At 43.9% G+C, this 221,851-nt stretch overlaps 6 protein-coding genes across 13 annotated transcripts; 4 read left to right on the top strand and 2 right to left on the bottom strand.

Moving 5' to 3' along the window:
- Positions 1–6,156: 6,156 nt before the first annotated feature.
- LOC137325342 (putative nuclease HARBI1) lies at positions 6,157–79,333 on the bottom strand. Its single transcript, XM_067990322.1, has 3 exons — positions 79,170–79,333; positions 69,729–69,821; positions 6,157–7,460 (listed from the first exon to the last, which is right to left on the bottom strand). The coding sequence occupies exons 1-3, from the start codon at positions 79,186–79,188 to the stop codon at positions 7,246–7,248; spliced, it is 327 nt and encodes a 108-aa protein (XP_067846423.1). The 5' UTR covers positions 79,189–79,333; the 3' UTR covers positions 6,157–7,245.
- On the top strand, positions 20,254–62,644 carry LOC137325339 (cytochrome P450 4B1-like). Its single transcript, XM_067990320.1, has 12 exons — positions 20,254–20,510; positions 22,494–22,638; positions 24,815–24,859; positions 26,434–26,561; positions 31,692–31,816; positions 34,282–34,433; positions 39,790–39,896; positions 40,928–41,118; positions 43,865–43,998; positions 46,298–46,362; positions 48,027–48,109; positions 59,866–62,644. Exons 1-12 carry the CDS (start codon positions 20,337–20,339, stop codon positions 60,032–60,034), a joined length of 1,518 nt encoding a protein of 505 aa, XP_067846421.1. The 5' UTR covers positions 20,254–20,336; the 3' UTR covers positions 60,035–62,644.
- An 84-nt stretch (positions 79,334–79,417) lies between the features above and the next one.
- On the top strand, positions 79,418–88,041 carry magoh (mago homolog, exon junction complex subunit). The gene is made up of 5 exons (XM_067990321.1): positions 79,418–79,573; positions 82,757–82,815; positions 83,017–83,127; positions 87,052–87,134; positions 87,714–88,041. The coding sequence occupies exons 1-5, from the start codon at positions 79,456–79,458 to the stop codon at positions 87,811–87,813; spliced, it is 471 nt and encodes a 156-aa protein (XP_067846422.1). The 5' UTR covers positions 79,418–79,455; the 3' UTR covers positions 87,814–88,041.
- Positions 88,042–91,559: 3,518 nt separating this feature from the next.
- On the top strand, positions 91,560–107,990 carry czib (CXXC motif containing zinc binding protein). 3 transcript variants are annotated; one of them, XM_067990317.1, is made up of 8 exons: positions 91,560–91,610; positions 91,704–91,787; positions 98,620–98,676; positions 100,794–100,875; positions 103,575–103,606; positions 103,811–103,888; positions 106,753–106,818; positions 107,510–107,990. In XM_067990317.1, exons 1-8 carry the CDS (start codon positions 91,608–91,610, stop codon positions 107,585–107,587), a joined length of 480 nt encoding a protein of 159 aa, XP_067846418.1. In that variant the 5' UTR covers positions 91,560–91,607; the 3' UTR covers positions 107,588–107,990. The 3 variants fall into 3 exon arrangements, with proteins under 3 accessions (XP_067846418.1, XP_067846420.1, XP_067846419.1); XM_067990318.1 differs by having other exon boundaries at positions 91,593–91,610; positions 91,704–91,748; XM_067990319.1 differs by lacking the exon at positions 91,704–91,787 and having other exon boundaries at positions 91,579–91,610.
- A 546-nt stretch (positions 107,991–108,536) lies between these two features.
- On the bottom strand, positions 108,537–126,730 carry cpt2 (carnitine palmitoyltransferase 2). Of its 6 annotated transcripts, none has more exons than XM_067990310.1 (5): positions 126,415–126,730; positions 121,618–121,698; positions 115,749–115,855; positions 113,304–114,608; positions 108,537–110,594 (listed from the first exon to the last, which is right to left on the bottom strand). In XM_067990310.1, exons 1-5 carry the CDS (start codon positions 126,603–126,605, stop codon positions 110,263–110,265), a joined length of 2,016 nt encoding a protein of 671 aa, XP_067846411.1. In that variant the 5' UTR covers positions 126,606–126,730; the 3' UTR covers positions 108,537–110,262. The 6 variants fall into 6 exon arrangements, with proteins under 6 accessions (XP_067846411.1, XP_067846412.1, XP_067846415.1 ...); XM_067990311.1 differs by having other exon boundaries at positions 125,791–126,508; XM_067990314.1 differs by having other exon boundaries at positions 113,304–114,504; positions 126,415–126,492.
- Positions 126,731–129,291: 2,561 nt separating this feature from the next.
- Positions 129,292–207,037, top strand: slc1a7a (solute carrier family 1 member 7a). The gene is made up of 11 exons (XM_067989709.1): positions 129,292–129,432; positions 129,944–130,023; positions 161,846–162,061; positions 173,455–173,497; positions 174,659–174,884; positions 178,566–178,665; positions 179,977–180,210; positions 184,041–184,235; positions 186,789–186,923; positions 187,063–187,162; positions 206,831–207,037. Exons 1-11 carry the CDS (start codon positions 129,292–129,294, stop codon positions 207,035–207,037), a joined length of 1,677 nt encoding a protein of 558 aa, XP_067845810.1.
- Positions 207,038–221,851: the final 14,814 nt, after the last annotated feature.

Genomic DNA, 221,851 nt, shown 5'->3' with positions numbered 1-221,851 from the left:
ACCTTTCCGGAAAGGCTGAACAGGCTGGGGCTCTTTTCTCTCGTAAAGAGAAGGCTGAGGGGAGACTTGATAGAGGTTGTTAGGATTATGAAGGGGTTTGATAGGGTGGACATAGAGCAGATGTTTCTACTTGTGGGAAGTCCAAAACTAAGGGTCATAAATATAAGATAGGGGTTAAAGGACATAGAATAGTGGTTAAAGGTAGTTAGTTACTCAGACTGGCAAAAGATGGGAAGTGGTGTTCCAAGAGGATTGGTACTGTTGTTCACCATTTATATAAATGATTTGGACTCCGGAATCGGAAGTACAATTTTAAAATTTGCGGATGACACCAAATTGGGGGGTATAGTTAATACTGAGGAGGACTGCGACAAAATACAGGAAAAGATTAATAAACTTGCAGAATGGGCATGTAATTGGCAAATTAATTTAAATATAGACAAGTATGAGGTATTATATTTTGGTAGGAAGAATAAGGAGGCCACATACTGCTTGGATAATAAGAGTCTAAATGGGGTAGAGTGAGAATCCCTACGTGGTCAGTTTTCAGTAAAATATTAAAATGCCTACGTGGCAAAGAAGCAGAATGCAAAATGGTTAGAAAGGGTTAATTAGTTAGTAACTGAGATTGGTACAGGTGGCCTGGCCTCCTGCTGGGCCATATGTTTGTGTAGTCAGCAGGTTTGCATGGTCTTAGCAATGTAGAGTCTTTGATGTGATTCAAGGACTGGTCTGAATGTCTCCATGTTTATGGCAGATCAATATAGGTAACGAGCTTAGCCAAAGTTGAAAGACATTCCAGGTTGGGAGATAAGGAACAGAAGGGACAGGGAAGAACATTCCAAGTTGGAAGGTGAGGAAGTATACCCTTTGATGTCTAACAGCAACATGGTCAGCACATGGACGATCTATGATTGGCCGGAAATAATGTAACCTCGCATGGCAACCTATGCCCGGCTTATGATTGGTGTTGACCCTCGTTAAGTATGTTCCAACCCTATTGATTTGTATAAAAACGTGTGGATTTCTGTATGTTTTTGTTCTTGCTCTGCCAGCATAGAGGGACTCTATCAGGAGTCCAAATCAATGCTGCAGACTAAGAACCCTGCTATTAAAGTTGTGTTGAACTTTAAAATGTATTCGACTTCAGTTTTTACTGAACCAGACTGAGGGGAAAGAATCCGGATCGTCAAGAGGAGCAGAGAGATCTGGGGGTAGAGATATACAAATCACTAAAAGTAGCAACGCAGGTTAATAAGGCCATAAAAAAAGCAAACCAAGCACAAGGGTTCATTTCTAGAGGGATAGAACTGAAAAGCAGAGAAGTTATATTAAACTAGGTTATCCCTTGGTTAGGCCACACTTGGAGTACTGTGAACAGTTCTGGTCTCCATTATAAAAAGGATATAGAGGCACTGGAGAAGGTACAAAAAAGATTTACTGGGATGATACCAGAACTGAGAGGTTATACCTATCAGGAAAGATTGAACAGGTTGGGGCTCTTTTCTCTAGAAAAGAGAAGACTGACGGGTGACCTGATAGAGGTCTTTAAGATTATGAAAGGGTTTGCTAGGGTAGACGTTGGGGGGAGAGCTGAACTGGGAGCCATAAATATAAGGTAGTCACTAATAAATCCAATAGGGAATTCAGGAGAAACTCTCAGAGAGTGGTTAGAATGTGGAACTCACTACCACAAGGAATAGTTAGGTGACTAGCATAGATGCATTAAAGGGGAAGCTAGATAAAGATACGAGAGAGAAAGGAATAGAAGGATATGCTGATATGGTGAGATGAAGTAGGGAAGGAGGAGGATCGTGTGGAGCATAAACACCAGCATGGACCTGTTGGCCCAAATGTCCTCTTTCTGTGCTGTAAGTTCTATGTAATTCTATGTAAGTTTTTTTTCCAATCTATTACTTTGGTCTTCATAAGAATATGATTTGAAACACGCATAGACAAGAATACCGGCTAGCATAGCACCAATCATCTTAGCAAGTGCGGATGTTAATGGGGGGAAGGGGCGAAGTTCAGTATCTCTGTGAGAAAGATAACTTACAGAAATCCAGGAGATCATTGAAAGAATGCTGAGGCATTAGAATGATGAAAAAGAAGTAAAAGTCAAGAGACAGTTCGTACCAAATAGTATAAACATACTAAGACCTGATGACGGTGAAAGATTACGTAAACAAGAGACATTGCAGGTGTCAAGCAAGGCCAAGGTGGATCAAACTGTTTGTGCTGGATAAGGAATAAGGTAGCCACACAAACATAGTATGGCCATCCTAGGTTGTTTTGACAGAGTCAGCACAGTGAGATGGTTTACAATCAGGAGATAAGAACAGAGATGTTTACGTGTAGAACAATGCAGCCAAATAGTATAAAGATAAGGCATGCTCCGTCCCAAAAGTTACAGCTCTCGAGGGGACGTTCGGAAGTCCATTGCCATGGGCAGTCCACAGAGGTCAGGTCTGATCATCCTGAATTCACGGGAAACATGGTTGTATTGATTACTTGTCATTTAATGTAATCTGAAGACAGTTGTATTATAATTATAACACTGTTGTGAGTCAATCTATTAAAGCTTGCTATTTTATAACCACTTGGGCTTGCATCATGCGGCAGTTAATGTTGAAGGATTAACAACACTGTTGTAGCGGCAATAACAGGAAATCTGCTAAAATATTGGCACCCCTGGGTGGGCCTGAGTTTTAAAGGTTTGAGGTAGCTAGTGTTAAGAGATTGACTGTGTAATTCTGACGAGATGACAAGGAGGATTAAGTGGTTTTGACCGAGTGAGCTAAAGGTAGCCACCCCTCAAGCGAGTGAAAGAAGACGGGGAGGAGGAATAAGTAGTTGTAAGTAACCAACGCCTCAAGCCCGTGAGAGAATAAACCATGGCAAGTGAACCGGATAGTTTATGTTCGACAATCCACACATATGTGGAAAAGTCATTAGGGTCATGAATATCCTTGAGGGAGGAAGAAAGAAATTGTGCGGGAGGACAAGGAGTTAAAATAGAAACTTATACAGTATTAGTTAAAATCTGTCAGACTTTGTGTGAGGCGGAGACTAAAATGTAGAAACTGATAAAGGAGAAACAAATTAAGAGGAGGATTGGAAAGCGGGAATCTTGTTGTTTCAACCACATAAGTTAGGGAGGTTGAGAGAGGAAGTTGAAATTCGGAAGGGTAGGTTGAAAGATGAGGAAGAAAGAAGAACAAAAAGAAAGATGGAGGGACCTTCACCACACCAGGCTTGGGTGAGGACACAGACTGTGAGCTTGAGACTTTGAGTCCATATAGAATGGGGTTAAGTCATAAACATCAGAAATTGGAACTTGGTTTAAGTAAAAAAAAAGGGTAGTCTATGATGCAATGAAGAAGGAGAAAGGAAGAGTATCACAAGCTACCAAATGTGTTCTTTTGTTTTCAGTGTACTGTCTCTTTAAAAAACCTGTCCTCATTGTAAGTGCTTTCTTTTCACTGTTGCGAGCTATGGCCCCTTTTTAATGCTTGTGATGTGTTTTCCTCTTTTCTGTAATGTTACAAAGATCTTGTTTAGCTGTGAAAGCAGTTATTTCCAGTATTTTTACAGTTTTTAGAAAGGCGCGCCTGAAGAACAAATGAAATGAAATGGTTTATGTTTAATTTTGATTTTGCTGAATTAAAATTGGAACTATTGAGGTTGACTAACCTCTCAAATTTTGGAAACCAGACTTTTATTGTGACCACAGTGAAATTCTGGTTCTTATAAATTTAAATACGAGAGTCTCAAATTTTGGACATGAGATTATCACATATGACAATTAATCTGATTGGAGTTGTATTGAATATTGGTGAGTGTGAATTGATGTGTTTGGATTTGCGTTGCGTATTGGTGGGTGTGAATTGATGTGTTTGGAGTTGCGGTGAGTATTGGTAGGTGTGAATTTATGTGTTTGGAGTTAATGTGTGTAACTGAAATCGAAGATCTATATCTTGTTATCTCAAACAGGGCATCAATTTTGAAAATTTTGAGATAATCATCTTGGTTATACTGAAATGTGATATCTGTTAGCAAACTGACAGCACCCCTTTTATATTGGCTGTGGTCAGGTAAAAGTGACCGTAAAAAAAGAAAAGATTAAATAATGGATATCTCATATCTCTATGACAAGAAGTGGAAAATGTTGTGTTGTTGGACTATCTAAAAGTTAATAAATCTCCTTGATAGAAAAAATAGAAAACCGAGAACAGCTAGGAGAGTTGGTTAAGACACCAAATAAAGAAAAGCACGTGAGAAAGGAAAATTGAAAAGCTATAGTTGTGTTATGGCAAAGACAGCAATTAATAAAACTTAAGAAACAATTAGAAATAGAGGCTGACCTCAACAAAAAGTTAATGGAACAAACATTAGAGGGGGATCATACCCAATTCGCTCATACAACCACTTACAACGTGACTTTGGCTGCGTCAGTAGATTACCTTCAAACCGAAGGTGCAAATAGAGCCAGAAAATTAGTAGCATGTAATGCCAAACTACAACAACAGGAAGGTCAGGATAAAATGTGATAAAAGAAGATAGATGAGTTAAGTAGTGCCCTATGAGGAGTCCTAAGTCAAAAATAGGACGACCAGTATAATGTAACAAGAGTGTGAGATCATACCCACTATCAAAAGAAAATACAGAAGCTGGAATAAAAATTAAAATCTTAGATAGACACTCTGAGAAAGGAGATAGAATTCTTAAAGGAGCATTTAGATCACTCCGCTCTTACCCTTCCCCAGCATTCCCAACCCGCCCCCTCCGCCCCCAGGTGTGGAAGCATAAACAGCTCAGCGCCACCCCGTGCAAGTCAGGGACAGATGAAATGATGGTATGAGGCTTTTCCAGTCAAGGGAGCCTTGTGTGTATTGTACCAGAATCCTTACTGAAGACCCCATACCAAAGCACGGGTTGGAGGCCACCCAAAAATATTGCTATTAGATATTGGGGCATCACATACCATGGTATGGGGCGCACTTGGCCAACAATTTGAACTTCAAGACACAATATAGCAAGGGGGCTTTGGAGGAGGAGGAGATACGGGAAAGATGGTAGAGATGGAAGTCGCATTAGGGGATGTAAACACTCGCCACACAGTAGTGTGGACTCAAAAATGACAAAAGACGGAGGATGGTCCATTGCCACAGGCAGTCCGTGGAGATCAGGTCTGATCATCCTGACCCGGGAAACCAGGTTGTATTGATTGCTTGTCATTTAATGTACTCTGAAGACAGTTGTATTATAACTGTAATACTGTTGTGAGTCAATTTTTTAAAGCTTGCTATTTTATAACCATTTGGGCTTGTATCAAGGAGCAGCTTTTGCTGAAGGATTAACAACCCTTTTGTAGCAACAGTAATAGGAAAATCTGCTAATAGTCTTGCAGTCTTTGTCTTACTTATGTCCTTCTCAATCATTATTTGAAACCTTATTATGTTATGATTTTTTTTATTCGTTCATGGGATGTGGGCGTCGCTGACAAGGCCAGCATTTATTGCCCATCCCTAATTGCCACAAATAGTGGTCCTCACAGAGGCGGAGGAGGAAGCCTTAGAACTTAGCCGGATGGTGGAGTGCCTCGCCATCACAGATGCCGAGACTGGCACTCCGCAAACGTCTGGTGACGCAACTTTAACATTCACCACCCACAACTTGAATTGATGTTAGACATGTTGTACACCTCAGTATGCTCTTCGCAACATTACATCTGTGATGATTCTTAATATTGCTTATGTTCTCTTCAAGACCCTTCAAGGACTGAAGTTGTGGAAGAGGGCGATTCCTCAGAGGAGCTCCCTGCCTCTGAGGGCGCACCGTCACATCTTAGTGAGCCATCCACCAGTGCAGATACTCACACCTCAGTGGGTCCTATTAGAGAGGTAGTTGGGTTGTCACCTCGTGAGTCACCACACACAAGTGAGCACGAGCAGACACTGGTGGCAGGGGCAGGGTGGAGAGTTGGAGGGCACACTCCTCTCTAGGTTCTGCACAGCTGGACCCAGATGCTGAATCCCAGGGGCCATCCTTGAAAAGGAGAATGATCGAGGAACAGCAGCACCTTTGCCACCTCCAGCATTAGTGGAATTGGGACACAGGTAAGTGCGGAAATGTCTGCAATGGAAAGAATGGCAGCCTCCATTGAGCTTCAGGCATGGCTCACAAATGAGTCTATTCAGGCAGTGCGGACTCTGGATGCCAACATATCTGCCACCTTAAACAGGCAGACAGATAGTTTAGCCATGGCCTTAGAACGCATCACAAATCTGCTCCAAACTGTTATCCAGCAGAGTGGTAGGAGTGATGTGGCGTAGCCCTGGAGAGGGATGATGGCGAAAGGGGACATGGAAGTGGGGACGCCACTCAAAGTGCTCCCACATCACAATCATTGCTCCTCTCTCAACCAGTACCCACAATGCTGCTTCCTCTCCAGGTGGCCGAGTCTGCCCCTGCATAGGCGCAGGTGGAGCAGTCTTTGGCGGGGCCCTTATGGGCTCCAAAACCCAGAGGGTGTAGGCCCAAAGCATCTAATCGGTCAGGGCATGAACCTGAGTAACCTGCCACTACCTCTGCTGCAGCCATAGGGGATGCACCATGTAGAAGTAGTAGGAAGAGAAAGTCCTAATACGTTGTGTAATCACAAAGGGTAAGCACAAGGGTGTCTGACAGGATGCCATGTTTTTCATTTATATTTGGTTTTTGTAAAATCCACAATAAATGATATAATTCTCACCACCACTGCCACGTCTTGCCCATTCCTGAGTCCCTTTGGTGAAAGTGCCATTCTATGTGCTTCACCATGAATGGCAAGCTTTGATGCCACCCATTGGGCGCATTTACAGTGGGTGTATGTGTGGTTGTCGGAATGTTTTGTCCGGGGCGGGGGGGTGACACTGGTGTTGGTGGTGCTCGTTCCAGGTCGTCTGAGAACTTGACTATCTTCACTTTGCACATCTCTTTATGAGAATCCATCAAATATGAGTGACTCCCTAGCATCACGAGCAGCCAGGTGAGTCGCTGCTCTGCCGAGGGGTTGCCCATCTTGTCGTTGTCGTCATCGGCGTCCTCCTCCTCTTCAGTGTTGATGGTAGATGCGGATGCTTCATGAGCGCATGGGAGCTCCTCCACCTGTAACCCTCTCTGTTGAGCAATGTTGTGCAGGACGCAACAGATAACTATTATTCTACACGCCCTCTCTGGTGCGTACTGAAGGGCTCCCCCACATCAATCCGGGTACTGGAAGCGCATCTTCAGCAGTCCAATGGCTTGCTCTATGACAGACCTGGTGGTGGTGTGACTGTCACTGTACTGCTGCTGTGCCTCGTTGATGGGGTTTCTCAGAGGTGTCATGAGCCAAGTCTGCAGGGGAAATCTCTTGTCTCCAAGGAGCCAGCCCTTAAGTCTGTTTTGTGTGTGGAAGAGGGCTGGGATGTTGGATTCTGGAAGAATGAAAGAAAAAGAACATAAGAAATAGGAGCAGAAGTAGGCTATATGGCCCCCCAAGCCTGCTCCGCCATTCAATATGATCCACTTTCCCTATATCCCTTGATTCCCCTAGAGTCCAAAAATCTATCGATCTCAGCCTTGAATATATTCAATGACTCAGCATCCACAGCCCTCTGGGGTACAGAATCATGGCAGGGAATTTAGCACACACCTGCAGAAACCTCTTCCGGTGGTCGCAAACCAGCTGCACATTGATGGAGTGATATCCCTACGGTTGATGTACAGTCCTGACTCATGTGGAGGTGCTCGGATTGCTACGTATGTGCAATCACTTGTGCCCTGTACCCGTGGGAAGCCAGCCAGACAGTGGAAACCCACTGCCCTCTGATGTCATCGCAGGGGGAGTTGACATAGTGGGATGCCTTGCAAAACAACCCACTTATGTGCTTATGACTGAGAGAGCCCGGCGATGTCACCAGTGGTACCCTGGAAGGATCCGGTGACGAAGAAATTGAGGGCAATGGTGACTTTAACTGCCACAGGCAATGCGTTGCCACCAGGCTCAGCCGGGAGCAGCTCTGCATGAAGGAGCGTGCAGATGTCTGCGATGACCTGTCAACTCACTCTGAGCCTTCGTAGGCACTGCTCCTCAGAGAGGTCCAGTTGGCTCAGTCTCTATTTGTAGACCCTCTCACGCGGGTAGTGCCTCCTGCGATGTCAGGCCCTCTGTTGTTCCCCTCTTTGCTCTTCTGCAGGTCCTTGTGGCACACCTCTGTCTTGTGGAGCTGCAACTCCCAGAACTGCAAGCCGTACCTCCGTGGATGGTGATGTGCCTCCTCCTCAGATAAGAACATAAGAAATAGGAGCAGGAGTAGGCCAATCGGTCCTTCGAGCCTGCTCCGCCATTTAATAAGATCATGGCTGATCTGATCCTAATCTCAAATCTAAATTCATGTCCAATTTCCTGCCCGCTCCCTTTACTTCTAGGAAACTGTCTATTTCTGTTTTAAATTTATTCAATGATGTAGCTTCCACAGTTTCCTGGGGCAGCAAATTCCACAGACCTACCACCCTCTGAGTGAAGAAGTTTCCCCTCATCTCAGTTTTGAAAGAGCAGTCCCTTATTCTAAGATTATGCCCCCTAGTTCTAGTTTCACCCATCCTTGGGAACATCCTCACTGCATCCACCCGATCAAGCCCCTTCACAATCTTATATGTTTCAATAAGATCGCCTCTCATTCTTCTGAACTCCAATGAGTAGAGTCCCAATCTACTCAACCTCTCCTCATATGTCCGCCCCCTCATCCCCGGGATTAACCGAGTGAACCTTCTTTGTACTGCCTCGAGAGCAAGTATGTCTTTTCTTAAGTATGGACACCAAAACTGTATGCAGTATTCCAGGTGCAGTCTCACCAATACCTTATATAACTGCAGCAATACCTCCCTGTTTTTATATTCTATCCCCCTAGCAGTAAACGCCAACATTCCGTTGGCCTTCTTGATCACCTGCTGCACCTGCATACTAACTTTTTGATTTTCTTTCACTAGGACCCCCAGATCCCTTTGTACTGCAGTACTTTCCAGTCTCTTGCCATTAAGATAATAACTTGCTCTCTGATTTTTCCTGCCAAAGTGCATAACCTCACATTTTCCAATATTATATTGCATCTGCCAAATCTCCGCCCACTCACCCAGCCTGTCTATATCCCCTTGTAGGTTTTTTATGTCCTCCTCACTCTCTACTTTCCCTCCCATCTTTGTATCATCTGCAAACTTTTATATGTTACACTCGGTCCCCTCCTCCAAATCGTTAATATAGATTGTAAAGAGTTAGGGACCCAGCACCGACCCCTGCGGAACACCACTGGCTACTGGTTGCCAATCCGAGAATGAACCATTTATCCCAACTCTCTGCTTCCTGTTAGATAACCAATCCTCCACCCATGCCAGAATATTACCCCCAATCCAGTGATTCTTTATCTTGAGCAATAATCTTTTATGTGGCACCTTGTCGAGTGCCTTTTGGAAGTCTAAATACACTACGTCCACTGGTTCCCCTTTATCCACCATGTACGTTATGTCCTCAAAGAACTCAAGCAAATTTGTCAGACATGACTTCCCCTTCGTAAAGCCATGCTGACTTTGTCCTATTAAATTATGTTTATCCAAATGTTCCGCTACTGTCTCCTTGATAATAGACTCCAAAATTTTACCCACCACAGATGTTAGGCTAACTGGTCTATAATTTCCAGCCTTCTGCCTACTACCCTTTTTAAATAAGGGTGTTACATTAGCAGTTTTCCAATCTGCCGGGACCTTTGCCGAGTCCAGAGAATTTTGGAAAATTATTACCAAAGCATCCACAATCCCTACTGGCACTTCCCTCAAGACCCTAGTATGTAAGCCATCAGGTCCAGGGGATTTATCCGCCTTGAGTCCCATTAATTTACTGAGTACCAATTCCTTAGTGATTTTAATCGTATTTAGCTCCTCCTCCCCCAGAGCCCCCTGTTTGTCCAGTGTTGGGATATTCTTAGTGCCCTCTACCGTAAAGACTGAAACAAAATATTTGTTCAGCATTTTTGCCATCTCCATGTTTCCCACCATTAATTTCCTGGTCTCATCCTCTAAGGGACCTACGTTTGCCTTAGCCACCCTTTTTCTTTTTATATAACTATAGGATCTCTTGCTATCTGTTTTTATATTTTTTGCTAATTTATTTTCATAATCTATCTTCCCTTTCTTAATCAATCCTTTAGTTACTTTTTGCTGTCTTTTGAAGACTTCCCAATCTTCTATCCTCCCACTAAGTTTGGCTACCATATATGTCCTTGTTTTTAGTCGGATACTATCCTTAATTTCTTTACTTAGCCACGGATGGCTGTCATTTCTTTTACATCCTTTTTTCCTCAGTGGAATATTTTTTTTTTGAAAGTTGTGCTGCTGAATACAATCATTGTGTTCCCCCCCCACCCCCATCCTGATGGTGTCAGTTTGAGGGGGTCCAAAATGTAGGTAAATATGTGTGAACACAAGAATTCTGAGTATGAACAAAGAAATCTGAGTCTGAACACCAAGAACTCCCAGCCAAAGGTTTGTCTGAGAGAACTGAGTGCCCTGCTGCAGTAACTCACATTTTATCCCCATTTGTCAAACAAATATTCAAATGACTGCCGGCTGCAACCCGACAAGTTTCCCATGGCGTGTTTCAGAGGCCATGGGAAACACGTTGAGGCAGAGTTAAAATCCTTTCTCTGCCTCAATACACAAAAAATTAACCAGTTCAACAAGTTTAACTATCTTCATCACTGGTTTGAATATCAACCCGCCGGCTTTAATTGCTGGCGGGACTTCCGGCTTTCTGAAGCACGCACCCAGATGCGTCAGGGTTGAACACAGAAGTCAGCGGGTTGGAGCCAGGAGTCGTTCCCTCTCCGGAATTCTCCGATTTTGATTGCCCCCACAGTCCCCGACCCACCTGATCTTGGGGGCTAAAGTTCTGCCCATTTTATTTTTACCATATCCCTTCCCCCATCTTACTAGTTTAAAGTCCTATCGACAGCCCTCTTTATCCTTTCCACTAGGACACTGGTCCCATTCTGGTTCAGGTGGAGTCCATCCTAACGGTTCAGCTCTTTCCTGTCCTAGTACTGGTGCCAGTGTCCCATGAAATGAAACCCCTCCTTCCCACACCAGTCTTTCAGTCACACATTCACCTTCCTAATCTGTCTATCCCTATGCCAATTAGCACCTGGCTCGAGTAGTAATCCCAAAATTAACACCGTGAGGTCTTGTTTATTAATTTAGTTTGCTAACTTCTGATACTCTCTTAGCAGGATCTCTTTCCTTTTCATCCCTATGTCATTAGTCCCAACATGGACCACAACAACAGGATCTTCCCCCCCCTCCTTTCCAAGTTCCTCTCCAGTTGCTCCAAGATATCCTTTACTCTTGCATCAGTTAGGCAACGTAATCTTTAGTATTCTCGGTCACCACTGTAGAGGACGCCTTCTATCCCCCTAATTATCGAATCCCCTATGACTAGGAACATAGGAACAGGAGTAGGCCATTCAGCCCCTCGTGCCTGCTCCGCCATTTGATAAGATCATGGCTGATCTGTGATCTAACTCCATATACCTGCCTTTGGCCATATCCCTTCATACCTTTGGTTGCCAAAAAGCTATCTATCTCAGATTTAAATTTAGCAATTGAGCTAGTATCAATTGCCGTTTGCGGAAGAGAGTTCCAAACTTCTACCACCCTTTGTGTGTAGAAATGTTTTCTAATCTCGCTCCTGAAAAGTCTGGCTCTAATTTTTAGACTGTGCCCCCTACTCCTAGAATCCCCAACCAGCGGAAATAGTTTCTCTCTATCCACCCTATCTGTTCCCCTTAATATCTTATAAACTTCGATCAGATCATCCCTTAACATTCGAAACTCTAGAGAATACAAACCCAATTTGTGTAATCTCTCCTTGTAACTACAACCTTTCTATTCTGCTCCTCCCCACCTCAGACTACCTCCTGCTTGGTGGTGCCACGATTAGCATTCTGGCTGTTCATCCTGCAGCCTGCATTCTTATCCTCACAGATAGAAAGTACATTGTACCTGTTGGATAGGACCATTGTCTGCGGGACCTCCTTCTCTACCTTCCCTTGGTTCCCCCTAGCCTGCTGACTAACAGTCACACTCTCCCCTTCCTGTACCTGTGCTTTCCTCTGAGGTGTGACTGTACGCTGGAGAAAACTACCCAAAAATTCCTCCCCCTCCCTTATGTGTCAGAGTGTCTCTAACTCGCACTCCAGCTCATTGGGCACTAAATTGGGCCATGTAGCGCCCGTTATTTCGGCAATACGAGGCCTCCTGAAGTGCCAAGATGGTGTCTTGCCTGTGCACGCACGTTTCCAGCATGATGTGCGCTGGACACCATTTTGGTATAGGAGTTAGCGCAGACGCAGTTAACGAATGTTAGAAGCATGAAAAGTAGGTAGAAAATGGATACAATCAGTCTGCAAAGCTGATTTAAAGTGATAGACACCATTTTGGGACTTAACGCTCAATTCAATGGACAGTCTTAACCCCGACCATCTGAACATGTCTTAGAGTGCCCGGAGGACCCCCACCAACACTATTTAAAGGGACCATGCAGGATTTACAGGTTAGTGGCTGGATTATTGCTTCTGGCTGCCAAGACATTTGTAATTGTTTTTGGAGGTCTCCTATACTTAAATACTAGGACTAGAGGACACAGCCTAAAGTTTAGAGCCAGGAAGTTCAGGAGTGAAGTTAGGAAACGCTTCTACACGCAAAGGGTAGAAGTTTGGAATGCTGTTCTGCAAACGGCAGTTGATGCCAGCTCAATTGTGAATTCTAAATCTGAGATTGATAGATTTCTGTGAACCAAGGGTATTAAGGGATATGGAGCTGAGGCGGGTATATGGAGTGAGGTCACAGGTCCACCGTGATCTCATTGAATGGTGGAACAGGCTCAAGGGGCTAAATGCCACTGCCACTTGCTGCCTCCTGATATGCACCACCTTCTCCTGCAAGAAAGCGGGACGTATGTCTGGGTGATGTGCCTGTCATGGTTGAATAGCTGCCAGTGTGCGTGGCCTGTGAGTTGTGGGTGTGCGGCTTGCAACAATGGTAATGTATAAGGATGAGAGGAAGCATCTGATTGGCAGAGTTGAGTACTGATGGAAAGAGTTTGTTGGTATGCGGGTGATGGAGGGTGTAATGCATGGTGCAGTGGATGCGGCTAGTGGTGCAGTTGGTAGGAGATGCGACTTGACAGTTGACCTCGCTCACCTTGACCATCCATTCATGTCAAAGCATTGAACTTCTTCCTGCATTCCATCCATGTTCATGATGCTGTGCGCCTGGCATTGACTTTGTCCCCCGCTGCCTCCCACTGCCTTTTGGATGTATGTCTGGAGGGCCTCTTGCTCCCCGTTCCCCCCCCCCCGTGGATATTGGATGTCCCTCCTTCTGTCCACCTCTTGCACCAAGGCCTCTGGTGCACCAGCAGAGAACCTTGGTGCACGCACTCTCGCAGGCCTGGTACCAACTCAGATTGGCACATTGTTGAGGTCTGGCTTGCAGATTGGAGGATGTAGGATTTAGTAGTGCGCAACCTTTATTCAATGTTTTAACATAACGCATCAGTTTGTAAACATAGGGACAGGAGCTGCATCTGTGTTTTGCATGTGCGATATCTGATCTCCATTCAGACTCTGTGCAAACAGCAGACTGTTAACAGGTCCCAGCTACCTTTAAGAGATTTTTAAGAGACAGCCTGCCTTTAAGAGATTGGGGCTACCCTGCTGGTGGAAAGTGCGCATTGCATGGAATCCTCATTCAATGATGATTTCCAACATGGATTGCAGGTAAGTCCTCAGGCCTGATGAAAGTCTCGTCCTGCCTGCGCAGAGGCCATTGGGCGCGGGATAATAGCGGACAGGCCCGATCCAATTTTTCCCCTAATGACTCTGAGCCAGAGTGACTCAAGGCAGAGACATTTCCTGCAGATGTGGCAATCGGGGACAGTCTCACTGTCCACAAACTCCCACATATCAAAATCCCGACACACAGCCTGCACGACCATTTCTAGTTTTATTTCATTTCCATTTATTTTTTTGTCAGTAGTAGTTGAATTCTAGAACTAATGCAAACACTTAAGGTGTAGATTATATTTATAGATGGATTTTGGCTTGATTTTAAATTAATTAGTAATTAATTATTCTGAATATTTATTTGACTATTTATTTATAACTTATAGTTAAAAATAGAATGTGTAAAATAAATTAAACACTTAGCTTAATTTCCTCGGGTTCTGCCGCTCCTCCCTCCGCACTGACTTTTTAACTGCTAGGCTGGGCTGCCGCGGGGCTCCTTTTAAACTGCTCTCGTTTCCTGCTGTTTTTAACTGCTGGGCTGGGCAGATAGGCTCAAGTCTGTGCCCTTTGAACTTGAGAGTGCAAAGATAGCAGGCCATATTTGGGGATCTCCAGGATGAGAGAGAGCAGGCCAACTCCTAGTCAAATGGTCCTGACTTTAACCTCCCCGCCACCCCCCTCCCTCCCCCCACCAGCCGCTGGGGCGAGCAAGGGGTTAAAATCTGCCGAGTGTGCTTAATGGCCCCAAGGCGGTCTGTTCCCATCTGGTGGCATTTTAATGGCCGCGAGTTTCTTCAGGGACACGGCTTCCGGGTGCTGCGATGCAATTAGGGCCTCGATGTAATTTTAACATGCACAATATGGAATTCCCACTCATCGGCAATCTCGCCTGGGGAACCCTGGCAGGATTGGCCTTCACTCAACTGGCTGCCTGATATAAAGGGGCCACAAGTTGCACCAACTCAGATTAGTTGCAGGTGCAGTAACTGGTCATTTTGGGCTGTGAGCTTGTTGTTATTGTGTATTTTGTTGGATTTATGCACTTTTTCCTGCATTCTTATCCAACTGCAGCCAGAAAAACCATGCGCGGGTGCAGCGCTGCACTGTACTGGATGGAGGAGGGTGAGGAAGAGAAAGAAGAGCAGCAGCAGCAGAGGATTCAACAAGAAGCAAGAGCAGCGGGAGTGCCTCAGAGAAGGCAGCAGGTGATGGGCTCTGCTCGTAAAAGACCTTTTTTGTGGGACCCAACAACATCCCGGCTGTAGTGCTGAAGACTTGTGCTCCAGAACTAGCTGCGCCTCTAGCCAAACTGTTCCAGTACAGCTACAACACTGGCATCTACCCGACAATGTGGAAAATTGCCTAGGTACGTCCTGTCCACAAAAAGCAGGACAAATCCTATCTGGCCAATTACCGCCCCATCAGTCTACTCTCAATTATCAGCAAAGTGATGGAAGGTGTCATCGACAGTGCTATCAAGCGGCACATACTCACCAATAACCTGCTCACCTGGCGTTCCGCCAGGACCTCTCGGTTCCAGACCTCATTACAGTCTTGGTCCAAACATGGACAAAAGAACAGAATTCCAGAGGTGAGGTGAGAATGACTGCCCTTGACATCAAGGCAGCATTTGACTGAGTGTGACATCAAGGAGCCCTGGTAAAATTGAAGTCAATGGGAATCAGGGGGAAAACTCTCCAGTGGCTGGAGTCATACCTAGCACAAAAGATGGTAGTGCTTGTTGGAGGCCAATCACATCAGCCCCAGGACATTGCTGCAGGAGTTTCTCAGGGCAGTGTCGTAGGCCCAACCATCTTCAGCTGCTTCATCAATGACCTTCCCTCCATCATAAGGTCAGAAGCGGGGATGTTCGCTGATTATTGCACAGTGTTCAGTTCCATTCTCAACCCCTCAGATAATGAAGCAGTCCGTGTCTGCATGCAGCAAGGCCTGGACAACATCCAGGCTTGGGCTGATAAGTGGCAAGTAACATTTGCGCCAGGCAAGTGCCAGGCAATGACCATCTCCAACAAGAGAGAGTCTAACCACCTCCCCTTGACATTCAACAGCATTTACATCGCCGAATCCCCTACCATCAACATCCTGGAAGTCACCATTGACCAGAAGTTTAACTGGACCAGCCACACAAATACTGTGACTACAAGAGCAGGTCAGAGGATGGGTATTCTGCGACGAGTGACTCACCTCCTGACTCCCCAAAGCCTTTCCACCATCTACAAGGCACAAGTCAGGAGTGTGATGGAATACGCCCCACTTGCCTGGATGAGTGCAGCTCCAACAACACTCAAGAAGCTCAACACCATCCAGAACAAAGCAGCCCACTTGACTGGCGCCCCATCCACCACCTTAAATATTCACTTCCTCCACCACCGCGCACCGTGGCTGCAGTGTGTACCATCCACAGGATGCACTGCAGCAACTCACCAAGGCTTCTTCGACAATGCCTCCCAAACCCGCGACCTCTACCACCTAGAAGGACAAGGGCAGCAGGCGCATGGGAACACCACCACCTGCACGTTCCCCTCCAAGTGACACACCATCCTGACTAGGAAATATATTACTGTTCCTTCATCGTCGCTGGGTCAAAATACCGAAACTCCCTACCTAACAGCACTGTGGGAATACCTTCACCACACGGACTGCAGCGGTTCAAGAAGGAGGTTAACCACCACCAAGGGCAATTAGGATGGGCAATATATGCTGGCCTTGCCAGCTATGCCCACATCCCATGAATGAATTAAAAAAAATCCTCCCCTTCTTTGAGCCAGGTCTCTGTTGCTATTTTGTCCTGCCACCCTCAGCTACTAATTCCTTAATCCTGCATTATGTAACCTTAAAATCACTCAGACAACTTTCACATCATGGACATACTAACAAGGCTGACTAATAAGCTGTTCTGCAAACACTGTGCAGGCCAAAGTGCCAAAAGTAAAGGTTTTAACGTGTATACCAAAACAAACTTTACCATCAATGACCAAAGTGTCAACTCACAATGCTCTTTTTAACAAAAGGTCTGATGACTCAACTACTTTTACAAAATGCAATCCCAGTGAATTGAGCAGAGCTGGTCGTGGGCTGCTGTGGATTCAGCTGGGACTCTTGAGATGCGCGTGGCCGCCGACCTCTTAAGTGTTCAGTCTCTTGAGGTCTTGGCTACAGACTGCAATCCTCAGCTTCTGCCAGGGCAGTCTGGCCCAGGCGGCTTTTAGGCACCACGTTGGGTGTTGGTTGAGAGGTAATGAGGTGTCTTCTCTGCAAGAGAAAGCGGTTGTTCATGGTGATGAGAAGGGCCTAGAGGGAAGAAGAAAGGGAGAAGTTAGGGTGGCAATGAAAAGCTGGATAGGAGCACGTGAAAGTCTTTACCATACTGGTTTAGGCTTCGAAGGGGCAGTTGCTTGTGGTAGATGAAGGGGTACAAGTAAGAAACAGTCACACACTCAACGGAGCTGCTAACCTTGCCATCTCCAATGCTGGCAGTGTGCAGGCCCCACTAACCTCCAGTCCTTTTTTCTCTGTCAGGGTAAGGATCTCAAACTGGCTCCACTGCTCCTGTCACTCTCATATTATTGTGCGCTCTTTTCTCCTGCAAAAGGGGGAAGGAGAGTTATGAGTGGCTAGTGAAGATGTGTGGTGCTTTTGGATGTAGTGCATAAGGTGAGAGGGGAGAAAAGGAAGATGGTATGAGAGTGGGGACGTCATAGTGTGCAGTAAGTTGCTTGAGTGTGAATTGTGAAGGAGTGATGAGAGGAGGTACAAGTTGAACAATTGAGAGCAGATGAGATGGGGACGGCATGAGTGGCAGCAATGAAGGGAGGAAGCAGGAGATGAAAGTGTTAGGACTGAGGTTGAGAGGTGGTACAGTGTGCCCTTGTGATTGGGGTGAGGTAAGGGTGGTGATTGATACGAATGGTGGAGGAGGGAGGAGAGGGACTGTATCAGGTGCACGGCAAGAGATGAGTAAAGGAGGAGCTGTACTCACCTTTCCTGATCTAGGGAGGTCATTGAATTTTTTCTGTTACTGGATCCAGGTCCTCTGGGTGATGCTCCTACTGTTCACTTCTTGCATCACCTCTAGCCATGTTTTCTTGGTGAGATTGTTGGGTTTCTTCTTCTCACTTCTGGGGAATAGGACATCCCAAATGACCTTCACGGCTGACAACAGCATCTCTAGGGAGGCATCAGACAACCTGGGGACCTCCTTCCTCTCTTGCCAGCTGAAACTTTTGCAGCTTCTCTGTTGCAACTTATACTGGTGTTTCATTTCAGTGAATGTAACCTCCCTTTATGAGGTACATTCAAGCTTTAAACTCAATGTCAGTCTCGCTTCTGGGTGCCCACTTTGGGGTTTGCATGCACCATTCCCGCCCTCCTGTTAAAATTGAGACCAATGTATTTAACCTGTGCTTTACCTGTCTTGTTTCTAAATATGTCCCACTACTGGTCAACTGTTTAATCTTTCATTTTTTCCAACCAATTAATTTGGGCCTTTCATTCCACTGAAATGAATTAATTTCTAGTCTGACACTTTTATCTTTGACTGCTGTTTTTCTTTATATATTTGCAATGCCACCTTAAATAGCTTATGTTCACTATATTCCAACTGCATCCCAACTTCAGGTCACTTAATTATCCTGTTTCATTATCCAGAACCAGATCTAGCACTGCACCTCACCTTGTTAGTTTTGCAACATACTGATTAAGGAAATAATTCTAGATACATCCTAGAAACTCCTCCATTGCTGTCCTTGGCACTTTCTCAAATTCTTGCATATATTTTTGTGCTCTGGTGATTAACACTGAACACAGTATTTGAAGTGTGGTCTGACCAGTGCTTTGTAAAGCCCCAGCATAATATCCGGAGATTTGTACTCTACTGTTCTCACTATTTATCCCACCGCTTTAATGTTTTTTTTTTGCATTGCTCTACTATGTTGACCAGACATTAAAAGTAGAGAGTATACTGTCATTCCAGGATCCCCTTCTAAGTCTTTTACTCAAATTAATCTAATTTATTGTATAGTTAAATGCACAATTTTTGACCAATGTGCAATATTTTGCATTAACCAGTGTTCAATTCCATTTTCCATTTGTCTGCCCAATTTTATAGCTTTTCTGTAAATCTTTTGTGACATCCTCTGTCGGTACATTGAAATCAATGCAACAAAAAGTGGGCGGCTTCTACAAGGGATGATCCGCATCACCAGGTCACCGTCCAGGTGGCAAAGGTAAAAATGATCCCCATGGTCACGTGGCTGAGGTACAGGAAGCCTGCCCTTTACCCCAGCAACTTCAGGGGAGAAAAAGGGGGGACTGCAAACTAACCTAAAGCTGACATTCTTCAATTTACATGAGGACCTCTCTGGAACTGATTTGATGTTGACTGCAAGATGTATTGATTATTCTTTACAGTTACACACTTGTTAAAGGAATCTTTCATGGATGACTTTGTCAAAAGTTTCATGAAAATCTAACACTATCTCATGAAGAGTTACAGTATGTAGTTTGTCTGTAACATTCTCAAAAAAGTCAAGCTTAGAAGAAATTCAAAAAAATAAAATTTAGCTAAGAGTGAATAAAATCAATAGCATCTATAACCAGACTTTGCTCCTGAGCATCACATCTAAGGTTAACTTGTAAATTTTAACTGAATCAGTTTAACAGTTACTTTGTCTAATGTCATGTCATAGTGAAGTTGCAGTTTTTTCGAAAGCTTGGGGAACAGAAAAAAAAAAAATCACATAGTAGACGTGCCCTTCTGAATTTAAGATTAAAGTAAATTGTTAAGTCTGACAAAGGGAGCTCTACTCTGCATGCAGCCTGCCCTGTGCCTGACCTGGGAGTGCCAGGAGTAATAGCATTTATATCTATTTTTCTTTTAATGTAATCAGGGCAACTCCTTTAGATTATATTCTGAACAATATTCAATAAACAAAGTCATGGTGCAGCCTCCTTTTTACACATTTGGATAGTTTGTGTAAATTTGCTATGGAAAATTGCAGTGAGATATTGCAAAGTTTCTGTGGAAGGCTTCATTGTCTTTTACAATTGATTTCCCCTCGATCATAAGTTGGTACTACTGCAGGATAACCATTTATTGCCACAGTGATGTATGGGAGGGCATCTGTGCTCCACAACAGTAATCGCCACTAGCTGTTGCAGATTTCACAATATTTACACAATAATTACACAATACTTGCAATTATAATGTAAAACCAATGACAAAATGATATCTAGATTACAACTAAAACACTGATTTGCGAAACCACCAGGTTTAAGAATTGGAGCATGTGCAGTGGGTTGGTTATCAGATTTTGTTTTATGTTCGAGGCATAGCTATTAAAAGGCAGATTCCGTGTGAATTCTCCTCAGTTGGGACTCCAGACCTGCAAGTGTTTTGACATCTCTTCCTGGCATACTGTTATTACAAAGATAGTATTCACGCAATTGCGGAAAATGTTCTCGTATACTGTAGATCTAAATCAGCTGATTTATTTAATAGCTGCTATTTGTTTAGCATCCATTCTGATCAAATTATTGAAACTTTTTCGCAAGAGATGGATGTTGATAGAGGCGATGAAACCTTTCCCCGGACCCCCAGCACACTGGCTATATGGGCATGCACTTGAGGTATGTATGAAATTCATCAAAAAATCAAATGATGTTGCTTGTTCTTTGAGTACTCTCTTTCTCAGCATAGCCAGCACTCTCAGCATAGCCAGCACTCTCAGCATAGCCAGCACATGCGATTTTGTTAATTTATTGATTTTTACTATTGCTTCAAAACATACAATTTAAGCATACATAACAGAAAAAGAGAGATAATTTTTCTCTCTGTTCTATCATCACGTGTTGCTGTGGCAACTCAGTTCAGTTAGTAGCACTCTCACCCTTAGTTAATAAGATTTTGAGTTTCAGCCCTATAACAGTGTTTGAGGTTGCAATTTAGGTTGGTGCTTCGGTGCAGTACTGAACGAGCACTGTATTGTCAGAAGTGTCATCCTTGAGATGAATCATTTGACTCAATTTTGTGAAATCTCACACCCAATGGAGACCCTCGATCGCTGGGAACGCATATTTGGAAATTTTGGAGAGACCCCCTGCACATTTTCTGTTCAGGTCTTTGAGGATAAAGATCCATGGCACTATTTGAAGAAAAGCATTGAGTTCTCCTGCTGTTGGCCATTATTCTCTCCTCAACCAATGCCACCAAAAAAAAGTAGATCAGCCGGTCATTCATCTCGTAGCTGTTTACCAGAGATTGCTGTTGCAGAATAGCTACTGGGTTGGCCTGTATAACAGTCATTTCAATAATAGTTAATTGTGTGGAGCAGTTTGTGAAGTTTCAATGTGAGAAAGTGTTATGGAAGTGCATTTCCAATTTATCATATTACATAATTTGCTTTCTTTCTGTTGTACTTTGTTCTATGAACTCAGGCTTGTTTGTTCTCTGTGCTCCCTCTCTCTCCTTTGAACTCTCTCTCCTTGTTCCTTGAGAGTTTGTTCCCCTCTCCCTGAGATTTCTGCCTCTCTTGCACACCTTACTCTCTATGTACTCTCTTTCATATGTCATGTTCTCTCAATGCTCTCTCTCACCTTCTCCCCTGAGCGGTCCTTGAATATTTTTATGCCCTCATTTTATTTTTTCCTACACTGCCTCTGTCTACCCGTCCAAACTTGCAAACTGTTAATGCTGGATTGTGATGCCAGCACTCGAGAGAAGTCTTGACTCACACTGACCTTTAATTAGCTAGTGAAATTATGTGCAGACTTTGCTAAGCATAAAAAAACTCTAAAGGTGTGCCTGGGTGTGCATTAAATTTGATCTTTGATAATGGCTCTTGTTACGTTCAACCGCTTAACAGTTTTTTTTATTAAAGATTCAATTAGTTCAAGGATGTTAGATTTTGCTCATTCAGCATATTGATCAGAATAAGTCCAATCAAATATTATTATTGTTAATAATAATGAAAAGATTACAGCAACTTCCTGACGCTTCTGTTGGTAAACACACTGACAGCTGTAGAACCAAGATATACAGACAAGGAAAATCCCAGGATCAATCCCAGTCTGTCCTAAAATAGCTAATCACAGCCACGACATTAGTATGGGCGCTACTTTGGCCTCACTGCCCCTGGGCTAGGGAGGAATAAATTATCCAGGATTCTTACTCTTTATCTAGTGACCCCTGCTGGAAAGTGTTTGAACTTCAAGTGAAAAAAGGATCATGCTCGAATGTAATGCCTACCATGCTTGAATAGCCTGTTAACACTTCTATAGTCTAGGGTTACTTGTGATGAATGGCCATTTTGGTAAAAGACTGGAGAACTGCCGGAATTGATAAAGTTAACCCCCAGTGTGAATCAATACCTTCAGGAGAGGAGGAGAGAAAACTGGCAAAATAAATCCCCATCCCACCCTTTGTATGATTTAAGGCAGCAGCTTCTGTTCACTTTCAGTGGTTAAGAGAGTATTCTTGAGCTCTGCTTTGAGCCTTTTGTTTCTTACTTGGTGATTACTTATCTTGAATATGTCAAGGTTGGCATGGGTTCCATGGGTAAATTCTTTCAAGTTTGTCAATGTTTTATTTCATCTTGTTGACTTCCATTACAGTTTTCTCAAGATGGGACAGATTTAGACAAGGCTGTGTTATGGGCAAAGAAATATCCATATGGTCACCAAGTGTGGTTCGGTCCATTTACAGCATTCTTAGGTGTATATCACCCTGACTATGCTAAGGCTATACTTGCAATATCAGGTAAGAAATTCAGACTTTTCTCGGAATATAATTGGCAATCATGACTTCAGCTGCAGATCTTAATCTGAATTGTTGAAGGAGATTGTCACCTTCTCCAGCAGGAAATGTATCCACAATAGTTATGTGTCATTTTTTGCAAGAGAAGCAATTGGTGGTTCAATAATGTTTTATCCACATGAAATAAAATTGCCGAACAATATCTTAATGGCAACATTGCTCCTTTAACATGTGAGATTTTTAAACTTCTTACTCCATGGAAGCTTTAAGGAAATTTCTTATATCTGTAGTAACATTGTAAAGTCATTTTTTGGCACTATGATTTTATTAATATATAATAGGGAAACAGGATATACTGATTCATCCCATGATCATACATACATACATACATACATATACACACACAGCCAATGTAAAATTCAGGGGAACAATGACTATAATAGTATTGATAGACATAACAAGGCTTGCAATGGAAAGAGAAAGGATGCAGGCTAGGAGTGAGAGAAGGATTACCAATCAGACAGTAAGCTTTTTCTTGTGTCCTGCTCAAAAGAGCAAGAATTGTTGGAAGAGCCTCCCAGACGGAAGTCTATTCATGTCTTGAACAGTTGAAGGGGAAAGATACGGTTAGCAAAAGAAAAGAAAACTGAGTTTCCTGGGGCAGTTTAACAATGAAGTAATAGCTTTGGCTTAAGTTTTAGTGATTGTACCACCCAAGGACAGCCTCTAATTGCTGTCTGCCACTCTTCAATTATGTTGTAGCCTCCAAGTTTATTTTCACTCCCTTCTATCATTTCCAAACCTTCAAAGTGTATCCAAGCTCCTCTCCACTTGATAGTTATCTATTTATCTAGCTGCACATCTTTCAATATTCCTCTCGCTATATATGTGTGTGTGTATATATATATAGATAGATAGATAGATAGATAGAATCATACAGCACAGAAGGAGGCCATTTCGTGCACCGTGCCTGTGCCAGCTCTTTGAAGGATATATTCCTCTTACTTGACAACTCCCTATCCTTTTCCTGCCAAGTATTAACTACCTGTTCCATTCCTTTGAACCATCCTTTCCTTTCTCATTTCCTACCCAGTCTTATCTTTCTACTCAATCTACTCCTCTATCTGTATCACTCTTGTGCCTGACTTTTGTTGCCTGGTTCTGTCCCCCTAATCTACCTTCACTTAAAGACAAAATACGGCAAATCACTCATTCCAAGTAAAATCCTGTTGCCTCCAGGGAAAGAAGGATTAGATAGCTGGGGTTGTTCATCTTCAAGGGATCAGATACCTTAACAGTTTCCCATTATTCACAAAAGATACCGGTAGCATATTTCTTGTAATATTAAAAAAATTGCTGATGTCACTTACCAAGTGTTGAGCAAAAGATAGACTAATAAAATTCAAAAGGATCCTTAAGTGGATAAGTTAGTGGATGGTAAATGGATTTCACTGTGGAGAAATATAAGGTTATACGCTTTGAAACAGGATACATGAAACCTGTACGGGATGATGAGATGCCCACTAGCAAACATGGTAAATAATTTTGGGCGATCATTGGCCATTCAGTGAAAATATCTGATCAATGTGAAGCAGGTATCAACAAGGCTAATCAAGTACTGGGACATTTCTTAAGACTATTTGATTGTAAATCAAATCAGATGATTTTTACTTTTGTTTAGATGATTGTTGAAACTATAGGCTGATTCCCCAATCAGATGCTCCCAGCTCGGTGCGGTTCTTACAGGGAATGCTGATCAGGAAATTGTGGGCCCACAACCGTTGATTTTCCATCTGTTCAGTTAATTGGATGAAAAATCAGGATCTGCAAGTCTGCAATTTCACGATCAGCACACCCTGCAATTCAGCTCCACAATAAGAGTTCCCCATTGGGGGATTAGCCCTCAAATATGCGTAGTTTTGAGCATCCTACCGTCAACGTGACATTAATGCATTGGAAAGAGCTTAGAGAAGAGCAATAAGGATTATTCCCAGACTCTGAGTTCTCATTTATGAAGAAACACATATAACTGAAATTGTTTTCATTAGAGAAAAGACAGAGGCAAATGATCCAGCTTTTTAAAATGCAGAGAAGAATGAATAATGCAGATATGAGCAAGTTATTTAACTTGGACTGTGATTGCAGTACTTTTTCTGAGTTGTGTTTGTATATATTACAGAACCAAAAGATGATGTGGCCTACCGGTTTATGCTTCCTTGGATCGGTATGTATTGTGAGCCCTATTCATAGCACCATTACAGTATGTGGAGTATTGGGTTAACATGAATTTGCACTTTTAGTAGTGGTGATAGTAGCAGTGTTCAGCGCTTTTCTGAATAGATAACATAGCTCGTATATTTTGAAATTATTTCTCTTCCTTTCCATATTTTTGTAGTTTTGATCTGTTTCAGCACCAATTGCACTGTATTATTTAATTGGTTTTGTATACTACAGCCCCAATTTATACCTTGAGTGGGAATCAGGCGGGTGGGGTCCGAGGCGAGAACCAAACACCCTTGACCTCAGCAACGTGAGGCCCGGGAGATTTTAATACTTAGGCCTCATCCGCACGTCCCGGTCAGTTGTCCACCCAAAACCAGCGGGAAGCAGCTGCTGGTCAAAGGGTGGAAGCAGAATGTCATTTGGCATGAAGCCGCTGGCTGGAACCGAAGGAACGGTCCCCAGCGCTCAGGTAAGTCATGGGAAGTGGGTTTCAGGCGGGTCTTACGATCAGGAAGGTGGGGAGTCCGAAGCAGAAGTTGCCTAAACTTTCCTTGTGGGGCCTGGAGGAGCACTTCTGCTGCTCCCGACCCGACAAGGAAAGTAAAAATTTTTTTTTAAAAAACCATATCTCATTGGGCCTCTTCCGCCCCGGCCCCTCTTCCCATCAGCTTCACCTGACGGAAAAGCCACAACCACTTCTCCTTTTAAGCCAGAAGTTAAACTAGCAGTCAAGCCCCTATCTGCATATTTAAAGAAGGACCCTGCTGGTTTCAGGTGGGTCTCATTGCTGCCTGTTCAGAAGAACAGGTTAAAATAGAAGATACCAGTTTCTGCTGGGCGGGCAGGGTTAAACTCGTCCCTTATGTAACACTGTATATCGTTTATTTGAGACAGCACTGAAGTGAAGCTGTAACTAATATGTAATTTTTCAATTGCTAGATATTGAAACATCTGCCTTCACAATCCCTTTCACATGCATGCAGGCAAGCACAGAGACACACAATTTCAACATTTAGAACTGATTTACCTTTATGTTTCTTTTCCATTTCTCACTTCCTTCCGTGAAGGAGCTAATTCATGCTGGAGTATTGTTCCATGAGTGCCAGCCACTCTCCACCACTCCTCCATAAATAGCCATTCTTCATGTATGAGCCAAAACAGTGAATGTTTGACTAAGGCGCCGTCACAGCCAAGCATGATGCTGTACTCACCAGACACCCACACAGGTGCACTTTCCAGAAAGAGTCTCTGGATAGCAATCAGGAGCGGAAATCCTGATTGATTTCTACCCTTCCCACCCCAAGAACTCCGAGACCCATTGAATAATCCTACTGTCACCCTGGCTAAGATCAACTAAATTAGGAAATCAAACCTGGGATCTTCCTGATCTCTATGGCTTAGTTCCACATTGTGCAATACATTTACCAACTAAATCATTAGGAGGGCTCCATTTTTGCTTTTTAAAAAAATGAACCATCCAACTATTTACAAGATAAGAGCCAGAGGCTAATGATTTCACTGGCAATATAGGACACACAACCCCTGTGTTCAGAAATGATCCTCTATGAATTGCAGGTGATGGTTTACTAATAAGCAGTGGACAGAAGTGGTATCGTCATCGCCGACTCTTGACACCTGGATTCCACTATGATGTATTGAAGTCATACGTGCAGCTGATTGCAGAGTGCACCAAAATCATGCTGGTATGTTTTTATGAGGCTTCTGATGATAATGCTTAAATCACAAGGTGTTTGATCTGTGATTTTCTGACAAGGATGTTCTGGAGGCTTATTGCAGTGAGTAAGCACGTCAACTTTTCACTCCTGGGGAATGCATTTGAAACCAGCCCAGACTGATGGGATGAACATCTCCTCTTTTTATTTGATTGTAAAATCCTTGCGTGAGATGAGTTTAGGCCATTTTCTTGATAGCCTAGGTTCTCAGCACAGAAATGCTCATGAGGTGAATTTCCTTGTGGATTCTCCACTGTCTCTTATTTTGTCACACTGCTTGTGCGAGTACTGGATGAGCAAAAATTTCCTCCAACTAAATACTGGGAAGACTGAAGCCGTTGTCTTTGGTCCCCACTGCAAACCCTGTTCCCTAGCCACCGACTCCATCCCTCTCCCTGGCCACTGTATGAGGCTGAACCAGACCGTGCGCAACCTTAGCATCCTATTTGACCCTGAGATGAGCTTCCGACCACATATCCACTCCATCACCAAGACTGCCTACTTCCACCTCCGTAACATCACCTGTCTCTGCCCCTGCCTCAGCTCATCTGCTGAAACCCTCATCCATTCCTTTGTTACCTTCAGACTGGACTACTCCAATGCTCTTCTGGCTGGCCTCCCATCTTCCACCTTCCATAAACTTAAGCTCATCCAAAACTCTGCTGCCCGTATCTTAACTTGCACCAAGTCCCGTTCTCCATCACCCCTGTGCTCGCTGACCTACATTGGCTCCCAGTCTGGGAACGCCTCGATTTTAAAATCCTCATCGTTGTTTACAAATCCCTCCATGGCCTCGCCCCTCCCTATCTCTGTAACCTCCTCCAGGCCTACAACCCTCCAAGATCTCTGCGCTCCTCCCATTCTTGCCTCTTGCGCATCCCCGATTTTAACTGCTCCACTTATGGCAGCCATGCCTTCAGCTTCCTAGGCCCTAAGCTCTGGAATTCTCTCCCTAAACCTCTCTGCCTCTCTACCTCTCTCTCCTCCTTTAAAACGCTCCTTAAAACCTACCTCTTTGACCAAGCTTTTGGTCATCTGTCCGAATACCTCCTTATGTGGCTCGGTGTCAAATTTTGTTTGATAACACTCCTGTGAAGCACCTTGGGACGTTTTACTACGTTAAAGATGCTATATAAATGCAAGTTGTTATTGTTTTTGTTGTTCAATTTCAGTGGCCAAGTTTCTCCTGCCACAAGATTGAGTGAATTAGTCTAAGGCAAGCAATTGAGGGCTTTCTCTCAGGTGGCATTGGGAAACTGATGTCAAAGTTCTGGTAGTACCACCTTCTTAAAATGGAGGAAGGATTTTTAAGGTTCTGCATGCAAACAATTGCTGTTGGGGAGATAGTGACACATGCTGTGAGATCCCAGACTTAATGGGCCCGATGTTACCAGGGCTGCGGGTTCTCGGCGGGGGGGGCTATCGGGCACGTGGGTAACGCGCCCGGTGAAATTAGTCAGCTTCCCGCGCGATCGTAGCAGACAATCCACTAATTGGATCCACTTACCTGGTCTTCCGGGTTCCCCACTGCTGATCTGCGTGTCAGGCGGGCTGCGCATGCGCAGTAAGATCTGTCAGCTGGAGGAGCTCTATTTAAAGGGGCAGTCCTCCACTGACAGATGCTGCAACAAATAGCAAAAATTACAGCATGGAGCAGCCCATGGGGAAGGCTGCTCCCAGTTTAATGATGCCTCACTCCAGGTATCATTAGATGGGGTGAGGAGGAGGGGGAGGACAGAGATCTTCCCCCCAGCGGGCAGGAGGAAGCGGCCTGCCTCTGCCACCAGGAAGGCCTGGCTCGAGGTGGCGGAGGAGGTCACCAGCGCAACCAACATATCGCCCACCTGCATACAGTGCAGGAGGCGCTCTAATGACCTCAGTAGGTCAGCCAAAGTGAGTACACGTAGTCTTTCCCCTACATTCCGTCTGCCACAGCACTGCCCCCACCCCACATCTCCTTCAGCACTGCCAACACTACTCTGTCACAGCACCCCTCATACCCACTCAAACCTCATCCTCATCTTACCTGCACTTACTCACCTCGCCAGTACTCATCCCGCCACTACCACTCAACCCAATCCTCATACAATCTCATGGCTCTATCTCATACTCACCCTCTCGTGCATCTCTTTCACGGCCAGCCTCACTCAACCTGCCACTACCTGTGCTGCAGCCACAGGGCATGCATCACATATGTGCAATAGGCAGCGTAAGGCAAACGTGTCGTGAGCATGAAGAGGATGCACAAGGGTTTTTGAGGGTTTGTCATAGGTGTTACTTATATTGAATTTCTGAACAACTCACATTACATATTATATTGGCACCACTACTGCCATGTCTTCACGAATCCTGTCTGGTTTGTGCAATAATGCCCGCTCCTGAGGATCACTATGAGGACCCACAACTGATGCCACCCATTGTGTCACTGCAGAGTGGATGTAGGTGTATTTGCAGGGCTCTTCTGCACAGACGACAGAGACATCGGCGATGTCCCCGGTTGCACCCTGGAAGGATGCGGAGGAGAAGTTGTTGAGGGCAGTGGTGACTTTGACAGCGACAGGTAAGAAGATGGTGCTCGGGCCAGCCAGGAGCAGCTCGACATGAAAGAGGCTGCAGATGTCCACGGCTATATGTCGAGTGACTCTGAGCCTCCGTGTGCACTGCTGCTCAGAGAGGTCCAGGAGGCTGAGCCTCGGTCTGTGGAACCTGTGGCGAGGGTAGTGCCCTCTGCGACGCATCTCCCTCTGCGGTAGCCCTCTCTCCTGCTGTACAGGTGGATGTGTCACAGCACTCTGTTGTGGAGCTCCATGTGTCAGAGGTGGACGGCGTGGATGGCGAGGCTGGTGATGCTGTTCGCCCTCCGAGGAGGTCATGACTGCAGCTACGGCGGCCCCCATCCGGAAGATGTACATCTGAGGGGGTCCGCAAGGTAGGTACATGTCTCCGGACCCCGGGGTAAGTGTGCAGGTTGGTGACTTTGACTGTCAGGAGGAGGGTGGTGGAGGCCAAACTTTGTCCCAAGTGACAGAGTGGCCTCCTGTAATGGGTGAGGGTCTCCCCCCACCCCAACCCTGTCAAATGGACCTTTGCAGCTGCCACAGGCTGACAGCTGCAACATGTCCATTTGACCTGGGAGTGTTTCCCCCAGTGTGGGAAACAGTCCTAGTTTGTTCTAAAATCCCACCCCTCCTCACATAATCCCTTAATCAGGTCAGTTAATGACCTGAAATACCTAAATAAATACCTTCAAGTGGAACCTCGCTGGCTTGAATTGCCTGCGGGATTCCCACCAGCGGGGGCTGCGCGCGCACGTCGGCACGTCAGCGGGGAACCCGGAAGTGCGCGGGTTCGGGGCGGGCTCCGGTCCAGCTCCGGGATTCTCCAATTTTCGGAGCCCCCCCGCCAGGAACGCACCCGATAGCGGGTGCTAAAATGACGCCCAATGACTCCCCTGAGAAGAGTACAGTGTGAAGGATTAGTTGTGCAGTTCTTAATTTTAGAGGGTGGAGGGTGTGCTCGTATTTATGGCACTCAAGAAAAAAAAGGGAGAGTAGTCAGTTTATTACCTTGCCTGCCCTGGTCAGATTATTGAAATTCTTGCAGCACTGCTCTGAATTTCTATGGATAGAGAGATGAAATTTAGTGCCAGTGCCACATAGCAAGTGATGCTTTTTTTTGCAACTTCCTCCCATGGAGACCTAACTGTCTCTCTCTGCTTTGCTGAATCTCTTCAGGGAGGGTTTGGAAATTGGACTCACTAAAATTGCCCGCTCTTATTTTGTTCTATTTTGCAATGTCCTTCTCCCTTCTTTGGCTGTTTGTGCCAAATCTCCAATGAAAAGTGGGACAAAATCACACATGAGCCATCCAGTGCAGCTACCTTACTGTGACCTTAATGATCCAAACACTTTCCTACTTACTTATTACTCTCCCAGCCATCTACTGCATTCTTCAGTCTGACTTGGTGTTTAAAGGCTGCACTCCTAATTTCCAAGCACCCAGCACAAAACCTTCGTTTTACATGGGGTTTGTGCTAGAGAACCACCATTAGATGTTTAAATAAGCTGACCCTGCAAATTACGATCAATCCAGCGATGCAGAGCATAAGTAGGTGAGTCTCCTGATTCATTGGCGCAAATCCGCAGAAAAATGCAACGTGATACATTTCAGTAGGAAGAACGAGGAGAGGCAATATAAACTAGAGGGCACAATTCTAAAAGGGATACAGGAACAGAGAGATCTGGGGGGTATATGTGCACAAATCGTTGAAGGTGGTAGGGGAGGTTGAGAAAGCGGTTAAAAAAGCATACGGGATCAAGGCATAGAGTACAAAAGTATGGAAGTCATGATGAACCTTTATAAAACACTAGTTCGGCCACAACTGGAGTATTGTGTCCAGTTCTGGGCATCGCACTTTAGGAAAGATGTGAAGGCCTTAGAGAGGGTGCAGAAAAGATTATAAGATTTACTAAAATGATTCCAGGGATGAGGGACTTTAGTTACATGGATAGACTGGAGAAGCTGGGGTTGTTCTCCTTGGAACAGAGAAGGTTGCGAGGAGATTTGATAGAGGTATTCAAAATCATGAAGGGTCTCGACAGAGTAGATAGAGAGAAACTGTTCCCATTGGTGGAAGAGTCAAGAACCAGAGGGCATAGAGTTAAGGTGATTGGCAAAATAACCAAAGGTGACATGAGGAAAAACTTTTTTACACAACGAGTGGTTAGGATCTGGAATGCGCTGCCTGAGGGGGTGGTGGAGGCAAATTCAATCATGGCCTTCAAAAGGGAACTGGGTAAGTACTTGAAAGTAAATAATTTTCCGGGCTATGGGGATAGAGCGGGGGAGTGGGACTAGCTGGATTGCTCTTACATAGAGCCGGCGCGGACTCGATGGGTTGAATGGCCTCCTTCCGTGCTGTAAACTTTCTATGATTCTATTAGTCTCACTCCGATTGGTTCCAGTGTCAAGCGAGCCCTGACTCCAGATTTATATTATGACTAAAGCAGTGTGAAGTGAAACCATTCTGCACTGGCACTACAGTTATGGTGTTATTGCAGCCCTAGATGAGCTGTAAATGAATTATATCTATTTCCACAGGACAAACTGGAGCTGATCAGCACAAAAGAACAGACTGTGGAGCTCTACCATCATCTCAGCCTTATGACGTTGGATAGTATTCTGAAGTGTGCCTTCAGTTATCACAGCAACTGTCAGATTGAAAGGTTAGGAATTGAAAGTGTTAGAAAGTAACTTTTTATGCATTCTTTTTATTATTAATAGTTGCTCACAGATAAAAATAAAAATAAAATTTGAGTCTCTCTCTTCCTGTAGCTGTCTCTATGTTAATCTTCCACTGTCAAATTATTTGTCTTCGTTGCTCTAGTCTAGAAATTAGTGTGAGCAATGTTGTTTGAACACTCAACGTGCTCATATATGATTTGTCTCCACTTTTTTAACAAGGACATTAAGCTGTTTATTTTAATACCTTTGTTAAAACAGCAAAAAGATAATTTGATAGTGATGTATTACTCCTTCATATGATAACTTCACTCATAGTCATTAGACTATTTGCTTTCCACTTTCTCACCCTCTCTCTCTCTCTCTGTATGACTCTCACATATTTTTGTACAGTGTAGGTGGGAATGGATGTCAATGAAAGAAAGAAACAGCTGGCAGTAAAAGAGGGGAAATAGATGATAGTGAAAGGATGAAATGGATGGCAGCAAAAGGGAGAAATAGATAGTAATGAAACAGAGAGGGAAAGTGGAAATGAAGGGGAGAGAGAAGGTAGAAATGGTCAATTCGGTAGGTGGAGGTCTTGACCACCTCACTTATGGCAGCGTGTCGCGGGACTTGAAATTTTGGGACCATCGTATATACCTGCAGGTTAAGTTTCAAAGTCTGTGTAGCTACTTGTTTTCACATGCTAGGGACGTTCTTGTCTTGTCAGCTTTTGGGGCCTGTGTCAGCTTTTTTTAATCAGTTAATCAGCTTGTACAAGTTTTCTAGTTGGCATTAATGCACTTGAGTGGACCTGGAACCTGACATTAGCAAACAGGAAACTGGACTTTAGATAACTCAGGCGGGAAGCATCAAAACCCAGGGCCTAGAGCTGAGAGGTCCTTACAGTGAGTAAGGCTGCAGTTGAGAACAGCAACTCAAGGATAGGTCCCTGGTAATTATGTGACAGTAGTACATTAATGTGGTTATGATGAATCAATGAGATTGAAATAGGCATACAGCGCGGACAACTCAATTTTTTATATATACACAAACAGCAGAGACTCAGGAGCGAGCAAGAGGGCAGTTTTGAAGTGAGGCAGTGAGAAAGAAGCAAACAAAGGTCAAGGTCTATCTGCACTGGGGAAAGGAATGTGGTGCTTGTGAGTAGAGGCTAGCTGGGGAGTGAACAGAGCAGGTGGTTGAAGGAGGCATGAGATAAAGAAACCTCTTCATGGGTAAAAGAAGATATATCTAAAGTGGAGCCCTGCTACTCTTCCATTGGTAACCTTGATTTTAATTAGATTTTAACCTAGAACTCAGTGAATCTCTCTGGGGTTGATTTTAACCCAGAGTGGGTTTCAGGCAGGCGGGGGTGCGGGACAATTGCAAAACGTAGTCGCTAGATTAAGTTTCAGACGCGTGGTATTTTAACCCCGGCCTTCATTTAAATGCTGTCGGTCCACTTCCTATCCAGAAAAGGCATGAAGCGAGCACAGAACGACTGCCAGCAGGGGAAGATTGGGCAGTCACTCCTGCTCCTCCTGGCCCCACAAAGGGAAATTTTACACTTACCTGAAGCGCCTCTTCTGTTTGCAGACCAATGGCAGACCTGCCTTTGCCTAGCGGGAAAGCCACCGCAGCTTCCCTGCTCAGGCCCCAGTTGAAATTCCACCACAAGACCCTGATTAGCATCTACGCATGAGACTCCTGAGTCCAGCCTTAACTGCCACCAAAACCAGTGACATTAAAATTGGAAATTGCTGGGAATGGAGTGGGAAATGAAGCCACTCCATTTTAACTGCTCACCCACTCCTTTTCTGCACAGTGGGGAAAGTTAAAATTTCCCTTTCTGTCTCTGGCTGGCTCGGTCTTATGGTGGCAAACTTATAACATTAACCATTCTGCCTCCAAGAAAGAAAGAACTAACATCTTTATAAGGGGTAATTCTGTGATCAGCGGGGAGTGCAGGTCAGCCTGTGATTTTCCATCCATTGGATTTCCCAACCTGAGCGCCCTGCAAGTGCTACTCCTTATTGGGCATTGTCTAATTGAAGAATCACCTCTACAGCACTTTACCACATCCTCAGGGATGTCCCAAAGTGCTTCACATCCAATGAATTACATTTGAAATGTGCTCACTGTTGTTGTATAAGCAAAGATAGTAACCAATTTACACGCAGCAAAATCCCAAGAGCAGTAATGAGATGAATGACCAGTTAAGAAAGAAAGACTAACGCTTTTCACGACCTCAGGATGTCCCAAATATAAGAGTGCTACCAATTGTGCCACAGCGCACACTTAGTGAATTTCAACTCTATCTTTATGACAGCAAGTGAATGGAAACGGTTCCAAATATGATACATTAATGTAAATGCCAGTAATTCAACATCATGATGTCATAATAACTATTAACCAAATGGAAATTCAAGGATTCTTTTATCTGAATTCTGTTTCCATTTTCCAGTAATAACTCCTACATCCAGGCCGTTTATGAACTCGGATACCTTGCTACTCACCGATTTAGAACCTTCCAGTATCATTATGACCTCATCTATTACTTCAGCTCTCATGGATACCGATTCCGGAAAGCCTGTGACCTAGCACACCAGCACACAGGTAAGGAGGAGTTACCAGCATGCCTGGGTAGGCCCAGGCCCAGCCATGCCACTGAGCTATATTATTCAAGAAGATCAACATGCAAATCATTTTCCTAGCTTGCCATTGAAATATACATTCTGAATATTGGCCTAAAAATTGCACCAAAATGTGTAGGTCCGAGGCACACCCGGTATTGGGTCTTGGGCCTCATTTACATGAGACCAGCAAGCTGCAGACACCTGCTGGGCATTCCCAGCAGCTCGCCAGTTCAGGGTATTTCAATTTTGGACCGCTGCATCACTGGCAGCGGTTGTCAGGTAGGTCCTGGGTGGGAGGGGAGGGGGGAGTGATTGACAAAGAGTGGGGCAATTAAAGGAGGGGAGGATTGGGTACTTAATATTCCTGGATACGAGGTAATCAGGAAAGATAGGGAAGGAAAGAAAAGATGGGAAGTGGCTGTATTGATCAAAGAAACTATTAAAGCACTGGAAAGGGATGATGTAGTTGAGGGGTCAAAGACAGAATCTATTTGGTTAGAATTAAGGAACAATAGAGGAGCTATTATGCTACTGGGTGTATATTATAGGCCATTAAATAGTGGGAAGGAGATGGAGGAGAACATTTGCAGGCAAATTACAGAAAGATGCAAGAACTATAGAGTAATAATAATAGGGGACTTCAATTATCCCAATAAGGACTGGGACAAAGAGCAAAGGGGGGAGGAATTCCTGAAATTATTTCAAGAGAACTTTCTGGAGCAGTGTGCTTCCATCCCAACCAGGGAGGAAACAATGCTGGATCTAGTTCTAGGGAATGAAGTGGGGCAGGTGGACTATGTTTCAGTGGGGGAGCATTTGGGGAACAGTGATCATAATATCATTAGGTTAGAATAGTTATGGAAAAGAACAAGGAACAATCAAATGTGAAAATGCTTAACTGGAGGAGGGCAAATTTCAGTGAGTTAAAAAGGGATCTTGCCCAGGTGGATTGGAATCAAAAATTGGAAGGCAAAACAGAAATTGAACAATGGGAGGCCTTCAAGGAGGAGTTGGTTCGGGTACAAAGTAGATACATCCCTACAGGGGTGGGGATCCAAAGCTAGAGCTCCCTGGATGACTAAAGATATAGAGATTAAAATGAAACAGAGAAAGGAGGCTTATGACAAATGTAAGGTTCATAACACAGTAGAGAACCAGGCTGAATACAGAAAGTACAGAGGAGGTCTAAAAAAGCGAATAAGATGGGCAAAGAGAGAGTACGAGAATAGATTAGCGGATAACATAAAAGGGAATCCAAAAGTCTCTTATAAACATATAAATAGTAACAGGGTAGTCAAAGGAAGGATGGGACCAATTAGGAACCAAAAAAAGAAAGATTCTTGTGGAGGCAGAGGGTATGGCTGAGGTACTAAATGATTATTTCGCATCCAACATCACTAGCAAAGAGGATGATGCCATTGTAGCAGTAATGGAGGAGATAGTAGTGATATTGGATAGGATAAAAATAGATAAAGTGGAGGTACGTAAAAGATTGGCAGTACTCAAAGTAGAAAAGTCACCTGGTCCAGATGGGATGCATCCGAGGTTACTGAGGGAAGGAAGGGTGGAAATTGCAGAGACTCTGGCCACGATCTTCCAATCCTCCTTTGATATGGGGATGATGCCGGAGGACTGGAGGATTGCAAATGCTACACCCCTGTTCAAAAAAAGGGAGACGGATAAACCCGGCAATTACAGGCCTGTCAACCTAACGTCAGTGGTGGGAAAACTTTTAGAGACAATAATCCTGGACAAAATAAATTCACACTTGGAAAAGTATTGGCTAATAAATGAAAGTCAGCATGGATTTGTTAAAGGAAAATCGTGTTTGACTAACTTGATTAAGTTCTTTGATGAAGTATCAGAGGCAGTTGATGAGGGTAGTGCAGTTGATGTTGTGTATATGGACTTTCAAAAGGCTTTTGATAAAGTACCACATAATCAACTTGTTAGCAAAATTAAAGCACATGGGATCAAAGGGGCAGAGGCAGCATGGATACTAAATTGGCTGAGGGACAGAAAGCAGAGAATAGTGATGAACGGTTCTTTTTCTGACTGGAGGGATGTATACAGTGGTATTCCCCAGGGGTCAGCATTAGGACCACTGTTCTTTTTGATTATATATTAATGACCTGGACTTGGGTATAGAGGGTATAATTTCAAAAATTGCAGATGACACGTAACTCAGAAATGTAGTAAATAATGTGGAGGATAGTAACAGACTTCGGAAGGACATAGACAGACTGGTGAAATGGGCAGACGCATGGCAGATGAAATTTAATGCAGAGAAGTGTGAAGTGATGCATTTTGGTAGGAAGAATGAGGAGAGGCAATATAAACTAAATAGTACAATTTTAAAAGGGATGCAGGAACAGAGAGACCTGGGGGTGCACATACACAAATCTTTGAAGGTGGCAGGACAAGTTGAGAAGGCTGTTAAAAAGCATATGGGATCCTGGGCTTTATTAATAGAGGCTTTGAGTACTAAAGCAAGGAAGTTATGCTAAACTTTTATAAAACACTGGTTAGGCCTGAGCTGGAATATTGTGTTCAGTTCTGGGCACCACACTTTAAGAATGGCAAGGTCTTAGAGAGAGTGCAGAAGAGATTTTGTAGAATGGTGCCAGGGGTGAGGGACTTCAGTTACACGGAGAGATTGGAGAAGCAGGGATTGTTCTCCTTAGAACAGAGAAGCTTAAGTTTATGACCTGAACCTGGAAATACAGATATTTTGGGTACCTTCCACCTTGGGGGGGAGGGGGGGGGAGGGAGGTGGGCAACAGGGAGGATAATCAACCCTTGTGTGTAAGGAATCCTCATGTCAACGCAATGAGAATGAAGTAAGAGTTTATGAAGCAGTGCTCCTGAATGAAGACAAGCCATCAACAGATAGAGTCTGCTCTGCCATTTGATAAGATCATAGCTGATCTGATTGTGAGCTCAACCCTACTTTCCCATCTATCTACCATAACCTTTGACTCCGTTGTTAATCAGGAATCTATCTAACTCAGCCTTAAAAATATTCATGACCCTGCCTCCACCGCTCTCTGGCGAAGGGAGTTCCACAGACTCACAACCCTCTGAGAGAAAACATTTCTCCTCATCTCTGTCTTAAATGGGAGACCCCTTATTTTTAAACTGTGACCCCTAGTTCTAGTCTCACCCACAAGGGGAAACATCCTCTCAGCATCTACCCCTTCAAGTCCCCTCAGGATCTAATATGTTTCAATAAGATCACCTCTCATTCTTCTAAACTCCAATGTATACAGGCCCAACTTGTCCAACCTTTCTTCATAAGATAACCCCCTCATCCCAGGAATCAGTCGAATAAACCTTCTCTGAACCACCTGTAAAACAATTATGTCCTTTCTTAAATAAGGAGACCAAAACTGCACACAGTATTCCAGATGTGGTCTCACCAATGCCCTGTACAACTGTAGCAAAACATCTCTACTTTTATATTCCATTGCAATAAATGACAACAATCCATTTGTCTTCCTAATCACATGCTGTACCTGCATACTAACTTTTTGTGATTCATATACGAGGACACCCAGATCCCTCTGTACCTCTGCAATCTCTCTCCATTTAAATAATATACCACTTTTCTATTCCTCCTGCCAAAGTGGACAAGTTCACATTTTCCCACATTATACTCCATCTGCCAAATTTTTGCCCACTCACTTAACCTACCTATATCCCTTTTCAGACTCCTTATATCCTCTTCACAACTTACTTTCCTATCTGCCTTTGTGTCATCAGCAAATTTAGCAACCATACATTCGGTCCCTTCATCCAAGTCATTGATATAGATTGTAAATAGTTGAGGCCCGAGCTCTGATCCCCGTGGCATTCCACTCGTTACATCTTGCCAACCTAAAAATGACCCATTTATGCCTAGTCTCTGTTTCCTGTGATCTAACCAATCCTTTATCCATGCTAATATGTTACCCCCTACACCATGAGCTCTTATTTTGTGCAGTAGCCTTTGATGTGGCATCTTGTCAAAAGCCTTCTGGAAATCCAAGTACACAACATCTACAGGATCCCTTTTATCCATGTGCTTGTTACTTCCTCAAAGAACTCTAATAAATTAGTCAAACACGATTTCCCTTTCACAAAGCCGTGTTGACTCTGCCTGATTGCATTGAGATTTTCTAAGTGCTCTTCTATAACCTCCTTAATAATAGATTCTATCATTTTCCCTATGATAGATGTTAAGCTAACTGGCCTGTAGTTTCCTGCTTTCTGTCTTCCTCCTTTCTTGAATAGAGGAGTTACATTCACTATTTTCCAATCTGATAGGACCCTTTCACAATCTAGGGAATTTTGGAAAATTAATACCAATGCATCTACTATCTCTGCAGCCACTTCTTTTAAGACCCTAGGATGAAGTCTGTCAGGACCTGGGGACTTGTCAGCTTTTACTTCTAATAATTTTTTCAGAAACATTTTTTCAGATCGTTTATATCCGATCCTTTGTGACTGTATGATCCCTCCTCGTCCTCCACAACCTATCTGCGGCATTCAACAGACAACCGTGCCTCTCCTCTGTTCTCCAACTCCATGAAACTGCCCTCACATATAGATCTACTTCGACCTATCTGAATGTAGCACAAGCACCTACTGCAAAGGGCTTCTCTTCCCAACACACCACGATCACCTCCAGAGTCCCCCGAGGATCTTTCCTTAGCCCTAGCTCTCCCTCATCTACATGCTGCCCCTTGATAACATCATCTAGGTCAACTTCTACAAGTACACTGATGACACCTAGCTCTTAGGTGGGGGTCAACGGATTTCGAGCCACGTTATTTATTCTTTAGAATTGGATAAATACTTGAAGGGAAAAAATTTGTAGGGTTACGAGGAAAGAGCAGGGGAATGGGACTAACTGGATTGCTCTTACAAAGAGCCGGCATGGGCTCGATGGACCGAATGGCATCCTGCTGTGCTGTAACCATGCTATGATTCTATGATAATGTCACATTGGAGGACCTTCGAAGATTTGAAAAAATGGGCTTTTTTGTTAGAACAACGCAGATTATGGGGCGATGTGAAAGGTAATCAAAATTATGAAAGGATGGCACAGGGTAGATAGGAGCAGACTGTTTCCATTAGGACTGGTAGGTGTTACACTGGTCAAGCTTGTTATCAGTCCAAATCATATTGCCTAGAGTGACAGGACATGATTTTGGACCAATGATTCCTCATACTGGTTTCCCTTTATGTTGCCATTAGGAAGGTATAATCTAGTATGGGCTGTTCTATGGAGCCTTCTACTGGGACACAGTCCATGATATTGTACATTTATCTAAATTAAACTATTCTTTTGCTAGACAAAGTGATACGTCAGAGGAAGGAGGCACTGAAAGATGAGAAGGAACTGGAAAGAATCAAAGAAAAAAAACATTGTGACTTCCTGGATATTCTTCTGTGTTCAAGGGTTGGTACCTATAAGTAGTCATGGTTATGAAGATTGGCTTTTTCCCACTCAGCATTGTACCAAAATGATCATCATGTCAATCTCTAAAATATCTGTGATGCAGTTCGATGGATTAGTTGTGCAGCTCTCCATTTTAGAGAATGAGCAGTGTGTTAGTGCCCATGATGCCCAAGGAAGAAAAGGGAGAGTGGCTGGTGTGTTACTTTGCCGGCCCTGGTCAGATCATTGAACTTTTTCTAGTACTGGTCTGCGGTCCTAGGGGATGAGTGCTACCTCCTTCCACATAGCATCCGAGATATCTTTGAGTTATTTTTCTACTTAGCTGTATTTCATCCAGGAGTGTCTGAAGGTTGGTCTCATTGACTTTATATGTTCTTCTTTTCTGCCTCTTTCCAATGCCCTATTCCCTTCTTTGGGTGCCTCTGTCAGGTCTTCCACTTGAAGATATACTTTAAAAATACTACAAATAACATATTTGTCATCCAGTTCAGCCACCTGACATTCTGCTCACCGAGCCAAACACTTTCCTACTTACCTGCTGCTTCCCCAGCCTGCTGCTGCAATCTTCAGCAATTATTGGCTTTTTAAAGCCTAAATTCCTAATTTCCAAACACCCCTCCCCCCAGCACAATTCTCCCGTATTAAGGAGTTATACTATTGAACTACAAATGGATAATTAAGTGAGCTGACCCCTGCAGTATACTGTAGGGTTAGCGCTGGAGAGAATTGACGAGTGGAAGTCCTGCCTCCAGGGAGCAGCACTGCATAAATGTCCCTGTGGATTTTCAAGGCCGTTAAGTGCAAGCATTATAATGAGGCTCATTCTTGCAGGCGTGTTTTGACTTAACAGTTAGCTGTAACATACCTGAGCGTGAATTAGAAAGGGCGGAAAAAATTAACTCCCATTTAATTTTCTAATGGATTCTCTGTGGACTAAGAATAATTTGTCTCCTCTCCATCTTTTTTCCAATGAAAATAAGTCTGTGGCTGACATTAGGTTCTGACTCAGTGTAACAGTCACTTTGCTTTAGGATGAAAATGGAATTGGATTATCGGATGAAGACCTTCGAGCAGAGGTGGACACGTTCATGTATGAAGGCCATGAAACTATAGCGAGTGGGCTCTCCTGGTTCTTGTATTGTCTGGCCCAACACCCAGAACACCAGCAAAAGTGTAGAGACGAGGTCCAGGAACTTCTGCAGGGGCACAATAAATTTGAATGGTGAGTTTTGGGATAAATCTCACTTTTACCTGTTGCTATATGATGTAAAACCAGATATCCCTGAACAGGAAAAATGTTTGAGATCATTGTGTTTTACATAAATTAGCATGCAGAATTGCTCAGACCATGTACAGAGTTCAGTACTGTGGTTAATTCCGGCCGGCACAACATGGGAAAAACATATTCAGACAACGAGGAGGAAACAGAGAAGAGCAGAGAAATGATTCTCAAAGATCGAAGCTCCACCGTCTAGAAAGGTGGTTAAGGTGTATATAAAATATTAAGCCTAGAATATTACTTTAAAATGAGCCAGGCAAGTAGAATCAGAGAACAGAAACCTCAATTTTACGAGACTCTTCTGGCCGATCAAAGCCTCACCAAGAACAACTGGGTCAGGAAATCAGGCTGCAGATTCATGGCATGCCACATTTTGCGGTGAAAAGAATGCTAGTTTTGTGAAGATTGCGCTGTTGACCATTGCAAGCCTCAATATTATTTAAATGAGTCCCACGCTGTATTTAACAGTTTTTTCATTGTCTCCTCACCAATAATGCTGTTTCCCCATATGAAACAGGTGTGGATTCTGATCTCTCAAAGTAGGCTTATTGTCACTAGGTAACAATAAAAATAGGTTTTTATTGTTGGTTCCAAATTTAGAATTGCTTTTGCTTATTATTGGTGCATTTATTGCAGTTTAGGTCTGATTTTTTTTGCATTGCAAAACTTTTACCTCCCTTACAATTGTCTTGCTTCCAGCTGCTATTTCACTTGCAAATGGTGGGAAAGTGGAGTTGAGGTCGAAGATCAGACATGATCTGATTGAATGGCGGAGCAGGCTCGAGGGGGCCATATGGCCTACTCCTGCTCCTATTTCTTATGTTCTTATGACCAAAGTGGGCATGATGGGGTTCCAATGGTGCATCTAGATTTGGAGGAGGAAGAGCAGTTCTTGAGCAGACAAGAAAGGAATGTGCAACTATACCCCACACATTATATACTCACACACCCTTCCCTCAGAACCCATAATTATTGGCTCAACAGTCCCTCTTGGGTATGATGTGGAGATGCCGGTGATGGACTGGGGTTGACAATTGTAAACAATTTTACAACACCAAGTTATAGTCCAGCAATTTTATTTTAAATTCACAAGCTTTCGGAGGCTACCTCCTTCCTCAGGTGAACGATGTGTCACTCCACATCGTTCACCTGAGGAAGGAGGTAGCCTCCGAAACCTCTTGGGTATGACAGAGGAGACCTGTCTTTGGCATTTCTGAATCACAGAAGAAGCTGCCATACATAGTTATGCCATCTCCTGGGGGCTGACATACAGAAAACTTGTACCACAGGATTAATTCTTCACATTTGTGTTAGCAAATCTTTTTAAGGCACCACCAAAGACATTTGCCAAATCAGTCAGTCAGCTGCGCTCTGCTGGATCAAACAAGTGACAGAGGCATTGTTTGCAAGTGGCAACACACTCATCACCTTCCCTGTGGAAAGGAGGCATCCTGGATGGCAGGGTTCCCAAGAATGCATTTTCAGCAACCACGTGCCCTATGCAGCCAGAAATTCCGGTACTCACCCACCCGCCATGGGGGTGGTCGCCCAGCTCCCCCCCCACCCCCCAACCCTGACCATGTTCCCCTCCACCCACTGTGTAAGGTGGCCAATCAGTCAATAATATTTTTCCAAAAAAATTACTTTTCTTTGAGGTCCAGACTGCTTCCCTGACCTGGACATTACCTGCGGCCCACATTTACCTATCTGGAGGCTAGTATACCTCAAATCACTTGGCAAATCAGCCTCCAAAGATATGCCAGGTCCAAACTCAGCCACTGGATTGAGAACTCCTGGTGTAGGGAGTCAATGAAGTCAATGGAAAAGAAGGTCAGGCGAGGTATAAAACATGCTGTCACTTTGTTACCACCCATTTTTCGCCTGGCGATAAAAGTTAAAATGACCCCAATATTGTGTTTTGGTGCTGGAGTTGAAAACATAACCTTATTTCAAATCCAGGTTCTTTCTTTGTCCTGTTAAGGGGGTCAGAATTAATTTAAAATTATGCTTATGGCACTTTTACAGTACAAATAAAACCATATATTTGGATTGAATTTGATACAACTACATTGCACTTGTTTGGAAGGGAACAAAGCTGCTGAAGAAGAATAAAAATCTGCTTAAATTAGTCAAAACCTGAAAATGGAGGCAACAGAACTACTCTACAGCAGGGCCAGTGCTAAGGTGTCATTAAAACTCATCAAAAAGTCATCAGAATGATAGGAAACAGCATTTTATGTGCTGTATTTTGTTTTAAAAAGGATTAACACAATGTATGCTGGCAACAATTCATAAGCAACATGTAGATGAAGATTAGAATGCGACCAAGTGTGTTCTGTAAGCACGGTCTAGTAAGTATGTGATAGAAGCATGATGCAGTGGCCGTAATTTTAACTTTGCGCGAGAATGTAAAACGGACGATAGCGAATCGGCAGCCCATTTTACATCACTCCTAATTTTTATTTCCATTGACTTCAATTGGGAGAGATGTAAAACTGCCCATTCACTATTGCCCATTTTATACTATCGCACAAAGTCAAAATTATTCCCACTGAGTTTGTACTTATCTATAAGATCAGTCACACAGCCTTAGGGGTCTCTGTCAGTGAAAATAAACTAATTCAAATGAAATGTCAATTAATTTTGTTTAACTCCTGTTAAGAATTCTGTTTTTATTTTATTTTTGCAGGGAATTCCTGAGTAAGATACCTTACACCACAATGTGTCTAAAGGAGACTCTGCGGCTTTATCCCTCTTTACCAGTAGTGGCCAGGAAACTGACCAAGCCACTCATATTCCCCGATGGGAAGCAAGTACCTAAAGGTTTCATATATAATTTTATGATATGAACAAATTCTTACCAAGCCCTGAGTTACTATTGGTGTATCAATTCCTATTATATACAATCTATTCATAAACAACAGTCTTTCTGGTCGGAGGTAATATGAGTGCTATATTTGGTGCATGGTGATATCATGCACTCTGGTGAGGCATTGATGTTTTCTGGCACTATTATAGCCATTGTATCATTTGTTTACTTAATGAAAATCAAGTGAAGGAAGTCAATGATCCCTTTCGAAACACAAAGTGAAATTTAAATTCATAATGCGCAGATAGATCGTATAACAGTGATTTATTTTCCATTTATAGCATATTATTAAGTAAAAAGATTTGGGTCCGATAGTTGACCAAATGTTAACTATTACTGTGTGCCTCTGTTGCAACTGCCCTGAAAACATTGCACACTTCTCCAACTTGGTCTTTGTGCATTAAATTTCAGCTGCTGACTGGCTGAATTTCACTCCCATTCTGTCTCTTGGCTTTCCCTCCTTTTTTTGTTTTAGGAATGAGTCTAGCTTTCTATTCTCCCTCTTCATGTTTGCTTCCTCTACACAGTTTAGCCCTCTCCTCCTATCTTTCTTTCTAACTATTTCCTCACCCCTGACTAATATTCATATAACCCTCCCATTCTCTTGTGGCTTGATTCTAGTTTATTTGAGTTTCTCTTACTCTTGTTATGCCCTCACTCTCTCTCTCAGTTGTTCCTGTGTCACACTATCTTTCCTTGCTACACAGCTCTCTAATGTAGACTGCAAGCCACAGGAAAACACAAATAACACAGAGCTGCAGTGAACCAGATAACAACATATATTAAGCCACAAACCATTTGAAATTCATGGAAAAATAACCTAATTGGTTTAATTATTATTAAAAAGCACAGCTAATAACAGAGAATATAAGTGTACAAGAATGTAGGAACAGGATGAATTGGGCATAGTCTCATTTCAACTGTAAGACCTGGACTTGCCTCTATACTAAGCTTTAGGAGTGTTTCTGACAGCTTTAGCGATGCTGTATGAAATGAGTTTTCGCAGTATCAATGTAGTTCCCAACATTTGCAAATTTACAGCGCAAAATTACCAAGGATCCTGCTCTAAATGGCATTTGGCTTGCAATCTCACAGAGAGGTTCGAAGGATGGCTGGTGTGAGAATTGCAAATGACACACTCGTGCAGTAGGGGGTTGCTTTTTAGAGAAAGTGCTTTCCCACCTCACAAGCACTTTGTTGAGTAACCTCATCACTTTCCATGGATTGGTTTATATCCTCAATATTCCATTTGCCCTACAACATGCTGTCATACCCAAATCTTTTTGCTTCCCCTTGGTGACACTATTTATTAGCATATCTATTCACTCCTAATCTTGTGCTGTGTCTAAGTGCTGCCTGGATGAGCAGAGCAAGTGTGGTGGCAGGAAATTGTATGGGGACTTAATGGAGGTGGCTTTGTACCTCTTGGTACTGGGTGATAGGATGGCCCTACAACAGCTGGTTCAAAGTTTGTGAACATAGTGACTTCCTGCATCTACCTGCTACTTGGCACTTCTTCAGTATTTTCATTGGGTCGGCTGGGTTTGAATGAATGTATCATCACCCTGAGAAGAAGCTGCTTTATCTGTCCTTCGTCCTGCCATTCTCCAGTTGCTGAGCACTCCTGCAGGATAACGAGTGATCTGCTTATTAGAGTCGTGAAGTGTGGGAGAAGTGGTGAAAGGTCTATTAAAGCAAACCACATCATCAGTGTTGCGAGGTTAGAATTTGTTCATCAATTCTAATAAGAGGCTTGATGGGCTCCAAGAGCAACAGAAAACAGAAGAGAGAAAGTGCAAAAATACATACTTTTTGAATTCTAGAGGTACAGATGATAGGAATGAATCATGACCATTGATCCTAACTCTAGGGATCATATTTGTAAGAAGCTGTTTGATGAAATTAAAGTAAAGTGTGTGTCAATGCATTCCAAACTTTTCCATAGAACCTCACGATTTACTGAGTCAAATGCTGACTTGGCATAAGCACAGTACAATGTCTGAGAGACATTGGGAAAGCATCAAATAGAAATCAGGTGCTTTTCCATAAAGGTAGAATATCAGAAGGCTTTTGCACAGCTTCCAGGTGTCACCTCATAGGTATCATTGACAGGAACTTGTGGGCAGACTACCTGGCTGCCCTCTGGTCAGGGAAATAGGGCTCAGTGCAAGAAGACTTGAAAACAGAAGGAATCAGTTGACATGCATGTACTTGTGAAGTTGCTGCTGAAGTTGTTCAATTATATTTTGACAGATTGTCTGGTTGCATTAAGCCTCTACTGCCTCCACAGGAATCCTCTGTTCTGGGATAATCCCGAGGTAATTTCCTCTTCCATTACTGAGCTATGAAGTGACAAAATCATTAAATTAAAGCAAACCCATTGTGCCACTGACTCCATAAACAAATCCCTAAATGCTTTCTCCACTATTTCCATTAATTTGACTTGCATCATATTCAGCTGCTATAAAGTGCTGATAATGTAATTTAACACTTCAGTAAAGATGTAATTTTTAAAATATTCATTCGTTTGTGTTTGTATCTTTTTATAATATTATTTGAGCATCTCATTTATAGCTTAGATGTATGACAAAAAATACAATACTTGAGAATGTAATTTACTTTATAATCATTTTAATATCCAGCACTATGGCTGAATGGAAATATCTGTACAAGAGAGGAAGTAAAGGATTGCATGTTAAAGTGGATGTGTGGTAGATTTGCTGAGTCATCTCTTACCACCAGCACGTATCGGAAAATCAGTAGCAACCCACCTGTGATTTTCCGATCGACGCCAGTGGCGGGCAAGGACTCATAGAATCTACCCTGTGGTTTCTACCCGATGTGCTTCCAAGAGCCTTTTGCAATTCTGTAGAATGTTGGATGCTCTTGCCTGGAATCTCTAGCAGTGGGGGGGGGGGGCGGACTGGAGGTCTCCGGCAGGAGATCAGTGGAACGCCCAGAGAAATGGCGGAAGCAGCTAAAAATTATGGTGGAAGAATGGGAGAATCCCATAGAAATTCAGGCTCTCTTTATACATTTCCAATGAGGCATTGAAGCATTCCTATTGGAAATGTTTTTGCTGTCTGTAAAATGTGGTGCTCCTCATTGCTACTAATAAGACAGTGAGCACAGCCTTCAACAACCAAGATGTCACTAGTTGGAATATGAAATAGGGATGAAAGTAAATCTACCATGGGAGGGAGTTTCTGTGAGACCTTAGAATTGCTGAGACCAAAATAAAACATGTATAGGATAACATACAATCAGCAAAAGCAAGTTTCAAGGCAGAAATACATCAATGGATAACATAATCCAACAGGAGCAAAGCTTGAGTAGTTTATCAATGTCATCTCAATCTCTAAGCATGTTGCTGCCTTGGAGCATATCTAAAGTCTAATTATTATTTATAATATAAAGTTATAACCACTTATTATTGTTTATAGTTACTCTTTAATAACAGATGGGCCAGTGTGATGGTGATAGACAAATGTCTCCCACTGTTGAATCACATGATTTGAACAAGAATGCTATTGTACTATGTGATTTTAACAGGAGTGATATTGAGATGTATTTCACTGTGTTACAGAGGAATTTAATAGTTTGAATCTATTATTGAAATAAAAACATTAATATAGTTATATCCCACATGTGATATAAACAAAATCATGTAAAATTTACCTCACTTGTGAATGAGACATACACATCTGATGTTTGTGTTGTGCATCAACTATTTGGGTTGCTTCATTTGCAGGAAAGTTCCCGTTGAGTATCCTTTTGAATTCTGTATATTGTGGGTTTTTAAGTGGCAATGTAAAAATGTAATGCTGGTTTTGTAACAGTATAGGCAAAGTGAACTCTTTGTGGAGCAGGTTTACTGTAACCCAGCAATGGATGGTGTTTGCATGAATTTGTGATCCTATCTAAACAACATATTTCTGACTAATCCAGCTTGGTAATGTATACTGTTGCCTTTTCATATCAGGTATTTAACCCTTTGAGGTTTACCCCAGAAAATACAGAAAAAAGACACCATCATGCCTTCTTACCTTTCTCTGCTGGACCAAGGTAGGTAAACAGAGCAGTTGATTATTAATTTGATGTTGTTCTTGAAGCTAATTATTTTTATATGAACCTAGTTTACAGCAGGTGCACTAAATGGGTGCACTCCAATTCACTAGAGCAGTTTTAATATCCTTATGTTGATGTTAAATAACATAGGATATTGGGATCTACAGCACTAAGATCAGCAACTTATATTTCTATGGGGGTGGGGGGCGCTTCTCATGTAAATGAATGTCTCAGTGTACTTTGGGATGAAGAAGAAATTTCAACCGGAGAATTGGATTTTTCAGAGGTTATGAAAGCAAGATTAAAGGGAACAAGATGGAGAAACTTAGGAAGAGAGTTCCAGAGGGCAGGGCCATAATGGCTGAAAGATCAACTTCTGATGGTGGTAAAGATGTAGAACAAGTAATATAGAGTCAGAGGAACAGACGGCTGGTTAGAGAAGCTCCATAAATTGAGATTGGTGATGCCATGGAGAGTTTTGGAAACAATCCACAGCCCTTCTGGCACAATCCCACTGTATCTCCAGTCGGACCAAAAGGTCAGGACCCGGATTAGGTCAGGACCCGGATACGCCATAGGAGTTTCTATTTCTCTGGCCTGGCTGATACCAGAAAGCCAGTAGGGCAAATGAGACCAAGTGCCAAATGACAGAACTTGGGCCCACCTGGTGATCCAGGCTTGGATTGTGGCCTGAGCCACTGATGATGGCAGATAATTTGTTTAAAGCTTTTGGCCCCCTTACAAAGGGAGCTAACAAGACACTTCTGACATCTTTCTGTGAAAGCCCTGGCACCAACACCTGGTACACTCCACTGCATTTTGTTGCCTCCAGAGGCAGGCAGGAGCCTAGGATATGCCCCTAGTGGTGCAGACATTTGCCCAAGATATTTAAATTGGATGATTTCCCCGAACCCACAAACTTTGGCAGGGTTAACACCAGAGGTCACGATTAGGCACATTCCAACACTTATGCTGGAATGGTGAGGCCACAGATTTTCTGCCCCAAAGACTAAGATCTTGAAATTCATTTGGGACTCAAGAAGCCAATAGAACTTGGTAAAACAAAAGGAAGTGATGGAAATGTGCAGTTTAGTACAGGAGAAGACATGGTGGAGAGTTCTGGATTAGCTGAAGCTTGTGTAGGGCGGAAGTGGTGAAGCCAACAAGGACATCATTAGGGAAATTGATTCTTTGTGATGAAGGCATGGATGGAGGTGAGGTAGGGGTGTCGGTAAGCAATGTTCTGAAGGTCCCAGTAAAGAACTTGATCCAGTTTGGGGTCAAAATGAATGCTGATGTTATACACTATTGTATTCTGCCGGAGTGGGCAGCCAGGAAGGTTGATAAAGTTGGAGCCTGAGGCACAAAGGTGCTGATGAGAGCTGAACAAGATGGCAATACTGAGCTGAAAGAAAACAGACAGCCAGATGGTATAGCAACAGCCCTGGAATTAATAGTGGTGGCACAAAGCTAAAGATGGATGTCGTCAGCATTCATGTGGAAGTCGATTCCATACTTGAGATTGATGTCATTGATGGGTCGCATGTAGATGCTGAATAGAAAGGGATTGAGCATGAAGCCCTTTGGCACACCATTTGACTGGCTATCTGCCACCATGCAGGCATGGAAGAAGAAATCAATTGAGATCTAGTGAATCTAGGTTGAAGTAGAACCACAAGAGAGTAGTACCATGGAGGAGAAGTAGTAAAGGGCAACGGATTGGTCAACAGTATCAAATTCAGCAGAGAAATCAAGGAAGAACAGAGAGCCATGATTGCAGTCAACACCGTAAGTAATTGGTGACTTCGATCAGGACAGTCTCAGTGCTGTGGCCTGGTCAGAAACCAGATTAGATGGATTCAGATAGAGAGTGCTGAGAGACGTGAATGCAGAAATGATTGATAACAACCTGTCCAAGGAACTTGGAGAGAAAGAGTAAGTTACAGATAAGATGGTGTTTGCGAAGGCTTGAGGTTGATTTTTTTTTTAAGCAAGCGGGTGATGACAGTGGCTTGAAAGGTGTGGGAACAATGTCTGATAATAGGGATAGTATGGGTCCAAAAGTGGGAAGTTGGATTACTAGGAACTGGATTGAAAGCTAATTGAGGGATATGATGGGCTTCATGGATGAAATGAGTCTCAAGCGGCTGATGGAGAGAAGTAGCAGAGTATAGGGGAAGAGGACTGGATGGAAATTAGGAGGAGTGACGGGGCTGTGGAAGAGAATAGAAGGCAGTGAGAATAGCCTCAATTTTGGAAGTGTAGAAGTCCCTGACCTCTTTACATCCATTATCAGAGGGACGTTGGACCAGATTGTGGTGGAAAAGAAAAGTTGGGGTTTAGCCTTTCCCTCCAGGATGACCTGGATTTAGCTGCAAAGTTGGAGAGGCAGTTTGCGTGAAGTGGTATGTTGGATCTGGTGCCAGATAGCCAGTCAAATGCCAGGTGTATTCTAACCTGCACCCCACAGACTTAAATTCATGGAGGTTGCTGTTATACTGGCGGGGGTGGTCAAAAATGTTGTTGAACAGGTAGGCAGAGACACCAATCTCAGTGTGGGTGGCAGGCTGGAGATGAGGGAGTCCCTATCTCCAGCCCTGTCCCCTCTGATGCAGGAGATCATGTTTGAGATGGGCAGAGATTCCACTCCAGACAAAGCTCTCCAGAAACTCCTTTCACAGTCAAAAGACTGAGAGGGGTCAAGGACAGAATCTATTTGGTTAGAGTTAAGAAACAATAGAGGTGCCATTACACTACTGGGTGTATTCTAGAGGCCAAATTTTGCAGGGAAATTACAGAGAGGTACAAGAACTATAGAGTAGTGATAATAGGGGACTTCAACTATCCTAATATAGACTGGGATAGTAGTAATGTAAAGGGAAAAGAGGGGGAGGAAATTCTGAAGTATTTTCAGGAGAATTTGCTTGATCAGTATGTTTCCGGCCCAACAAGGAAGGAGGCATTGCTGAATCTAGTTCTGGGGAATGAAGTGGGTCAAGTTGAGCAAATGTCAGTGGGGGAACATTTAGGGAACAGTGATCTTAATATCGTAATGTTTAGATTAGTTATGGAAAAGGACAAGGAACAATCTAGAGTAGAAATACTTAATTAGGTCTACAGGGGAGACAGGGAAAATGGAAGAGGGAGAGGAGTAGCCTTAATGATTAGAGATGAAATCACTTCAATGATAAAGGAGGATATAACGAGAGGTAAGCAGTCAACAGAGACCTTATGGGTTGAACTGAGAAATAGGAAAGGATCCAAGGCGATAGTGGGAATTGTGTCCCTGGCAGCAGCTCTGAAGTGCTAGATTGTATAAATGCAGAGATTAGACAAGCATGTGAGAAAGGCATAGTGGTCTTAATGGGGGACTTTAACCTTCACATAGATTGGGAAAAGCAGACTAGCAACTGTCAGAAAGGTAGTGAATTTCTTGAGTGTGTCCGGGATAGTTTTCTACAGCAGTATGTCCTTGAGGCAAAAAGGGGGCAAGCCATATTAGGTTTAGTAATGAGTAATGAACCAGATTTAGTTAACGGCTTAAATGTACACGAACATCTATCCAATAGCGATCATAACATGATCGAGTTCAATGCAGTGTTTGAAAGGGAAAAAAGTGAGTCAGCTGCTAAGATTCTAGACTTGGGCAAGGCCGACTTCAATGGGATGAGACAGAGTCTGTCCACAGTAAACTGGGCAAATCTGTTAATGGGTAAAACAACTGAGGATCAGTGGGAAATGTTCAAAGAAACATTTAACGTGACACAGAATCGGTTTATACCCCTGAGGGGCAAGAACTCTACTTGCCAAAAAAAACAGCCTTGGACAACTAAAGAGGTAAGGGACAGTATAAGACATAAGGAAAGGGCATACAAAAAGGCAAAAAATGGCACAGATCCTGGCAAATGGGAAAGATACAAAGAGCAACAAAGGGTCACAAAACAGATAGTAAGAGCTACAAAAAGAGAGTATGAAAAGAAACTTGCAAGGGATATCAAAACCAATACGAAGAACTATTATAGCTACATTAGGAAAAAGAGGGTGGTCGGGAGCAGTGTTGGCCCCTTAAAAACTGAAAGTGGCGATATCGTCATTGACAATGGGGAAATGGTGGACATGTTGAACGATTACTTTGCGTCAGTATTTAAAGTAGAAAAAGAGGATAGCACGCCGGAAATCCCAAGAAAACTAATACTGGATCGGGGACAGGGACTCAATAAAATTAATATAAGTAAAGCAACAGTAATAAAGAAAATAATAGCACTAAAGAGTGACAAATCCCCAGGACCAGATGGTTTCCACCTCAGGGATTTAAAGGAAGTAGGTGAGCACATTGCAGATGCCCTAACTATAATCTTTCGAAGTTCTCTAGATTCACGAACTGTCCCTCTAGATTGGAAAATTGCACATGTCACTCCACTTTTTAAGAAAGGAGAGAGAGGGAAACCAGGGTATTATAGACCAGTTAGCCCAACATCTGTTGTGGGGAAAATGCTGGATTCTATATAAGGATAGGGTGACTGAACACCTCGAGAATTTTCAGTTGATCAGAGAGCCAGCATGGATTTGTGAAAGGTAGGTCGTGCCTGACAAACCTGGTTGAATTTTTTGAAGAGGTGACTGAAGTAGTGGACAGGGGAATGTCAATGAATGTTATTTATATGGACTTCCAGAAAGCATTTGATAAGGTCCCACATAAGAGACTGTTAGCTAAGATAGAAGCCCATGGAATCGAGGGTAAAGTATGGACTTGGTTAGGAAGTTGGCTCAGCGAAAGGCGACAGAGAGTAGGGATAATGGGTAAGTACTCACATTGGCAGGGTGCGACTAGTGGAGTCCCGCAGGGATCTGTCTTGGGGCCTCAATTATTCACAGTATTAATTAACGACTTAGATGAAGGCATAGAAAGTCTCATATCTAAGTTTGCCGATGACACAAAGATTGGTGGCATTGTAAGCAGTGTAGATGAAAACATAAAATTACAAAGCGATATTGATAGATTAGGTGAATGGGCAAAACTGTGGCAAATGGAATTCAATGTAGACAATTGTGAGGTCATCCACTTTGGATCAAAAAAGGATAGAACAGGGTACTTTCTAAATGGTAAAAAATTAAAAACAGTGGATGTCCAAAGGGACTTAGGGGTTCAGGTACATGGATCATTGAAGTGTCATGAACAGGTGCAGAAAATAATCAATAAGGCTAATGGAATGCTGGCCTTTATATCTAGAGGACTAGAGTACAAGGGGGCAGAAGTTATGCTGCAGCTATACAAAACCCTGGTTAGACCGCACCTGAAGTACTGTGAGCAGTCCTGGGCACCGCACCTTCGGAAGGACATATTGGCCTTGGAGGGAGTGCAGCGTATGATACCCGGACTTCAAGGGTTAAGTTACGAGGAGAGATTACACAAATTGGGGTTGTATTCTCTGGAGTTTCGAAGGTTAAGGGGTGATCTGATCGAAGTTTATAAGATATTAAGGGGAACAGATAGGGTGGATAGAGAGAAACTATTTCCGCTGGTTCGGGATTCTAGGAGTAGGGGGCACAGTCTAAAAATTAGAGCCAGACCTTTCAGGTGCGAGACTAGAAAACATTTCTGCACACAAAGGGTGGTAGAAGTTTGGAACTCACTTCAGCAAAGGGCAATTGATACCAGCTCAATTGCTAAATTTAAATCTGAGATGGATAGCTTTTTGGCAATCAAAGGTATTAAGGGATATGGGCCAAAGGCGGGTATATGGAGTTAGATCACAGATCAGCCATGATCTTATCAAATGGTGGAGCAGGTACGAGGGGCTGAATGGCCTACTCCTGTTCCTGTGTTCCTATGTTAAGTGGAGGAGTGCCAATTTCAGTGGGTTGAGAACAGAGCTGGCCTGAGTAAATTGGAATCAAAGATCAGCAGGCAAAACTGTAATCGAACAATGGGCGGCCTTTAAAGAGCAGATGGTTCGGGTACAGTCTAGGTACATTCCCACGAGGGGGAAAGGTAGGGCAACCAAAGGCAGAGCTCTCTGGATGATGAAAGAGATAGAGAGTAAGATAAAGCAGAAAAAGGGGGCGTATGACAGATGTCAGGTTGACAATACAAGTGAGAACCAGACTGAATATAGAAAGTACAGAAGTAAAGTGAAAAAGGAAATAAGAGTGGAAAAGAGAGAGTATGAGAATAGACTGGGGGCTAACATAAAAGGGAATCCAAAAGTCTTCTATAGGCATATAAATAGTAAATGGGTAGTAAGAGGAGGAGTCGGGCCGATTAGGGACCAAAAAGATCTACAAATGGAGGCAGAGGGCATGGCTGAGGTACTAAATGAGTACTTTGCATCTGTCTTTACCAAGGAAGAAGATGCTGCCAAAGTTACCATAAAAGAGAAGGTAGTTGAGAAACTGGACGGGCTAAAAATTGATAAAGACGAGGTACTAGAAAGGCTGGCTTTACTTAAAGTAAATAAGTCACCCGGTCCAGATGGGATGCATCCTAGGTTGCTGAGGGAAGTAAGGGTGGAAATTGCAGAGGTATTTTTTTTATTTGTTCATGGGATGTGGGTATCACTGGCAAGGCCAGCATTTATTACCCATCCCTAATTGCCATTGAGAAGGTGGTGGTGAGCCACCTTCTTGAACCGCTGCAGTCCGTGTGGTGAAGGTTCTCCCACAGTGCTGTTAGATAGGGAGTTCCAGGATTTTGACCCAGCGACGATGAAGGAACGGTGATATATTTCCAAGTCGGGATGGTGTGTGACTTGGAGGGGAATGTGAAGGTGGTGTTGTTCCCATGTGCCTGCTGCCCTTGTCCTTCTAGATGGTAGAGGTCGCGAGTTTGGGAGGTGCTGTCAAAGAAGCCTTGGTGAGTTGCTGCAGTGCATCCTGTGGATGGTATACACTGTAGCCACGGTGCACCAGTGGTGAAGGGAGTGAATATTTAAGGTGGTGGATAGGGTGCCAATCGAGCGGGCTGCTTTGTCCTGGATGGTGTCGAGCTTCTTGAGTGTTGATGGAGCTGCACTCATCCAGGCAAGTGGAGAATATTCCATCACACTCCTGACTTGTGCCTTGTAGATGGTGGAAAGGTTTTGGGGAGTGAGGAGGTGAGTCACTCGCCACAGAATACCCAGCCTCTGACCTGCTCTTGTAACCACAGTATTTATGTGGCTGGTCCAGTTAAGCTTCTGGTCAGTGGTGACGCCCAGGATGTTGATGGTGGGGGATTGGCCGATGGTAATGCCACTGAATGTCAAGGGGAGATAGTTAGACTCTCTCTTGTTGGAGATGGTCATTGCCTGGCACTTGTCTGGCGCGAATGTTACTGGCCGTAATCTTCCAATCCTCCTTAGACATGGAGGTGGCGTCAGAGGACTGGAGAATTGCAAATGTTACACCCTTGTTCAAAAAACGGTGCAAGGATAAACTCGGCAACTACAGACCAGTCAGTTTAATTTTGGTGGTGGGGAAGCTTTTAGAAACGAAAATCCGGGACAAAATTAATAGTCACTTGGACAAGTGTGGATTAATAAAGGAAAGCCAGCAGTTGAGTTGTGTACATGGACTTCAAAAAGCGTTTGATAAAGTGCCACATAATAGGTTTGTCAGCAAAATTGAAGCCCATGGAATAAAAGGGGCAGTGTCAACATGGAAACAAAATTGGCTAAGTGACATGAATCAGAGAGTAGTGGTGAAGTGTTGTTTTCGGACTGGAGGAAGTTATACAGTGGTGTTCCCTAGGGGTCGGTTCTCGGACCACTGCTTTTTTTGATATATATTAATGACTTGGACTTGGGTGTACAGGGCACAGTTTCAAAATCTGCATATGAAACAAAGTTTGGAAGTGTAGTAAACAGTGAGGAGGATAGTACTAGACTTCAAGAGGATATAGACAGGCTGGTGGAATGGGTGGACACATCGCAGATGAAATTTAACGCAGAGAACTTCTCAGGATAAGGGATTGGCGATTTACGACTGAGATAAGGAGGAATTTCTTCACTCAGAGTGCGGTGAATCTTTGGAATTCTCTACCCCGGGGTCTTTGGATGCTCAATCGTTGAGTATATTCAAGACTGAGATCGATAAAGAGAATCAGCTGCTAAGAAAAGTGAATCAGCTGCTAAGATTCTAGACTTGGGAAAGGCCAACTTCAATGGGATGAGACAGAGACTGTTCACAGTAAACTGGGCAAATCTGTTAATGGGTAAAACGACTGATGGTCAGTGGGAAATGTTTAAAGAAACATTTAACGTGATACAGAATCGGTTGATACCCGAGGGACTCTACTTGCCAAAAAAAACAGCCATGGACAACTAAAGAGGTAAGGGACAGTATAAGACATAAGGAAAGGGCATACAAAAAGGCAAAATATGGCACAGATCCTGGTGAATGGGAAAGATACAAAAATCAACAAAGGGTCACAAAACAGATAGTAAGAGCTAAAAAAAGAGAGTATGAAAAGAAACTTGCAAGGGATATCAAAACCAATACGAAGAACTTTTACAGTTATATTAGGAAAAAGAGGGTGGTCAGGAGCAGTGTTGGCCCCTTAAAAACTAAAAGTGGGGATATTATCATAGACAATGGGGAAATGGCGGTCATGTTGAATAATTACTTTGTGTCAGTATTTACAGTAGAAAAAGAGGATAGCATGCCGGAAATCCCAAGAAAACTAATATTGAATCGGGGACAGGGACTCGATAAAATTAACATAAGTAAAACAACAGTAATAAAGAAAATAATAGCACTAAAGAATGACAAATCCCCAGGACCAGATGGTTTCCATCCCAGGGTTTTAAAGGAAGTAGGTGAGCACATTGCGGATGCCCTAACTATAATCTTTCAAAGTTCTCTAGATTCATGAACTGTCCCTCCAGATTGGAAAATTGCGCACGTCACTCCGCTTTTTAAGAAAGGAGAGAGAGGGAAACCAGGGAATTATAGACCAGTTACCTGAACATCTGTTGTGGGGAAAATGCTGGAGTCTATAATTAAAGATAGGGTGACTGAACACCTTGAAAATTTGAGTTAGTCAGAGAGAGCCAGCATGGATTTGTGAAAGGTAGGTTGTGCCTGACAAACCTGATTGAATTTTTTGAAGAGGTGACTAAAGTAGTGGACAGGGGAATGTCAATGAATGTTATTTATATGGACTTCCAGAAGGCATTTGATAAGGTCCCACATAAGAGACTGTTAGCTAAGATAGAAGCCCATGGAATCGAAGGAAAAGTACGGACTTGGTTAGTAAGTTGGCTCAGCGAAAGGCGACAGAGAGTAGGGATAATGGGTAAGTACTCACATTGGCAGGGTGTGACTAGTGGAGTCCCGCAGGGATCTGTCTTGGGGCCTCAATTATTCACAGTATTAATTAACGACTTAGATGAAGGCATAGAAAGTCTCATATCTAAGTTTGCCGATGACACAAAGATTGGTCATGATGTGGAGATGCCGGTGATGGACTGGGGTTGACAATTGTAAACAATTTTACAACACCAAGTTATAGTCCAGCAATTTTATTTTAAATTCACAAGCTTTCGGAGGCTACCTCCTTCCTGGACTATAACTTGGTGTTGTAAAATTGTTTACAAAGATTGGTGGCATTGTAAGCAGTGTAGATGAAAACATAAAATTACAAAGCGATATTGATAGATTAGGTGAATGGGCAAAACTGTGGCAAATGGAATTCAATGTAGGTAAATGTGAGGTCATCCACTTTGGGTCAAGAAAGGATAGAACAGGGTACTTTCTAAATGGTAAAAAGTTAAAAACAGTGGATGTCCAAAGGGACTTGGGGGTTCAGGTACATCGAACATTGAAGTGTCATGAACAGGTGCAGAAAATAATCAATAAGGCTAGTAGAATGCTGGCCTTTATGTCTAGAGGACTAGAGCACAAGGGGGCAGAGGTTATGCTGCAGCTATACAAAACCCTGGTTAGACCGCACCTGAAGTACTGTGAGCAGTCCTGGGCACCGCACCTTCGGAAGGACATATTGGCCTTGGAGGGAGTGCAGCGTAGGTTTACTAGAATGATACCCAGACTTCAAGGGTTAAGTTACGAGGAGAGATTACACAAATTGGGGTTGTATTCTTTAGAGTTTAGAAGATTAAGGGGTGATCTGATCGAAGTTTAAAAGATATTAAGGGGAACAGGTAGGGTGGATAGAGAGGAACTATTTCCGCTGGTTGGGGATTTTAGGAGTAGGGGGCACAGTCTAAAAATTAGAGCCAGACCTTTCAGGAGTGAGATTAGAAAACATTTCTACACACAAAGGGTGGTAGAAGTTTGGAACTCTCTTCCGCAAACTGCAATTGATGCTAGCTCAATTGCTAAATTTAAATCTGAGATAGATAGCTTTTTGGCAACCAAAGGTATGAAGGGATCTGGGCCAAAGGCAGGTATGTGGAGTTAGATCACAGATCAGCCATGATCTTATCAAATGGCGGAGCAGGCTCGAGGTGCTGAATGGCCTTCTCCTGTTCCTATATTCCTATGTTCCTATGATAAATTTTTGGACTCTAAGAGAATCAAGGGATATGGGGATCGGGCAGGAAAGTGGAGTTGAGGTCGAAGATCGGCCATGATCTTATTGAATGGTAGAGCAGGCTCGTAGTGCCTTATGGCCTACTCCTGCTCCTATTTCTTGTATTCTTGGAAGTGCAAAGTAATACATTTTAACAAGATGAGGAGAGGCAATATAAACTAAATGCTGCAATTCTAAAGGGGGTGCAGGAAGAGAGAGACCTGGGAATATTTGCGCACAAATCTTTGAAGGTGGCAGGACAGGTTGAGAAAGCGGTTAAAAAAGCATATGGGATCCTGGGCTTTATAAATAGAGGCATTGAGTACAAAAGCAAGGAAATTATGTTGAACCTTTATAAAACACTGGTTCGGCCACAACTAGAGTATTGTGTCCAATTCTGGGCACCGCACTTTAGGAAGGATATGAAGGCTTTGGAGAGGGTGCAGAAAAGATTTACTGGAATGATTCCAGCGATGAGAGACTTCAGTCACGTGGATAGAATGAAGAAGCTGGGGTTGTTCTCCTTAGAGCAGAGAAGGTTAAGAGGAGATTTGATAGAAGTGTTCAAAATCATGAAGGGTTCGATAAAGTAAATAAAGAGAAACTGTTCCCATTGGCAGAAGTGTCGAGAACCAGAAGACACAGATTTAAGGTGATTGGCAAAAGAACCAAAGGTGACATGAGGAAAAACACTTTACGCAGCGAGTAGTTATGATCTGGAATGCGCTGTGTAAAAGAATGGTGGAAGCAGATTCAATTGTGGCTTTCAAAAAGGAATTGGATCAATACTTGAAGGGAAAAAATTTGCAGGCCTACGGGAAAAGAGCAGGGTAATGGGACTAACTAGATTGCTCTTACAAAGAGCTGGCATAAGCTCAATGGGCTGAATGGCCTCCTTCTGTGCTGTAACCATTCTATGATTCTAAGACAAGCCTTCATTCACAACATAGATAGAGGAACTAGATAGCCATAAACGTAGTTTTGCTGGGAGATCATATGATGGTACATTGTTTAGAAGTGCGTAGTAGCAGGCCCTGTTAAAAACTTTTGAGATGTCTGAGACAATGGTAAATGAATCATCAAAGTGATCAAGAGCAGAATTCCATTGTATCAATTCAGTAGAATACATTTCCCCTTTAATGATTAAATTATTTGAACTGGTAACTTGCTGATTGCATTGATTTCCAAAGAAGTATTTAAAACCTCCCACTTGTAAATCCAATGTATTTCACTTCTTTTGCAGGAACTGCATTGGTCAGCACTTTGCCATGAATGAAATGAAGGTGGCTGTCGCACTGATTCTTAATCGATTTGAACTGGAAGTTGATGAAACAAAACTACCAATTAAAATACCCCAGTTAGTCCTCAGATCCAAAAATGGAATGCACCTAAAGATTAAAAAACTGAATTAACATCAGCTGGAGGGAGAAGTAAAGTAAATCAGGAAAAATTAACACAACCCTCCAGTAGTTTCCTTCTGCCAGTCGACAAAGATAATAATTCATTTGAAAGTTGCACCCTCAAGGCCAGACAAATCAATCTGGAAGTGGGTAATAATTGAACTGTAAAACACTGTGGGGTAGATTTTGACTTTGTGGGATAGTGTAAAACGGGTAATAGCGAATGGGCTGCCGATTCGCTATCTCCCATTTTACACTATCTCGCAAAGTCAAAATCTAGCCCTGTGACTTTAAGGAGTATTAAAATACTGTGGTATGCATGTGTTGACTGTGTTTTTCACCGGTGCTGTGGTGTCACTTCATGTATTATTGCAAATAGAAAATATTGGATATCTGGCAAGGAATCTCATCAAGGAGTTTAGATGATGTCATAAATCATTACAACAAAGCTTGGGTAGTTTATAATAGTTATCTGAAACTTGATATTAAAGTCATTTCCATTATGTTTTTTTAATATATACCGTGGAATTGGAGGGAGTAATTTATTTCTATTTTACTTCCATTTTTCTTTTACTGACTGGCAGATTCAAACACATTGACAAATCTATGCAATGTATGCAAATACACATCTTTGATAATAGACAACCTGTTCCCCCCCTCACCTGTGATCTTCATTACTTGGCAAACCCACTGCTCATTGCCCTTTGTTCCTGGTCTGCCTGACTGTTGGATGTTGCCAGTGCTGAGATTTTCCTTTTTCCCAACTTTGAGAAAATGAGAGATTGCTTTTTTGAGGCAACACTGTATCAGTATTCATAACACCAGTAAAAAAGCTGTATTAAAATTAGTTCCTTAATGATAAACTACTTCACCAACAGCCCCATGCTGGTACTAAATCTTCAACTGGAGCTATCAACTGTAATCCTATTTCTCTGCCCCTTTAATTGGCATCTGCATTTAGGGATTTCTGATTATGACCTAACTAATGCAAATTGATAGTGATAATCAACTGTTTATTACAAGGAAATAACAGTCAGCATCTGTTATAAAGTGATAATTAACACATTTACTAATAGTCTTATAGATAACATGCACATCCTGCGACACACTCCCTGCAAAACCTATCTATCACTCTTTTCAGTCACTTAATCATAGTCAAATGTACTATAATTATCCTCAAATGTGTTTTAACATAAGCAAGTGGTTGCTCTTTACCTCTGTTTGGCTAATTCTAACACATGACCTTGATCCTCCCAACTCCTGACCTTGATCCTCCCAACTCCATCTTCCAAGCCTGCTCCTGGCCACCCTTGCTCCCCACATTGGGCCTGTTGTTCACAGGACCCCAATCCTGCCCTCCCACCGCCAACATCTTAATATCTTCTGTTATCATTTTCCTGCCGCTGCACCTGTGTCATCCCCAAAATCATTGCACCCAGCCTACCAATCAGCCCCCTGCCTTCTGCCCCAACCTCAGCTCATCCAATCATAAACTCCTTAAGGGCTTCGTGTCCAATGCAATATCAGGCCTTGTGCACCTCTCACGATTTTCCTTTCCATTGAAGTCAATGGAAAGAAAAAGTGGGAGCGGTTTATAACTGTCAGCCAATCCGATATCACCCGTTTTGCACTGTCACCAAAAGTTGAAATTACCTCCAAAGAATTCATACAAAAAATAGCTTTAAATGCCACATGATGATGTATTATCCAACTTACTGTGAGCAATGAGGAACAAGAAGATTTAATAAAGAAGAGAAGAAAGGAACACCAGAGAACAAATCTGTCTTGGGCGGAACAGGGTGCAAAACAGGCGATCGCAAATCGGCAGCCCATTTTACACTCGGCTCGATTTTCCTTTACATTGATGCCTCAGTGAATCGTGTGGTGAGGTACTGAGCTGAGTTTGCTGATCTCAGCAGTGAGGGGACAGGAACATTATAATTGACCTCACCCCCCCACCCCAGGCAAGCAAGAGGAGTTTGCTACAGTTCCCTTTCCTGTTAGCTACCCAGCAACCTCATCTACAAGTACGTCATTATGGATGCTGCATGAGGACAGGGTCAGCTCAATGCTGATGGCTCCTTGGTTGAATAGTTCACCAACCCTCACTGTTCAAACTTGTAAATGAAGAAAAGTAATTGAGGAAAGTTTACCAAGTGTTTGTTAATCTACACTCCATTACAAGTCAACACCTTCAAGATTGGAGGGGTAAGGGAAGAAAATGACAGCAAAAGTTGAAGGAGAAAATAAATTAGTTCTATTGAGTCTAATTGTTTTTCAATAAATATGTTCTAAATGAGTTAATTATTAATTAAATTAATCATTCTGATAATTTGAAATGGTGCGCTATTAAGTTAAATCTGACAAAGCTTGTGAATGCATAGTAGGTTTCTCTCTTGATCTTGTTGATACTCCTACCTGGTGACAGGAAAATCCTGGATAAAGATTTGTAAAGAAATGTACTTTTCTCAAATCAACATTGCAAAGGGACAGAGTTTTTACTGAAATGAGTATATCGAATGGATTTGGAAAGTTGCTCTTTGTATTTTGTTTGAAAATTATTCTTGAAATTTAACAGTAGAATTTTATTGGTAATAAACAAATAAATGGTGAATAAGGAAAGCATTTAGTCTCTGTATTCACCGGGGGAAGAGTTAATGCCAGTACAAAGAGTTCCACGATGTGATGATACTGCCAATGCTCTGAATTCTCCGTGGTCATGATGTGGGGTAGATTAAGACCACAAGTGGCAATGACTTTGCAAACACAAGATTGTAGATGTGCAGTTGTACAGAAGTTGAGTTTGTGATTGTAAATTTCTAACCATGGACTTTCCCTAATGCCAAGGAAAGGTCTGCAGGCCAGCAAAATAAAAATTGTGCAGCTTAGCTTACCCATAGCTAAAAGAAAAAATGCAACCTGCACCATGCACTGCAAGAGACATCTACCGGTAGTGGTGCATTCAGAGGCCCCTAGGAAATCCATCTTTCTCAGAGACAACATTGTAATACAAGTGCCACATAACCAGTTCTATTAGTTTTATGGCACTTACTTTTCTGCTCACTGTCATTATAAACATGGAACATGTGCTCCTCTCATCACTCAAACTGCACCTACCATACATGCCAGCCTAAAGAAACTAGCTAAAGCTGACCAACAGCTTAACAAGAGCAGATACAGTCCCAAAAAGTTGACAACTCTAGAACAGTCCTGACATGTGAAAACAAGTAGTTGTACAGACTTTGTAACTTAAGTTATAGGTATACACAACATTCTTTTACTTGTGTTGGAGGGAAAAAATAAATACATGAAAGCCAGAAGGGAAATACAAATGTTGACGGCACATATTGGTGGCGTTTCTAGGGAAAGAGGCCCAAGGGCATCTTTTTTTGGTGAATTTTGAACTTTTACATGAGAAATTATTCATTTAAGCACTTTTATACTTAAGAACTAACATATTTAATTGTAAAAAAAGAAAAACAATTTGATATTTAGATTTTCAACAGACCAACCATACCATCACTTGCCTAAAAGTTACCTCCCACATCCAACCACTCATTGCCCCAGGCCAACTGTACCCTATCCGGCTCCCCACCCTTTCACTGAGACACTCTCCTCTGCAATGCTCCAAGTTCACACTGGCAATCCTCTTCCTCAAACCTAGTAAAGCTGGTACTTTTCCTCTACTTCTTCTGAGTTCAAGTTGGCACTCTTCCCCACCCTGCACTTCCTCTCCGCAGTTCAAGCTGACACTTTCCCTTCCCAATCCTTTTTAGCTAATGTCTGCACTTTTCTTCCTCCCCATCCAATGCGTCGATACCAGTTTCTCCCTCTTCCCGCAAAGCATCCAGTTCCTGTTGTCTTCCCTCTCCCCTTCATTATCATCCATTTCCACTATTGCCATCCATTTCCACTATTGCCATCCATTTCCCTCTCCTTCAATGCCATCCATTCCCATTTTACTGCCATCCATTCCCCTTACACTGCCATCCATTTCCACTTCTTTCATTAACATCCATTTCCCCCTCCACTTTCACTGCCCACTCCTACCAGCGCTGAGAGGAGAGAGGGTCCTGTTCCAGTGCATTAGTTACCAGATTTGGGAGGAATGGGATTGAGAGGAGAGGGGCCTGGTTGGCACTGATTTTTGTAAGTAAATGCTGACATGTTGGAGCCCCAAAACACTAACTATCAGTGTGAAATGCTGACCATGTATGAGCTCATGGTGTGGTACTGAATCATATAGATCAGCAAGGTTGCAACTTCCTTCCCCACCATGGGCTGAGTTATCTGATCTAAGCCAGAGCAAGGGTGCAAGTGCTACAAATGGCCACGGCATTTCTGAGCTGGGAAGTGGGGAGAAATCACTTAGGTTTTATTTGCTGTCCAGTGACCTGTGCAGGAAACTGTGCACGTGCAGTCGTCAGATGAGGACAGCAACGGGCAAGTCAGGAATGGACTCAGCTGAGATGTTCTGTATGGGTGAATAACCACCTGACACTCACTGTCTGAACGGATAAACAATGGCCATTCGAGTGGAGTATCGTGGGACTATCAATTATCATGAAACCGTATCTCAGTATGAGTCACCACTTTCAAGAAAAAAAGGAGAGCAAATTGGGGAGAAAAAGCAAAATAAATGGCTTGAGAGGTATGTTTTTTTATTTATAGATATGCATATGGCATTAAGTATATCAACTGTAAATAGTTATGCAGCATCAAACATAAAGGTACAAACAAATGAAAAATCACTGACTATCAAATAGCCTCTGTGTTGTTTTAATTAAGAAAATCAAGAAAGTAAATCAACTTCCTATATTTAGGCAGATCAAACTTAAATCACTTCTGAAATTCCAGATATTCACTTCTTAAAATTTGAGATGGTAGCTAAGTTTTTTTTTGAGTGCAGTTTACAATAGAATGACAATAATTCTGATAAGCCTTTGAAAAGGCTTAAGGGACATCTCAACCCATTAGCAGCCTTTACTACGGCTGAACGGGAGTGGGGGGAGGACCAAGAAATGACACACAGATGTGAAACGAAGGGAAATCGAGATCTAAAGTGTAGGCATGAGTCTGCAGGCAAGTAGTGGAGCAGCCCAGAACCCAATCTCACCTTGGGCAGCATTTTAGCACCCGTTATCGGGTGCGTTCCTGGCGGGGGGGCCCCGAAAATCGGGAAATCCCGGAGCGGGACCGGAGCCCGCCTCGAACCCTCACACTTCCGGGTTCCCCGCTGACGCACCAGCGTGCGCGCGCATCCCCCGCTGGTGGGAATCCCGCAGGCAATTAAAGCCAGCGGGATGCCACTTCAAGCTATTTATTTGGCTTGTTCAGGTCATTAACTGACCTGATTAAGGGATTATGTGAGGAGGGGTGGGATTTTAGAGCAAACTGGGACTGTTTCCCACACTGGGGGAAACACTCCCAGTTCAAATGGACCTGTTGCAGCTGTCAGCCTGTGGCAGCTGCAAAGGTCCATTTGACAGGTGGGCGTGGGAGACCCTCACTCATTGCAGGAGGCCACTCTGTCACTTGGGACAAAGTTTGGCCTCCACCACCCTCCTCCTGACAATCAAAGTCACCAACTTGCACACTTACCCCGGGGTCCAGAGACCCCCTCAGATGTACATCTTCCGGATGGGGGCCGCTGTAGCTGCAGTCATGACCTCCTCAGAGGGCGAACAACATCACCAGCCTCACCATCCACGTCGTCCACCTCTGACACGTGGAGCTCCACAACAGAGTGCTATGACACATCCACCTGTACAGCAGGAGGGAAGGCTACCGCAGAGAGATGCGTCGCAGAGGGCACTACCCTCGCCACAGGATCCACAGACCGAGGCTCAGCTTCCTGGACCTCTCTGAGCAGCAGTGCACACGGAGGCTCAAAGTCACTCGAAATGTAGTCGTGGACATCTGCAGCCTCCTTCATGCAAAGCTGCTCCTGGCTGGCCCGAGCACCATCTTCTTACCTGTTGCTGTCAAAGTCACCACTGCCCTCAACAACTTCTCCTCCGCATCCTTCCAGGGTGCAACCGGGGACATCACCGACGTCTCTCAGCCATCTGCACAAAAGAGCCCTGCAAATACACCTACACCCACTCTGCAGTGACACAATGGGTGGCATCAGTTGTGGGTCTTCATAGTGATCCTCAGGAAAGGGCATTATTGCACAGACCAGACAAGATTCGCGAAGACATGGCAGTAGTAGTGCCAATATAATATGTAATGTGAGTTGGTCAGAAATTCAATGTAAGTAACAACCATGACAAACCCTCAAACACACTAGTGCATCCCCTTCATGCTCACGACACCTTTGCCTTACGCTGCCTACTGCACAAATGTGATGCATGCCCTGTGGCTGCAGCACAAGTAGTGGCAGGTTGAGTGAGGCTGGCTGTGAAAGAGATGCACGAGAGGGTGAGTATGAGATAGAGCCATGAGATTGTATGAGGATTGGGTTGAGTGGTAGTGGCGGGATGAGTACTGGCGAGGTGAGTAGGTGCAGGTACGATGAGGATGAGGTTTGAGTGGGTATGAGGGGTGATGTGACAGAGTAGTGTTGGCAGTGCAGAAGGAGATGTGGGGTGGGGGCGGTGATGTGGCAGACGGAGTGTAGGGGAAAGAGTAAGTGTAACTTACTTTGGCTGACCTACTGAGGTCATTGGAGCGACTCCTGCACTGTATGCAGGTGGGCGATATGTTGGTGGTGCAGGTGACCTCCTCTGCCACCTCAAGCCAGGCCTTCCTGGTGGCAGAGGCAGGCCGCTTCCTCCGGCCCGCCGGGGGGGAAGATCTCTGTCCTCCCCCTCCTCCTCACCCCATGTATTGATACCTGGAGTGAGGTATCATTAAACTGGGAGCAGCCTTCCCCCTGGGCTGCTCCATGCTGTGATTTTTTCTGTTTGTTGCAGCATCTGTCAGTGGAGGACTGCCCGTTTAAATAGAGCTCCTCCAGCCGACAGATCTCACTGCGCATGCACAGCCGGCCCGACGCGCAGATCAGCAGTGGGGAACCCGGAGGAGCAGGTAAGTGGATCCAATTATGCTACGATCGCGTGGGTGGCTGACTCATTTCACCGGGCGCGATAGCCCGCCCGCCGAAAACCCGCAGCCCTGGTAACATCGGGCCCCATATGATGGTTGAAGTGAAGGTGGCACTGCATCAGGTAGCAGCGAGGAGAGTTGCCCTCTCAGGCACTCCAAGGCACCAGCCCCATAGGTCAGCATTGCAGCATGCCTACAAGGGGGTGGAGCCAAGTTTCTGGCTGCAGCCGACCATTATTCTCAGTGGATTTGCTGGATCTATGCTGCAATGTAATTCCAGGTGTCCTTGCAACAGGTGGTACAGCTCTGTATCTGGCCCTCTGATTTTTTATTTATTTATTCGTTCATGGGATGTGGGCGTCGCTGGCGAGGCCAGCATTTATTGCCCATCCCTAATTGCCCTTGAGAAGGTGGCGGTGAGCCGCTTTCTTGAACTGCTGCAGTCCGTGTGGTGAAGGTTCTCCCTCAGTGCTGTTAGGTAGGGAGTTCCAGGATTTTGACCCAGCGACAATGAAGGAACGGCGATATATTTCCAAGTCGGGATAGTGTGTGACTTGGAGGGGAACGTGCAGGTGGTGTTGTTCCCATGTGCCTGCTGTTCTTGTCCTTCTAGGTGGTAGAGGTCGCGGGTTTGGGAGGTGCTGTCGAAGAAGCCTTGGTGAGTTGCTGCAGTGCATCCTGTGGATGGTACACACTGCAGCCACTGTGCGCCGGTGGTGAAGGGAGTGAATGTTTAGGGTGGTGGATGGGGTGCCAATCAAGCGGGCTGCTTTATCTTGGATGGTGTCGAGCTTCCTGAGTGTTGATGGAGCTGCAATCATCCAAGCAAGTGGAGAGTATTCCATCACACTCCTGACTTGTGCCTCGTAGATGGTGGAAAGGCTTTGGGGAGTCAGGAGGTGAGTCACTCGCCGCAGAATACCCAGCCTCTGACCTGCTCTCGTAGCCACAGTATTTATGTGGCTGGTCCAGTTAAGTTTCTGGTCAATGGTGACCCCCAGGATGTTGATGGTGGGGGATTCGGCGATGGAAATGCCGTTGAATGTCAAGGGGAGGTGGTTAGACTCTCTCTTGTTGGAGATGGTCATTGCCTGGCACTTATCTGGCGCGAATGTTACTTGCCACTTATGAGCCCAAGCCTGGATGTTGTCCAGGTCTTGCTGCATGCAGGCTCGGACTGCTTCATTATTTGAGGGGTTGCGAATGGAACTGAATACTGTGCAATCATCAGCGAACAACCCCATTTCTGACCTTATGATGGAGGGAAGGTCATTGATGAAGCAGCTGAAGATGGTTGGGCCTAGGACACTGCCCTGAGGAACTCCTGCAGCAATGTCCTGGGGCTGAGATGATTGGCTTCCACCAACCACTACCATCTTCTTTTGTGCTAGGTATGACTCCAGCCACTGGAGAGTTTTCCCCCTGATTCCCATTGACTTCAATTTTACTAGGGCTCCTTGGTGCCACACTCGGTCAAATGCTGCCTTGATGTCAAGGGCAGTCACTCTCACCTCACCTCTGGAATTCAGCTCTTTTGTCCATATTTGGACCAAGGCTGTAATGAGGTCTGGAGCTAAGTGGTCCTGGCGGAACCCAAACTGAGCATCGGTGAGCAGGTTATTGGTGAGTAAGTGCCGCTTGATAGCACTGTCGACGACACCGTCCATCACTTTGCTGATGATTGAGTAGACTGATGGGGCGATAATTGGCCGGATTGGATTTGTCCTGCTTTTTGTGGACAGGACATACCTGGGCAATTTTCCACATTGTCGGGTAGATGCCAGTGTTGTAGTTGTACTGGAATAGCTTGGCTAGAGGCGCAGCTAGTTCTGGAGCACAAGTCTTCAGCACTACAGCTGGGATGTTGTCGGGGCCCATGGCCTTTGCTGTATCCAGTGCACTCAGCCGTTTCTTGATATCACGTGGAGTGAATCGAATTGGCTGAAGACTGGCTTCTGTGATGGTGGGGATATCGGGAGGAGGCGGAGATGGATCATCCACTCGGCACTTCTGTCTGAAGATGGTTGCAAACGCTTCAGCCTTGTCTTTTGCACTCACGTGCTGGACTCCGCCATCATTGAGGATGGGGATGTTTGCAGAGCCTCCTCCTCCCATTAGTTGTTTAATTGTCCACCACCATTCATGTCGTAAAATTCCAGATTTTTATTTAATTAATTGAATTTTAATTAATTGAATTTAAATTCGCCAGCTGCCGTGGCAGGATTTGAACTCATGACTCCAGATTTTAGTCTCGGCCTCTGGATTATTAGTCCAATAACCTAACCACTATGCTACCGTACCCGGGGTGATAACCCTATGCAGACAGTTCTCTGTGGTCATTGTAGGTAAGTGTGCCAGGACCTGTAGGTATTGATGGCGGATGCAGCCAATCAAAAAATACTGGTTGCTGATCACTCTGGAATGCCTTCTTTTGTGCAGTGCCACTGAAAGTATGAAATAATGTGATTGGTGTGCTTGTGAGATTAGTCATGCATTTACATATGTTAAGTGCCAGTGGGTCTGCTGAACCAACAAATCCTTTGAGAATTGGAACCTTTGCAATAAATAATCATTCACTAAAATGAGGTCTGTTTACCTCTGTGTGCAGATGTGGGTACCAACACTTGGACACAGAGCACTTCAGTTGCAGACTGACCTGTGTAGGATCTCCTTTGTTGCTCCTCCTCTTCTTCCAAACTTCTCAGATGGGGGATTCCCATTAGGAAACCCATTGATGCCAATAATGATGCTGGGGGCAAACAAAAAAGGAAAAAGGCTCATGAGAATTGAGGCCCCGATATTAACGGGAAGGTGGGGAGGGAGCGGGGGTGGCCGGGAAACCTGGAAATACCGGGAAGGCAGAGGCCCTTCCGAATTTAACAGCAGAACTCCATTAGAATTTTTTTTGCACAGTTTCCCAACCGGCAGCCGTCCAGATTGAGAAGCTGTCTTCTGCCGGGCGGGAAAACCTGCTGTAGAAGGCAGCAGTCAGGGACCGTAGAGGAGGGAGGGAGGGAGAGATCATGGGCGGGGAGGGGGAAAAGATCGTGGGGAGGAGAGATCAGATCGAGGAGGGGTGGTCGTGGGGGAAGAGATCGTGGCAGGTTTGCTTGGAGGGCCGGGTAAGCACTCCTGCTCCTAGCAGTCCACAGGCAGTGCTTGAAAAGCACTTACCTGTTGGAGTGTCCTAATTGTCAGCAGATAAAAAAACAAAAAATGTATTTTTAAGAAGTGAACAAAGGGCTGAAACACACTTACCTAAACATAGTGTTCCTACCATTAGCTTCCATATACTTACCCACTCTTAGCTGTTCTAGATGACCACCTCCCTTGGACATGATCATAAATGGATATCTGAACATCAAGAAATCTACGGTCCCAAATTAATGTATAAATGAGCTTCCACCTGTTCCAGGCATAACAGATCTAAGCATGCTTTTCCTGTCAGGATTTGTGAATGAAAATTGTCTAACCCTATTTAGAAAATACGTCTGGTATGTTGCACTTTATGGACTTAAGTTACATTTGTTTTTGACAGATTCGTAACACTTCTAAAAGGGAGAGAGATATTTAGGAGATATCACATAAATATTAGAGAAAGATCAAGACGGTAAAGTGATCTGCCCTATTTGACTCATGAAGAATTATAATCACTTATGTGTCCTTAAAATGTAATATATTTTGAAATAAAAGCAGAAGATGCTGGAAATACACAGCAGGCCGATCAGCAGCTATAAAGAGAAAAGAGAAGTTATGTCATTTTGGGTGTGTACCTATAAATAAATGAATGAATGAAGCTTCAGTTCTGATGAAGGGTACATACCCAAAAGGTCATAAGTTGCCTTTATTTGTTTTCATTTCAGATTTCCAGCATTTGCGTTTTTTCCTTTTTATCTTGATATATGTAATAAATAAATACATTTTTAGAAAGCTAAACATGGCCGTGCAGGCTATGTGTCGGGACTGTGGTATATGGGAGTTTGTGGACAGCGAGACTGTCCCGATTGCCATATCTGCAGTAAATGTCCCTGGCTTGAGACACTCCAGCTCAGAGTCTTTGAGCTGGAGTGCGAGTTAGAGACTCTCCGACACATAAGTCAGCAGGGTAAGGAGGACCAAGGGGAGGTCGAGAAGGAGGTCCCGCAGACACTGGTCCTGTCCAACAGGTACAATTTGCTTTCTACCTGTGAGGATAAGGATGTAGTCTGCGGGGTGGACAGCCAGAATGCTAATCATGGCATCGTGGAACAGGAGGCAGTCCAAGGGGGGTGACGATGAGCAGAATAGAAAAGTTGTAGTTGTAGAGGATTCAATAATTAGGGAAATAGATAGCATCCTCTGTAGTCGCAACTGAGAGGCCAGGAGGGTGCATTGCCTACCTGGCGCAAGGGTAAAGGATATCTCGGAGCAACTGAAGAGGAACTTGGGAAGGCAGGGGAAGATCCAGTTGTCATGTTCCATGTTGAGACCAATGACATAGGGAAGAAAAGGGAGGAGGTCCTACTAAGAGAATATCAGAAGTTAGGAACTAAATTAAAAAACAGGACCTCATGGCTGGTAATCTTGGGATTACTACCCGAGCCACATGTTAATTGGCATAGGGATAGACAGATCAGGAAGGTGAATGTGTGGCTGAAAGAAATGGAGGGGTTCCATTTCATGGGACACTGGCACCAGTACTGGGACAGGAAGGAGCTGTACCGATGGGACGGTCTTCACCTCAACCGGAATGGGCCCAGTATCCTAGTGAAAGAATAAATGGGGCCGTGGATAGGACTTTAAAATAGTAAGACGGGGTATGGAGGGGTTATCTGGTGAAGATAACATAAGTCTAAAGAAAAAGAAATAGGAGATGAGAATGAAGGTCAGACCAAGGTAAAGAATAAGGGTAATATAAATGGTTAGGGAACAAATACAGTTATAAAACATAAGTACAAAATGACTATTAAAAATAAAGTGAGGGGAACAATTACTAAAAACAAATTAAATTGCCTGTACAGCAATGTGCACAACATTTGAAACAAAATGGAGGAACTGGAGGTAAAAATTCATAGCGAGGAGCCAGATGTGGTAGGGATAACTGAAACATGGCTATATAAAGAACAGGACTGGCAGTTAAATATTGCAGGATATAACATATTTAGAAAGAATAGGGAAGGAATAACGGGGTGGAGGTGTGGGGGTGGTAGCTGTACTAATGAGAGACAACATAATGCCATATAGAAACATTAAGATAGAAACAAAATCCTAATGGGATTGAGACAAAGGATAAGAAGGGATCGATCATGTTAATAAGTATTATTAGCTATTACGTTACGTCACGTTACAGACAACCTGGTTTCAACAGAGTCTATAATTGGGAATTTGGTGAGTGAGGGGATTTTTAAGGGTTGATCGTTATCTAAAATTTGACTAAGTTTGGCATCAAGCATTTAACTTAAATTTAATCTTAACTTGCAGTTTTCAGTTAGTGGTAAACAAGCAGCCTAAAGTGGCAGCTGGTCACCTAGTTAATTAGGTGACTGGTTAGAACTGGTAATCTACTGTCAGCTGGGGCTGACTCAGGTGATTGGCATTCTAGCTAGCATAAATTCAGAAGGGTTTTACTAATGTATGGAGTAGTAGCTATTAACAGAGTCTATAATTGGGAATTTGGTGAGTGAGGTGCATTTGTTTAGACAGTGGAGAGGAATGTACAGAGAGTGGGTCACAGCAACAACAGTGTGATGTCACAGGTTGGTGGTGAGTCTCTCTTCTATTTTCTTCTTTCTTAGGACTGTGGGCTAAGTAACTTATAGCATAAAACTAACTTTTTAAAAAAAACTGAACTTAATCTTATAAATTAAACAAGGCCAGTACTTGGTTCAACCTAAAAATAATTTGATTGGCATTGTAGTAATCAATTAAATAAAATAGTTATGACAGGGCAGGCAATGTGTTGCAGCTGTAATATGTGGGAGCTACTGGACTGTTTTGTCCAGGGCTACTACATCTGCGGTAAGTGTCTGCAGCTCGAGGAACTTCAGCTCTGAGTTGAAGAGCTGGAGTCTGAGCTGCAGACATTGCGAGGCATCAGGAAGGGAGAAAGTTACCTAGACACTTTGATCCAGGAGGCAGTCACACACCTTAGACTAAATACTGTAGAATTGGCACATGGTTAGGGACAGGAGGATGTGACTGCAAGTGAGGCAGGTATGGGGATCCAGGAGGTAGCATTGCCGGAGCCTCAGCCTCTGCACTTGTCCAATAGATACGAGATTCTTGCAGCCTTCGTGGATGAGTGCAGGGAGGATGAGCAAACTAGCCACGGCACCGTAGTTCAGGGGGCCATTCAAGTGGGGGGAGTAAAAAGGAATGTGGTTGTAGTAGGCGACAGTATAGTTAGAGGGATAGACACTGTTCTCTGCAGCCAAGAGTGAGAGGCCTACCTGGTGCCAGGGTTAAGGACATCTCCTCAGGGCTGGAGACAGACTTGGAGTGGGAGGGGGAGGATCCAGTTGTTGTGGTCCATGTAGGTACCAGTGACATTGGTAGGACTAAGATAGAGGTTCTGCTGAGGGAGTTTGAGCAGCTAGGGACTAAATTAAAAAGCAGAACCACAAAGGTGATAATCTCCAGATTATTACCTGAGCCATGAGCAAATTGGCACAAGGTAAATCAGATCAGAGAGATGAATGCATGACTCAGATTGGTGTGGGAGAAGTGGGTTTTGATTCATGGGGCACTGGCACAGTACTGGGGCAAGAAGGAGCTGTTCCGTTGGAATGGGCTTCACCTGAACCATGCTGGGACCAGTGTTCTGGCAAACCGAATAACTAGGGTGGTAGAGAAGGCTTTAAACTAAATAGAGGGGGGGAGGGCTCAGGTGGGGCGAAGTTTAGACTGGTAAAGAGAAAAGACAAGGAAGTAGTACAGGAAAGTGATGGGGGTAATGATAAACAGAGTGCGTCAGGAAGGGACGGAGTGTACAAACATAAAAGTGCACTAGCAAATGGGGCTAGGGTAGGAAAGAATGGTAAAAAGACAAAATTAAAGGTTCTTTATCTGAATGCGCGCAGCATTCGTAGTAAGACAGATGAATTGACGGCACAAATAGAAACAAATGGGTGTGATCTAGTGGCCATTACAGAGATGTGGTTGCAAGGTGACTAAGATTGGGAGCTAAATATTCAGGGTTATATAACATTTTGGAAGGATAGGAAAAAAGGTAAAGGTGGTGGGGTAGCTCTGTTAATAAAGGATGAAATTGGTATAATAGTGAGAAATGATCTTGGCTCAGAAGCTCAAGATGTCAATTCAATTTGGGTGGAGGTAAGAAATAGCAAGGGAGAGAAATCACTGGTGGGAGTAGTATATAGGCCCCCTAACAGTAGCTACACTGTAGGGCAAAATATTAATCAGGAAATAAGGAGGGCTTGTAAAAAAAAAGGTAATACAACAATCATGGGTGATTTTAACTAGATTGGACAAATCAAATTGGCAATAATAGCCCTGAGGAGAAGTTCATAGAGTGTATTAGGGACTGTTTCTTAGACCAGTATGTCAGGGAACCAACCAGGGAACAGGCCATTTTGGATCTGGTAATGGGTAATGAAACAGGATTAATTAATGATCTCCAAGTAAAGGATCCCTTGGGAAGCAGTGATCATAACATGATAGAATTTCACATCCAGTTTGAGAGCGAGGATCTTGGGTCTGAAACCACTGTATTAAATAAGGGCAATTATAAAGGAATGAGGGTGGAATTAGCTAAAGTGGACTGGGTAAACAGATTAGATGGTATGATGGTGGATAAGCAGTGGCAAACATTTAAAAAGATATATTTTTGTTGTGAGACATAATATCCCTGTGAGGAGGAAAGACTCCACAACAAGGGTAAACCAACCATGGCTAACTAAGGAAGTCAAGGATGGTATCAGGTTAAAAGAAAAAGCATATAACGTGGCAAAGATTACTGGTAAGCCTGAAGATAGGGAAAACTTTAAAAACCAGCAAAAGATGACAAAGAATAATAAAGAGGGAGAAAATAAATTGAGAGTAAACTAGCAAGAAATATAAAAACTGACAGTGAAAGCTTCTACAAGTACATAAAAAGGAAGAGGGTAGCTAAAGTAAATATTCATCCCTTAGAGGATGAGACTGGGGAAATAATAATGGAAAACAAGGAAATGAACAGATATTTTGTATCTGGCTTCACAGTAGAAGACACTAATAATATACCAATAATAGTAGAAAATCAAGGGGCAAAGGGGAGGGAGGAACTAAAAACTATCACTGGAGAAAAAGTACTAGGTAAACTAATGGGTCTAAAGGCTGACCAGTTCCTGGACCTGATGGCTTGCATCAGAGGGTCTTAAAGGAAATGGCTACAGAGATAGTGGATGCATTGGTTGTAATCTTCCAGAATTCAATAGATTCTGGAAAGGTCCCAGCGGATTGGAAAACCGCAAACGTAACACCCCTATTCAAGAAGGGAGTGAGACAGAAAGCAGATAACTATAGACCAGTTAGCCTAACATCTGTCATTGGGAAAATGCTAGAATCCATTATTAAGGAAGTAGTAGCAGGATATTTGGAGACTCCATACAATCGAGGAGAGTCAACATGGTTTTATGAAGGGGAAATCATGTCTGACAAATTTACTAGACTTCTTTGAGGAAGTAACGGGCAGGGTGGATAAAGGGGAACCAATAGATGCAGTATATTTGGATTTCCAAAAGGCATTCGATAAGGTGCCACATAAAAGATTACTGCACAAGATAAGAGCTCATGGTGTTGGGGGTAATATACCGGCATGGATAGAGGATTGGCTAACTAACAGAAAACAAAGAGTTGGGATAAAAGGGTCATTTTCAAAATGGCAATCTGTAACTTGTGGGATGCCACAGGGATCAGTGCTGGGGCCTCAACTATTTACAATATATATCAATGACTTGGATGAAGGAACAGAGTGTCTTGTTACCAAATTTGCTGCTGATACAAAGATAGGTGAAAAAGCAAGTTGCAATGAGGACACAGTGTCTGCAAAGGGATAGTGACAGGTTAAGCGAATGGGCAAAAATTTGGCAGATGGAATATAATGTGGGAAAATGTGAAGTCATCCACTTTGGGAGGGAAAAATAAAAAAGCAAAATATTATTTGAATGGAGAAATACTACAAAACACTGCAGTACAGTGCAATCTGGGTGTCCTCGTACACTAAACACAAAAAAAGTCAACATACAGGTGCAGCAGGTAATCCAGAAGGCAAATGGAATATTGGCCTTTATTTCTAGGGGGATGGAATATAAAAGCAGGGACATCATGCTACAACTGTACAGGGTGCTAGTGAGACCACACCTGGAGTACTGCATACAGTTCTGGCGCCCTTATTTAAGGAAGGACATACTTGAATTGGAGGCAGTTCAGAGAAGGCTCACTAGGTTGATTCCGGGTATGGAAGGGTTGTCTTATGAGAAAAGGTTGGGTCTATACTCATCGGAGTTTAGAAGAATGAGAAGAGATCTTACTGAAACATACAAGATTCTGAGGGGACTCGATAGGGTAGATGCTGAGAGGCTGTTCCCCCTCATGGCGGGGGGGGGGGGGGGGGAATCTAAAACTAGGTGGCATAGTCTCAGAATAAGGGGTCGCCCATTTAAGACAGAAATGAGGAGGAATTTCTTCTCCCAGAGGGTCGTGAATAGTTGGAATTTTTTACCCAAAAAGCTGTGGCAGCTGCGTATTGAATACATTCAAGGCTGAGTTAGACAAACTTTTGATCAGCAAGGGAGTCAAAGGGCGGGAGAGTGAAGTTGAGGTAAAAATCAGATCAGCCATGATCTCATTAAATGGCAGAGCAGGCTCGAGGGACTGAATGGCCTGCTCTTATGGAAGGGAATGGAGGATGAAATATGCAGAAAAATCTATGCAATGAGTTTATATATTAAAAAAAAAACTGAATCATAATCATGAGACTTCAACTATCCCCAAATAAACTGGCAAGAGGAGGTTGGGAAATGGGAATGGAGTTTTTAGTGTGTACAGGAATTCTTTCTTACCCAGAAGCTCAACAGGAGAGAAATCACTGCTGGATCTAGTAATGGGAAATGAACCAGAGTAGATAAGAGAAGTAAGTGTAGTGGAACATCTAGGCAATAGTGATCATAACATCATAAGGTTTAAAATAATGATTGAGTCAGACAAAGACCAAAGTAATAGATTGGGGGAAAAAAGCTAATTTTGAGGGGATGCAAATGGAAGGTGAACTGGGGAAAAAAATTGACAGAGAGAGCAGCAGTGGGAAATGTTTAAAACAGTGATCAATAGTCCAGGAGCAATATATCCCACAAAAAAGCAACAACAAACTAGCCAGTAATGAAAGACCATGGATGAATAAAGAGATAAGGGTAAAACTGACACTTAAGAAAAAAAACATACTCTAAGAACGTAGACAATAAAGGAAAGGATGACAAAAGGGAATACAAAGAGGTTAGGAAAGAAGTTTTTAAAAAGAAACAATTAGGAAAGCACAGAGGAACTATGAAATTAAATTATCAAGAAATAGTAAAGTATTCTACAAACATATGCATCCACAAAGAAGTTAGGGAGGAGGTAGCAGAGGCACTTTTTTTTAATTTATCTATCTATAGAAAAGGGAATAGTGCCAGAGGATTGACAGATAGCTAATGTTGTTCCTACATTTAAAAAGGGAGATGCAACTATAGACCAGATAGCTTCACATCGGTGGTGGGAAAGATGATTGAATCTTTACTCAGATGTAATAGAAAAACATGTAGAAAATAAAAATATAATAAAGAATAATCAGCCAGATTTCAGAAGGGAAAGTCATGCTTCGCCAACCTTATTGAATTCTTTGAAGAAGTAACAGAGTAGGCAAGGGCAATGTAGTAGATGTAATATATTTGGATTTTCAAAAGGCCTTCGATAAGATACCACATTGTAGACTCGTGACTGGAGTCAGGGGACAGGTAGCAGAATGGATAGCAAGTTGGCTAAAAAACAGAAGACAGAGAGTAAAGGTTAAGAGTAGCTACTCAGACTGGCAAAAAGTGGGAAGTGGTGTTCCACAGGGATCGGTGCTGGGACCACTGTCGTTCACAATTTACATAAACAATTTGGATTTGGGAATTGGAAGTACAATTTCCAAAATTTGCAGATGACATCAAATTGGGGGGTGCAGTTAATACAAAGGAAGAATACATCAAAATGCAAGAGGATGTTAATAAACTTGCAGAATGTGCATGCAATTGGCAAATGAACTTCAATTAAATGTGAGGTGGTGCATATTTGTAGGAAGCATAAAAGGTCCATGCACTGCTTGAGTAATGTCTAAATGGGGTAGAAGAGCCAAGGGATCTAGGGGTACTGATATACAAATCATTAAAAGTAGTGACACAGGTTAATGCGGCCATAAAAAAGGCAAATCAAGCACTGGGGTTCATTTCTAGAAGCACAGAATTGAAAAGCTAAGAAGTTATGCTAAACCTGTGTAGAACCTTGGTTGCTGTGAACAGTTCTGGTCTCCATATTATAAAGGATATACAGCCATTGGAGAAGGTGCATTAAAGATTCACAAGGATAGTACCAGAACTGTGAGGATATACTTATCAGGAATGGCTGAATAGGCTGGGACTCTTCTCTTTTCTAGAGGGGAAAAAAAAGACTGAGAAGTGACCTGTTAAAGGCCTTTTAAGATAATGATAGGGTAGAAGTACAGAAAATGTTTCCACTTGTGGGGGAGTCCAAAACTAGAAGTCATCAATATAAGATAGTCACTAATAAATCCAATGGGGAATTCAGGAGAAACTTCTTTATCCAAAGAGTGGTAAGAATGTGAAACTCGCTACCACAAGGAGCAGTTGAGGCAAATAGTGTTGATGCATTTAAAGGGAAGCTAAATAAGCACATGAGGGAGAAAGGAGTAGAGGGGTCTCCTGATTAGTGTTAGATGAAGTAGGAAGGGATGGGGCTTATGTGGAGATACGGGCACAGACCAGGTGGGTCGAATGCCCTGTTCCTGTGCTGCAGTTTCGATGTAAACTCTTGAACAAGTTCCTGGGGGTGGTGGTGGTGGTCAGCAGATTTTAACACTCACCGCGGGGCGGGACGGCCATCCGTTACAGGTTTTCCTTTCCATTGACTTCAATGGAATGTATCTCCATAATTGTTTGAGTAGGTTTGCAATCTGTATCATTGCTGCTGATTTTAATGCTCGCTGCCTAACTTGCCCAATACTGACGTCCACTTGCTTCCAAGACCAGCACTGACCCGCCTACTCTGGGGAACGACTAGAACAATCTTTCCAAACCACGCAGTGCGTGACGTGAGACGCAGTTGCGCGAGGTGTGACGCAGCGTGCGTCTGACGTCGAGGAGTGGCAGATGCGGCGAAGCGGGCTGAGCGGTGGGACCATGTCGAGTGATTTTTATCTCCGCTACTATGTGGGTCACAAGGGCAAGTTTGGCCACGAGTTCCTGGAGTTTGAGTTCAGGCCGGACGGTAAGAAATAACTCGAATGTCCGGAGCTCGGGGTGTCAGTGAGCCCCCCCTGAGCATGGCGGGTTACTGGGCCCTGAATGAGGGACAGGCCCCGGCTTGAACCTCCCCCCGAGGCCGCACGAGGCTTTTAAATCGGTGGCGGCGCCTGAATCTGAGCAATCGGCAGCTGGAGCCCTCCTGTACAGGGCTGCGAATAATAACCTGCCTGCAAAGGGCGGGCCTTACAACTCCGTGTTACTCCTGCACACCGCCGCCTTATCAATATGCATCACTTTCATTACTCAGTTTACCGGTCTATTCAGTATCAGGAAGTTTGTGAAACTCAAGATTCCCGGGATCTAAAGCAGCATCTAAATCTCCCAACACCCTGCTGCGTTTGCCTACTAAACACAACATTAATTCATTGGTTGTAATGTCCTGAGGATGTGAAACATGGTACAGTGGTTTTTCTCCTGCTGGTAGTTTTAAATAGAATTGCATCGAGTCTGCAGCACAGAAACAGGCCATTCAGCCCAACTAGTATATGTTGGTGTTTATCCTCCACACGAGCCCCGTCCTTTCCTAATTCATCTCACCATAAATGCATCTATGCTAGTCGCCTCGACGACTACTTGTGGTAGTGAGTGCCTCATTCTATCCATTCTGGGTAAAGAAGTATCTCCTGAATTCCCCGTTGGATTTATTAGTGACTATCTTTTATTTATAGCCCCTTGTTTTGGTTTCCCCACAAGTGGATTACATCTCCCTCTGGCCTGTGACTCTCTCCAGATGTACTCCTCTATTCTGTCCATAGTTTGCAAGCTCTGTTTTGCTTGCATTATAATTAATATATATCATTGACATTGGGGGGGGGAAACCTTCAGTCAGAAGTATTTAACAACAACCTTCATGAATAGTTAAATCCAATCCAGAGGAAATGTCCTCCTACACTGCATACCAAACTTATCCCGGAGGAAATATTTACAACAACCCATTCCAACTGACCAGCAAAGCCAACCTGGAGGAAATGAACCCACTCTTCCCTTTTCTCCACCCCTCCCCCCTCTAATTGTTATGTGAAAATATTCTGGTTGCAGTTCTGGAAAGCATTTGTAATAATATGCAACTTTTCACAGTGGTGAATTATCACTTCTGGGCAGAAAACTTGAAACTTTCTACATGGGGGGAGAAGCTGCAGTTTCCTGCCTTATCCAAACAAAAGTTTTGTTTTAGATAACTTATCCATCTAACAGTTAAGTTACTGATAGTGGAACAAGAAGTGCCTAGTGATGGCCTGTGGCAAAGTTGAGTGTTATTTTCTTGGGCTTGATGTATGCCTGTAGACTTGGGTGAATGGTCAGAAGTGCTAGGCAATAGTTGACATTTGGAACCAATCCTAAGACTAATAGTGTAAAACAGTGGTATAACACACAACAGAGCTTGGGTTATTTGTGACCCTCAGCAGACCCACTGCTTTGTTTCTGGGCCTCATTTCATGGCACAACCACCTGTGAAATTCAGACTTCCTCCCTTTCCATAATTTTAAAGAATTATCTGTTCTACAGTCAGTTTCTTCCTTCCTCTGACGAAGTGGCCTGTACTCAAATGAGGAGCTCACTGTCATGGGCACTAATATGTTCCATGTCTCTGCAGTGAAGGGTGATGGAGCCCCAGTGAGATGACCCTCGAGGAAGATGTTGCTTAGAATTGAAATGTTTGATGAAACCTTGCTGTGGATGTTTATTTAAAACTTGCTGTGAAACCTGAAAGTGGATGTTTATTTAAAAAAACAGTAAATGCATTTGTGAAATTTGCTGTTAAATCAAAACATAAATAGACTCAATAGAAAAGAAAATTACATGAACTTGTTATCAGCACCTTCAGGAAGGTGTTGGTAATCTCATAGGAGGCTGTTTAATGTAAAAATGTGTTTTTGACCAGAGTCAGAACTAGGATTTGATTGAGTTTATTTTGCGGGGTGTTAATTTCTTGCTCCCCTGCGTTCTATCTATCTCTCGTATGTAAATCAGCTATAAACCATAATTAAGGTTACCAAAATTTTGTTCATTGATCCATACACTCTGCCTAAACAAAAAGGGGATTTATTACCTTGCTATACCTAAAATCATCTAGATAACTGGTTTGGAATCAGGCCTTCAAATAGTCGAGCACTCCTGTCATGCAGCTTCTTTATCAGAAAAGGATTGGCTGAGTTAGCACTGGAAGCTAGAGATTGTTGCAGTAGAATCTTATGGCATTTTTATAATTTTACTGTAAGATCTACTTTGTTGCTCCCCCACAGACAGTTAAGACAGTGAGTAGCCGAGCCATGCATACCAGGAGTTCCCAGGCTGCGTATTGTCTGCCCAAGGCTTTTAAGCTAAAGCTATAGCATAGTTACCCTCAATGTGTTCAACCAGCAGGATCCATTCTTTCCCCATTATATATTTTTTAGATATAAAATATTACACTGCCTGAATGGCTGAATGACTATTTTAATCCCTGTTCTTTGCTTAGATGCTCGACCAGACAGCAGAAAGCATGTTGCAGATGTCTTCAGTGCCCCTAGGTTAGGGAGGGTAAAAGAGTCAATATTCCCACTCTTAATCACTATCCGGCTACCCCTGCAGAAAAGTGCATTTGGGTGCACGCTGGGTATGGACAGGATCAGGCTTGGCTGTGATGCCCCCATGATGAAATAGTTTGCTGACACTCACTGTCCAGGCTTACTAGTGAAAGTTGGCTGACCAGCACCCATGGAACATTACGCCAGGAAGGAATGAACATCTTCTGGCAAGGAGGGAGAAATTTGGTGGGAAGGAGGAGATGGGGGAGAAAAAAAATTGGAATTTCAACAATTCATATCTTCCAGGGCCATCTGCATCAATAATTTTCAATCTTTTGCTGAAGGAATTATATGCTTCAGGTTTTACCTTTTTTAAACTAAACCCCATCACTGGCACAGCATTCTCTAACAGCAGAATCTTTTTTTTTTTCTCAAGCCTAATTTTTCAGCATTGATGTTAGCCTAGGAATGTACTGCTGCCTTAGATACAGGGGGTGAATGTGATGGGGATCGGAGAAAGGGGGATGATATAAGAAGGTAACAAGTGAATTGGTACCTGGGATTATATTTTTAATGCCTTTAGCCAATGGTAATAAGAATTACATGCAGTTTCAAACATTTCTTATTTTGATTGACAGGTAAACTCAGATACGCAAACAACAGCAATTACAAAAATGACGTTATGATCAGGAAGGAGGTAAGCATGCTTGAAACTTTGCTGTGAATTGGAGAAAAGTCAATGAACTCGAAAGTTGAATTCTAAAGTGGATGTTATTTAGATAAAATGGCTTCTATTCTGAGATTGGATTTAATTTAAATTTGACAAACTCATTTTGTAATTTATACAGTTTTATATTTTCTTGTGATGTAGCAGTTGGTACTTGTATAACTGTTACAGGCGTATGTCCATAAGAGTGTGATGGAAGAGCTAAAGAGAATCATAGAAGATAGTGAAATCACAAAGGAAGATGATGCTTTGTGGCCCCCGCCTGACCGAGTAGGGCGACAGGTCAGTATTTTCCCTTATTTCATAAATTCGAAAGAACCATACGTATCAGAGAATATGGTTTGAAAAGAACAATCCATCGCTTGGCAACTGTTTTTCAACTCACCAGAAAACATGAGGATAGGTTCCGATTAACAAAAGCTGAAGAAGTCACAGGTGAAACAGAGAGTCTGCAGATTGTACTGTTGAGATTTTTAAAATATATTTTCCTCCCCTGAAGACGCTAACCCAGATTGGAATACGTTTGTACGTGGACCCACGTGGCCATTTTTCATGATCAGTGTTGTCTGGTAGAAATTGCTGACTAGCCACAGGTGTGACTACAGCGACACCGTTTTAGCCACATGCACTCATCTTAGTAGAAAACACCTTGCATACACTCACAACACAAGTAAATGTATTTCACTTGTATATTTACTTAATATCCACCACCAGTCAGTGTGAAACTTTGCAGTCTTTTTCATCAAAGTTTGGAATTCTGGGATGAATTGATTAGATACGGCACATCTTAGTAAGCTTCTAAATTTTTGTCCGAGCAGTACTTTAACTTCATCAGAGTGATTGCAAAGAATGTTGACTTGCACAACTTCATTTTACCAACAAATGTACAAAATGGTTAAAGTACATGTGAAAATAAGTATTGAGATCATATGCCTAATGAAGGTGTCCATTACTCATTTTTTATTTACTAATCAAATGTATTTCATCGCACTGGGTTTCCCAATTTTACCACTGGCAAACATAACATGTGTTAGCCATGGCTCAGTGGTAGCACCCTTGCCTTGGAGTCAGAAGGTTGTGGGTTCAAGTCCCACTCCAGAGACTTGAGCACAAAATCTAACTGACACTCCAGTGCAGTACTGAGGGAATGCTGCACTGTCCACCTGAGACAGTGGATGAGACGTTAAACCGAGGCTCCGTCTAACCTCAGGTGGATGTAAAAAAACCCCATGGCACTATTTTCGAAGAAGAATTCTCCTTGGTGTACCAGCATCACTTATTTTAAAAAAAAATCTTGTCATTATCACATTACTGTGTGGGACCTTGCTGTGTGCAAATTAGCTACCACGTTTCCTCCATTACAACAGTGGCTATAAAGCGCTTGGGACGTCCTGAGGTCATGACAGGCACTATATAAATGCAAGTCTTTCTTTATTGACAGCACTGTATTAGATGTTAAACAGTGACTGTTCTCAAAGGATCTGTTGTTCGCTCCCTCCTCTTCCACATCTTCATGCTGCCCCTCAAAGACATCATCCATAGACACGGGGTCAGCTTCTATACATGTGCCAATGACACCCAGTTCGGCCTCTCTCCCGCACCGATGAGTTATAACTTCCAAGTCAACACCGGGAGGACTGAAGTCATGATCTCTTGGCCTCCACCACCAGTCACTGGGTTGGGCTGAACCAGATTGTTTGCATTCATTTTTTGCACTGCCTCCAATACATGAATTTCTCTGCTGTCATATGGCAACCATCATCTATACCTAAGAGAAGACTTCTGGTTAGTACCCCTTTTATAACTGCAATCATTTTTTAATATTTAGTTTTAATATTTTGGTTATGTTGGACGTCAGCCAGAACAATCTGCAGGCTTGCACAAAATGTTCTCACTAAAGGAGGAATCCATATACCATTCAAAAGCATGTTAAAATACATCATGATAAATGGCTCCATGGTGGCAAAAGCACTTTAGGTTGGAGCTAAGATATACACACAGCAAGGTCCCAGTCTTTGCTCGTTACTGGCATCAGTCACTGGGGCACTACAATTGGACTCAGTCTCCCTGAGATTGGGAGGGGAAACTAGGGTTCTGTTAAACCCTAAGCTGAGTTTCAAACCATCTACTCCTTCATAAAGACCACTGTCATCTCTGCAATACTGCCCACATCTGCCTGAGCCCCATTGTCGTTGAAACCCTTGTGCATGCCTTTGTCACCTCTAGACTTGACTCTGTTCCTTACAGACCTCCATAAACTCCAGCTTGTCCAAACTTCCACTGCACCTGTCCTGTTGCTTCCCTCCCTTAAAGTCCAGCCCACTCTTCACTTCTGTCTTTGCTGACCTACATTAGCTTTCTGACCTCCAGTGCATTAAATTGAAAATCCTTGTACTAAAATCCCTTTATGGCTGTGTTCCACCTTATTTCTCCAGACTTATCTAATACATCCCCCTCCAAACTCTCCTTTCCTTTGACATGGTTTTTTTGTGTACCCCCACTTGCCCCACTATTGGCAGCAGTCTTCAGCTGGAATTATTTTCCTAAACCTCTGCCTCTCCACCTTTTTTTAAAGCCTTCTCTCTTAAAACTTATCTCTTCGACCAAGCTTTCAGCCACCCCTTCAAAACTCTCCCTTTGCAGCTCTGTCTCCATTTTCTTCTGTGTTAAGTGGTGTGGGACTTTTTTTTACATTAAAGGTGTGATGTAAATTCAAGTCATTGTTGATAGCTGGAAAGAAAATAATGTGCATGGAAAATGAGAGATCTGGGGGTCCTAGTTGACAATAAATTGAAGTTATCACAACAATGTTCAGTGGCAGTGAGTAAAGCAAATCAGATATTGTGATGTATTAAAAGGTCAGTATTGAGCCAAAATAGTGAGGTAATCCTGACAGTTTATGAATCATTGGTGTGACTGCACTTAGAATACTGATCGCGACAGTACAAAAAGGATATTGCAGCTATTGAAAGGATACAGAAGAGAGCAACCAAAATGATGGAGGGATTGGATTATGAGGAGCGATTGTGAAAATTGGGCATGTTCTCATTGGATGGGAAGGTTGAGACGTGATGTGATTGCTGTTTTTAGGATTCTAATGGGACTAGATAATGTAGATCATGACAAGCTGTTTCACCTTGTCCAGAACCAGAGGACACTTGAAGGGGGGGTAAATTTAAAACTAATCTGCGGAAGCAATACTTCAGTGAGCCAGTAGTCCATCTATGGAACAGACTCCCTAGGGAGACAGTGGAAGCAGTTAGTATTGATTAATTCGAATAGAAATTAGTTGATTTCTTTCAGAAAATAACATTTTGGAATACAGTATGAATAATTTGAGACATGACATGGCAAGTGTAGCCTGCTTGGGAGGAGCAGGTGACTTTGGATCTATAGTTCCCAATGCGCTCCACCACTGGGATTTTCCTTGCATCATGTCTGGGTTTGTTGTAGACTAATTGATTGCTATGATTTGTGAACAACTCCATTATCATTGTATCATGCGCCTACCAATATGGTAGAAGACGAGCTGGATGGACCTTGGTCTGTCTTCGTCTAGCAATTCCTATGTTCCTATGCTATTTACTCAGGTGGGGTGGGGGCATGACAACCATGACCCACCATACGTCCATAAACGCACACTTTCCAATTGCATAGTGATCAGACACAGGAGCCCTGTCACGAGCAGATAATTTTATTTTAGAGTTGCTAGTTGAGGCATAAATGTTGGCCAGGTTACTGGTAGAATTTCTCTACTTTTTGAATAGTGCCATGGGATCTTGTACATCCACCTGAGAGGCCATACAGGTCCTCAGTTTAATGTCTCATCTGAAAGAAGGCACATCCAACATTGCAGCACTCCCTCAGCAGTGCACTGAAGTGTCAGCCCAGATTATATGCTCAGGTTTCTGGGGTTGGGGGGTGGGGGGGGGGGGGGGAAAGACTTGGTTTCATGATAATCTGACTCGAGAGCGCTACCACTGAGCCAAGGCTGACACCTATATGCATCAACAGTTATCAAGTAGGGTGCTGAAAGCTGTTGAAGGATTAATTGTGATTGAATTAGTGCAGATTTTGTCTCAAAATCTGCAATCAATCACTGGAAGATGTCAGTACAAAATATTTGAAGCAATCTGCATTTTGTGCCTGATTGCTGAACCTCTAAATATATGCAAATAATCATCCCCTTTTTTTTCTTTATAACAGGAACTGGAGATTGTAATAGGAGATGAACATATTTCATTTACAACATCTAAGATTGGGTCTCTCATTGATGTAAACCAATCCAAGTAAGTGTAACTTTGGTAAGAGTGGAAAAACTACAAAAAAATCAGCTGTAGAGAACAATATATAGCTGTAATGATTGGTCCTATACCTTGGGTTCAACCATATTCTTATAAAAGTAAAGTGATCAGCCAGTGTGACAGTTGGTCCATTGTGATTGGTGTCAGCATCCCTGTGCTAGGGATGAGAAAAATCAGCTAAGAATCCTTCTCTATCACTATTCATTGGCACCCTGGAAACTCCATGTCTGGAGACAGGTTTGGGTTTGGCTGTAATTCACCCACTGCCGAATGGCTTGTTGATTTTAAGTTCTGATCCATACATGAAGAATGGCCACTTTAATGATATACTGGAAAAAAGGCCACTGCCTCTGGAAATGCATTCCAGAATGAGTCAGTGTTTTTGGGAGGGAAGGAGACATTCTATTAGGAGAAAAAGTCTAAAATGTGAATATTTAAAATATATATGTCCTAGTTTTGTGATGAGCATTTGTTTGATAGAAATCTGACTAATTTGTTTTAACCTAATGTAATTCTAATTGCTGTGCCTTTTCTAAATGGAAAAAAAAACATGTTTACATCTAGGGATCCAGAGGGTCTGCGAGTATTCTACTACCTGGTCCAGGACTTGAAATGTCTAGTTTTCAGTCTCATTGGGCTGCACTTCAAGATCAAGCCTATCTAAGTGTTTGGTGTTCAAACAAGGATGATGGATTGGGGAGGGGGCGGGGGGTTGTGAAAGAGATGGGAGGGCAAAAGTTGGCTTGGAGTCAGAGTATGTTATGGCAACTAACTTTGTCTAATGTGGATCGTGAATTTGGTAATTTTTTATGTGGATATTTAACAATTCCATCTTGTTTATAAAATATTTGGATTTTCTTTTTATATTAAAAAATAAACCTCATTGGATGAATTTGTGTGGTTTGTTTGCTGCTGGAATTTCTCTATTAAAACATTTAACAAAGATATGCAAAAGGTGCCATTTCCTAATCTCATCACCAAATGACATTATGGTTATACATTTGAACAAAAGATGTAAGTGTGAACTAATAGTGTAATGAGACATAGACCGCAAACCAGCATTTATCGCGCTGAGCTTTAAATGTTTTGCTAGATCGAGAAAGCTAATGTCTGCTTTCTGGCATTTAATGGTCCCTGCTAACCATATGCTGTAAATGTCTAGTGGGTTGCATGGTTCGAGACCAGTGAGAAGCCAAATTAAGGCTTCGTTAATGTTGCATGCGAATGCCATTTTAACAGTAGGCAATAAATTGAAGGTTTGTTATTTATAGAATAATAGAACCCTAGTTTCCAGGGTTTATTGTGAGTAACTAGCACTTCTCAGGTTCTCTGTCCTCCAGCTGCGGCTTTAATAACTGAAGCTGCGTTACTATAATGGCAGAGATTCTGCCACTTGCAGTGCGACAGCGGTAATGTGACAGCCAGTGAATGGATTCTTTACCAAGATTCCTTTGCCTAGATGATAGTGGGAATAATTTAAAATTCATAACGATTTTTGAATTAGTTCATTTTCCCTTTTCTTTTCAATGCACAGGGCCACAATTGAATCTGATGTTTCTTGGAGAAACATCAAGATTTGTGGTGATAGAATTATTGAAACCACAGGTGGAAAGGGTTTTTTCTTTTTGTTTTTACGTTTTTCATCTCGTGCCTCTGATGAATCATTGACATTGTGTGAAGGTATCCACTTGGGTACATCTACAGCTGGTTTATATTTTTCCCTCCTAATTGGGGGAGGAGGAGTGAGGCAAATCTCAGCCACATTCACTAAATTTATAAAGATGCAGGTGCCATTAAGAAATGATTTTAATTTAAAAACCTGTTTGAAAGGTGGGGATTGTGTACCGTTTACATATGTAGCTCAAGCCACTGCACATTTTGCCAGTTCTGTCTGTAGTTGAAGGGCTTTGTTCTGTACCAAATGCCATAGGAGCTCATTTTGTATATGAATAAATTGTGCTCATTTGTTTTGACTTCTTTTGAGTGGAATCAGAGAATCATCTTGGACTCTATTATATAAATAGATGTTGATAGGGAGCACATGATTTTTTTTTAATATGGTGCTCAAAGCACTGCACATTTATCCATTTTTTTTTTTTCCAACAGTGACCATTGGTACAAATTATAATGTTGGGTAGGCTGCACTATAAATGTAATATATTTGGAGTTTCAAAAGACCTTCGATAAGTTACCGCATAGTAGACTCATGACTACAGTCAAAGCATGTGGAGTTGGGACAAGTAGGAGAATGGATAGCAAGCTGGTTACAAAAAAAAGAGTAGGGGTTAAAGGTAGTTACTCAGACTGGCAAAAGGTGGGAAGTGGTGTTCCACAAGAATTGGTGCTGGGACCACTTGTTCACCATTTACATAAATGATTTGGACTCTGAAATCCGAAATACAATTTCAAAATTTGCGGACGACACAGAATTAGAGGGTATGGTTAATACTGAGGAGGACTGCTACAAAATACAGGAAGACATTAATAAACTTGCAGAATGGGCATGTAATTGGCAAATGAATTTCAATGTGGATGTGTGAAGTGGTACATTTTGGTAGGAAGAATGAGGCCACATACTCCTTGAAAATAAGAATCTAAACTGAGTAGAGGAGCAGAGGGATCTGGGGGTAGAGATACACAAATCACTATAAAAGGTGACGCAAGTTAATAAGGCCATTTTATTTAAAAAAAAGCAAACCAAGTACGGGTTCATTTCCAGAGGGATAGAATTGAAAAGCAGAAGTTATGTTAAACTTGTATAGAACCTTGGTTAGACCACACTGGAGTATTGTGAACAGTTCTGGTCTCCATATTCTAAAAAGACACTGGAGAAGGTGCAAAAAAGATTTACTAGGACGATACCAGAACTGAGGGGTTATACCTATCAGGAAAGATTGAACAGGCTGGGGCTCTTTTCTCTAGAAAAGAGAAGACTGAGGGATGACCTGATAAAGGTCTTTAGAATTTTGAAAGGTTGTATGTAGAGAAGATGTTTCCACTTGCAGGCAGACCAGAACTAGGGGCCATAAATGTAAGATGGTCACTAATAAATCCAATAGGGAATTCAGGAGAAACTTTACCCACAGAGTGGTTAGAATGTGGAACCTGCTACCACAAGGAGTAGTTGAGGTGACTAGCATAGATGCATTTAAGGGGAAGCTAGATAAACACATGAGGGAGAAAGGATTAGAAGGATATGTTGAAGGGGTTAGATGAAGGGTAGGAGGAGGCTCGTGTGGAGCATAAACCTGTTGAGTCAAAAGGCCTGCTCCTGTGCTGGACATTCTTTGTAGTATAGACAAAAAAATGTTAAATAGAGGGAAAGTTTTTTTTTCTTTGAGCAACACCACCATTCATTCATTTATGTAACTATATTAAAAAAGAAAATATCTTCATTTGTACATCTGCTAATTATAGTATTTCACAAGCTGTTCCAGAAAACTAATTTTATCCCTGAGCAATTCTACAGGTAATGCGTTAGTTTTGAATGCTTAATAGTTCTATGAGAAATTGATCAGTGTTTAACTGACAAAAATATGGAAGGCATACCAAAGAAGGTAGGCTCCATTATTGAACACAAGATGATCTTTAGTTAGTAACTATATGCTTGTGAATTGGATACAATTCTGGATATTAGAAAGAGTGATTAATGATAGGGTGATTTGTTTGACCTCAGCATTGGTGGGATGGAGATTTAATTTTCCTATATGGTGCTGAATTCTTAACCTGCTTTGCAGCTATGGGGAGGGTGAATTATGGTTCACTACTTAACATTGCCTAGTAGTCAGCTGTGAGTAATGCTCGCAGACATTGCAATATGAAACAGCTGAAGGAGGTGCATGACCTTGGGGAAACGGGAGAGAAAAGAGGGTTTAATACACTTGCATAATAAAGGACAGTTTTTACATAATGTGGAGTCACATATAGGCCAGACTAGCTAAGGACAGCAGGTTTCCTTCCCTAAAGGACATTAATGACCCAGTTGGGTTTTTACAACAATCCAACAGCTTCATGGTCACTTTTACTGATGTCATATTTTTATTTCCAGATTTAAAAAAAAGCTGACTTCAAATTCTCAAACAGCCATGGTGAAATTGAACTCATATGCTCTAGATTATCAGTCCAGTAACATAATCGCTACGGTAGGCATGCAAAACAAAAAGTTGTGGTGTAAAATTTGACTCTCTCTTCCTAAATTGTTGACAATACTCCTTTAATCCATAACTATTAAATTCATCTCGATGAATAGTACTTTCCACCCGACTCAAAACACAAATCCAGATCAAAATACTGCGGATGCTGGAAATCTGAAATAAATCCAGATGTTGCTTTAACAAATTGCTTCGGCTCCTTTTGCCTCAATTTTTTGGCCACCTGGAGAGGGCGCTGCAGCTGCTGGAGTTGTCGTGATTACTTTTATTCCGACAGGCCGTAAATTGATTTTGCGGCGAGTTCAAGATGGTGAGTGTGACGGTTTGGGAGATTTATTTATTTCACTTTTTATTGCGTGTCCGCAGGGTTTTTAATCTCCAGGTTACACTCTCTTGTTTGCAGAGGTTTGGGCTCCAGTTTAAAGCGACTTTGGAAAATATCAGCAAGGTGCGGCCGGACGGCGATGATTTCCGCTGGTTCCTGAAGGTGGTGCTGCTCAATGGAATGTGTCTGACCCCCCCCCCCCGGACCACCAAACCCAAACTAACCCCCCCCGGACCACCAAACCCAGACTAACCCCACCCCCCCCGGACCACCAAACCCAGACTAACCCCCCCCCCCCCCAAACCCAAACTAACCCCCCCCCCACCAAACCCAAACTAACCCCCCCCCCCCCACCAAACCCAAACTAACCCCCCCCGGACCACCAAACCCAAACTAACCCCCCCCACCACCAAACCCAGACTAACCCCCCCCCCCCCCCGGACCACCAAACCCAAACTAACCCCCCCCCCGGACCACCAAACCCAGACTAACCCCCCCCGGACCACCAAACCCAAACTAACCCCACCCGGACCACCAAACCCAAACTAACCCCCCCCACCACCAAACCCAGACTAACCCCCCCCCCCGGACCACCAAACCCAAACTAACCCCCCCCCCGGACCACCAAACCCAGACTAACCCCCCCCGGACCACCAAACCCAAACTAACCCCCCCCCGGACCACCAAACCCAGACTAACCCCCCCCGGACCACCAAACCCAGACTAACCCCCCCCCGGACCACCAAACCCAGACTAACCCCCCCCCCCCCCCCGGACCACCAAACCCAGACTAACCCCCCCCGGACCACCAAACCCAAACTAACCCCCCCCCGGACCACCAAACCCAGACTAACCCCCCCCCCCCCGGACCACCAAACCCAAACTAACCCCCCCCGGACCACCAAACCCAGACTAACCCCCCCCCCACCAAACCCAAACTAACCCCCCCCCCCGGACCACCAAACCCAGACTAACCCCCCCCCCCCACCAAACCCAAACTAACCCCCCCCCCCCGGACCACCAAACCCAGACTAACCCCCCCCCACCAAACCCAAACTAACCCCCCCCCCGGACCACCAAACCCAGACTAACCCCCCCCCCCCCACCAAACCTAAACTAACCCCCCCCCCCGGACCACCAAACCCAGACTAACCCCCCCCCCCCCCACCAAACCCAAACTAACCCCCCCCCCCCGGACCACCAAACCCAGACTAACCCCCCCCCCACCAAACCCAAACTAACCCCCCCCCCCGGACCACCAAACCCAGACTAACCCCCCCCCCCACCAAACCCAAACTAACCCCCCCCACCACCAAACCCAAACTAACCCCCCCCACCACCAAACCCAAACTAACCCCCCCCACCACCAAACCCAAACTAACCCCCCCCACCACCAAACCCAAACTAACCCCCCCCACCACCAAACCCAAACTAACCCCCCCCACCACCAAACCCAAACTAACCCCCCCCACCACCAAACCCAAACTAACCCCCCCCAGACCACCAAACCCAAACTAACCCAACCCCCCCCCCCACCAAACCCAAACTAACCCCCCCCACCACCAAACCCAGACTAACCCCCCCCCCACCAAACCCAGACTAACCCCCCCCCCCACCAAACCCAAACTAAACCCCCCCAGACCACCAAACCCAAACTAACCCCCCCCCCCACCAAACCCAAACTAACCCCCCCCCACCAAACCCAAAGTAACCCCCCCCCACCAAACCCAAACTAACCCCCCCCCACCAAACCCAAACTAAACCCCCCCCCCCCACCAAACCCAAACTAACCCCCCCCCAGACCACCAAACCCAAACTAACCCCCCCCCCCCACCAAACCCAAACTAAACCCCCCCCCCCACCAAACCCAAACTAAACCCCCCCCACCAAACCCAAACTAACCCCCCCCCCACCACCAAACCCAAACTATCCCCCCCCCCACCAAACCCAAACTAACCCCCCCCCAGACCACCAAACCCAAACTAACCCCCCCCCCCCCCACCAAACCCAAACTAAACCCCCCCCCCCACCAAACCCAAACTAAACCCCCCCCACCAAACCCAAACTAACCCCCCCCCCACCACCAAACCCAAACTATCCCCCCCCCACCAAACCCAAACTAACCCCCCCCCCACCAAACCCAAACTAACCCCCCCCCCCCACCAAACCCAAACTAACCCCCCCCCCCCACCAAACCCAAACTAACCCCCCCCGGACCACCAAACCCAAACTAACCCCCCCCCCCGGACCATCAAACCCAGACTAACCCCCCCGGACCACCAAACCCAAACTAACCCCCCCCGGACCACCAAACCCAAACTAACCCCCCCCCCACCAAACCCAAACTAACCCCCCCCCCCCACCAAACCCAAACTAACCCCCCCCCCCCCACCAAACCCAAACTAACCCCCCCCCCCCACCAAACCCAAACTAACCCCCCCCGGACCACCAAACCCAAACTGACCCCCCTCCCCCACCAAACCCAAACTAACCCCCCCCGGACCACCAAACCCAAACTAACCCCCCCCCCGGACCATCAAACCCAGACTAACCCCCCCCCCCACCAAACCCAAACTAACCCCCCCCCAGACCACCAAACCCAAACTAACCCCCCCCCCCCCCACCAAACCCAAACTAACCCGACCCCCCCCCCCCGGACCACCAAACCCAAACTAACCCCCCCCCGGACCACCAAACCCAAACTAACCCCCCTCCCGGACCACCAAACCCAAACTAACCCGACCCCCCCCCCCACCAAACCCAAACTAACCCGACCCCCCCCCCCACCAAACCCAAACTAACCCCCCCCCCCCCACCAAACCCAAACTAACCCGACCCCCCCCCCCCCCGGACCACCAAACCCAAACAAACCCGACCCCCCCCCCACCAAACCCAGACTAACCCAACCCCCCCCCCCCACCAAACCCAAACTAACCCCCCCCCCCCACCAAACCCAGACTAACCCGACCCCCCCCCCCCCACCAAACCCAAACAAACCCCCCCCCCCCACCAAACCCAAACAAACCCCCCCCCCCGGACCACCAAACCCAAACTAACCCCCCCCCTCACCAAACCCAGACGAACCCGACCCCCCCACCCCCCCCACCAAACCCAAACTAACCCGACCCCCCCCCACCAAACCCAAACTAACCCCCCCCCCACCAAACCCAGACTAACCCGACCCCCCCCCCCACGAAACCCAAACTAACCCGACCCCCCCCCCCCACCAAACCCAGACTAACCCCCCCCCCCACCACGAAACCCAAACTAACCCGACCCCCCACCAAACCCAGACTAACCCGCCCCCCCCCCACCAAACCCAAACTAACCCCCCCCCACCAAACCCAGACTAACCCGACCCCCCACCAAACCCAGACTAACCCAACCCCCCCCCCCGGACCACCAAACCCAAACTAACCCCCCCCCCACCACCAAACCCAAACTAACCCCCCCCCCCCACCAAACCCAGACTAACCCCCCCCACCACCAAACCCAGACTAACCCGACCCCCCCCCCCCCGGACCACCAAACCCAAACTAACCCCCCCCCCCACCACCAAACCCAAACTAACCCCCCCCCCCACCACCAAAACCAGACTAACCCCCCCCCCCCCCCCACCACCAAACCCAGACCAACCCCCCCCGGACCACCAAACCCAAATTAACCCGACCGACCCCCCCCCCCCCCCCCCAAACCCAAACTAACCCGACCCCCCCCCCCCCCCCCCCCCCCGGACCACCAAACCCAAACTAACCCGACCCCCCCACCAAACCCAAACTAACCCAACCCCCCCACCAAACCCAAACTAACCCGACCAACTGCTCAATGGAATGTGTCTGACCCCCCCCCCCCAAACCCAAACTAACCCGACCCACTGCTCAATGGAATATGTCTGACCCCCCCCCCAAACCCAAACTAACCCGACCCACTGCTCAATGGAATATGTCTGACCCCCCCCCCAAACCCAAACTAACCCGACCCACTGCTCAATGGAATGTGTCTGACCCCCCCCCCCCCAAACCCAAACTAACCCGACCCACTGCTCAATGGAATGTGTCTGACCCCCCCCCCCCCCCCCAAACCCAAACTAACCCGACCCACTGCTCAATGGAATGTGTCTGACCCCCCCCCCCCAAACCCAAACTAACCCGACCCACTGCTCAATGGAATGTGTCTGACCCCCCCCACCACCAAACCCAAACTAACCCGACCCCCCCACCAAACCCAAACTAACCCGACCCACTGCTCAATGGAATGTGTCTGACCCCCCCCACCACCAAACCCAAACTTACCCGACCCACTGCTCAATGGAATGTGTCTGACCCCCCCCCCCCCAAACCCAAACTAACCCGACCCACTGCTCAATGGAATGTGTCTGACCCCCCCCCCCCCCCCCAAACCCAAACTAACCCGACCCACTGCTCAATGGAATGTGTCTGACCCCCCCCCACCACCAAACCCAAACTTACCCGACCCACTGCTAAATGGAATGTGTCTGACCCCCCCCCGCCCAAACCCAAACCCAAACTAACCCGACCCATTGCTCAATGGAATGTGTCTGAGTGCAGCAGGGGAACCAGTTACTGTCTGACCTCCCACCCGACCTAACCTAACCTACTGCTCTATGAAATCTCTCTCTGTCAGTGCAGCAGGGGAACCCAGTTACTGACCGCCCGACCCGACCTAACCTACTGCTCTATTCAAACCCTGCAGTGACTAACACAGCAAAACTTATGTTATAAAAACAATTAGTTTTGAGAGCTTTGTTTGACTCTGTTAAACTCACTGCAGGATGGCAAAGAAGCAGCTCAAAACTGGACAGTGGGCAGAATAGGGGATAAGGTTTGAGATTTGCTTTGCTGATGATGAATATTCAATTCAAACTTTTAATAACAACGTTAGTAATTGAAGCCCCCGCACCATGAGGCACAAATGTAAATAGAAAAGGTCACTTTTTTTTTAAAAAAGGACAATTTTTTGTGATCGTTACATTTAAAATATGTCTGGACATCCCTCAAGAAATAGGATTATATGGTCCAAAACTAGACTTATAACAATACTAAAAGGATACTCTGGGTTAGTGCTCTTAGAGGGGTAGAATAAATCTGATCATATCAAAGAGTTGTGCATTGGTCTTAAGTGTGTACAAGATGAATGGATATGTAAGACTCCAGGGCACAGATTTTTCTCTAAATCAAAAACAAAATACTGCGGATGCTGGAAATCTGAAATAAAAACAGAAAACGCTGCCTGACTTGAGTATTTCCAGCATGTTCAGATTTTTCTCTAATTGGACTTGTGTAAAAAAAATCAGCTGAGGACACCTAATAGAGGAAAATTGGACAAGAAGTATCGCCTGCCTGATTTTCCATCCATTAGTTTAATTGGACAGAATAATGTGCTGACCCTACATGTCTTAATGTCTTGCCCAGGCTAAAGTTTAGAAATTAATGATGTCATTGAAAATCTAGGAAAAAACATTTCTATGAAACTTCCCCTGATAACTCAGTGAGTAATTGCACTGTGGTGTAGTACTGAGCTAGGCAGACCAGAAGGTCCTAGCTCCAATCTCTGGCCTGTGCCAAATTAACTGATCTTAGCCAGAGCAGTGGTGGGGCTGTGCAGTTGGTCAGGGGATTGGGGAGGGGTGAGAATACCTACGAGGTGCCCCTCTAATGAAATGCATATGTAGTAAGCTTTCAGTAGCTCAATAAGATGCCTCCATAACAAAATGGCAGTATGGTAAACCAAGGGTTAATATAAGTGGCCCATTTTGCTAGCTAGAATTAGAACAATGAGCTTTTCAAATGAGTTTATCCTTGATCATTCGTTTATGTTATTAATTTCCTGTATGAAAATGTATGCTTTATTATGAATCAAGCAAAGCGATATGATAAGCTGAATTCTGGGGTAAGCAGGTGTAGGGAGTGTTGTTTTGCAGCTACCTAATGAATGGATCCTTATTTCGGACAAGGTCGAAAAACATCCCAGGCCTGAGATAAGTGAGACTCCCTTTCCTGTGACCTACGTATGAACAGGTATCACCTGTGAGTGGTCGGTCATTATGTCAGTTAGTATGGCTTGCCCAGACTCAGCCTATGATTGGTTTTAACCCCTTGCTACTCATGTCCCTCCCCACTCTGAAAATGTATAATTGTGTGAACTTTGACTGTGTAAATTGCCTGTTCTATGAGATTGACCAGACTCTGTCAAGAGTTGAAATCAATTCTATAGATAGGGTCAGCTGCAGCTAATAAATGGTGTTAAAACTTTCAAGTGTATTCGCTTTCGGTTTTTGCTGAACCAGACTAAGAGTAAAGAATCCGGTATCGTCAGGGGTGGGGGGAGGGAGTGGTCAGCCAGGGTTGTTTCTTCTAGTCGCTACCCAATGACTCCCATTGTGTGTACATTGTGGACAGAATTGGTCTCAGCTGTGATGCCCTTCATGGTTCATCAGTATGTTAAGATTGGCCAGTTGGGCAAGGTATTAGCGGGCTGGGATTTATATGTTTGTTTAAAAGTATGGGGTTTATTAGGGCTGTATCCATACCTTACCAGATTTCATTGGGCCCTAATCACCAGTTCCACATGCAACAGACCAAGTTCTGATTTAGTGAACCTGTGCTGAAGTACAGTATGAAAAGTATGGCCCAAACCCCAATCATCACTTAAAATAATATTGAAAATCACTCCTCTGGAGGTCAGTTTTTAATATTTATATCTTATAAACACTTTTTATCCTTGGAATGTGGACAATGCTGGCAAGGGCCCATTTATTTCCCATCCCTAGTTGCCCTGATGGGGTCATTGTGGGCTTTCTTCTTGAACCACTGCAGTTCTTGTGATGGTGCTATGTATGGACATGTAGCTTTCCATATAAAACTTAAATCTTAACATAATGGATAGTACAAATTGCCTAAATGTAGCATAACTCAGTGATTTATATTGTACTATTCTTTAGTGTTTAACTAATTTCTGTATGCTTTTGCAATAGTTGAAATGTCAGAATTGTGGAGAAGTTTCTGATAAATGGCAATATATCACATTAATGGTGAGTTGTATTTGGGAATGTCTTTTACTCATTCTTCGTTAATCAATGAAATGAAATAGCTCTACAAGTTCCTTGTATTTGGTCATTGGACCATAATTGCTGTTTTAAAAAAGTGATATCCTGATGTGTGTCCCTCCCTCCCCCCAGCCTGCTCCATCTAATGGGTAACAGAAGATTCCTCTTCCCCATAACCACCATAGCCAATCATCTCCCCAAATCCACTTTCCTCATCACTTTCAGCCTCGCCTCCAATACCAAGCATGAAGAGTTTAAGTATTTCTTTGTCTCCAAGATTGAGATCATTCATGTAACTACCTCCACCACTGACTTCCCTTCCTCTTAACTCTTTCCACTTCCACCCACACTGATTGCCATCACTTTGCAGTTTCTCTCCCTTTGCCTTGCCCTCGCCATGCTCATTTCGTCTGGGAGAATCTCACTTCCTGTTCTTTTGAGTCCCTCCTTACTGCCTCTGGCCCCTATGTTAAGTGACATTGTTAATGGCTCCATTTCATCAGGTACCTTTCATCTCTATTTCAAAACTACCATCATGACCTTCCTCCCATCTATCCTCTCTGACTATTACCCCATCTCAAACCTCCTTATCTTTAAGATCCTCAACCATGTCACCACCACCCAGCTCCATGCTCCGTCCCAAATTTCACCATTTAAATTCCTCTAGTGTGGCTTCGGCCTTGCTCAGAGCACCAACATTGGCTAGTGTTCCAAATGACACCCTCTATGACCACGATTGTGGTACACCATCACTCCTTGACCTCTCCACAGAGCTTGACATGGTGCACCACACTATCCTCTTCCATTGCCTCTCCTCTGCTTACAGCTCTGTGGGACAGCCTTGCTTGGTTCCACCTGTCCAAACTCAGCCAGTGCTTCTCCAGCAATGGTTTGTTTCTCTCTTTGCCTCCACATCGTTTCCTCTGGAGTTTTCCAGGCATCTGTCCTAGGGCTCTTTCCTCTTCCTCATAAATGCAGCCCCTCCAAGGTATCTTTTCCAGGCAAGGGGCCAACTTCCATATGTTTGCTGATGATACCCAACTGTACAGGTCCACTATTTCTCTCGACCCCGTTAAGAAGCTGTCAGGCTATCTCACTGACATTGTGGGTAATTTTGACTTTGTGTGACAGTGTAAAACAGTTGATAGCGAATCAGCAGCCCATTGTACATCTTTCCCGATTTTTATTTCTATTGAAGTCAACGAAAATAAAAATCGGGAGAGATGTAAAACGGGCTGCCGATTCGCTATCACCTGCTTTACACTGTCACACAAAGTCAAAATTACCCCAAATAAGTCATGGATCAGTCACAATTTCCTGCAGCTGAACATTGAGAAGATTAAAGCCATCATTTATGGCTCCCACCACAAACTCCACTTCCTTGAACCAATTCATCCAAAACATTGGTGTCTTGTTTGACCCTGAACTGAGCTTCAAATCAGAACTTCCTATCCATTACCATAACTGCTCATTTCCATCTCTGCAACACTGCCCTTCCTCTACCACTACCTCAGCCCATCTGCTGCTAAAACCTTCACCCATGTTTCTGCCACCACTAGACTTGTTTTTACTAATGTCTTCCTCACTAGCCTCCTTTCTCCATAAACTCCAAAAAGCAGCTGTCTGCATCGTGTTCCACACTAATTCAATAACCCCATCCTCACATTGTCTCTCAGTCTCCCAACACATTGAATTTAAAACCTTGTCCTGACCTTCAAATCCTTCCATGACCTCACCCCAACCTGTCTCTGCAACTTCCTCCAGCTTTGTATCCATTCCCACACTCTTTGGTCCTCCAATTCTGGCCTTTTCTACATCCTCCTTCCTTTCTTCCTATCATTGGTGACAGAGCCGTCAGCTGCCTTTACCTTGCTCCCTGGAACTCCCTCCCAAACTCTGTGTCTCCTCCCTCAAAGCCCACCTTTTCAACCAAGCTTTCACCCACCCCTCATATCTCACTTCGTAGTTTGCCGTCTGTTCCCTTAATTGGTCTGTTTCTTCTCTTCCCTCTCTTCATCGCCCCCCACCCCCATGAAGTGCCTTAGGATGCTTACTATGTTAAAAGGTGCCACATAAATGCAAGTTGTTGTTGTTTTGTACAGAACAGTGTCCCACTTAAAAGTGGGAGAGGAAGTGCCAGTATGATACAGAAGTGCAAGCTGTGCTCAAGAGAGAACTCCATTGGTAGGTAATTGATAGAGGATGCTAATTCTTTTTCAGTGGTCAGTATTATTTTAATTATGCTGCTCTTTTCAAATTTTTTCACACACTTTATATCAGCCTTATTGGTAAGAGACTATTTTTAGCAATGGTGACAACTGTATGAAAAAGAGCTTTTATTATACTTTGCAAACGTGTGTCAAAGTCTGAACGCTTTTCTGCTTGAGCTTTTAAGAACATAAGAAATAGGAGCAGGAGTAGACCACACTGCCCCATGAGCAATTCGGTAAAATCGTGGCTGACCTTCTACCTCAACTCCACTTTCCTGCCCTATCTCCATATTCCTTGATTCCCTTTTGATTTTGGTTTGCATTCTACCCAAATTGAAATCCTCACCAAAATTGGAGAACAAAAGCTTAAGTTTTTTAATGGTACATTTATGCTGGGGAACTGCTACCACTAGAAGCAGTTCTAAATGTGGTGAGGATGCTGGTGCTCTGAATTAATTTTGTTTATTTTAAAAAGCAAAGTTAGAGCACTGGCAGCAACACTGGAATAACTGCCAGTGTGCAAGATTGTAGAGGTTCAGTTGTTTTAAAGTTGCAATCATGACATTGAAATGTTTGGATTTGTCTGCATGTCTGAGGAAAGGTTTTTATAAGCAACGCATGTTCGCCAGCACAGTGGGCTGAGAGCATAGCCTGCCCCTGGCCTGAGTGGTGGGCAATGATGCTCGTGCTTAGCCTCTGGGGTACCTTGGAAATCCACATCACAAGGTCTAGAAATTTTTCAGAATTAACAAAAATAAATGAAGTGTCTTATCAATGGTAGAAATGATTTGGGGGGAAAGTACTAATTTTTGTATGTTTTTCATTTCTATAAAGAACGTACCAGTTTCAAGGCTGTCTTGTGCAATCCCTGCTACTAGAGAACAAGTAACTTTGCAAAGGATATTTGTGAAGTATTCTCAGGTTTAATGCTCTTTTTCTTCTTGCGGGAACTGCCCGTTTGAGTGTCACTGACATCAGCTGTGGAAGCATCCTTGAGCTGTTCCTCAGGGCATCCTTTTCAGTCCTAGATGCTAGTTGCTCTTGAGATTTCTATGCTGTACACATTCAGTACTAGCTGAGTGTTTAGTAGTACTTGGGTGCTTTCCAATCAGCCATTGTCTGAGGCTGAACCAGACTGTGCACATCCTCAGCGTCCTATTTGACCCTGAGCTGAGCTTCCGATCCCATATTCTCTACATCACCAAGATCGCCTACTTCCACCTCCATAATATTTCCTGTCTCCACCTTTGCCTCAGCCCATCTGCTGCTGAAACCCTCATCCATGCCTTTGTTACCTCCAGACTCTACTATTTCAATGCTCTCCTGGCCAGCCTCCCATCTTCCACCCTCCGTAAACTTAAGCTCATCCAAAACTCTGCTGCCCATAACCTAACTTGCACCAAGTCCCGTTCACCCATCACCCCTGTGCTCACTGACCTACATGGGCTCCGGGACCAGCAATGCCCTGAATTTAAAATTCTCATCCTTGTGTTCAAATCCCTCTATGAACTCGCCCCTCCCAACTCTGTAACCTCCTCCAGGCCTACAGTCCTCCAAGATCACTGCGTTTCTCCAATTCTGGCCTCTTGTACATCTCTGATGTTCATCGCTGCACCATTGACGGCCGTGCCTTCAGCGGCCTAGGCCCCTAAGCTCTGGAATTCCCTCCCTAAACCTCTCCGCTTCTCTAACACTTTCTCCTCCTTAAAACCTGCCACTTTGACCAAGCTTTTGGTCATCTGCCCTAATACCTCCATATGTGGCTGGGTGTCAGATTTTGTCTTGATAATGCTCCTATGAATCACCTTGGGACGTTTATGTTAAAGGCACTATATAAATGCAAGATGTTGATATCCCAGGGCTAGAAATAAATCAATCTGTGGAATTCACTATGCGGCAGTTCATTGGCACCCCTGCAACTGATGTCAGCAAACTGATTCCCAAAAGGGAGGAAACATCTGAAATGGTAGAGCTCAGTGGGACAAGAAAGCAGTAATAGGACTAGGATTATGTCCTACTAGCTGAGAGATTATTAAATCTTGTGTCCATGGTACTTCCAGTTGGGTCTGTGGACAGAACTATTTACATGTTGAAATTATTGTCATTGACACTTACCTTCTCCTTTAATCAGCTTGTTACTTGTGCTAATTTGTGAGCGGATCTGTGTTTTGTATAGCAGTGACTAAATTATATCTACTTGTGATTTCTAGTGGGCATCTCTGACAGTGAAGAGCACTAACTAAGAGCAGAGTCCTGTTCAGGCCTTCCCACTGTATCATGTTACGTGGGATCAACTGGCACTCCCAATTGCTGATATCTGACTGCCAGATATATAATTCAGTAATTATCCATTAAAATCTATTGTTGCAACCTCACATAATCATCCTTTTGTATAGGGAGGGCATTAATTATCCTGAACAAAATGCAAAAACTGTACTAATTATGCTTATTGGCCACTACTTAGTTCAAACATTTGAACACTATAGAATTACCTGGCAGTTCAGTGCAGAGTGATATTTAAATCCCATTGTAGTTGTTACAGCATGGAATTTAACCCTTTAAGTGCTTTTCAATTTGTCCATTATTTCAACTGCAGTGATTAAAATTTCATTTTTGCATTTGAATATTATCAAGGGTTTAAACTTTAATATGTTCTTTTGTATTGGTTTTTAGATATTCTTAAGGACACCATCAAGCCTTACAATGTAAGTGGGCTTAGGAACCATACAAAATGACCTGCTCTGTGGTACGGTAAACTTGTTTTTTGTGTGGATGATTGGTCTGTTTTGTTTGGATGTGTTCTTCCTGAAACAATTCTTGAATTATGTTGCTTCTGCTTGCATGTATTTGCTTACAGAATGATTCTGTGAATGTGGTGCTAATCACGCTGTTAATTGTTTTATACTAAGGCTGAGGACAGTGAAAAATTTAAGACTATAGTACACTTCGAGTGTCGAGGATTGGAACCAGTGGACTTTCAACCACAGGTAAATGAGAGACTTCCTTAGGAATCTAGATTATTGTATAGCTCTGTCAAGTGCTAAGCCATACAGATTGGGACGTTCCCAGGTTCCAACCTCAGCTCTACCTGTCCTCTCTCCTCTGATTTCACTGCCCTCCAGTTCTCCCTAAACCTCTCCCTCCATATAAACTCTCCTACCCACATTCATGGCCGTGTCCGCTTTACTTCCTTGGGCTCAATCACTGACAAGACCATCTCCAATCACTTGTATTACTTACCACCCACATTCCCCTACGCCCTTCCAACCCTTCTGCATCCTGGAAAAAAATGTCCCCTCAGATCACTTACAGCTGCAGTTTCAAACTCCCCGACGCCTAACCTTTGGTCTTCCATTCCCCAGAATACTTCTGCAGCCATCAACATGCTCAACCACTCCCTCACCTTTGATGCCTTGTCCCCAGCAAAACTTTTACTTTCTCTTATCCTGGTCTTTCCTCCTGGAATGGACCCATCTTTGCTCCTTCAAGTCTAAGAGGTACAGACTTGAACATATCTGTCACACAACTGGTTTCGCCATCCATTACTAGACCTAGCTGGGTCTCACTCACCTCTTCCAAAACCATCCACCACTCTAGGATCATTCTGGAGAGCAAAGATAACCCATGACATTTTTCCAACTATCTCCTTAAACCCCTCTCCCCTGCTTGCAACACCTCCACCTCCAACAAGTGCGAGCTCTTGGATTTCTTTGTCACTAAAGTTGAGACCATCTATTCAGGTACCTCAGCTGCTTTCTTCCTTTCCCTTTTCCCTTAGCCAAACTCCGCCCCTTCCTGCCCTAGCCCTGAACCCACTTCTCTCTGTAGTTTCTGTCCCAAGTTCCCTCTTGCCATCTCTGAGCTCATCTCAGCCATGGGACAAACTCCTGCTCCCTGAACCCCATTCCCACTAAACCATCGACCACCCAACTTCCCTCCTTGGCCCCCATGCTAGCTAACATTAGGAATGGTTCCCACTCCTCAGGTACTGTCCCCCTGCGTTTAAAAACTGGCATCATCAACCGCCTCAAAAAACCCACCCTCTACCCATTTGTCCTTGCAAACTACCACCCCATTTGCGATCTTCCTTCCCTCTCCAAAGTCTTTGAATGTGTTGTTGCTTTCCAAATCCGTGTCCATCTTTCCCACAGCTCCTTGTTTGAATCTCTCCAATCAGGCTTCAGCCCTGACATGGCCCTAACCAAAGTTACAAATGACATGCTGTGTGACTGTGACCATGGTGCACTATCAGTCCTCCTTGACCTTTCTGTGGCCTTTGACGTGGTCAACCACACCATCCTCTTCCTAATGCCTCTCCTCCATTGTCCAGCTCAGTGAGATTGCCTTCGCTTGCTTCTACTTTTACCTTTCCAATCGTAGACTGAGAATCTCCTGCAATGACTTCTCTTCTGCTCCCGCACCGTTACCTCTGGAGTCCTTCATGGATCTATCCTTGGCCCCCTGCTCTTCCCAATCCACATGCTGCCTCTTGGCAACATCATCTGCAGATGCGGGGTCAGGTTTGATGTGTACGCTGGTGACATCAAGCTCTTCCTCTCCACCACCTGATACAACCCCTCCACTATGCTTGTCCGACATTTAGTCCTGGATGAGCCACAATTACCTCCAATTGAACATTGGGGAGACTGAAGCCATCATCTTCAGCCCCCAACACAAACTCCGTACCTTGCCACTGATTCCATTTCCCTCCCCGATTGGTTTCGGGCTGAACCAAACTATTTTCAACCTTGGCGTCCTATTCGACCCTGAGCTGAGTTTCCGAATTCGTATGTTCTCCATCACAAGGACTGCCTATTTCTCCCTCAGCTCATCTGCTGCTGAAACCCTCATCCATGCCTTATGCCCTTGCCAGCTCCAGATTCATCCATTCCATTACTCTCCTAGCCAGCATTCCATCCTCCACCCACAGTAAACTTCATCCAATCCAAAATTTTGCTGCCCATATCTTATCCCACACCAAGTACCACTCACCCCCAGTCCTCCTTAACCTACGTAGGCTTCCCGTCCCCCATTCACCCCCAAGTTAAAATTCTCATCCTTGTGTTTAAATCCCTTAATGGTCTCACCCCTACCTATCTCCATAACTTCCTTCTACCCTATAATCAACTCCCAACTCTCCGTTCCTCTGCCCTGTTGTGCTTCCCCTATTTCCCTTTATCTCACCGTTGGCAGCCATGCCTTCAGCCGCCTGCTGTCTCTGCACCATTAAGGGCTAGGGCCTGCACTCCGAGTGCCATTAGGAGTTCCTTCCTCCCCGCTTTTTAGGCTGCATCAACTGCCAATACCTATTTCTCCCTCTCCCTGCAAAGACAAGTAGGAGAGCTAAAGAACAAGACTTGGAAAATGGAGGAGAAAAGGGGAAAGTGAAACAAGAGGAAAAAAAGTAAAGTATCAGTGAGCGATTAGAAAAAGAATGTGAGATGGAAAGAGAAAAAACAAGTGGAAGAAGAGGTGGAAAAAGAAATGGATGGGGAGGCGGAGGAGAGAAAGAAAAGTGATGGAGGAGGGAGATCTAGAGAAACAAATGATGTAGGAAAGCTAGAGACAGAAGTGAATAAGAGAAACATGGGAAGGGGAATAGATAAAAGCAGAAGTGGAGAGAAAAATACTATTTTGCAGACTTAATGGTATCAATATTCTTTAGCTAGAGGGGCATGAGCATCATTTGACAATAGTAGAAATTTGGGGCTAGCTTGAGAAAGTCTGAGAATCACTGACTTAAACATATTGATGTGTATTCTTTGTCCCAATAAAATAAGGTCATTGAAAGTTCACTAATTATAATGAAGTGTTGATCAGCTATTAACTGAAATTCATTCTCTGCCTTTAGGCTGGATTTGCCGCGGAAGGAGCTGAGTCTGGAACACAATTTGGCGAGGTTAACCTGCTGGAAAAGGTGAGCTCCTTACATGTTCTATTCCTTACGAGTTGGGACTGGTATATATCTTCATTCATGTAAACCAAAACAACTGGGGATGTAAATAGGTGTCTTGTGAAAAATGAGGATAGAGAGCGAGAGAATGTGAGCTAAAGTGCTAAATTTAATCAAAGGACTTCACATTTGCAATTGGTTTATGGAATAAATTTCCATGCAATGAGTAAATACTAACTCAGTTCAAGCACTCACACAGATGGATTGATCACTGGTTAAGCAGAGAGTAGCCGTATAGGGAACAAAGACAAAAAGTGGTTAGATTGGATCCTAAAACCTGACTTTTCCTCTTTCATTAGTATTATTGCAAGTTGCAGACTTTTGGATCTTGCAATTCTAGGGAATTCATTCTCCGAGTATTGAAAAACCTCTTCATTTAAAATGTGTGCCTTTGCTTCTAGATATCTCAGACCATGCTGAAACCAAATGTTAGGTAACACTGCACTACAGAGAAGCACCTGGCCTCCACTCAGGGCCTTCCTTTGGCACCATGCTGAGGTTGCAAGGATCACAAGCTGAATTTTCATTCTATTATTCTATAACACAGCCTGTTAGGGTTCCAACTCACTGCATTACATATAATGTAGCAAAAGTGTAAATAACACTTGCTAAACAAGTATTAGAATAATTCATTGTTACATTTTGTTTTGTTTAGGACTGGAATGATTATGATGAGAAAATCCAGGAATCAGTGGGAATCTATGAAGTCACTCATCAGTTTGTTAAAATTTGAACTTTACTCTGACTGACCTTTGCCAGCTGAGGATCCTCTCTTCCACTTAAATGACCAACAAATTCCTGAGTCAGAGAAGCAACAGCACCATTATGTCATCTGGCATTCGTTTGCCATTGAATCAGTTCTGCACCTTGTACCAAGGTTGAAAAAGTTTAATTCCATTATGTCCAATTAAAATTAACACTAGTCAGCTGAATTAGCATTAAAATGCTGCATGAGGTTTCTGTCGTCATTCTTGTTCACTGTATCCGAGTTTTGAATTTAAAAGGTAGTTCCAGGCAGCATGGCTCCTAGCTCTTCAACATTCTGAGGCCACTGCCATCAAGTCTGGATACTAAGTTACAAGTCATTTTTTTCCAGGAGTCTAAATTTAAAAACTAATAAATACTTGTGGCAATGATGTAGTGTTATATAAGTTAGTCAATGTACTTTTTATGTCCATTAGTTTGTTTATTTTTGTCACTACACAAGCCAAACTAGTGGACACATATGTGCAGTTCTGGCCTCCAAGCAGAGGACAATAGCCAGTGGTATATGGAGTTAATTATAGGTGTTGTCCTTGTTCATTGCAGAGATTGACCATCATCTCCTTCAGACTTGCCTGAGTCTCTGCTGGCTATCATTGAGGAAAAAAATGGTTGAACATTCACATAATTTGTAACATGGCCGTATGCCTTGTGCTCAACAGATCATTTTATATCTCTTGATCTTGGGGTTGTGCCACACGTGTTGTCTGTAAATAAGATCACACAGGTTTTACCTTAAAGAGGAAGATAGCCTCTAATTTTCCCACTTGTAGCTCGCTCACTCACAAAGTTAAAAATGATGGGGGTGGCGGGGGAAAGAAGAAAGATTTCTTGTTTACTATTTATAGTGAAATCATAAATGTTTGTGTAATGTACACTGACAATTTTGCTATATAGAGCACTGCAAATAGTCTACGACATGTTTTACATCAAGTTTTATGGCATGTATTTTAAGTTATGCTCACTATGTTAATGTCACATGTTTCACATTATGTCTTACATCACAACACATTTTACATCATTGAAGCAGTTATTAAAAATTTGAAACAATGGGGGTGAATTTCCTCAAGCATCTCCCACTCCAACACTAACTTCAGAGGAAACCCCATTTATGCTCGTAACAGCACCAGAGTGGGAGCAGCCCTGAGGAAATTCCTGGTGACTGTCTGTGATAAACAATTGGAAGACAAAGTGCAGAAGATAATTGTTCAGATTGAGAGAATCAAGGAAATCCCAATGCAAATGTTAAGTGAGTTAGTTTATTTTTGGTTTAATTTCAAAACAGTGATTATCCTATTAAACTAGGTCCCTTACATTTGCACAATATGAATACCAACAATGTTAGTCCAATTCCATTTTAATAATTAATCCGGTTAGACTTTGAAACATGATCATCATTTGGCGAAAGCATTGTAGTCAGGTCATCTTTCTGCACTATTCATTTTATATTTGAATCAGCTGCACAGTACCCAGAAATTGCATTGAGTTTGCATAATTAAATGCATCACTTCACTCTGAATGGTTAGTAAATGTTTTATAGTACCCAAAAGTAGAATCCTTTGGTCAAACCTCTAGCATCATAAACTCTTTATATAAAAAAACCCAAAAGGATCCTTCATGGGAAGTGTTACATCCTAATATTTGCAATATTAAAACCTATAGAATGTATACTGAAAAAGCTTAAATCATATTATTTATTTATTATGTAAGGGTAACCAAACTTCCCTAACACATACTGTAAGATTACAGTACTATGGTTCATATGAAAAGAATTGAGTTACACTGAGTAGATGCAGTGAATAGAACAAAATAAAACTTAATCATCTCAAATCAATTAACTAAAAACCAAGTTAAAATTTAAATTGAATATGAATTAGTACTAATGTACATTGGCATTCTCCTTTAGATAATTAAGGGTTGTAACTAGAATTTGAATGAAGTGTAATTGTGGGTGTACAAATATTCACTGGTTGTGGCTGGACAGAGTATTTTCAGCTGTATAACAGGGTAAAATAATGGTGGTTACAGATCTGTCACAGGAACAATGAGGTGATTAAATAAGAGTATTGGACAAGAAGCACATCATACAAAATTAAAATAACTGAATTTTGTGCTCATCAAGGTGCGGGATGTTAGTGCTAGGGATTAGAACACTCCATTTCAGGTACCCTGTATTATCGAGGAATTCCAGGTCAGATGTAGCACAGTTGGATACACATTAAAAGTCCCCAACAATGTCCCTCAGCTCAAACCGCAGAACAGCACCTAGAATTGTATGAGTCTTATATTTCCAGTCATCCTGTTGCCTCTTGATTAACTTGACATTCTCAATGTCATTGAGCACTTAATTAGTTTGGGCCCATATTCATTTCATAGTATACCCAGCAATCAGAAGAGACTTTCACCCTATCAATCTGGGTGGGATTTGACCCAAATTAGAGAAGTGAATTGCCAGTGTTCAAACTACTGCACCATGCAATCCTCTGCACATTGATTCAAGTATGATTTTTCGTATAACATACTGATCAACTTAGTGACAACACTAATGGTATAGCGTTTTCAGATGCACCACATCAGGTTCAATAAGTGTAGAGTACTATCATCACGTTCCTACTGATCCATTTCCATCCCTTCAGCTCCTGTAACTCAGCTGCTGATTGGTCGACCTTCCAACACATCAAAAATATCATCCAGGCTTTTGTGCACACACTTTAGGAATTCCTTAAGGTCTCGAGCAGGATAGCTGGAGATATTGTAGCCTATCCAGTGATCGTGGACACTGTAACCCACACCAAAGCCATCAGGAACAACAGGTGCAAAGCCTCCTAAATGCACTGCAGGACTGCTTAGTGTGCTAGTAGAAAGAATGTTATGGTTGATTTGAATATACGACGGGTCCTGGAATAGTTCTGGTAAAGACATTCCTTTAGATTTTGCTAGGTAACACAAAGCAAACAAATGGCGGTCAAATCCCTGAGCTGTTAAGGAAAAAAAAAAGTATAGTTAAGAACAAAATGTAGTGATTGATGTCTCTGACAAATACATTTGAAAATAGTCACCCTTTCATTCTATCTACAGTCTGGGCAAATCACTATTTTCACACAATGAAGCAAAAATCTTTACACTATGTAAACGCATTTCTAATCTAAAACTGCCAGGAATAGTTTGGATAAAGACAAACATAAGTTAGTTGGGGTAGTTCAATGTTACCATTGAGGTGCTGGGTTTTTTTTAAAGTTTAAGTCACAGAACTGTAGAATATTACAGCACAGAAACAGATCTGTGCAGAAGACTAAACAGCTGCACGCAGATCTCGATGTGTTGGGGGAATGGGCCTGCGTTTAGAAAACAGCATTTGACTTCGAGAAGTGCAGTGTTATGCATGTGGGCAGAACCAACGCGAAAGCACTTACATCTTACATGGAACAGAACTGAAGCTCATGGTGAAAGAAAATGATCTTGGTATCATAGTTCATAATTTCCCGACCAATGCCGTGAAGCTGTAGCTAAAGCAAATAGGGTACTGGGTTGCATTCACATGACACTCCAGTATAAAATGAAACATACCATTTTCTCCTTGTACAAGACCTCAGTAAGGCCTCATTTAGAATACTGGTTTCGGTCCCCTCACATGGTGGGTGATGTTGAGGCTTTAGAAAAGGTTCAGAGGAGGGCCACAAGAATGATTCCCACCATAAAACACCTTAACCAGGGGTCATGCATTTTTCTTTTCCCAGAGAATAGCAGACCCTTAGAACAAGATGTCGGCTTGTACGATGAATGCTGATTTGCTGTATATCTTCAAAAGCCTTAATGAGGTTTGCATGCAGGCCACCCATACCACTGAACAGCCACATTGGGGCACATCGGGCACAGATTTCTGTGCCCTCCATTGCATTAATAGTCGCTACATGTGGTTTCTTGCAAATGGGTTAATTTACATGTGGCAAGGTCAGTCTTGACAGATTAGGAATAAAGGGTTGGCAGGTTGTAACTAGTGGGTTACCGCAAGGATCAGTGCTTGGGCCTCGGTTGTTCACAATATATACCAATGACTTAGATGAGGGAACCGAGTATAATATATCCAAGTTTGCTGACGATACAAAACTAGGTGGGAAAGTAAGCTGTAAGGAGGACGCAAAGAGGATGCAATGAGATGTAGACAGGTTAAGTGAGTGGGCAAGAAGGTGGCAGATGGAGTATAATGTGGGGAAATATAAAATTATCCACTATGGTAGGAAGATTAGAAAAGCAGAATATTTTTTAAGAGGTGAGAGACTAAGTAATGTTGGTAGTCAGAGGGATTTGGGTGTCCTTGCACACGAATCAGACAGTTAATATACAGGTACAGCAAGCAATTAGGAAGGCAAATGGGTATGTTAGCCTTTATTGCAAGGGGGTTGGAGTATAAGCGTAAGGAGGTCTTACTGCAATTATTTAGGGCTCTGGTGAGACCACACCTAAAGTACTGTGTACATTTTTGGTCTCCTTACCTAAGGAAGGATATACTTGCCTTAGAGGCGGTGCAACGAAGATTCATTAGATTAATTCCTGAGATGAAGAGGGTTGTCCTATGAGTAGAGATTGTGTAGAATGGGCCTATATTCTCTGGAGTTTAGAAGAATGAAAGGTGATCTCATTGAAATATATAAAATTCTAAGAGGGCTTGACAGGGTAGATGCTGAGAGGCTGTTTCCCCTGGCTGGAGAGTCTAGAACTAGGGGGAAAAGGCACAAGATAAGGGGTCAGCCATTTAGGATCGAGATGAGGAAAAATTTCTTCGTTCAGAGGGTTGTGAATTTTTGGAATTCTCTAGCCCAGAGGGCTGCGGATGCTCAGTTGTTGAGTATATTCAAGACTGAGATCAATAGATTTTTGGATACTATGGAAATCAAGGGATATGGAGATAGGGCTGGAAAGTGGAGTTGAGGTAGAAGATCAGCCATGATCTTATTGAATGGCAGAGCAGGCTTGAGGGGGCATATGGCCTACACCTATTTCTTATATTCTTATTAGAGACATTTAAAAAGAAGGAAAATCAAGGGGAGGGACAGTAATATCTGCTTGTCAAGGAACAGTATCACCTGTTCAAAGCAAATGCCTGAATGTCAAGTCTCTGAAGCTGCTGCATGGGAAATTTTTTGACAGAGTCCAAATTAATATGCTATCATTTTTTTTTCCACACCCGGGTCATGGAGGGGGTGGGAGATGTACTTTGGTCCGGAAGTACTACCAATGACTTTACTACTTTAATGAAGAACATAACTTCAGAAACCTGAAACACTCTGAGCTAGTGGATAAAAATCACCCAGCTTTTCTGCTCTTAATCACTACCCTGTGAACCATGTTGGAAAATAGAATAAAAACTTTAAAAGGACTGGGGAAAATAATTAGCTCTGGCAGAGAACCAGTACAGGTATGATGGGCCAAATGTCCTCCTTTGCTGCAGTAAAATTCTATGGAAAGTGTGCATGGGTGGACATCAGTTGAAGAGGATTTGGTTTGGGTGTGATGCTTACTCTTGAAGAATGGTCACTTGGCCAAGATAGCTGAAGGCTGCCAGTGACCATAGGAAAAAAATACCCTGCACGAGTCAACATCTTAAGAGGGAAGAATACTGGAAAGAAAATGATAAACTCCAAGGCAATCACAGCGAGTGACAGGACCCTCAGGACGTCTGCACTTACCCATAGCAGCCTCTTTGGTCAGCTGTCCGTGATACTTGGAGCACTCGCCTATCATCATCTGCAAGTCAGAGATGCTGTGTTTCGACGGCTCCTTCACAAATGCCTCACAACACTTCTTTGTGTAAATGGTGGCAGGGCGGATGGTTTCTGTACGACCGTGTTTAAATGCTGCGGTGCTGCACGACTCATAGGTAGCTACCGTTTTGCCATACTGTCTTAGAAACCCCATCTGAAAAGAGAGTTGTGCCACTGCATCAGGACTGAGGTTTTGCTTTTTTAAGAACTCCTTCCCACCTTTTCTGAACTCTTGTGCATCAATAGTCAAGGTGCTCACTACGGCATTGAATTTCTCCTTCGCACTCGAAATGCCCGATTTCAGAACATCGTCGAGTTTAAACTCCAGCTTCTGCACAGTCTGAGAGGAGTCGACTGCTGCAGGCAACATCGCAGGTGAAATTGCAGGCCTCTGGATCGTGTCTTTGAAAACTTCTTTCAGTAAACGCAGAACAGCCACACCATCACCCCACGAGTGCTCAAAGTTCACAGCTGCACTGCCGTCTTTGGTTAATATAATGCTGAAGGATTTGTCATACCAGCGGTTGAGGCCATTTCCATGAAGCATGTTGTGGGAGAGCTGAAGGTGGTCCTTCACGGTGATGTCATCTAGACAAATGCAGAAGACAGCTGCATCAATTTTATTCAGCACCTGTGTATTCCCAGCCTCCAGCAGCTTCTGTCTCAGCAAGGTCCAGGTATCTCGATTTTCACTTGTCAAATACCCAAGAGAAAATTCAGGAGGGGGCCTGGGATCAGACAAAATATATTTGAAGTGAGCCTGGATTTCAGAAGCCTTTGTGATTCTTCCATCTCGATCAATAACATCAAACGTATAGAAATGTCCATTTCTCATCACCAGCAAGTGCTTGCCACTGTCATCTGTAAGAAGCTCATCTCGAACAGGTTTGGGAATACGAGTGGAGTTGAAGAGTCTGTAGTACTGAGACATATCAAGAGGGTAGGCATTAACCATGTAGGCTCCATACCATGAAAGGGAGGCAGGAACAAATCGAATGATGTTCTTAAAAAGAGATGTATCACTTCGAGCAGGATTGAGGTGGAAAACTTCAGGCTCCAAGTAGCCAGCTCGAAAGGTCTTCATGAAACGCAGTGCTGACACAGTCATGTTGGTCGCCCTAATAAGCTGATCGTTATACGCAGGAGTTGGATCAGGATTAAAAGATATAAAAGGGTTAAAATTCAAGACGACTGATTCACGCGCAGCGAGGTACATATCAAACCAGGGTCCTAAGGAAATAAGGGGAAAAAAAGATTCAAAAGCACTAAATATATTAAGCATTCAAAAGTATACATTTTATCTTTACATTAGTGTAACATGCTCCATAATTGCCTCTTTTTTTCAAAATTTGCTTATGCAGTTTGTTTTCTGGTATTTTCCTCCTAATTTTCTCTTCTTTCCTGAAGATAGCGACTCAGGCATCGGTACAGTTCCAGAGGCATCATCAGTCCTCCAATAACTTACCCAAACAGCCATTCTCCATGCATGAGCCTAGCATGTGTTGGCAGGAGAATCGATTGGCAGACATCACAGTTGAACTTGATCCAGTCCTCGCTCAATGCCCTCACAAGCTCTCTCCACCAGGGATCATTGAATGATCAGAAGTGGTGAACCTTGGCAGATTTTTCTCCACCCTGGGCCAGGGATGTGGAGGCCAATTGTGGCACTTCTACCCAGAGGTCAACTAACATAGCACAGTTCAGAGATCAAACTTGGGACTTTGATGATGTGGAGATGCCGGTGATGGACTGGGGTGGACAAATGTAAGGAATCTTACAACACCAGGTTATAGTCCAACAATTTTATTTTAAAATTACAAGCTTTCGGAGATTATCTCCGAAATTTCCGAAAGCTTGTGATTTTAAAATAAAACTGTTGGACTATAACCTGGTGTTGTAAGATTCCTTACCTTTGGGACTTTGATGTGAGTGACTCAGTACCACCTTTCTCATTACAGTTATCCAATAGGCCAACGGGACAGGTATAGAGTAGCTGTAATAATTCATGCAATTTAGCACAAAACAAGGCATATTACGTGTACAGTTTAAAATAAAAAATCTCGTTAGCTGCACCGTTTTTCAAAATGGCAAAATCTGACAAATATTTTATACTTAGTTTGTAGCGACTCCTTTCAACCAATGGATTTGCAATAAATTGGCAAAAAGAACGAGACAAATATTATACCAAATGGATATTTAGTTCTGTACATGCAATCTTTCCGGCCATAATACAGAAGGAGCAAAAACACCGTCAGGAGTTGTCTTTCCTGAACTATGAAACCAGCCAGACCCTTTCTATGTGCAGATGGCCGAGTTTTCTGTCTATACTCTTGGTCTGGCAGGTCAGATCAAATGATTTGTATACCTCACCTGAAATGTAACTGGTGTGCTTGTTTCTTTTGTCTTGGGCCACAAGCTCTTCATGCAGCTGTTTACCAATTCCCTTTTCAAAATCTTGAGCCAACTGTTCAGTTCTCCTACAATAGAAAAACAGACCATAAAAGGTGAGCAGATGTATACATTACCAACCTGACCAAGAAGTCAATGCAGTTTTAAAGGAGATGAATTATTTAACTTGGCTGGAGTTGTTAACAGTCACCTTTGCCAAGTCTAAAATCAGAGAGAGGCAAGATCATAGCTTGGGTTCTGAGATTTGCTTGGCTGAAGAAATTACATCAAAAACCTTAATACTTAAAATGGCTCCACTTCATGGACTTTGAGGAATCAAGCTGTCTGGTTTACCTCTTAGAAGTTTCTGAACAATCTGCTCAAACTCCGTACTGTCCTATCCAAAACCGAACAGTTGGGAACGTGAGTCATTTTAAAAAAAAAGAGACATGGCTGTGTTCCTTTACATTACATTTACACCCGTATTTTTCTTTTTCCTTTAGTCTTTTTAAGTATTGGGAACATCAACTGCATGTTCACCAGCTTTACACATGACTAAGTAAAGACTGTAAAGACTAAGCGATGTTCAGCCAACATGAACATGAACTTCAGAAACTGGCAGTAGCCATTTTACTTTCGGTCAGCTGAGGGAGGGGAGAAGAGGAGGAAGGGGGGGAGGACATTGTATTTAGCAGAAGTAGCTGCCAAAATATTTTCCTTTCCTAATTTTCTCTCCTTCCAAGGTGCCAATTCATACAGGAGTACTTCCAAGGTGCCAGCAGCTCTCTGGTGCCTTGCCACTATTTTTCATGCACATGTCTAGACAGTGAGCATCAGCAGGCTATTCACCCATAGTGGCATCACTGTCAAGCCTGATTGGGTCCTCATCTAATGTCTGTACACGTTTCATTTCTACCAGGGCGTTTGCTGAATAACCAGCAGGCTTGGGAAACATGATTTATTTTCCTATCTCTCTAGCCTGGGGACACAAAAGCTACTTGTGGTGTCCCGCTGCCATTTTGCTGAGAGCAGCTAATTCAGTATATAGCAAGTCCCCATAGAACACCACAATTATTAATTTTCAAATTACACATTAATCTTTTTTAAAAATTAAGCTACAAAAGTCAACCAGGATCTGATATAAATAAGGAACACATAGAACTTAGTGGTCTATGGAGAAACAAAACCACCAGTAAACATAGGAACAGGAGTAGGCCATTCAGCCCCTCGAGCCTGTTCTGCCATTCAATGAGATCATGGCTGACCAGCAAGAATGGCCTATATAATTCCCAGTTCCCCATTGGCTTACTGAGTTTATCCAATGAGTACCTGAGCCCTACACACTAGGATGATTCCCAGTCTGTGCTCAGTTAGGAAGTTGAACAGCCTGATGACATTCATTGTCAAGGTTCATAGATAGATAAGGAGAGAGGAAGGCAATTTATATTAGCTCTTACCACGTCTTCGGGACATGCCAAGCAACTTCATAAACAAGATTTCCAGCATCCGCAGTATTTTGCTTTTCACAAATAATGGATTACTTTTAAAGTCACTTATGTAGGCAAATGCAGCAGTCAATTTGCAGCATACCAAGTGAGATGAATGACCCGATGACTGTTTTTGGGGTGTCGGTTGAAAGAGGAATGTTGGCCAGGAAGAACTCCTTTCTCTTGTTCAAACAGCGCCATGGGATCTTTTACTTTCATAGAGTCATACAGCATGGATAGAGGCCCTTCGGCCCATCGTGTCCGCGCCAGCCATCAAGCCCTGTCTACTCTAATCCCATATTCCAGCATTTGGTCCGTAGCCTTGTATGCTATGGCATTTCAAGTGCTCATCCAAATGCTTCTTGAATGTTGTGAGGGTTCCTGCCTCCACAACCCTTTCAGGCAGTGAGTTCCAGACTCCAACCACCCTCTGGGTGAAAAAGTTCTCTCTCAAATCCCCTCTAAACCTCCCGCCTTTTATCTTGAATCTATGTCCCCTTGTTATAGAACCCTCAACGAAGGGAAAAAGCTCCTTAGTGTCCATCCTATCTTTTTTTTTGTGAAGAATGTTTTATTTGCATTGCATATTACTTTCAGTTACCAGCTTCAAACTTTAAAAACAAAATAGGGTAAATCCTTCATTAAAATGTTACATACATATACATGTATATATTAAAATACAGCAGTGCTGGATTAAATACTACCAATATTTCCATAATGACAAAACTAATGTCAAACCTGACATACCATTGGTCCCTTCAAGTTCTTTTAGTCCAATTTGTTTTGTCAGTTTTCCTCTCACAAATATTTCATAGTAGAAAATAACAGCACTTTATAGATCTTGAACTGAATCAATAACTAATAAAACAAGTTACTTTTTAAAATAAAGGGCACAGAGTACCTAACACTGCATGAGCCAATAAGAAATATACCAAACTACTGTAAGCTACAGGAAATGGTTCAGTTAACATTTTTACCAAACACCACAGATTTTGACAGTCAGGTATTCTGCACCAACAGTAATTTCTCCCTTTCATTAACCTAGCTGAAATTGGATTTCTTTCTTATACTGTTCCCTATCTAGTCTATCCTCCTAATCCTAAACTGGTCAAGTTTACTGATGGACGAATCTGGAGTACAAGATGGGCGACAGATTTGGTAGGATTCAACTGAACCTTAGCATCAGGCAGATTGGGCCTCAGTTTTAACATTCACAACACTGCACTTCTGACAATGCAGCACTTCCTGTGTACTGCATTGGAGTGCCAGCCTATATTATATGCTCAAGTAGTGAGGCTTGAATCCATATCCTTCCAACTCAAGAGGTGAGCGTCCTAGTACCTGAACACTTTAAAAAACAAAACTCAGTAGCAAAATGTTCCTGAGGTGCCACGGGGCACTGTTTAATACAAATTCTGCAGTGTATCCTCCACATAACAGGTGCTACAATGAGTGATCACATAACTTCTCTTTTTAAAAAAAAACAAACACGACTATCAAAAATGGTGCAAGGGATACCAGTCATTTTAGTTTTTTCTTAAATAAGTTAATCTTTTGTTGTATCTATTCCTATTACTAGTAATGAAACAAACATACATCCCCCAATTCCTTCTCTCTCCCCTCCCCAAAACTAAACATATGCTTTTCTCTCGATATTCTCAGGTGGCACACCAAACGTGACAGAGAAGGTACTGGAAGTGAGACTTTAAACCAGCTGTTGGGAAATGCAGTCGAGTGATCAGAGTCTCTCTCTTCCTGTAGGAAATAGCCTGGTCTCTGATCAGCAATTCTTTAATGTAACACAAGAATCTGGAAAAGTAATCTAATTTCTGTCACGCCACAACGCTGATTGATAACTGGTGTCTTGCAGCATTGATGGTAAACTTTGGTCTATCTTATGCTATCTTGTTCTATACTGTGCACTAGTATAACAAACTGTAGAATAGTATAACAATGAAAGATAATGGCAGAGTTTCATAACAGTACAATGTTAATTTTTTAATAAAATTTTAACAAACTACATAAAGATGTAGCATTTCTGGGTAGTCTGTGCCTTGTGTCTACAAACTATTGTGATGCTGGGTAGAACAGGATAGATTGTAACACCTTGGGCCCGATTTTACCAGGGGTGCGGGTTCTTGGCGGGTGGGCAAGCGGGCACGTGGGTAACGCGCCCAGAGAAATTAGTGGGTTTCCCGCGTGATCGTAGCAGGCAACGCACTAATTGGAGCCACTTACCTGCTCCTCCGGGTTCCCCGCTGCTGGTCTGCGCGTCGGGCAGGCGGGCTGCGCATGCGCAGTAAGATCTGTCAGCTGGAGGCGCTCTATTTAAAGGGGCAGTCCTCCACTGACAGATGCTGCAACAAATAGCAAAGATGACTGCATGGAGCAGCCCAGGGGGAAGGCTGCTCCCAGTTTAATGATGCCTCACCCCAGGTATCAATACATGGGGTGAGGAGGAGGGGGAGGACAGAGATCTTCCACCCGGCGGGCGGGAGGTAGCGGCCTGCCTCTGCCACCAGGAAGGCCTGGCTCAAGGTGGCAGAGGGGGTCACCTGCGCCACCAACATATCGCCCACCTGCACACAGTGCAGGAGGCGGTCCAATGACCTCAGTAGGTCAGCCACAGTGAGTACACGTAGTCTTTCCCCTACACTCCGTCTGCCACATCACTGCCCCCACCCCACATCTCCTTCGGCACTGCCAACACTACTCTGTCACATCACCCCTCATACCCACTCAAACCCCATCCTCATCTTACCTGCACCTACTCACCTCGCCAGTACTCACCCCGCCACTACCACGCAACCCAATCCTCATACAATCTCATGGCTCTATCCCATACTCACCCTCTCGTGCATCTCTCTCTCACGGCCAGCCTCACTCAACCTGCCACCATCTGTGCTGCAGCCACAGGGCATGCATCACATATGTGCAGTAGGCAGCGTAAGGCAAACGTGTCGTGAGCATGAAGGGGATGCACAAGGGTGTTTGAGGGTTTGTCATGGTTCTTACTTCTATTGAATTTCAGAACAACTCACATCACACATTATATTGGCACCACTACTGCCATGTCTTCGCGAATCCTGTCCGGTTTGTGCAATAATGCCCGCTCCTGGGTATCACTATGAGGACCCACCACTGATGCCACCCATTGTGTCACTGCAGAGTGGGTGTAGGTGTATTTGCAGGGCTCTTCTGCGCAGACGACAGAGACATCGGCGATGTCCCTGGTTGCACCCTGGAAGGCTGTGGAGGAGAAGTTCGGGAGGGCAGTGGTGACTTTGACAGTGACAGGTAGGAAGATGGTGCACGGGCCAGCCAGGAGCAGCTCGGCATGAAAGAGGCTGCAGATGTCCACGGCTACATGTCGAGTGACTCTGAGCCTCCGTGTGCACTGCTGCTCAGAGAGGTCCAGGAGGCTGAGCCTCGGTCTGTGGAACCTGTGGCGAGGGTAGTGCCCTCTGCGACGCATCTCTCTCTGCAGTAGCCCTCCCTCCTGCTGTACAGCTGGATGTGTCACAGCACTGTGTTGTGGAGCTCCATGTGTCAGAGGTGGATGGCGAGGCTGGTGATGCTGTTCGACCTCCGAGGAGGTCATGACTGCAGCTACGGCGGCCCCCATCTGCAAGATGTACATCTGAGGGGGTCTGCAAGGTAGGTATATGTCTCTGGACCCCGGGGTAAGTGTGCAGGTTGGTGACTGTGACCGTCAGGAGGAGGGTGGTGGAGGCCAAACTTTGTCCCAAGTGACAGAGTGGCCTCCTGCAATGGGTGAGGGTCTCCCCCCCCACCAACCTGTCAAATGGACCTTTGCAGCTGCCACAGGCTGACAGCTGCAACACGTCCATTCGATCTGGGAGTGTTTCCCCCAGTGTGGGAAACAGTCCCATGTTGATCCAAAATCTCACACAGTCCCTTAATCAGGTCAGTTAATGACCTGAAATGGCTACATAAATACTCTCAAGTGGCATCCCGCTGGCTTTAATTGCCTGCGGGATTCCCACCAGCGGGGGCTGCGCGCGCACGCCGGCGCGTCAGCGGGGAACCCGGAAGTGGGCGGGATCCTGGATTTTACAATTTTCGAGGCCCCCCCGCCGAGAACGCACTCGATAGCGGGTGCTAAAATCGGGCCCCTTGTGTCTTTAATTCAAATACTTGCCTATTTAGTCAGCTATTGCAACAAGTGATGATTGGTCAATGTGGCTAAGTGATGCACACATAAAAAGAGAAAAACATACAACAAAATTATACAGCAAATAATCAGAGGACTGGGTGGCTATCCCATGTTGTTAAATATTGGGAGCATTAAATAACAATACTAAAATATTGGCTACCTGAGACTCAGTTCTCTGTTTACTTACCTATACTGGTCATTATCTAAAAGCGGCTTCTGTGCAGTCAGGTAACGCTGGATTGTATCCTGCAGCTTTGGAATGGGTAACCTTTAAGTTTAAAATAAAATGTTATAATTTACAATTTTCACCCACACAGCTGTATAAAACATTACAAGCAGCCAACAGAGACCTTATGGGTTGAATTGAGAAATAGGAAAGGATCTAAGACTATCGTGGGAGTTGTATATAGGAGCCCTGGCAGCTGCTCTGAAGCGCTAGATTGTATAAATGCAGAGATTAGACAAGAGTGTAAGAAAGGCATAGTGGTCTTAATGGGGGACTTTAACCTTCACATAGATTGGGAAAAGCAGACTAGCAACTGTCAGAAAGGTAGTGAATTTCTTGAGTGTGTCTGGGATAGTTTTCTGCAGCAGTATGTCCTAGAGGCAACAAGGGGGCAAGCCATACTAGATTTAGTAATGAGTAATGAACCAGATTTAGTTAACGGCTTAACTGTGCGTGAACATCTATCCAATAGTGATCATAACATGATCGAGTTCAATGTAGTGTTTGAAAGGGAAAAAAGTGAATCAGCTGTTTAGATTCTAGACTTGGGCAAGGCCGACTTCAATGGGATGAGACAGAGACTGTCCACAGTAAACTGGGCAAATCTGTTAATGGGTAAAACAACTGATGATCAGTGGGAAATGATTAAAGAAACATTTAACGTGATACAGAATCGGTTTATACCCCTGAGGGGCAAGAACTCTACTTGCCAAAAAAAACAGCCATGGACAACTAAAGAGATAAGGGACAGTATAAGACATAAGGAAAGGGCATACAAAAAGGCAAAAAATGGCACAGATCCTGGCGAATGGGAAAGATACAAAGATCAACAAAGGGTCACAAAACAGATAGTAAGGGCTATAAAAAGAGAGTATGAAAAGAAACTCGTAAGGGATATCAAAACCAATACGAAGAACTTTACAATTATATTAGGAAAAAGAGGGTGGTCAGGAGCAGTGTTGGCCCCTTAAAAACTGAAAGTGGGGATATTGTCATTGACAATGGGGAAATGGCGGACATGTTGAACAATTACTTTGAGTCAGTATTTACAGTAGAAAAAGAGGATAGCATGCCGGAAATCCCAAGAAAACTAATATTGAATCGGGGACAGGGACTCGATAAAATTAACATAAGTAAAGCAACAGTAATGAAGAAAATGATAGCACTAAAGAGTGATAAATCCCCAGGACCAGATGGTTTCCATCCCAGGGTTTTAAAGGAAGGAGGTGAGCACATTGCAGATGCCCTAACTATAATCTTTCAAAGTTCTCTAGATTCAGGAACTGTCCCTCTAGATTGGAAAATTGCACACGTCACTCCGCTTTTTAAGAAAGCAGAGAGAAGGAAACCGGGGAATTATAGACCAGTTAGCCTAACATCTGTTGTGGGGAAAATGCTGGAGTCTATAATTAAGGATAGGATGACTGAACACCTCGAGAATTTTCAGTTAATCAGAGAGAGCCAGCATGGATTTGTGAAAGGTAGGTCGTGCTTGACAAACCTGATTGAATTTTTTGAAGAGGTGACTAAAGTAGTGGACAGGGGAATGTCAATGGATGTTATTTATATGGACTTCCAGAAGGCATTTGATAAGGTCCCACATAAGAGACTGTTAGCTAAGATAGACGCCCATGGAATCGAGGGAAAAGTACGGACTTGGTTAGGAAGTTGGCTGAGCGAAAGGCGACAGAGAGTAGGGATAATGGGAAGGTACTCACATTGGCAGGATGTGACTAGTGGAGTCCCGCAGGGATCTGTCTTGGGGCCTCAATTATTCACAATATTTATTAACGACTTAGATGAAGGCATAGAAAGTCTCATATCTAAGTTTGCCAATGACACAAAGATTGGTGGCATTATAAGAAGTGTAGATGAAAACATAAAATTACAAAGCGATATTGATAGATTACGTGAATGGGCAAAACTGTGGCAAATGGAATTCAATGTACACAAATATGAGGTCATCCACTTTGGATCAAAAAAGGATAGAACATGGTACTTTCTAAATGGTAAAAAATTAAAAACAGTGGATGTCCAAAGGGACTTAGGGGTTCAGGTACATAGATCATTGAAGTGTCATGAACAGGTGCAGAAAATAATCAACAAGGCTAATGGAATGTTGGCCTTTATATCTAGAGGACTAGAGTACAAGGGGACAGAAGTTATGCTGCAGCTATACAAAACCCTGGTTAGACCGCACCTGGAGTACTGAGAGCAGTTCTGGGCACCTCACCTTCGGAAGGACATATTGGCCTTGGAGGGAGTGCAGCGTAGGTTTACTAGAATGATACCCGGACTTCAAGGGTTAAGTTACGAGGAGAGATTACACAAATTGGGGTTGTATTCTCTAGAGTTTCGAAAGTTAAGGGGTGATCTGATCGAAGTTTATAAGATATTAAGGGGAACAGATAGGGTGGATAGAGAGAAACTATTTCCGCTGGTTGGGGATTTTAGGAGTAGGGGGCAGAGTCTAAAAATTAGAGCCAGACCTTTCAGGAGCGAGATTAGAAAACATTTCTACACACAAAGGGTTGTAGAAGTTTGGAACTCTCTTCTGCAAACGGCAATTGATACTAGCTCAATTGCTAAATTTAAATCTGAGATAGACAGCTTTTTGGCAACCAAAGGTATTAAGGGATATGGGCCAAAGGCAGGTATATGGAGTTAGATCACAGATCAGCCATGATCTTATCAAATGGCGGAGCAGGCACGAGGGGCTGAATGGCCTACTCCTGTAGGCCATTCAGCCCCTCGTGAATGGCCTACTCCTGTTCCTATGTTCCTATATCACACTTTAACAGCATTCATCACACTAATTGCAGACTGATGTTATTATCAATGAAAATTCTCCTTACTTAGTATCACACAGCTTGGAACATTATCTCTTTGGGGTTGTAATGAACCTTGTTGAATTGTATACTCAGTATTGTGTGCTTATACCTCAATAACTGTCTTCAGTTGCATGAAATGTTATTTTTCACAGTTGAGAATTGATGGTCATAAGAAAAGGTTTATAGCGAGATCATTTGTATCAATATAATTTCCATTTAAAATTTACATCTAACTTATTTTTAACTATTTACTTAACATGGTATAAACAGACAATGAGAGAAACCATCTTGCAATATAATCATATCCCACAGTTAATCACTTGTTAATTATTGTGGAAGCCCCAGTGTATCTGGGGATCTTATCACATCATTATACATTTTTCAATGACTAAGAGGAAGGATTGTAGCACTGGGAATTGCAGTACTTTCTATTTTGGACAGCTAGTGTAAGCATCAAGTACCCCCAGGTCATGGCTGATGCAGATTAACTCCCTGTACTCTTTCCAACAATATTCCTGGAACACAACCTCACAACAGCACCCCCAATTACACCAATGTGACATGTTTCCATTTCCCACACTAGTCATCCTGTGGTCTCTCTGAATGTCAGTGATATTGCCATCTTAATGCAATTAGTGCCAAATTTGGGCCAGTTTTGCACTTTGGTTCCTAGTTCACTAGGAAGTAGATTGAGACTTCAAACTCATCTCAAGTAGGACCCTTAGAGATTTCTGTCATATTTGTCTGAGGTAGGTATGACCCCAAACCTCAGAAATGAAAGACAAATAATCAACTCATTGCACCACTGAGTTTCCATTATTATACACTTGAAAAAAACTGGTTTTGATAGTACATTCAGAACATTGATTGACCAAGGCTATGTCACGTGTTATATCAAAATAAACTACCCTGTCCCCATTATTATACTTATTTTTTTTAAAAGCTCTAGTTTTCTGGTAATGTCACGTGTATAACCACAACACGGAATGCAAGTCTCTGTAAAGTGATATATGATCTTCTCCAATGGGGTTCACAGCAAGTTTGTGGACGTGTGCCCATTTGAAATCTCCCTTTTAAATGCACAAGTACACCGGGTATAACTGTAACAGATTTAAACGGAACAGAAAAGTCTAGGATATTTTCTGTTCAAAGTACCCCTCTGTCTATCAAGAAAATACTTAAACCTTTTTTTAAAACCAATACTGAAATGTCACTTTTTTCGTCTTTAGGGAGATCCATCGTTTTTGCTCTCTAACCCACCCCGATGTCAGTGATGGGCGAGAGCCGCTTGCCCCCCACTCACCCCATTAATAAGAGCCGCAACTTCGGACTGACCCGGAGAAACCACGCCGCACATCGGGCAGAATTTGGGAAGCGAGGAAGCTACAAATCCCCTCCGTCATATTGTTTAAAGTTACATATTGTAACAGGTTTATAAAGCGGGGAGGGCGATCTTTGCCCAGCCCGACGGGTAAGAATAACGCTGTAAATCTGCTCCTATTTACAGAGTTGGCAACTTTGGGCCGGTGCCACAAGCGGCATTTCACCACCTGCAAAGTGACTCGCTGGAAATCCAAGTTTCGCAAATAGGGGTCATGTGTTTGTAAATATTTAAATGCTGATCTGCATTAAAACGGTTCACAATGACTGGCCTCTGGTACTTTGAACGTGCCAGAAAACTTCTATTCAATCCAACCCACGATTCATACAAACTACAGCTGACTGGTGCAAGAAACATTTCGACCCGACCGGTGAATCACTTCTTGTTTTGGTACATTTAATTCGTCGGCGTTAAATAAACGAGCGGGTTGAAACAGGCAATGTTGCAAGCCCAGTTTTGCAAGATGATCTTTCACCTAAATACCGTCCGAGACAACTGAAGTTAGATGCGACCGGTGGAGGGGAGGATGTGGAGTTTGACACTGACCGCGGGAGACTCTTTTGGAAGTGGTCGGTGGGCACGATACTCTTGTGCAGATAGTCAGGGTCTGGGCTTGAGCTGTACGACCGGAGCAGAGTGAACCCGCCGGACCCGGACCCGCACTTTCTCCAAGGCGGAGCCGCCCTCCCCAGACCGCTGAGTTTGTTGAATGTCGAAGAAACGCGAAGAGCAGACATTTCACCCAAAAATTGCAAACCCGTTTGCAAAAAAAAAATATATAAAAATATAATGGTAGCAGCGCGCTGGCTGTCTCACGCTCCAGGACTTCCCTTAAAGGCAAACTACAGGTTCCGGGAAAGCCCCGTGTATCCGCCTGATGAACAGCCCACAATGTTATCACTTCCTGTGACTGTAGCGGAAAAGTGCAGCGCTGAGCTCAGACTGGGTCAGCAGGATCCAAATGAAGGCCATCCCACCTTGTGTTGCACAGAATGTATTAGAAAATATGTACGGTGTTTTCAAAATTGTAATAATGAGATCCCAGTGCATACGATTTGCACTGTATTGCTTTGAACTGCCTTGCTGCATTTTGTGTCCTTTATTTGAACTGTGTGTAAACTGTGCACCTTTAAATTTTATGGAATAAAGTATATTTTGAAATAAAAACAGGCCAATAACACGATAAGCCAAAGTGAAATATATGGCAAATCTCTCTCCTCGCTATCACTTCCATCCCCCTTTCTTTCGCTCCCCTTCCATTTCCCTCACACATGGTTTCCTCTTCCCATCCAGTTCCCTGTAACCATTGAAGGATTGCTCAGGACAGATCTGGGATTACTCCCAGAATATGGCAGACATTTTAAATGACTACTTTGTATCAGTCTTAACTATAGAAAATGATGCTGAGTTACCAGTAATACATTGTAGGGTTGATGCTAAAAGTGAAAGTGTCAAAGAGATGCAGTTATAATCTTGACTAGAATAAAGGATCTCAAAATGAATGGTGCTGCTGGCCCTGACAGCATCCACCCGAGGGTGCTCAAAGAGAAGGGGGCTGTCCTCTGCAAGCACCTTGCTCATATTTTAACAGCTCGCTTGGCCTGGGATCCAGGATTGGAGAGAGGCCCATGTGGTGCCGATATTTAAAAAGGGCAATAAGTCAGAACTGGGAAATTATAGGCCTGTTAGTTTGACTTTGGTTACAGGCAAGTTGATAGAAGTGATCATTGTATGACCACCTTAAGAGAGAAGGATTATTAGGGAAACTCAACACGGCTTCAGGAAAAAAAGGTTGTGTCTCACCAGCCTGGTTGAATTTGTTAAGGAAGTTTCTAGGTTGGTCGATGTAGGTTGCCTAGTCAACATTGTGTATCTTGATTTTCAAAAAGACTTTGACAAGGTGCTGCATTAAAAAGCTACTAAAGTTGAGTCCTGTGGGATTAGCAGGCAGATTTTGGGTTGGATAAGGAATTAGTTGCATTCTCATTGACAAATGTAGTTATTAATGGCAGTGGTTCTATGTGGGGACTGGTCAATAGTGGAGTCTCACAGGGTCAGTATTGGGACCACTGCTTTTCACCACCTTTATTAATGATCTGGATGAAAACCACTAGCGGCTCAAAAAGACCCACCACTGCTTTCTCAGGGCAACTAGGGATAGCCAATAAATATTGACCTTGCCAGCAACGCCCACATCCCGAGAATTAGTATAAAAGGGAGGTAAGATTCTGATGTGTTCTAGTACTCTATAGTATTCCATCTGAGGGCTAGTTGTAGTACCCCTACTGTCACCCCAACTTAGATCATGGAACAACACAAATTTCACCATAGAAGGAGGCCACTTGTCCATCTTACCTGCACCAGTCCTAGCTGCCTATTGGAGTTACCTACTCTAGTCCTTTTTCCTAGCTCTGTCCAGTATCCTCTAATATTTTTGCTGTTGAAGCAATTCCCTTTTAAATACAGTAATAACCACAGAGGCAATACATTCCATATTCTAATAACCATTTGCATGAAAAGAATTATCATAACCTCCCCCACAAGGCTTTGAGTAGTAATCCTAAATGTATGTGCCATTGTTACTGATTCATTGACCAGTGGAAATAATCTTTACTTTTGAAACCCATTCAAAAATTTTAACATTCCCATCAGCCATTCTCTTTGCCTTCTCTGTCCAGAATTGTGGCCTAATGAATGTCTTCCACAGATTCATCAACACATCTATGTTTTTAAATTCAATCCTCTCTATATAAAACCCAGAATTCTATTGGCCTTTTTCTTTTGCTTTTTCCACCAATCTACCATTTGTCTCTCAGGTCGGCTTCTCTCTTTCTCCACTCTACTGAGAACAACTATCTGGTCAACAGATTGAACTTGGTCTATGTAGCTCATTAACATACTGGTAGTGAATTTATCGACTGAGCCATTTGGATGCTGGAACTTTTTCTTGTTTAATTGCAGGTTCAAGCCTAAAATTAACATTATTTTTGGTTAAAAAAAAACCCAACCTTTTTACGGGCTGGAACAGAAGGGAAGCTATCGCACGAGTAACATTTGAATAAACATTGCTTTGTTTTTCTATTAAGTTTACATTTTCTGCAGAACCATTTCGAATGTTTGAAGTCCGGGAACCGAGTAGTTCAATCTCTGAGTGCTGGCAGAACTCACGCTTTAAGTTGGTCAGTAATCGTCTTTGATAATTAATGAACTCTCTGATAATAGGATCAGAGCCATAAGTTTGGGATAATAATGGCAGCTGGTGCATGCTTTCTATTTGACGAAGTCTGGGCTTGGAGGTCAGGGGTATGTGTGTGTGCAAAGCCCAGTGATGTGACATGTGAGCTGAGCCCCTGTCTGCGAGCAGTCACAGAACTGCATCTGGATGGAGTAGCGGTCCTTTCCAGCGCAACAGACCAGGGCACGATGGCGGTGGCATTTGCTGCATTCTCGGTTAGGATGAAGGCTGTCTTTAAAAGGAACGGTATGCTCATTCTCTCGGTGTTGTCTGTTATTATCGGGTGCTCGCTGGGATTTTTTCTTAGGACGAAGCACCTCTCCGAACAGGTAGGCAATACTAAAAATATTTGACACTAATTCACTGACAACAAAAAATATTTACTCTGTTTAATCATCGATGTAACTGGGAATTCCTAATGGATGGCCAAAACAAAAATCAATAAATTCACAATTCCACCAGTGTTAAATTCACATCGATTACTTTTTTTTACCCAAAGGTGCCACTTCTACAAAAGCACTTTATATATATGTATCTTTATGACATTAATATAAAAGATGAGCAAATTCATGGTGATTATTTGAGGACTTGTGCGTGTTCTGGAAACTCCGTTTCTCTTTCCTCTCCCTCCTATTTTCTAATGTCAGTAATTGTATTTATTCGTATTTCCCAAATAAACATATGATTGTATTTCTAAATTCTGCCAAAGTCTGGTGACATTTCATTTCGAATTATATTTATGTAAAAAGATCGCTTCTTCAGTATATTTTATTGTAAACTTATTAGCAGAATTTTTAATGGGCTCCATCCACCTGGATTTATGTATTTGTGACTTCTTAGGAAATCAAGTATTTCCAGTTCCCTGGCGAGCTGTTGATGAGGATGCTGAAAATGTTAATTCTTCCACTGGTGGTATCGAGGTGAGTGAAAACTTGTCCCAGTCACAATTCTTTTGTTGCACATGCTTCACCATTCCACCGAATGAATATTAGTAAAGATCTATTTGTGTTAGGACTTTTTTCTAATCGTCTTTCATAGCCTGTGTCAATTTAGCTGAGTAGACTCTGGCACTAGTCCCAAACTGCTGCGTTGTCTTTCGACAAAGTCGTTTTAAAGGGGCTCTGTTCTGCTGACGGGAGGGGCGAAGAACCAGAACCGTTCTATGTCAGCTTGGTAGAATAGCATCATGAGAATTGGCAGGAAAAATCAGAGAGCAAGTTATTATCTTAATGGCAAGAAACTGGAAAGTACTGCAGTACAAAGGGATCTGGGGGTCCTAGTGAAAGAAAATCAAAAAGTTAGTATGCAGGTGCAGCAGGTGATCAAGAAGGCCAACGGAATGTTGGCTTTTATTGCTAGGGGGATAGAATATAAAAACAGGGAGGTATTGCTGCAGTTATATAAGGTATTGGTGAGACCGCACCTGGAATACTGCATACAGTCTTGGTGTCCATACTTAAGAAAAGACATACTTGCTCTCGAGGCAGTACAAAGAAGGTTCACTCGGTTAATCCCGGGGATGAGGGGGTGGACATATGAGGAGAGGTTGAGTAGATTGGGACTCTACTCATTGGAGTTCAGAAGAATGAGAGGCGATCTTATTAAAACATATAAGATTGTGAAGGGGCTTGATCGGGTGGATGCGGTAAGGATGTTCCCAAGGATGGGTGAAACTAGAACTAGGGGACATAATCTTAGAATAAGGGGCTGCTCTTTCAAAACTGAGATGAGGAGAAACTTCTTCACTCAGAGGGTAGTAGGTCTGTGGAATTTGCTGCCCCAGAAAGCTGTGGAAGCTACATCATTAAATAAATTTAAAACAGAAATAGACAGTTTCCTAGAAGTAAAGGGAATTAGGGGTTACGGGGAGCGGGCAGGAAATTGGACATGAATTTAGATTTGAAGTTAGGATCAGATCAGCCATGATCTTATTGAATGGCGGAGCAGGCTCGAGGGGCCGATTGGCCTACTCCTGCTCCTATTTCTTATGTTCTTATTACAGAGTACATGTAAGTGAGAATGGCAGTGAGTTGGATTGCGGGCAGTTTTGGTCTGTGGACTTGTGCCCATTTGGCACTGGGTTGACACAATCAAAACATATTTCATGTAGGATCTGTACGATTATCAGCAAAAGGCGACTTTCATCCTAGTTCGAATCTCAGGTTTCTGAGGTGAAAGTAAAGTGTTCGTTGTGCTATCCCATAATCTTCTTATAGTGTCCAGTGCTGGTATGGAAGGCAACCCTGTAATGTAGAAGATCCAGTCATCAAAGGCACAAAATCCCTTGAGCTACGATAGAATTGATGAATAATTCTTAACTGGCACATAGACCTCGATACTAACACTCCCCCCACCACTACAGGTAGGAGGGGGTCCGGGGGTAGGAAGTTAAAAATTTAAAAATGGGGAACATGTCTCCAACCCGCTGGATACGTGCCTGCCACCATTTTTACAGCGGCAGGTTTTGTGGTGTGTGAGTGTCCCACAGTGGAGAGGCGTATTTATAGGATGCTCCTACACTGCAATTGGGGGCCTGATTTAAATTTAACAGTTGGCACGCGGGTTTCCCAAGGCTCAGGAAACCCGGCAGTGAAAGGGAGGAAGGAGCTGCTGGCTCAAGAGGTTAAGTGCTTTTTACAGTACACCTTGTGGGCTATGGGAGCAGGAGTGCTCCCCCGATCCATTATGGAAGCCTTCGGCCTTCCCTCTGTCGATCGCGGCCTCTCTTCCCCGCCCGCCCCCCCCCCCCCCATCTCCAAGGGTCCTTTGCTGTGGCCTCATGCCTCTTGTTTTCCTGCCCGGCTGCTGGGCCAGAAACGGAAGGAAAAATTATAATGACACCCTGCTGTTAAATTCGGCAGGACTCCGTGTCCCTGCCTCAATTCGTTTCCCGGCCGTTCTCACCCTCCCCGTAAATATTGGGCCATACTCACTGGCTATAATTATATTTTCATTATTAATAATGAACTATGAGGTGATGCCACATCATCTCCTTGTCTTCATTAAACAGAAGAATCTACATTCTATCAGTCTGTGGCTCAGGCTATAAACCAACAGACAAATCTATTGAATGTGAAACAGGTAAGTAGAGAAATAACTTGCATTTATGTAGTGCCTTTCATGTCCTCAGAACATGCCACTGAATTACTTTTGAAATGTAGTCACTTTGTTGTTTTGTAGGTAAACAAAGCAGCCAATTTGTGCGCAGCAAGGTTCCCCTCAGCAAGGGAAATAAATAACCAGGTAATCAATTTTTGGCGATGGTAGTTGAGGGTGGAACTTTGGCCAGCACATAAGGAGAATTGCCCTGCTCTCCTTTGAATAGTGCTATGAGATATTTTACACTCTCCTTCATAGGCCGATTTAACATCATATCCAAATGTAGCATTCTTTCAATACTACCCTGAAATGTCAGCCTAGATTATGCACTCAAGTCCTGGCTTGAACCTTCAGACACAAAGGAAGATGTTCATGGTTGTCCAAAACCAGTCATTGCAGCCCCAGGGCATAGTCGCAGGAGATCACCAGGGCAGGGTTCACGACCCAACCATCTTCTGTCATAAGGTCAGGACTGGGGCTGTTTGCTGATGATTCTACAGTGTTCAGCTCCATTCACAACTCCTTTTGATAATGAAACCAATCTACAACATCCAAGCTTGGGCTGACAAGGGGCAGGTGACATTCATACCACATAAGTGTCAGACAATGATTACTTACAGCAAGAAAAAGCCCGATTACGCCTCCCTGGCATTCAATAGCAACTTGGTCACTGAGTCCCCCACTATCAATACCTTAGAGGTCACCATTGACCAGAAGCTAAACTGTAGCAGCCATATCAATGCCATAGGTACAAGGGCAGGGTAGAGGCTTGTTACTCTGCGATGAGTAGCTCACCTCCTGACCCCTCAAAGCATCTCCACCATCTACAAGACCCACGTTAGGACTGTGTTGGAATACTTGCCACTTGCCTGGATGTGAGCAGCTGTAACAACGCTGAAGAAGCTCGACACCATCCAGGACAGAGCAGTTTGCTTGATTGGCGCCTCTGTAACTGGACTCAATTACCTCCATTACCTGTATACTAAGGCAGTAAATGTACCAATTACACAATGCATTGCAGCAAACTTACTTCAACAACACTTCCCTCCCTTAAGACCTTTACCACTAGGAAGGACAAGAGCAGCAATATCATGGGAACACCATCACCTCTAAGTTCCCCCTTCCCCATCCCGACTTGGGCTTATATTGCTGTTCCTTCATCATTGCTGGGTCAAAATCCTAGACCGTCTTGCCTAACACCATTGTAGGAGCAGCATCGCCAGAAGCACTGCAGCAGTTCAAGAAGGCAACCCATAATTGCCTTCTCAAGTCAACTTGGGATGGGCAATGAATTTGGTGTTGCCAGTGTTGTCCTCATCCCAATAACAAATTAAAAAATTAGAAAATTTTAATCTCCTCAATATCAAAGTGACTGATGCTTCTCCTGTGCTAACGTTCAAAATTAAACTGACCCATGGAGCTCAATTTTAAAATGTCCGTGCGGGTGCGTTGGTTGCGGGGGGCTCCGAAAATCATGGAAATGAGGAGCAGGAAAGGAACCCGGCTCCAACACGCCGGCTTCTGCATCTCACGAAGACGCGCCCGTGTGCGCACGGGCGTCCCGAATCCGGAGGTCCCGCCCACAGTTAAAGCCAGCGGGATGATAGTTAAGGAACCAAATGTACCTCATTGAGGTACTTAAGGTAGTTTAGACGTAGTAGGTAGTTAAACCGATTTTGCACTTACCTGGGCGGCTTTCCTACGGCCTCCGATTCACGTCTGGTAAAACCAGGCGTGAAGGGCCAGATCAGGCAAAAATAAAGTAAAGAAATTGAATTTTAAAAAATCACAAGTTAAAAAACAAAATAAACCTACCTGTCAAACAATGTCACCTGCACCCTCCATGCTCTGATGTCTCCTCTCTGATGTCTCAGCCCCCAATGTTCTCTCAACCGCTGATGCTCTCTCAGCCCCCGATGTCTCAGCCCCCAATGTCTCCCGATGTCTCCCCCCTGACGATGTCCCCTCCCCCTGATCTATGTCCCCCCTGATCTATGTCCCCCCACTAATCTTTGTTCCCCCCCCCCCCCACTCTCTGTTCCAATGCCCGATGAGGACTCTCTCTCTCTCTCTTTCTCCCCACCTTGGTATTGCAGCTCTTGTCAGAAGCCAGCCTGTCAAACAGGCTGGTTTCCGGGTGCGAAACCCAGAAACAACATTAATCATCATCAATTACCACTGATCGTGTCAAGAAAGGTAGGGTTTTTTTTTATTCGGGTTTGCCTTGACCCACCCCCGCCCCCCCACCCCCGGCTGCCATCCCACCACCATTTTAAAATTGAGCCCCTGAAATCCGGTCCTTTAATTAATTCTTGGCTATCCATACCACAAAGTCCCCTGACCTAGCCTTGAACCTCTGATGGTTTTAAACTGACTGTTGTCTTTGTGTAATACCGTCCAAGATATAGCTCCAAATTCCTTTTGAAGCTGTCCCAGAATAAAGGGACATTAAAATCTTTACTTCATATAACTGGATTAGGTACTCAGCTATTTACAAGATTCTAAATGGCAATTGCCCATACACATACAGCTGCCAAACAAACATGTACTGGGCCTTTTTTGATGGACCAATAAGGGTGACACTGGGTTGCCCCAGGATCACCAAACAAGAATCATCACAACAAATGGCCCTTTTAGACCACCAGTAGTATAGGATGGTCCAATCAAATTAAAGGATGCCAAAATAAGCATCAAGTCCCACCAAAAACAAAGGGATATCTTCAAAACTGAATCAAAATGTTATTATCGATGTACACCCTGCGGTGCCCACCAGTCGCAGAGGGCATCAAGCGAATCGGTGGACAATGCATTCTCCCTCTTCAGGGTCACCAGGCATGGTAGAAAGGCAGGCAGTAATAGCGACTCCTCCCATGGGCCCCGCCAGTCCTGGACCTACAAGTTGCTGTTTTAGCCAGGTTCATAAGAAGATCCTCCAACTTACCCACCCCCCCTCCGCACCGAGCAGCCGAAGATTAGCAGAATGGGGCTAAAGTGTAATTAAAAGTTGAGGAGCAGCCCCTTCAGGGAACTATACAGAGGATGCAACCTGTCGACATGGGCTACAGATTCCTCTAGGCTGCAAAAATCACATGCGGCCTGGAAGTCCGTGAAGGTGCTTAAAAACCTGTTGCACACCACTGCTCCGTGCAACACTATCCACCCCAGATCCCCAAATGGTGCAGGGAAGGACTCCCGCGTAGAGAGCCTTCCATTAGAAACATGTACTGGGACCAAACCCACAGGAAGCTTTCACTAGAATGGAATGTCTTGACTCATTGATCATTCCAAACACTTTGAATGGCCTGTTAGACAGATTCCTATTCAAGGACAATGACTGCAATTGATCCATGCATCTCAACCAGTCGGGGCTGTGTGTTCTCTGTACTGTGCGGAAATATAACCTATTTTAACTCTCTGTGTGCTGTGATCTACAAGAAAGAATCCAGTAAATAATCCATCATAGATAAAAATGCTTGATTTTGTCACATCGCTTCCCTTTCAGGTATGAGTCCAGTACCTCGCTTGTGAGGACTGTGCACTCTGCGTTTGGCAAGCCGTCATGGCCTGCTGTGCCTCCTGTATCTCACAGCTGCATGGAAACGTGCTCAACAGATGCACAACACCTACGCCTAGGGCCTCTGGCAACTTGCTCTTGCCGCAGTCTCGTGTACTACGTGGTAAAGGCTGCAGATGTGATCTGCCTAGTATCAAATTACCTGCATTGGTCCATTTGTCAAACATCCTCACAGTGATGGTGGCTGGACCTCCGAATGGGCTTTGACCCCATTAGTTTGTCCACTGAAGCAGTACACCAAGCAAAACATTCACTCTGCCATTGGCTAGGGTGTGGATCATGTGACAACTTGGGCCCTTCATTTGAATAGGCAAGGCACATAAGGATGCCTTGTTGTAAGAACAATGGGTTTCAGTATCCTGACAAATATATATCGAGGAGCCAGATGAATCCTTAACCCCCTTTCACCTTAACTCCTCACTAAGGAACCATCTGGGGTTTACCTCCCAGCCTACACCTAGGAGTGAATGATGCCTAAATTGTCCTACGTTCCCCCAGTTCAGATTGAATTTGAGTTTACCCTATCAATCCCCAATTAGGATACCCACAGCTACTGAGTGAATTAATTAACCCTTTCTTGCCAAATCATCAGAGAAGTCAGATAATAAGTCATGAACTAACAACTGTTTATTAACTTCAAAATCATGATTACTACTTAAATTTAAACATTGAATATTCAAATAACTAGTAAATGTAAATGGCTGTAGACAGGGTCACCTAGTAATTTTTATAATAAATAATTAATAGATAAAGAGTTACTTAACAAAATAAATAACAGTGGTTGTAAAGGCAACTCAGTGTATCACTGTAATTCAGCATCAACTCATTATTAAATTATAATTGAGAGTGTTCGAGACAACTGAAAATGGGTGAAGTTAAATTAGGACTAACTCTTTAGATAGCTGTCAAGTTAACAGCATTTGATAGCCAATCTATTGAATTGATTAAAGTCTATGTGTTGGTGGTTATCCTCTCCCAGGAGATTACATGGTTCTGGGTGGGTAGGAAGTGTCTATATTGTGATGCATAAGGTCTCTAATCTTCCTGTCGTCACCCTTTTGTGTTCTGCTCAGCTGTAATGACACAGGTTCACATTGTATGGGCTAAACAGCTGGCTCAGTGGGCAACTCATCGGATGGGTGGTTTAGGGCGAGTGATTAGCAACCTGGGTGACGTTTTCCTGGCGCTCGCAAAGTTACAAAATGATAACTTCATTTTAACTGCTTGATACCCCTTACACCCCTGATCAAGTAGCCAAACTCTCAGATTATCTGGAACTTGTTTCAGTAACTGATTCCTTAACATTAATTGATTCAGTCCCTTATGATCAGAGGCGTTCTTCCCATCTAACCAGAATTGTCAAGTATCACCAGCTCTAAGTACTATATGGAACTTTCCATAAAGTTTGCCTGTATGCTTCAGGTGATAAAATTATAATAGAATGCTTTGCAATTTCATAATCCACACTGTCCATTGGATCCACATGTGAAACTGCAGCGAGCGGGTTACTGCCAAATGATGGTACAAGGCATCAGCCCAAATATCTTTGTTTCACTTATGGTGGTTTGCTAATAAATTCTTTTTCCATTCTGTGAGTATTAATTCCCACTAAAACCAAAGCAGGAGTTGGAAACAGAAGTTAGATTATGTAACAATTAATTATAAAGGAATCAAAACTGCAATGTCAAGAAGAAACTATAGCAATGCTGTGTCCCAGCTGAAATATTTTCTTTAGTTATGTTTTGTGCTGCAACCATAAAATACTAATTTCCAAAAAAGTATTTTTTGTGCGTTCAGGAGTTTGTGGGTGATTGAATTTTGGACTTGTCTCTGGTACCCCCACGGTCACGTTTGCCCACACTCACTGCCCAGGTCACACATGGCCACCAGAGGGCGACCTGTACCCATGGATCCATAACCCTTCACAGGCCACTGTCTTTAAAAGAACAAGGGTAAACGGGGAGTAAAGGTGGGAGAAATGTTCCGCTGTTGGACTGAACATTGCATTGCGTCCAAGGAACTCATTTAAACATCTGCTATGATGGTGCTACTGCAATGCAGTGTCATTGTGGATATTGGATATGTTCTCAAATACCTGAGTAGACCACTTCAAAATACTATTGTGTAACCTACTTTAATAAATGACCCAATGATAGAGATAACCTTTACTGCTGGATATAATGAACTCAAATAATTTCATGTAATTTCATAATCATCTCATAATCTTATACTGTAGATGTGCTACAAGGCTGCAACACACACTACTGTGCAAACTCTCCAGCCCTAGGTTTGTGTCAGTAAAACTCTGCTGCCTATATCCTAACTCACACCAAGTCCTGTTCACCCATCACCCCTGTGCTCGCTGACCTACATTGGCTCCAAGCCAAAGGAAGAGAGATTAAGACAGGGGACTAAAAGCATGGTCAAAGAGGTGACTTATAAGGAGGTTTTTAGGGGAGAGTGTGGTGGAAAGGTCTAGGGAGGGAATTCCAGAGACTTTAGGAGATGAAGGTCGCTGTCAGTGGTCAGGCGAAGGGAGGGAGGGGGTCCGCACAAGAAACTGGAGCCAAAGGAATTGAGAGTTTGGAGGGAGGCTGTAGTGCTAGAGGGGGGTTGCAGAGGTAGAGAGGGACGAGACCGTGGAGAGATTTAAATATAAGAATTAGAATTAAATTTGAAGTGTTGGGGACTGGGAGCCATTGTAGAACAGCAAGGACAGGTGGATGGCCAAGTTAGACTTGGTGAGGGATGGGACACAGACAGCAGAGTTTTGAATAAACTGAAGATTGTGGAGGGTGAAAGATGGGAGGCCAATCAGGAAAGTATTGGTTTAATCGAGTCTGGAAGTGACAAAGATATAATACAAGAGTCTTTCAAATTTAAGTCTGCCGTAATGGGGTTCACCAGCGTCAACCAACTCCCATAAGCGGTTTGAGCACATTACTTTGACTTGTACTGCTCTATATCCACTTGTATCTTAGCATAACCCAGGAATGTAGCAATATCCTCATGTAAGCTGAATTAGATGTTCATGTTGTTCACATGGGTACTTCTTCAATCACTTTGAAGGCGAATTGAGCAAACGCTTGATGAAATGAAGCTGGATACAAATCAATAAACAGTATTATTTCACAGTAAGGGAAACATACAGAACATCAGTATGATCAGACTAACTTTAATTCAAACAGAACAACTTATTTTTTACAATAGTACAAAATAAATAGTACAAATCACCATGCCTCCCAACATCTGTGGGTTATCATACTTGATTTAAATAAGATAATTTCAGACTATTCTCTCTTGCATTCCAACCTTTTCGTAGCCTTTGCGGGGGGAGAGATCGTGGGGGCGGGGAGAGATCATGGGTGGGTAGGCTGATCGCGGGGAAGGGAGAGATGGCAGCAGAAGGTTTGCTTGAGGGGCAGGGGGGAAAGCATTCCTGCTGCTCCCAGTCCACAAATAGTGCTGGAAAAGCACTTACCTGGTGGAGCCAGCAGCTCCCGCATCCCTTCAGCTGTCGGGTTTCCCGAGCCCTGGGAAACCTGACCCGTAGCCGTTAAATTCAAATGGCTGCCAAAATCTGAGGAACACAGCCTCCCCAATTAAAATCACCAACCCGGCTCTCCAGAGCCTCTCCAGTTACTCAGACGCCCCCAAACCTGCCACAGTAAAACCAGAAGTAGGCGAGTCTGCTACGGGTTGGGGTCGGGTTTCACATTTTTAACAATTTAACCCCGACCCCCTCCCGCCCATCATAGGAGGGTTAAAATTCCCCAACTGTCCTTGGTCAGGATTTCATAAATGCCTGCAATGTCAGTCTGATGGTGTATCTTGTGACAATACCATTGTTAAATGGATGGAGCTAATGGTCAGCTGTCTCCTCCCTCTCACCAACAGTTGTATCTTTACAATAATGCGAATATGCTGAACCTGTTGTCAGTAACCAAAGCTCCACATTGCGAGGAGTAGTGTAACCAGGGCAATTCTAGCTGTTATCTCTTTCTAGTACTTGGAGATACCTGCACTTAAATGACTGACTGAATTACCAAAATGCCCTGCTGGGTTTAAAACACTTAACGTGTCAGTTCTTCAAGTCCAACTTCAAATCTTTCTTATTTTAATTCATGACATTAGAGAAACAACAATGGGCAGCTGAAATTACAAAATCTGAGTAAACCTGGTGCAATTTGGAATGGGACCTGATTACACCAGGTCTCCATTCCTTTTCTCTGCCTTGAAATTTTCACAAAGTGTGGATGGGTGTTTCTAGTGTCTGCTCCCCTCCATGTAGACATCACTAAAAGAGGCGGGACTGGTAGGATGGCCCCGCCCATCAAAGTTCCCTCCAGTGCTACCTCATTTGCCCCCACCATGCAAGTGCATATTGCAAAGCAAACATATTTGCTTGCCAGGACTTGATCCTGGTGGAACCAGAGACACTGAAATTTTAAAAGGCCATTTCCCCATGGAAATCGATTGCAGACCAATCAATTGCTGTCGGGAAATGGGAACTTCAAACCCTGGCTAGTTTTAAACTTTTTAAAAATCTTTGCCAAGTGCAGCAGCCCAGAAATGCTGCAGCAAAGTGCTACAGTGAAATCCCTCTCCTACACACCAAGGCAGGAACCTCAGTTGTTTAAAGATGATGCAGGTGCCTGCCTGCAACATGCTAATGCTCCTGACCCTGGGATTTGGGATGGGATTGGGATCGGGGGCACATCCATCGACCAATCCTATCTGGCCTAGACCGATGGGATGAACATTTCTTATCTTTCTGGCTGGCTGGTCATGGTCTTAATGCAGTACTTGTAGTACACTGCTGTTTTCAATAGTGGTTTTGTACATTTGACGTTTGCTCTTCAGGTAAGATCCCATCTTATACTGTACAGTAATTTTACCAGCAGGGTGGAGGAGTTGGTAGGTAAAACGACATGACTGACCCTGACTGCTTTCTGCTTCTACTTGCACCACAAATGTAATGATTTTTAGGACTGGTTATTGGTGTTGTGAACCCTAGATATAATGGGTTAGAAAAAAAGTAAAGAATTTCCAAAAAGGAAAATGGCACATACTAATCATGTAAATAAGTGTTAGCTTGGCTCAATTGGTAGCACTCTTGCTCCTTAGTCAGAAAGTTGCTGGTTTGAGCCCCACTCCAGGACTTAAGCACATGATCTAAACTGCCATTCCGCTGCATTACTGAGGGCTGTGCTTTGGATGAGATATTAAACTGAGTTCATGTCTGTCCAGGTGATCGCACACATGAACAAAAAAAAGCCAGCTGCTCCCATATGTTCTGTGGCAAACCAGGACCACAACAGAGGCCTTACCACTGCCACTTAGGTAGAATGCACAGAGCAAAAATGAAATGTACTTGACCCATTAGAAATCAAATCTCCAAAATGGGTTAATTGACAGATGTACTGCTTAATGAAGAAAAGAGCCCTACAGACCGGAAGGTTCTGGGTTCTATCCCTGGTTGTGTTGACTTAATTGATATCATCCAGACTACCAGCAAATGGAATGGATAGCGAACAGAGTGGGAACTTGAGAATTTGCTGAGAGGGGGAATTGAGTGTAGAGGGGGAGGGACAGTGAACTGAGAGGAAGAGCTCTGAGAGGCGGGAGCGAGGTCCGGAATGGCAGAGGCAAGTAAATAAAAATCGGGGATCGAAGGCCTAAACTCACTTGGAGCAGCGGAGGCGGAAAATCTTCAGGATAAATTCGGTGGGACCAAAAAAAATCAAGGAGAGATGTCACAGGACAGCAGGTAGGTGATTGGCTGGCAGAAGGCCCGAGAGTAGAGTGAGAGTGAGAGCGGGAGGGAATAAAGGGCAGCAGGAGATATGTGGCTTTTATACAGTTGGAGTCAACTCACCACAGGCAGAAAGTGAAAGGGTGACGTCACAGGACAGCAATTAGGTGATTGCCCGGTGAGTATTACTGTTTTATTCTCTCTAAATTAGGGTAGGGGTTTAACTAAGAGCTTAAATCAATAACTTAAACTGCATAAATTAATTAGTTAATAAGACTGAGAATAGCGAGGGATTAAAATCTCTAATAAACTAACAAGGCAAGTGGTGTGTTGTAACTGCAGCATGTGGGAGTTTGTGGAGAGCAGCGAGATCCCGAGTAACCACATCTACAGTAAGGATCTCCAGCTCGAGGAACTTCAGCTCAGAGTTTGTTGAGCTGGAGTCCGAGTGCAGACATTATGATGCATCCGGGAGGAGGAGAGTTACCTGGACACTTCGATACAAGAGGCAGTCACACCCCTTAGATTAGGTAGTATTATAGATTCGTTCAGTGGTGAGGGACAGAAGGGTGTGACTGCGAGTCAGGCAGGTGTGGGGACCCAGGATCTAGTGATGGAGGAGCCTCAGCCCTTGACCTTGTCCAACAGGTACGAGAGACTTGCTACCGGTATGGATGAGAGCAGGGACCGCAGGGAGGATGGGCAAACTGACCATGGCACTGTGGTACAGGAGGCCATTCAAGTGGGGGGAGCGAAAAGGAATGTCGTAGTGTTATGGGATAGTATAGTCAGTGGGATAGATACTGTTATCTGCAGCCGTGACCGAGAGTCCTGAAGGCTGTGTTGCCTGCTCGGTGCCAGGGTTAAGAACATCTCCTCACGACTGGAAAAGAACTTGGAGCATGAGGGGGGAGGATCCAGCTGTTGTGGTCCATGTAGGAATCAATGACATAGGTAGAACTAGGAATGAGATTCTGCTGAGACAGTTTGAGGAGCTGGGGTCTAAATTAATAAGCAGAACCTCAAAGGTAATAATCTCTGGATTACTATCTGAGCCACGTGCAAATTGGCACAGGGTCAAACAGATCAGAGAGTTAAATGCGTGGCTCAAAGAGTGGTGTGGGAGGAAGAGGTTTCGATTCATGGGGCACTGGTACCAGTACTGGGGAAAGAGGGAGCTGTTCCGTTGGGATGGGCTCCACTTAAACCGGGCTGGGACCAGCGTCCTGGTGAATCGAATAACTGCGGCTGTAGATAGGACTTTAAACTAAAAGGGAGTTGTGGGGGCCTGAGTAAGGGGAAATTTAGAAATCTAAAGAGAAAAGTCAAGGCAACAGAGCAGTGTAGCGATTTGGGTAAAGATAAGCAGAGTGTGGCAGGAAGGGACAGAGAGTTTACCAATAATAGAGCATCAACAAGTAAGGTCAAAGCAGGAAAAAATTGTAAAATGTCAAAATTAAAGGCTCTTTATCTGAATGCATGGAGCATTCGTAACAAGAGAGATGAATTAGTTGCACAAATAGAGATAAATGGGTTTGATCTAATAGCCATTACAGAGACATTGGGTTCGATTTTAAAAGTAAAAAACGGGTGAGTTAGGGGCAGGGGGGGGCATTGAAAATTGCCACCATTCCAGACCCGCCCCCAACCCGCGCATTTCCGGTTTTCACGGGGGTGGGACGAGGGGCAGGTGGCCAACCTGCTCCCAGGAGGCGGGACGGGTCTTAAAATCTTTCAAGGAGGCTTCAGGCCTCCATTTTTAACTAATTCCCGATTTCAACCCTGGGGGGCCGGTATTCCCAGGCCTTCTGTTTTACACCTCGTGAAAGGAGGTGAGAAGGCCCGAGACTGCAGTTAAGTGCCTACAAAGGCACAGCTTGTGAGCCCGGTGGAGCAGGAGTGCTTCTCCAGGCCCAACAAGCTTACCTGCACCGACCCCCCCACCCACCCCCAATCGTGGATCCCCGACCCTCGACCCCGATCCTCGACCCGACCCCCAACCCCAATCCTCTGACCCGATCTACCGACCCCAACCCCGATCCTCTGACCCCGATCCATCGACCCTCCCCCTCAACAATCGCTGACCCCCACGATGACCCCGATCCTGCCCCCCGTGACTGACCCCCGATCCCATCCCCCATTACTCAAGACCCCTGTGCCCACCCATGCCCACCTATGCCCCTTGCCCACCAATGCCCCTTGCCTGCCCATGCCCCTGTTCCCCCCCCCCCCCCCCATGCAAACAAAGACTTACCTGCAGACATCCTCTCCCAGTCTGGTCTCCCGTCCGACTGAGACCAGCCTGTCAATCAGCTGGTCAGTCGGACGGGAAACAGAAAAAAAAAGATGTTCTTACATCAAAATCGTAAGGACATCTGGGAAACTCGTACTAATGGGTTTCCCGACCTCAAAATGATCCCTCTCTCCCTTCCCGGCTCAGTTCCAAAATTGAGCCCATGATTGCAAAGTGACCAAGATTGGGAACTAAATATTCCAGGGTACATGACGTGTAGAAAGGACAGGCAGAAAGGAAAAGGAAGGGGTGTAGGCCTAATAATAAAGGATGACATAAGGACAGGGAATTAAATATGCCAGGGTATTTAACAATCAGGAAGGACAGGCAGGAAGGAAGGGGAGGTGGGGTGGCTATGTTAATAAAGGAAGGAATCACTGTAATACAGAGAAATGATATTGGGACAACGGATCAGGATAATGAAACAGTTTGGGTAGAGATAAGGAATAATAAAGGGAAAAAAACACTAGTGGGCGTAGTATATAGGCCTCCTAATAGTTGCAACTCTGCTGGAAGAAGTATTAATCAGGAAATAGTCGGGGCATGTAATAAGGGAACAGCTATAATTATGGGGGATTTTAACTATCATATTAACTGGACAAATCAAATTGGGCAGGGCAGCCTTGAGGAAGAGTTCATTGAGTGTATTAGGGATGTATGTAACTGATCCTACAAGGGGGCAAGCAACCTTGGACCTGGTCCTGTGTAATGAGCCAGGATTAATTAATAATGTCCTAGTTAAGGATCCCCTTGGAATGAGTGACCATAACATGGTTACATTCCATATCCAATTAGAGGGTGAGAAAGTTGGTACTCAAACAAGCGTACTGAGCTTGAATAAAGGAGACTATGATGGTATGAGAGCGGAATTGATTAAAGTGGACTGGGAAAATAGATTAAAGGGTAAGACGGTACATGAACAGTGGTGTTCATTTAAGGAGTTATTTTACAACTTCCAAAAAAAAAATATTCCACTGAGGAAAAAAGGGTGTAAAAGAAATGACAGCCATCCATGGCTAAGTAAAGAAATTAAGGATAGTATCCGACTAAAAACAAGGACATATATGGTAGCCAAACTTAGTGGGAGGATAGAAGATTGGGAAGTCTTCAAAAGACAGCAAAAAGTAACTGAAGGATTGATTAAGAAAGGGAAGATAGATTATGAAAATAAATTAGCAAAAAATATAAAAACAGATAGCAAGAGATCCTATAGTTATATAAAAAGAAAAAGGGTGGCTAAGGCAAACGTAGGTCCCTTAGAGGATGAGACCAGGAAATTAATGGTGGGAAACATGGAGATGGCAAAAATGCTGAACAAATATTTTGTTTCAGTCTTTACGGTAGAGGACACTAAGAATATCCCAACACTGGACAAACAGGGGGCTCTAGGGGAGGAGGAGCTAAATACGATTAAAATCACTAAGGAATTGGTACTCAGTAAATTAATGGGACTCAAGGCGGATAAATCCCCTGGACCTGATGGTTTACATCCTAGGGTCTTGAGGGAAGTGGCAGTAGGGATTGTGGATGCTTTGGTAATAATTTTCCAAAATTCTCTGGACTCGGCAAAGGTCCCGGCAGATTGGAAAACTGCTAATGTAACACCCTTATTTAAAAAGGGTAGTAGGCAGAAGGCTGGAAATTATAGACCAGTTAGCCTAACATCTGTGGTGGGTAAAATTTTGGAGTCTATTATCAAGGAGACAGTAGCGGAACATTTGGATAAACATAATTTAATAGGACAAAGTCAGCATGGCTTTACGAAGGGGAAGTCATGTCTGACAAATTTGCTTGAGTTCTTTGAGGACATAACGTACAGGGTGGATAAAGGGGAACCAGTGGACGTAGTGTATTTAGACTTCCAAAAGGCATTCGACAAGGTGCCACATAAAAGATTATTGCTCAAGATAAAGAATCACTGGATTGGGGGTAATATTCTGGCATGGGTGGAGGATTGGTTAGCTAACAGGAAGCAGAGAGTTGGGATAAATGGTTCATTCTCGGACTGGCAACCAGTAGCCAGTGGTGTTCCGCAGGGGTCGGTGCTGGGTCCCCAACTCTTTACAATCTATATTAACGATTTGGAGGAGGGGACTGAGTGTAACGTATCAAAGTTTGCAGATGATACAAAGATGGGAGGGAAAGTAGAGAGTGAGGAGGACATAAAAAACCTACAAGGGGATATAGACAGGCTGGGTGAGTGGGCGGAGATTTGGCAGATGCAATACAATATTGGAAAATGTGAGGTTATGCACTTTGGCAGGAAAAATCAGAGAGCAAGTTATTATCTTAATGGCGAGAAACTGGAAAGTACTGCAGTACAAAGGGATCTGGGGGTCCTAGTGAAAGAAAATAAAAAATGTAGTATGCAGGTGCAGCAGGTGATCAAGAAGGCCAACGGAATGTTGGCGTTTACTGCTAGGGGGATAGAATATAAAAACAGGGAGGTATTGGTGAGACCGTACCTGGAATACTGCATACAGTCTTGGTGTCCATACTTAAGAAAAGACATACTTGCTCTCGAGGCAGTACAAAGAAGGTTCACTCGGTTAATCCCGGGGATGAGGGGGCGGACATATGAGGAGAGGTTGAGTAGATTGGGACTCTACTCATTGGAGTTCAGAAGAATGAGAGGCGATCTTATTGAAACATAAGATTGTGAAGGGGCTTGATCGGGTGGATGCGGTAAGGATGTTCCCATGGATGGGTGAAATTAGAACTAGGGGGCATAATCTTAGAATAAGGGGCTGCTCTTTCAAAACTGAGATGAGGAGAAACTTCTTCACTCAGAGGGTAGTAGGTCTGTGGAATTTGCTGCCCCAGGAAGCTGTGGAAGCTATATCATTAAATAAATTTAAAACAGAAATAGACAGTTTCCTAGAAGTAAAGGGAATTAGGGGTTACGGGGAGCGGGCAGGAAATTGGACATGAATTTAGATTTGAGGTTAGGATCAGATCAGCCATGATCTTATTGAATGGCGGAGCAGGCTCGAGGGGCCGATTGGCCTACTCCTGCTCCTATTTCTTATGTTCTTATGACAGTGGTGAGAAAGAATCTTGGCTTGGAAGATCAGGAAGTAGAATCAGTATGGGTGGAAATAAGAAATAACAAGGGGTGGAAAACACTGGTAGGAGTAGTTTATAGTCCCCCTAATAGTAGCTATACTGTTGGACAGAGTATTAATCATGAAATAATAGGAGTTTGTAACAAAGGCAATGCAATAATCGTGGGGGACTTTAATCTTCATATAGACTGGGCAAATCAAATTGCAAAGGTAGTTTGGAGGACGAGTTCATGGAATGTATTTGAGATGGTTTCCTAGAGCAACACGTCATGGAACCAACCAGGGAACAGGCTATTTTAGATCTTGTATTGTGTAATGAGACAGGGTTAATTAGTAATCTCACAGTAAAGGATCCTCTGGGGAAGAGTGATCATAATATGATAGAATTTCACATTCAGTTGGAGAGTGACGTACTTAAGTCTGAAACTAGTCTTAAACTTAAATAAAGCCAATTACATAGGTATGAGGGACAAGATGGCTAAGGTAAATTGGGAAACTAAATTAAAGGATTTGACTGTTGAAAAGCAATGGCAAACATTTAAAGAAATATTTCAGTATTCTCAACAAATATGCATTCCATTGAGAAATAAAAACTTAATGGGAAAAGTGATCCACCCGTGGCTAACTAAAGAAGTTAAGGATAGTATTAGATTAAAAGAAGAGGCCTATAATGTTGCCAAGAAAAGTAGTAAACCTGAGGATTGGGAGAGTTTATAAACCAGCAAAGTATGACCAAAAAATTGATAAAAAGGAAGAAAATAGAATATGAAAGTAAACTAGCAAGAAATATTAAAACGGATAGTAAGAGCTTCTACAAGTAGGTAAAAAGGAAAAGAATAGGAAAAGTAAACGTTGGTCCCTTAGAGGTTGAGACAGGAGAAATTATAATGGGGAATCAGGAAATGGCAGATGCGTTAAACAAATATTTTGTATCTGTCTTCACAGTAGAAGACACAAAAAGCATACCAGAAATAGTGGGGAATCAAGGGGCTAATGAGAGTGAGGAACTTAAAGTAATTATTATCAGTAGAGAAAAAGTACTTGGGAAACTAATAGGACTAGGGGTTGGCCATTTAAGACTGAGATGAGGAGGAATTTCTTCACTCAGAGTGTTGTGAATCTTTGGAATTCTCTACCCAGAGGGCTGTGGATGCAGAGCCGTTGAATATATTCAAGGCTGAGATGGATAGATTTTTGGACTCTCGGGGAATCAAGGGATAGGGGGATCAGGCAGGAAAGTGGAGTTGAGGTTGAAGATCAGCTATGATCTTATTGAATGGCAGAGCAGGCTCGAGGGGCCGTGTGGCCTACTCCTGCCCCTAGTTCATTTGTTTTTATGTTCTTATGTACCAGTAGGAGTGCCACCATTAGTCTCAGCATCCCTGATTCAATGATGGGAGGAAAAACATGTAGAGTTCCCACTCCTGATTGCTCCTTGGTGACTTCTGCTGGAAAAGGCACATGTGTGGATGTTAGATTTGTGTTTGATGCTCTCCACAGTCAACTAGCCTTCTGACACTGTATTGCTTCACACATAATAAAATGACCACTTGAGGGCATGCTAGTGGAAGGGGGACAACACCTATGGAACTGTACCCCATTGTAAGTCAGCACCCTCAGAAGAGGAGGGGAGAAAATTGAGAGGAAAAAAGAAATCATTCCCCTGTGTTTTGAAGCTGATGAATTATAGATTATACAAGTCGGCTTGAATCAGTTCAGTTTGCCTCAGTCCAAATCCCTACTGATAGCAGAAGTTGAAGCTGATATTCAAAACGGGATGAAAGTAGAGCCATCTTAAATAAGAAGTTGTGGTTTTACAAGTGGCAAAAAAGGATCTTGTTATACTTTATATGCAGTCATGGTTTTTTGGGACATTGGTTTGAGGGGGGAGGGTGGATAAGTCAGAGCCAAATTCTAACTAAACCTCAAAGGCTTGGATTTGGCTTACTTTGATCAATTCCCCTCCACTTGGATCGGTTTATTTTGAGTTTGGCTGGATTAATTCTCCACATACAACATCTGAACCTTATTGAAAGAGGGTGCCATAATACAAGACTCAAAACAGAATCTACTGCTTAAAATGTACCAGAGTTTCATCAGTGTATGAGCTGCTGAATGTTGTTCCATAGTCATATTGTCAAATTCATTCATAATGATAGTATCATTCACCATTGCAGATTGGTTAATTGCACTCCTGTGATCTGTACTATAGAGCTAAAAATTACTGTTAGTATGAACAGTGAAAAAATGTTTAGCATGTTTGTATGAAATTCCTCTGCGCTATTTTAACAGAAGCTTTAGCCTATTAAAATAAATAAGGGTTAGTATGTCCATTAAAATAGTACTCAGAGGAATGCCATAGGAACCTGGCAGTCATTCATCCATAACGCCAGCAGTAATTTTTAACCTTTACGTTCCTTTTAATTAAAATGCTTTGTTCTGCTTTCTTTAAAATTACTGTATCAGAGAACTGCCAATGCCAGCGATGCCACACCATATCAGTGTGAACACTAATCAGATTATAGAGCCAATAGTGAAAGTGCTTGTTTTAGAAGGTCAAAGCAATATTCTTGGTAACCCATTCTTCAGCTCTTTACACAGGAAGTCCATTTTATTTTATTTAAATTGAAATTTTAGCCTAATTCCAGTTCATGGAAAAGAGCAGACTTCAAAGTGACTCAATAAAGGTATTTAATTTTTAAAAAATTCGTTCATGGGATGTGGGCGTCGCTGGCAAGGCCAGCATTAATTGCCCATCCCTAATTGCCCTTGAGAAGGTGGTGGTGAGCCGCCTTCTTCAACTGCTGCAGTCCGTGTGGTGAAGGTCCTCCCACAGTGCTGTTGGGTAGGGAGTTCCAGGATTTTGACCCAGCGTCAATGAAGGAACGGCGATATATTTCCAAGTCAGGATGGTGTGTGACTTGGAGGGGAACGTGCAGGTGGTGTTGATCCCATGTGCCTGCTGCCCTTGTCCTTCTAGGTGGTAGAGGTCGCGGGTTTGGGAGGTGCTGTTGAAGAAGCCTTGGCGAGTTGCTGCAGTGCATCCTGTAGAATGATGAAAGGGATTGATAAGATTGATCTGGATGAATTGTTCGTACCATGGAAAATTCAAAAACTAGGAAACATGAAATTAATATTAGCAGTAAATAAGGAATTCAGGCTGAATCATTATGCACAAAGGGTAATAAACATTTTCAATAAGTTGCCGAAGAAGGACCATTGAAGGGAAAAGAATAAATGGGTTAGTTAAAGTGAATGTTTCTGCAAAATGAGAGGATTGAGGGACATGGAGGAAGGGTTGTCATCAACCAAATAGGGGCAGGCTGGATGGGGTGAATCATCTTTCTGTTCCTAAATTTTCCAAATTCCTATCATCAGAATTTTCCTGTCCATATCATATTTTCCCTCTCTTTGCAATGAATTTCCTGCTTTTAGTCATGTACCAGCAACAAGTCCAGGAACACTACCCATGGAACTCTTTCCCAAACAATGTAGTTGGCTGGAACTATCTCCCTCAGTGTGCAGTTTTTTAAACTGAGAAACCTGGCTGTAGTGCCATACACAGGACACCACCAATGTTGACAAGAGTAGAAGAGTGCAAGATAGTCAAGTATCAGGTGCTCCAGACTGACAATTGTGTGAAGAAGGGAATACTGAGGAAGATGAGGAATTCCCAGTTTGGAGGTTCAGGGAAAGAATGAATTAGAATAGGAGACGGTGTGATGAGTATTAATTTCAACACTGAAGATATAGTAAGGAGGAAGGGCAGCATTAACCATCACCGGTCAAGCAGGATAGAATGAGAAGACTTTGGGAAATCTCTAACTTGCTGATTGATGCCTTGTTACAATTTTTCCAAGTTTCCTTTGCTCCCAGGAACCAATAAGATAGAGTTTATAAAATCTCTCTCCTTATTATTGTCGTTTATAGCTGCACCTTGTAATACCATCAAATATACAAAAAGCCAAAATGAAATGAGGGTAAATTTTCATGTCCAGCAATCTTGATGCTGATCATCATTTGATGGGAGTGCCCAATAGAAATCTGGGTGCATCTCTGATTGATGATTTTCTATCCATTTAAAACTAATACGCATCAAATGCTTAAATTCCAATTTGAACAGTTGTGCAAAGTTCTTCACTGGAAAGAACAGAAACAATAACAATATTAGGAGGGGTGATCAAAGCCCTGGTCAAAGAGGTGGTCTATAAGGAGGGTTTTAAAGAAATACTAGAGAACCAAGGGTCTGGCGAGAATGAGGAACTGAAAGAAATTAACATTAGTAAAAAATAGTACTAGAGAAATTAATGGGACAAAAAGTCGATAAATCCCAAGGACCTGATGATCTATAGACCAGGGTTTTGAAAGAGGTGGCTATAGAGATAGTGGATGCATTGGTTGTCATCTTCCAAAATTCTATAGATTCTGGAATGGTTCCTGCAGATTGGAGGGTAGCAAATGTAACCCCACTATTTAAGAAAGGAGGGAGAGAGAAAACAGGGAACTACAGACCTGTTAGCCTGACATCAGTAGTAGGGAACATGCAAGAATCTATTATAAAGGATGTGATGACAGGACACTTAGAAAATAATAATAGGATTTGGCAGAGTCAACATGGATTTATGAAAGGGAAATCATGGTTGACAAACCTATTAGAGCTCTTTGAGGATGTAACTAGTAGAATAGATAAAGGGGAACCAGTGGATGTGGTGTATTTGGATTTTCAGAAGGCTTTCGATAAGGTCCCACACAGGAGGTTGGTGAATAAAGTTAGAGCACATGGAATTGGGGGTAATATACTGGCATGGATTGAGAATTGGTTAACAGACAGAAAACAGAGAGCAGGAATAAACGGGTCTTTTTCAGGTTGGCAGACTGTGACTAGTGGGGTACCGCAGGGATCGGTGCTTGGGCCCCAGCTATTCACAATCTATATCAATGATTTGGACAAGGGGACCAAATATAATATTTCCAAGTTTGCTGATGACACAAAACTAGGTGGGAATGTGAGTTGTGAGGAGGATGCAAAGAGGCTTCAAGGAGATATAGACAGGCTAAGTGATGGGCAAGAACATGGCAGACGGAATATAACGTGGAAAAATGTGAAGTTATCCACTTTGGTAGGAAAAACAGAAATGCAGAGTACTTTTTAAATGGTGAGAGATTGGGAAATGTTGATATTCAGTGGGACCTGGGTGTCCTTGTACATGAGTCACTGAAAGCTAACATGCAGATGCAGCAAGCAATTAGGAAGGCAAATGGTACGTTGGCCTTTATTTCAAGAGGATTTGAGTACAGGAGTAAAGATGTCTTACTGCAATTATATAGGGTCTTGGTGAGACCGCACCTGGAGTATTGTGTGCAATTTTGGTCTCCTTACCTAAGAAAAGATATACTTGCCATAGAGGGAGTGCAATGAAGGTTCACCAGACTGATTCCTGGGGTGGCGGGATTGTCGTATGAGGAGAGATTGAGTAGATTGGGCCTATATTCTCTAGACTTTAGAAGAATGAGAGGTGATCTCATTGAAACATACAGAATTCTTACAGGGCTCGACAGGGTGGATGCGAGGATGATGTTTCCCCTGGCTGGGGAGTCTAGAACTAGGAGTCACAGTCTCAGAATAAAGGGTAGGCCATTTAGGACTGAGACGAGGAGAAATTTCTTCACTCACAGGGTGGTGAATCTTTGGAATTCTCAACCCCAGAGGGCTGTGGAGGCTCAGTCATTGAGTACATTCAAAACAGAGATCGATAGATTTGTAGATATTAAAGGCATCAAGGGATATTGGGATGGTGCAGGAAAATGGTGTTGATGTAGAAGATCAGTCATGATCTTGTTGAATGGCGGAGCAGGCTCGAGGGGCCGGATGGCCTACTCCTGCTCCTATTTCTTATGTTCTTATGTTATGTTCTTATGAGAGAGGTGAAGAAGCGGAGAGTTTAGGGAGGGAATTTCATAGCGTGCGGCTTAAATGGATGAAGCCACAGCCACCAATGGTCAGGCAAAGGGAGGGGGGATTGCATGAGATCCCAGAGTCTGAAGATCTGTATGTTGTCAGTGTACATTTCTTTGCATGATGTTGCCAAGGGACAGATAAGGAAGAGGAGGGGGCCAAGGATGGATTTTTGGGAGATTCCAGAGATAACGGGGTGGGAAGAGAAGCCATTGCTGGAGATACCCTGGCTACAATTGGATAGTTAAGAGTGGAACCAAGGGAGGGCAGTCACACTGAATTGCCAACGGAAGAGAGGCATTCGAGGAAGATGATGTCGACAACTATGTCAAAGGCTTCAGAGGGGGCAGGGAAGGAAAATGCACCACGATCACGTTCATAGAAGATGCCATTTGTGGCATTGATTATGGCCTTTTCAGTGCTGTGATGGGGCGGTGGGAGGGGAGCCCAATCGGAGAGATTCAACATTTAGTTGTGGGAAAGATGGGAACGGATTTTGGGGGGGCGACAACACAATCAAGGGCTTTGGAGAGGAAAGCAAGATTGGAGATGAGGTAGTATTTTGCAAAGACAGAGAGGTCGAGGGTGGGATTTTTTGAGGAGGGGGTGATGACAGCTGTTTTGAAAGGGAGGAGGACATCACCTGAACAAAGGGAACCATTTACAATGTCACATGAAAATTTAAGCTCAGTCAGGAAAGGAGGAAAATTTGGAGTAGTCCTCCCTGTATTGCTGTCCTGCACCTCCTGCTGCCCAGTCCCAGAGCAGATATCTGGGAGCTGGTTGTAGTTACTGCAAGGCACAAAAAGACAACAGTGGGAAATGGGGAGAAATAACTTTGAGGGTATGTTCTTACAAAGAAATATACGGAATGAAAACTAAATCATGCAAAGGCCACTGATCGCTCAGAGGATTTGACTTCTGACTGGATTGTAAACTGAAATATAGAAGGAATTACTGTATTAAGTTTTACTAACCACATGGCTTTGGCAAAAACGTTTTGCCAGTAAGGCTTTAATTCGGAGTCAATTTTTGGAACAAGTCACTACAGACGATGGAGACAAACGTGATTTCACTATGACTGATCATTAACACTTAACTGCTGCTTGGGAGGATTATATTTTTTTATAATCATTAAAATCTCTCAATATATATATTTATTCATAACCACCTGCATCAAAGTGAGTTTCATATAGTTTTGGGCTGCTTGAGATGGTCTTTATGTTACAAACAGGGGGCAAATATGCTGCACTGTGGGACAATGGGTAGTGGATTAGATATTCCAGTGCCCCTAATTCCTGATCTCAGCTGTTCTGCTGGACTAAGACATCCATACACGCTCTCTGCCATTGTCAGTATAGCAATATCAAGGAAAAGAAGTAATGTAAATGTATTTTGACAGTTTTTGTCAGTGGATTGTGGATTTTTTTATTTTGTCACTTACACAGGAGTATGTAATTCTTTAAGCCTGGAAGTTGGAGCCAGGATGCGGTCCCACTCTTTAAGATTGTATGAGGTTGAGTACAAGGTTAACAAAAGCCATTTAGGATCAGACAACAGAATAAAAGTCCAGTGAACGTCAGCACTTTCAAAGCTGCAAAATCTAAATCCTAATAAATAGGCTTTTGAAGTATTTCTGCTTTCCCTAGTTGATCTGATGCATGTATCTGTTCAAACAGCCTCTATCTCTTTATTATTGAAAAACCTGCATTTATAAATCTGAATATTAGAATGGGCACAGATTTTTTTTGTCTGTGTCCATTAATGGATTGACATCTGGGGATAATTTTTTTTTTTTTTTCATTCGTTCACGGGATGTGGGCGTCGCTGGCAAGGCCGGCATTTATTGCCCATCCCTAATTGCCCTCGAGAAGGTGGTGGTGAGCCGCCTTCTTGAACCGCTGCAGTCCAAGAAAGGGTGGGGTGGGGGCAGGTGGGTAGTCAAAATTTTAGGTTTCAGGAGCGGGATTGCATCCTGGCTGCAACTTCCGGGCTTAACCCAGATGGGTTTGGTTGCGCATTGGAAACCTGAAAGTTCAGTCCCCACTTAATGCCGGTGGGCGGATTGTTAAAAGGGCATTGTACCTCATTGAAATAGTTGAGGTACTTAATTTTTTTGTGGATTCTAAATGTAAAACTAATTTAACCTCAGCGGCATGGGTTTCCCATGGCTTCTCAATCTCACCAGTGAAAAGGAGACGGGAAGGGCCGGATCCATGAGGTAAGTGCCTTTATTGCACTGCTTGAGGACCAGGAGCAGCAGGAATGTTCCCTCCAGGCCCAACAACAAGCTTACCTGCCACCATCAGACCCACCCCGATTGAGTTACAATCGCAGATTCTGATGCACTCAACTCACTTCTGGGTTTCCCACACAAATATATATCCACCCGCTGAGTTCCTGGCCCCAGGTCAAAATCATGTCCCTGGTTTATGATATTTGACTGTCACCCTGACATTACATACTATTAGCCAGGGCCATGGTGCAGATTATAGCACAAAGTATTGTGGGTTCTGCCTGAGATGTGTATCCTTCTGCCTTATATGTGACTTTGACTTGTATGTAAATCAACAGACTGCTTGAATCGGCCCTGGAGGTGGCCTCCTTAAACAAATGTCATTATGCAATATGATGGTGCAGAATGTTGGACCACTAACATATAATGCCATGCCAGGAAGATACAAGTTTGATAACCTACTTTCCAGATCTCGCTTATGTTGCTCTAGGGAGTCATTGAGAAGAGGCGAGGAAAAAATCAGAAGTAAAATCAGTTCCGAGGTCTCTGATGGGCACCTCTGCGGGTCTGAATTGCATTGGCAGAAAGCTTAATGCAGCTCTGCTAACTGTTGTGTCAGCTGTACAGTATACTTGGCCTAGGGGCAAGGAGAATTGGAGAGGATGAAGAAAGCGGCCTAGATTTTCCTCTCCATTGAGTTTAGTGCTAAAATAGCACCAAGACTGCACTTCCTCTGGCCCTGGTGATCCTGTTGTGCATCTGCCCAATATTCCTGGGTCTACCCCTTTACAGTATTGTGGGTGGATGCTATTTCCACCCTCTATTAGTAGCCAGTCTCTGGCTGGGAGGAAATATGGTGCAATTTCAGAGTTGAAGTAGCTGTATCAGCAGGATGCCCCAGGGGATCCATTTTATGAGTTGCAAAGTTGAAGATGCAGATGTCAAAGTCTGGATCATTGGGGCACATATTTATGGATGTATCCTGAAAAGAACATGTGGCATTTTAACCACAACACCTAGTGCCATGTCAATATTGGACAGAGGCACTGAGTTGGGGGCACAATTCTGTTATTGTCTTCTTGGTAAACAACAGCTGTGTAATGCACTTGGTGACTGGGCAAGTTTAATACTCCTTGATCTGCAGAAATGGTACAGCAGGTAGCTGTGGATTAATGCTAATCTACGCCAATGGTGCATTAACAATCTGGCATTTCTCAGGGCTTCCTCCACATCCTCCCCATCCCCAGCCTAGAAAAAAGGGCATTGTTTGGAGGGGGGGGGGGAGGGGAGCAATGGCTGCCAGACTCCAGAGGTTACAGTAGCAAAGATGGTAACCCCGGCAACAACTCTGTAGTCAGCAAAGCCCAAGTTCAACAATCCCTAAAACCAAAAGTTTTTGCAGGAGTCCAAAATAGCCACCAAGCAGCATGTCTAGTTTACTAGTGCCTCTAGCAACATGCAGTGCCACTAATATACTGGCATGAATTTTTGGGAGCAATAACCCAGTACTGGGGGAGAGAAATTTAGTGTTACACATTGTATACTCATTGTGCAAGGATTTTAATGGCAGAGGTGGGGTTTCAGTGGGGACTGGGGGGATTAGGAGCAGGAGCTGATAAAAATACTGAAACCCCTCGGGGCTGATGGAGTTTCAGCATTAAGCCTCTCCTGTTATATTTGCCTAGTTTTAGCTCTAGTTTGTACCATGAAATAGCTCTAAAGCAGAGGAAAATCTAGCTAGTATGCTTTTTATTCAATGACAAGAATAGAATGAGAAGATTAGAATAATACAATACAATAGAAATGATTTCTTTGATCCATGGTCAATTCTCTTTAAAAGAGTAAAAAGTGGTAAAGAGGAGAACATAAAGACAGCCTGAGCTTGTGGTTTAGGTATTGGTACAAAGTTCACTTCAGAGCAATGAACCCCAGTGTCTACAAACCCCACAACATAAACATTTAGTTGCTAAAGATATTTCCATTGAACATCCAACTTACGCTTGTGCGATGAGTTCCTACTCAAAGGTAATTAAAGCAACACAGAAAACAGATGGGAAAGATATCCCTTGAGAGTTATTTGTAGTGAAATCATAAAGGTGTGCATTGAAAATATGTGTACAATCTCACTACACATAACAAACAAGAGAGGAAATCTATCCCCAGAGTTGTACAATGGATCAATGTGATGGAGGCTTTGACATTTGTTAGTTCAGTGTTGTCTTAATTTCATACTAATGCTTAATCTTTTGTTTATCAGTCTGTGTGCCAACCATGTGGGAATAATCTGTATTGCATTCTCTTAAATGCATGAAAGAAGTTTTGCTACACTTTACAAATTTTACTTTAGAGATAGATTACTTATACCTCTGTTATGCTGTGACTTGCAGATTTTTTTAAAACTCTGGAATAACAGTCAACTATAATTAAATATTATTCATTGATTTAAATACTGGTTAGGTTGGCAAAGCCCAGTGAAAAAGTTGGCATGTGAATAAAATGGTACATTTTCTTAATTAATCTGATGGCTGGTATATCCTCAAAACACAAACCCTACCAATGTGTTTTTATTAAGACTGACAGACCTATCCTGCGATTAAAATCTACACTGCAGAGAGCATCTCCAAGGCTTAAGTGGAACTTACTAATAAAAGTGATATGTCAAGTATTTTTTTACATCCTTCCTCCTCCCTTTCTACCCTTTCCATTTTCTCCCTTCTCCTCCTGAAGATGAATACTCTTGCTAAGTCCTACAGTTCTACAGGCAAAGGTAGCTTTCAGTATCAAATCCAAATGGACTGTGTGGACATTTTTCACCACACACTGAGCATTGATAAACTACTGGAATATTTGAGTCGAGCTTGATCCTGCTCCTCCCTTGATATTATAGATGTGAACTTTTCAACAGGGTTAGCTGAAAAGCAATTGGGAGCAGAAACTTTAGCTAATGACCCCCCCCCCCCCCCACTCTCTCCCTATCCCAAATGGACTGAGTCCAGTTGTAGGACCCTAAGCACCATCTTTGCTGGGGACAGCCTACTTAGCTACACCAGGAATTTAAACCTGGTACCTTTTTATCCGTATGGCTCAGTATTATGATCATGTTGAGTCTAGACCAAACGCAGAGAAGAAAATGCTTAGCTTGACACTTTGGTTATATTTAGTTCCAGTTGTCAAAGATCAAATGGAGGACAAACAACCTTGCCACCAACAAAAATCCAATTATTGAAATGCAACTTTTATGAACAGCTACTAATCCAATATATTTGACAGATGCTGTCATCAATTAGCCTTTCGTTTAAGCATAACGTCAAAGGAATGGGAATCATGGGCTCGAATTTAGCAGGCCTGCGGGTTCCCAGCGGGTGGTCCTCCGGGAGCGTGGTCAACACGCTCGGCGAAATTAGTGGGTTGCCCGTGCGATCGTAGCAGGCAACACACTAATAGGAATCAATTACCTGCTCCTCCGGGGTCCACGGCGCTGGCCTGCGCGTCGGGCAGGCTGCGCATGCGCAGTACGATCTGTCAGCTGGAGGCTCTCTAGTTAAAGGGGCAGTCCTCCACTGACAGATGCTGCAACCAATGGAACAAATTGCAGCATGGAGCAGCCCAGGGGGAAGGCTGCTCCCAGTTTAATGATGCATCACCCCAGGTATCATCAGATGGGGTGAGGAGGAGGGGGAGGACACAGATCTTCCCCCCGGCGGGCGGGAGGAAGCGGCCTGCCTCTGCCACCAAGAAGGCCTGGCTCGAGGTGGCAGAGGGGGTCACCTGCGCCACCAACATATCGCCCACCTGCATACAGTGCAGGAGGCGCTGCAATGACCGCAGTAGGTCAGCCACAGTGAGAACACAAAGTCTTTCCCCTACACTCCATCTGCCACAACACTGCCCCCACCCCACATCTCCTTCGGCACCGCCAAAACTACTCTGTCACATCACCCTTCATACCCACTCAAACCCCATCCTCATCTTACCTCCACCTACTCACCTCGCCAGTACTTATCCTGCAACTAACACGCAACCCAATCCTCATACAATCTCATTGCTCCATCCCATACTCACCCTCTCGTGCATCTCCCTCACGGCCAGCCTCACTCAACCTGCCACCACCTGTGCTGCAGCCACAGGGCATGCATCACATATGTGCAGTAGGCAGCGTAAGGCAAACGTGTCGTGAGCATGAAGGGGGTGCACAAGGGTGTCTGAGGTTTTGTCCTGTGTGTTACCTATATTGAATTTCAGAGCAACAAACAGCACACATTATATTGACACCACCACTGCCATGTCTCCGCGAATCCTGTCCGTTGTGTCCAATAATGCCCGCTCCTGGGTATCACTATGAGGACCCACCACTGATGCCACCCATCGTGTTACTGCAGAGTAGGTGCAGGTGTATTTGCAGGGCTCTTCCGCGCAGACGACTGAGAGACATCGGCGGTGTAGCCGGCTGCACCCTGGAAGGATGCGGAGGAGAAGTTGTGGAGGGCAGTGGTGACTTTGACAGCGACAGGTAAGCAGTTGGTGCTGGGGCCAGCCAGGAGCAGCTCGGCATGAAAGAGCCTGCAGATCTCCACGACTACATGTCGAGCGAATCTGCGCCTCCCTGTGCACTGCTGCTCGGAGAGGTCCGGGGAGCTGCGCCTCGGTCTGTGGACCCTGCGGCGAGGGTAGTGCCCTCTGCGATGCGTCTCTCCCTGCGGTAGCCCTCCCTCCTGCTGTGCAGGTGGGCGTGCAACAACACCGTGTTGGGGGGCTCCACGTCTCTGCGGCGGACGGTGTGGACTGCGAGGCTGCTGGGGCTGGTCATGCTGTTCGTCCTCCGAGGGTGTCCACGCACCACCCATCTGGCAGGTGTTGGTCTGAGGGGTTGTGCAGGGTAGGTGGGTGGTTCCTCGCACTAGGGCTGCGGTTTAGTGTCGGTCTGTCCTCTGGCTTGGCGGCGGGTGGTGGAGGGCAGGGGTTGCCCTATGTGACGCGGTGGCCTCCTGCGTGGGTGAGGGCTCTCCCCCGTGGAGTGCACTTTGGCACCTGCCACAGGCTGCTGGCTGCAACACGCCTGGTTGGAGAGAGACTATTTCCCCCAGTGTGGGAAACTCACTGCCTTGAACCTAAAATCCCACACTTCCTCTTTTGACAGCTGCTTCAGCTCATTAACTGACCTCAACAAGCAAGGTAAGTACTCTCAAGTGGAACCCCGCTGGCTTTAATTGCCTGCGGGTTTCCCACCAGCGGGGCTTGCGCGCGCAGCCCCGCACGTTCGCGCGGTACCCGGAAGTGGGCGGGATTTCGGCGCGATCCGGTCACGTGACCGGATATCGGGATTTTCGGGGCCCCCCCGCTGGAAACCCGCAGGTAACCCCACGCGAAAATCGAGCCCCATGTGTCTGTGAGTCAGCCTGTCTAAGAAGGCAGTCTACAGTAATCTTTCAATTACCTTTCTGGTTCATAGCAAAGGATTTGTGTTTTAAGATTACATCAGTTGCAGGAAACCAGACGAGTTTTCAAACTGCAGAAGAGAAGAACCAGAGGAGAAGTGCCTTGTTTTTGTCCTAATGATGTCATATAGATGTGACACATCATTGACGATGCAGTTCAACGTCCACTACAAACAAATCAAGAATCAATAATGATGTTCCTGTTGAATTAATCATATCCTTTGCAACTATTTGATTTTTAAAAATTCCTAATAATGATATTCAAACTTTAATGAAAAAAGATCAATTTGAGAAACAGTCTACAATTTCATCAGACGATTATTCTTCAATATAGTTTCATGTTGGATCATCTCATTTTGCTTGACCAAGTGAGATTATAACTTATATAGATTTTTAAAAATGAATTTAAGTATTGGTTAACATCAACTGGTCATTAATCTACAACTGGGAATAACGTTGAAGAGTTGTTAAGTAACAAAGTACCAGGAAACTCTTGGAGCAGTTATGCTGTTAGCACTTATAGAGAAAATGACCAGAGCATGCCCGGTGGCTCATTTGGTACCTGGATCACCATGTATGATGTAGAGGCATACAGACTTCCAGTGCTGGGTTAGGTGAACTCTGTGAGGGGGTCAGTGGGGAGCTACAGGTCTCAATGTTGTGGGGGTAGGAAGGGGAAAAAATAATCAGGATTCCTTGTATGGCTCAGTTGATCAGACAAATACACTTACTCACTGATCCCATATAGAAATTATTAACTCCTGATTCCTGCTTACACCCACTTGCTATTGTATTTGACCACCGTCATAAGGTAAATAAACTTACATTGGCAGCTAAAACATTTAGGTAATGATATTCTTTTAAAAGGGAGAAAACTCTACATGCACAGAAAATGGCTCAATAGATAAATTCATCTCTGGGATGGTATTGAGACACAAAACCAGATAAGTCACAGGCTCAATTCATGCGATGATAGCACAGGGGTAGGGAGGGTAGATAAAGAGAAGGCTGAATTTCTCCTCAGTGAGGATGAGGGAGGAGGAGGAGAATGGGAAAGGGGAAGACTGAGGATGATAGCAGGAGCATGACAATTGGCATCAGAACCCTAGGATTAGGGAGGAGAAAAATCAGTCCTGCTTTAGTGGCCTGCTGATGCTTGATATCAAAGGAAGAATGATCATATGATCAAGGTACCTGAAGGCTGCTGCCACATGTAGAGCTATCCCCAGTATGATCCACTTCAGAACTGGAGAGAGAAAAATGGAGAGAATAATGTAGAGGCACGCATGCTCAGAAAAACTTTGTACTATTCATGTATTTGTTTTTCAGTTTGATGTCTGGGCTAGCGGCTTTGGATGCAAAAGCTTCAAGTCGATTGGGTCTCATTACAATTGCATACTACCTCTGGACCACCTTCGTGGCTGTCGTTATTGGAATAATTATGGTCTCCATCATCCATCCTGGTGGTGCAGCCCAGAAGGAGAACACCGAGGACAGTGGAAAGCTAATCATGAGCTCTGCTGATGCATTGTTGGATTTGATACGGTAGGTGCAAGTATAGATCTCTGCTCAGTGCTAGAATTACAGCATCTCCAGGGAATTCTGTGTGCCTGAGGTGGCTATTTTTAAATACATTTCACTTTACACATTGTGAGGCTGAACATTCACCTAATATGATGCTACAGAAATATCAGTAATATATTACAGCAATAAAACTATCTATTATATTAAAAACAATGTGTGGTTGCAATATTCTAATGGTATTGCTCCTGCAGATGGTACTGTCAGAGTAACATTATATGACTCATTAACTTAAGTGGAACCCAACGTAATGACATTCAATCAACTTATCTTATGCCTCTTCTGTGAAATCTAATCTTGTCCACTGGGTGGTGCAGTAACAATCCTTCCCTTGGAGAATGGAAGAACTGTTGGTAAAGGTAAGGGGCACTGGGACCCCTTGAGGCACAAGTAACATTACAAACACAAAAGAGACAACAGGTGCCACACTATATGGGTTTACGCAGAAGACAAAGGATTCCCCCCAAGAGGACACGTTTTCTGTAATCATAGAATCAATCATAGAAGTTACAACATGGAAACAGGCCCTTCGGCCCAACATGTCCATGTCGCCCAGTTTATACCACTAAGCTAGTCCCAATTGCCTGCACTTGGCCCAATAGAATCATAGAAGTTACAATGCATGATGAAACAGCAGATTGTCTGCCCAATGGCCACTGTATGTCAGCAAGATTTCGAATAGCAAGTATTCCAAAGCGCAAAAGAATTCAGAAATAGCTGAAGCTCATAAGCTGATGGTGTTTAAAGGGTCCAAACAGCCCTACTGTACCTTGGCAACTGCTGAGAAAATTAATTGGAAAAGTCCCGCTCGATCAGTGGGCACATTGCTAATGGGAACCAAAAGTAAACTTGTGTGGTGGAATGACCAATGTGCTGTGCCATCACAGAACAGAAAACCTGGGACTGAACGAAAAACCCAGTCACATCCCATCACTGAGCAGAAACATCATTATTGGATTTCAACCCCACCCCAACTGAACAAAATGACTTGCAGTGGACTCCCCTCCTGAGCAGAAATTCCTCGATCCTACCACAAACAGTGGGGGCTGAGTATCATTATTGGGATTTGAGCATGGAAGTAAGTGTTGCCTCCTCAGAAATGGATGAATGTAGGCCGGCAAACCAGATTATTAATGTTGGAGTCCTCTCTCGAAAACTAGGTAAGTGAAAGGGAAACCTGGCCCTGAAACCCCACCACCACAGCAGAGATCATGGCACCCCTCCCCCAGTGAACAGAGTTTATGACCCCTCCACCCTCACTGAGGACAGAGAGGACCCACCACCCTCACCACGCCTCCCCCCGCCCCACCACCGTCCCCCAGTGAGGACGTACTTTGGGCTTCCAACCCATCTCCACTGAAGACAACGATAGTCTTGTACTCCACCCCCATTCCCCCCACCAAAGAAAAACTCAGTCTTCCCCTTTCCCATTGAGAACAAACTCATCCTCCTTCTCCTCTCCCCCACCCCCCCCCATCCTCAATGAGGAGAAATTCGGCCTGCTCTTTTTATACCCTCCCCACCACTGAGTGACAACTGGGCCTACCCCATGCATGTTGAACTGAAGCCTGCCCCCTAACTATCACTTAGAACAAACTCAGGCCTATTCCTGCCCCTGTGAGTAGTAACTGATTCCGCCCCACCCCCATTGAGAAACAACTCATGCCTCTTCTAGCCCTTCACCCAGAAGCAACTCGGCTTCACACCCATCCTCGATAATGCTCCCCCCAATATGAGAATAAAAACACTGTCTTCCTCTTTGCCCCTTGCAGTCCTTCCTTTCATCGAGAGGAAAGTTGGTTGATAGACAGGAAACAGAGTTAGGCCCAATTAGATGTTGCTCAGACTGGAGAACTGGATTGGAGTGGTGTATTCCAGGAGCCAATGCTGGGTCCATTTTTGTTCTCCCTGTATATATAGATAATTTGGACTTGGATATAAGGAATACAATCTCAATATTTGCTGACAACACAAAGTTAGGAAGTTTGGCAAACGATCTGGAGAACTGTAAAAGATTTCTGGAAGGCAGACAGGTTAGTAGACTGGGCAGACAGGTGGCAGATGCAATTTAATGTTGATGAGTGTGAGGTAATACATTTTGGGAGAAAAACAAGATATGAGGAAAGACATTGAAGGCTGTGGATGAACAGAAAGGATTCACATGCATAATTTTCTGAAAGTTTGAGTGCAGATAGATAAAGCCATAAAAACGACCAATAGAAATTTTGGTTTTATAAATAAGAACATAAGAAATAGAAGCAGGAGTAGGCCATACAGCCACTCGAACCTGCTCCAACATTCAATAAGATCATGATTGATCTTCAACCTCAACTCCACTTTCCCACCCGGTCCCCATATCCCTTGATTCCCCAAGAGTCCAAAAATCTATCCATCTCAGCCTTGAATACAGGGGTATAGAGGCATAGATTACAAGAGTAAATAAACAATGATGAATTTCTACAAAACATTAGAGTACTGCATGCAGTTTTGGCTACCTCATAATAGAAAGGACATTAAAACCATCGGAAAAGTACAGCATAGATTAACCAGAATGATGGCAGGGATGGGAAACTATAGTTCGAGGAGAGATGTGAGGTGGAGTAGAGAAAGCTAAGAGGAGATTTAATGGAGATTTTTTAAATCATGAAGATTTTTGATGGAGTGAATTGGGAAAAAATATTTCTTCTGTTTGGCGAGTCAGTAATGAGGGATCAATTTAAACTTATTGCTAAGAGAATGAGGATAAAGGTTAGGAGAAATTTCGTTACACAGAAAATTGTTGGAGCATGGAATGCTTTGCCACAGGGAATGGTTGAGGCAAAAATTGGATAATTATTTGAAGCAGTGGAAGATACAGGGCTGTGGGGAGACAGCAGGGTTGTGGCATTCATTTTGCATTGGTCTATCAAGGACATGGCACAGACATGTTTGGTTAAATAGCCTCCCTCTATAGTTCTATGGTTCTATAGGAAGCAGGTAATTGATCCCGGAGGGGAATGAGTACCTTGCCAAATATCAGCATTTGATCCCTTTGGATATCATTTCAAAAATTCTGCCATCAGCATGGCACCACTCCAATCCAACCACACTCCGAATACTTAAAAGACCCTGTCCCACAATTTGAGATGGGATCTCCGCCATTCTCCATGGGCGGACCAGAGATCCGCTCCATTGCATTTCTGCCGGCAGAGCAGGAATCCTGGAATTTCAGGGCCAAGATATTTAAAGGTGGATGAGATATCTTCTTAGTGATCCCTCACCAAAATGAGAACTCATCAGCAACATTCAGAGAGTTAAAAATGAGTGACAAAAAAATTTCAAGGCTGCGAAAGATTAAGGATTGGATTTTCCTTTGCACTCCTGTCTGAAATCAGGCAGGATGGTGATAGAGAATTTGGGCAGCGAGGCCTACTGCTGCCTCACCACCTGACCTGCATTTCCCTCTGCCAGGATGGGCACTCCTTCCCTGTACACTGGTGGCATGGAGTAGGGGTAGGGGAGGGGATGGTCCGTGGTCCTGGGTCCCCTGCCCTCAGCAGATTTCTCTCCCATCCGCTTCATGCACTAGTTGGCGATAGACCTTGGGCAGTGATGGTAACATCTCTGAGGTCCTCCCATAGAGAGAGAGGCCCTTTCAGTGGCCTCCCCTCCCTCTGTTCTGGCCTCCACTTATCTTGCTTTGTAGGGCTCGATCTCTGCCAAGGCTCACAAGGCAGCCCGTGTACAGGTCTCCAGGGCACTTCTGCCTCTTCGCCTAGCTGCCTTTTTTGGTGTTGCAGTGGTGGTGCCATTGCAGCACTGCTGGAATTTTGTGGCTGGGCAACGGTGAACTCCCTCTTCATGGAGCCTACCGTGCATACAGGATGAACCCTTACCCAAGAAATTGGGTTGGGTTTGCGGCAGTATTAGAGGGGTTCACCACTACTGGGAAGAGAATCCCAGCCCATAGGTCTATCAAATCAGCCTTCTTGCTGTCCTAGTAATTGTAACTGGTGTTTCTCTTAAAGATACTTGTCGAATTTGATCTTGAAAAGCTACTTGCTCCTACAGCTTCTTTGGTAAGCTATACCAAAAACTGCCTACCTTCTCAATGAAGTAATCCTGCTTACATCCTACTTGAATCTACTTCAGCTTCTACTCATATCCCTAGTTTTTCTATCCTGGACCAAATCAAATGTCCCTGACTGATCCTCTGCATCCTTGAGCCTTATTAATTTGAATGCCTCCATCATATCCTCCCTCACAGTCGTATTCTTTCCAATAGAAGAGTCTCAGTTTTGTGAGACTATCCTTCTACTTTTTATTCTCCAGTCCCCGATCATTCTAGTAGCCCCTTTTTATACTTTTTCCCGCTCAGCTACATCCTTCCCGCAGTGAGGATTCCACATCTGCCCACACTATACCAGGTATGACCTGAGCAATGCTCCATACAGTGGGAGGATAATCTTCCATGATCTACACTCTATTCCACATTTTGTACAGCCTATTTTGTTTTCTTGACAGCAGTTAAGACTATATCTTCTGATGTCATCAGTACTTTAGAAATTTGATTAGAACAATAGCTTTAATGCAGTAGACATACCAAGGCACTTCACAGAGGAGAAACTGATACTGAGCTGTAACAAAGTTCGGAGAGGTGACCAACAGAATGGTTGAGGAGTTTAGGTTTGAAAAAGCTTCTAAAGTTGGTAGGATGAGGGATTTAGAAACAAGGTCAGGGATTTTGAATTCAATGTTTTGGGGACAGCAAACCAATGGAGGCTGGTGGGGAAAGGAATGTTGGGGGAACAGGACATTTTTTGAGACAGGATATGGGTGGTGAAATTTTGGATGAGTTGATGGCACTCAGGGCCAGCGAAGAAGCACTAAAGAAGTTGTTTGGAGGTAATGAAGTGGTGGTCAGTGTGATATAGGGGCAGAGATAGGCAATGTTGTGCAGGTGGAAGATAGCAGTCTTGGTAATGAATAGGAAATGGAATTTCAAGCTTGGCTTGTGGTTGAACAGTATACTGAGGTTATAAACCATCTGGTTCAGTCTGAACAAGTAGTCAAGAAAGAGGATGGATTTGGAGGTAAGTGATTGGAGTTCTTGGCAGGAGCTGACTAGAATGGCTTTGTCTTGCCAATATTCAGTTGGAGAGATTTTTGGCTCATCTGCAACTTGATCTTGGACAAGCACTCTGACAACGTGGTAGTGATTGTGGAGAGAAGTTTAGAAATTCAACTTTCTGGAGCCGTCTGATACTGTAGCTTGTGATTATCATGAACTCTATTACCTTTTGGCCAGGTCTCTAGATGGAGCACTTTTTGTTAATTTGGCTGTTCTCAGAATGTGGGCAATGCTGGCAAGGCTGCATTTATTGTCCCTGTGATACTTCCTCTCTGGAGGAAAGAAATTCTGACACAAACCAACGCAACATGTCCCTGCTGCTCAATTATGGAATCATTCTATTCACACCTATAAGTTCGGACCTCAACTGTACTGTTTTTATTGGGGGAGGGGCGGCCAATTGTTGTTGAGTGCCAAAGAGAAAAATATAATTGTAAAACTGTAAAAGAAGAATTGTGCAGTTTCTGTGCATTTATCCAATTCTAGTTGGCATTAAAGAAAAGGACTGAAACTAATAGAAATTACAAAATTTGAAATTTCCTTCATACTTTGAAAAACAAAGGGAGAAAGGAATAGGAGAGTATGCTGATAGGGGTAGATGAAGAAGGGTGGGAGGAGGCTCGTGTGGAGCATAAATGCTGGCATAGACTAGATGGGCCATATGGCCTGTTTCTGTGCTGTAGACTCGAGGTAACATATATAATTCTTATAATGGGGCTGATTTTAAACCCCAAGAATGGGTGGGTTGGGGGCGGATGGGAGTTGAAAATAGTTGTTCTTTTGGGTCACAACCGCAAAATCTTCGGACTTTGCATTCCCAGTGGGAAGCATGTACTTTTACGCGCCGACATTAAACCTGGAAATAAAGCTGGGTTGCGGTCGCGACCCAAAAAACAACTATTTTCAACTCCCACCCGCTCCCAACCCACCTGTTCTTGGGGTGTAAAATCACCCCCAATGTCTCAGTGGGTAACCAGGAAGGCCCCATTCTTGATTCCTGGCCTATACTGAGCTAGCTGGTTTCAGCCGAGGAGTTGGTTGGGACAATAGAATTGACTAAGATAACCAAACTTTTGAATATTGGGTCTTGTGTTTTTGATTAAAGTTTTTATGGTTTGGTGGGGGGAATGGAGAGGAGAATTGAAAGTCTGAATTAATCCCTGTTTACTTGCCTCATGTCATTCTTTAATACTTTGTGTTAAGTATGAAAATGCAGTGATCTTTTACACAAATTTTTACATTTCTCTCAGCCTCCCCATTAAGTTTATTTAAAGAAACCTTTATTAGAACCCTAATATAGAATTTAATTTAGTTAAGTAAGTAAGCATTTATTTAAAGTGCTCTTCTAATTCAAATTGAATGGTTCTTTCCTAATTATCTAAATTAGGCCTAACTGAATAGTTTTAGTTAACTATTGAACTGTTGGCTTATTTTATAAGTTTTCAGCTTGTGCATCGCGATGCTGAAACAAACATATTATTGAAGTAAAGTTGCTCAAAAATAAGAAACAGTTTTATATATTACTGTAATAAACTACTAAAATGAAATAGTCAATATTCAATACAAATAAAAACATTTAAAACCTACCCATGTTTTTCACACTCTCCTTTTTCTTCACCTCCCTATTTCCTTGCGGTCCTTTTTATTTTAACTTTAGTTTTCATGATTTTCTCAGTAATATAATCCCTTCCAAACTTTTCTTCCAGTTTCTTTTAACTAATATTTTACTCGCACTGTTTCTCCAGTCTCCCTGCACCAGTTGTCCATTTCGGAGGGGAGAGCAACTTAAAATCTTTGCCAGCAGTTGGATGAAAAAGTAGTTTTTGGAGCTGATGAGCAGTTTTTCCAAAGACTGGCCGGGTTGCATCTATGACATGCCCAGGTCAATCTTTGATATGTTTCCCAAATAGATTAGCGACTCATGAGACTGGCTACTGCAATCAACTGACATCTATTCTGTTACCTCTGGGATCAGGGTTCAAATCCAGTCTGGACTGATGGGATGAATGTTTGCTTTCCCAGCTGGCCATAATTAGCTCTATGCAAAATGAGTCGTGGCAATCGTAACCTGACACTTAATGGGCATGGGTTCAAAATTGCCCAAAATGCACCACAAGCTGGCAGTCTCACTCAAGAGAGGCCATAGAATGGCTGCTTTGATAATATATTAAAAGATCACAATGGTGCATAGGATATGTTGTTCTGATGTTGGAGTTGATGTACATTTTGGGGGCAGACTAGAAGGAACTTTACTCTCCGTCTGGTCCTGCTCAACCTGCCTTCTGCTGACTATGTGTACAAAATAAAAAAGTGTTCCTTTCCTTAGCTTGTACAACAACAACTTGCATTTATATAGCAACTTTAATGTAGTAAAATGTCCCAAGGCACTTCACAGGAGCGTTACCAAACAAAATTTGACACCAAGTTGCATAAGAAGATATTAGGACAGGTGAGAGGTAGGTTTTAAGGAGAATCTTAAAGGAGGAAAGAGAGGTAGAGAGGCGGAGAGGTTTAGGGAGGGAATTCCAGAACTTAGGGCCTAGGCAGCTGAAGGCACAGCATACCAATGGTGGAGCGATGAAAAACGGGGATGTGCAAGAGGCAAGAATTGGAGGAGCGCAGAGATCTTGGAGGGTTGTGGGGCTGGAGGAGGTTACAGAAATATAGAGGGGTGAGGATAAGTACACGAAAACCTGCTACCAGTTCATAAAATGAATATGAATTTACTCCTAATACTTGTATGAGAATTAACATGCAAAAAAGGAATTTTAATAGAAAAGCATAGTATATGTTGAACAGAGATGTAATAACTATTTCCAGCTGAAGGAAGGTTAAATTTAAATGGTCAGTCAATCAGTCAAATAGATATATTTTAATGGCTGGTCCACAGTGGCTTTCTGACATTTCTTTCTCCCAAACAGTTAATATAAAAAGTATTTAATGACTCAATTACACTACAGTTGAAAATCCACATCTGCTTCCCATTCATAGTAAATTTGTTTGTACAGTCTGTACAGATGAATTTACTTAAACCTTTGTTTGGAGTATGAGCTCATGCTGTCGGATAACTGTCTCAAGCTTTAGAGTAAATGTGATTTAAATGCCATTTGATATAAAATTCCTGGACAATTTTTGCCTTTGCATAAAAAAATGTGTTGCATGCAACAAACTGGTAAACTGAGACTATCTCCACTGATGCACCTTCTTGCTGCCACTCTTGTTCTAATTGTTCTGTTCCCAACTTAATTGTAGCATGAGGAATGTAGACACTTAGCAATGATATCCCATAATTGGGAGGTTCTTCTAGCATCTCACCTGCACTTGTGAACAGAATACAAAAAGGACCTTGTCATTTGATGGCCGATGCTTCTCTCACTTCTAGCCTGCAATGTCTCTGTCACAGTATTTCTTGTCTTTCGCTATATTAGTGATACTGTGGTCATTGCTGCTCTGAGCTTTTCTCTCTCGTTCCTCCCAAGCCCCAAATAGACCGAGTCACACATTTTATCTCTTCCCTGCATCCCTACTGCATTCAGATCAAGAGTCATCACATTATATCAGGGATGGCCATCCAGCATCTTGCAAGCTGTGTGTGACTCCTCTGTGTGGCTCTTTGAATGTTTTGTTTGCCTGTCTTGCCCATGTACTCAATCCTGATACGAGGGCCCCGATATTTACAGGGAGGCGGGGAGGGAGCAGGGGCGACTTGCAGTGCATGGCAAACCCGGTAGTATGGGGAACACGGAGGTCCTGCCAAATTTAACGGCAGGACCTTATTTTAATTTTTTTTCTCCGTTTCCTGGCCAGCTGGCTGTTGGGCGGGAAGGCCTGCAGTACAAGGCCGCAGCTGGGGACCGGAGAGGAGAGAGGGAGGGACAGATTGCAGGAGAGAAAGAGATCACGGGGGTGGGGGGAAGAGATCGCAGTGGAGGAGATCGTGAGTCAGCCCAGAGATTGTAGGGTTGACCTGGAGATCACGGGGGGCACAGATTGTGGAGGGTTAGCCTGGAGATCGCGGGAGGGCATCAGATCATGGGGGGCCAGCCTGGAGATCATGGGGAGGGGGCATCGGATTGCGGTGGGGGGTCGGGGTGGGGGGGGGTCGGCTGATTGAGGGGTGGGAGGCCGGTCACAGCAGGTTAGCTTGGGGTGTGGGGGAAGCACTCCTGCTCTTCCGGGCCCACAAATAGTGCTATAAAAACCACTTACCTGCTGGATCCGGCAGTTCTCGCCTCCCTGTAGCTGTTGGGTTTCTCGAGCTCTGGGAAACCCGGCCCACCGTTAAATCTAAATGTCTGGTAAAATCTGAGGCACGCAGTCTCGTTAATACATTTAAATTACTGACCCGCCTCTTGAGGGCGGGTTACCTGCCCACCCCGGTTAAATCAGAAGTAGGTGCCTTCACAGCGGGTTGGGGTCGGGTTTCATACTTTTAAGAATTTAAACCCCCACCCCCCACCCCCCAAGGCCCTCTCCCGCCCATCCTGGAGGGTTAAAATTCTCCCCTGCCCGAGGAGAGCATAAAGGACCTGAACATGACAGAACAGGTAGTGTTCCGCCCTTTCTGACCTCACTAATTATCTGCTTTTCATTAATTGTAATATATTACGTATTTACTATTGAGTGTGTATTAAGAACTAATTGTCTTCTCAACCACACAATAATAACATAAAAGATGGTGATCCTAAACTTAGTTCTCACCTCTCTGGAAAAATAACATTTTCCTTTTTTGTATGTATATTTTTAGGAAATAGACTTGATCTGCTTCTTAACCAAACCCCTTCCCATCCCAAATATTAATGTTGTATTAAGTAGCTTTAAAAATAAGCTTACTATGTTACTTATAATACTTGTATCTGAAATACAGGCTTTCTGACTTCGGCAAGGTTGCATGAAATGTTTATAACATAAACTGTTTGCAAAATGGTTCTTTTAAGTTGATTCTTTTCTGGGGGAAGGATTAATAAATGAGTATTCTTGTAATATTCAGTGCACAGTCATTGAACTTTAAGGTCGGTGATGAGTTTGCTATGAGACTCTGCTTTCTCGTTTGTGATCTGGACCAGCCAAGATTTTCCAATCTACTGTCATGGAGATTGGTGGCTATATTTTACTTCCAAACATTTTTGTTGAATTTTTAACCTTGAAGGTATAGTCATTTCTGTGATATAAGGGGAGAATTTATGCCAACCCTAAATTGGTCGACAATTGCTCCAGAAATTGACCTTTTCGGAGAAACCCTTGTGCAGGAAACCTTAGATCCAGTATTTAGACTGAATGTTTTTTTCAGATGAACAAACTGGTACACTGTTTTCAAGGTTGTGTCCCTTAGTCGATATTCAATTTGTTTTTCTGGAACTTGAGCTTTGAAAGGTTGGCCAGCTATGCACTATATCTACCAATCACTGCTTTGTAATTTGCTTTGTCCTCTCTCCTACTCTTTTTTTCAAACTTGATTACCTGCACTAAGGGTCATGACCCTTCGCCTGGGTTTCTCAATTTTAAATTGATCAATTTGCGACTACCAAGCTTACATAGGATATAAGTTGTAGCCTTGGCGATGAAATTAAGTTAAAGATAAATTTGCTTGATCAACAAAAGAGCTATTTAATCTTACCTGGATTTTTAAAAAAGTTTCAGTCCAAGTCTATGCTTTATTGTATTCCTAATGGTAACAACCGGCAAGCACGTGTGAGTCATTGAACTGCACTTATTCCTTAATGTCGACCGATATTCTGGGTGGGTGGTGGGGGGGAGGGCAACTAATTCCTTTTAAATTCTTTGTTTTAAGTTATGAAATCTTTCTCAGACAAATTTTTTCTTTTCAATGTGAATTTAAGTGGTAGTCAATCCAATCCGAGATCATTTCAGGTGAACGTGTTTAGTTTAAAGCCTATTAAAAATCCTGGAACTGATCCAAAATATGGATTTATCTGAGGGGCTGATGTGGTTCTTCTCAGTGATGAATTATGTAGTACTTATTTATTGAAAGCGTAAAGCTCTAAAATCTTGTCCAACAACATAGATTATACACACGCGAGCAACTAACCTTTTGATCCATTCTATTTTATCAACACAATCTGAAACTGACCTCAATTCTACTAATTATCAATTTACTCATACTGGTTCCCCTGTTATCATTCATAGCTGTCCATTGTTCTTTATTTAAACTACAATTTTAGCATACTCTGAACATGCTGTTATTGAGAGTAACTTTATTTTATGTTTTCTTTCTTCCCTCTTAAAGGAACATGTTCCCATCTAATCTAGTTCAAGCAACATTTCAACAGGTGAGTCCATAGCCTAAACGGTATTTAATGCTTTCTTTCTTTTGAGAAATACAGGTAAAGGACCAAGGCTCATAATGCAGAACACCACCAAGGCTGAAAAGAATAGGAAAAGAAACGAGATAAATTATGAAGCATTGGTTAGGTAATGCTAAGTTTAGGTTTCAAAAGTCTGTAAATTATAGAAGGAAGGGAAGATCGAGGGAGATGAGGAGTTTGGCAAAGAATGAGTTAGTCTAGAAAGTGGTACATAAGTCTTGATTTCAACACAGTGAGGATATAGAGTAAAGGTATGTAAGATGGCATATTTAAATCTTGGAGGGGAACAAGACACAATTCATAGGCAAATCAAATTGTGTGTTTTTCGTTCCACATATTTATTATCTCCAAAACTGAGCAAAGAACAAGAAAAAATATTTAAATGCAGTTCTAATTGAAAATAATGAAAATTTTTAGCTAGTAACATGAATTTTAATAACATTATAAAAAAAACTCAGTGACTGTGATCTTGTCAAAAATTATTCCACTGTGTTTATCTCAAGTTGCTGTTGTTCAATATATTAATCAGTATATATCTCCTGTAGAGGCTTCTTCAAATCTTCCACTGCTTCTTGAGTGGGGACTGTGAACTGTTCATTAGACACATAAAAGAAATCTGTCTCGAGTCTTCGGAACCTAGGTGCTGCAGTGGGTTATCCAGCTATACTTTAAGATTGGACTTCAAATCATTGCAGAGTGTCTTTGGAGGCTGTCGGCAAGGCCATGAATTGAGTTTTGACAGGCTGAAACCAGGTCCCAGTGAATGTGGACCCACAGCAAGGGATGGCACTGGGATGGCACTAAATTGGCAGTCTCATTGAAGAGCTGACAAGGGTGGCTGATGTGGGAAAGTCTAAGTCCACTCTTGAAGAATTCCCACATGGGTGAAATTCCAGAACTCTCCTCGTGCTTGGTGGTACTGTACCAAACATGACATCTCACTTTAAGAACAGAAAAGAGAAAAAATAAATCCAGCTCATATCAATAAAGTTTCATTTTCAATTTTTGTTAGGACTGAGCTGCCTTGACATGAAAATAGAAGCTATGCAGCTTTATTTGATAGTAAAGATTTTGCCACTTGTTGTCACTGCAGACACTTAAATACATAATCTTTGTGTTTCACAGTATCGAACCAAGATCGTCCCAATAATCATTTCTGTCAAAGTAGCAGGATCTGAAGTTGTCACCAGAATGCCTTTAATCTATGGAATTCAGGGTGACAATGACTCCGAAATAATTCAGAACATTTCCTTGGATATCACCCCACCTCCAGAAATCATATACAAATCAGAACCGGGATTGAGTGAAGGGATGAATGTTCTTGGCATTGTTATATTTTCCGCAACGATGGGTAAGTTTGCTAAGAAGAGATCAAACTATGCAGCATGTATCAGAATGTATTGATTATTTTTTGGTATGTTTTCACCTCTAACTTCCTGTGTCTATTTATCATTTTTTCAATGAAATAACACACCTACAATTTAAAATCTCTGCTTATCCATTCAGCCTTCTTATCCTGATGTGCCAGACATTTTTCCCAAATTAAAATAAAGAGTAAGTAAAAGTACCTTGTTGTATTGTCACTGGACTTATTTAGCATACTGGTACTAAGATTCTATGGGAAAAATTACTTAACATATTTTCATATGCTATATGCCTTTTATGTAATATTTCATCACCTCACATTGCTTTTACCACCAGTGATGGGCCTTTGATCACCAGTATTTCATATAGTGTAGTGCAAATTAAACTTTGATCAAGGAACACTGTCCCAAACAGTGACTTGCTCTCGGGCCACTCTCACAGACCACCATAACGTAACTCCATATGCTTATTTTCAACAGTAACATACAAACCATTTAGAAAGGAAAACAAATATTTTATTTCCTTTTCTCAGAGGATGTTATATATTAATATATTAATGACTTGGACTTGGGAGTACAGGGCACAATTTAAAAATATGCAGATGTCACAAAACTTGGAAGTGTAGTAAACAGTGAGGAGAATAGTAATAGATTTCAAGAGGACATAGACAGGCTGGTGGAATGGGCGGACACATGACAGATGAAATTTAACTCTGAGAAGTGCAAAGTGATACATTTTGGAAGGAAGAATGAGGAAAGGCAATATAAACTAAATGGTACAATTCTAAAGGGGATGCAGGAACAGAGAGACCTGAGGTATATGTGCACAAATCTTTGAAAGTGGCAGGACATGTTGAGAAAGCAGTTGAAAAAGCATAGAGGATCCTGGGCTTTATAAATAGAGGCATAGAGTACAAAAGCAAGGAAATTATGTTGAACCTTTATAAAATACTGGTTCGGCCACAACTAGAGTATTGTGTCCAATTCTTGGCACTGCACTTTAGGAAGGATATGAAGGTCTTAGAGAGGGTGCAGAAAAGATTTACTAGAATGGTTTCAGGGATGAGGGACTACAGTTATGTGAATAGACTGGAGAAGCTGGGGTTGTTCTCCTTAGAGCAGAGAAGGTTAAGAGGAGATTTGATAGAAGTGTTCAAAATCATGAAGGGTTTAGATAAAGTAAATAAAGAGATACTGTTCCCATTGGCGGAAGGGTTGAGTACCAGAGCACACAGATTTAAGGTGATTTACTTATTTTCCAGGAAACAAACACAAGCATTTAACTCAATGTTTATGGCACTCTCTTAGAAAATTGCAAACTGGTGATGACAGACTCAGACCCCTGAATCCACCATTAAGCCAAGTCCCAACTTCTACTCCCCTAGTTCAGCCAAACCCCAGGTTCCCCTCCATGGTGGTGACAGACCACTGCATCTCCATCCCAGAGCTACCAAACTCCAAGACCTCAACCTGAGTTCTGTCAAACCCTAGAACTATCCTCTCAGTGCAACAAAAGCCAAGAGTTGTCCCCAGTGCTACCAAAGCCCAGGACTGTGCCCAGTGCTGCTAAATTATTTTTCAACAATCTTTTGACTGCCCTATTTCTTTCTCACCTCAAATACTCACCTCAAAAGCTCAAATGGTTTCTAACATAATAAAACATTAACATTAACATATTTCACAATAATACGATTAAACTTATCTGCAAAATTATCTTTTTTGTCTTTGAGTACCTTCACTAATATGTTTCTTGAAGGCTTCACTCTCTCGAAATACAGCCTGAAGTTGATGTTCCTCCCAGAACTCTTAACCTATAAAATAAAGGGACTCACTACACCTGTGCCTGCAATCCCTTGGATGTCATAATATGAGCATGTGCAGTGTGCAGAATGTCCCAGCATGCATCGGTATGATCCTCTCAATGCAACTGGAATTGTCTTATGTTGTATCAGAATTTCTGCATTTTTGTTTTTCCAAATGATTTGAAAACAATTTGGAATTATTTTTAAAAGCTTTTTTCAGGTGACGTTTCATATTTAACCTATTATTAAGTGCTTAACTTTTACTTCAGAGAGAGATGGCATGGTTCAGAAAAGGAGTGATTAGACTAACTGTGTTTTATCTTGTTTAAACTGAGAATTTAAAACAATGGCTATAAAAAAGATTTATTTTTCTCAACGCAAAGGTCAAATTGTGTCTTTGCTCAGGCTATAGCTGCATTTCAGTTTCTTTATCAAATGATTTAATTAATAACAAGCTGGAAAATGAACTTAAGCTTTTTCAAGTTAAAGTTAAAATGAAAGCTATTATCAACTGCTCGGTTGTCTCAATCACGCAGTGGTTCAAGAAGGCGGCTCACCACCACCTTCTCAAGGGCAATTAGGGATGGGCAATAAATGCTGGCCTCGCCAGCGACGCCCACATCCCGTGAACGAATATAAAAAAAACACTTTCTCCAACGACAGTCCATAGTTATTTATAAAGGCAAACACATCCAAAGCTTGAATATTGCTCATTATGCAATCATTATTGATTCTTTACGGGTACAATGGCCCCGATATTACCAGGGAGGCGGGTTGGCAGCGGGGGGTCGACTGGGCACGTGGGTAACCCACCCAGTAAAATCGGTGGGTTCCCCACGCAATCGCGAGTAAATTGAAGCCACTTACCTTGGCTTCCGGGTTTCCCATTGGCGCAGCACTATGTTGTGGAGCTCCACGTGGCGGAGGTGGACGGTGTGCCTGGCGAGGCTGGTGATGTTGCTTGTCCTCGGATGAAGTGAAGAATGCAGCCATGGCGCCCCCCCATCCTGACGGTGTGAGTTTGAGGGGGTCCGCAAAGTAGGTAAATGTGTTTGCACAGCAGAGTTTAGGGTATAAATTAATAATTTTGAGTGGAAGGACAAAGGTGTTGCAGCCAAAACTTTGTCTGAAGTGACAGAGTGCCCTGCTGCAATAAATGAAGTATTCAGCCCAACTGTCAGAAAATCCTTTGCATCTCCCACTGGCTGCTGACTGAAACACATCTGCTCCAATAGGGAGTGTTTCCCACAGCACGGGAAACACGCTGAGGATCCATGAAAATGGCACCCCTGCCAAAATCTCCACTCAATGAGGTCTGTCATTACCTAGTTGTCAACTAATTAAGTAAGTATTTAAATTGTCATCCCGCCAGCTTTAATTGCAGGTGGGTGTCCCGCATGCGGGAGCTGCGCATTCACCCGAACGCATCACTGGGGAACCCGGAAGTGGGCGGGTTGGAGCCAGGGTCCGGACCCGCTCCGATTTTATGAGCCCCCCCAGCGCCCCCAAGGCACCTGCTCGGCCATCCTAAAATCGACCCCAATGTGTGAGCTGAAAACAATGTGCTCTACACAGGGAGAGGGGAGTTTCACTGAACTTGCCAGCAGTCTAAGAGTTAAATTATTCAAAAGAAATTGCCACTTGAATTTATTGATTTTATAATTAATCAAAAAATATTTTCAGGTTGGTTGTGTGTCCTCTGTTTTTCTCTCTATATTTTTTGAACTTAAAATGCTGATTGCTTCATTTCGCAATGGGCCCGTAAAGCAATTGCCATGTTTCAGGTCTGGATATTAGCACAATGCAGTGACAACCAGTTGAAGTTAATGACTTGAGCTGTGACAAGTGTATATTCTCTGTGTGAAGGTTTAATGCTGGGGAGAATGGGAAAGAATGGAATGCCACTGGTCAGTTTCTGCCAGTGTTTAAATGAAACCGTGATGAAGATTGTTGCTGTTGCCACATGGTGAGTTTCTGTCAGGTGCTTTCCATGCATAACTTTACCTGAATGTTATTGAGGAGTAACTGTTTCATGATATGTTCAATTATGGTCTCACAGGCATGAAAGTTGTGACCAGTAAATGCTGCTAATTGTTTATTTTGGTGGTATTTGTTAAACTTACCGTGCACCTCAAAAATCTTCTATTGACACTTAAAACCTCCTGGGTAGCAACTATAGATGTTGCTGTCTCTATCACCCCATATAAGAGCACTCTGCGCCCCACCAGACTATAAGGAAATTCAGGAAAAATTTTGTATTTTTTTTAAAACACCAATCCTCAATAATCGCCCGTCTCCTCCCCTGCCTCAGCCCATCTGCTGCTGAAACCCTCATCCATGCTTTTGTTATCTTTAGACTTGACTATTCCAATGCTCTCCTGGCCGGCCTCCCACCTTCCACGCTTCGTAAAATTCAGCTTATCCAAAACTGAAACGGTCCTTAAAACCTACCTCTTTGACCAAGCTTTTGGTCACCTGTCCTAATATCTCTTTATGTGGCTCCTGTGAAGCACCTTGGAACATTTTACTACATTAAAGGCACTATATAAATGCAAGGTGTTGTTGTTGTAATCCTTTTAGTCAGCGTCCACTGACGCAAGTGCCCAAGGGGTGTGATCTGTTGATTGAGTCTCTGTGCATAATATTTTCAATGAAGATCGGTATGGATTATAATTTGGCTTGCCATTCTGATTTGGATCATGTTAGGCTCAAGACTATAGGTTCAGTGCTTTTTCCCTCCCAATGAACTATTGCAACGTTAGATCACCTTTATGCACTATACATTTTATGTATTGCAACATTTGAATAAATAATTTAGACAGTCCCATGTACCAATTGGTATGTATGGGTTGATGTGCTATTCCATTTCAATACACTGAAACAATATAACTATAGTCTTTGAAAAGACTTTTTAACTTTTGCATTATTGAATTATATGTTTCAAAAAGTGAAAATTGGCTTTAATTACGTTATCTGATACAGATTTGTTTAAATCTCAGAACATGAAAAAAGTAACTAAGACCATTGCTTAGTAATTGTCTCCTCTAACTCTGCCAGCTATATGGACACTATAAATGACAAAATAATATTTTCTCAATGTTATATTCTAAAACTCATCATAGTTCTGTAAAACACCTCTTCTGAGATCTAAATAATAGGAGTCTAGAGATGATTCTTGGCATGGATGGGTGCTAGTTTTTTGATTTTGGTTTTGTTTCTATTTATTTTCTGTTTTGTTTCATTTGTTACATCTCACATATTATGTTCTTTATTTTAGTTATTTCCCATTTGGCATAGTGTTCCTTATTGCTGGCAAAATACTGGAGATGGATGATCCTACGGCAATTGGAAAGAAACTGGGCTTCTATGCTATCACAGTGGTTTGTGGTCTAGTGGTCCATGGGCTATTTGTTCTACCCATGGTGTACTTCTTTATCACCAAGAAAAATCCAATAGTTTATATAAGAGGAATTCTTCAAGCTCTGCTCATAGCTTTGGCTACTTCATCAAGGTATGTTCCATGCTCTTTTGCAAGCTTCAAATGCTATAATTTAATAATAAAAAATAAATCTGCTTATTGGTTTATAATTAGCCTAATCTTACTAAAGTGTTCATTAGTACACCTTCCACAAAATAAGAGAAACACACATGGGGCACATGCAAGATTCCAGTATCCAGTATACACAATGAAGGGTTTCCTTGTTAAGACAACCAGGTCACACTATCCAATGACTAGATATTGGGCAGTAAGGGTAAACTCCTGAACATAGCGGACAAGAGGTTCGTTTACGAGAGAGACCAGTCATGCTGAATCCAAGAGAATATCCAGTACAGGCCTGAAATTTGTAACTGTACCTTATTCCACAAGTCTAGTACTCTTTGCGTAAAAAGATAAAGCTACGCCTGTCTTCCATTCTTACTCCTATCCTTTTTTAAACTTCTGCCTGACTTCTTCACCGTAGTCAATGATGTACTTGGTAATACAATGCACTCTGTTTATGGCAGAAATAGTTTGTTCAGACAGTAAACTGATCAAAAACAGTTTTCCCAAATCAAATACATTAAAAGGAATACATGTTTTATTGTTTGCAGAGGACACAAATATTGGTTTGCACATTTTTGACTGTAGTTGCTGCAAATGTAGGTAAATTAGCCTTCGTTTGACTGTATCTTGTACATAGAATTACATAGAATGTACAGCACAGAAACAGGCCATTCAGCCCAACAGGTCCATGCCGGTGTTATTACTCCACGCCAGTGTCCTCCCACCCATCTTCATCTAACCCCATCAACATAGCCTTCCATTCCTTTCTTCCCTCATGTGTTTATCTAGCTTCCCCTTAAATGCATTTATGCTAGTCACCTCAAATACTCCTTGTAGTAGCGAGTACCACATTCTAACCACTCTGTGGATAAAGAAGTTTTTTTTGAATTCCCTGTTGGATTTATTAGTGACTATCTTATATTTATGGTCTTCCCTTCAAGTGGAAACATCTTTAGCTTTACCCTATCGAACCCTTTCATAATCTTAAAGACCTCTATCAGGTCATCCCTCAGTCTGCTGTTTTCTAGAGAAAAGAGCCCCAGCCTGTACAATCTATAGATAGAACATCTCAGTTCTGGTTTCATCCTAGTAAATCTTTTTTGCTCCTTCTCCAGTGCCTCTATATCCTTTTTATAATATGGAGACCAGAACCAGTCACAGGAGTCCAAGTATGGTTTAACCAAGGTTCCATACAAGTTTAACATAACTTCCCTGCTTTTCAATTCTATCCCTTGAGAAATGAACCCCAGTGCTTTGTTTGCTTTTTTTATGGCCTTATTAACCTGTGTCGCTACTTTTAGTGATTTGTGTATCTGTACCCCCAGATCCCTTTGCTCCTCTACCCAATTCAGACTTTTATTTTCCAAGGAATATGTGGCCTCCTTATTCTTCTTACCAAAATGAACCACCTCATACTTACCTATATTGAAATTCATTTGCCAATTACACGCCCATTCTGCAAGTTTATTAATGTCTTCCTGTATTTTGTCGCAGTCTTCCTCAGTATTAACTATACCCCCCCAACTTTGTGTCGTCCGCAAATTTTGAAATTGTACTTCCGATTCCCAAGTCCAAATTGTTTATGTAAATGGTGAACAACAGTGGTCCCAGCACCGATCCTTATGGAACACCACATCCTACCTTTTGCCAGTCTGAGTAACTACCTTTAACCCCTACTCTCTATTTTCTGTTTTGTAGCCAGCTTGCTATCCATTCCGCTACTTGTCCCCTGATTCCACATGCTCTGACCATAGTTATGAGTCTACAATGCAGTTCCTTATCGAAGGCCTTTAGAAAATCCAAATATATTACATCAACTACATCACCCTTGTCTACACTTTCTGTTACTTCTTCAAAGAATTCAATAAAGTTGGTCAAGCATAATCTTCCCTTTTGAAATCCATGCTGACTATTCTTTACTATATTTTCAGTTTCTAGATGTTTTTCTATTATATCTTTGAGTAAGGATTCCATTATCTTTCCTACCACTGACGTTAAGTTAATTTGTCTATAGTTCCCTGGACTTGTTCTATCTCCCTTTTTATTAAACTTAGCTGTCTGCCAGTCCTCTGGCACTATTCCCCTTTCTAATGAATCTTCATATATATGTAATAGTGCCTCTGCTATCTATTCCCTAACCTAATATAATATTTCAGCCATTTTGTTATCATTACCTGTGAGTTTATGTTGTGCATCCCTTAGTGGCTCTATCACTATCCTGATTTTTCTTTTGTTATTTATGTATCTGTAGAATACTTTACTATTTCTTTTCATATTCCTTGATAATTTATTTTTGTTTTTTGATTTCTTTTCTAACCTCTTCATATTCCCTTTTGTCATCCTCTCCTTTATTGTCTATGTACTTAGTGTACACCTTTTTCTTTCGTTTCAATTTTGTCTTTATTTCTTTATTCATTACTGGCTAGTTTGTCTTGCTTTTTAATTGGAGATATTTTTCCTGGACTCTATTGATCACTTTTTTAAATGTTTCCCACTGCTGTTCTATTTCTTTGTTTGTCAGTAAATGTTTCCAGTTCATTTTCCCTAGTTCCATTCTCATCCCCTCAAAATCAACTTTCTTCCAATTGGTTACTTTGGTTTTTGTCTTACTTATGTCCTTCTCAATCTTTATCTTAAACCTTATTGTATTATGATCACTATTGCCTAGATGTTCCCCCACACTTCTCTTATCTGTTCTGATTCATTTACCATTACTAGGTCCAGCAGTGTTTCCTCTCTTGGGCTTTTTGCATACTGGGTAAGAAAGGAATCCTGCACACCTTGTAAAAACTCCATTCCCTGTACCGCGTTACCTACCTGTTCTTACCAGTTTATTTGGGGCTAGTTAAAATCTTCCATGATTAATATTCTATATCCAATATTCTATATCCTTTACTCATTTCACATATTTGCTTACATATTTCTCCCTCCACCTTCTTTCTACTATTAGATGGTCTGTAGTATAAACCTATTAGCATGATTGATCCCTTCTTATCTTTTATTTCAATCTATATGGATTCTGTTTCTATCCTTCTATTAGTTATGTCCCTCTTTTTTACTGGCATTATGTTATCTCTAATTAGTGCAGCTAATCCACCCCTCCCTTCTTTTTCCTTCCCTATCCTTTCTAATTATGTTATAACCTGCAATATTTAATTGCCTGTCCTGTTCTTTATGTAGCCATGTTTCAGTTATTCCTACTGCATCTAGTTCCTCACTATGGATTATTGCCTCCAGTTCCCCCGTCTTATTTTGGACTCTGTGTACATTGCTGTACAGGCAGTTTAATTCATCTTTAATAGTTTTTCCTTTTACTTTATTTTTAACAGTTCTTTTATACCTCTGTTTTTATTCCCTGATCGTTTATGTTATCTTTCTTCCTTATCCTGGTCTGACCTTTACACTCATTTCCTGTTTCTTTTATCTTTAGGCTTTTGTAATTGCTCCCAGATCCCTCCCCCCATCTGTAGTGCCAACAAAATGGGCATTTTACTCCTCCTAGATTTTGAGTTTTTAATCCTAATCTGTGGCTAATGTTTTGCCCGCTTAGAGGTAATGACCAAATATTCCGCAAGTTATTCAGTTGATTGATCAAAAAGACTGTTGATCATCTATGGGTATATTTTAAAGGCATTTAGAAAGTTTGAGTCGCTGTCATTGGGGCTTATTTGGCAATCCATTCACTGGTCATAATAGACATTGGTTAAACCAGACAAATCAGATCTGCATGGACCAGTCCACTATTTGAGGCTTGCACTGTAGTCTAACTGTAGTTGCCATTGCTTTTCTATTTACAGTGCTGCCACATTGCCTATTACCTTCAAGTGCCTGTTGGAAAACAATCAAATTGATAGAAGAATTGCGAGGTTTGTTTTGCCTGTGGGAGCTACAATCAACATGGATGGCACTGCCTTGTATGAAGCTGTGGCTGCAATATTTATAGCGCAGGTTAACAACTATGAACTGGACTTCGGACAAATTATTACTGTGAGGTATTTGGAATTCGCATTTATATGAGCAAATTGGAATTTGTTTACTTCTCACCAATTTTGCTCCCCTTCCTTCTTCTTCTGAAGGTATTGACTTCTAGCTAGGGTTTGGTTCCATGGGAACCATTTGCCCTCCAATACCTATCCAAGTGGCCATTGATGTTGAGTATTGTCTGGTTATTTGGCCATGGGGGCATCATAGTTAAGCCCAAACATGTCTTCTTCTAACATCCACATAAGTGTACTTTTCTTTAGTCGCACCATGTTTGACCTGAAGCCATAAGACTTCATGAGGTCCAGAATCAATGCTGAGGACTCCAGGGCCACACCCACTTTACTGTATATGATTATGCCCGCACCTCTGATAGATCTATCCTACCAGTGGGACAGGACCTATCCAGGAATAGTGATCAGTCTGGGATGTAAGCAAATAGATATGACTCTGTAAGTACATCCATATCAAGCTGTTCCTTGAGACAGCTCTCACAACTTGGGCAATAGTTCCCAGATGTTGGTGAGGAGGAATTTGCAGGGCCAACTGGGCTAGGATTGCTTGAGTCTTGTCCTGATCCAATGCCTGGATCATTGCCAATAGATCCATCCAACATTTCTATTTTACAGCAGTTGTTTTACATCTGAGTGGTTTGCTATGTCACTTCAGAAGGCATTAGAGTCAGCCACATAGTATGGGAATGGAGTCATATGTAGACCTTACCTGGTAGGGGTGACAGATTCCCTCCCTTGAATAATAGTGAACTAGTTGGATTACTAAATAATCTGGAAGCTTATTTCTAGTTATTTTTTCATTGTTAGCCCACAAATTACCAGATATATTGAATCAGTCTCACAACTTCCAAGGTGGAATTTAAACTCACGGGGGAATTTTAACAAGCCCCCCACTCCACCTCCCACCTGGCTGAAATCAGGCGCTGGGGCAGTTAAAATGGAGCTGGTTTCCCACCCTGATCCGGCCAACTGCAACCTTAACCCTAGGCTGTGTGACACACAGGCCAAACCTGGCAGGAAATGGATTTAGGACCAGAAGAGGCCCAGAAGGTTAAGTTTTTACATTTTTTTGGGGGGTTTCCTGGTTGGCCAGGAGGAGTAGGGGTGCTCCTCCGGGACCCACAAAGAAACTTTTGGCCTTCCCTACTCCAGGCTTCCCGTGCCCTTTCCCCCATCCATGATCCCCTCCAGCCCCTCTCTGACCATTTACCAGTGTACCACCAGATCTCCAGCAGCAACCTCCTGTCGCCCAAGGTCCCATTCTCACCCACTAGCCAGGTAGTGATTCCCACTGGATTCAGGCAGAAGTTCGTCCTCCAATATGGAAATGCAGCCTGGGAGCTAAAGTTTCTGCAGGCCTCACACGGTACTGGCATGTGCATTTGCCACTCGCCTATCCCCCATGCACTGATCCTGTCACTAATAAAATAGCCCCCACGAGCAGTGGATTTCTAGTTCAGTACTACAATGCACTAGGCTACTGTACACATCAGGAGTTGCTGAATAGTGATCAGAAGTGGGAACTAAGGGCAAAATCTTCTCCATCCCCAAAATGTAGCACACCAGTTGCTGTCCTGCTGAGTTCAGCTAATAGACCAGGGATCGAACTTGGACCACCAAGGTCTGTATAGCTAAACTTCTCACTGAGCAATCAGGGGAGGCAAAATTTGAATTTATATCATGGTGCTACTCTGACATCTAGTATATTGTGGCTGGTGTAGGTGACAACTCTTGTCCATATAACTGTAAACTCCCTGAGTTGTGTAGCCACCAATATCTTGTCAAGCTGTAATGAGAATGGAGGAGTTGGCATTTGGAGTTAGCATCTAGTTATTAAATATCTCACGTCTCTCATAGTTTCCTGTTGTCACAAAGTACTGACTACTGAGTTTGATTTCCTTAAAGTGCCTCCCTGGTCACACTGGTCATACCTCCAATCCCAGCATTTCTCTTACACTAGAACCAACACAATGGTATTCACCTTGTGGTAGTCTTGTAGGAAGCTGGACTGTACCTGTGGTTTAATTTTTATATTTATGTCAATTGTTGTGACATGGATGTGGTACTAAAATCCAGATGGCAGTAAAATCCAATTATAAGTCAGATTTCGGGTAGGTAAAGTAACCATGTAAATAGTGAGCTTGGCAGCGAAGCCCCCGTGGTCAATTAGCCTGCTGACACAGTCGAGGTTTTGGAGAGCTGCAGGTACCTATGGGAATTGTACACCAGCACCCATCGCTGCCTTCTGCCCCGCATCACTGAGGTCCTGTGCCAGCTGTGCTACTGTGGAGAATGTTGAGCAGAGGTGAATGCTTTGGTCCACAAAGTAGGAGGGAAAAGTTGGAGGTGGCATCATCCCTGATACCGCTCTCATTTGCCACTGGGTCCTGCTGATTTTAGAGCAGCATTGCCAGAGGTGTGGAAACAGGGCACCCTCTCAGTCACAGGTGGTGATTGTCTGGGAAAGGGGGCAAAGAAGGAAAAAACTTACATAGAAAAGGAGGGAGTCTTAGCCTAAAAAAATATTGTTTTATGTGTTTTTTTTCCTAGCATAACAGCGACAGCTGCCAGTATAGGTGCAGCAGGGATTCCACAAGCTGGCCTGGTGACCATGGTTATCGTCTTGACGTCTGTTGGTCTTCCTACAGATGACGTCACTCTAATAATTGCAGTAGACTGGGCATTGTAAGTTGTGAAGCAAGGAATTTTCTTTTTTATAATATAAATCTTATTTTAAAGTTGTTTTTATCCCAGCAAAGTAAGTGTCTGGCTGACTATTATTTTTACAGACTGCTAACATTTAATGGCTGTTTATTTTTTAAAGGGATCGATTTCGAACCATGATTAATGTCCTGGGAGATGCTCTGGCAGCTGGAATTATGGCTCATATCTGCCGAAAGAATTTCACTCAGGAAAATGATGAAGTAGGAAAATTATTCTGTTGTGCTCTTTTCATACTTGGTTTTACTGAGCAGATGTGTCTAGTGGTCTGTTAACTCTTTTGAAGACTGATAATCTGAGAATTAATCTTGGAAAATAATGTATGAGCTCCACCAATAGCACAGTGGGTGTATGCATTAATTACCCGGTGTGACAATGAGCCTTTCAGCCCAGGAAGGTGCCAGGTTTGACCCCTGATCTGGATTAACTTATCTCAGTCAAGGCAACCAGTACCTCCGTTGGAAAGTGTGTGGATGTTAGGTGAAGACAGGATCGGCTTCAGCCATGATATCCCCTATAGATAAATAGCTTCAGAACAGTCCAGGTTTACATCTCAAGAATAGCCTTTTTGACAAGGTACCAGAAGCTGGCTGCTGATACCTACAACCCCAGTGTAAGTCAGTGCTTTCAGGAGAGAAAGAAAAAGCTTACTCTTAGCAATGATTGCAATAACTAAATTGCTATTATTTTCTGGGCATTGCTATGAGTTTGGTTTTTTTCTAGTCCCTGACAGTGTTACTTTATTCTTGCAAAAGCAGTTGTCTCTTGCTGTGTTGGAATTGGTGCAGTTGTTGGAGTTTTTCCATGCTCACCTTGGAGAGACCATTTCAGCTGTTGTAACTTTCTTTCAATGTATGTACCCAAGAATAACTCGGGAGTGAAATTTTCGACATGTATGGGATATTGCCCCAGTGACTTTCTTTTTTGAAGATCCATGGTTTTCATAAGAAAATGTTTTCTCAAAACCGTTTTTAATTTGAGGAGGGAGGAGAGTCTGTGTCGTTTTCATCATCATGATGTTGTATGCAGATTGCAGTGAAACATTTCATTATGTATTTAGAAAAAATGATTTGCTAAGTAATTATAGATTTATTTTAAGAAATCTAGGTATAGGGTCAAGTTCTATAATGCAGGACACTATCAAAGTTAAAAAGAGCAGGGAAAAGACAAGATAAATCAAGAATTTAGTGATTAGGTGATGCCATGCTTTGGATCTGAAAGCCTGTAGATTGTAGTATAAAGGGAAGACTGAGGGGTAAGAAGTTTCATAGTTTTGAGATGTTGGAGTAGAATAATGGATATTAGGAGATAGACCATTGATTCATGAATTCAACAGAGGACACAGTGTGGAAGAAGAAAATTTAAAATAGAGAATTTGGAGCTCAGAAGGAAACGTTCAGAAGTATTGATAAAATAGGGAAAGAAGTGAAAGATTGAAATGGAGAGAGAATCCTCTCCCTTTAATAAATGAGAAGGTGTGAATATGGCAGCAATTCCAACACAACAGTACTTTGGCATGAAGCTAAGTCTTAAGCCAGACGGTGTGATAAATCTCCACATATATTCCCAGCCTGAGTTCATTAAGCCTGACAGGAGCTCACCAGAGGGAATTGGAGCTGGAAATCACCCTTTAAAAGTTTGGAGCTCACAGACATAAATTTGAATATACTAAATCATGGGAAGTTGGTATTCAGTGAAAACAGCAGGCTCGCTGTTTTGGCGCTGGGACCAGAAAATTCCCCCATACGGATTAACTTACAGATCTTTCTGTTTGCTTTATTCATATCTATGTTGCCTGACCAAATATTTTAGACTTTATTTTTCAGCTATTCTGATTTTTTTTTTGTTGTCTTCAGTTAGTTTACGTGTACCCTCCATTTTCAGCTAGATCTCTTCAACTCCATATATGGTTACCTGTTCATCCTTTTGACATGTTTTTCTCCATGTTCTAGAACATGCTTATTTTAAACGTTAGTGTCTGGCCTTCAAGATGACTGCTGACTGGCTTTTAAGCACCAACAGTTTGCATATGATCTCCTTTCCAAGAGGTTATGTACTTCAAGAACATGGAACACTATCCCACTTCAGTGGGTCATCTTACTTAAACAGAATAATCTCTCTGCATTCCGTCCCACAGTCCCTAGGCAGAACTTCTGTCCCATTGCAGCCTTTTGCTGTCTGACTGTCTTGTCAGCTGTGCTTCCAAACACCAGACTGCCTTTCTTGGTGTCTCTGCTCTTTTTTCCTGACTGTTCACAGTCAAGACGAGATTAAAATTCTTACAGAGACAAACCACTAAATCAATTATTGTTTGCTCTATGGGAAAAACAACTTCCAATTAGCATATTAACCACTTTTCAATTAACTTTGGATTCAGAACACAGCATAGAGCTGTCCGGAGAAACTAACCCTGTTAAAGCAAGCTTTAACTCAAAGCACGTTATAAAATAACTCAAATTTTAACATAGATCCTTTTTGAAGAAAATGGGCTGCGTCTAATCTTTGGTGCAAACACTTCATTTTCTTATTCTCACCGAGAGGAAGTGGGAGGACAATACTCACCCAACACTTTGTCTGGAATGTTTAATTTGATCCAGTCATTGTCAGGAAGGCTACAGAGTTCAGACAAGGCAGTCTGGGCTAACATTACTGATTTCAGAGAAGAGACAGCCATAACACTATCGAATTCAGACAATGCACAGCACTAACACTACTGATTTCAGAGAACAGACTGCGCTAATGCTTCGGAGCTCCAAGAGCGCACAGTGCTGACACTACCGAGTTCTGAGAACGCACAGCACTAATACCACCGAGTTCAGAGAACGCACAGCACTAACACCACCGAGTTCAGAGAATGCACAGTGATAACAACACCGAGTTCAGAGAACGCACAGCACTAACACCACCGAGTTCAGAGAATGCACAGCACTAACATCACCGAGTTCAGAGAATGCACAGTGATAACATCACCGAGTTCAGAGAATGCACAGCACTAACACCACCGAGTTCAGAGAATGCACAGCACTAACACCACCGAGTTCAGAGAACGCACAGCACTAACACCACCGAGTTCAGAGAACGCACAGCACTAACACCACCGAGTTCAGAGAACGCACAGTGATAACATCACCGAGTTCAGAGAATGCACAGCACTAACATTACCGAGTTCAGAGAACGCACAGCACTAACACCACCGAGTTCAGAGAACGCACAGCACTAACACCACCGAGTTCAGAGAACGCACAGCACTAACACCACCGAGTTCAGAGAATGCACAGCACTAACAACACCGAGTTCAGAGAACGCACAGCACTAACAACACCGAGTTCAGAGAACGCACAGCACTAACACTACCAAGTTCAGAGAATGCACAGCACTAACACCACCGAGTTCAGAGAACGCACAGCACTAACACCACCGAGTTCAGAGAATGCACAGCACTAACACCACCGAGTTCAGAGAACGCACAGCACTAACACCACTGAGTTCAGAGAATGCACAGCACTAACACCACCGAGTTCAGAGAATGCACAGCACTAACACCACCGAGTTCAGAGAATGCACAGCACTAATACCACCGAGTTCAGAGACTGCACAGCACTAACAACACCGAGTTCAGAGAACGCACAGCACTAACACCACCGAGTTCAGAGAATGCACAGCACTAACACCACCGAGTTCAGAGAATGCACAGTGATAACACTAGCCAGGAGAGCATTGGAATAGTCGAGTCTGGTGGTAAAAAAGGATGAGGGTTTCAGATGGGCTGAGGCAGGGTCTGAGACGGACGCTGTTGTGGAGATGGAAAAAGGTGGTCTTTGTGATGGAGAGGATATGGGGTCGGAAGCTCAGCTCAGGGTTAAATAGGATGCCGAGGTTGCGAACAGTCTGTTTCAGCCTGAGACTGTGGCCAGGGACCGGGGTGGAATCAATAGCGAGAGAACAGAGTTTGTGGCGGGGACCAAAGACAATGTCTTTGGTCTTCCCAATTTTTAATTGGAGGAATTTGCAGTTCATCCAAGACTGGATGTTGGACAAGCAGTCTGACAATACAGAGGCAGTGGAGGGCTCGAGAGAAGTGGTGGTGGTGAGGTAGAGGTGGGTGTCATCAGTATGCAAGTGTAACCTGACGTCATGTCTTTGGATGATGTCGCCAAGGGGCAGCATGTAGATGAGAAATAGGATGGGGCCCAGGATAGATCCATGGGGGGCTCCAGAGGTAACGGTGCAGGGGCGGGAAGTGAAGTCATTGCAGGAGATTCTCTGGCTACGACTGGATAGGTAATAGTGGAACAAAGCAAGGGCATTCCCACTCAGCTGGACAACGGAGGAGAGGCATAGAAGAAGGATTGTGTGGTTAACCGTGTTTAAAAACTACTGATACAAAGATGAGGAAGGATAGTGCACCACGGCCACAGTCACAGAGAATGTCACTTTTGACTCTGATTAGGGCCGAAACCTGAATGGAGAGGTTCAAACATGGAATTGTGGGAAAGATGGCGGACAGGCATAGGGCCGACAGACAGGCATTGCCTGCTACTCCACAGCTGCAGATAACGCAGTGTCTTTGGGAATACGAGTGATAGCTGTTGGGAATTGCAGGCAACACAAACTGCTCAGTCATTCCTACAGCTGCTCTGCCAGTTGGGTTATGTGTATCTATGAAAGCTGCTCATCCTCCTTCCATTTCTCCTTCGCTTCGTCTTTCAAAAAAAAAATCACAAGATAACTATGGATGAGCAAGGCCATTTGGCTCACCTTGAATCAAGTGTCAGTCCCTCTTTGTGTGAAGAATGATTTTTTGATATCGTTCCTACATTTGAATCTATGTTGATTTCTCCTATACTAGTGATCCTCCTTGTGGCTTTTCTCTCCACTGGCCACAGCACATCAGTTGCTCCCTTGTGCCTCGGTGACCAGCACTGCACAAGGGAGTCAAGGTGTAGTCTGAGCAGCAGACCGGTCATAACTTCCTGTGAAATAAAGGCCTGGACTTTCCTTATGAAAACCACCCACTTCTGGGTGGTGATCTGGCAATTGAAGTGGGACATGCCACCTCTGCCAAAACTCCTCACCAGAACTGGCCACTTCGATTTCTGCCATGATTTCCCTCCAATGACTCCTCTGTGGCCCTGATCATTCTGCTGGCAGCGTACCCATGGGAATCAAATGGACAGAGGAGCGGGGTGGGGCGAGAGTGACTAAATGCAAGCAAACAGGGGTGTGATTCTGGAACATGGATTTGACAGGGAGTCACGTCTACTATGTTGACGCTGTAATTTTTGAGCAGTCAAGGTTACTTTGTAAGACTGCCATCTATGCAAGCAGTAATTGTTGCCACTATAGAAGTGATAACAGCTCTTATACCCTCCTCCTAATGTCTAGCTGGCAGCTACATTGACCTCCTGGTCTTCCACAGTCACCAGGGTCACCTCATGTCCTGCCTCCCTCATTGCATTGCAGCTGTGGATTCTGGGATGCTCCAATTGTCCCATCATCAGCACCGAGAGAGAAGAGAATGTCTCCAATCCCTGCATGTGAGACCAATGCTCCTGAACCATTGATCTTTAAAAGCCCACACCCCTGAGATCTTGGTCTTGGAATCCTCAGCTCAGGCCTCTTGCTTACGTCACCCCTGGGGAGAGACAGATGTCTCCTCAAATTTGCCTCCCAGCTCCTCCTGCTCACTGCTGCTCTGGGATCCACCCAGTAATATCTTCTTTTTGTCAGTAATACCACCTCCCTGAATGGATGTATCGAGTTACATCGAAGCTACAGCACAGAAACAGGCCATTCGACATTACATATATGTAAAAATTCATTAGGAAAGGGAATACTGCCAGACGACTGGCGGACAGCTAATATGATACCTATTTAAAAACAGGGATAGAACAAGCCTAGGTCCCTAGGGAACTGGAGACCAATTAACTTAACATCAGTGGTAGGAAAGATAAGGGAATCCTTACTCAAAGATGTAATAGAAAAACAGCTAGAAACTGAAAATATAATGAAGAATAGTCAGCATGGATTTCAAAAGGGAAGGTCATGCTTGACCAACCTTACTGAATTCTTTGAAGAAGTAACAGAAAGGGTCTACAAGGGTAATGCAGTAGATGTGATATTTTTGGATTTTCTAAAGGCCGTCGATAAGGTACCGCTTAGTAGTCTCATGATTAAGATCAGAGCATGTGGAGTCAGGGGACAGGTGGCAGAATGGATAGCAAGCTCGCTATAAAACAGAAAACAGAGAGTAAGGGTTAAAGGTAGTTAGTCAAACTGGCAAAAGATGGGAAGTGGCGTTCCATAAGGATCGATGCTGGGACCACTGTTGTTCATCATTTACATAAATGATTGGGAATCGGAAGTACAATTTCAAAATTTTCAGACGACACCAAATTGGGGGGTATAGTTAATACTGAGGAGAACTGCGACAAAATACAGGAAGACATTAATAAGCTTGCAGAATGGGCATGTAATTGGCAAATTGGGGAGACCAGAACTAGGGGCCATAAATATAAGATAGTCATTAACAAATCCAATAGGGAATTCAGGCGAAACTTCTTCATCCAGACAGTGGTTAAAATGTGGAACTCGCTACCACATGGAATGGTTGAGGTGACTAGCATAGATGCATTTAAGGGGAAACTACATAAACACATGAGGGAGAAGGGAATAGAAGGATATGTTGATAGGGTTAGATGAAGAAGGATGGGAGGAGGCTCATGTGGAGCATAAACACTGGCATGCATCTGTTGGGCTGAATGGCCTGTTTCTGGTCTATACCAGCGTTTATGCTCTGGTATAGCGCCTCCTCCCTCCCTGCTTCATCTAACCCTATCAGGATATTCTTCTATTCCTTTCTTCATCATGTGCTTATCTAGCTTCCCCTTAAATGTATCTATACTATTTGCCTCAACTACTCCTTGTGGTAGCACGTTCCACATTCTTACCATTCTTTGGGTTAAGAAGTTTCTCCTGAATTCCCTATTGGATTTATTAGTGACTATTTTATATTTATGACCTCTAGTTTTGGACTCCCCCACAAGTGGAAACATTTTCTCTATGTCTACCCTACCAACACCATCATTATCTTAAAGACCTCTATCAGGTCACTCCTCATCCTTCTCTTTTCTAGAGAAGAGACCCAGCCTGTTCAGTCTTTCCTGATAAGGATATCCTCTCAGTTCTGGTATCATCTTTATGAATCTTTTTTGCACCTTCTCCAATGCCACTACATCCTTTCTATAATATGGAGACCAAAACTGTGTACAATACCCCAAGTGTGGTCTAGCCAAGGTTCTATACAAGTTTAACATAACTTTTTTGCATTTCAATTCTATCTCTATAGAAATGAACCCCAGTGCTTGATTTGCCTTTTTTATGGTCTTATTAACCTGCGTCACTACTTTTAGTGATTTGTGTATCTGTGCCCTGAGATCCCTTTGCTCCTCTATCCGGTTTAGACTTTTATTATCCAAGCAATATGTGGCCTCTTTATTCCTCCTATCCAAATGCACCACCTCACACTTATCTATATTGAAATTCATTTATCAATGACATGTCCATTCTGCAAGTTTATTAACGTCCTATTGCATTTTGATGCATTCTTCCTTTTTATTAACTATACCCCCCAATTTGATGTCATCCACAAATATTGGAATTGTACTTCCGATTCCTGAATCCAAATTGTTAATTTAAATTGTGAACAACAGTGGTCCCAGCACTGATCCCTGTGGAACACCACTTCCCACCTTTTGCCAGTCTGAGTAGCTACCCTTGACCCCTACTCTCTGTTTTCTGATTTATAGCCAGCTTGCTATCCAGCCTGCTACCTACCTCTGACTCCACATGCTCTGACCTTAGCCATGAATCTACAATGTGGTACTTTATCGAAGGCCTTTTGAAAATCCAAATATATTACATCTACTATGTTACCCTTGTCTACACTTTTTGTTACTTCTTAACTGTTGCTTGAGTAAACAAAATGCCATGACAGATGGGTGGATGAGGTGTAGGAAAGCTCCTTCTGGAGGCACCATGCTGCTCAGATGTTTCTTTCTCTAAGCATTCAACACCTTTGAGGGATGCAAAGAACAACCAACTGACTTGTGCATTAATGTTGTGATGCTCTTCAATATCGCAGTGTTTGCCTGCACATCGTCCAGAGCTGACTGCTGCCATTGTAAAGGCTTTACTGCGATTCTCACAGAATTTTGGTCTTTGCCCACCCGGAGGTGGGTGGTAATTGTTGAAGTGTCAGGCACCAAGAGAACTCAGTGAGGAGTCACAAAACTAGTTCTATGGCCAAGCAGATGAGCAGCACAGTAGCCACTTCCCTGGTTTAGGGCTGACCCAAATGGACAAGCAGGTGAATGAAATAGCTATCAGGACTGGCCAGTCTGGCACACCAGGCCCCACTCAATAGAGGGCTGCATGGCACCAATTTGTGCCCGTTGTTGTGAACCTAGAGTCAAGCATGGCACACTATCAGAATAATCTGTAAAAACTCCCATGAAACTCCCCTGTCTGCTGGAGGAATGAGGCTTCCACATTGAGAACCTCCCACCTCGCTTTGACTCTGAAAACACTTCACGCCAGGCCAACCCAGCAATTGACTAGTGGGCCCCTTCAAATATGTGGCCCCATGAACAAGCACTGCAAGATCATACGGCGGGCTGCAGCCGTTTACCTGAGGCTGAATTTGACAAATCCACGGCATTGACTATTTTACATAATTTAAGCTGCAAGATTGTTTTAATGAGGCGCATTTCATTCAATGAGAAAGGGTGAGGGTGACATCATTGGAAGTGACATCACTAGCGGAGCCGTAGCTTTTTAACTTGCGCTGAGAGTGACGTCATCGGGTGGCCTGGCGCAAGGGCAGCAACTACCCAGTGCTCCACTCCCTCTGGGCTCCTGCTCCCCCCCCATCCCCCTGCAGTGCTCTGCTCCTTGTGTCACAGGTCAATGGAAAACTGTAAGTACCCACATTGTCACTAATCACTCCGTCAAACTAAACACTCTGGGAGAGGGCTGCGGTGACTGATGGGGCATTGTGTGCGGGTCATAGATTGTTTTCAGGTTTATTGGGTAGAAAGTGGGGAGTATTTTACATTACAAAGTGAATAGTGACACTGTGACCTAACTTCCAGATTTCGGGCCATCCAATGACGTCACTTGCCGCGCATGTGAGGAGATCCTGATCCATCTCCCCACCTGGTCCATGTTCTCCCTCTCTTTCCTGTCTTTAGACCTGGATCACATTTCCCCCCCCCCCCAACTCTCTCCATGCTCTGCACCCCCCCATGCTCCTGCTTCCCCCACTGCTCTCTCCCCCCCCCATGCTCCTGCTTCCTCCCCCCACCGCCCACCAGTGCTCTGCTCCCTCCAGGCTTCTGCTCTCCCCCCCCCCCCCCCCCCCGTGCTCCTGCTCTCCTCCTTGTGCTCTCTCTCCCCCTCGTGGTCCTACTTTCCCCACTGCTCTCTCTCCCCGCCGTGGTCCTACTTTCCCCACTGCTCTCTCCCCCCACCGTGATCCTACTTTCCCCACTGCGCTCTCCCCCCCCCCCCCCGCGGTCCTACTTTCCCCACTGCTCTCTCCCCCCACCGTGATCCTACTTTCCCCACTGCGCTCTCCCCCCCCCCCCCCCGTGGTCCTACTTTCCCCACTGCGCTCTCCCCCCCCCCACAGCGGTCCTACTTTCCCCACTGCTCTCTCCCCCCCCCCCGTGGTCCTACTTTCCCCACTGCTCTCTCCCCCCACCGTGATCCTACTTTCCCCACTGCGCTCTCCCCCCCCCCCCCCGTGGTCCTACTTTCCCCACTGCGCTCTCCCCCCCCCCACAGCGGTCCTACTTTCCCCACTGCTCTCTCCCCCCACCGTGATCCTACTTTCCCCACTGCGCTCTCTCCCCCCCCCCCGTGGTCCTACTTTCCCCACTGCTCTCTCCCCCCACCGTGATCCTACTTTCCCCACTGCGCTCTCTCCCCCCCCCCGTGGTCCTACTTTCCCCACTGCTCTCTCCCCCGCCCGTGGTCCTACTTTCCCCACTGCTCTCTCCCCCCCCCGTGGTCCTACTTTCCCCACTGCGCTCTCTCCCCCCCCCCGCGGTCCTACTTTCCCCACTGCTCTCTCCCCCCCCACCGTGGTCCTACTTTCCCCACTGCGCTCTCTCCCCCCCCCCGTGGTCCTACTTTCCCCACTGCTCTCTCCCCCCCCCCGCGGTCCTACTTTCCCCACTGCTCTCTCCCCCCCCACCGTGGTCCTACTTTCCCCACTGCGCTCTCTCGCCCCCCCCCGCGGTCCTACTTTCCCCACTGCTCTCTCCCCCCCCCCGTGCTCCTGCTTCCCCCACTGCTCTCTCTCCCCCCGTGCTCCTGCTTCCCCCACTGCCCTCTCACCCCCCCATTCTCCAGCTTTCCCTCCCCCCATGCTCCTGCTTTCCCCACTGCTCTCTCTCCCCCCCATGCTCCTGCTTTCCCCACTGCTCTCTCTCCCCCCCATGCTCCTGCTTTCCCCACTGCTCTCTCTCCCCCCCATGCTCCTGCTTTCCCCACTGCTCTCTCTCCCCCCGTGCTCCTGCTTTCCCCACTGCTCTCTCTCCCCCCGTGCTCCTGCTTTCCCCACTGCTCTCTCTCCCCCCGTGCTCCTGCTTTCCCCACTGCTCTCTCTCCCCCCATGCTTCTGCTTTCCCCACTGCTCTCTCTCCCCCCATGCTCCTACTTTCCCCACTGCTCTTTTCCCCCCAGTGCTCCTGCTTTCCCCACTGCTCTCTCTCCCCCCGTGCTCCTGCTTCCCCCACTGCTCTCTCTCCCCCCGTGCTCCTGCTTCCCCCACTGCCCTCTCACCCCCCCATTCTCCAGCTTTCCCTCCCCCCATGCTCCTGCTTTCCCCACTGCTCTCTCTCCCCCCCATGCTCCTGCTTTCCCCACTGCTCTCTCTCCCCCCCATGCTCCTGCTTTCCCCACTGCTCTCTCTCCCCCCCATGCTCCTGCTTTCCCCACTGCTCTCTCTCCCCCCGTGCTCCTGCTTTCCCCACTGCTCTCTCTCCCCCCGTGCTCCTGCTTTCCCCACTGCTCTCTCTCCCCCCGTGCTCCTGCTTTCCCCACTGCTCTCTCTCCCCCCATGCTTCTGCTTTCCCCACTGCTCTCTCTCCCCCCATGCTCCTACTTTCCCCACTGCTCTTTTCCCCCCAGTGCTCCTGCTTTCCCCACTGCTCTCTCTCCCCCCGTGCTCCTGCTTTCCCCACTGCTCTCTCTCCCCCCGTGCTCCTGCTTTCCCCACTGCTCTCTCTCCCCCCCATGCTCCTGCTTTCCCCCCACTGCTCTTTTCCCCCCAGTGCTCCTGCTATCCCCCCCCATGTTCCTGCTCCCCCCCGCTCCTGCTCTCCTACCCCCCCTGCTCCCCCTACCCCATTCCTCCTCCCTCTCCCCTCGTGCTCTTGCTCGACCTTAGGGCTGCGCTTTTAGTGAATGTTAGCGAGGAGACACCAGCGCGGTGTGCATGCGCAATTGGTGACCTGTGATTCACATGCGCAGCAAAATCAGCGTCCCGCATATGCGCGTCAGCAAAAGAGACCAAAAAAAGCTGAAAAATGGCCAAAGAACGCTGAAATGTGACATTGTTCCAGGCTCAAGCTATATACTGCCTTTTCCGGAGAGAGAGGAGGGAAAAAGAGGAAAGCTGACCTCTCCCCCCTCTGTGTCAAGGATTGGCTCACCAAGCTGCCAATAAACATTACCATCGCATTTGAGAAACCTCCCCGTTTGATGTAGAAATTATGGTAACCACAATTTCTGTTTAGTTAAGCCTCTTGCTGGACACCATTTGAATGTAGACCATTCTAACATTAAAGATGTGAACATCTCTATGTTATGTTGGACGGCTCCCTATTGTCTCAGACTGATAGTAATGTCAGAATACACAATTGTGAGATGACTGATTCATCTGGTATTGCAACTATTTTTTTCCTAAACAGCATCACAGATAGCTTGTCTGGGACTTTACACTTTGTGAACTGAATTTAACTGCATATCAACTTCATAATATAAATGAAATGAAAATCACTTCCAGGCCAAATAGGTAAAAACCTCAAAACGTTACACACTCTATGGTGATAAGAAATAGGAGCAGGAGTAGGCCATACAGCCCCTCGAGCCTGCTCCGCATTTAATAAGATCATGGCTGATCTTCAACCTCAACTCCACTTTCCCACCCTATCCCCATATCCCTTGATTCCCCCAGAGTCCAAAAATCTATCCATCTCAGCCTTGAATATACTCAATGACTCAGCATCCACAGCCCTCTGAGGTAGAGAATTCCAAAGATTCACAATCCACTGAGTGAAGAAATTCCTCCTCATCTCAGTCATAAACGGCCGACCCCTTATCCTGAGACTATGCCCTCTAGTTCTAGACTCTCCAGCTAGGAGAAACAATCTCTCAGCATCTACCCTGTCATGTCCCCTCAGAATCATATATGTTTCAATGAGATCACCTCTCATTCTTCTAAACTCCAGAGAGTATAGACCCATTCTACTCAATCTCTCCTCATAGAACAATCCTCTCATCCCAGGAATCAATCTAGTGAACCTTCATTGCACCCCCTCTCAGGCAAGTATATCCTTCCTTAGATAAGGAGACCAAAACTGTAGGCAGTACCCCAGGTGAGGTCTCACTAATGCCCTGTACAACTGTAGTAAGACTTCCTTTCTCTTGTACTCCAACCCCCTTGCAATAAAGTAATGGGTAATTTTAACCCCCAAGAACAGGTGGGTTGGGGGCAGGTGGGCAGTAAAAATAGTTAGTTTTTGGAGTGGGACCGCATCCCGGCTCCAATGAGCCCATTTCTGAGTTTAACCCAGGCACATTTGGATGCACACACAACAGGAAGGCCCATCGCCACTTAAAGCCAGTGGGTCGATATTTAAAGGGCCAATTCACGTACTTGAAACACTTGTGAGCTACTTAACTTTTTGTGGATTCTGTAACAGAAATGGATTTAACTTCTCCTCAATGTGTCTCCCGTGGCCTCTGAAACACGCCATAGAAACGGAGGCGAGTTGCAGCCGAAGCTCATTCGGCCCTTTAAACCAGTGATTGGCACATCTCAATAGAAGGTGCTGTATTGTAGTTGGGTGCTCAGTTCTCTCAGACAAATGTTTGGCTGGGAGTTCTTTGTGTTAAGACTGAGATTTCTTCGTTGAAACTGAGAATTCTTGTATTCAGACATATTTACCTACAATTTGGAGCCCCTCAAACTGATAAGATCAGGATAGGGGACACAATGGATTTGTTCTGCAGAACATCTGAGGAGGAGGCATATCACCACCCGCGGCAGGCATGTCGTGCAGTTCTGGGATCTGCAGGTGCACAAGACAGAGGTGCATCACAAGGACCTGGGGAAGAGCAAAGAGGAGACCACAGCAGGGGCCAGCGTCGCAGGAGGCACTACCCATGTGAGAGGGTCTACAAGCAGAGGCTGAGCTTCCTCGACCTCCCTAAGGAGCAGTGCCTACACAGGCTGAGATTGAGTCGGCAGGTGGTCGCAGACATCTGCAGCCTCCTTCAAGAGGAGCTGCTCCTGGCTGGGCCTGGTGGCCACGCATTGCTCGTCACATTCAAAGTAACCACTGCCCTCAATTTCTTCACCTCCAGATCCTTCCAGGGTCTCTCAGTCATCTGCACATAAGTGTATAAGACAGGTAACGGATGGCTTGTTTGCCAGGGCATCCAACTATGTCAACTTCCCCTGCGATGACATCAGCCAGCCTGAGAGGGCAGTGAGTTTCAACTCTCTGGCTGGCTTCCCATGGATGCAGGATGCAATTGATTGCACACGCGTAGCAATTTGAGGACTGCCACATAATTCAGGACTGTTCATCAACCGATAGGCCAACACTCCATCAAGGCGTAGCTCGTTTGTGACCACCGGCGGAGGTTTCTGCAGCTGTGTGCCAAATTCCATGGCAGCTGCCACGATTCCTCCATTTTTCACGAGTCTAACATCCCGGCCCTCTTCCACACAGAAGACAGACATAAGAGATGGCTCCTTGAAGACAAGGGATACCCCCTGCAGACGTGACTCATGACACCTTTGAGAAACCCCACCAACGAGGCACAGCAGCAGTACAACCAGAGCCACATCATCACCTGCGCTGTCATTGAACAAGCCATAGGAATGTTGAAGCTGTGTTTCAGGTGCCTGGATCCATCTGGGGGAGCCTTTCAGTACTCGCCAGCGAGGGTATGCAGAATAATCGTCGTGTGCTGTGTCTTGCACAACGTAGTGCAGCAGAGAGGGTTACAGGTGGAGGAGGTCGAATGCGCTCATGAAGCATATTCATCTGCTGGTAACACTGAAGAAGAGGATGAGGAGGAGGAAGAAAATGAAGATGGGGAACCCATTGCCAGAGCAGCAGTGCACATAGCTGCCCATGATGCCAGGGATTCCCTCATCTCTGACAGGTTCTCATAATGAGATCTGCAAATTAAAGACTTTGAAATACTCAGGCCGCCTGGAACAACCACCATCACCAACCCTCCCCCCCTCCCCCATCTCCCCCACCCTCCGTTTGCACAAAACAGGCCTTCAACCACGCATACACGTGCCCAATGGGTTGCATAATGTCTTGGCATTCATGATGAAGCACATGAAAGAGCGAATTCACAAAATGGACTCAGTGACGGCCAAGACGTGGCAGCGGTGGTGAAATTATTAAATTTAATGTGACATAACCAAAAAAAATATAAATTAACAACATGATAGCATATATGTTGTATACCCTTGTGCATACCCTTGGTGAATTACAATTGCTTAGCCATTCTCATTCTACTGCTTCGACGTGGTGCATCCCCTGTAGCTTCAGCAGAGGTAGAGGCAGGCTGCTCAGGTCCCCACTTCCATGTACCCTTTTACCATCATCCCTCTCCTGGGCCACCACCACATCACTCCCACCACTCTGCTGGCCAGTAGGCTGGTGAGCAAATGTGCCGCATTGTAAGGCCACGGTCAACGTATCTGTCTGCCTGTTTAAGGCAGTGGACATGTTGGCATCCAGAGTCAAGGCCTGCATGGACTCATTTGAGAGCCATGCCTGAAGCTCAATGGAAGCTACCTTTCCATCGCAGACATTCTCACATTTACCTGCACCACCAATCCACTAGCGATGGAGTTGGACTTTTCCATCCTCTCCGCTATTGTGGAGAGTGTACATGTCACTTTTAACATTACCTTGCAAAGTTGCTGCTGCACCACAATCATTCTCCTTCTCTTCGATGGCTCCCGGGGTTCATCATCTGTGTCCAGCTGAGCAGAGCTTGGAGAGGAGTGCACCCTCCGACGCAGACTCTCCACAGCTGCCCCTGCCCCCACTGTCTGCTCGTGCTCACTTGTGAGTTGTGATTCACCAGGTAGAAACCTAACTAACCTTGTAAGTGGTCCCACTGAAGTGGGAGTGTTAGCTCTGGTGCATGGCTGTATGTCCTGTGATGGTGCACTCAGAATGAATGAAATCCTCTGAGGAATCGCTTTCTTCTATTTCTGCTGATTCCTCATGAAGGCGTGAAGATCCTGGAAGACAACAGAAAGCGATATTAATGATTCATCACAGAAGTGACAATCTTTTCAGTGACCATACTGAGAACTGGCACAGTTACATCATTGATAAAATCAATTCATCATGTGTTTGAAAGATGTTAAAGTTTTGTCACCAGCCATCTGTGGGTTCCCAGTCTCTCCATCTCCGATGGATAGGCATATGACAGTCCAACTTATTTCCACGGCCTCCTCCGTCACACCTGTCACCTTCACCTCCAGATCTGCTCCTCTCCCTTGTGCTTTACACTCTCCTCTCCTACAAGAGGAGAAAGAATAGAGTGACTGAAGGTGATGTATTCACTCGATGGATGTATTGTTTTGGGTGAGGCTTACAATGAAACAGATGCTTCAGAGGGTGACTATCAGACAGATACATCACAATGCATCAGGATTGGGGTGAGTGGCAATGGTGGGTGAATAAATGAGCAATTGAGGAAGTGCATAGAAAGTGAAGGATGGTTGCTGCTACTGACACTTAAGTGGGTGTGAGGAGTGATGTGATGGGGTGAACGTGCCAACACAGAGTGACGGGGTGGCAGGGCGAGATGGTGGTTGAACAACACAGGATGTGGATGAATCACCAACTGTACTCACTTTTCCTGACCTGGTAGGTCATTAAAATGCTTCCTGCACTGAACCCAAGACCTGGGCACCGTGCTCCTGCTGCTCACCTCTTCTTCTACCTCCAGCCAAGCATTTTTGGTTACAGAGCCAGGTTTCTTCCTGCCATCCATTGGAAACATTACCTTCATCCTGACTCTCACTGCAGCCTGCAGTACATCCAGGAAGGCATCATTAAATCTCGAGACAGCCTTTGCTTTCCTGGACTCCATTTCTCCTTTCTCCTTCAAAATCCACTCTTGGACTAGCCTTTTAAATAGTGGGCTTTAAATTGCATCATTCAGGTGTGCATAGGTTGGAGATGCAAAATCCGGAAACAAAGATAATTGCCTGCAATCGAGTTGCGATCGCAGATTTAAACGCGCACACTTGACTTCCGGGTTCCCCACACGCAAATCCACCCACCCGCTGAGTTCCCAGCTCCAAGTTAAAATCATGCCCCTGGAACCTGTAGTGCCAATTCCCCATTGTCATTGCCAGGTAGGTGTGCTAGTGCCTGCAGTTGTGTTTGGTGGCATTATGGTAAGTGTGATCAAACTGTGTCTAATGCCTACTGATCTCTATGGCATGTCGCCTTTCAGCTAGTGCTAAAAGTTTGAAATACTGTGAGGGAGATGTTTTCAAAGCAAACCCCAGCATTAAAGTAACACTGACTTACACTTGATGCAGTTAGATGCTGTGGGGCACCCCACGTAGAGTGTTTACCTAATACTGTGGGGCATACTTTACATATCCCGTCTTCTTTAAGGGCGGTAGTGGATTGGCCGCCTGTTATATACCCAGCCCGATTTTCCTTACCATTGAAGTCGACGGAAAGAAAAATGGGGTGAGTGTATAATGGGCAGCCGATCCACTACCACAGTTTCTGCCACCACCGAAAGTTAAAATCAGCCCTTTCAATCCCCTTCCGTATGACATTGTCCAAAACATAATATATGTTGAATAGAATGGGTGACAGTGAACAACCTTACCTCACTCCTTTTTCCAGAGAAATAGGTTCAGTGATTCTCTCATCTACCCTTAAAAGGATCTTGGATTACTTCTGCTCCAAGATTTGGCATGTACTCCCACAGCTTCCAACTTCTTCATGACCATGGCACAAGACATTAGGTCAAAGTCTTATGAGAATCAATGAAAGCAATGTAAGTGTGTTCCGTTTGGCCTTGCCATGCTTTTCAATCTTGAATAAAGCCATAACCTCTCCAACATAAAGCCAACCTGTTCAACATATTCCTCACAAGAACAAAATTCAGCCCATTCCTTTCTGATTGCACCACATCTCCAAAGCATCCAATAAACATACCACAACAACCTGAAGAGGAACTTAGGAACCATTGATATCGGTTAAATTCCTTGGTTATTTTCATGCTCACTTGAATCCCCTTTATTGTGGATAGAAACTACAAGTATGCTCTGTGTTCCTCAAACAATATCATAATACCGGCCTCAATGGGGCAGCTCCAAGGCAAATCTGAGTCTTCTGGCACTGTTCACCAAGACCATTGCTGTTTTCTCTCCCGCCCCTTCTTTACTGGAGCAATTTTTGGAGCATCAGCATGAATCCCAAGCATGCCTGCTGTAGTAGCATCAGCCAGACAATGCAGTGCCCATACTGCTTTCTCACATCAAACAGGTTCATTAGGGCCTTCTATCTGTACAGTATACTCCAGCAGTTTTTCCAACCTCCATGCAGATATTTCGGCGCCATGGCCTGCTTGGTCAGGCACCAATTCAGTATAGTGCTCACTCTAGATCTCAAGAATGCCCTTGTGGGTTTGTTGTTGAACTAGTCTGTCATTGGCGCCAGCCAGAGGAACCCTTTTGATCATTATTGGTGGCAGCCTTTAGCAAATGGAAAACTTTTTGGATAATTTTGTGTAATTTCAGATCAGTGCCTGATCCTGTTTATCTCCTAAATGACTCTCCTGACCTCATGCTGTGCTCCATCATAATTTACTCATGCAGCGGCTCTTGATATCACTGAAGAAGCTACAAGCTTTGCTTTTGTCTCACAATACCCTTTACTCTGCAGTTATGTTGACATGATTATCTTTAATTATCTGCTCTTTTCTATCAAATAGAGTGAGGGGGGGGAACACAAACAACTGATCCTAATCACTGTCATTGTGGCAACAATGAAGGAGCAGTCCTGCTTTAAGATATCTATTCCTGCCAGACGAGAATCTGATTTCCGTCAGGAATTTCCTTGGGGGTTCTCCCGATCAGCCATCGTAGCTTCGGCAGAGACCCCTGATTGACATGTAAATGGGGTTTCTGCCGATTTCCCGCAGAAATTACGGCAGCTGATCTGGAGCACATTGCGTGTGTGCTGTGATTACACTGTAATTTTATTGCTGCTCCATTATGCATTAATTTGTATGTGATCTGTGATGTGAATGCAGCTGTCACACAATCTACATGAGAGAGAACACTACCAAGAGACAACCAGGTATAGAAACTTGAAAAAGCACTTTCACCCGCTGGAAATTTTACCCTCGAATTTACTATTTGTGTTTCAAATATAAGAGCTGATTCCAAGCTCCCAGAGTGGAACAACACTCGCAGAGAGAATATTGTGAGAAATAAGGGGTGATTTTCCATCCATTCATTTTAGTGGGCGGAAAATCACTGGCTGTGTGCTTGTGATTCCTGCAATGTGCTTGCTGCAAGTGCCACCATGTGCTGGAAGCATGGAACCATGGAATTGGCCCTACAAAGTATAAGCTTTCATAAAGCATAGTATGTTGCATTTAGGTATATGGGCTAGTGGCACAGCAGCTGAGACACTTATTACACTGTATAATACTACTCCTCTCAGCTGGAAAAGGATGTAAGCCTGGCCCAAGACTCTCCATACTTCTGGCTGGACCAGATGCATGACGGAGAGTTCTACAATGTCAATCATCACGCACTTCTATTTGGAGAAGGATGTGTCCTGGTGAGAGGTTCACACAACAAATCCTTTTGATTGGGGGAGATGTAGCCATGGCTGGTGGCCAAGGCTGCCAATCGTGGCTGCTATGGGATGTGTGATGACGCGTATCCCATGCCATCTCGCTGTTTCTCTGGAGGATGTTTGATGGTCAGTCAACCAAATGCCCTGCCCAGTTGCTGGAACAAAAGTCTCTGAGTAGCACAGGCCAATCCCACCCTTTCACGTGGAGGAGAAGATTCGTAAGTCTCACAAGAGGAATGTAGAATGCGCCTCACAAGTTCCTACTAGACAATACTTCCCTCAAATATGGCAGCTGACTGAATCAACGCTGTGTTCTGGACTTCTTCCACTTCCTCTCTTGGCATCCCATAATGCCATCCATTACCTTTTTATTCTCTTTGATTCCTGGACTGCATAAAGACCTAGGAGTAAATTTTCATCTTCACTGATTGGGTGATAATCTGGCAGATCGGATCATTTGCCCAATTTTCAATCCATTGCTTTCAATGGAATAAAAATCAGATGGTTCTATAATGGACTGGTGATCCAGTCCACCAGATTACTGCCCATGCAGTGAAGGTGAAATGTTACCCTTATCACCTTAAATGTACTTGACAAAGCAGCTTAATCTTTACTTGAGCGACCTACAATTTATCAAATTGTTCAGCTACAGTGAGTGATCGGTCTAATCTGCTCACTATATTTTTTTTTATTTAGGTTCCACTGATTTGTGAAACAAAGCCCATAAGCATTCATCAGATCATGGCCTATCAGAGAAATGGATGCACGAATGATATTAAGGCAAACAAACAAGTCTATGCAGATGCCACAGATGGATCCCATAATGTACAAATGGAGTTAGGCCTCAGCACCAAAAAAGATCACTGCACCATTGAAATAGATGAGTTGGAGACCAAAGTATAGTCACAAGAATGCATACTCAACAGGAGTATTTCATGCCATATCGGTAATGTGTATGACTACCTCACGGTTGGAAATGATATATATATATATATGAGAAGTGAAAAGCAGAACTGACAGCAGTGCTGAAGATACACAGTGACTCAAAACAGTTGTGAATTACTATTCATTTTTGTGAAAAACATTTTATTCCTTAATTTTTTAATCAATACCATGTGATTGCTGTACATCTAGGTTATTTCTTAAACAGTGAAATGGAATAACTTAAGAGTTGCATTTGTTTCACTTGCAGCAATAATAAGCAGCTAACTAAACACATTTGTTATTGTCGTCTCTTATCTGTCCTGATTCCTTTCTTCCCTTTCCCAAAGGTCCGTCTGCACTCTATCCAGTCAGGGGATTGATGAAGCAGGTGAGATCCTCCTGCATGGTAGATGAAGGGATAAGATAAAAGGATTGCCAATTATTTTCTAGGAACTTTCCTCCCTTGGCGTGCAATCCCCAGTGTCAGAATCTGGCTGTATTACTCATCAAAGTTATGGCAGACAAGAGGGACAACCCCTGTGGAAATTTACACCCCAGATCTTTGCAGACTGGAGAGGAGGCCAAAGGCTTGACCTCTGACCCTCCCCCACCTCTTCATGCCCAAAAATTGGCCAATTGATGGGTTCCTGCCAGCTAACATTTTATGCATTTTTAATTAACCTCCATTATCTCAAGTTGACATGATATACAGAAAGCACCATTCTGGACAGATACTTTTCCTGAATTTTAATCTGCATTCCTGGAAGCAGTATGTTATGGATTTAATCCCTTGGGAGCTGAATTTAACTTAATAGCATCATCCTAAAATGTATTTATTCAAAATCCCTTCTAAGTACTTATAGCCAAATATCCTGGTGCATGACAGCTTCTCTTTCATGGACTCAACCTAACCCATTAATCACGTAGGTTTCGAGGAGAGAGGTCAAAGCCCATTAATACTAAGAAGAGTAGGAAGGAGGAAGAGGTAAATATCAGGTTTTAAAAGCTTGTTTATTGTAGGATGAATGGAAGATCGAGGGAAGTAAACAGTTCCACGGTTTTGGGTCCTGGAAAGAATGAGGGAGAGAAGGAGATGCTGCAGAAAGTCTAAATTTCAATACAGTAGCCATGCAGGAAGGATGAAGGGTTTGTAGGATGTCATATTTGGAACTTATGAAGAACAAGACAGAAAAGTTCAGAGGGACAATGACCATAGCAGTGTTGATAAAATAAAGACATGTTGCAAAGGAAAAAGAAATGCAGGTTGTTAGAAATGTGAGAAGGATCAATTATGAGTTGCAAACCTTTTCTTATAACTTATCCAGGAGTGCAAAAGAGGCACTAGAAGAATCTCCTTCATGCAGAAGGAGTATTCAAGTCTTGGACCAACCAAGGTTTAATCAAGAGTTTTATTGAGTGTTGAGGGGAAAATACATGTTTGGTATGAAAGTGAGATTCTGCAAAGTTTCTTCCTGCTCCAAAAGATAAATCAAATATAACTCCAGAAAATGTATCTAATCTTACAATACATTAAACATCCTGAATCGCTGCCTTCCTCAGCATGAAACTTTCAAGGTTCTAGCAATTAAGGAATCATCATGCTCCATGCAGAATTCAATCGTCTTGTCTGTACTAACCCTGGAATCCTTTAATACTGTTCCTAAGCTGCCAACTCTTTTTTAGTTCCTCTTAGCGTTCTCCTGCCAAGTAACAATTCTGCTTCACTGTAGCAATCTTTCTATTGTGGAATGATGCTGACCTACAGCAATGAAGTATTAAGATAATTATGTGGAAATTTCTGTATTGAAGGAAGCTAAGAATTTTGCTTTTTAAAAAATGAATTGGTCATAATACTTTGAATGGATTAGCAGGTTATAATCAGTTAATGGTCAAGTAATCACCTAATGGATGCACGCTTTCATTCCTTATGTGATTTTGATGTCATACCTGTTGCACTGTTTTTATTAAATAATCCTCTCACTGTACATAGTTTAAATGCATCATGTCATTTAATATTACCACAGCCTGTATGCTACTTACAGCCTAATGTTAGGTAGAGAAGTTTACAATTTATTACTGTTTAGACATGTGGAAAATTTGACAATGTCAGCCAAAACAAAACAAATATCTATAAAGAGAATTACTGTGTCTAAATGGAGGTACAGTTGATGAACTTTCCATCAGCTTTTTTTTCGATGTTTGTCTGTTGAAAATATTGAATTCTCAGATTCTGTCAAAGCCTCTGCACCAAGTCTGTTTGATAGAAAGATAAAGCTACAAGTAACCAGCCACTGTTGTTGTGTGACCACAAGTTATTGCTCCTGATGACCTTTTTGGAGTGACAATAAATTATGTTTTTTATGAAATTGTGTGGACTTTGTTTAATTGGTGCGAGTAGTGTTGAATATGCCAGGCTGTCAGTGGTTTGTAGATTTAAAGATGTGGGGGGGGGGGAAATTCGATCGGGCCCATTTTCGGGCACGGGTAGCGTGATCTGCTATTACCCTGTGCGTGATGGCTCCTACGCAGGCAGCACGTGAATTTGGAGCTGCCTGCCACTTACCATGATATCTCCGTGCAGCCAGCGCTACCTGCGCTGCTGAGAGGCTGCACGGAGAATGAGGAAGTCGGAAATGGGGCTTGCTCAGCACACGTCATCGGCAGCCTGCACCTCTTAAAGGTGCAGGTGCACATTTTAAATGGGAAACGCACAGTCCACTAGGAGGTGGGAAAGGTGGCCACAAGGATGGCAGGACCGGCATGAGAGAGGGCTCCACACTTCTCGGATGATGCACTGGAGGCCCTGGTGGAAGGGGTGGATGAAAGGAGGGCCAACATGTACCCGCAGGGTGGCAGGAGACCCTCCAGACTGCAGCTCTGCAGGCATTGGCAGGCTGTGGTCCAGGAAGTGAACGCCAGGAGAATGGCACTATGCACGTGGGTGCAGTGCAGAAAGAAGTTCAATGATTTGACACGAGTGGTCAAGGTGAGTGAATGCAAGTGTTAAGTGGCACATCCGACCAACTGCACCACTGCTCCACGCATCACACCCCCAGTCACCCACCCACCAACAAACACTGCCCATCCATACGCAATGCTGCACTCAGCATGCTACATCTCACCCACACATAGTACCACACTTGCAGGCCACACAACCACCACTCACAGGTCACACACAATGGCAGCTATTCTACCATGACAGGCACATCACCCACACAACTTGCAGGATACTCACTGACACACTGTCCTCTGTCTTGCAGGAGAAGGTGGCGCAGCAGAAGGGACCTGAGGGTGGATGGGCACGTTTACATGTCCTCACCCACCTCGAGGAGACGGTGCTTCAGATCATTGGACGAGCCTTCGTTACAGCCATGTCCACATGCCGCGCTGGAGGTGCCGATGAAGGGGGTCTCTGCATATCTTATGTCTAATGCTCCTTCTCGTTTCCCACATCTCCCTCCTCCCACAATCTTTTCTGACTCACGTACTGCAGATGCCGTTGTCACGCACGTCTTACTTGCTCCTCTCCCCACTCCACAACTCAATCTGTTTCCCTTTGTCATTGCAGATACCCAAGAACACGTGGTGGCACTATCCGAGGAGGAGGAGGAGGAGGAAGAGGAGGGGGAGGAGGAGGAGGAGGAGGACGACCCTGAAACCACACCGTCACTCGATCTGACACTCGCTTCCACCAGCTCAGAGACTGAAACTGCGTGACCTTTAGAGGCTAGGTTAGAGGAGGGATCTGCACGTGGTGAGACACCGTGCACAAGTGCACAGGAGCCGGGGCAAGGGGAATGGATAGCACAGGTGCCAGCTCGGGTGAGGTCGTTCACTAGTTCTGCTGCAGAGAAGTCAGATGAGGATTTCGATGGACCAGGCTACAGAAGACGGCTGATGGGCGTACACAACCAAATGCTTGGGGCAGTGGAAAGCCTGCCAGAAAGCCTAAGCACAATGAGAAGGGGCATGGAGGAGTCCAGCTCCAACTTGGCACAGGGCTTTGCGCAGAGTTTGGAGCCCAACCTTTCCAACATGGAACAGGTGGTCACTTCCACCAGCACACCTGTGGAACACACCATGATGCAGCGTCTGATGGCCGATGTCGCGGCTTCCATCGCAGCACAAACCAATGTCATCAAAGGTCTGCAAGCTACGGTTGCTGCTCAGACTGCTGCTATCGTGGCTCTTGGGACCACTGTTGAACGGGGCTTCCAGGGCATCACAGCACTCCAGCAATCTGTTCTCCAGCTGATCACCAGGATTGCTGAGGCGCCGCCCCGGGAGAGTGGCAGTGACGCCATGGCAATCGGACGTGCTGTCCTCTCTCAGGATGACAGCAATCCTGCTCCCACCCCTGCCACTCCGTCAGTGTCCTTGTTATTGCCTCTCGACCAGCCAGGCCAGACTGCTGCAGTTAATGCTGAGATGGTGCAGTTTGAAGCCGGGCCCTTCCGGCCCAGAGCTGCTCAAGGTCGTCCTCCAAGACCATCTGCACACTCCTCCAGTGAAGGCCAGCAGCCTCCCACCACCCATGCTCCAGCCACTGGGGAAGCACCTCGTTGGAGCACTGGGATAGATAAAAGGCACTAAGGGAATGCACAAGGGTGAATAGTTCCGTTCTGTTTGCATAATTTCATTTATTCATTGATAAATGTGATTTTGAATTTGCATTTGGTGGTGGCTTTTATTTGTGCGGTGAGCTGAAGGGGAAACCAATGTCCAATCAGATGGAGGACGATTTGATTGTCTTGTGGGAGTGGAAAGGTGGGGAGTGTAGGGGGATGTAGTTGACAATATTGTAACTTCCCAAACCGTAAGGCAGTACCTGCCAAACCACTCTCAAATGTAATCCAGGAACTCTCAGTAAGTATAGGGAGCTTCAAAAAACACTTCTTATTGCACCAGCAGCCAGAAGCAATAATCCAGCAACTAACCAGTAAATTCCTGCATGATCCCTTTAAATAGCACAGGTGGGGGGTCCTCCAGGCAATCTAAGACACATTTAGGTGTGCGTGGTTAAGACAATGCATTGAGTTGAGCGTTAAAATGGTATCTATCACTTTAAATCAGCGTTGCACACTGCACGCATTTTCTCCTTACTTTACATGCTTTTTTTTTATTTGTTCATGGGATGTGGGCGTCGCTGGCGACGCCGGCATTTATTGCCCATCCCTAATTGCCCTTGAGAAGGTGGTGGTGAGCCGCCTTCTTGAACCGCTGCAGTCCGTGTGGTGAAGGTTCTCCCACAGTGCTGTTAGGAAGGGAGTTCCAGGATTTTGACCCAGCGACGATGAAGGAACGGCGATATACTTCCAAGTCGGGATGGTGTGTGACTTGGAGGGGAACGTGCAGGTGGTGTTGTTCCCATGTACCTGCTGCTCTTGTCCTTCTAGATGGTAGAGGTCACGGGTTTGAGAGGTGCTGTCGAAGAAGCCTTGGTGAGTTGCTGCAGTGCATCCTGTGGATGGTACACACTGCAGCCACTGTGCGGCGGTGGTGAAGGGAGTGAATGTTTAGGGTGGTGGATGGGGTGCCAATCAAGCGGGCTGCTTTGTCCTGGATGGTGTCGAGCTTCTTGAGTGTTGTTGGAGCTGCACTCATCCAGGCAAGTGGAGAGTATTCCATCACACTCCTGACTTGTGCCTTGTAGATGGTGGAAAGGCTTTGGGGAGTCAGGAGATGAGTCACTCGCTGCAGAATACCCAGCCTCTGACCTGCTCTTGTAGCCACAGTATTTATATGGCTGGTCCAGTTAAGCTTCTGGTCAATGGTGACCCCCAGGATGTTGATGGTGGGGGATTCGGCGATGGTAATGCCGTTGAATGTCAAGGGGAGGTGGTTAGATTCTCTCTTGTTGGAGATGGTCATTGCCTGGCACTTGTCTGCCGCGAATGTTACTTGCCACTTATCAGCCCAAGCCTGGATGTTGTCCAGGTCTTGCTGCATGCGGGCACGGACTGCTTCATTATTTGAGGGATTGCGAATGGAACTGAACACTTCTGGCATTTGGTATTTGGGCCTGTGCTAACTCCTATACCAAGATGGTGTCCAGCGCATGTCACGCTGGAAACGTGTGTGCGCAGCAAGACGCCATCTTGGATGTTCGAGAGGCCACATAGAGCCAGAACAGTAGGCACTACATGGTCCAATTTAGCGTTTTACATTGGCCATTGCTATTATTGACATATTTTCTAATGGTCTCCACTGATAAATCCACTTTGCACTTAAACTGACAGTATGCTAATTGAGAGAGGGGGAAGGAATTAAAGATCATTCCAACTTTAAAAGCACGTATAATGAGGAAGAAAATCCCAGCAGCAGGATTTTCACAATCTAACCACTGTATATGTGTCGCAAGCAGCGTGGGACAGAGTCGTGTTCGTTACACCATGTGCAGTTCAGAATTGTCTGCTCTTTTTTGTCAATTTACCAAGGAGCTTTTTAAGGTACGTTATCTTCTAATGGTTTCCAATTTTCCCCACTTTTTAGTCATGTATTTGTTCTTAATAGTATAAAAATATTTCATGGAGATGGTGTAATATAATTTCAATCAGACAGAACCATGTAGTGTGACAACTCATTGCACTGCCCAGTCCAATAGTTCTTTTTTTAGCAAATCCTTGTGGTTTGATGCTGAGAATATAATTCAGTGAAAGTGAAAGACCTCTAAAAGTGTATGGATTATACACTGTTGCATGCATCTTTGGCAAATCAAAAGTTTATTTTGGCAATGCAGACATCTCAAAGTCCATTCTTACATGATATAGTTGAAATAAAGTATTAAAATTGTGTTTTGTGTGTACTCACTGCTCAATATTAGGAATGATGTGGAGATGCCGGTGATGGACTGGGGTTGACAAATGTGAACAATCTTACAACACCAAGTTATAGTCCAACAATTATTGGACTATAACTTGGTGTTGTACGATTGTTCACACATGTTAGGAATGTAGCATATTAATGTGCAATAAGCAAAAATTATATTCACATTAACAAACCAGGTACAAATGAATCAAATTAAAAAGTATGCTGGAGTGAATTTTGTTGTAAGCTGTTAGCACTCTGTACCTAGGAAGAATGTCACTGTTTAGCTGCCTGGATGCTGGAAGTTTTAGCTTCAGTGAGATTCAGCTCAATGTCGAGCATGCAGTATTGTCATATTTGGTCAGCCTTTTTGTGTTTATGTCAGAGAAGGTTGGCAGGGAGTTGAATTGGATGCTTTGGGGTAATAGGTTTCCTGTGTGGCACTGTAATAGCCTGTACCAGATGTGAGATCAGATCCATGATTACTGAACACTGAATAACTACTTTACACCATGCTGCTGAGGCCGAAGCATAGAGCGCAGGTCGGACACTCACCCTCCCAAATGAGGAAAAATGGAGGATGAATTAACGCCTGCAGGCTGATTTCAGAGCACCATTGACAAGAATCCTAGGACCAAGTTGCCCATTCCCTCTCAGCCCTGGATTGTGTGTAGCATGGGACAACAAAGTGGAGGCAAGCAGAGAGGAAAAAAATTAAACTATCTGTAAATGCCCAATTTTCCTACAGAAAGGTCTAAACAAATCTTCTACATTTTGACTCTGATTTTGAGAAAGCCAGGAGTTTGAGGGCTGAATATATTTTTTTAAGTCATTTAAAAATATTAAATTCCAGTATCTGTGAAATTAAAACCAGTTCTTTTTTTACTGGCCTAATGTAAGAAACACTCCAATGTTAGCATCTTCTTCCCCCAACCCTGCAATGTTAGCTTCCTACATGCTGCTGCTCTGTAGATCGTGCAGAATCCCACCATGGGCACAAGAATTACACTTTTGCCAACACCAGGCAAAGTATAATTTGTCAAAAGCAAAATACTGTGGATGCTGGAAATCTGAAATAAAAACAAAAAATGCTGGAAAAGCTCAGCAAGTGAGGCAGCATCTGTGGAAAAAGAAACAGAGTTAACATTTCAGGTCACTTGCTGAGCTTTTCCAGCATTTTCTGTATCTATTAAAATGTAATTTGTGCCGATGCAAAGAACATTTTCCTTTCCATATGAGTTGGAAAGCCAGGGCCCTAGTATGCATTTCCAGATTGGCAATTTATGTTTCCCCGCTTCCACCTCTACTTTTGAGGTAAGCCTCAAACAATAAATAGAGTCCAAAGGACTAAAGGATAAACCTTGCCAGATTTATTTGGATTAGTACTGATGTTTTTGATGTTTAATCTCGATCCTCTTTCTCAGGGCAAGCGTTGGTTGTATTAAGCCCACAGTCAGGTTGTTGGGATTTTAATTGGAACCGATTGCCCACTTCAAGGACACCATTATTTTTCTGTCACTACTGAAATAAAAGCAAAACAAAAAAAACTTTTATGTCCTAAACCAGATTTCCAAAAATATGTAAGGTCCTGAAAGTTATTAGTATCTGATTACATCATCGTGACATTTTTAAAATCATAACACAGTCTTTCATTAAATTTTTATCAAAGATTATGATCCAGAACAGTGTCTTGCTTGTGCAAAATTTTACATCTGTGCAACCATAAGGAAAAGAGCAATGTATCCACACAACTACAAGAAGCTAGAATAATGTCCTTCACAATATTTTCTTTGCAACTATGACACAGCAAGCAAATGACATCATATAACAGGATTACAATATAAGAGCATTACAAAAAAGTATTTTCCACTTTATAATGGTTAAAGATGGTTTTCCTATGTCTCTTTATAAACACTAATTATTTATTTACAAGAACAACCCTCAATTGGTACGAGTTACTCATTGCCAACAATGATGTGGAGATGCCGGTGATGGACTGGGGTTGACAATTGTAAACAATTTTACAACACCAAGTTATAGTCCAACGATTTTATTTGAAATCTACAAGCTTTCGGAGGCTTCCTCCTTCCTCAGGTAAATGTCAGGAACTCCTCGAAGCCTACGCATTTATAAATCACAGAACAATACATGGTAATTACAGACAGCCTTTGCAACTGCCCGTTGCCAAGGCAATCACCGTGTTCAGACAGAGAGGTGTTACCTACAGGGTCACCGAATATACATTCAACAAAAAAAAACAGGAAAAAAAAACAGAGAGAGAGAGGCAGAAACATCCGGAAGGCAGAGAAAGCCAGCAAATGACCCGTTATATTAAAAACAGATAGCTTTTGTTCGCTGGTGGGCTTACGTGTAGCGTGACATGAACCCAAGATCCCGGTTGAGGCCGTCCTCATGGGTGCGGAACTTGGCTATCAATTTCTGCTCGACGATTTTGCGTTGTCGTGTGTCTCGAAGGCCGCCTTGGAGTACGCTTACCCGAAGGTCGGTGGCTGAATGTCCCTGACTGCTGAAGTGTTCCCCAACTGGGAGGGAACCCTCCTGTCTGGCGATTATTGCGCGGTGTCCGTTCATCCGTTGTCGCAGTGTCTGCATGGTCTCGCCAATGTACCATGCTCTGGGGCATCCTTTCCTGCAACGTATGAGGTAGACAACGTTGGCCGAGTCACAGGAGTATGAACCATGCACCTGATGGGTGGTGTCCTCTCGTGTGATGGTGGTATCTGTGTCGATGATCTGGCATGTCTTGCAGAGGTTACCGTGGCAGGGTTGTGTGGTGTTGTGGACGCTGTTCTCCTGAAAGCTGGGTAATTTGCTGCGAACGATAGTCTGTTTGAGGTTGGGTGGCTGTTTAAAGGCGAGTAGTGGAGGTGTGGGGATGGCCATAGCGAGGTGTTCGTCGTCATTGATGACATGTTGAAGGCTGCGGAGAACATGGCGTAGTTTCTCCGCTCCGGGGAAGTACTGGACGACAAAGGGTACTCTGTTGGTTGCGTCCCGTGTTAGTCTTCTGAGGAGGTCTATGCGATTTTTTGCTGTGGCCCGTCGGAACTGTCAATCGATGAGTCGAGCGTCATATCCCATTCTTACCAGGGCGTCTTTCAGAGTCTGTAGGTGTCCATCGCGTTCCTCCTCGTCTGAGCAGACCCTGTGTATTCGCAGGGCCTGTCCATAGGGGATGGCCTCTTTGACGTGATTAGGGTGGAAGCTGGAAAAGTGGAGCATCGTGAGGTTGTCCGTGGGCTTGCGGTAGAGTGAGGTGCTGAGGTGCCCGTCTTTGATGGAGATTCGTGTGTCCAAGAAAGAAACTGATTCTGAGGAGTAGTCCATGGTGAGCTCGATGGTGGGATGGAACTTGTTGATGTTATCGTGTAGTCTCTTTAGTGATTCTTCGCCGTGGGTCCATAGAAAGAAAATGTCGTTGATGTATCTGGTGTAAAGCGTCGGTTGGAGGTCCTGTGCAGTGAAGAAGTCCTGCTCGAACTTGTGCATGAAAATGTTGGCGTATTGGGGTGCAAATTTGGTCCCCATGGCTGTTCCGTGTGTTTGGGTAAAGAACTGGTTATCGAAGGTGAAGACATTGTGATCCAGGATGAAGCGGATGAAGCGGATGAGTTGTAGGATGGCGTCTGGAGATTGGCTGTTGTTGGTGTTGAGTATTGATGCTGTCATCAATACTCAACACCAACAACAGCCAATCTCCTGGATCACAATATCTTCACCTTCGATAACCAGTTCTTTACCCAAACACATGGAACAGCCATGGGGACCAAATTCGCACCCCAATACGCCAACATTTTCATGCACAAGTTCGAGCAGGACTTCTTCACTGCACAGGACCTCCAACCAACACTATACACCAGATACATCAACGACATTTTCTTTCTATGCCGTCATCGTGGGGGATACTTGTGTAGAGTGCCGAGATGTCCATCGTGGTGAGAAGTGTTCCTGGTTCAACTGGTCTGTGGGTACTGAGTTTTTGTAGGAAGTCTGTAGTGTCGCGACAGAAGCTGGGGGTTCCCTGTACGATGGGTTTCAGGATGCCCTCGATGTACCCAGAGAGGTTCTCACACAGGGTTCCGTTGCCTGATATGATAGGACGTCCGGGTGTGTTGGCTTTGTGTATCTTTGGGAGGCAATAGAAGTCTCCCACGCGGGGAGTACATGGGATGAGAGTGCGTAGGATGCTTTGAAGGTCTGGATCGAAGGTCTTGATCAGTTTGTTGAGCTGGTGGGTGTGTTCTTTGGTCGGATCTGTGGGTAACCGTCTGTAGTGTTCCTGGTTGTCCAGTTGTCGGTATGCTTCTTTGCAATAGTCTGTTCTGTTCTGTATGACGATGGCTCCTCCATGACTACCATCGACACCACAAACTGTCGGCTCACAGTGGAAAGATATCCAAGAAGATCGCGCATATAGACACAGACATCAAGTTTTTACAGAGCTGCAAGAAAGCAGACAAGATCCCGAAAGGACTCCAGATCACAAACCCACTCAGGTCCACATACAACTCGGATTACGCTGAGAGACTCTGCCGCCGTACCTCTCGCACACTCCGCAACCATCTCATACACCAACTCTACAGCAGACGCCGCAACCTCGAAACTAAGATAGAGTCCATACTCTCAACCTGTACTCAGGACACAGCAGACCAGCTACGTTATACCGCCAAACAGACGAGGCAACAAAACTACGCTGCCTACATGAAAACCAAGAGCAGGAAGCTTGAGAAACTCGGCATCACCACCAGCATCGACCAAGCCTCCCCCGGTACCACGGTTGCAACCACAGGGAAGTCTATCGTCAATTTGTCCGACCACACCCTTCAACCAGACGAAATCGAAGTTCTCAGCCGAGGGCTCAATTTCTGCCCCACTACCAAAATGGACCCCATTAGTCTCGCGGCGGACACAGAGGAATTCATCAGGAGAATGAGGCTCCGGGAATTCTACCACAAACCCCAAGATTTCAACAGCGAACCCAATGAGACAATCAATGATCCGGAACAGCAGACAGAGGGATCCGCGGTACAGCAACCGAAGAGGAAAGGGTCAAACTGGACTCCTCCGGAGGGTCGCTGCCCTCAGCTTGACATGTATGCTCAAGCTGTCAGGAAATGCGTCAATGCCAGATTCATCAGCCACACTCAGAAGACAGTCCAGAATGTCACCCGAGCACAACGCAACGCCATCAACGCTCTCAAGACCAACCGCAACATCGTCATCAAACCAGCGGACAAAGGAGGAGCCATAGTCGTACAGAACAGAACGGACTATTGCAAAGAAGCATACCGACAACTGGACAACCAGGAACACTACAGACGGCTACCTGCAGATCCGACCAAAGAACACACCCACCAGCTCAACAAACTGATCAAGACCTTCGATCCAGACCTTCAAAGCATCCTACGCACTCTCATCCCACGTACTCCCCGCGTGGGAGACTTCTACTGCCTCCCAAAGATATACAAAGCCAACACACCCGGACGTCCTATCGTATCAGGCAACGGAACCCTGTGTGAGAACCTCTCTGGATACATCGAGGGCATCCTGAAACCCATCGTACAGGGAACCCCCAGCTTCTGTCGCAACACTACAGACTTCCTACAAAAACTCAGCACCCACGGACCAGTTGAACCAGGAACACTTCTCACCACGATGGACATCTCGGCACTCTACACAAGTATCCCCCAGGATGACGGCATCGCTGCGACAGCATCAATACTCAACACCAACAACAGCCAATCTCCAGACGCCATCCTACAACTCATCCGCTTCATCCTGGATCACAATGTCTTCACCTTCGATAACCAGTTCTTTACCCAAACACACGGAACAGCCATGGGGACCAAATTTGCACCCCAATACGCCAACATTTTCATGCACAAGTTCGAGCAGGACTTCTTCACTGCACAGGACCTCCAACCAACGCTATACACCAGATACATCAACGACATTTTCTTTCTATGGACCCACGGCGAAGAATCACTAAAGAGACTACACGATAACATCAAAAAGTTCCATCCCACCATCGAGCTCACCATGGACTACTCCTCAGAATCAGTTTCTTTCTTGGACACACGAATCTCCATCAAAGACGGGCACCTCAGCACCTCACTCTACCGCAAGCCCACGGACAACCTCACGATGCTCCACTTTTCCAGCTTCCACCCTAACCACGTCAAAGAGGCCATCCCCTATGGACAGGCCCTGCGAATACACAGGGTCTGCTCAGACGAGGAGGAACGCGATGGACACCTACAGACTCTGAAAGACGCCCTTGGTAAGAACGGGATATGACGCTCGACTCATCGATCGACAGTTCCGACGGGCCACAGCGAAAAATCGCATAGACCTCCTCAGAAGACTAACACGGGACGCAACCAACAGAGTACCCTTTGTCGTCCAGTACTTCCCCGGAGCGGAGAAACTACGCCATGTTCTCCGCAGCCTTCAACATGTCATCAATGACGACGAACACCTCGCTATGGCCATCCCCACACCTCCACTACTCGCCTTTAAACAGCCACCCAACCTCAAACAGACTATGGCTCGCAGCAAATTACCCAGCTTTCAGGAGAACAGCGTCCATGACACCACACAACCCTGCCACGGTAACCTCTGCAAGACATGCCAGATCATCGACACAGATACCACCATCACACAAGAGGACACCACCCACCAGGTGCATGGTTCATACTCCTGTGACTCGGCCAACGTTGTCTACCTCATACGTTGCAGGAAAGGATGCCCCAGAGCATGGTACATTGGCGAGACCATGCAGACACTGCGACAACGGATGAACGGACACCGCGCAATAATCGCCAGACAGTAGGGTTCCCTCCCAGTCGGGGAACACTTCAGCAGTCAGGGACATTCAGCCACCTACCTTCGATTTGAACATAAGGATAAGAATTTTAAAATAAACTGTCCTTGCACTTCTTGATTGTTCTTAAGACTCTTTCAACCTCAGAGATAGCAGTTAGCCATTGTGGTGTGACTCACCACAATGTGGTGTGGTGAAATCCAAGGTCTTCTGGAAATTGCTGGAATTCAGAATTCGAGATGGAGATCTGCTGTCTACCATTAACACCTCCAGAATTTAGTACACTGCAAAAATCTGTCCAGATGTGAAGCAGTGACTCTTGCTGCTATGGATCTGGAAATTGGGATAAATCTTCAATCACTACTGAAAGGTCGTCACCTAATGGAAAGGCTTCAGAAAAATCAACACTAACTTTCTGTCATGGATAATCTGACATGGTGTGTGGTGCTGTCTTGTGTTCAACAGTTGTCACTTGACAGTAAAGACATAGGAACATAGGAACAGGAGTAGGCCATTCAGCCCCTCGTGCCTGCTCCGCCATTTGATAAGATCATGGCTGATCTGTGATCTAACTCCATATCCCTGCCTTTGGTCCATATCCCTTCATACCTTTGGTTGCCAAAAAGCTATCTATCTCACATTTAAATTTAGCAATTGAGCTAGTATCAATTACTGTTTGCGGAAGAGAGTTCCAAACTTCTACCACCCTTTGTGTGTAGAAATGTTTTCTAATCTCACTCCTGAAAGGTCTGGCTCTAATTTTTAGACTGTGCCCCCTACTCCTAAAATCCCCAACCAGCGGAAATAGTTTCTCTCTCTCCACCCTACCTGTTCCCTTTAATATCTTATAAACTTCGATCAGATCACCCCTTAACCTTTGAAACTCTAGAGAATACAAACCCAATTTGTATAATCTTTCCTCGTAACTTAACCCTTGAAGTCCGGGTATCATTCTAGTAAACCTACACTGCACTCCCTCCAAGGCCAATATGTCCTTCCAAAGGTGCGGTGCCCAGAACTGCTCACAGTACTCCAGGTGCGGTCTAACCAGGGTTTTGTATAGTTGCAGCATAACTTCTGCCCCCTTGTACTCTAGTCCTCTAGATATAAAGGCCAGCATTCCATTAGCCTTATTGATTATT

The sequence above is a fragment of the Heptranchias perlo genome, chromosome 9, assembly GCF_035084215.1.
Source record: "Heptranchias perlo isolate sHepPer1 chromosome 9, sHepPer1.hap1, whole genome shotgun sequence".
Classification (NCBI taxonomy): Eukaryota; Metazoa; Chordata; class Chondrichthyes; order Hexanchiformes; family Hexanchidae; genus Heptranchias; species Heptranchias perlo.
This window is presented reverse-complemented; position numbering and strand designations above follow the sequence as displayed.

Bases quoted from the DNA above. Each gene is read 5' to 3' on its own strand.
- slc1a7a (XM_067989709.1), top strand. From the start codon at position 129,292: ATGGCGGTGGCATTTGCTGCATTCTCGGTTAGGATGAAGGCTGTCTTT. The intron at 173,498-174,658 runs GTGAGTCCATAG...TGTGTTTCACAG, and splicing joins TTCAAGCAACATTTCAACAG to TATCGAACCAAGATCGTCCC. The intron at 186,924-187,062 runs GTAAGTTGTGAA...TATTTTTTAAAG, and splicing joins ATTGCAGTAGACTGGGCATT to GGATCGATTTCGAACCATGA.
- LOC137325339 (XM_067990320.1), top strand. From the start codon at position 20,337: ATGTTCTCGTATACTGTAGATCTAAATCAGCTGATTTATTTAATAGCT. The intron at 20,511-22,493 runs GTATGTATGAAA...CTTCCATTACAG, and splicing joins TATATGGGCATGCACTTGAG to TTTTCTCAAGATGGGACAGA. The intron at 26,562-31,691 runs GTATGTTTTTAT...CTATTTCCACAG, and splicing joins AGTGCACCAAAATCATGCTG to GACAAACTGGAGCTGATCAG.
- LOC137325342 (XM_067990322.1), bottom strand. The intron at 7,461-69,728 runs GTCAGTCTGCAA...TCATTCTTCCAG, and splicing joins ACAAAGGAGATCCTACACAG to AATCCAACATCCCAGCCCTC.
- czib (XM_067990317.1), top strand. The intron at 100,876-103,574 runs GTAGGTAATTGA...ATTGGTTTTTAG, and splicing joins CTCAAGAGAGAACTCCATTG to ATATTCTTAAGGACACCATC. The intron at 106,819-107,509 runs GTGAGCTCCTTA...TGTTTTGTTTAG, and splicing joins AGGTTAACCTGCTGGAAAAG to GACTGGAATGATTATGATGA.
- cpt2 (XM_067990310.1), bottom strand. From the start codon at position 126,605: ATGTCTGCTCTTCGCGTTTCTTCGACATTCAACAAACTCAGCGGTCTG. The intron at 121,699-126,414 runs GTCAGTGTCAAA...TTAAACTTAAAG, and splicing joins TTCCAAAAGAGTCTCCCGCG to GTTACCCATTCCAAAGCTGC. The intron at 114,609-115,748 runs GTGAGGTATACA...TTATTTCCTTAG, and splicing joins GCACACCAGTTACATTTCAG to GACCCTGGTTTGATATGTAC.
- magoh (XM_067990321.1), top strand. From the start codon at position 79,456: ATGCGGCGAAGCGGGCTGAGCGGTGGGACCATGTCGAGTGATTTTTAT. The intron at 82,816-83,016 runs GTAAGCATGCTT...TAACTGTTACAG, and splicing joins ACGTTATGATCAGGAAGGAG to GCGTATGTCCATAAGAGTGT. The intron at 83,128-87,051 runs GTCAGTATTTTC...TCTTTATAACAG, and splicing joins CTGACCGAGTAGGGCGACAG to GAACTGGAGATTGTAATAGG.